This window comes from Camelus ferus, chromosome 5 (genome assembly GCF_009834535.1).
Source record: "Camelus ferus isolate YT-003-E chromosome 5, BCGSAC_Cfer_1.0, whole genome shotgun sequence".
Classification (NCBI taxonomy): Eukaryota; Metazoa; Chordata; class Mammalia; order Artiodactyla; family Camelidae; genus Camelus; species Camelus ferus.
In genome coordinates, this window is record NC_045700.1 from 4788967 (window position 1) to 5003415 (window position 214449).

Sequence of the window (214449 nt, forward strand, 5' to 3'; positions counted from 1 at the left end):
GGGACACCCGGTATTTTGCACATAATGGATTCTCTTCAAATCGGGTGCCTGGGTGCTTCCACATGTGTGTTTGCAAGTGAGGGGGTGCCACACACACTCAGCACCTCACTCTGTGTGTGTGGACCCACAGCGCCCTTGGGCACAGAGACCCCGGAGGCCTCACTGGCCTGGCTCACGGCCATGCCTCACCCAGACTGACGGGGACAGATTGCATCGCGGGGCCCTGGCATTCACCAGGCAGCCAGCTGCTTCCCTGCAACTGTCCAGGCCCCACTCTATACCAATTTCTGGGGGTGGGGGGCCCTCACACCACAATTTCTGCAAAAAGGAAGGGAAAGATGTATGGAGAATGAACGACCGAATTCACACTCCCTACAATTACATCCAGCACCACCAAGGGCCAGTGGCCTCCGTGGGGCTTGGCTTGGAATTTCCGGCTGCCCATCCCCACAATGTTCCAGGAACCTTGCCTGAGAAGACCTGGTGTCTTGTGTGTAATCCTTCTCCTCTGGCGGAGTGTGTGTCCTGCTGGGCCTCCTATCTGGGTCTTGCGGCTCCTGCCCCACCCCCACCATGGCCTGTCCCTGCCTCACACACTGCTGGCCAGGCCGCTGCTGGCCGGAGAGTCATGTCTCTCCAATCACAGGCTTTCCATGTTCTCTCGGTGGCTCTGGTCTGTGTGCCTGGTATCCAGGGAGCTTTGGGCTTCCCTGCCGAGTGCCCACGCACGGCTGGTCACTTCCCAGGCCTCCCTGCTCCATCCGTGAGCCAGTCCTGAGTTCAGAGCAGCCTCCTTCCTGCCCCTTCAGGATGGACACTGACGGGCTGTGCCCATTGACAGGGATCTAAGGTCCAGATCTGTGGCCTGGGATGGTGCTGGGGATGTGTGGTGACCACTCCAGCTGTGGACCCGCTCCCCACCCCACCTAGGGCCTGTGGGAGGTCCCTAGGGAGTGAGGAGGACCCAGTGGTGGGGGAGGCTCCCCCAAGCCCGCTCTGACAGCCCCTCCGCCCTGCAGGGGAGTATGACCTGCGGCGCTGGGAGAACTCGGAGGTGGACGTGGACATCAAAGAGATCGTCCTGCACCCCAACTATACCAAGAGCACCAGTGACAACGACATCGCCCTGCTCCGCCTGGCCCGGCCCGCCACTCTCTCGCCGACCATTGTGCCCATCTGCCTCCCGGACAGTGGCCTCTCAGAGCGCGAGCTCACCCAGGCCGGCCAGGAGACCATGGTGACGGGCTGGGGCTACCGCAGCGAGGCCAAGAGAAACCGCACCTTCATCCTCAACTTCATCAAGGTCCCCCTGGCCTCGCACAGCGACTGCGTCCAGACCATGCAGAACGAGATCTCCGAGAACATGCTGTGCGCGGGCATTCTCGGGGACACGCGGGATGCCTGCGGAGGGGACAGCGGGGGGCCTATGGTCGCCTCCTTCCGGGGCACCTGGTTCCTGGTGGGCCTGGTGAGCTGGGGGGAGGGCTGTGGGCGCCCCGACAAATACGGCGTTTACACCAAAGTCAGCCGTTACCTTGACTGGATCCATAGCCACATTGGAGCTGAGGAGGCCCCCCTCAAGAGCCAGGTGGTGCCTTAGCATCCCTCCCACGTGTGTCTGGACCCCAGGAGCCACCCTGGGGTGAGGGTGGGTTGTTGAATGGCAGCCTGTGGGACATTAAAGGGGGCGTGGAACAAGCACACCAACTGTGGCTGTCTGTCTTTCTCTCCATTAGTTTTCTCAGCTGTTCTGGAAGGAAGTCATATTGATGGAGCCTCTGCTGCCAGTCCCACACTTTATCAACAGACTCTTTTTCATTTGTAATTATTTTCTTTCTTCTTTTTTTGCATATTTATTTTTTAATTGAAGTATAGTCAGTTTACAATGTTGTGTCAATTTATAAACTGACTTTTATTGATTTCCCACAGCAACCCTGTGGGGTAGGGAGGAGCAGATCCCAGTTTTGTGTTATCCGAAGTGCTAGAGTGTGTGCTTATCATGTATGAGGTCCTGGGTCCAGTTCCCAGCACCTCCACTGGAAAAAAAAATATATAGAAATTAACATAAGCACTCACCCCCACTCCCCCCAAAAAAGTGTGACTACAAGACCGTGAGAGCCCCTCCCAGGCCATTAGGAGGAGCCTGATGGCAAACCCAGCTCTGAGGGTAGAACTGGTGGCCCGTGTTTCCGGGCAGAAACTGAGGTCCTGGAAGATTTGCGCTACGGAGCCAAGGCTGGAATCTCCACCCTGGGTGGGAAGGCGCCAGACCCCCAGAAGGGATTGGTTCAGCCCTGAAGGAGATCACATTGCAGGCGGGGAGGCTGTTTAAGAACTGTGTCATCTGGTCACGGAGAGCAGTAGGTAAAGAGGCTCCGTCTGGCCCCAGACTTAGAGGTGGAGGAAGAAGTGAGGGTCCCCCGGACAGAAAGGGCCAGTGAGCAGTAGGACAGAGCCGAGACCATTCGTTTCCGAGTCTGAATGAGTCTAACCTCTGTGTGGCCTCCGCAGGTCACTTCTGTTCTCTGGGCATCAGTAAAATGAAAAGATGAGATGAGAGCAGTTTCTCAACCCTCATGGTACTTCTGAATCATCTGGAGGACTTTCAAAAACATCATGTCCCATTTCACTTGTCGAGGTTCTCGGTTAGTTGATTTAGGGTGGGGAACCGAGACATTGATATTTTTAAAACTCCCCAGGTCATTTTAATTAAAAAAAATTTGGAGGGGGGAGGTAATTAGGTTTATTTATTTATTTATTGTTATATTATTTTAAATTATTTTTTCTATTTTGGGGGGAGGAGGTAATTAGGTTTATGTACTTTTAGAAGAGGTACTGGGGATTGAACCCAGGACCTCATGCATGTTAAGCATATGCTCTACCACTTGAGCTATACCCTCCCCCCGGGTCCTTCTGTTATGGTGGGCTGACTACTGTGGGCAGTCTATTAGGCATGGTTGGCTCCCAGACCAGTTGGTTGTCAGATCCAGAGGCTGCCTTATGCAGAGGCTTTTGGCCACTAGTGGACGGGGCCAGGTCACTAGGTGGCCGGCTACAGAGCCCAGGGACTCTTGCAGCTAGTGCTGGCAAATTGGTAGGTAAAGCCAGGTTCCAGGGTGGGTTGTTAAAAGATCAACAGTCCTGGAACTAGTGTCGGCCTGTTTGGTGAGTGGTGTTAGTTCTTAACACAGTTAGCTGTGGGGTTCTATGTGTCCCCAAAAGCTTGTGCCAGCCCGTTGGTGCATGAGGCCAGATGCTGGGTCAGCTGGCTGAGGGGCCCAATGTGTCCCAGAGCTGGTGTCGGCCCACTGGTGAGTGGGGCTGGGTCCCAGGAGGTCCTGGGGATGATGCCTGCTCACTGGTATGTGGGCAGAAATGAAAAAGGAAGAGTTACAACCAACATCATGGAAATACAAGGCATCATAAAGACTACTACAAACAATTACATGCCAATAAAATGGACAACCTAGGTGAAATGGACCAATTCCTAGAAATGTACAATCTTCCATGACTGAACCAGGAAGAAATAGAAAATATGAAGACAAATTAACAGTAATAAAACTGAATCAGTAATTTTAAAAAGCACCAAACAAACAAATGTCCAGGCCAGGTGGCTTCACAGGTAAATTCTATCAAACATTTAGAGAAGAGTTAAGACCTATCCTTCTCACACTATTCCAAAAAAACTGCAGAGGAAGGAATGCTTCCAAATTCATTCTATGAGGCCAGTATCACTCTGATACCAAAACCAGACAAAGACATCACATACAAAAAAGAAAATTATGGGCAATATCACTGATGAACATAGATGCAAAAATCCTCAACAAAATATTAGCAAACCCTACTGAACAATATATTAAAAGTATTATACACCATGATCAACTGGGATTTATCCTATGGAATGCAAGGATGGTTCAACATCTGCCAATCAATGTGATATATCACATTAACAAATTGAGGAATAAAATCTCATGATCATCTCAATAGATGCAGAAAAAGCTTTTCACAAAATTCAACACCCACTTATGATAAAAACTCTCAACAAAGTGGGTAAAGAGGAAACATACCTCAACATAAGGAAGGTCACATGTGACAAGCTCATACTCAATGGTGAGAAACTGAAAGCATTATCTCTAAGATCAGGAACAAGACAAGGATGCCCACTCTTGCCACTTTTATTTAACATAGTATTGGAAAGTCCTAGCTACAGCAATCAAACAACAAAAAGAAATAAAAGGATATCAAATTGAAAAGGAATAAGTAAAACTGTCACTGTTTGCAGATGACATGAGACTATACATACAAAATCCTAAAGAAGCCACCATAAAATTACTAGAACTCATTAAAGAATTTGCTAAAGTTGCAAGATACAAAATTAATACACAAAAATCTGTTGCATTTCTATACACTAACAATGAACTATCAGAAAGAGAAATTAAGGAAACAATCCCACTTTACAATTGTGTCAAAATGAATAAAATACTTAGGAATAAATCTAACTAAAGAGGCAAAAGACCTGTAGTCAGAAATCTATGACACTGATGAAAGAAATTAAAGACAACACAAAGAGATGGAAAGATATACTGTGCTCATGGTCTGGATGAATTAATATTGTTAAAATGACCATACTGCCCAAGACAATCTGCAGTTTCAATGCCATCCTTATTAAAATAACAATGGAATCCTTCACAGAACTAGAACAAATAATTCTAAAATTCGTTTGGAAACACAAGACTTTAGATAGTGAAAACATCTTGAGAAAGAAGAACAAAGGTGGAGATACTGTGCTCCCTGATTTCAAACTATATGACAAAGCTATAGTAATCAAAACAGTATGTTACTGGCACAAAAACAGCCACAAAGCTCAATGGAACAGAATAGAGAGCCCAGAAAATGAACCCACACTTTTGTGGGAAATTAATCTATGACAAAGGAGTCAAGAATATACAATGGGGAAAAAATAGCCTCTTCAATAAATGGTATTGGGAAAACTGGACAGCTACATGCAGAAGAATTAAAGTGGACTATTTTTCCACATCATGCATAAAAATAAATTCAAAATAGATTAAAGACTTACATGTATGACCTGAAACCATGAAAATACTAGGAAAAAACATAAGGCATTAGCTCCTTGACATGAATCTTGGTGATGATTTTTTTGGATTTTATACCAAAAGCAAAAGCAACAAAAGCAAAAATAAACAAATTGGGGAGAGGGTATAGCTCGGTGGTAGAGTGCCTGCTTAGCATGCACAAGGTCCTGGGTTCTATCCTCAGTACCTCCATTTAAAAAATTAATTAGTTAAAAATATAAAAAATTTTAAATAAAAAAATAAACAAGTAGGATAACATCAAACCAAAAAGTATTCACACAGCAAAGAAAACAATCAACAAAATGAAAAGACAACCCTACTGAATGAAGAAAATATTTTCAAATCACATATCTGATAAGAGATTAATATCCAAAACATGCAAAGAGCTCATACAAGTCAAAAGCAAAAACAGAAACAAAAACAAAAACAACCTGATTAAAAAATGGGTAGAGGATCTGAATAGACATTTTTCTAAAAAAGACATACAGATGGCCAACCAGTACATAAAAATGTGCTCAACATCACTAAGCATCAAGGGAATGCAAATCAAAGCCATAATGAGGTACCACCTCATACCTGTTAGAGTGGCTATTATCAAAAAGACAAGAAATAGCAAGTGTTGGTGAGGGTGTGGAGAAAAGGGAACCCTTGTACAAACTGTTGGTGGCAATATAAATTGGTGTAGCCACCATGGAAAAATGGTACGGAGATTCCTCAAAAAATTAAAAATATAACTATTATATGATTCAGCAATCCCATTTCAGGGTATGTATCTGAAGGAAAGAAAAGCATTAACTTGAAAATACATATGCACCACCATGTTCATTGCAGCACTGTTTACAATAGCCAAGACATAAAGCAACCTAAGTGTCTATCAATGGATAAAGAAAATGTGAGCTATATATACATATATGTAATATATATATATTTGGGGACATAATGTACAGCATGGTGCTAATAGTTAATAGCACTGTACTGAATATTTGAAAATTGCTAAAAGCATTGCTCTTAAATGTTCTCATCACAAGAAAAAAATTGTAACTCTATATGATGGATGTTAACAAGACTTACGGTGGTGATCACTGCAAAATATATACAAATATCAATTTGACACAACATTGTAAAATGACTATAACTCAATAAAAAGTGTTTAAAAAATATATATATATACGAACATCTAATTATTATTTTGTATACCTGAAACTAATGTAATGCTACATGTCAATTATATTTCAATAAAAATTAAATAAAATTTAAAAAGGGAGGGAATTGGGAACTATTTTATTTTCAGCTAATAAATTTGAAAATAGAGATTAAATAGATACAATCCTGAAAAAATACAAAACACCAACACTGGTGCAAGAAGAAAATTGAAGTGGTGGTGAAAGCTATTCCTGCTCTCCTTCAAAAGCTTCAGCCACATGTTGTTTTGTGGGTGTGAATTCACCAAACTTTTAAAGAACAGAAGGTTCCCAGCTTAAACAAATTTGCTCCCTAAAATGAACAAAAGGAATAAAACAGAACAACAGGTGCCCAGCTCGTGTTATATTTAGTGCCACGGTCATTTCCCAGCGGTGGCCGTAGCTTGCTGCCTGACCTTCCTGAACCTCATTTCCTTATCTAAGAACCTGGATTCCCACCCACTACACCCCAAGTGGTGTGAGGATCAAAGAAAAACCTGCAGCGCCCGGTGCCCAGAGGTCACCTACTTCCCTCCACGCCGCTCCAGGACTGGGGGTCACAATCACCAGCCTCTCCGGAGAAGGGAGAGGTCAGCACAAGCTGACGTCACCGCGAAGGTGGAAGAGGTCCGTTTTCCAGTGGCAGCTGGCAGTGCGGGTTGCTCTGTGCTGGAGCTGCTGGCGTGAGGTGCTGGGGGTTCTGCCTCCTGAGGAGCCCTCCCCCTTGCTTAGCCCAGAGGCACAGATGGGAAGCTGCTAAGTAAACTCACACCAAGAGGACCAGGACCAGAGTGAGCTGGGGGAGATGGTGGGGTGGCGGCAGGAGCCGGCAGGCAAAGGTCCAGGAACAGGCGGGCAAGTCTCAGGGGAGGCCAAGAGAGGCTGGGCAGGGTGATGGGCCCCAGGGAAGGACAGCTGGCCAGCCCCGGGGCTATCTCAGGCCAGGGTGGCAGTGGCCATACTGAACACCTCATGCACTGACCGTGTAAGGGGAGGCTTCTCACAGCAACCAGAGGGCCAACTGCTGACTGCCCCCGTTTTGATGAGGAAGACAGAGGCTACAGGGGGTCCCTAAGTGGTCCCTGGTGGGGAGCTCAGGGGGGGGTGTGTGGTTGGCTCCAAAGTCCCTGTTGTGTCCTCTGTGACCCGGAGCCTGGTCAGAGGAGAAAGAGGAGTCATTTAAGGTTGGGCAGTTGTAGGACCTGGGCTCTGTCAATATTTGGGATGATTCAATCATTAGCCAACTTCAGCCTTGTCCCTTGGCGGTCTCCCCCAGGACAGGTGACTGGCCCTGGCTGGAGCCCTTGGGGACTGGAGCCCTAATCCCCACCCAGCCTGCGTGCTGGGGACTTCACCAGGACCGGACATGGAGGGCCGGGGGGTGGCAGGTCAGGAAGTTTCTCCACCATAGGTGGCGTCCTGCTTGTCCTTGACCCACGGGGCTACAGTGCTGTCTTAGGGGCCAAATAAGCACACACGGATGGTGCTGAAAACAATCAGAAAAATGGGTTTGAAAAGAATTTGTCAAGAGGGGAAAAAAAAGGCATTGAAAGTAGTCATCCTGGGAAAGTCAGAATTTTGATGGGATTGACTGCACTTACTTAGGGGTTTAGAATTATTTTTATTTTAAATTATGTATGTGGGGAAAGAAAGTACACCATCATCTTTTTAGGGCCCTGCTCACCTGGACCTGTGCTAACAGCCGAGGACTGTTCGAGGTCCTTTCCATGCAGTGTTTGATTTAAGCCTCTAAGCCATCCTAAGACATACATGCTGTGTCTCTTCCACTTACCCACGTGAGAAGACTGAGGCTCAGAGAGGTTAAACTACGTTCCCAAATGCACACAGCGAGTACGGAGAGAGTGAGAATCTGCCAAGTTTGTCTGACTCTGAAACTGTCACTGTTTGCAGATGACATGATACTATATGTAGAAAATCCTGAACATGCTACCAGAAAAATACTAGAGCTCATCAGTGAATTTGGTAATGTTGCAGGATAGGACCTCTGCCCCAGCCCGGGAGGGAGCCAGTAGGCTGCTCAGGCTCCCTCTCTCAGGGCGGCGAGTCCCTTTGGGCTGAGTCTGGGAGCTGCTCACACCAAAAGCCCATGGGGAAGCATTTCCCTGTCCTTTGGGACAGAGACTCCAGGAAGCAAATTTGGGGGTAGCTGAAACTTCTAAACCTCCAAAGGGAGGTGCATTCCTACCTCATCCCTTCTGTGTTGCTTGGAATTTCTGCAGTTTCCTGAACACACACTGGAGTTTCAATGCTGGAGATATTTCATTTCTTTTGCTCACAACGTCTTCCCTCCTTGTCTGTCCAGCACGCAGTTAAAATTAAAGCTTGAAATCTGGGATCAGAAAGAACCAAGTTTGAACCGCAGCTCTACCAAGCACTTGCTGTAGGACCTTAGGCTTCCTCCCCCTGAGGATGAAAGTGGTATCAGCACTCATGTCACAGAACGGCTGCAGCACTGAATGATCCTGTATTTAGGTGGCTCAGAGAGAGATGGCACCCAGTGAGCACTCAATAAATGTTCACACGTGTAACCAGCCTCACCTTTCACGAGGCAGCTCCACACCACTGCCTGATCGCCCCTGGTTAAACCCACCACACTGCATTATGGTTAGCCTTGCTCGTCTGTGTCCCTCCTCGCCTGTGACCTCATGAAGGGCAGAAGCTCCCTTGTTCATTTTGGTTCTCTGCGATTCAACCCCCACTGTGACATGTAGTAGGGCTCAGCCTTTGTTGAACTGATTAATTAATGGATGAAGAAAATGAGGAAGTATTCATTCGTTAACCACCTTTATTGGGTGTGTACCACGTGACAGACCCTGTTCTGGTTGCTGAGGATACATCGGTGAATAAAGCAGATGGAGTTCCTGTCCTCATGGAGTTGCCATTCTAATGAGGGGGGGACACCAAATAAACAGGTCAATGTGTAGTAAGTTAGGGGTTGCAAAGTGCTTTGGGGAAAATAAAGCAGAGAGGAGGACAAAGTAAGGGACAGGCATTGCTCTCTTATATAGGAAGGTCAGGAAAGGCTTCACTGATAAAGTAACATCTGAACAGAGATCTGGAGGGAGTGAGGGAGTAGGTGCTGGGTGTTTGAGGCGATGGGGAGGGAGCAGGACGGGAGACCCGAGGCCATGGGGGTGAGGGCGGGGGCTGGGCAGTGCAGATCACAGCCCACATGGGCTTCAGCCATTCCTCCATGAAGATACAAGCTGGTGCCAAATGATTCCTTTCTTGGGCATCTTGAAGATTCTATCCATGCCCCTTTTTTTGAATGTTGCAAGGAGACTTTTCTAGCTTTCGTCAGCCATGAGTACAAACGCAGCTGTTCCATATAGAGGTCTGAATCTCAACAGCTTTGAGTGCTCACCTCTGCAAATGTAGGACATCCTACCTCAAGGCAAATCCTTGCTCCTCGCTTCTTTCTAGTAAACCTACAGGTGTGCACATGATCCCAAACGTGCAGCTGTGGCTGGTCAGGTCAAACTTATGCAGCTTCAGGACCTGAGGCTCCCCTAAGGGGGAGATCCTGTCACCATCAACTAGGTTGGCTGGACTGAGGAGCTGCAATTCTGGGATTCCACAGCCGTGTCCAGTGGGTTCAGGCACCATGGTGCCTCAGTCCTAGAGATCTACTCCTGTGAGGTGAGAGCATCCCTCATGGGTACAGGTGACCGGGGCTGCTCCACGGCAAATCATCTTGAACCCCAGTGTTACCGGATCTACTGACACAGCTTTCTGCTCATGCTGACAGCCCTTGTCTCCTGAGGGAGCAAAACTACCTCCAAATTGGCTGGGTCAGGACACACATGCCTGGAACGACATTTTGCCTCCAACATTCCATCTTCTTGGGAAGACGGGCTTGCTCTGTCCGATGGATCCTTTTCCCGTGATGAATTTTCCCTCGGGGCTCCCCAAATCCCTGCAAGTGGGCCAGTCCAGCCCAGCAGTCCTATCAGTCAGCAAACCCAGTCATGGACAAAGTTCAGTACTTTCCCCCCATCCTTAGCCCCTAACAAAAACCAATGGATGTGATGTCTGAAGAAGGCTGTCATCAAACCATTTCCCAGGACAGCTGAATCTCAGCTCCTATGCAGTTGTGACCCATTGAGGCTTTTCATTGGGACGTTACCTTTGTCAATGTCCTGAGGCCGTCCATTAATTATTCCAGGTGTGACTGCCTGGGCAGTGACAGCAAAACCTGGAAAAGAATGGAGACAGGTGTTCACTTCAGATGGTACCAGTTTAATAAGGTCCAAGAGCAACTACGACCCAACACAAAAACTCTAAGCATGTATTTAAGTCCTAGTTTTTTTAAATTAAATTAAAATTTTAATTTAATTTAATTTTTAATTTAATTTAAGTCCCCAGAAAACACCACAGCATAACTGAAAATTTGGGAGGCAGGACTGACTTCAGGTCCATGGGTGGCTTGCTATTTACTGTGTGATTTTGGGCTGTCATTTCATTTTGAACACATTTTCTCACTTATTAAAAAATAATGATAGTGATCACTGTAGTGTAGACAGACGTTGAACTATAAGGCTGTACACCGGGAACTGATGTAATTTAAAAAATAAAAAATAAAAGGTAATGATGATTTCTTATAAATTTAAATAGGGTTGGGGCGGGTAGAGCTCAGTGGTAGAGCGCATGCTTAGCATGCACGAGGTCCTGGGTTCAATCCCCAATACCTCCATTAAAAAGTGATAATAAATAAATAAACCTAATTACCTAAATTTAAATAGGTAATTAAGCTAATACCTAGTAGGCAGAAGGCCAGTTTTTGTTCCTTTCCCTTTCAGTAGAGAAACATACAGGATGGTCCTTATAAGGCCATCTATGCTATGGGATTAACTTAACAAAGTTTTGCTTTTCTGCTTTAAAAGGTTTTAAAAAAGACAACTGATAGATCAAATTCATTCTGAATTCTGCTCTAAGGTTAATATGATGCTGACACTGAATCACATTTGATTCCTTTTTAAATGCCATATTGAGCAACATTATTTCTCCAGAAACCCTTAAACAGCTTTATCCGCTGGTGGTTTTCTCTCTGACTTCCTCCACAGAAACAGAATAGCAATAATTAGGAACGATCAGAAAATAAAAGCCAAGGCAAGCAAAGTCTGAACAATAAAAGCTATCACCTACTCCACGTGGAAAAGATGCAGTTGACCCCATGGCCAGGAAAGCACATGGGATCTGGAATCAGAAGATCTGAGTTGGAATTCTGGCTCTGTCACTCACTAGGCGGGTGGCACCTTGTTCCCTCGGCGTCATTTTCCTCATCTGTAAAACAGGGACATTGTCTCATAGAAGGGAAGTACAATAAGTGTCAAAATGTGGGGTGCCACGTGTTAGTTTAGCTCAGCAGACTGAAACGAGACAGCCCTCTGGACCTGGCCCCTGATCCCTGGGAGCTCACGGCCTCTTTGACGTGGGCCTACGTCTTCCTGGCACAGGGTTCCAGAAGAGGCCAGCTTGCAATGGCTACACATAACTACCCTGGCCAACTACCATGGAAGCTCCTCAAAGACCAGTGCCTACTGACCTCTGCTGGTCTCACACAGAACTGGTCGGGGTAACCCACCCTATTTCTAGACCATCTCTAGCCAAACACCTAACTGCTTGCTCAAAGAGCAGACAGCAAACAAAAGAACTATAAATGCTTTGCTTAAAGCTTCGCTTGTCACTCTCCAGTCAAATTAGACCCAAGGAGTAACTAGCTGACCCAGAGCCCAACACATCTTGAACCTTCCCTGTTCCATTCTTAACTGCAGTCAACCACAGAGAGAGCCCCGGGCCCCAGGCTGTGTAAGGAGGGAGCCAGCTAGTCCTTCAGCGCACAGGCCCAAACCCTCTTTTCCTGCAGTGAGTGGCATTTTAACTGGTTGTTCCTTCAAACTTTGTAATTCAAGTCTTGCTTTAAAGCAGCAAGAATATTTTTTAAAAATCTTATGATAAATCTTTTTACATTAATTCTAGGAACTAGATAAACAAAAGCTGAGGAAATTTATTACCACCAGGTAATAGGTTTATTTACTTCTATAAGACATGCAAAGTTAGTCCTTCAAGTTGAAAGTAAAGAACACTAGGGAATAACTCGAAGCCATATAAAAATATCTTTCCAATGAAGGTAAATACAAGGACAAATATAAAATCCCAGGATGACAATAATTTTAGTTCATAACTCCACTTTTAATTATTTCACAGGATTTAAAATAGAAAGGCATACAAAATAACTATAAATCTATGTTAGTGGGGACACACTATATAAAGGTACAATTTGTGACATCAGTAACATAAAGGTGGGTAGAATTATAAAGGAGTAGTTTTGATACATGATTAAAGTTGTTATCATTTAAAAATATTTTATAACTTTAGGATGTTATATATAATCCCCACAACAACTACAAAGAAAATATTTATAACGTGGAAATAACCCAAACGTCCATTGACAGATGACTGGATAAAGAAGATGTGGTATACATATACAGTGGGACACTACTCAGCCATTAAAAAAATAATAAAATAATGCCACTTGCAGCAACATGGATGCACCTGGAGATCATCATTCGAAGTGAAGTAAGCCAGAAAGAGAAAGAAAAATGCCATATGATATCGCTTATAGGTGGAATCTAAAAAAAAAAAAAGACACAAATGAACTACTTATTATTTATAATTCAGATGACTGATTCCTTGAATACATGTAAGCACATCTGACTGTCCTTTATGACTGGATTACTGCATTCTGTTGATTCTTATTTTGTGCTTGGCTTTATTCCTTTGATAACTATGTAAGTTTAAAAAGCTTAAGCTCTAACCTGTTCTTAGAAACAATGAACAGTACATATATGTAAATTTTAAAATGGTTTTCTCTCTTAATGAGTTGCTCTTCCTAGAATAAACTTTGTTTACAAAAAAAAAAGAGAGAAAACATCTATAGAATATTCACAAAAAGATATGAGAAGGGAATCAAATTTGTGACTACAAAAAAATTGAACACAAAGGCAGGCAGGAAGTGAGGGATAAAAAGGTTTAGGAGAGGGCAGAGAAAATACTGTATGTACTTAATTTTGGATGTATGCCATTGTACATTTGTCCAAACCCTCAGAATGTACATCACCAAGAGTGAACCCTAGGGTAAGCTTGGACTTTGGGTGATTATGACATAGGGGTCAATGTAGGTTCAGCCTTGGTTAAAAAAAAAAAGCACCATTCCAGAGAATGAGGCTGAAAATGAGGGAGGCTATTCATGTGTGGGGACAGAGGGTATATGGGAAACTTCTGTATCTCTCTCAATCTTGTTGTAATTTTAAAACTATTTTATCTTTTTAAGATAAAATCTTTTATCTTTTTAAGATAAAATCTAAAAAGAAAATAAGCTGGAAGACTTACAGAAAAACAAGTAGAAAAATGGCAATAGTAAGTCCTTTCCATTCAGTAATTGTTTTAAATGTAAATGGACTAAACCCCTGATCAGAAGAACATGGATTGGCCAAAATGGGTATTTAAAAAAACCCAAGTCCAGCTACAGTTGTCTCATGACATCTGTTGGGGGTTAGTTCCAGGATCTCCCATGGATACCAAAGTCTGCTGATGCTCAAGTCCTTTATACAGAGTGGTGTAGTACAGTGGACCCTCCACGTCTACGGGGTTTGCATCCACACATGTGAAGGACCAACTGTATATGCTGTCTACAAGAGACTCACTCTAGATTTAAAAACACGCATGGGTTGAAAGTGAAAGGATAGACAAATGGGGAGCAGCCAAGGTGGAAGAGTAGGAAGACCCTGAGCTCATCTCCTCCTATGGGTGCACCAAAATTACAGCTACTGACAGAAACATTATTGACTAGCAGGAAAGATCTACAATTAAAGACATAAAGAAGGAACCACAGTAAGACAGGTAGGAAGAACAGAGACCTGGTACAGCCAAGACCCATACTCTTAGGTGGGCAACCCACAAACAGGAGGGTAATTACATCTGCAGGGGTTCTCCCCACAGAGAAAGGGGGTTTGAGTCCCATATTGGGCTCCCCAGACTGAGTCCTGTGCTGAGATGAACCCCCAGAATGTCTGGCACTAAAGGTTGGTGGGGCTTACATTCAGGAGACCCAGAGGGCTGTGGGAAATAGGGACTCCACTCTTAAAGGGTTCACACAGAATCTCACACTCCAGGACCCCGGGCAGAAGCAGTAATTTGAATGGAGCCTGGGTCGGACAGATCTGCTGATCTTGGAGCGCCTCCTGGAGAGGCAGAAGGCAGCTGGGGCTTGCGTTTGGGACACAGACACGGTCATTTTGGGGAACTCATTCTACTATGTGGCTACTGGTGCTGGAAAGAACCATTTTGGAATATTCTCTGGAGCTTCGTGCTGGGACCCAGGCTACCCACCAGTCTGTCAGCACCAGTACTGGGATGCCTCAGACCAAGCAACTAGCTGGTTGGGGACACAGCACCACCCACCAGCAAGCAGGCTGACTTATGACATCCACAGCTACCCCAGGACATGACCTTGCCCACCAGAGGGCCTGGGACCTGGCCCTGCACACCAATGAGCTGGCACTAGCCCCAGGGCCTGGCCTCATACCGGCAGGTGGGAACCAGCACCAGGAGTCTCTGGACCCTGGCCGTGTCCACCAGCAGGTGGACACCAGCCCCAGGACCATCCCAGCCCCTCAACTGGCCACCCTGGGATCTGGCCCCACCCACCAGTGGGTCAACATCAGCTCTGGGGCCGTCGGAGTCCTGCAGCCAGAGACCTGAGAACCTGGCTCCACCCACAGGAAGTCAACACTAGTCTGGGGGTGTTCTGGGCCCCAGTCCCACCCCCAAGCCAGCTGACATCACCTCTGAGATATCCTGGTTCCCTCAGCCAGACACCACAGGATCCAGCCCCACGTACTAGGGCTACAGACTAATATCCCTGATGAATACTTTTTCAAAAATTCTCAACAAGTGGAGGGTGGGGGTATAGGTGAAGTAGGTGAAGGGGATCAAAAGGTACAAACTTCCAGTTGTAAAATAAGTAAGTTATGGGGATGTAATGTACAGCACAGCAACCATAGTTAATAACACTGTATTGCATATTTGAATGCTGCTAATAGAGTAAATCTTGTAAGTTCTAATCACAAGAAAGAATGGTAACTATGTACAGCGATGGATGTTAACTAGACTTATTGTGCTGATCATTTGCAATGCAAACAAATACTGAATCATTATGTTGTACACCTGAAACTAATACAATGTTGTATGCCAATTGTATTTAATAAAAACACAAAAAACCACACTGCTTTAGGCTAAAATATTAAAAAGTTATTTAAAAATAACTTAAATTCTAGTAATTCACACTCCATCATGCTGCCAAAGAAAGTAAAGGATATTGGCTTTCAAAATTGTCACCCTTCAGTGTAAGGAAGTATATCAATTCTTTAACAGATCCACATGTTTAAAAGAATTCTTACAAGGGAAATTAAATGGGGCTACTGAACGAGATAGGTGGAAACACCCTCAACATAGGTGAAAAAATTCCTCCTGTGTCCATGTCTTATAATAAAGTAAATAAAATCTGTAAGCCTTTATTATTACATGTAACCCAGTGATGGCCCTCTTCAGAATGACTTTCTGAATATTGGCATAACAAAAATGATTATGTATTTGGTGATTGTGAGGTTGTTCAAAGTAACAATTTCTAACTGATGCCCATTAGAATTATCCTTAGAGTGAGGCATTTCTAATTATTTCCAAGATTATAAACTACTTGAAACTGGAGTCATACTTTTTACACCTTAAGATTTCATACATCATCAAGTATCATAATCTAAACATAAATGTTTATTAAATTGAATTGACTGCATAAGCTCATGGTCTTTTATTTTCAAACCCTAAGAAAATAAAATTTATTGAAGTAAAAAGACAATCTATTTCTCATGTTATAATGGACTCATATAAAACTCTCCAAGCTTACAAATTATTTTTAAAAATGTATTATGACTAAGAAAACAAGCTGTTAGTAAGAAAAACAGTTATATAAGATATCAAACAATTATTCCTTAGCCTTCACTTCATTTGATCAACTTTGTATGTGGATAAACTGTTTATTTTATCACATTTTCAAAAATAAAGAACTTGTATGAAATTAAATTTTAGAATAGAGTAATTAGAGATAGCTGTTGAAATTCTGAATTTTCTTCATTACAGATACTTGGCTAACCCTTTATTCCTACCAGTAGAGGTGGGAAAGAGTGTGTTATGATAATTCTTTTGCTACATACAATAGCATTGTGTATTATACCAAATTAAGAAATTAAATTAGGCCTCACTGTCAGAGTAGCTAGAAAAACAAATTTGCCTAATTAAAGTTAAAGTACAGGTTGCTATTAGAATGATTTTTAGGCTATTTGTTGTATAAGAAATATCAATATGCAGGAAGGTCAGTACCAGAGTCTAGAAATCATATGACTATAGCATATAATATAGATAAGACAATATATTCATTAGGTATCACAGGAGTTCAATGTTATCACTAAAAACAAGAGAATATTTCAGTAACATTAATAATGAGTAGTGAAGATAATTTTAGTCACTCTGATTAATGCCAATGACAACAATAAAATCATGGCTTTTTTTTGAAAATGTTTTTTTTTTTTAATCCTCAACAAAATTTTAGCAACAAAATTCAATACCACATTGAAAGGATTATATACCATGACCAAGAGGGATTTACTCCTGGAATGCAAGGATGGTTCAAACTACAAAAATCAATCAACATAACACACCACATGAACAGAATAAAAGAACACACCACATGAACAGAATAAAAGACAAAAACCATATGACCATTTCAATTGATACAGAGTGTTTGACAAAATTCAACATCCTTTCATGACAAAAAAATTCAACAAACTATGAAACTATATCAACAAAATAAAGGCCACAAACGGCAAGCTCAGAAATGACATCATACTCAGTGGTGAAAGACTGAAAGCTTTTCTTCTAAGATCAGGAACAAGACAAGGATGCCCACTTTTTGAGACTTCTAGTCAACACAGGAGTAGAAGTCTTAGCTGCAGCAATTAGGCAAGAAAAAGAAATGTCATCCAAACTGGAAAGGAAGGAGCAAAATCATCTATTTGCAGGCATGATCTTATATGCAGACATGCCAAGATTCTACACACACGCACACGCACACATACCCCCATTAGAATAAACACATTCAGCAAAGTTGAAGGATATAAAATCATTATGCAAAAATATGTTGTATTTCTGCACATTAACAAAGAAAAATCCTAAAAGGGAATTAAGAAAACAATTCCATTTATAATAGCATCAAAAAGAATAAAATACTTAGGATTAAACCAAGGAGATGAAAGACTTGTACCCCTGAAAACTACAAAATGTTGCTGAAAGAAGTTAAAGATAACGATATATGGAAAGACGTCCTGTGTTCACAGATTACTATTGTTAAAATGTCAATACTACCCAAAGTGATCTATCTACCGAAACAATGCAATCCCGATCAAAATCCCAATGATGTTTACTGCAGGAACAGTGCAATTTATCCTAAAATTCATATGAAATCTCAAAGGACCCCAAATAACCAAAATGGTCTTGAAAAAGAATGAAGTATGAGGACTCACACTCTCTGATTTCAAAACTTACTACAAAGCTACAGTAAGTAGTCAAAGTAGTATCATATTGGTGAAAAGATGAATATAGACTGATGGAGTAGAGACCAGAAATAGACATATATGGTCATATAATTTCTGACAGGGGTGCCAAGACCATTCAATGGGGAGAGGACAGTCTTTTCAAGAAATAGTTTTGGAAAAACTGGATACCTGCACACCCAAAAATAAAGAAAAAGAAAAGTTGTATCCTTACCTTAAACCAAACACAAGTCAACTCAAAATGGATCAAAGAGCTGAATGTAATAGTTAAAACTATAAAACTCTTACAAGAAAACATAAGAAAAGCTTCATAACATTGGATTTGGCAGTTATTTCTTGGATACCACAAAAGCACAGAGCAATCAAAGAAGAAACAGATAAACTGAACCACATCAAAATTAAAACCAACTGTGTGTCAGAGGGTACAATAACCAGTGAAAATGCAATCCAAGGAATGGGAAAAATCTGCAAATCATGTACCTGATAAGGAGTTATTATCCAGAATACATAAAAAACTCCGAAAACTCAACAAGAAAAAACTTACTTTAAAAATAGGCAAAGGATTTGAAAAGATATTTCTTCAAAGAAGACACTGAAAGTGTGAATAATACAAAATGATGCTCAATATGACTAATTATTAGGGAAATGCAAATCAAAACCACAATGAAATACCATCTCACGTTCATTAGGACCGCTACTATCAAAAGTCCAGAAAATAAGTGTTACGAGGATGTGGACAAATTGGAACCCTTGTGCACTGTTGGAAATGTAAAATGGTGCAGGCATTATAGAAAACAGCATGGCAGTTCCTTAAAAAATTAAAAGTAGAATTACCATATGACCCAGAAATTCCACTTCTGGGTATATACTTGAATGAACTGAAAGCATAGTCTCAAAGAAATTTTTGTATATCCATGTTTATGGCAGCATTATTCACAATAGCCAAAAGGTGGAAGAAACCCAAGGGTCCATAAATAGATGAATGGATGGGGGGAGGGTGTAGCTCAGGGGTAGAGCGCATGTTTAGTATGCACAAGGTCCTGGGTTCAATCCCCAGTAACCCTATTAAGATATATAAGTAAATAAGTAAACGTAATTACCTCTCCCTGAAACAAAACAAAACCAAAAATACCCCAGATGAATGGATAAACAAAATGTGGTATATACATACAACAGATTATTCAGCCTTAAAATGGAAGCAAATTCTTTCACATGCTACAATATGGGTGAACCTTGAGGACATTATACTAAGTGAATAAATACGCCAGTCAAAAAGGATAAATAATGCATGATTCCACTTATAAGATATACCTAGAGTAGTCGAAAATCAGAGACAAAGTAGATTGGTGCTTACCAAGGCTCGGAGGGGAGGGGAATTAGAAGCGACTGTCCAGAGGGTACAGTTTCAGTTTTGCAATGTGGAAAGATTTCTGGGGATGGAAGTGACTGTTGTACAATGAAGTGAATACCTGTAATGCCACTAACTGCGTACTTAAACTGTCCCTTAAGATGGCACATTTTACATGTATTTTATATTTTTATACACAATTAATTTATAACTCTAATTAATCAACAATTAAAACTTTTTTTTCAACTGAAAAAAATGTGATTCTGCATTATTACATACAAGTGATCAAAGTTAACACCATTAACACTGGGAGAAACTAAAGTCCTTGTTTTTTGGTAAAAATATGCTTAAGTGTTGGGAGATTGGAGGCAAGTTGTCAGCAAGTTACTCCTACATGATAAAGTAAACGTGGCAAAACGTTAACACTTGGTGTATGTAGGTGAAGAGGATGTGGAAACTTATTTTTCCATTCTTGCAGTATTATTATAAATTGTTAACATTTCCAATTTGCTTTTCTTAAAAAAGCTATTCTTGTTGGCCAGCTTTGAGACTGAAATAAACCAAGCACCAATAGTCATTTTTACAGAAACTAGTAACTTTTTAACATTTTGAATTCCTCAGGTGTGATTGTCACTTTAACACGTGGCATGATGTTTTACCCTACCTAGGTGAAATTTTTGGATGACTGGAGCTTACCTCAGTAAATGCCAAAATGCTGTATTAATAATTTTTAAATCTTTTTAAAGTACTGCTTTCTTTTCTGGTTAGAATTTTTAACGATGAGGGCCATCAACATCTGCTTCAGTAGGTGTCTGTTTTGTTGTTTTGTTTTTGCAGTTATCAATCTAAAGCAAGACGATGTCGCAGGATAGTTTTTCCGGCTCCATCTAGTGGTTATTTAGCTCTTACCTGCTATCTCTACACACCTGCTGTTTACAAGTATTACATCTGACCTTTTAAATTTGTTGAAAGGGTAAAGAGATCCTGACAGTTTCTTTTATAAGTAAAGTGCATTTCATGCTATTTTGGTTGTTTAAAGGCTTTTATGGCCAGTAAGATTCTCAGGTGTTTTTGAAAATCAAGGTTGCCAAATAACCCTATCACAATTTGGATCATGAAATTTCTATAATTAAAATCAATGACTGATTTTTGGATTTAGTCATCTTGACTTTTCAGAGATTCCTCATAAGTAGTCTGCCGAGACTGTTAAAATGACTTTAAAATACCACAAAAATAGATTATTATACCTGTAAGCTGTATTTTCTCTACCCCAGTTGCCCAATTGATTATCAGCCATTAGTATAGTCATCTTCAATGACATCCATGTTTCCTCTAAGACGGTATTTCTCAATCTTTTTTTTCATTGTAGGACGCCTCAAGGAGAAAACAGATTTAAATGAATTAAAATCAAATAATTAAAAATTTCCCTGAGAGAAATACAAGAAATAAGATTGTCAGTATTTTGTTCCACCCTCCACCTACTAGGACACTGCAGTTCAATTCTGACACTAACCACCTGGAGTCAGCATCTGACCCCGCAGGTTTAGGGCTCAGTCCCCCACGAGCTGCCCCACCCTGAGCAGATGGCCGCAAGTGGGGTCCCTCCCCACTTCTGACTGACCGACAAATGTGGGTTCCCCACAAACCCCTCACCCTCAAGAACTGGCTAAAATGATTCACAGAACTCAGGAAAGCACTGCATTTGTAATTAGTTTTATTATAAAGGGCTCAAATGAGGAGGACCAGCCAAATGCAGACATGCACAGGGTTGGAGTCTGGGAGGAAATGCAGGGCTTCCGCACCTTTTCTTTGTGGAGTCAAGGCACATCATCGTTTCAGCACATCAGTGTGTTCACCCATCAGGAAGCTCCACCGAGCTTGTGTCCAGAGTTTTGAACTGGGGTTTCACTCCTTGGGCGCTGCCGGCTACGTCATCAGGGATGCAGCGAAGTCATCTGAGCATGAGCATCACCCTGTCATCGAGTGGCACCCTCTGATCGTGTGGTAGGTCTTTCTGGCGACCAGCCCCCATCCTACAGCTTCTAGGGTCTACCGGGACTCACCTCATTAGCATCACAAAGACACTCCTGTCACCCAGGAAATCCCCAGGGTTTTGGAAGCTCACTGTCAGGAACCAAGCAAACTCCTTGCTGTACCGCAGTCGGGTAGACTGACCTCTGCAGGGTCACAAATCACTGTAGTATCTAAGATTTTTTTTTCCCACTCACCAATAACCAATTTTCACCCCCAAGGAGAAAGTATCCTTGAAGACAATGAAGAGACAGCCCCCCAAAACCAGAATGGAATTTTATTGTGTAAAGTTTATAGAAGCACGTACGACTAGTATTCCTCTGTACAAAGTGCACAACAAATGGTTTTAAATACAACCGAGAGAAATGTGAGTCCTATGACAACATTTCATACAAGTTGAATCATTTACACTAAAAAATTTTTTTAAAATATCATCTTTCTCCAAAGAGTCCACTGCGCATTTCTTAGCAGAGATGGGGAAACATCCCAGGCCAAGTCACAACGGCATTTTATTGCCCTCGATGCTGATTTTTACTGCGTGTGCAGATCTGCTTTTTTTCCTGATGTCTGTGAACTTTCTCATCTGTTTATCCAGCCGACTGATACCCTTCTTGGACGTCCCCTGAAACTAAGAGTGGGGTGAAAATTAAAGAGCAAATTATTGAAACAAGTAACTCTAGTTCTGTCTTTCATCTTCTTTTATCTGTAAGTTGGCAGTCAGAAGTGCTCCTAGCGCTGGAATACCCAGATTAGGTTTTGGTGACCTCAGGGGACAGAGCGAGCGTACACAGCAGTGTTAGAAAAGCGTATGAAACTCTCTCAGCGAAGCGCAATTTCGTTGTTATCTGTGCCTTATTTTTAGATTTTGCCTCAAGTCCATGGACATCTGCTAGATGAGAGAAAGGTGGAGAAACGGAAACTGTGACCCTTCTAATTCCATCGGATTACATTTTGACTGCATGCTCCTTCCTTTCAAAGACCAAACGTGGGGCTGACCATTCAATGCAGACACCTTCAAACAGTGCTGGCACAAAGAACAATGATCTTCTAAAAGGCAGAGAAAGTCCTCGAGAAAACGCCTTAAGCATAAGAATAAGGTTAGAGGATTAGAAAAGCGAACCTGTTACGTGCTTGCTGGGGCTCTAAACTCAGATGAGAAACTGGCCAGGGTTCTGTAATCTGGGCAAGTCACCCCCTCGTCTTAACTACTTTCAGGACTGCTGGGAGCCGTGAATTCAGGTAAGAATGCCAAATACAACCACACAGGCCAGCACACAAGCAGTGCTCAAAAGAAGTATCACCGATTACTACTATTATTGCTACTTCACAATCATTAGTTTGACACAAAAATAAAAGTAAACTGTCTCTTGATCCAAGGGGCTTATTACTTCTCCATCTCTTCCTGCTTGCCCTTTCTGTTCAAAGTCTGCTTGTTAGGTAATTTCTCCTATAACCTGAAAAGACTATGTCTTGAAAAGATGTGGTCTCTAAGAAATCGACATGTTTTAGAAATGTTGAAAAGGTCTGCCGTTTATGTCAAAGCTCAGGGCAAACTCCTTGCTGACTGCAGTGTTGCTGACAATTCCAGTCTTTAAGGATGCTAAGTGGTTAAAACGAGATGAGTTTGTCTAACTCTTCCCCCCAGATGCTTACTACTGAGTCACCTGCAAGGCTCATTTATTCAAATGCTAAAATAAGGTAGAGCCTGGGAGACACTCGGATGGGTCCCAGTGTGTGAAGTTCTTTTGAGTTGGGGAGTCCCCCAAGACTTATCTCACTTCTGGACTCAGCTCCCACCTCAGATACAAGCAAGAGCTAACTCCAAGTCATTCTTCAACAAGAGCTATGTCGATCGTCCATCCTAGGTTTTCTAGGTACATCCCAATTCCAAATATTATTTTATGTCAAATTTTAATACTTGCCACTAGTACTCTGAGAGAGCATACAAATTCATTATCAGATAACAAAGAGCTATCACCCTATTGAATACCCCAGATTTCTGGACAGTCCCAAATACCTGACTTCCTTTCACACAGTATGTCCTGATTTTGTACTTGCAGTCAGTCCACATCAGAAGCTTGACCCGCTCAGATTTCTGCTATTACCCAACTCCCAGCAGCTCTACACATCAGCCTGGACTCCGCCTTGTCCACTCCCAGGACCTCTCTCGAGTCTGAGCCCTCCAGCCTCAGCCACTGGGACACACTCAGGCTGTGCTCATCTACTCCCAGTTACAGCTCTTGACTTGTAGCTGGCAGATGCCTGGTTACCCCCAGCTTGAAAACACAAAGAACTTAGTACCTGGCACGACAGATTCAATGACTTCTCTCTCTTTTTTAAAATTAAACACAATTTTTTTTTAGAAATTTATTTATTTATTTATTTTTAATGGAGGCACTGGGGATTGAACCCAAGACCTGATGCATGCTAAGCACACACACTATACCACTGAGCTGTACCCCCACCCCCATGACTTCTCTCTCAATTTGTCAACCCAACATCACTCTCTTAGGACAGTAAAAGTGTATGCCGCATTGCTTTATCAGTGAAAAAACAAACGTAGCCTACAAGATTAGCAAGGTGGGTTTGCTTTAAAAAAAATATGGTATAATCACAATATAATATTGTCATTGAAGAAGGTTTACTCAAATGAATAAGTTAAGTAAAACACAAACCCAACAAGGTATAAAAGAATATAATCACAATTCTGCTAAAAAAACACCCACCAACATCAACAAAAAACTCCACACCAGTAATAATGTTTATGTACACATATAAAAAGGACCAAAAAGAAATAATCCAAAATGTTAATATTAAGGTGTGGTGGGATTATAAGTGACATTAATTTTATTTGTGCTTTTTGTATTTAAAAGTTTATATAAAAACATGCATTGCTTTTGTCATTTTAATGTTATTTTAAAAACATTCCATGGAATAAATTAACATATAAACATACAATATAAAGCAGGTTACTGCATAATTTAGGAGTGAAAAATCAGAACCACAGAGGAATGAAATAAACAAATCATATATTCACATGACAGACTCTTTTGCAGCCATTACAAATGATAAATCTATAAGGTATAAATTATACATAGTATAATGTTAATTTTATTAAAAGTATCAATAGAAAAAAGGCAAAAATTCTATCAAATTGCTTTTGAGTGGTGGGTGATTTTTCTCTTTATAATCTCAAAATTTTCTACAATTTGAAGCAGAAATAACTAAGTGTTCTTAAAGTGTTACTGAAAATACATTTAATACATTAAATTGTTAACAGTGGTGACTTAGGTGGAGGATAAACAGGACTCTGGGAATGGGGTTTATTCTACAGTGTATTTACTTACGTAATGAATCTTCTTGAACTGGGAAATAGGGTCGGGTGGTTTAGGGCCAATTTATGGAAACATGGGACTCCCAGCCCCCCAAACCTGCCTTATTTACTTATTTTTTTGGACATGCCAGACACAGGCCAAGATAAATCTCAGCCTACTTTGATCTGGGAGTGGTGGGGTGAAGGCAAAGAAGTCTGCTTGAATTTCCCTGTCCTCGGGCTATCACCTCTCTGCTCCAGTGGGAGGCTGAGCTGCCTCCTCCCTCCTCCCCCCTCACCTTTGGGGAGGGTGGTCTCATGACCAGCAACACCAGCAGATAGGCACATGCCCTTCTGGACACAAGGCATGCTTCCCAAGAAGACTGCCCATGGAGATTTTTTTTTTTTTTTTACTTTATTTTCTTTGCCACACTGTAGTGCTCAGTTTTCAAAAATAAGTGTGCTGGGGAAGAAAAAAGTACTATGAAAGAGGAATAAAAGGACGGAAGAGAAACAGGGTGGTCAGGGGGATGGGGGAGGGACTCTCAAGGGACGTGGAAATGGATAAAGGTAAGGAAAAAGGCAGGAAGTACAGAGGAAGGCGTTCTTAGCACTGCGCCAGTGCTCTCCCACCTCTGTGCTGTCTTAGTCAGTAAGAACGTGTGCTTTGTTTTGACAAAAGCTTGACAGCAAAGCGAACCGGCAGGAAGGTGAGTGTGGTCGGTGGAAGCAGCTGCCAGCGCAGGGGTTACAGAGGGGACACAAAAGGTAGGCAAGTGTGCTCAGACTCTCAAGAGTCCGCTGCCACCAAAGGGCCACTGTCAACCCCAGAGCACAGCAGGTCAGCGAGTCCAGCTTTATGAACGTTTCAAAGTATTTGTCGTTTCCGACCACGTATGAATGTGTATAATTAAGTGTATCTCCTGAATATTCAGTGTCAGCCTTTATGCGATGAGCTCTCAAATGCATGTTACTGCACCACTGACAACAGGAAAAGCCACCTCCCTTCCAGCAAGACTTTACTAACCAGCTGACATGCCTGCAAAGCAGACCACAATGATTCCGGGCCCTAAGAGAAACCTTTTAAATAAACAGGGTACCAGTCAGAAAGACCACGATGCTTATCTTTCAGTCTCTAGGATGCAGATAAAGGAAGAGAATTCCATATCAATGTCTAAACACTCCAGAGGACCAGAAGGCCGCTAAGTGCCTGTTAGGTCATTATTTCAGAAACTAAAAGCAGTCCTGGCCCTGTCTGGTCACGACAGCACACACTCTTGCCCTGTCTCTGGCTGCGGACAACTCAAGCCCATGCGCAGAGCATGCTTCCCTGGGGATACCTCCCGGATGCTCTGGTAGGGCCAGGCCTACAGGGGCATCCTGTTGCCTTCGATGCTGAACTTGACAGCACGGTGCACTTTGCTGAGTCGTTTCTGTTCTGCAAATCGCCTCTTATGCTTTTCCAATCGGCTTAGGCCCTTTTTAAGAATACCAGGCTAGAAAGAGTAGTTTGAATGAAGAATAAAAACAGATTACTGACAAGCAATGAGGATCACCAACAGTATTCACAGTGATGGCAGAGGACGCGTCTGCACACTCACAACAGAATTACTTAAAACGTGAAGAACCAGAGGGGCAGGCGGCAGAAGCAGGCGAGTTGTTTCTCAGGGCTTGAAAAATAATGACTGGACCAGAACACTCCAGGCGTCCAGATTCAGTTGAAATACAGGGATCAATAAAAAGAAACTTCCCAACTTGCTGCTTTTAGTCTGAAGTGAAAGCTCATCAGCAGTAACTGCTCTGGCCGGACAGGAGACCAGAAAACAGCTCTCCTTACATCAGACAAGCCCGAAGAGTGTTAAGGGCTATAAAACAGGAGAGGAAAGACCCAGCAGCGCCTCACGCTTGAGACCCGCCCTGCCGTGCCCCTGCTCGCTTACCCTGGACGACTCCATTTCCACGTTCCACTTGGGCCTGACCACGTAGTCCTTGTTTGAGGGCATGGGGACCCTCGCGCGGGCACAGAATCCAGGATCTCCAGGGCGAAGAGCCCTGCGAAGGGGAAGAGGAGCAGCGCTGCTTATGCAGACAAGAACGGGGAGGGGGGCCCATCCCATCCAGCTGCAGGTCTGTTTCAGCCCCCTCTGCTCTCCCACGGTTGCCCCTATGCCCTCCAGCCGTCCGTCTTAGCTGGCCCCAGCATCGCTCCTACTGCCGTTATGAACTCCTCGAGCTTGCTCCCAAAGCCTCCTTCCTCTGCACATTCAGGATTCCCTGTCACCTCTCCTTGGCTTCAGGAATCACCACGGCTCCCTCCCTTCTAAGGCTGGTTCCTCCACCAGGACTGTGAATCTCAATTTCTCTGGTCTAATGGAGTTGCCCACGTGGTCATTTGTGAGGTAACAAACCAGGTAATCAAAATGACCCCCCAAACTGAGTATGCCCATCAAGCAGCTTACATGGTTTTGCACACTTAATGCATTCAGTAATTCCTTTATCTGTTTCTTGCTTTTTTAAAAAAATTCAAGAAAATTACAATTAGCATGCAGTTGTGAGAATTAATACAGAGAGATCCAGTGTCTCTCCCAAAGGCAACAACATGCAAAACTACAAAACAGTATCATAGCCAAGATATTGACGTTAATATAATCCATCGAGCTTTATTTACATTTCCCTAGTTTTACTTGCACGGGTCTATCTGTGGGTGTCTGTGGGTGGGTGGGTGCACTTAGTTCTATGCAATCTGATTGCGTGTGCAGGTTCGGGCATCCACCCCAGGACCCCACCCCTCCCGTTCCCCTTTTATAAACACGTCCACCTCCCTACCACGTGTGCCCCAGTCCCTAGCCCTGGTGACCACGAACCTATTCATTTCTGTAATTTCGGCATTTTAAGAATGTCATATAAAGGGAACAATACACCATGTAACCTTTAGACTGGCTTTATCCACTCAGCTTAATGCCCGAGGATCCACCCAAGTTGGCACATGTGTCAGTATTTTGTTCCTATCAGTGGCTGAGCAGTATTCTGTGGTATGAATAAACTACAGTCTGTTTAACCATTCACCTGCTGAAGGATATCTGGGTGGTTTCCAGTGTGTGTGTGTGCGTCTGGCGGGGTGGAGAGGAAGAGGAGACTAAAAATTTCTAAATTTTTTCTATTTCCTTGTTTGGTTTACTCTATTCTTAACATCAAGCTTCTGTAACTTTCAAATACATGAACAGATTAACTGACTAGAAAATTTCCCAGAACTTTTACTTTCCCTCTGAAGCCACTGTCCGTCTCATCAGTAAACCTCCCCGTAAGCACACGACACTTGCTCCCTCCAGCTCATTTCTCGCTCTCCTTCTGCAGTCCGGGTGCTGCCTGATGCCGGCTCACACTGCGCAGACCCCTGGGCGGCACCCCCTGCACCACTGCCTCTCCCCCCAGCAATGCCGCCTCCTCCAGGTTCCCCTCCAACGTGCAGGACCACATCTGCTCACTGGCTACTCTAGCTACACCCCTTTTCAAAGCTGTTCAGTTTAACTTAACTCTGTACCTCCTTGATTCAAAACCTTGTCTATGGAGATAACTTTCAAGTCTCTGTCTCAAGCCCAAATTCCAAGTTCTAGATTCATGATATTTATAGGACTATCTCACTAGGCATCTTGTATTTAATATGCTCCAAACAGAAGTCACCTTTGTCCTCAAATCTATTCCTCCTCTCCATCTTAGTGACTGGTAATACCACCATCTCAGTTACTTAAGTTAAAATTCTGGTTGGAATCTTCACCCAGTGAGCCACTCACTCCTGGCCATTCTGTCCTGCTTGGTCCCCTCACTCAGCTGCTTCTCCATTACAGTCTCAGTTTAACTGTGTCCCTGCCTTCAGTCCCTCTGCCCTGCGACCCACCCTACACCATATCAGTATTCCCAATAGAATCTGATGACTTCGTGTCCATGCTCAAAGCTTTCTAGGAAATCACAAAGAGAAGTGAAAAGTCCCCATCCTGATTTAAAGCACTTCAAAATCTGGTAACACCTGCACTTCCAATTTCACCTTCCATCATCTCAGGCAACACACCGCCACCTGGCCACTCCAGTCTACCTGCCGTCCCTAAAACAGGCCTTGCACACATCTGTGCTTAATCTCTCCCCTTATTACAGAACCCTTCTCAAGACTTTCTGGGAGAATGGACTATTTTTAGTTTGATTCAGGATTTCCAGAGCTTAACAGACAGTCTAGTACAGAGCAAGCAGCAACAAAATTTTTACTGAGTGGACTATATCTCAATCTCTTTACATCCTGCAGAGCACCCAATACCATGTGGATAGTCAACGGATGTCACTCTGAAAATCATCCCCTGCCAATGTGAACACAGCATCATTGAATTTGCTATTTTTCTTAAATTAGCAGCAAGCAGAACATTCGCTACTTTGTCTAAAAAAAAAATCAATACAAAAATCTTACTTTTCCTCTCCTGTCAGCACCTTTTCCAGATCTCTTCGGGGTGTCTGACCACCAGTGCTGGGAAAAAAGCAATTGATGAGATACTAGGAATGTTAGAACCTTTTAACTAAGAAAGACAGAGCAAAGTGGAATATCCAACTTAGACCACAATTACACTGGAGCAGGGAAAGTGATCCCTAACCCCGTACTTACTGGGAGTAGAAAGTACTACTTACCCAGGGGTCACCTGCGCACCAGGTCTCACCGAGCACCGGTGAGCAGCTCCCCCCGTATTTGCAACTAATGACCCTGCTGTCCCGGATGTAACTGCACCCAGTTTACAGACACAAACTGAACCAGTAACTTTTTTTTTCCTCTTGAGAATTTGAAAATGGGACTGAGAAAGAGAAAGGTTTTCGGGCAGGTGGCTGGAACAACACAACCACCTCCAGAGCGGTGGCAGAGGCCAGACCCTGCCCGAAAGCCTGGTGGGGAGGGCGGTGCACCTTTACTGTACCCGAACTACAAGACACACCAGGCTGAGAGGAAAGACAAAATCCTGCAGGTTTCTTAATGATCTTATTTACCAAAAACCCCCCAAACAAACAAATAAAACAAAAACAAACAAAAAAGCCACCACCAACAAAAAAAGCCACCCAGAGTTACGGCAACAATATTCACTGCACTTACTCATACCTGTTCCCTCATACCTGCTCATCCTTCGCCGCTGAGGCATCTGCTCTAGGTCTCTTTGCTCCCTCTCCTCTCTTGTCATTCCTTTGTAGTTTGAGGTAAGACCAAATATAGGCCGAGACCATTCATCTATAACAAAGAAAATAATTATTTAGTCCATACAGTAGCATTTCTACCACCATTCCTTGAAATAATCACACCTGAGGGTAATGTCATATTTTAGGCATTTAAAATATTCTTTCCTTAAAGATACCACTGTTTCAGGACCCTCTGTAGGATCAACACAGCATAACACCAGCATCACAACATGCTCCAGCTGATTCAGAACGTTCAGTATAAAAAGATCGTTTAGATTCCACATATGAGTGATATCATATGATATTTTTCTTTCTCTTTCTGGCTGACTTCACTTAGAAGGACATTCTCTAGGTCCATCCATGTTGCTGCAAATGGCATCACTGTATTATTTTTTATGGCTGAGTAGTATTCCATTGTATGACTATACCATAACTTCTTTATCCAGTCATCTGTCAATGGACATTTAGGTTGCATGCTGTACACCAGAAATTGACACATTATAAACATTATATTTTAATTAAAAAAAAAAAAGATCATTTAAACCTGTAGCCACCACAGAGGTTTAAAGAAAGTAACATCTGACTCTGATAGTCATCAACCAGCTGTTATTTGTCTCATTTCTAAATTTACTCTCCTGAAATCAGAGAATCTTTTTTTTTAATTGAAGTATAGCTGATATGTAATATTGTGTTAGTTTCAGGTGTACAACATAAAAGATTCATGTTTTGACAGATTATATTCCATTATAGGTTATTATAAGATACTGGGTATAATTTCCAGTGCTATACAGTAATCCTTGTTGGTTAACTATTTCATGTACACTATTTTGTGTCTGTTAATCTCACACTAATTTGTTCCTTTCCCCCTTCCTCTCCCCTACAGTAGCCATAAGTTTGTTTCCTATGACTGTGAGTCTGTTTGTTTTGTATAAAGATTCATTTGTATTATTTTTCAGACTCCACATATAGGTGATATCATATAGTACTTGTCTTTCTGCCTGAATTATCTCAGTAAGCATAATATTCTTTAGGTCCATCCATGTGGCTGCAAATGGCAATTTTTCACTCTTTTTACTCTCTCAAAAAACCAGCTCTTGGTTTGATTGATTTTTTGTGTTTTTAAAATCTCTATTTTATTTGCTTCCTCCCTGATCTTTATTTTATCTTTCCTTTTGCTAACTTTACGCTGCGTTTGTTCCTAATTCTTTTAGGTGGTAGGTTAAGTTGTTTATTTGAGATTGTTCTTGTTTTCTGACGAAGGCCTGTACTGCTATGAACTTCCCTCTTAGGACTGCTTTTGCTGCATCCCATAGATTTTGTGTGGCTGTATTTTCATTGTCATTTGTCTCAAGGTATTTTTTAAAATTTCTTTGATTTCATCATTTACCACTGGTTTCCCAGTAGCATGTTGTTTAGTCTCCATGCAGTCAATTCTTCCTCATTTTTCTTTCTGTGGTTGATTTCCAGTTTCAGCCACTGTGGTCAGGAAAGATATTCGAGATAATTTCTATCCTCTTAAATTTGTTGAGGCTTGTTTTGTGTCCGAGTATGTGGTCTATCCTAGACAATGTTCCATATGCACTTGAAAAGAATGTATATTGGTTTTTTGGGGATGGTAATGTCCTGAAAATATCAATCAAGTCTAACTGTTCTATTGTGTCATTTAGTATCTCCATTGCCTTATTTTCTGTCTGGAAGACCTGTCCAATGATGTTAGTGGGGTGTGAAAGTCTCCTACTATTATTGCATTCCCATCAATTTCTCCCTTTACATCTGTTAGTATTTGTTTTATGTATTTAGGTGCTCCTATACTGGGAGCATACATGTTAACGAGTGTAATTCTTCATCTTGTATTGCCCTTTTGATCATTATATAGTGTTCTTTATTTTTCTTCATGGTCTTTGTTTTAAAGTCTATTTTGTCTGATGAGTATTGCTACTCCCGCTTTCTTGTCATTTCCATTTGCATGAAATATCTTTTTCCATCCCCTCACTTTCAATCTATGTGTGTCCTTCTCCCTAAAGTGGGTCTCCTGTATGCAGCATTGTAGGCTCATTTTATGATCCAATCTGCTTCTGTGTCTTTTGATTGGAGCTTTTAGTCCACTGACATTTATAGTAATTATTGATAGATACGTTTATTGCCATTTTAAACCTTGTTTTCCAGTTGATTTTGTATTCCTTCTTTGTTCCTTTATTTTTCTTTTGGTTTTTCCTTCTGCAGTTTGATCATTTTCTTTTGTATTGGCTTGATTTCTTTTTTTAGTTTTTGTGACTATTGCATGCTTTTGATTTGTTGTTACCCTGTTTTTCCATTACTTTATCTATTTGCTTTAGACTGGTAATCATGTAGGCTCAAACACATCCTAAAAAGAATGAAAAAAAAATCTGTATTTCTTGCTCCCCTCACCCACATTTTATGATTCTGATGCTCTCTTTTACATCTTCATGTTTATTCTTTTGTTGTTCACCATAGTTATTGCATTTCTAATTGTGATTTTTCTTTTTTATATAGATTCCTGCTTCTTTTCAATTTAGAGATCTTTCTATACTTCTTTTAGGATAGGTTTAGTATCATTGCATTTAGTTTTTGCTTGCCTGAGAAATCCTTTATCTTGCCTTCTTCTAAATGCTAGTCTTGCTGGGTAGTGTATCCTAGGTTGCAGATTTTTCTTATTCAGAACTTTGACTATATCTTGCCACTCCCTTCTGACCACCAATGTTTCTGTAGAGAAATCAGCTGATAGCTTTATGGGGGTTCCCTTGTAACTAACTCTGTTTTTCTCTTGCTTCCTTTAGAATCTTTTTTAAACTTTGACCATCTTAATTATAATATGTATTGGTATAGGTCTGTTTGGGTTCATCTTATTTGGGACTCTGTGCTTCCTGTACTTGGGTATCTGGTTTGCTTCTTTAAGTTTGTGAAGTTTTCAGTCATGATTTCTTCAAATACATTTCAGTCCCCTTTTCTCTTTCTTCTCCTTCTGGGACTCCTACTATGTGTAGATTGGCATGCTTTGTATTACTCCATAGGTCTCTTATATTGCTTTCTTTAGTTTTCATTTGCTTTTCTGTCTGCTGTTCTGATTGGGTGATTTCTGTTATTCTGTCTTCAAAATCACGTGTTCATTCTTCTGAATTATTTAGTCTGCTATTGACTGCCTTTAGCTTGGGTTTTATCTCAGAAGTTGAGTTTTCTGATTTTAACTGGCTCCTCTTTATAGTTTCTATTTCCTTTTTATAATAGTCTTTATTTCTATTGATAGCCTCTCATTTCCTTCAGTGCTTTTACCATCTCCTCTTTGAACTCAAGTTCTGGCAAACTGTAGAGGTCAATGTCAATGTTCTTTCTTTCAGGGGATTTCTCTTGTTCTTTTCATTGGTAGTGGTTCCTCTGCTTTTTCACTTTACTTACATTTCTGACTCTGTGAATTGAGGCATCACAGTGGTCTTGAAGAGCTGTTTTTACATGGGAGCGTCCCTGTGTAGACCATGCATGTCTCATAATTTTGCCGTGAGAGCTGTTTTAGTGTGGGTGGCTGCCACATGTTTCCTCTGTGTGTGCTGGCTGTTATCCCCATGATTGGGATGTGACTGGGGGTGTGGTGACCACAGGCTGCACAGGATGTTGAGTGCGTTCTCCTTTTTGCTCTGTCATTGTTACGACCCTGAAAGGGGCCAGGTCTGCTCCCCTGTTGTTGGAGGCCCCAAGATCCATTTCTAAGTTGCGACATGAGGTAGGCAGGACCGGGGCACTTCTGCTGGGAGAGGAGTCTCTAAGCATTCCTCTGGAGATGTCCACTGGGAAGCACCCTCTGTGGTGTCACCTGTCACTCATACGGGCTTACAAAGTTTACTTTGTTAAAGCTGCCCTTGTCCTACCTTGGCTGGGAACCTGCCCTGGTATCCCTTAGACTCTGTGCTCAAAGTCACCAGTTCAGATCCACTGATGTCAGGTACCAGGACCTGCTATAGTGCACGTGTAGTCATGCATCTGGATCCACCATGGGCAACAGGGTCAACCCAGGCCCCACCCACACCTCCACATACACATGCCTGCTATCAATGCCAGACTTGCCCCTACTGTGCACCAGTATTCTGCTCAGATGTTCCACATGCTGAGTTTAGAAAGGCACCAGTGGAGTAAATCTGCCACAGCCACTTGGAGCTCGACTAAAATTTCAGCCACACCTGTGAAATCACGTTACCCCTGGGAATGGGTCCAGGTTTCAGCTGACAGCTCTGCCTCTGCCTGGGAGCTGCCCACCTGCGACTGTGCCCCTCCAGAGCAAGCTGAGAAGACTACTATGTCTGGATCCAACTCTCTTCTCAAGGGAACACATTAACAATGGGGTGGCGCAGCAACACCCTCTGGGATAGCAGAGGAGGCTGCTATGGCCAGCTGCACCGCACCCCTCTCTCCACGTGCGCCAGCAGTGGAGATTTCTATGGTGAACCCGGGTGTTACGCACACGCTCACAGCTTCTGCCCACACCACACTCCAGACCCCTGTGCGCAGTCAGCCTCAGGCTTTTTCCAGGGTCTGTCCTCTGAAGCCCGACCCCCAGCACCCAGTCCCGGCCTGCACCAGCCAGCTCAAGTCTCAGGCTACGGATCACATGGACCCTCTGTGCTGGTTTCTCTCTGTTCTGTCTGCTTTCTCCTCCGAGCCTCTGAAATTCTCTTCTGTCCCAGTTCACATCCCCACTGGAGAGGGGGCTCTCCAGGGTGAGGGAACTTTTCCTCCTTTGCCACTCCCTCCTTGGGGGACAGGTCCTGTCCCAATTTCCTTTTTCTTTTTTTTATCCTACCAGGTTTGTCCAATTGTACAAGATCATCTGCCAAAGTTCAGTAGGGATTCTGTGAGAACTGTCCCACATGTAGATGTATTTTTGATGTACTCGTGGGAGAGGAGGAGTTCTGTGACTTTCTATTCCACATTCTTGAAGCCCTTCCTCATTCTTTCCCATAGCTGAGTAATAGGCCATTGTATACATATACCACAACTTCTTAAGCCAATTGTATGTTGATGGGCACTTGGGTTGCTTCCACATCTTGGTTATTGTAAATAATGCTGCTATGAACACTGGGGTCATACACCTTTTCAATTTAGAGTTTTGTTTTTTTTTTTTTCTGTAGTGGAATTACTGGATCATACGGTAAGTTTATTTTTAGTTTTTAAAGAACCTCCATACTGTTTTCCACAGTGGCTGCACCAGTTTACATTCCCAACAGTGTAGAATTCACTTTTCTCCACACCCTCTCCAGTATTTATTACTTGCAGACTTTTTGACAACAGTCATTCTGACTGGTATAAGGTGATACTTTGTTGTGGTTTTGATTTGCATTTCTCTAATAATCAGCGATGTTGAGCATCTTTTCATGTGCCTGTTGACCATATGTATGTCTTCTTTGGAAAAATGTCTATTTAGGTCTTCTGCCTATTTTCTGATTGGGTTTTTTTTTTTTTGAAACTGAGTTAGATGAACTGTCTGTACATTTTGGATATTAACCCATTGTTGGCTGCATCATTTGCAAACAATGAAAACAGAAAATCTTAAAATTCTTCTACTTTCTTACTCTAACCAAAAACAAGCTCCCTTATTACTTAGTTGTCAAAATGGTCTAAATCTTTAAAAACTACATTTTGATAGTGCAGGCATAGGTCTGTACTTCACTGAGTCTAAGAAAGCTGCTAAGGTGAACACACAAAAAAGTACTACAGGTGCACTGTTTGGTCAGTAAAAGTTCAGGGGTGCCCACTAATCTTTTAGTTACGAAACATAACGTAGCTTACTGTTGTGCTGTATACATTATCAAAATAAGAAAGGATCACTACAGACAGAACACAGGTGTTAAACTAAGGAAGCAAGGAGACTCATGGGGGCTTTATCTCTTTAAAAACTGACCCGTTGTCCCCAACCCTGGATTTAGAATCTCTCACAGTGAGTCATGGGCACCAGTGGGAACAGTCTGCCTCTCTCAGTCTAGGGCAAAAAGGTCAAGAACCACTGCATTGAAGCATCAAAAGTTTATTACTTAACAGGCAGTAAACTACAGATTATTAACAGGACCAAAGATGTAATACTGCTCTAGTTTATGGGGAAAAATGTAAATTTCTCTAAAAGCTCTTGATAATCTTAAAAATTCAACAGAAAAATAACTACTGTACTGTATTCAGATACAGAAATACTTCTTTGATCCAGCCTTGAAGTTTAAAAATTCCTTTCCAACATGAAGCACAGGCAGAGTTAAGGAGGATGATGGGGACACGTGTACTACTCACAGACAGTAACTCCTCTGGCTTTTTCCAGAATCATTAAATCATAAGACACAAAAGGTTCTGAAGACCATTACACAAGCAGCAGCGACGGCAGCCTAACACTTCCTGAGGGCTTACCAAGTTTTACGCACCATACTTTATCTTCTTGTTTAATCTTTACAACCACCCAAACGAAACACATAATTCTGTTTTATAGAGGAAGGACCCAAAACTTAGAACTTAAATCACTAGCCCAAGGATATGCAGTAAGGTAGGTGGCGAGTCCAGGATTTGAAAACGGGCATGGCTGACTGTAAGGCCCGCATCCTAATCCCCCACTATAGGCACTTGATCCATGATTAGAAAATGCATGACTTTACCCGCTGTATTTAATACTAGATAGCACACTTAAATATACTGAGAAGCTTTTTGAGTCTAAGGGGAAAAAGCTGGGTACCTATAAGAAGTTATCAAAATTTTTTCTATTTTATTTCATTGACTCATTTTAAATGAATACTGGTAAAAATATGGTGTCTCTCTATACAAACATGAACAAAAGCAAAAGGTACATACTGATTAACTTTCCCGCCATGTCCTTGTTGGACCGGGACTCCTTGGGGTGCTTGTACAGATACATCACTGCTCGTCCAATCCCGCTGTGCTTCAGGGTCTCCTGGCTCACACTCGGTAGCTGGGGAACAGAAACACACACATATTAATCACTCAGAAGCTGTCGCTCTGCCAGTCTACTCTAGAGGGCCCCCAGGACCTGGTTCATTCACAACAGAACAAATAACAAAAAAGTTTCATTTTCAGGACCTACACACACTGAACACAAAGGTACTTTGTGTTTGCATCAGGAGTTGAAAGCTCAGTACCACCACTGAGTTGAAGTAAAACAATGTGAGAAACTGTAAACTGAGCATCCTTGGAGGTTACTGGTTTAAAGTGTCAGCACAGGCCTCTGAAGAAAACAGACCAAAATCTGAACCCAAGCACAGCCAGCTGCTAGCTATGTGACCTTGGACAAGTCATTTAACTTCCCTGGGTCTTAATTTCCTCATCTGTAAAATGGAGACAATACATCTACCTTGCAAGTTTGTTGTGAGGAATAAATGAACATTTTATATACACATATACATTAAAAAAAAATAAAAAACACCTAGCATATAAAAGGTACTTCGGGAATTCCTTCAGAAGTTAAACAGCTTGCCCAAGGTGTCAAAGCCACATAAAGGTGGCCCAGGTCAAGATTCAAATGCAAATTTATCTGACGGTGAAGTTGGTGCTCCTTCTCCTTCGAGTGCCTCCTAGAGCACGTCTACTTCACACTACCCTTCTCAGATAAACCACAGCTACCCCAAGACCTCTTTCCTTCAATACTACAGTCACATGAAGTTTTAAAAGGCCTTCCTTTGATGCCCATTTTATCTGGTATATTCCTAATAAACATACCTAATAAAGCTCCTCTTCTGACAGACTACAACATAAAGAATATATGGAAAAAATACAGAGGTTACGGTAACACAAGCCACATTAGATAGTTAATGACGAGCAAACAAGTCAGATTATCTCCCTCTAACCTCTTGCAGAATCTTCAACAGCTCTTCTCGAATCTTTAGTGCTGGCAAACTCCTGTCTGGCAGAGGCGAGAGCCACTCTTTGATGGCAGACATCACACCACTGTCAATAAATGTTTCTTTAAGGTCCTGCCTGTAACAATAATAATTGGGAAAAAAAAAAGTCAAGTCTATGAATGTTGGTTCTACTGTAGCTTCCTTTGGATTTTCTTACATATTTAGTGACGTTTCCAAAACTTGCTTTTAAAAAGCTTCTCATATACATCATTTACTGAGCACCTATTCACAGATTTCAATAGCAGTATGAAATTTAGTTCCTGTTTTCAAGAAGCAAATTTGATAAGGCACAGATGATTTGCTGAAGACCAAAAAAAACCCCAAACCCCAAATTATACAAGGTAGGCTAATGCTGTTACAAATGGTACAAACAGTAAGAATGAGCTCTAATTATTATAACAACAAAAACGTTTAATCTTTGAGAATAGTGGCCTTCAAACTCTTTCAAGTGATAGAGGATCCAGAACTGTGCTACTCTTTGCAGGACACCTGGGAGAATCCCATGACATATATTTGAAATCTGGCACAGATAACTCTGTCTGCTGGGACACAGGCAGCAATTTTCTAGTAGAAAGTCCTAGACCACGTGGTTGGCTCGTTGGCGTACTAACGCATTTCCTCAGCCATCAAAAGTAGGCCACGGCTAGGTTCAAGAAGTCAAAGTCGCTCAGGAATGGGAGCAAAGCAATGAAAGATCCTGCAGAGGCACCACTGACACAATCTGTGATGCAACAGGACACACGAGCCTTGTACAATACGTGCTTCAACTAGTCTCCTAGGATTCATTCTGTCTCAATCACATTGGGAAAATGATGTGATTTTACCACACTCTAAACAATCCATAAAGAACAAAATTAGTGGTTTTCAAGGTTTTTTCTTCCCATTAATATCAATTTGCTATTTGTTATTTGCATCAGGCATCAAAGTTTAAGAAAAATTTGGAAGTAACATAATTAAGGAAATTCTATTCATCATTACTTTTCTGCGAATTAACAGAAGGCAATCATTCTTTAACATCTCCAGAACGCCAGTACACAGTTTTGATATTATTCCATTAAAAGGAAAGCACTTTCCCAAGAAAACAGAATACTTACTTCTTAAGGTGCATGACCACAGTAGGTAATAATGTTAATTTTTTCAGTGCTGGCTTTTTTTGATTATTCAACTGTCTGTCTTCCTACCCAGGAAGAAAAAGATTTAAAAAAAAGAAAAGAAAAGAAAAAAAAAGCAATTGTTAATAGTGAATTATAACGACAATATATTTTAAATATAATAAAGCAGCAATTTCTCTAAGAATCTTCAATTTTTCCTTGAGGAAAGAATAGCTAAATAAAGAATAGATTCTTTTTGTAGCGCCCAAACCCACAAAACTATTAGAATTAGTTTTAACAACTATAAATCAAGTGGAACAATTTTTTGGGGGTGGGAGAGGTAATTAAGCTTTTTTCTTTCATTTTTTTTAATGGAGGTACCGGGGATTGAACCCAGGACCTTGTGCATGCTAAGCACACACTCTACCACTGAGCTATACCGACCCGACAAGTGGAACAATTTTAATTTAAAACACTGGCATAACTGTTGAGTTTTCAAAGAATTCAGTCAAGGTGCATATTATACATGGAAAAATTTGGTTAACGTCAGGAATAATTTTCCAGCTATGAGGCTTGTAAGAAAGATAACAGAATATGTTATTAGGGTTTTAGTATTTGCTTGGGTATTTTTTCCCTACTTTTTTAATTATAAAAAAATTTAAATTCTGTCAAGATAGAAAACAAAATAATAACACTCCTGTCTTATACATTTCTACAATTAAACACACAGGACTAGTCTTATTTTAGCCATCTCTCTAGCTACTTTTCCCTTCACCCTTGAATTATTCTGGAACAAATCCTAGACATGTTATCACTGGATTCATGAATACTTCAACAAGTGTCTCTAAAAGATCAGGACTTGTTTTTAAACATAATACTTAGCCAAATTTTTAACCATTTGACAATTTTAAAATGCAATGAGTTAAATGCAATCTCTTGATCAGAATGACACATGAGAATATAACATAATGTACATGAGTTTATAATTTTTATATGTGAAAAAACATCACTTTGTTGTAAACCAGCCAAACCTGAGAGCAAAATCACCCCCTAAAAAACGAGCAAAGCCACTCAGCTAAAAGGGCTCATTTTACTTAATACTTAGTCTTTTCACCTTTTCCCTAAGCACATGGCTGAAAAATTGAAAGTACTTCTATGCTTAAAATTTAGAACAGTAAATATTATTATAAAAAAACAAAGTAACCTTACTGTAGTCCAAACAAAGATTAAGTTTAAACAATCCCCATGACCAATTCCGTGGGAGAAGACAAGGCAGTGGAGCCCCATCTCACCTCGGCCGCTTCATTCATCTTGACGATCATGGCACTCACGACGTCGTCCGCGTCACTGATAAAAGTGCCCCCATCGCGGTTACGCCTACGCTTGCCACTCATGCTCTTTTTCCGCTGCAGCATCATCTCAAAGTCCGACAGGAAGTCCATGCTAAGCAGCAGCACAAAATCAAGTGAAATACAAATGCCCTTTTAAATACACTCCCTTTTGTCACAGTGAAGAACCACCCACTTTCCTAATTCTAATTCGTTGAAGTGCACTTTCAAAGTGAATGGACTTTTTAAATTGCTTTTGCAAAAACGTGTGGTCATAGATTTTATGCTCAGCTTTTGCACGACCCCAACTGTTATACATTAAATACTACTGGCCCTAAACTTTTCATAAATTGTGTCCACACTTGCATGTTATCAGCCCGGGAATGAACATTTCAAACCTCAAGTTCTCATTCAGGGAACACTGCCTGCCACTCCACGGTTCAGCTTTAGTTGCACTGCCTTATGTGGGGGAACAGAGTTGGTGTTCAATCATTTGAATATTTTTGTCTTTTATAGCAAATGCAGAAAAAAGAAAAACTGCTGTTTTTTCAGTGGTAAGAAGTGTAATTCTCAAAACATGATGTAACTGAGACAAAGATGGAAATCTACAAACCTGCTAAGAGCTTACAGCCTCCCCCTGAATCTGTATATTTAATGAGGCAACTAACATGCTGTCTGCCACTGCCATGTAAGTTAGAAAATATAATTTATTTACGTTAACTTCCAAAGGTATCGTCAAACTCACTCGGCTTAATTCTTGCATGTCACTAGGAATTAAGAAGGAAACTATTTTTTAAAGCATCGTCTTTACAACTATAAACAGCAACAAACAAATCATCCTATGTGTGGCAGATTTTAAGACACCAGATTTTTCTGAATAGAGTCAAACCATCTCAACAAAAGTACATGAAATACAATCAATTAACATTTTGTATCTAAAACTTCCCCCGTCCTGGGAGCACCAAATCAGCTTTCTTTCTTCCCCAAAAAAGTTTTTATTAGGTTATCTTCAGAAGAATCTACTTGATGAGATATAAATGAAAACTCTGGCACCACATGGCTCCACAAATTCAGATAGCTGATTACAGGGCAAATGAAAGAAAAATCACAACAGCTAATGATTTCTGGTCAGCACTGTACACAGAGAAGCAGAAGGGAGGGAAAAAATGGAAGAGTCTTTCCTGTACTTCATCAAGAACCCAAATAAGAGAAAACAAAGTTTGGTGGTCTCTACCTTCATTTTTAAAGGTCTCTTTAATAAAACCCTTAAAAAATAAAATAAAACAAACTTACTGTTTTCCTCTCTTAATGTTATCATCAGAATCTGAATCTTCTGCTTCTTTTATCTGTGTTTCACTTTTTTCTTCTTCCAAATCTTCCTGGTTAAAACCCTAAGGGCAGGGTAAGTTAGCCAGAGTTATTACAATCTCATTATAGATTCTCTTCTGTGACTGCACTTAATCTTTTGCACTTTTAAAGTAATACATTCATAAAGAACACAAATTAAGTAGAAATCAAAAGATATATATAGCAAAAAAGCCACCCTCCACTCCAGCCATCAGTGTTGTTAGTTTGTGTCCTTCCAGAAACAGCCTAAATTTATAGAAGCATTTCTACACCCATATATTTATATAACACCCTTCTATTATACAAAAGATATCATACTATACACACTGAATACAGGACACTGTTCTGCACTTTCCACATTTAACAACAGAATCTGGAGACCAATTCATATCAGCATAATGTAGCTTCATTTTTTTTTTTAAGGCTTTAGACAATTTCACCATAAAACTGCAACCATAATTTATACGTTTCCCTACTGACATTTAGGGCTGTGTATCTGTCTTCTATAGAGGTTATACCAATTAACTCTCCTTCCAGCCATGCACAAATGCACCAGGCTCCCCCCACCGTCTTGCTACTCTAGCTGGCTATCAAGCACTGGTATTTGCAATCTCTGGACTGAAAATCAAAAGGCATCTCTGTAGCTCTCTTTGCATTCTCCTATTATGAGTAAGGCTGGGCGTCTTTCATGTTTAAAAGCCATCTGTTACTATTTCTCTGTGAACTCTTAACATTTCATGCCCATTTTCCTGTTGCATCTTTGTCTTATTAGCATGGAAAATGTCCTTAAAAATTAGGGAAATTGGCCCTTGCCACGTGACAGGCACGGCACAGTCCTCATACCTGTACAGTTTGATTTTAAGGTAATGCTTTCCAGGCATAGTATTTTTTGTGTAATTGAAATGGTCAGTCTTTTCTTTATAGTTTCTAACTTTTGTCTTATACCTAGAAAAGTCTTCCTAATGGTTCACCTAGTGTATTGTTTATCTCACTGAACCGAACGTACAACCAAGTTAATGTCACTCTCCACACTAGAGAAACACATCCTATTCTTGAAAGATGTTGCTTAACTGAGTATAAGCCACATAAGGGCAATGTCCAAACTATCTCTGACACACAGGCTCTCAAATATTTGTTGAATTAATTCTTCTTTTCTATAGGTTTACTTTGTCTTTCTACCATCTTGAATTAAATTCTAAATACATCTTCTTCATTCTCTCTTTAAATTTCTGGGTGGCGATGTTTTGTGTTTTTTTTAAATATTTTGTTTACCATTGTATTATTTAATTATTTTTATTTTGGCAGGGAGAGGTAATTAGGTTTATTTATTTTCAGAGGAGGTATTGGGGACTGAACCCAGGACCCTGTGTATGCTAAGCATGTGATCTACCACTTGAGCTATCGCCTCCCCGCAACGATGATGTTATTACTTTTGTCCCGAAAGGAATGCTGTTTGCATGTGCCAGGTCCCTGAGACCTAATCAATGGGGTAAGAATCATTACAATCAAATTTCTGAGACTGAGGTTCTCCACGTTGCTAGAGGACTCAAAGCTGGCCTCAAAGCTGAGTGAAGGCTATTTGAACTTTCAGTTCACCCTTAATCCCAGGAATCCCAGTCCAGAGGTTCTCAGGGTCCCTGACCTCCAGCTTTTGTCTCTCGAGCCTTGAGGCAATCAAAACTACATCCAGCCTCTCAGCGTAAATAGGTGACCATCCCAGAAAAAGCAGTTCTAAACGCTGAGCTTACCTTTTAAGGTTTCTACCTTTGGCTGGTTTTTGGCTTAGTAATTCTTTGTTATCTTGTTCATACAATGACGAGCAGATTTTTCAAACATTCTGTCCAGCTTCTGCAGTTGTCCTTAGCAGGAGGGTTGGTCCAGATTACTTCGCCCGCGTTGCTATAATTCGAAGTCCCACAACTTCCCCAGCCTCTCTCTTCAGCACAGAAGCGCCTTTCACTGTCTCTTAATGTGTTCCTGCCTCCCCTTAACTCAATTTTGTCTGTTACTCTCCTTTAAGCCTTTGTAGACTCGCTTATTCCACCTTCTGAATCCCTCTGCTTCAGCGTTTTCTAGTGGCTACATCAGAGCTGTTTATTTCTACTTATTGGAATAACCTATTAGAGACCCACTGCCACAAAAACAAACAGGCACAGCCAATGAGGAAATACTTCCACCATATACTTACTGTAAATTCTTCTTCCTCTTCATCACCAGATTCTCCAAATATGTCTGCAATAAGATTTCTAGAAAAGAATGAAACATAAAAAACTGTCATTTACTTTCTTCTCATTTGCAAAGGAACCGTAAGTCATTTTCCAACAGGGTATAATTTACATACAGTGAAAGGTGCAGATCTCAAGTGTCCATTTCAATGGGTTTTGATGAAAGTACACATTCATGTACTCGTTACCCTAATCAAGACATAGAACAATTCCCTCTCCCCAGAAAATCCCCTTGTGGCCCTTTCTAGTCAGTCCCCCACACCAACATCCTGCAGGCGACCACCACTCTGATCTCCATCATCACAGATCAGCTTCACCTGTTCTTGACCTTCACCCTAGTGACACCAGACATGTCCTCTCTACTTCTTGGAGATAACATATTTGAGATTCACCCATGTTGAAGTGTGAGGCGACCGTTCAGTAACTAAAATCCCGAATCCCTCAAAGTCATGCGATTAGGCGGGGTATGCTGTTACTACACAGCAGCACGGAATTTTAACGCAAGTTTACAAAACTTGAAAGACAAACCCCTCTGGACCCCCTTCCCCGAACCCTTGGACGTTCACGTTATGCTGGCACTTACTCTTCCTCATTCCCTGACTCACTGTCACTCCCAAACAGGTCCTTCTCTTCATTTTTCTTGTCAGACAGCTCTTCTTTCCCTGCTTCTTCTTCACTGTCAGAGGCTATTGCCTTCTCTCTTTTTCCTGACTTGTCGGATATAACATCACTGTCAGAGTCATCTGCATCAGAGACAACTCGACTCTTCTTTGCTGCTGGTGAAAAAGAAAATTATCATTAGTCTAATTCCACCCTAGTAACTGTATCGGTCAGTACAGCAGGTGCTTTAAGGCAGAAATCAAAGGCCTCCTGACACACAGTTTAGAATTAAAACAAAACAAGAACAAAACCTAAACTAAAAGATTCATTCAGAGTCATCTTACAATTACCTGCTATTGTTTAGGAAAAAGTGGCCAAAAGATCAAGAATAAATCATCAACATAAAAGCGGGTATCGATAGCTACCTGTCCTCTTGGGGAACAGAGAAAGTAAGGCTAAACTGAGGTGTGGGATTAGGACCCCTTTAAGCTGCCTGGTGTTAGCAGAACTGAAAAGGCCTGAAAAGGATGTTCTCCTGTGGAATGCCCATCTTCCTCAACCGTCCAGCTCTGATCATCCTGGCCTTCTCAACTCCCTCGGTAACCAGCACAGTGGTCCTCTCTCTCCTTCTCCTGTAACAATTGTTGGGTTCTAAGGAGCTACAGCTTTTCCAAAAAAAAATATTTCACAAAAAAGTAATCAAGTAGTAAAGACTGGAATCCTCTGCAGAGACATGGAGTCTCTAAACAGAGCCCCTCACAAACTGCCTTGAATTTGGACATTCAACAAAAGTTGAACAGAGGAAGACAGGTACCCGTGGGGGCTCAGTCACTGGATGGGATGGAGGGCTTCAGCTGTCAAAGACCCAAAGCTAAGTCTCGGTACAGCTGGGTTTTCATGTAAACATTTCTTTGAAACAGTATCCTTTCCAGCAAATGAACAAATAAAAAAACAAAAACAAAAAACCACCCAAACTAACAGCAAAACCCCATGAAGTTTTTCACGCTGCCACTGCAACTCAGTCTGGTTTGTCACCTTGGGGCCGCCAGAATTTAACACGTGCTGTTAGAACAACTCAAAGGACATCTAATATTAAGATCAGCCAAAGGAAAACCAGTATCCTGGTGGTATTTCAGAACGCAAACCTGAATGAGAATACAGATCTGACAGTCCAGAAAAGGAAATACCGCTTCCCGCCATCAGCTTAGACAGTAAGCAGAGCTCTGGATACACAGCCCCAACAATTCCTTACATGCTTTTTCCTCATCTTCACTGTCGGAAAGCACAGCGGCTTTTCGCTTTGCTACTTTCTCCTCCTCCCCCTCTTTTTCCTCCTCCTCATCACTGTCGATTTTGGGCCTTTTAGGTCCCTCCTCCTCGCTGTCAGAACTGCTGAGCCGTTTCCGGGTCCACACGCACGTCTGAGAGAGAGGACACGTTCTGCGTTTCCGCATCCTCCCCCTTGTTCTCCCCATCACTGTCCTCGTCAGAGCCCGGCTTTGCTTTGTGTCTGGAGGCATCCTCGGTTTCTGAATCGCTGGCAGGACCCTTCTGGGGCCCCTCGCTCTCAGAGTCACTGACTTGGGGTTTGGGAAGTTCCTCATTTTCAGAATCACTGGCCTGGTTCCTCGGGGGGTCCTCACTTTCTGAATCACTGACTCGGGGTTTGGGAAGCTCCTCGTTTTCCGAGTCGCTGGCCTGGTGCCTCGGCGGATCCTCACTCTCGGAGTCACTGACCCGGGGCTTGGGAAGCTCCTCGTTTTCAGAGTCACTGGCCTGAGTCCTCTGAGGTTCCTCACTCTCGGAGTCACTGACCCGGGGTTTGGGAAGCTCCTCACTTTCCGAATCACTGATCCGGGGTTTGGGAAGCTCCTCATTTTCAGAGTCGCTGGCCTGGTGCCTTGGAGGCTCCTCACTCTCAGAGTCACTAACTTGAGGTTTTAGCACGTCCTCTGTTTCCGAGTCACTGGCGGGACTCTTTGGGAGCTCATCACCCTCCGAGTCGCTGGCAGCGTGCTTTGTAACGTCTTCATTTTCAGAGTCACTTGCGTGCCCGTTAAGAAGTTGCTCGTTTTCAGAGTCACTGGCCGGTAGCTTCCGGGTCTCCTCGCTCTCGGAGTCGCTCCCATGGCGACTGGGGCCCCCGTTTTCAGAATCACTCACAGGTGGCTCTGCGTGCTCTTCAGACTCGGAGTCACTGTCCTTCTGCCTCTGGAGCTCCTCACTTTCTGAGTCACTGGCGTTGAGGTTGGACGGCTCCTCGTTCTCCGAGTCTGTCGCAGGATGTCTTTTGTTGAGGCCATCTTCTCGATCACTAGGTTCATTCTGAAACAACAAGGGAGAAAACACTGGAAAAGTGCAAAACAAGTTTGGCAGTAGAAATGGCAAAAAATTTCAACTATTTCTTTAAAACATAGGAATATACATACTTAAATGCAGAATTCTGGTCCTATACCTATACAGAAATGCCCCACTTTAAGGGAGGCCATTTATCTGTGAAATGGCTAACATGGTCTAGCCCCCAAAACGGGGGAAAGATAATCCGTCTTCACCAAAACTGTAAAGCATGTGCACCCCAGATTACTACACAGCACACCTATATTTTGAAGAGCTGGATTAAAAGACAATTACAACAAAATCCCTAACTTTCTCATATAACTCTAGCTCTTAAATATATTTTTCAAATAAATACAAGCAAACATGTACTCAAGTTCTTTTAAAAAGGAGCCTCCCTGGGTTTTATAAGGCAAGAACCATTTTAAGGGAAAGAACTAGGCTTCCCTGGCAGTCTACTCTTCCCAACGGGAGTTTTCATGATAAGAAAACTGAGGCTCAGACTGAGCAGTATGGTCATGCACCCAGCAACCCTGGCACAAAAGTTTTAGTTTTACAGAAAACACTGATCAATCTATATACTAACATAGAATGTTATGTGAAATAATCTGAAAACTCTAAGGGTACCAATATATAAGCATATTATAGCTATGTTTTTCAAAATGCAGAGAGAAATACACAAAACTAAACATTCCCAAATACTAATAACCAGAATGTCAGAAGTTGTTTCCCTTGTAGTATCTGAACTTTCAGTCACGTAGAAATTATTGGCTTTAAAAAGTGAAGATACTTCTGTGTTTGAGTTTTCCTCTTTAAAAATGTACTGAGCCAAACATTTCTCTTTAGAATATATGATTGACATTACCTGAGCTTACCACAGATCAATTTTCAAGGAGCAAAGTACATGCCCACCATATCATGCAACGAAATAATTAGGAGGAAAATACGGTGACAAGATAAATGGCGTGAAAATGTTTTCACAAAACCCATACTCTGATTTGCTGCAGGCTCATTTAATGAAGATTAAGTATGCTGTGTCTACAACGTCAAAAAAAAAGTACAAAAAATTACAAAATAAGCTTATAAAAGTTTCAGGGTTTTTCCCTTCCATATTTTACTGCCATCTTGACAGCACAGAGTTCATAAGTAACAGTAACTGCGATACATATTCATTCAAATATAACATATTCAGGAAACTTTCTAAAATCATAAACTTTTCAAATTTCCCAAAGGTATTTTTCTTTATCACAGCATAGCACTGGATTCCTCATTAGTCATAAATCCTATTATCCCAATTAAACTGGCATTTATCTATTAAATGGCATATTAGGACAAGAGAAATAACACAGAATCTTGTGATACAGTACCATACTCCACATATTGCTAATAGCTTACTTTTGGCCATACGTCATAATTTAATTCTTTTATATTTTAAAAGACTACAGATGGGAAAATTAACTGTCTAGAACGTAAGCTCTAAGAAGGCAAGCATTTTGGGGGTCTCTTTTTTTCACTGAGAAGGCACATTCTACGCTTCAGAGCACAGAATGGTGGCTGGTACATAAAAAATTCACAGTAAGAGTTTGTTGAATGAATAATAAAGCAGTTAATAAGAATAATTTAAAGCAAGGAATAGTTAACTCAAGTATTTGTTTAATGTGTACTGTGTGCAAGGTGCTAGGAATCAAGGCTTAACACATCTCAGTCCTGAACTTAAGGAACTACTGTCTAATGAGCCAAACACATCACAATACAGTGTACTATGCACTCTTAATAATGAAGGTAAGAATGATAAGCTAAGAGCCGACAGAAAGTGGTCTATATGAGACTGAGCTATGAAAGGTGGGTAGATAACAGGTATTTGCAATTAGTTTGTGATAACTGAGTTATTAAGATGTTAACTACATTACTGGGGACAGAAGGCGAACCATGCAGCTACTAAACCTAAAGGCAACTAGAGCAGGAGGCAAAAAGGAAAACTGTAGCCAGCTTTTGGGATGTTTTCCATGGCACACTCATGACACAACTCTCTAACGACATGCTCGTGTGTGACTCGATTTTATTCTAGTTGCCAACAACAGAAATCATCTCATGTTAGTTCCAGGAAAAAAAGAACAATCTTTCCAGAATGAAAGTGCAATGAATGGCTAAAGCCTCTAAGGCAGGAACCCATGCAGCTCAGACAGCTTAGAAAAGGAAATGTAAAGGACCTTTCACTAGAGCACAATCAGTAACATGACTCAGCTCTCAGCACACTGAATTTCAGTGCCCAGGAACTAAATTTTAAATCCCCAGGAGACAAGATCTAACTGGTCATGGCAATAGAGGATGTCTTGACTCCAAGGCTCAGTGGGTTACAGTCAGAGCAGAGGATTAGCACTGAGAGCCTCTTGCAAAGGAAGGAGAGATACCATGACCTTGGCAGTGATTCCAAAACTTATCTGCTACACTCTACCCTAGATTTGCTAACACATGGTGTATGCATTCCAAAACAAGCAACCATAGCAAGGATGTTACATATGATGATGGTGAAACTTATGAATTCCCATCAATTTTTTCATAAAAACCTGGCATAGTGGGAAAAAAGTAGGAAATCACAGCAGGAAGAAAGTACCGGGCGACAGATTCAAGTTAGAGAATGCACTTAGGTGAAGACATCATAGGATTTGGGAAAAGAGTAATACCTCACACCTCCCTCTTCCAATCATTCACCTTGTAGTTAAAACTAACTACTGGTGACAGATAATGAGTGATCTGGTCATTTATCTCAGCACATAAGCAGCAACACACTCCTTCCTGATGGACCAGCACCAGTCACAATACATACACACAGAGATAATGAACATTTTAAAATTGCGAAGTAAATAATGAAACTCCCACAGAACAGACATCAATTTGTAAATTTCAAAGTAGTATATGAATGTCAAATAGAAGTCCTTGTAAAGAACCAAACAACTCAACTAAGGAAGACACCTGCTTCTTCCTTATCCATTCAAAGAGCTAAACTCAAAACTGTTGAACTTGTATACTAACCTTTTATCATAAATTGGTAAAACATTTAGCACCAAGTCACACAGTAAATTCCTTGAGGAAATATCTATAGGCACGTTTTCAGAAACACACTTCACTGGACCTTAGTTCCAAAAGCTATATCTGAAATTCTCATCTTAGAGTTTGTCAATACACATCAACAGCATAAGAATCTGAGAAACCCAGTTTTCATTACACAATGCTGCTAATCCAGTGTAGTTTCTGCAGTGCCACAAGGCTCTGACTTGGAGAAACTCCAGTTTTACAGCAAGCATACACATAATAAGATGAAGCTATATACCAGAGTTCCTTTGTCAAAAGCTAGTTGATTTTAGAATCAGTCAAAAACAAAAGCACTCCTGATGAGTACTAGAAAAAGAAAATTTCTGCACAAAGCTTAAGAGTTCCTAATGATGCAGCAAACGCCCACCGACCCCTCCAGACGCATGTCTGCCTCTCACAGCAGCAGCCCCATGCACTGCACCAGCCGTTCCGAAACTTCTGCGAAAGAATCCCTTGGGGAGCTTTGGTAAAAAACATACAGATTTTTGCACTTCTCACCTCCAGATATTAATACAGTAAGCCTGTGGAAGAGGTTAAAGAATCTATATTTTGACATCTAATCCAAGTGATTCTAACCACATGTTAAAATCTTACTGCAGACACAGGGAACTACTAACTTCACTGCGTCACCGCCATACTTTCACGCAGGCCACTCCCCTTGCCTAGAACATCCTTCATTCACCTCGTCCTCTTCATAGCTCAAGGCTGGGCAAAAATAGCCCCTCTTGAAGCCTCTTCCATCTTGCTTTCTAGGAAGAACGGACTTTCTGCAGTAGAATGTGATAGTTTACTAAGTGGACTTTTGAGTCAATCTAAGATCTGGGGTCCAAACCTTAGGTGGGCCACCTTCTATCGTGTAATTGAGGGAAATTTTAACTTTCGAAGACCTCAGTGTCATCAATCTGATGGAGCCAGGGATACTATCCACATCTTAGAGGGCTGTTCTGAGGATCAAATGTATGTAAAGCATTTAGCACAGGGTCTGGGAGCATTCAGTAAACACTGTTAATCATTCACAACAAAATTTCTTGTTAATTACTAATTAATTACAGAACATTCACCCTTCAGGACTCAACTCACATACACTGTCTGTGCAGGCTGAGCTGGTCAGCCATTCCTTCTTTGTGTCCCCAAACCTCTACCTCACTGAAAGGTGACTTTTCACACATTTATCTTCACCGTACACTGACCTTAAGGTCAGAGAACACTTTTAAAAGTCGTTATCTTTTACAGTCAGTATACAGAAGACACTCAAATTAAATTGACTAAAATAAAACAGAAACCCCACAAGACAATGCTTAGCAGAAAGGAATCGAAGCAAAATAATGTTTGTCTCCTCAATCTGGCAGACTCAAAGACAAAGGCTGAAACCTAACAACGGATGTGCAGATGGAATCAAAAGAACCGGTGAGAAATAGGGCAAACAAGGACAGCAATGGCCAAGAAGAGTCTTGCAGGCGCTCTGAGCCCTCCCCAGAGGAACGCTTCCCCTGGACTAGACAACATCTCTGCAGAAAGTGACAGCAGATTGCCTCCTTCAGCCAATCCCAAGTCAGGCTGGAGTTGGCAGGGCCGTCACCAACGTGGACCACAGGCAGCAGGTCATGTCCCCAAGGCTCTGCCTGCAGTCAGGACACAGTGAGAAGTGAGGCGCCATTCCCAACAGGCTCGCACTCGGTGCTTCTGAGACACCAGGAGGGGACACTATTCTTTTACACAGGTGAAATCTATACACTTCTGGGTTTTAAAATGCACATGCCTGTCAATATACTTGCGCTGGACAAAAACCAGCTGACCACAATCCACAACTAATTTCATACTGTTCAAGTAAAACTACAAAAATCAGAACTGGCAACTAGTTATAACCAGGTCACATTCGTGATCAGATTGCCTTATTAAAAAATTCTGTTTTCAGTGATGACTATTCAAAAATAGTACCAAAAATCTTTCCCCCTTTCCCTATATTCCTTATCATGAGAGTGAAGATTCTGAGTTCTCAAAGTGTTCTACGTAGAAAAAATACACTTGATGATGCTTACATCTCTTTTAGGGACCTAGCCAAAAATGTGTTAATAACCCAAAACAAATAATTTAAATATGTAATTAACTTACTACTGCCATTGTTTATTATATATAGATTTCTTTTAAAAGCCAAGCCCTAAGCTTAAGAACACTGCTTTTACATTTTATTTCATATGGTAAGTCTCTTTTGCTTTAAAATAATGTGGCCTCAACCTCATAAAGACTAGCTCTGGACTAGCTCCCTAAGAAATAATCTGCCTAGTTACTACAGAGGATAATTGTACGGTAATTAAAGGAAACCGGATTACATCACCTCAAAGTATGCCTCTTTGACATAAAAATTTTGACCTGAAGGCAATTAATCAGCAGTAAACCCAAGAGTAGCTCTATCTTCTGCCCTATTCTGCCTAAAGGCAGGATAATCCCTTGACTGGAGACAGACTGTTATCAGCCCAGAGACAGCAGCAGAGGCATCAGCAAATAACATTTACTTAGTAGTTTCTTCCCTTATATTCACTTTCCCAGTCTGCCACCCTAGGAAGCCTAAAACTGCTTTCCCCGTCCTGCTGTTTCTCCACAAAAGCACCAGTCTTTGTTGAGGATGCTGTATGAGCTAGAATTCTCAGCTACTGCTTTGAGTTACTCTCTGTTTTCTGCTCTGTGACATGTGCTGTACATGATAATAAACTTCTTTTTCTCTTGTTAATGTCTTTTTATTAAAAAGACAGAAAGCTGAAAACCTAAGATGGGGAGGGATAAAATTTTGCCTCCCCTGAGTAACAGAATTGGTATTACAGCTTTCAAAGCTGTTTCTAAGTTTTATTTAACCCTCATGATAAATTCTGTAGCCCACTGTCAAGATGGTAAAGCTGAGGCTCAGCACACTGAGTATACAGGGGCCTTGATCTTCTTTGCCCCAGTTTGTGAGACAGTGGCTCTACGCCAAGAGAGGCAAGCCAGGAGCACTGTGGGCTGCTCCCAATCCCTACCCTGCCGTGGGAGCTCAGAGTCTAGAGCTGGGATGGCACTCAGAGAGAAACCTGCCAACACCTCCCTCCCCAAACTCCAGAGCCCTGGCTCAGAGATTCTGCTGGATGTGAAAACAGGCAGTAAACCAGATGGTTTCTACTTTTTCCCCAAAGAAACTGACTTCATTTGTAACCAAGTCTGGGGAAGTTTGGGCTAAGGCACTTACAGTAACACGGAAAGCTGTGGTGGAAGGCGCCTGGGGGGAGATTCAAGACACAGGGTAAACTGTAGGCCAGCTGGTTTGCAGGTGAGAACCAAGGAATGCGACAGCTAGGAGGACTCATCCTGGGGTCAGAACATGGACTTCAGAAACTATCCCTTCAAAGGATCCATAATTTGATCACCTTTGCTTGTTGAGCAAATTATGCAATTTGTGCCATGGGAGCATTGTTGAAAATAACAGAGCAATCAGTGGAGTTTAACAGCTGATTGTGGTCAGGAAAGGGAAAAAGAGAGCCCTACTAATACTGTTGCCATCCCAGGGGACTGTGGGCGTGCCCCAAGCTGCATGTCCCTGAAGATGCACCACGAGAGAGTGAAAATTGTGGATGAGGAAATAGAATTCACTAAAATAATCCAGCTAGTCACTAAACGAATAGGCAAATAACAAAAACAAGCCCGTGCCCTGGGTGGGACCAGTATCCAGAGCTGCTACAACATATTAATTGAAAACGTTCAGCTTCCAACAAAAAATTAAGAGCCATGCAAAGAAACAAGAAAGTATGACCCATAACTAGGGAAAAAAGCAGGTAATAGAAACTGCCTGTGCAAACAACCAGGTATTAGATTCATCAGAAAAAGACTTCTAAATGGCCATCTGTCAACATGTTCACTGAACTAAAGGAAACCATGATTAAAGAAATAAAGGAGATGGTAACAATACTGCATCAAATAGAGTATCAACAGAAACAGAAATAACACCTCATCACTTATAAGAGTAACCCAGTAAGATTAACAGCTGATTTCTCAATGGAAACAATGGAGGCCAGAAAGCAGTGAGATAACATGTTCAAAGTGCTCTAAGGAAAACTGTCCATCAAGAAGCCTATATACAAAAAAGCTATCTTTAAAAAATAAAAAGACTTAAAAGAAATAAAAATTTTCCCAGATAACCAAAAAGGAAAGAATTCGTCTAGCAGACCCACCATACAAGAACTACTAAAGGAAGTTCTTCAGGCTGAAAGTGACCTTGGTGAATCCGCATGAAAAACAGTGGGCACCAGTAAAGGTATCTGTGTAATTATGAGACAGTATAAATGAGTATTTTCTTTTTTAAAAACTATTTAAATAGCAATTGCATAAAGTAACATGTATATAATGTAGGGTTGGGCCTGTAATAAATAAGAAATGTAATATATGTATAATACATTTTCCAATGACAGTACAAAGAAGGTATGTGGGAACAAAGCTGTATTACACTAAGGAAGTAACTTCAGATGGTAAAGTAGTAATTATAACAATATATTGCTGGGGTTTAAGCATTAGTAAATACAATATGTATAACAATAATATTATAAAAAGGGAAAAATAACAGAGCTACACTAACATTTCTACATAGCATTGCAATTAAGCTATTGTAATCTGAAGCCGATTCTGGCTAAGTTATACGTGGTAAACCCTAGAGTAAACACTAAAATAAATAAATAAATAAATAAATAAATAAATAAATACATACATACATACATACATACATACATACACACACACACATACACACGCACATATATAGTGAAAATATTATTAAAGAAGCTAAAATGGACAGACTATTAAAAATAACTATAATAATTTGCTAATGGATAGACAGGTAAAAAGACATGAAGTCTAACATCAAAAACATAAAATGCGGGGAGGGGGAGAGCAAAAATGTATAACTTTAGTATGTATTTGAAGTTATCAGCTTAAGATAGTATAAGATATTTTATGTAAGTCTCATTGGTAACCCATAAAGCAAAAAGATACATTAGATACACAAGAATTTTTTTAAAAAAGTAATCTAAACATGCCACAACAGAAAATCATCAAATCACAAAGGAAGAGAGCAAGAAAAGGAAAAAAGGAACGATAAAACAGTCAGAAGACACTGAATGAAATGGCAGTAGTAAGTCCATGTTCGTCAATATTTACTTTAAATGTAAAGGGACTCAATTCTCCAACCAAAAGACAAAATGGCTGGAAAAAGACAAGACTGAACTACATGCTGCCTGCGAGACTCACTCAGCTTTTAGGACACATGCAGACTGAAAAAAGGGAACAGAAAAAGATATTCCATGTAAATGGAAATCAAATGAAAGCAGAGGTAGCTATATTTATAATAAAAGAAAATAGACCTTAAGCCAAAAACTGCAGTAAGGTACAAAGAAAGTCATTACGTAATGATAAAAGTTACTCCAACAAGAGGATCTAACATTTATAAATATTTATGCACCCAACATCAGAGCTCCTAAATATATAAAGCAAATATTAACAGACCTGAAGGAAGAAATAATATATCAATACATCAACAGCAGGGGACTTTAATATCTCACTTTCAATAATGAAAAGATTATCCAAACAAAAAAAATCAGTAAGGAAACAATGGACTTAAACCACACATTAGACCAAGTAGACTTAACAGAACATTCCATCCAACAGCAGCAGAGTACATATTCTCAAGCACACATGGAACAATCTCCAGTATAGATCATATACTAGGCCACAAAACACACCTTAAAGAATTTTTAAAAAGACCAAAATTATATGAAACATATTTTCAGAACACAATGGTATGATACTAGAAGCCAGTTACAAAAAGAAAACTGAAAAATTCACAAATTAAGTACATATAAAACATCATGTTACTGAACAACCAACAGGTCAAAGAAGAATTAAAAAATATCTTGAGAGAAATGAAAATGGAAATACAACAAATGGGATGAATAAAACTTATGAGATACAGCAAACCAATTCTAAGAGAGAAGTTTATAGCAATAAATGCCTGCATTAAGGAAAAAGAAATATCTTAAATAACAACTTTACACCTCAAGGAACTAGAAAAAAGAACAAAGTTCAAGGTTTTTAGAAGAAAATAACAGAAAACAGAGCAGACATAAATGAAAGATACAAAGACCAACAAAAGCAGATAAAACCTTTAGCTAGACTTAAAAGAAAAAAAAAGAGGATGCAAAGAAATAAAACTATAAAAAGGAGACATTACAACAGATACCACATAAGCACAAAGGATCATAAAGAACTGAAAACAACTGTATGCCAAAAAATTTGACAATCTAGAAGAAGTGGATAAATTCCTAGAAACATACAACCTATTAAGAAGAAACAGAAAATCTGAACAGACTGATTACTGTAAGGAGACTAAGTCAGCAATCAAAAACCTTTCAACATAGAAAAGTCCAGGACCAGATGTACTTCACTGGTGAATTCTACCAAACATTTAAAGAAGAATTAATACAGTCCTCCTCAAATGCTGCCAAAAAACAAACTCATCTTATGAAGTCAGCATTACCCTAATACCAAAACCAGACACAAGAAAAGAAAATCACAGGCTAACATCCCTGATGAACACAGAAACAAGAATCCTTGACAAAATATTAGCAAACCAAATTCAACAATACATTAAAAAAATCCTACACCATGGTCAAATGGGTTTTATTCCAGGGACGCAAGTATGGGTAAACATCCACTAGTTAATCAATGTGACACACCTCATTAACAAATGGCTAAAAATCACATGATCATCTAAATAAACGTAAAAAAAAAAGTGACGAAATTCAACATTGATTCCTGATAAAAACTCTCAACAAATTGGGTAAAAGAAAGAATGTACTCAACATAATAAAGGCCATCTGACAAGCCCAAAACAACATCACACTCAAGAGTGAGAAGCTGAAAGCTTTTCCTCTAAGATCACAAAGAATTAAACAGTCTAAATGTTAACTAGGAATCAGTAATGGTCCATTCATATTACGAACTATTATGCAACCATTAAAAATTACACTCAGTGAGAATTTTTAATGACATGAGGAAATACTTAAGTATAATCCTGATTAAGTGAAGAGATAAAAATAGGTATGAAATATACACAGTAAAATCTCAAGTAACTTGAAGTGTACATATACATTATATATAAGAAGGGGAACAAAAGTACAGAAGAAATAACATTAAAAAGTTTAGTCATTTCCACGATAGGAGTATGCTGACTTCTATTTTTTTCTTTAGACTTTTAGATGATTTCCAAATTTTCAACATGCACATTTATTTATTTAGAATCCATCTCGTCACAAAAAAGTAGTTGAAAAAAAGAAAGCCAACATTAACTACACTTAAAACTGAAGCATGAGTCAAATCTCCTAATGCTATTTGCCAAAGTGGAAAGTTAAGACATCACACACTAAGCACACTGCAGCAATGTTTACATTATCAAATAATTTCTACCTATCAATTGTATATTAATTAGAATTCAGTCTAAATGCGTTAAGGGCATACAGAAAAACTGAATGACATCAAAATAATGAAAAGATAAGCCTTCCTCCCAGTCCATCTGGCCTCTGATCTCATCTGCCCCTACTTACTCTAGCCAGTGGTTTCCACCTTAGGACCTTTGCTTGGAATGTTCTTCCCCTACAGAGCCACGTGGCTATTCCTTCACCTCCTTTCACGTCTTGATTCAAATGTCACGCTTTCAATAAGGCCTACATGTACCACCCTGTCTAACACCAAAACCTGCCCTCTGTCCTGCCACCCTTCACTTTGTTCCTTCCTCTCTCTCGGCAGCATTTATCATTTTCTAACAAACTACATTTAAAAAAGTGTCCATTACTTAATGTCTTTCTCCTCCTACTGCAAAGTAAATCCAGGAAGAGGATTTTGGTGGCAGTGGAACCTCCCGATTTGGTCACCGATATGTCAAAGGAGTCTGACACACAGCAGGTGCTCAATAAATATTTGTTGGATACATGCATGTACTAATGATCTGTCAAGGGACAGAGTCAATAACACAATCTCTAACAACTGCATCTACCGCTTAAAATCAGACAATTTTCTGTTGCATGTGCAGTCAAACAAAATATATGGCATGAGTTCTTAAAAGAAAGTTTGGCCATCTTTATCATTCCTCCGTGTTTCAGTTTGTGTTTACTGAAAACTTGTAGCCGACTTATTGGAAAAGTCCCAATTTAATTTTGTTAACATTGTGCAGTACAGATTGTATAACCAAGGAAGCAAATTAAACAGTTTAAAGAATATTTATGTAACAGGCCAAATATGTTGAAATGCTATACACAAGACCCAGTTCTATTCTGGATTATTAAGCAAAAACAGCTTCTAAAATTATGTTTGCTGTTATTACATACCTATATACATTGGAACAGTTCATATCGAGAAAGTCCAAATCCTGATACAAATTTAATAGGTGATAACCCCCATAAATTTCGATTTCAACTGCTATTTTTTTAGATTGCAAATGCTCATTGTTCCACTAAGACAGCATTCTGGGAATAGGGAAGCCTAGCCAAATATCAAAGGCCTGGCCTATTTTCTGAATCAATAACCACAGTTCAAACTGCCTAATATTGGAAATGGGACTCAATCAGAACTTAATTCCCTGTGATTTCATAAATAACCAGGCTATCCCTATTTATTTATTTTTAAAGCAGTTCTCTATTATTTTATAATGCTTTACTCTCAGAGTTTGAGGTCTAGACCCCTTGACAGGGTCTCTACAACTCCTAAGTAAAACAGATCTCATAGAACGCAAGGGAAAAGGCTCCCCAAAGATGTTGTTCAGCCAATACCTCTGAATGACGTTCTACACTTCCAGTGTCTGATCCAGAGTGCTGCTCATTTACATCATCCTCAACGTCTGACCCTGAATCCCGTTCATCCTGTACTGGGGTAGCGCCACCATCATCTGCTCAAAAATAAAACAAAAACCCACTTAAGGTGTAAGATGGGTGACATCTACAACTGAAATGAACACAATGAATCAAGAACAATGTAAGAGCAAAGGTTACCACTCATGAAGCATAACTAACGATGCTAACTGGTGAACAAGGCAACACTATCATACTTATATGAATCATAAGCATCATAAGTATCACAACAATCATAACGTGTACTGTTGATAAATGTGGCAGTGAATACATCATTAAGGGAATATGACGCTTAAGAAATATCACTAAGGCCCAAGTCAACAAACTGTAGATCACAGCGTGCACTCTATTTCGACCTTCTGTTAAAATAACTGAGTCTATTCTCTCCATGGCACTTACTTACCACTTTCTAATGTACTACGTAACTTACCAAGTTAATTCTGTGTAATGTTGGTCTTTCCTCACTTGAATGCAAGTGCCAGAAGAGCAGGGATTCTTGTTCACTGCTGAATCCCTGGAGCCCAGAACACTGCCTGGGACGTGATGTACAGGAAGTATTCGTTTATGAGTGAAGAGCACAAGGCACTCCAGTTCAGAAATAGTGTAACCTCCTTAAAGTAAAGCTTACACGACTATACTACTACAAAACGAACTGCTACCTGCTTTTAACTGATACTTTAAAAATACAAAGCAAAATTGTACTGAGGAATTTAGGGCTGTTGGAGGATGTGGGTAGACCCGGTTAGATGTTTAATAAAAATAATACATTTTTAAATGAACCAGACAACTACAGGAAAACCAAATAACTGTGTAAGAATGGAATTACTATCATACTAATGAGCTACTCTACTTGGCTAAAGAGTAAAGAATATATATATATATATATAATATTTAATATATTTAATACTTTAATTATATAGTTAAAAGTTTTGAAATGCAACAATTATGCTCCAACGGTTAGAATAAGGGGGAGAAGAGGGTATAGATGAGGCTAAAATCTTGTCCCAGTGTAACAGGAAATCATTACAGAATGCCTAAAAATGATGCAGCAAGAGATAGGATAAATTAGGAATACAGAGGTAAACATCAAAAAGTGGCTAAAAGAATGAAAAAGTCAGGGAACTGCTAATTTTTCATGCCTTTCAGCACTTTATGTACACGTATTACATATGATTTTCGAATAATTTAAAAACAGAAATGCAAACTGTCTTGAAAACTTTAGGGAAACGTTTAAAGCAGAACAGCAGGGTATGTTTGGAAATGTGCACTCATTACTATTCGCTGTCATATAATAAGAAGTGAACCCGAAACAGAAAAGAGGTTAACGTTTAGAAAATTATTTAAGCACTTTTAATTTAGAATACTCAATGGAACTAGGACACAAAGGGAAAGCAAACTTAACGTTTTTATTTCCCACAAGGTCCTGTCTTATTCCGTCTTTGGATCTCCGGTTACTAGCACTGTATTAGCTCAGGGGGGCCCGGTGTTTATTAAGTAAACAGGAAAGAAAGAACATACTTCAGTGAGCAGAAGAAAGATCTCAAGGTGAAGAAAAGGCACAAAACCCACCAGTAAGTCTCAGAGGTACGCGCCTTAAAGTATTTATACAACTCAAAAATAAGGGTTCTACGCTTTTTTTTTAATGGGAAAAACTAGTTTGCACGCGAGACCAAACTAGTCCCAACCCAGAGTGAAAAGTCTAGACAGGACACCTCCCTTGGATTCTCGAAAAACACACTCAACTCCTGAAAAAAAAAAAAAAATCCCCTATCAGGAGAGACCTTCCCCAGTACTTTCCACGCAGTGAGCGCTGAATATATGGAAGTGGCTTTCCAAGTTCACCGAAATCCTTCCCCGATTCAGAAGACGGCTGTCCCTCTAGAATCCCCTCTCCGAGGTTCTAACTTTGGGTCCGCAGCCGGCAGGCAGAAGGTCCGCGCTGGGCCTCACAGTCCCCAAAGGGCCCAACCCGGGGAGGGAACGTCTCCGGGGCCTCCCTCCCTTCCTGCGGGGTGCGAGGCCAAGCTCCGCCGAGTGACCGCTCCGCCCCCAGCCCTGTCCCTAGGTCCCGGCCCCACCTGACTGGTCGCCACCGTAATATTCCGAGTCCATGGCAGGCGGCTCTCGGCGGGGAGTGTCTGCGCCCCGCGCCGCCCCCGTCACCTCCTTCCCGGCGCGGTGACCACCGATGGCGCGGCCCAGCGCTCACAGGCTCCCGCCCGATCGGAGGGTTTGGAGGCTGCGGAGAGGAAGACAGCAGTAACTGCAGACGCCAACACTCGGACCTAGATATTCGGGCGCAAAAGGCAGGACCCGGCAGGCCGGCCAGGCGTGTGGGTCGGCGCTCTACTTCCCAGAAACACCTCTGGGGCCAAAATGGAGTCTACCCGCGACCCTCAAAAGAACGCAGCGCGCAGGCGCAGGCGCCCGTCATTCGGCCAATGAGAAGGCGCAGCGGTAATGACGCACTCCCGGCCGGAAGGGAGACTGCCGGGAAATTGAGGGAGCGCTCCGGTGGCAAAGACTTCCCTTGGAGGAAACAGGTCTGTTCCCCGTGGAGATGATGATGTTACTTTATTGGTTCTCCGTCCGCGCCTTTGTTTCAGCAACTTCTGAGCTACCCTTCCGAGAAAATGAAGAACTCCTAAAATTAAATTTTCCACCATGCGCCAGCATCGTTCCCGTCATGCAGCGAGGCGCTCGATTCCCGCCCTGAGGACGGGAGGCGGTGGCGCATTGCGCTCTGGGACTCGTAGTTCGGAGCCTGTGACTGGCCGGGAGGGTTGATGCGTTAGCGGCATGATCAAAAGGGCCCCTTGTCAAGGCCTCTTTCCTCCTTTCTTCTTTAGAATAACGACTTAATTTCCATCTTAAGAAGCCATTTGGTCAACAATAAGAAGTACAGGGTTTTGCCGCCAGAAGGGCCGTCTGATGAAGTCTTGGCAAGAGTGATATTGTTGAATTTTACTTGAGCCCTATAAGCTCCTGGGAAACATTGGTGGTTAAGAAACTTCCTGACCTATCAGTGTTCCCAGAACGGCTCACTGCAAGGAACATCCTTCTCCCTATCTCTTAGAGAAAACTCACTCTCCATTCTAAGTCCCATAAGACTTATAGATGACCCCCAAGGCCAAAGACCTTTCCCCTTTCTTCTGAACGTGCTCATAAGGTCAAGCTCAGATCCCCCAACTTCCTGTTCACGCCTTTGCCACTTCAAAACTAGCTAAATACAGAAATAAACATTTTCTCTTCACCTGACTGATGGAAACTTCTGATTGCAAACCAATCCCTACTATAAATCACCCACCGTTCTCCCTACGAAAGCCAGAGACAAAACTACCTTGCCTAGGCACTCTGACCTTCGTATCTGGAGTGCTTTCTCTATTGCAGTACCCCAAATAAAGTGCACTTCCTTGCTCGTTTGTTTTTGTCTTAAATAAAGAGGACAATGTTACTGCCTTTTGGTTGGAGGAGAGCCAGAGGAAGTGTAAGCAAATATTCCCCAGGAGATGTAAACTTGCAGTTATAGGGCCTTTTGTTAGTTGGCAAAGCATACATCTTGGCCTGAATCTCTGGGCGTGTCTAGCCTGTTGTAAGGCCTCATGGGGGTGCCCTGAAAAGTCCACCTCCTATCTTGGAGTTGAGATATGTGGATTCTCTGATGCTAGCTCTGCTGTAAATTCTCAGAATGGCCTTATTTAATCTACATCCCAGCGTTGATAATCCTGGAACCCTTCGTTAGCCAGTCAGAACATGTTGGCAGAACCCAGTTCTCGGCTCCAGAAAAGGAAACATGAAGGGAAGGAGGAGAGAGGGCTCCTTTCTCTCTGGAAATTCTCATTTTCTTGCAAGAGATTTCGTGGGCGTTCTTTCCCTGTGTAGGGGAAACCAGCTTTGAATTCCAAGTCTGACCTTTAGTTGAAGGGATGACATCTCAGGCTGTTGTGAGAATCATAAGAGCAAGGAATTAAGTGTCTGGAACCAAAGGTACAGAATTTAAATATTCACGTCCTTCCATTTGGTAGAAGAGACCCCAGGATCTAAGCCCTCTTCTAAAGCGAGTGCATGAGGGTGTACCCGTGAAAATAAGGCAAGGTGAGTAGGGCAGAAGTCCAGGAAGAGGTTCAGTGGGAGGGAACCCAGTGCAAATCCTGCTAATACAAGTGTTGTAATTTCGCCAAAGGTACATGACAACATCCATAAAAGTAATTGGGCTAAACAATGCAATTACAAGAGAATAGTTGCTGAATTTTAACATAAAGATTTTAACTGTCCTGGTGGTTTGGAGAATGGAGAGGTTGAAGCAGACTGAACACACAGCAATGTGCTGAGCCCCAGAAGGCTGCAAGAAAGAGTCAGATCTAGTTTTTGTACTGAAGAAGCCAATAATTTAGTGATACGGGGCACAGTTTTTGAAATACACATGGAGTCTTAGTTAAAGTGTTGCACTTGTAAATGCAAGCACAGCTCCAGGAGAGTTTTCTAGAGCCCCGCTTTCACCAGCCAGCTGTCCCTCAGAGCTCCCAGTGGAGAAATTCTGGAGCAACACAGATGTGCTTCTCTGAGTCTTGGCTGCTTTGACATTTTCCCAGTCCTCTTACCTGACTTCAGCCCCAGCACAGCTGGTCCATGCTGGTGGGGGCAGAGAGACACCCAGAAGGGAGGCTGTTTTTCACACCAAGGATACTAAGGGCAGAGAAGAGAGGAAGGGAGAGGTGAGCTTGGAGCGTTCCAGAACTCTCTTTCCCTTGACTGATAACCCAGAGACACTGAGTATCCTTGGTGGTTGTAGGATTTATTCTGCCAGACACTGTCACTTGCTGAATGTATCTGGGAGTGAAATGACACATGATACAAGGAACAGTCCGGCACCGGCAGAGCTTCAGGCTGGGAGCTGAGACATCTGGGTTCTAGGTCAAGCTCTGAGTTTACCGTGTCAAATGAAGGAGTCTGAATCAGATTTCAAGTCTCCTTAGTTTCATTATTCTATGTCAGAGAACAAGTCTCCCAAGTCTGACCCTCCTTCCTGTGCTTGAGCCCATAGAGGGCGCTGCCGGTGAAGGAACCAGTGAAACAAGGGCGTTCTAAACCTGCTCCCTGGCTGTGTGTGCTGTTCTCACACATCCCAGCCTCACAGCTCACTAGGACACGTGCGAGATTTGTCCTGCCAAGTCGTCTGTGATAGTGAAAAGTGGGGCTCGCCTGAAAGCCCATTAATAGTGGATAATGAGTCACTAAACGTCAGTACCAAGGCACATCACACAGTCACTGATACAACTGAATTGGATCTTTAGCTCTCACATGGAAGGATGGCCAGAACATATCAAGTGAACAAAACAGTCATAGAAGACTACAAACAGTACAACTTTATTTATGTGAACAACCAAAACGGCAAACAAAAACCCAACCTAAAAATTCCTGAAATGAATAAAGTTGGGAAGGACTTTCCAACAAAGATTGAAAAGCCATAAAAGATTGAAAAATTTGGCCACATAAAAACAAAAACTTTAATCAACTATACTTCAATATAAATAAATAAATAAATAAATAAATAAATAAGCAAGCAAGTAAATTAGTAAATAAAAACCTTAAAAGAATAAAAAGTAAAAGTAAAAACATGCATAGCAAAAGCATTGCACTATTAGCAAAACCAAAAGGTAAATGATTAGGAAGTAAAAAAAAAAAATTTTTTTTCAATTTGTATCATAGACCAAGGGCTAATCTCCCTAATGAGTATAGAGCTGCTAGAAATTGATAAGGCTAATGACTCAATAGGAAAATGGGCAAAGGATGTGACAATTCACAAAAGAGAAAATATTAATGGCTCTAAGATACAGGAAAAGATAGTCACCCTAAGATAAGATCAAAGCAAATTAAAATCATATTGAGATACTATTTTTCACTTCTCAGATTGCAAAAATCTGATAACATTCCACTGGTGAGGCCCTTTCATAAGGTGCTGTTGGGGATATACTAGTACAGCCTTCTACAGTAAGCAATCTGGCAATATTTATAAATATTACAAATGCATATGCCTATCAGCATAGCAATTTCACTTCAGAAAATGCATCCTACAAATACACTCGACTACAGAATTATTCACTGCAGCAAAATGCTGGAAATAACCCAAATGTGCAAACAGGAATGATCACAAAATTATGATACATCTGTACAATGGAATGTTATGTAGTTGTAATAAAAAGCAAGGAAACTCTCTTATGTACTGATACATAAAAAGATTTCTAAGCTGTAAAAAGATGCAAAGTGTAGAACAGTGTTAAGATGTGCCATCTTTTGTAAATAGGGGAGGATAACATGCATTTGTTGTTGCTTGTAACTATATTTTTAAAATTTGAAAATTGTATAAGAAACATATTGTCAGGGATGGGGGGAGGAAGACAAGGAAAGATAGCAGGAATAAGCTTTTAAGTTTTTTAATAACACAGAACACTTACCCTTACTCCACATGATAATTTTGTCATGTTGTATCTGGAAAAATTGGTAAGCAGAACATTATTTAAAATGGAGCCAGGAAATTACAAAAGAGAGCTCTTATACCCTACTGCTCCATGTCAACTGCAGACCCAACAGAAAGAGGAGCGTCTTTGCATCTCCAGCAGGAAGTTTACTCTTTACTACCTAGCAGGAGGAAGGAAGGGTTTCTGCTTGCCTGGCAACAGCCCAGCCAATAAAAGATGGTCACAACTCAACCGATGAAAAGCCACTGTGCTTCAAACTCCCAGTTCCTTCCAGTGGACTCTGTTTAACAGCCCCTCCCACTCCCCTTTCTCCTCTGTTATAGAACGCTTCTTTCCTTTGTTCTCTAGACTTGCCTGTGGTTTGCCACAGAGTGCATGTCCTGAGTTGCAATTCTTTGCTGTTTCTGAATAAACCCATTTTGCTGGTGAACTGGTTGTTTTATTGTTGTAGGTCAACATATCAAATAAGTTTACAGCCCCCTAATGGTTACAGCCCATAATTTGAAAACTGGAAGCGCTGGTCTCCAGTTGCCATGGTGTAAAAGCTACCCAGACCAGTTTGCCATGGTTGGGCCACATTGCTAGGCCCAATGATCCAGGCAGAGAGTTCTTCATGGATTCTGGTCTTGCTTTGTATAGAAACCATAGATGTGTGCCCTGCACTGAGCAAAGCCTACCTCAGTGCACAATTATTTGTGTGTGGCTGAAAATCATTCAAGTAACAAGAGGAGTCTTTGTTTTTGTATCGTTTTAGTTTGTTTTGGTTTGGGTTTGTGGTGAGCACCACATCACTGGAAGGGTGGGAGCAGCGACTACGGTGTGTCATCAAGGGTTTCTCCTCTACAGATTCAATGCAATCCCTCTCATAATCCCAGTGGCTTTGTTTTTTTCAGAAATGGAAAAACCCATCCTAAAATTCATATACAATTGCAAGGAACACCTGAAGAGTCAAAACGATCTTGAATAAGAATAAAGTTGGAGGACTTAAACTCCCTGATTTCAAAATTTACTACAAAGCTACATTAATCAAAACAGTATTGGCATAAGGATCAATATACAGACCAAATAGAATTGAGAATCCAAAAATAAGCCCCCATATCTATGGTCAACCGATTTTTGACAAGGGTGCCAAGACCATTCAATGGGGGAAAGAACAGTCTCTTCAACAAATGGTGCTGGAAAAACTGGTTATCTACATACCAAAAAAAAAATGAAGTTGGACCCTTATCTTACACCATATGCAAAAATTAACTCAAAATGGGTAAAGATCTAGATGTAAGAGTTAAGCTTTAAAACTTTTAGAAGAAAACATAGAAGCAAACCTATGTGACCTTGGATTTAGCAATGGTTTCTTAAATATGACACCAAAAGCATAGGCAAAAACAACAAAAAGAGGTAAAGTGGACTTCATTCAAACTAAAATTTCTGTACTTCAAAGGAGCACTATCAAGAGAGTAAAAAGACAGCCCACCAAATGGGAGAACATTTTGACAATTCATCTAGCTGATAAGGTCTTATTATCTAGACTATATGAAGAGCACCTACAATTCAGTAACAAGAGGACAAACAGCCCGGTTCAAAATGGGCAAAGAACTTGAACAGACATTTCTCTAGAGAAGACATACAAGTGGACAATAAGCACATGAAAAGATGCTCAGTGTCATTGGTCACTAGAAAAAATGCAAATCAAAACCACCATGGGATATACTTGACACCAACTAGAATGACTGCAATCGAAATAATAGAAACAAGTGTTGGTGAGGGGGTAGAGAAACTGAAATCTTTAAACAGTTGTTAGTGGGAATGTAAAATTGTGCAGCCACCGGGAAATAGTTTGGCCAGTCCTCAAAAAGTTAAACATAGGATGATCATACGACCCAACAAATCTCCTTGATATGGATCTCAAAAACTTGAAAGCAGTGGCTCAAATGGATTCTTTGGGGATTTTTGTTGTTTTTTAGAACAAAAATTAAATTTATTTATTTATTTATTTATTTAATTTTTTATTGAAGTGTAGTTGACTTACAATGTTAGTTTCAGGTGTACAGCAGTGATTCAGTTATACATATACATACGTATGTATTTTTTCTTTTCAGATTGTTTTCCATTATATGTTATTATAAGAAATTGACTATAGTTCCCTGTGCTATGGATTCTTTGTTTTTTAATACCCTTTTAATTTTGGAATAACTTCAGATTTATAGAAAATTTGCAAAGATAATATAGTTTTCATATATCCCTCATCCAATTTTCCATAATACTAACAACCTACATTACCATTTGCCATTATCTTTGTCAAAACCCAGAAACCAACACTGATACGTACTACTAACAAAACTCTAGACTTTATTTAGATTTCACCAGTTTTTCTACTAATGGCCTTTTTTTTTTTTTTTTTTTTTTGTCCCAGGACCCCATCTGTGATCCCACGCTGCATTTAATTGTCATGTCTCCTCAGTCTCCTCTGGTCTATGACAGTTTCCCAAACTTGCCTTGTTTTTCACAATCTTAAAAGTTTTGAGGCATCCTGGTCAGATATTTTGTAGAATGGCCCTCAATTTGATTTGCCTGATGTTTTTCTCAGTGTTAGACTGGGGTTACGGGTTTTGAGGAAGAAGATCACAGAGGTGAAGTACACTTCTCATCACAGCACATGAATATGACACTTCACAGAGGATGTTAAACTTGATCACTTGGTGTGTTAGTCTGCTAGGGCTGCTGTAACAAACATGACAGACTGGGCAGCTTAAATAAAAGGGATTTATTTTCTTACAGTTCTGGAAGCAGGGAAGGCCAAGATCATCAGGGCAGCAGGGTTGGTTTCTTCTAAGGATTCTCTCCCTGGCTTGTAGATAGCAACGGTCTTCCTCTGTCTCTGCCTTGTCTCTCTTCATGTCTCTGTCCTAATCTCTAAGGGCATCAGTCAGGTTGGATTAGGGCTCCACCCTAATGACCTTATTTAACCTTAATTAATTCTTTAATGGTCCTGTCTCCAAACACAGTACATTCTGAGGTTTTGGAGGAGATAAGGTTTTAACATGCATTTTGGAGGCACACAATTCAGCTCATAACACTTAGTTAGGACAGTGGTTTCTATGTTTTTCTAATGGAAAGTTACTTTTTCCTTCTTCATACTTTATTATTTGGAAGTGAGTCACCAAGTCTAGTTTACAAGAGGAGATGTGTGGAGTTCTTTGATCAAGAACAATCTGATCCAGCAATCCCACTCCTGGGCATATATCCAGAGAAAACTCCAATTTGAAAAGATGCATGCACCCCAATGTTCATAGCAACACTATTTGCAATAGCCAAGACATGGAAGCAACCTAAATGTCCATTGACAGATGACTGGATAAAGAAGATGTGATATAGTTATACAATGGAATACTACTCAGCCATAAAAAAGAATAAAATGTCATCTGCAGCAACATGGATGGACCTGGAGATTAACATACTAAGTGAAGTAAGTCAGAAAAAGACAAATATATGATATCACTCATATATGGAATCTTAAAAATGATATAAATGAACTTATTTACAAAACAAAAACAATTCACAGACATAGAAAACCAACTTATGATTACCTGGAGGGGAAGGTAGTGGGGAGGGATAACTTGGGAGTTAGGGATTAGTAGATACAAACAACTGTATATAAAGTAAATAAACAACAAGGCCCTATGGTATAGTACGGGGAACTATATTCAATGCTTTTAATAACTTATAATGAAAAAGAACATATGTATGTTACTGACTCACTATGCTGTACACCAGAAAGTAACATAACATTGTAAGTCAACTATAATTCAATAAGAATTTTTAAAGTACAATCAGACAAGCAAGCAGAGGATTGCCTGGCAAGTTCTTTCCATTTGTCCAGTGTCTGTGCAAGAACCGTAGCTTCAGGTATCAGAACAAATGGGGTCAATATCATTGCTCCCGGCCCAAAAGGGGCTGCAGTTTCACTGGACAGCCAACCTCACAGTCCTGAAACAATTATGGTGAGGATGGTATAATTACCAGAAGCACATTCATCACTCAAGTGCATGGGTCTGAATCCTGGGTCTATCACTTTCTAGCTTGTGACATGGGACAAGTTGTGTAATGTCCCTGTTCTTCTGTGTCCTCATCTGTAAGTTAGGGGTAATAGTAGTGTTTATATCATAGAGTTGTTATGAGGAGTAAGTGTGTTTATGTGTAAATAGTGATTCCTGGGACATAATATATATGCTGGTCATTATTATTATTATCAGGCACTGGGAAGATACAAAAAAAAAATCTAACATATGATTCTTACTTGTAGAAACTTACAATCCATCAGGAAGCCCTACTCTGAAAAAAAAAAATACATTCTGACTGGTAAATTACACGATTTGAGTCACAAGTGCCATCGAAATTAAAAGGTCGTCAAAGTCAGAGTGAACTGTAGCAGTCAGGGCCAACTTCCTGGGGGAGGAGTATTTGAGCTGATATTTGAAAGACAAAGGCAGATTTGGATGGGAGAGGCATCAGGTTTCATCACGGTGGGTTAATTAGTATAACAACAACCAATGTCAGTAACTTGAGACAAAAAAATTATTTCTTTCTCTTATAAATGGGTAGTGGGGTCGGTGGTGGGGTGGAGGTGGTTTTCTGCCTTTAGGAGTCATTCAGGAACCCAGGCTCTTTTCATATTGTGGCTCTGCTATCCCCTGGGGCCTCAGAATCCACTGCTATGCATGCTACTAGCAGCCAAGGGGAGAAGAAAGACAGTGCGGGAAGGCACCGGAGGTTTTAATGGGCCAGGCCTGGAAGTGAAACATCCTACTTACTCTCATTCAGAGGCTGATCCAAATTGTGAGTGAGGCTGGAAAGGGTATCCCAGCTGCAGGACCAGGAGGAAAAGAAACTGACCTTGGTACACGCAGAGATTTCCAGCCCTGGGAGAAGAAGTCCATCCTGTGGGGAGTGTGTAGCTCAGTGGTAGAGTGTGCGCTTAGCATGCACGAGGTCCTGTTCAATCCCCAGTCCCCCCATTCAAATAAATAAGTCAATAAATAAGCCTAATTTCCTCCATCCTAAACAAAAACAAGAAATAAATAAATTGAAAAAAAAAGAGAAATCCATCCTAATGCTTCTTTTTTTCAGAAGTAAAGCTTCTCTCCTTGGGCCTCTCACTCTCAGCCTCACCCAAGGGCTGGACACAGTATTGTTATCATCAGAATCAGCGTCATCAGCATCAATTCCTGGTTTATTGAGTTGCCACGTAATCAGGTTTTGCTTTCTCCTTGCATTCATTCAACATCCCCAGGGCAATCAAATTAGTCACCAGGATGCCATTGATCCTGGTCACGGGGCAGAGGTCCCCATGTTTATGACCAGTGCCCCGGGTTTAAATGCCATGGCCCAAGACTCAGATTTATTCACTCTCTATGGCTCTTAGATTTTGTGCCCGTACTGCTGCCTCCAGCAGACCTCTGGGTGGGTTACTCGAATGGGTTATGGGGATAAAGCACAATCAGGAATGAGTTGTTTTCTCCTGGACTGAGATGGTGGACGCCCACCCCACCCACCCCACCTCCCTCCGGCCCATCAGGACTTCGGATCTGAGCCCCGCCCATTCTAGCAATGTCAAGAAACAAACTCCTTCAAGAGCACATGCTTAGCATGTATGAGTCCTGGATTCAATCTTCTGTGCCACCATTAAATAAATAAACCCAGTAACCTCCCCCTGCTAAACAAAACAGAAATTCCTTCGAGCTATCTCAGCAATGGAGTGCGTAGCAGAATCTGGGTCTCCGCGGAGCCCAGCGCAGACAGCACAGAAAGTGGTCTCTGGGGCCATGTGGTCTCCACCTCCGTGGCTTTTCCACCTTACCCATCTCTCCTCCACCAGCACTTGGTTCCTGTCCCTGAAAGATGCTCTCGAGCTCAGGGTTGCTGCCCTGCAGTGGCCTCAGCTCTCCCTCAGAGCTAGTTCCTGCAGTTCCCTCCTAGTCCTAGGGGAGGGGAGGAACCTGACTGCCAACTGTGAGGACCCCCCCAGGCCTCTCTTCACCCAGGGAAAGGGGTGCCGCTGAGCAGGTATCTCCTGGGGACTCATCTTCCGCTCGCCTTCAAAGCTCTCACCCTCACTTCCAGGGACTGCCGGTCGCCTCCAGTCTGGCTTCTGCCAGTGCTCACTACCTGATGCCTCTTCCTTTGAAGGGTCTGTATTTGCCTCATAATGAAAATCCCCTCCTCATTCAAGTCCCAGCCCAAGCCAGCCGCCGCTGCTCCCAGGTGTTGCTGACCAGGGTTCCTGGATTCCTTAATCAATGGAAATTGGTAAGAGTCCAGACGAGAAATTCAGGCAAGTCTTTATTGGGACTCGTGCTGCAGCAAGAGGGAGTTAGAACAAGAAACAGCTGGCCTTGCTGGCTTCTTGAGTTGGGGTGAGCTGGTCCCCTAAATGGGGTGAGGTCCAGGGGTCGGGCTGGAGGGTGGCTCAGGTGGCCTGCCCACCCGCTTGGTGGCGCTGTGTGCAGGGGTCATGCAGGGTCCCCTGCTTTTGCTCCTGACACCTCAGAAGTGGCCATTGGGTTTTTGGTCTTTTTTGTATTTTATTGTTCATAATTTGCCGCACCTGCGCATGCACTCATTTATTTTTAGTCGCTTATAGTTTCTTTGTATTCTATTGCTTGAGGAGGGGTTTGTCTGGGCACAAGCACCGCAGCATAGGGTCCCAGGTCCCGGGTGCTGGCCTGTCTCACAGGAACCTGCTAGCCTTTAGTTCTAAGGCTTCCCGGCATCTCCTGGGGGTGTCCCTGATTAGGACATGGGGTGTTTGGGAGCAGAGCTCCTACGTGGGCTTCCTCGGAGTACCCGTGGTGCCTGGGAAGATGCTCGGCTCCCTGGATGCACGCACCACAGGGTTTGGTGGGTGGCCAGCAACAGGAGTGAGGAATCGGGCTCCAGTGGCCCGTGAGGACTCTGCTGAAGAGGCCGGGGTTAAAGATCGCCCAGCTGGGAGGCTCTGTGAGCGGCGGGGGGGCAGGAGCCCTGTGGGAGTGGGTGTGCCTGGAACCCAAGGACAAAGTCCTGTAATAAATTCCGTGGGCTCAGGAGACTCTGCCATTTCCTCTTGGAGCCCTTCTGCCTCTTCCTCCTCTCTCGTGCTCTCCCACACGCCCAGAGCCCCGGCACCGCCTCCTGGCCCCACTCTTTCAGGGTGCCCGGGGCGGAGGGGAAGGCAGTCAGCAAGACCCCCATCCCGATGAGGTAAGGGAATGCCTGGGGTCTTCTCCGCCTGCAGATGCACCAGGCCTGCGTTCTGCCCACTGGGAGGCTGGGAGGAGGGGCTCTGGGCAGGAGGTGGGTTGGGGGGCACAGACCTGGGGCAGTGCTGCACAGTTCTCCTGGGAACCAGGTGGGGAGAGCTTTGTCCCCACGGCCGGTGGAGAGCTAGAGACCCCCTCCTGGGGCCTGGAAATGAGAAACCAGCCCAGAGGTCCATTCCTGCAGCTGCAGGGCCGCTGCGGGGCTGAGCAGGACGAGAAGGAGGACAGGGGGGCTGTCCTGGGCCTCTGCTCTGGGAAGGTAGGCTCATGGGCGGAGGGGATGGAGGGTCTCGGGGTGGACTCTTGGGGCATGAAGGACAGCCTGGTGCCGATGACTGGGTACCTGGCAGATGTCTCCGTGCCTTACGTGGCATTTCACTGCTTCCTCACCGCCCGCTGGTGTGACTGCCTCCGTCTAGGACAGTGGGATTTGAGGTACCCCCAGGGAGGAGGCAGAGCCGGACTCTACTCCAAGGCTCGGCTTATCCCTGTCGCCTCTACTGTATTCTTGAATAATCACAGACAAATATGTTGTTAGTCCCATCAGAAAGGCCTGGGCCCCAGGGTGAGGCAGGACTCTGCTGGGCCTCGAAGCCTCCCCTGGGTGGAGCGTTGGGTTGTGAGGGGACAGGGACCGAGACGAGGGACACCACTGTGGGCATCTGTTCCCCATCACAGAGGAGGAAACCCAAGACACGGGGAGGGCCCGGCAGCTGGCAGGTGTGGGACCCCATTCTCAACCTCCCAACCCCACAACCAGGCCTCCCACTCAGCCTCCACTCCTTAACTCTGGACTCAAATTTTGTTCCAAACCATAAAGCCCTTGAACTCCATTCAGGATTTTATTTCAAAGAAAACCAAAACTCTGTGTGCAGCTCTCTGGGCCTGGAGCACACGCCGCCCCAAAGACTCTTTGTTCAGGACCCCTCAGCTCAACAGCCCTTCCCCTCCTCCTGGACCGCAGGTTGCTGAGCAGCTGGCTCTTGGCCACCTCCTCCACGGGGGACATCTGGGTGTGTCTTGGGCTCCACTGCACCCTCACTTCTGCACGGTCGGGCCCTCAGGGGTGTGCAGCTCCGTGCGGGGGTGACACCGCAGAGGCGAACATTTCCTACTTCCCGAGATGCATGCTTGGGACTTCGTGCTTTTCACATCTTACGAGGGCTCAGACCTCCGCCTTCTCACTCAGAGCGCATCACAAGCCTTCCAGGGAGGAAGAGCAGGAATTGTAGTACATTTTTCACAAAAGAGAACGTGGAGATGGAGGGAAAAATCCTTTGCCCGAGGCCCCTGGGTATGAGCGCCTTGAAGGCAGAGGCTGGACTCCCTCCGGGTTTCTCTGTACTCGCACCCACCCAGGGCCTGGCAGAGAGCGGGCCCTGGACAGAGGCATGTTGAATGGAGGAATGGTGTGGGAGAGGCAGAAGCAGAGGTGGGAGTGAAGTCATGTTTCCTAGTCCCAGGCCATTTTATTTTAGTTTTACTGAAGTCTAGTGGATTTACAATGTTGTGTTAGTTTCTGGTGTACAGCATAGTGATTTCAGTTATACATACATATTCCTTTATATTCTTTTTCGTTAAAGGTTATTGCAAGCTATTGAACATAGTTCCCTGTGCTATACAGTAGGACCTTGTTGTTTATCTATTTTATATATAGTAGTGTGTATCTGCAAATCTCGAACTCTCAATTTATCCCTTCCCATCCCCTTCCCCACCAGTAACCATAAGTTTGTTTTCTATGTCTGTGAGTCTGTTTCTCTATTGTAAATAAGTTCATTTGTGTTTTTTTTAGAGTCCACATATAAGTGTGTATCTCCTATATTTTAAAACCAAAATGGCATAACACTATAAAATATAGCTTGTTTTTATTATATATTCATGTATCCGCACATGTGCTAGATGGAACCATATGAAATTATCAATATTTGAATTTCTTTACTGTCTGGACCTGGGTGGTCCAGCTTGGATCCCTACCATCTGTTGGACTATGCTGACTTCCACTGAGTGGGGGCCCTTCCCACCTATACCAGCCCACACAGGCTTTGTTTTCCTTGGAGTGATGGGTTCCACACCAGGGCAGGAGAATAGGCAGTTAGCTGTTAACATAGCATGCCTTCCAAGTCTCTCAATTCCTCACCCAGCCCCAGATACATTTTTCCACCCAAAGGATGCTCAAATCCCTGCCTTGGGCAGTGCTTTGTCAGCCCGCCAGGATAGTGGCTCCTTCTGGGCTGGCAGCCCAAAGACCAGAGTCCCAATATGGGTTTTACTTCTTAGAGCCCATCTCATCAGTGCCCCACACAACACCTGGCACACAGCCCCCTGCCCACTCTGGCCCCTCCTGGTCCCAGCAACACTTAGATTTTCTCCCCAGCTCCACCTTCCCACTTGCCTTTCAGCATTGTCCTACCCACTCCCCCCTGGACTCCACTTCAGTGGTGCCCCAGAAACACATGTTAGTGGTGTGGCTCTGGGTCTCCGGCAGCACTAAGCAGGGCTTTGGGAACCAGCAGCTTACACTTCTCCCCTCAGGTGAGAGTCACCCAACTCTGATTCCTAAGATTAGCTAGGGCCAATGCAGATTCTGAACACCCAGAGGTTCAGCCACACTGACTTGCCTCAGAGCCGGTCACAGCTAAGAAAAAGAAAGCGTCTCACCTCCAAAAGGCAGGAACTTGAAAATACCCCATGGTTTCCCCTCAGAGGAAAACCCTCACCTGTCTTCCTGGAGAAGGATGGGGGCAGGGCTGCTTCCATCCCCCGAGTAGCCATTCATCCATCTACCCTCCCATCCATCTGCCCTCCCACCCACCCATTAATCCATCCACCCACCCACACATCTACCCATCCATCCACCCATCCATCCATCCATCCATTCAGCAAGCATATTGCGAGCTCCTCCTGGGATGAGTAAGACAGTTTCTCACAAGTGTGGGAGAAAACACATAATGACACAAAAACAGAAGTGAGTGGTAACGATTTGCAGCAACATAGATGAACCTGGAAAATGTCATTCTAAGTGAAGCAAAGCAGGCCAGAAAAAGAAAGAAAAATACCATGTGATATCACATATTTGTGGAATCTAAAAAAAAAAAAAAAAGACAAAGGAACTTATTTACAAAACAGAAACAGACTCACAGACATAGAAAACAAACTTATGGTTACCGGGGGAAAGGGGGTAGGAAGGGATAAATTGGAAGCTGTAGACTTGCAGATACTAACTACTATATGTAAAATATTTAAACAAGTTTCTACTGTACAGCACAGGGAACCATATTCAATATCTTGCAGCAACCTACGGTGAAGAAGAATATGAGAACGAATGTATGTTCCTATGTGTCTGAAGAATCGTGCTGTACACCAGAAATTGACACAACACTGTAAACTGACTGTACTTCAATACAAATATATTAAAATGTAAAAAAAAAATTCCAGTTTGAGATAGCCGAAAAAACCCCAACAAACAAAGAAGTGAATGATGATGTAGAAGGAACTGCTGCATGTGAGGTGTGAGTGCCTGGGTGTGCACGTGTATGTGTTCCTAACTCATTTCAGATCAAGGGCAGAGATACTAGGGTGAGAGAGGATATGGGGTGTTTCAGGAACTGCACACGCTGGGGGAAGAGGTGAGAGACAAGGCAGACTGAAAAGGAAGGCAGGTTGGGATCCTGAAGGACCTTGAATTCTGTAAAGTTACAGCACAGTCTTAGCTGTGGAGAGGCATGACATGACTGATTTTTTTCCATCTTCTAGAGATTACTTTAAATGAGAATGATTTTTGGAGAGAACAGAAATAGCAAGTCCACCTGGGAGGCTTGCATTCTCCCAAATAAAGGATGACTGGGGACTAATCAGGTGGAGAGAGAGGCTCGAAGTTTTCCTTTCTTTTAATGTCTTTTATCTAGTTTTGGTATTAGGGTAATGCTGGCCTCATAGAATAAGCTAGGAGGTGGTCTCTCTGATTCTGTCTCCTGGAAGATATTGTGGAGAATTTGTATCATTTTTCCCTTAAATGTTTGATAGACATCATCAGTGACACCATCAGAGCCTGGCACTTTCTTTTCTGAAATGTTGTTCATCATTAATTCAGTTTTTCTACTAGATACAGGCCTTTTTAGATGGTCTGTTTCTTCTTGTCTGAGTTTTGATAGATTGTGTCTTTCAGGGAATTGGTCCATTTCATCTAAGATACCAAATTTGTAGGGATAGAGTTGTTTATAATACTCCTTTATGACCCTTTTAATGACTATGAGACCAGTTATCCATCAGATGTCCCAGTTTTATTTCTGATACTAGAAATTTGTGTCTTCTCTCTTTTTTTCTTGGTTAGCTGACTAGAGGCTTGTCAGTCTAACTGATGTTTTCAAAGAACTAGATTTTGGTTTCATTGATTTTCTCTATTGATTTCCTGTTTTCAATTTCATGATTTCTCCTCTTATTTTTATTACTTATTTATTTTTCTTCTTGTGTTTGGATTATATTGCTCTTCTTTCTCTAGTTTCCCAAGGTGGAAGCTTAGATTATTAATTTTATGTCTTTATTCTTCTTAATTATATTTTTTATTGTTAAAATTTTTAAAAATTAATTGAAGTATAGTTGAGTTGCAATATTATGTTGGTTTCAGTTGTATAACGTAGTGATTCAATATTTTTATAGATTATACTCCAGTTAAAGTTATTACAAAATAATGGCTATATTTCCCTGTGCTTTGCAATATATCCTTGTTGTTTATTTATTTTATTCGTAGTAGTTTATGTCTCTTAATCCCAAAACCCTATCTTGCCCCTCACCCACCTGTCTCCCCACTGGTAACCACTAGTTTGTTCTCTGTATCTGTGCATCTGTTTCTGTTTTGTAGTATTTGTTTATTTTATTTTTTAGATTCATCATCTAAGTGATAACACATAGTATTTGTCTTTCTCTATTTGATTTATTTCACTAAACATAATACTCTCTTGGTGCATCCAGGTTGTTGCAAATGGAAGAATTTCATTCATTTTATGAATGAGTAATTTTATGGCTGAGTAATTTTCCATTACACACACACACACACATACACACATACACACCCCATATGTTTTTTATCCACTCATCTGTTGATGGACACTTGGGTTGCTTTTACATCCTGACTATTATAAATAATGCTGCTATGAACATTGAGGTGCATTTACTTTTTGAATTAGCGTTTTCGTTTTTTTCAAGTATGTACCCAGAAGGAATTATTGGATCATATGGTATTTCTGTTTTTAGCTTTTTGAGAATGATAGCCATTTTGACAGATATAAGTTGATATTTCATTGTGGTTTTGATTTGCATTTCTCTGATAATTAACAATGTTAGGCATTTTTTAATGTGCCTGTTGGCCATCTGTATATCTCCTTTGGAAAAATGTCTATTTGGGTATCCTGCCAGTTTTTATTTTGAGTTCTTTTTTTTTTGATATTGAATTGTACAAGCTGTTTATATATTTTGGATATTAACCCCTTATTTGTCATATCATTTGCAAATATTTTCTCCCATTCAGTAGGTTGTCTTTTCATTTTGTGAATGCTTTCCTTTTCTGTGAAAAGCCTTTAGGTTTAATTAGGTCCCATTTGTTTATTTTTATTCTTATTTCATTTGTCTTAGGAGACAGCTCTAAAAAAAATACTGCTACTATTTATGTCAAAGAGTGTTTGCCTATGTTCTTCCCTAGGAGTTTTATGGTTTCAGTCTCACATTTAGATCTTTAATCCATTTTGAGTTTATTTTTATATATGTTATGAAGAAATGCTCTAATCTCATTCTTTTACATGTAGCTGTCCAGTTTTTCCAGCACCACTTGTTGAAAAGTGTGTCTTTTCCCCATTGTATATTCTTGCCTCCTTTGCTGTAGATTCATTGACCAAAGTGCATCAGTTTATTTCTGGGCCTTTTATTCTGCTATGTTGATCTATGTGTCTGTTTCTGTATGAGGACCATGCTGTTTTGATGATTGTAGCTTTGTAGTATAGTCTGAAGCAGGGAGCATGATACCTCCATCTCTGTTCTTCTTTCTCAAGATTGCTTTGGCAATTCAGAGCCTTTTGTGGGTCCATATACAGTTTAGGATTATTTGTTCTAGTTCTGTGAGTAATGTCATGGGTATTTTGATATAGGTTGCATTATAGCTATAGATTTCTTTGGGCAGTATGGACATATTAACAATATTAATCCTTCCAATCCAACAACATGGGATATCTTTCCACTGCTTTGTATCATTTTCAGATTCCTTCATCAGTGTTTTATAGTTTTCAGAATATAGGTCTCTCACCTTCTTGGTTAAGTTTATTCCTAGGTATTTTTTTATGTGATTGTAAATGAGATTATTTCCTTAATTTCTCTTTTTGATAGTTCATTATTAGTGTATTAATTTTATATCCTGCTCCCTTGCTGAAAGCATTTATTAGTTGTAATAGTTTTTGTGTGGAGACTTTAGGGTTCTCTATATAGAGTATCATATCATCTGCGAATAGTAACATTTTACCTCTTTCCTTCCAACTTGGATTTCTTTTATTTCTTTTTCTTGTGTGATTGCTGGGGCTAGGACTTCTAATCATATGTTAAATAGAAGTGTCAAGAGTGGGCATCCTTGTATTGTTCCTGATTTTAGAGGAAAAGCTTTCAGCTTTTCACTGTTGAGTATGATGTTAGCTGTGAGTTTGTCGTAAATGGCCTTTTTTATGTTGAGATATGTTCCCTGTATACCAACTTTGATGAACGTTTTTACCATGTATGGATGTTGAATTTTGTCAAGTGCTTTTTCTATGTTTATTGAGATGATCATGTGATTTTTATCCTTTTCTTAACGTGGTGTATCACATCAATTTGTGATCAGTTTGTGAACTGTACTTGCATCCCTGAAATAATATCCCACTTGATCATGTTGTATGATTCTTTTTATATATTATTGAATTTGATTTGCTAAAATTTTATTGAAGATTTTTGCATCTATATTCATCAGAAATACTGGCTTGTAATTTTCTTTCTTTCTTTCTTTTTTGTAGTGTCTTTGTCTATTTTTGGTATCAGGGTAATGGTGGCCTCATGGAATGAATTTGGGAATATTCCATTCTCTTCACTTATTTGGAATAGTTTGAGAAGAATAGGTATTGGCTCTTCTTTTTGTGTTTGGTAGAACTTCCCTACCAAAAGCTGTCTAGCTCTGGACTTTTGTTTGCTGGGAATTTTTCAAAATTACAAATTCAGTTTCACTTCTAGTGATTGGTCTCTTCAGATTGTCTATTTCTTCCTGATTAGAAGGTTGTATGTTTCTAAAAATTTGTCCATTTCTTCTAGGTTGTCCAGTTTGTTGGCGTATAACTATTCATAGTGTTCTCTCTCACTCTCTCTCTTTTTTTTTTTTTTTTTGTATCTCTGTGATATCGGTTGTTATTCCTCTTCTTTCATTTCTTATTTTGTTTTTGCAAGTTCTCTTTCTTTTTTTCTTGGTGAGCCTGGGTAAAGATTTGTCAATTTTGTTTATCTTTTCAAAGAAACTGTTCTTGGTTTCATTGATCTTTTCTATTGTTTTTTCATCTCTATTTTATTTATTTCCTCTCTGATTGTTATTATTTCCTTCCTTCCACTGATATGGGGCTTTGTGTTTTCTTCTTTTTCTAATTCTTTTAAATGGAAGGTTAGGTTTTTTTATTTGAGATTTTTCTCATTTCTTGTGTTAGGCCTGTATCACTATAAAGTTCCCTCTTAGAACTGCTTTTGCTGCTTTCCATAGATTTTGGAAAACTGTGTTTCTGTTTTCATTTGTCTTGAGGTATTTTCTGATTTCCTCTTTGCTTTCTTCATTAACCCATTGGTTTTTTTAGTGGCATGTTGTTTAGTCTCCATGTGTTTATACTTTTCCCATTTTTCTTCCTGTAATGGATTCCTAGTTTCATACATTTGTGGTCAGAAAAAAAAATGCCTGATATCATTTCTATCTTCTTAAATTTGTCAAGACTTGTTTCACAGCCTAGTATGTGATCTATCCTGGAGAACATTCCATGTGTGCTTGAAAAGAACATGTATTCTGCTGTTTTTGGATGTAATGTCCTATAGATATCTATTAAGTCCAACTGGTCTATTGTGTCATTTAAGACCACTGTTCCTTTATTTATTTTCTGTCTGAATGATATGTCCATTGATGTAAGTGGGGTGTTAAAGTCTCCTTCTATTATATGGTATTGTTGCCAATTTCTCCCTTTATGTCTGTTAATATTTGCTTTATGTATTTAGTTGCTCCTTCCTATATTGGGTACACACATGTTAATGAGTATAATATTATCTCCTTGTATTGATCCAATTATCATTATATAATGCCCTTCTTTGTCTTTTGTTATAGACTCTGTTTTAAGGTCCATTTTGTCTGATATGAGTATTACTACTCCAGCTTTCTTGTTGTCTCCATTTGTATGAAATATTCTTTCCATCCCCTCACTTTCAGTCTCTGTGTGTCTTTAATTCTGAAGGGAGTCTCTTGTAAGTAGCATATAGATGGGACTTGTTTTCTATCCAATCAGCCATTCTGTGTCTTTTGATTGGAGGATTTAGTCCATTGACATTTAAAGTAATTATAAATAGGTTATGTACTTATTGTCATTTTATTACTTGTTTTCCAGTTGTTTTTGTAGTTCTTCCTGTCCTTTTCTTCTTTTAGTTTCTTCCCTTATAGTTTGATGATTTTATCTAGTGGTATGCTTATGTTCCTTACTCTCTTGTTTTTGTGTATCTGTTGTAGGTTTCTGATTTGTGGTTACCATGCGATTCATATATGTTGACCTGTAACATATCTGTTTTAAACAGGTAGTCCTTTAAGTTCTAACACCTTCCAAAAGATCTACACTTTTTTACTCCCTTCCCCTACACTTTGTGATTTTGATGTCACATTTTATATCTTCATGTTTATCCCTTTACTGATTCTCGTAGTTATAGTTGACCTTATAATTTTTTATCTTTTAATCTTTGTACCAGCTTATTTAAGTGGTTGATCCTCAGCCTTTACTATATATTTGCCTTTACTAGTGGGATGTTTTTTTCCTTTCCCATAGATACTTCTTGTTAAGCCTTTTCTACTTTGGGAAGACCTTTTAACATTTCTTTTAGGGTCAGTTTAGTATTGATGAACTCCTTTCATTTTGCTTGTCTGAGAAGTTATTTATCTCTTTTTTAACTCTAAATAACAGTCTTGCCAGGAAGAGAATCTTAGGTTTCAAGTTTTTCCCTTTCAGCATTTTAAATATATCGTGTCACTTCCCTCTGGCCTGTAATATTTCTGCAGAAAAACCAGATGACAGTTTAATGGGGTTCCCTTTTACATAAATCTGTATTTTTCTCTTGCTGCCTCTAGAATTCTCTCTTTAATTTTTGACATTTTAATTATGGTGTGTCTTGGTGTGGGTCTGTTTGGTTTTATTTTGTTTGGAGCCCTCTGTGTTTTCTGCACCTGGATATCTGTTTCCTTCTTCAGGCTTGGGACATTTTCAACCTGAATTTTCAAAATTTTATTAAATACATTTTTTTACCCCCTTCTCTCTCTTCTCCTTTTGGGACCCCTATGATGAGAATGTTAGTACATTTGATGTTATCCCAAAGATTCCTTAAACTGTTTTTATTTTTTAAATTTGTTTTTATTTTTGCTGTTTTGTTTGGGTGATTTCCATTATTCTATCCTCCAGATCACTTATGCATTTTTCTGTATCATCTAGTCTACTATTCATTCCTTCTAGTAGGTTTTTCATTTCAGTTCTTGTATTCTTCCGTTCTGACTTGTTCTTTTTAATATTTTCTAGTTCCTTGTTAAAATTTTCTCTGCCTTCATCTATTCTTTTCCCTAATTCATTTAGCATTCTTATTACTAATGTTTTGAACTCTGTATCTGGTAAACTGTTTATTTCTGTTTCATTGGTTGTTTTTTTGTTAGGGGGGGATTCCTTTGCTCTTTCTTTTCCTTTATTTAAAAAATAATTTTTTAAGATATAGGTGTAGTAAAGATTAAACCCAGGATCTTCTGCCTGCTAAGTACACTCCCTACCACCGAGCTATACCTACACCCCTTTTTAAAAACTTTATTTTATTTTCTCTTACTCTTTCAGTTGAGACAAAATCTTCTCTCTTCTCACTTTAATTATCTTTCTCTGTCTTTACAAATTTAAGTAAAATTGTTACCTATGGCGGTCTTGAAGGGGTCTCCTTATGTGGCAATGTCCCAATAGAATCTACATGTGCCTAGTAGCTTTGGTGGAGAGACTGGATTTGATATGAACACAAGTCACATCTTTCCTTAGGGTGTGGTGGCAGCTATTGCCTTGGTGGGAGGTGGGACTAGAGATGGAGGGGCTAGAGCCAGACCCAGCTGTGAGTTGGGGGGCTTTCCTCTCAGTGGCCATCACTGCCCTACTAGGGACAGGGCCAGGTCCTAAGTTGCTGATGCAGAAGCCCTGAGGTTTGGGTCCAAACTGGCTCAGTTCCCTTTCTGTTGTGCTCTTCCCCCTCCCAGTACCAGCCTCCTTGCTCCAGATGGGAGCAGTGCTGGAGCAAGAGGGGTTGGTGTGGGTGGGTATTCAGCATGGGTCTGGCATGAAGTGCAGTAATCTGGCCACTGTCAGAGATCTGGACTTTTTCTGATGTCCCATCTGTGTAATTGCCAGTAATAACTGCCCCCTTCCTGCTCAGCTTGGGCTGGGCTGTGGACTAGGGCACATGCCAGGGTGGTCCTGGGAAACCAGTCAGCCAACTCTGTGGTTTCATTCCTTCCTCTCTGCCCAGCCTCAGGAGCAAGTGTTTGTGTGGTCCTCACAAGCAGTGTCCAGGCTTCCCACAGTCCTCCCATTAGTTCCACTGGCCCTGTAACTGGCCAAGGGGGCTCATCTTCCCTTTGTCAGACCCCAGGGCTGGGATGCCCAATATGGGGCTCAAACCACTCACTCTCAGCAAGGGTCTCCACCCATGTAATCTCCCTTTTCCTCTGAGTCCTGTCCCAGGGGCACAGGTCCTGACCTGACCACTTCTCTTCCCTTTCTGTCTGATTCTGCAGTTATCTTTCTTACAGCCTTGATTTTACAGGAGTCTTTCTGTTAGGCTGCAGTTCATTTTCAGTGACAATTGTTCCACATATAGATGTATTTTTGATATGTTCATGGAGGTAGGTGAATTCCGAGTCCTCCCAGTCTGCCATCTTGATTTGAATCCCGTTATTTAAAAATAGTCTTCCAGTGCTGTAAATTTCCTTCTAAGCACTAATTTCACTGCATCCCACAAGTTTTGGTAAGTTGTATTTTCATTTAGTTGAAAACACTTAAAAATCTTTCTTGAGTCTTCTTTGACACACATGCTATTTGTAAGTGTGTTTCTTAATCTCCAAATATTTGGGGATTTTCCAGCTATTTTGATTTCCAGTGTAATTTCATTGTGGGCTGAAAGCACAGATTGCATGATTTTTATTTTTAAAATTTGTTCAGATGTGTTTGTGGCCCAGAAAGTGGTCTATCTTGGTAAATGTTCCAAGTGAACTTGAGAAGGTATATTCTCCTGTTGTTGGATGAAGTATTCTATGAATGTCAATGGGATCCAGTTGACTAATGGTGCTATTGAGTTCAGCGATGTCCTTGCTGATTTTAGGCCTGGCAGATATGTCAAATACTGATATAGGGATGCTAAAGTCTCCGACTGTAATTGTGGATTTATTTTTTTCTGCTTGTAGGTCTACCAGTTTTTGCCACATGTATTTTGATGCTGTGTTGTTAGGTGCATACAGATTAAGTAATGTTATGTTCTCTTTGGGAATCAGTCCCTTTATTATTTTGTAATAATAGTCCTCATAATTTTTCTTGTCCTGAAGTCTGCTGTGCCTGATATTAGTATAGCTACTCCTCCTTTCTTTTAACTAGTATAAACATGGTATATTTCCTGAATCTCTTTATTTGTAATCTATCTGTGTCTTTATATTTCAGGTGAGTATCTTGTAAACAACATAGTTGGGAGACTCAAGTTTTTAAGGGATGAATTCTTCAGATCCTAGTGATCATTTGATATGAGGATAATAAGATGACTCAGGCATTTTCTTCAACAGCTGCTAGTTTTTATTCACTGAGATAAAGAACACAGGGGAAAGAGCAGATTTGAGGACAGAGGAGATGAGTTGCTGTGGTCATGTTGAGTTTGATGTGCCCATGGCCTGTCTGCTGGAGATATCCAGAGAATAGGGCCTTGGTGGATCTGGAGTTCAGGATAGCGATGAGGGTTGGAGACATTGGTTTCAGACTCAGAATTGCTTTGATCCTGGGAGTGGCCCTGGGAGGTGGTGTGAATGCACAAGGAGGGTGTGCAGGCTGAAAGGGAATAGAATGAGGGCCACCAGAACAATGAGAATTCTTTGGTTTCAACAGAGTCTAGGTAGCTTAGCTCAAATAACAAAATGAAAAAGAGCCAGAGATAGGATTTCTGTCTTTTGTCTACTTCCCTCCTGGCCTGCCAACTTTATTCTCTCATACCAGCTATTTTTTTTTTTTAAGACACTAGGACCATAGCCCCTGGCAGTTCTGGAATCATATTTCAAAACTTTGCAACTTCAGAAAAAAGCCGACCCCCAGCTCCAATTTGGAACATCCCAGGGAAAGCCTGTGATTGACCCCTCCTTGAATCACATGCCGTCTCTGAGGTACCATGATTCATGGTCACTATCAGAAACATTTTGGACAAAGAGAGGAGAATTTCTCCCAAAGGAAATAGGGGGAGGCACATCAGGCAGACAAAAAGACCAGCATCTCCCTCAGACACCAAGAGGCCAAGGGGAGGGAAAGGGTCCTGGGAGGAGGTTGAGAGGACCCCCCCAGGAGCAAAGGAAAGGCAGGGAAGTGAAATCCTGCAGGAGCCAAGAGGCTGTAGTCAGGGAAGAGGGCATGGCTGGAAGGGTCTTGGCGTTGACTTGAGTCACGTTGGCCCTGGAGTGCAGTGTTTGTGGGGACATGCGTGTGACCCAAGGCTTGGGAAGGCATGAAAGATAAAAGAGTGGAGGCAACATGATGGGGCAACTCCTTCAAGAGGCTCAGCTGAGGAGCAGAGGGGTATATAGCAATATATACAATATATGGCATATACAATATAGAGCAATAGCTGGAGCAGGTCATGAGGCCAAGAAAGTTCATTTTAGTGTAGACAAAACTTGCATCTTCAGAAAAACTTTGGGAGGAAAGGCCAGAAGAGTGAGAATGAAGGAAGATGTGAGAGTGAGGGGCAGTTGTATTAGCTACCTATTGCTGCATAAGAAAGTAATCCAAAATTTTGCAGCTTCAAATATTTATTTTCTCAGATGATTTCTGAAATCCAAGAGCATCTTAGCTGGGCAGTTCTGGACCAGTAAGCCCATGAGCTTAGTGTTTGTTTTCTGGAGATGCTATAACAAAATGCCACCAGCTAGGCAGCTTAAATAACTGACATTTATGTTCTCACAATTCTGGAGCTGGAAGTCTGAGGCCAAGTAGGGCTGAGTTTTCCCAAAGCCCCTCTCCTTGGCTTGCAGACACTCACCGTCTTGCTACTCTGTCCTCGTATGGTCAGTCCTCCGCACGCACACCTCTAATACCTCTTCCTCTTCTTACAGGGATATCAGTCGTGTTGGGCTATGCCCCATCCTAACAATACCAATTTAACTTCATCACCTCTTAAAAGCCTCATCTTCAAATGCAGTCCCATCTGAGGTCAGGGGTGGTTAGGGCTTCAACATATGAACTTGGAGGGGACACAGTTCAGCCATAACAAGGACATTGGCTGGAGCTCTGGTCATCTGAAGCTTTGACTGGGGCTGGAACACCTGCTTCCAAGATCACTGGGTCTTGACTAGAGACCTCAGTTCCTCACCACATGGGTCGCTCCTTGGGGCTGCTTGAGTGTCCTCATGACATGACAGCAAGTTTCCCCAGGCTGAGTGATGTTGGAGAGAGAGAGGAGGAAACCACATGGCCTTTTATGAGCCAGTCTTGGAAGCTACACTCCATCACTTCCACCTCATCCTATTTGTTAGAAGGAAACCACTAAGTCCACACCCCAGGTGGGGAGAATGAGACGCAGTCTTTACAAGGGAGGAGTCCACAAAGAATTTGTGGATGTATGTTAATCAACACAGTAATTGATAAAACAAAGGCCCTGGTGGAGGAGGCCAGAGAGGGCAGGGCTGGAAGCAGAGGGTGACTTCTCTCTTTTTTCAGTGACACAGATCAAGGTGTTCTGCAGAGTGAGTAGTGGGAGGGAGCTTTGAAATAGGGTTTGTTTTTTTTTTTTAATTTTTGCAGAAAGAGCCAACTAGGGCCCACTCAAGGGGTCCTCAGGCATTTCTAAAGCCCCAGAGGAGGTGCCGGCCATGAAACTGCCCTGGCCCCTGCCGTCAGGGTGGTGTGACCCATCCCTGGTGGGTTCAGTTCAGGGCTGGGACTTTCTTGCAGGAGCCAGCAGCATTCACAAGACCGTGGTGGGCCAGACAGTGGTGGACCAGAGGGGTCCACATAGCGTGGCGCTCACTGTGCTTTAGTTTTGTATTCCATTTACGGGTGTTTACAAAACCACTTTGTTCCAAAAAAGATTTAAGGCAGCTTCCAGGCTGGTTGGGATAGAAATAAAGCTAGGATGCCTGGCTGAGAGACTGGGGAGAAACAAAAGGGCTGAGAAGTCATGATAAAATGAAGGAACAGCTGTTTCTGAGTGGGAGTGGGCGACTAGTGCTAGTTTGGGGTGGGGCTGGAGAGCTGGAAGACTTTGCTTCTGAAATGGAGAGGTTCTGGGACATGGGATGACCAGCGCCAGTCGTGCGGGAGTGGAGGTCAGTGGAATCTGGGGTCAGGGGAGTGGGAGTCCAGAACATGTGTCAGGTCATCCCCCAGGGAGGGCAGGACTGGCAGGGGGCACCTGTGAGGCAGATCCTGGTGTCCGGAGAGTGATGAACATGGAGGTCAGTGCCATGCATGAGGCAGTAGAGGGTCTGAGGTTTCTACCTGGGATAGAGAAGTGAGGGGCCAGAGCAACGCTGGGGAGCTGGGGAGGGGGCATGCCCACCCATCACCTCACTGGGTTACGTGAGGTGGGGACATGGACCAGCCACCCTTGAAAGAGCTGTAGCCTCAGACCTTAAAAGGGAATCTCAATCTGATTACTGCCTTTTACACTGTAGGCACTCAACAAACACTGGGAGGTGTAGGTTGTCATGAATGTAAAAATGCCCAGGCAGTAAATAAAAATTGAAATAAAATGTTTCTTTGTTTAACAGAAGAGTGGCCAAAGACTCTTTGTCCCACTCAGCGTGGACCCTTCACATCCTTTGCCCTTTGCCCCTCTGCCTTTGCTAAAGTCACAGCGTCCCTAGAGAACACCTGTCTTTGCTTCCACTGTGAATTCTTACTCATCTGGAAAAAGCATCAAAAAAGGACATCCTCTCCAAGGGCTCCATTCTGTTTCACTGAACAAATATTTCCTGGGTCATTCCCGGGGGCAGTTCTGCATTAGACACAGGGAGCAGGGGGTGAACAAAACCAGCAGTAGGTACCTGCCTCACGCTGCTCCCCGCACAGAGGGGCAAGGCTGGGATCCTCCTTTGGATCAAGGCGGTGACCTTCCTCCTCCACTGGCTGGCGTGACAATCTACACCTCCACCTCTGTGCTCCCAAAGCCCCTGGGAGGCAGCCAGGTGCGGGGCACAGGATTGAAAGGAGGCAGAGCCAGGTGGGATTGCCAGCTATGCTGCTGGTTAACAGACCACCTCTTCTTTGTTGAGCCCACGTATGAAATTGGGGATACCTGTGTTTGGGGCGTGCTAGTGAGGTTTAGACAGTGTTTGCTGTGTCTGTTTACGCCGTCTGCTTCCCTCCACACTCCCTGTGGTGTGTGGTGATGGCTGGTTTTCACAGATGTCTGACCAGATACAGTTTGACTTGTGGGTGACAGGGACAGTGTTTTAAACCTGTTCAGAACCACCCTACTCCCTGTGTTGAGCCCAATGCTGAGTGTAAAATAGATGAGATGGGGCAGGAGGAAGCAAGGGTGTCCTGGAAGCCTCTTCCGCTTGGGATGGGATGATGACTCATCTGTCCATTTTGTCAAGTCATTTCTTGGCCCCATGCCAGGCACTCAGGGGCACGCCTCTGGACACTGGTGGCCCCACTCCTCCAGGGTCCCACATCCAGAGCCACGAGGACTGACATTCTGCTTTCTCTCTGCACACAGGCTGTGAGCAACGGCTGCCCCAGGATGTCGGGCGTACGACTGGTAAGATTTGCATCTCCTCGGTCTAGGGGTTCTTGGTGGGGCTTGCCAAGGGCTGAGTCAGATCACCCCCAGGGTAAGAAGGGAGAGGCAACGAGACCCTCTAAGGAAAACCCCACAGATGAGGAGTTTGGGGAACAACCCAAAAAGGAGTTTGGCCAACCTCTGGGCCTTGGTGGAATGACCAGGTGTGTGCAATAATCCCTCACTTATGTTCGGGGCTTAAAATATCTTGACAAAGGGATTTCTCATATGTTGTCTCGTGTTGCGGTTGGGAGAAGCTCACCCAGGGTGGGTGGGGAGGAAACACTGGGCCAGATCACCACTTCGGGCCCTGCATCCCCTTCCTTCCACTCAGTGAGCATCTGTTAAGCACCTGCTTGTATCCCAGTGGCCAAGAGATGGCTCCATGGGAGGAGAGAGCCGATGGGCCTTGAGTCCGCCATGCTGACACACTGTGCTGCCCTGGGATGCGGGGTGCAGGCCACCTGGGTGGGGTGTGCATGATGAGAGAAGTGTAGGGGCTGGGGAGCCCAGAGGAGAGCCCCCTCATCAGCCTGGGCGTCCTTCCCTGCCCTCCAAAATTCCAGCCCAAACCCAGGAAAGTCAGAATGCTGCGAAACCCTCTTTCATAAGAAAATGCTCCAAATAGCCTCCTCCTGTGTACTAAGCCATTGTCTCCATCTGGCTGCTGGACCCCCACGGTGGAGAGGGGGCAGAGTCCTTGAGTGGGTGAGCACCTCGGGGCTCCTGAGACTGAATCCTGGAGGCATCTGAGGCACAGAGTGAGCGGCTCCAGAACAGAGCAAAGGCTGTTTGAGGCTGGAGAGAGAACACACGTGATCTAAACATGCGGGTTGCATGGGCTTTGGAGAACAAAATCACAACCATTGGAACGTGGCACCGTTTTGGAAGTATGAGGAGATTTTGGAGCAAATCCAGGTTTATTTCACAAAGGAATTCACCTGTGAGATGCATTACTTCCAACAGTCCCGCTGGGAATGTGACAGAATTGTGACCAACTTCAAGCAGAGTTTGAAAAGATACCTCCTGGGGGCATGTGGCTCTCAAGTGCAACTGCAGGCCTGTTTGTCTTCTAAGATTGCAAGTTCCTTGAGAGGAGGATGATCATGGCCACTAGAACAGTTTAAGTTACACATGTGGTTCGCATTGTGTATTTCCATCGGGCAGCATCGGCCTAGAACACACAGAAGATGCACAGACTGAACAAGGCATACGGCAGTCCTTTGGTAACAGCTGAGGAGATGGGAAGAGCGGACTTGCCCACCCTTCAGGGGAGGGGGAGGGTGCTCCCCAAGAACCACATCGACCAAGAGCCTGGGAAGGGGTGAGTCCCCAGGCAAAAACTGAAGACTTTTGCAGAAGATAGAAGATCCTGCATTGCCAACGTATTGTTTCAACCAAATTTTCTCCCATTTCACCTCTGGGAACCCCATCACATGTGTGTAACCACACAGGATCTGACTTAGGGATGAACATGCAGATAGACCTTGCTCCTTGCCGGAATCACCAGCCCCTCCACCCTCCATCTAATGGGCCAGTGAAGGAACCCAGACCCTGGTCCTGCCACACATTCTGAGCCATCCCAGGGCCCCAGGTGGAGCATGACCTTTAGTCACTTTAATGAAACCCCACTTTTCTTTCCAAGTGAGAACTATAGATATTTATATACCTGTGTGCAGAGGGGCTGGGAATCTTCAGTGGGTGAGACTGGGTTGAAATCCTTTGAAATGCAAAGAACCTCTCTTGATTGACACCGTCCGTGATTCATGAAGCCATAAACATTCATAGATCTTGATGGCAGGTGTACCGTTCCTTATCTTCAGTGGTGGGGGGTGCATTCCTGGGAAAAATAGGGTCCTTGGCACCAGCAGTAACCATGGCACCTGTCCCTACAGAAGGGACAGGTTCTGTGAGTCTTCTGATGGACCATCTCTGGAGCTTAGCCTGGAGGCCTCCTGCTGGAGATTCCTCCAAGGCCCATGTGATCCCCCATTTATCTAAGTAAATGCAGCACAGAGCCATCTGTAGACCCATCTCTTCTCCTAAGGCAAGAGAATGACATGATGGGTGGGTATGTTGGATGGGGACACACCGCCCAATTCCTTGAGTGGCCAGAAAAGCTGGCCCATCTCAGGAGACGGAAGATCAGGTACCCCGGAAGGGGATTCTTCATGGCTTCGGGCCTTTGAGTTTCCTCTTAGAAATTTCTGTCTCAGGCTGCGGCAGGAGCCTTTCTGCATCATGGACAAATACATAGATCTCTCTGCTTTCTGTGACGCATCCTCTAGCTCCTGAATCTCAACATAGACTTTTACTTCCTTTGCAGCTGATAGCTTCTGCTTTCTCTCTTCTCGTTCATTTTTTCCCTGATTCAGCTGCTTCCATGCAGTCATTTTTTTTGCTGCCAATAGAGTTCACGAAGAAGCTCTGTTTTCTGCTACTTGGCTTCTCATTTCTTTCCTAGTAGAGCTTTGGCTAAATGGAATGAATGAATATTCCAGCTCTTTTGTTTATTCTTCCAGCTCAAGTTGGGCTGACCCCTTAGCATTCAGTTTGGATTGGAAATGATCTCTCTGTCTTTTTCACTTCTGGTTAATACCATCTCCTGTGAGATGCCCGTCACCTGTCTTGACTTTTAATCTTCCCACTTTGCTGATTTGCCAGCTGTTTCAGCAGCAGACTGTAATTTTCACACTGGAACTTTATCCTTGTCGTGGGAAAGCTCCAGGTCTCTGAGGTTCCTGGCATGATTTAATTAGTTCACTGAGCCCAATATGTTGCTCATGCTTGGTCTTTTGCATCCTGTAACAGCTCTTCCTTGCTGTTCTTTTTAATTTAGCTTTTATTTGTATGAAGCTGTTATAGGTGTTGCCGGAACATGGCCTCCATACCCCTGTTTACTGAATTAAGACTCGAGGACAGAGTTTTGGATGAAGTAGAAAAGGCAGCTTCATTTCTTTGCCAGGCAAAGGAGATCACAGTGAGCTACTGCCTCTAAGACTGTGAGCCTGCTGGGGAGAGAAGGCAGGAAGTTTTATAGTAAAAGTTCAAGAGTTCAAGAGGAAGGGCTAATTTCCATAGAGATCACACACAGGGTAACAAATTGTTGCAAAATTGTTATTGTTTTTGCAGATGCAGTGGTCCCCTTCCCTCTGCTGGGTATGAAGCTCACCTCCAGCTTCAGGGCTCTTTTAATGTTCTTGTACCTAGAACAAAGGAAGCCTAGGTAGGGGTTCTGTGGAAAAGAGCTTGAGAGAAAAACATGTGCAGTTTAAAGTCAGGTTGATAAGTGCTTTTATTCTTTCAAGCAGGCTGAGGCCTGGGACCTCCTGCTGCAGGCTGAGGCCAGCAGCTCGAACAACAGGATACAAGGAAACCACAAGGGGTCAAAAACAACTGCAGACATGCCCAGTTGAGGCGAGTTAAGAACAACAAGGTGCACAAAACACCCAACTGCCATTTCTTAGGTATCAGGTCAAGAGCAGGGCACTAGGGGCGAGAACAGGGCACCACTGGGCATGATCCTTGCATGCAGCACCACGAGAGGGTTGGGGGATCACCTACGCCTCCCTCCTCTCTAGCCTAACCCTGGTCAGCAAGAGCATGAGAAGAACCCTTTAAACCATTATACAGTTAGGCAGTAACAAACAACATTGGACGTGTCAGATGGTCACTGATGACAACAGGGTCCTGCTCAGTTACATAGACATGTAGTTTAAAGACTCATCCCCCACTTTCTCTTCCACAGAGGTGACCACCATCCACCCTTCTTGTTGATTCTTTGATATTTCCCTCTGTGTCTCTAAAGAACATGTGTACAGTGCTCCTTGAGTTTTTGGTTTCAGGCATCATCTATTACTGACTCTCCACAAGGTGAGAAAGGCCTTAACTCCTTGCTCCTAACCCCCCACCTGCAGCACTCATACTATCTATCTCTTCATCCTCCCAAAGTTGTTAAATCCTGGCTTTCATCAGATCCACATACGGAGTTTACTTATGTTACTTAAGAAGATGCTCCTCTCGCCTGAGCCATGCATCTACTCTAGGTGCTGTGCTTCCATTTTGCTAGACTTTGTAATGGACTTTCCCCCCATCCGCTTCGTTTTCTATGTATTTAACCACGGTGTAACCCCCTAGCTTTCTCCCAGATATGTCAGTCTTCTTTCAAAACTTTCTGATTCATCTGGAAGTTCAATCAACTTCACCCTCAGGAAGAAATCTCTCCCAGAGTTGCTGACTGGGGGTATCTAAACTGGCACCTCCTACTTCTGAAGCACATATCTTGGAATCTCCTTCACAACCACCCTGAGTGTTCCTTGTGCCTCTCCTTTGCACTGAATCTCTTTTCCTGGACCCAAGGTTTGTCTTTCTTTTGATTTACCCCTTGTTTTGATCGAGCACAACCTGTAATAGCTTCCTGAAAAATTATACAAATGAGGTGAATGGTTTCAACATCGTCCATGCCTAAAAATATTTTTATTCACATTGGAACAACAGCTGGACATAGGATTCCATACTGGATATAATTCTACATGAAAACTGTGAAGACATGTACTCCACATTGTCTTCTGCTTTCCAGCGTTGCTGGTAAGAAATCCAACACCACTCTAATTCTTCAGCCTTTGTATAACTTATTTTTTCTCTCTGAAAGCTTTTATGATCTTTTCTTGGTCCCAAGTATTTTGAAACTTCATGATCGTGGGTGTTGGTGTGATCCAAAAGGCTTATCGGAAAATATTACATCTTCAAAAATGTACCTTTATACCGGAATGATAATTTGGCTAGGTAAAAAATTTGGGGATTTTTTTTTCTTTTTTATTGTGGTTAAAAAACACAGAACATTAAATGTACCATCTTAACCATTTTTAAGCATCCAGTTCAATATTATGAAGTATGTTCACATTGTTGTGCAACAGATGTGAGAACATTTTCATCTTGCAAACTTGAAACTCTATACTCATTAAACACTATGTTCCCTCCCTCCTCCTCCAGCCCCTGAAACCACCTTTCCACTTTCTGTTTCTATGATTTTTACTTCTTTATATAATTGACATGAGTGGAGTCATACAGTATTTGTCCTTCTGTGATTGGCTTCTCTTGCTTAACATAATGTCCTTGAGGTCCATCCACATTGTAGCCGTGACAGGATTTCCTTCTTTTTCAAGGCTGCATAAAACTCTATTGTGTGTAGTGCTCACTGTACTATGCCATTTTATGTAAGGCACTTGAACATGATTTGTTGATTCTTTGATGTTTCCCTCTGCATCTCTAAAAACTTAGCTCCTCACTTCTAACCTCCACCTGCAGGGATTTTGGTATCTGCAGGGGCTCCTGGAACCAATCCCCCAAATATACTGAGGGAGGACTGTATATAATATATTTTTGTTTATTGGGTTCATCTACCAATGGACATTTGGGTTACTTTCCCCTCTTGGCTATGGTGCATAATAATGCGATGAACATGGGAGTACAAATATATCTTTGAGATCCTTCTTTTAATTTCTTTGGATATATATCCAGAAGTGGGATCATATGGTAAGTCTATTTTTAATTTTTTGAGGAATCATACTGTTTTCCCCAGTGGTTGCACCATTTTACATTACCACCAACAGTGTACAAGTATCCAGTTTCTCTACATTCTTACCAGCACTTGTTGTTTTCTATTCTTTGGACAGTGGCCATCCTAATAGCTGTATTTCTCTTTTCTTGAGACCTTTGTGGGAGTTGTTCAGCCCTCGTGTATGATTTGAATTTGTCCTAATTTTTTTCCTTAAAAGCAGACTCACCTTTTTGTCTGCCTACCCACTCCCAAATGTTTCTTTACTTTTGAAGTTCAATAACCTTTACTAGTATATGTCCTAGAGTTGATTTTTCTTTGTCATTATTTCCTGGCACCTGGTGTGCCTTCAGTCCATAGATTCAAGGCTTCATTAATTTCTGGAAAGTTTTCTCGAATTATATCTTTAAATAATTTTTCTGCTTTTTTTCCCCCTAGTTTTCTTCTTTGGGCAATTTGATTATTTGTATTTTTCCCTGTCTTCCATATCTATCCTTTTCTTCCTAATCTTGACCTTTTGCCCACTTTTCTCCTGTTTTCTACGATCTTTACCATGATTTAGCAGCATTTACTACCCTCTCACTGTTTCCAGTTTTGCTTTTATTTCTGTCCATGTTTCTTTCTTTTCCTCCATTTCTTCCTCGAGCTCTGCCAATTCATGTCTCATCCTTTTCATTTGTCTTGGCTTCTAATTTCTGAGCTCTTGTGCCTCTGATCTACACCTTAGTAAGCTTTTGGAAACCGTGGTGAAACTCTAGGTCATGACTTTCCACTGCCCTGTGGCAGTCTGTTTGTCTCCCCTGTGACTGTTACTCACCTGCTTTCTTTCCTCTTCTTGAACTTCAGCATCTTTGTGTGTGGACACCTGCTTGTTCCTTTCGGGTTACTCCTCTTTGAATGGGGTGAGCTTCCTTGGATCAGAAAGAGGTTCACGGGGGTCAGTGCCATGTTGTAGGCCAGGCAGAAACCTAGTGAGATTTTAGTCTTTGTTTTTCGCCAGCCAATGGATTTGGGTACTTTAAGGCTATTCACAGGGCAAAGACTGTCTTCTACTTCACAGAGGGTCACTTTCCTGCCAAAACAGCTTGTTTATTTCCTAACAGCAAGCTAGACCAGGGAAGCTTCCACTGCTGCCTTCCTGGCAAGAGCAAGAAAGGGCAGGGGTTGGGTAGGAGAGAGGGAAGAAGGAAAAGAAAGAGGAGGAGAAGGAGGAGGGGGAGGGGAGGAGGACGAGGGGGAGAGAGCATGCCCCAGCCAACTTGGGATCTCCTGGTTGGAGGGGACAGCCCCCAGGAGAAATAAGTCCTGAGCAGGAAGGGGAAGTTGGAGTCTGGATCTGACCACTATCTCTCTGCCCTCCAGGGTGACCATGTGTGGCTGAACCCCACCTCTGCCAACAAGACCTGTGTGGCCATCGGGGGCATCATCAGAGAGACGAAGCCTGGCAAAATCCTGGTTGAAGATGATGAGGGCAAGGTCAGTACGGCCGTGCTCTTCAGGGAGGCTCAGCCCTCTTAGCCTCACCCTCACCCTCCTTCTCTGGTGCCACTCCCCAGAACTAGTGGCTCCCGAGCCCAAGTTGGGGACCTACATGGCAGAATAGACCACGGCAAATTCCCATTGTGGTGACCACTGCAGGTCTGTCTTGAGGATTGTTTCTTTTGTGTGTGTGGTATATATTTTTATTGAAGTGTAGTCAGTTTACAATGTTGTGTCAATTTCTGGTGTACAACATAATGCTTCAGTCATACATGAACATACATATATTCATTTTCATATTCTTTTTCACTGTAAGTTACTACAAGATAATTGAATATAGTTCCCTTTGCTATACAGAAGAAACTTCTTGTTTATCTACTTTATATATAGTAGTATCTGCAAATCTCAAACTCCCAATTTATCCCTTTCCACCCCATGTCCCTGCACTGGTAACCATAAGTTTGTTTTCTCTGTCTGAGTCTGTTTCTGTTTTGTAAATAAGTTTGTCTTTTTTTTTTTTTTTTTAGATTCCACATATGAGTGATATCATATGGTATTTTTCTTTCTCTTTCTGGCTTACTTTACTTAGAATGACAATCTTCAGGTCCATCCATGTTGCTGCAAATGGCATTATTTTATTCTCTTTTATGGCTGAGTAGTATTTCGTTGTATAAATATACCACAGCTTCTTTATCCAGTCATCTGTCAATGGGGATTGTTTCTAAAATGAGGAAGTAGGGTTCAGTTTGGCAGATGAAAAACTAGGATAATTAGGGGAGTAGGAAGGAATGAAATGGGAAAGGGTAGTGGCAGAGAGGATTGGAGGGCAGAAAGCTCGTTTGCGAAGTAGAGAAGGGTGAGCAGGAGGGACCAGATGGAGGGAGAGAAAGGTGTGTGAGAAAGATGCTCAGAGTGAGGGCCCTGGGATGTCAGGAGGAAGGGGAGGGGAGGCTCAGCTCGTGGTGAGCAAAGCAGCTCAGATGTAGGAAGGTAGGAAGCTCAGGTTGGTCTTCGGGGGGACAGCTCAGCCACCTGGGGGGCCAAGGAGGAGCAGGTGATGGACAGGGGGGAAGGGCATGCAGGGGAAAGGGTCCAGCTGGTCACTAAATCCTCCTCGGGAAACCCTCTTGGCTGAGGGGCTGCAAAGTGGAACATGTGGAGGCTTGGCCTCCAAGGAGAAAATTCTAGACTGTGACCTGTGAGCTCCTTCATATGGAAGCCAGTAAAATAGTAACAAAAATATCTTCTATTTGCAAAATGATGTTATGCCATTTATTTATTTATAACTATTTTTTAACTTTTAATTATTTTTAAAGGTTTTTTGGGCTTGTTTCTATTTTTTATTTTTAATCTATCTGTTTATCTACCTACCTATTTATTTATTTATTGGGGAAGGTAATTAGGCTATTTGTTTATTTCTCAATGGAGGTACTGAGGATTGAACCCAGGACCTTGTGCATGCTAAGCACGCACCCTACCACTGAGCTATACCCTCCCTCCATTTTTTTACCCTCCCCCCATGTTATGCCGTTTAAAAACACTTTTACTTGCACACTTTTATTCCAGCTGCAAAACCCAAATCTAACTTCTGGCTACAAGTTCCTCAGACCCTGGCCTGAAGTTCACCTGTAGTGCCAGCTATGCACTGACCCCTGGCCCTAGACACATGCTGACTCCAGCCCCAGAGTGACCTGATCCTGTTCACAGGTTTCCCTTGACCTTCAGCACAGACTGACCCTGGCCAGGCGCGGGCCACCAAGTGGGTGTACCTGTCGAGGACATGAGAAGAGGTGCAGCCAGCTGGCCCAGGCCGGGGCTACCGCTCAGGAAAGTCTGTGCCCTTTGTTCCAGGAACACTGGATCCGGACAGAGGACCTTAGCACCCTGAGCCCCATGCACCCCAACTCGGCTCAGGGCGTGGATGACATGATCTGCCTGGGGGACCTGAACGAGGCAGGCATGGTGCACAACCTCCTGATCCGCTACCAGCAGCACAAGATCTACGTAAGTCCCCCCACCCTGTCCACGCATGCCACCCCTGGGTTGGGGAAGAACCCATCTGTGGCTGAGCGGAAGGACTGCTCTGAGGGCCAAGTGGACTGGAGGCCCTGGGGGGGGGTCATCTTCTGCATGGTTCCTTCCAGGTGGTGACAGAAACAGGGTCCCTGGGCAGGAGACCCCTGCCCTCCTAGGAAGTGAGTTGTGGGATGACCAGGAGGGTCGTATGGGTGGATGTAGGTCCTTCTCCCAAAGACTGGCGGTGGATGGGAGGTTCACCCCCTTTTGAAGGCCAGCATCCTGCTTTAATGCGGACTTCCCAGGAAAGGTGGAATTCCCAAACTGATCCCAGCCCTGCCATCAGTGGGTGTGACCTGGGGAAGTCACCATCTGCCTGGGTCTCTGAGGGAGTGGTGGCTTGTGGGATGCTCAGAAGAGTGGGAGAGTGAGCAGGGGCCCAGATAGAAGGGAAGGCTGGGAGCGGAGACAGAAGAGGCACAGGGCACTCTGAGTCACTGGCTGAGCATGGCTCCGCTCCTGGGACGGAACAGCAGTGAGCTAATTGAATGGCAGCTCATCGCTTCCAAAGGGCCTATGCTGGAATTCTTTTATCTGTTTGCCCTAGTCCTGAGCCGGAGAGATTACCCTCTCCAGTCCTAAAATGAGAAGGAAGATCTGGGTGATTATAGGACTGTTGGTGGCTGTCCCTGTCCCACCCCAGAGGGGCAGCCGGCCCGGTGGAGACTCCAGATGAGCAGGAGATCCTGAACTGAGGTCCCAGGAGGGGTCAGCAAGGGTGACCGCTGTGGCCCAGCCTCGCAGAGGCCCCTATAGGAGGCAGGTGAAGCCTCATTTCATACGGTCCCTCCTTTGTTCTTGAGCCCCTTTTAAATACCAGACAGAATGCTAAGCATTAACCATGACCACCTCATTTCATGTTCCTGTGAATACACCACCATCCCTGCCCCCACCCAGAGCTCTCAGGACTGGGGAACACCCTTATCTTTCCAGGGGGGTATCTGAGCAGCTGACAGTCTCGTCTCTCCACCCAGCATCAGACCCCACCTCCTCGCCAAAGTCAGCCCTCGGGGTTGCAGCCAAGGCCAAGGTCAGGGCAAGGCCACGCAGGTCCTCAGAACGGGGGCCACTAACCACCCGCTCCCCTCCCCAGACCTACACGGGCTCCATCCTGGTGGCCGTGAACCCGTTCCAGGTGCTGCCCCTGTACACCGCGGAGCAGGTGCAGCTGTACTACAACCGCCACGTGGGCGAGCTGCCGCCACACGTCTTTGCCATCGCCAACAGCTGCTACTTCAACATGAAGAAGGACAGGAGGGACCAGTGTTGCATTATCAGGTGAGAGTCGGACTCCCCACGGCCCTGGGCGGGCAGGTGGGCCAGGCACTGCCTCTGAGCATCTTGTAAAGATGGGAGCATCTCCTTGCCCGAAACCTCTCCAGACAAGCGCGTGACTTAGGGGCTCCCGTTCAATTGCAAACACCCTCCTCCACGGCCACCACGAGCCCCCAGTGTCTGGCCCCCGTGGACTCTCCACCCTGAAAAGCCCTCCCAAGGCTTCCTTCCTGCAGAACATGCTCTGCCACTGTCTCATCAGGGCCTGGACTGCCCCAGCCTTCTGTGAATATTTCCTGCGAAAAAGAAGGAAGGGTGGGGATGGGCTCCTTTAGAAATGGGACCCAGGAGAGATGCTTGAGGTGCAAGGGTCAAACAGGTGAGGTCCCACTCAGACACAGTCTCAGGGCGGGTCTCAGGGGAGGACAGCTTTCAGGTCGCTGGGGCCCAGAAGGGCTGCGTCCCCCTCCAGTCCAGGGGCTGACCTTGCTTCAGAGACTCACCGGCTGGCTTGGCCTCTCTGCTTCCTGAACTCTGGGTACCGATGGAAGGGAGGCTGAGTGGGAAAGGAAGGAGGAGAGGGAATTTAGCTCCAGGGCACCTTGCTTTGTGCTCCAGTAGACTCATTCATTCATTCATTCATTCATTCATTTGAGTTTCTTTTGGGCCCCAAGGGTGTGACCTACTCTTCCTAACAGGAGGAGACAGCAGCAAATGAAAGGGACTAAAGTCCCTGCCTCGTGGGGCTTACATTCTAGAAGGGGAAACGGGCAATAAATAAGCAAATTGTTCTGGCAGGGACTATGAGCTTTGAAGAAAAAGACAGCAGGGGAAGAGAAAAGAGTGATGGGGTTGCAGCCTTAGGTGGAAGGGCAGACGGGCCCGGCCTCTCTGAGGAGGGGACGTCGGAACAGGGACCAGGATGGAGCCCTGCAGCGTAGGCTGATGTGACTCATGTTCTCAGATACTCGTATTCCTGTTTTACTGTTGGGAGAACCTACCACCAGAGAGGCTGAGATTCTTTCCTAGAGACACACAGCTGTTAAACAGAGAATTCAAACCCAGGGCTCTGGTAGAGAGGGCAGAGAGGAGTCCTGGGGTGATTTTTCCCTTCTCTGGGAGTGAATGGAGTTACTGTGCCAAGGAGAGCCGGTGCTTTGTCCCCTCTCAGGCTTTGTTCCCAGTCTGCCCCCAAGATTGGGAGGACCAGCCTCGCAGCAACTGTCCAGGGAGAAGAGCGCCTTCCCCTGGGGCCGTGAGTGAGACACTTGAGCCCCTCGCCCTCAGCCACCTCACTTGGCTGGCATAGTGATCACGGGCAATTTGATCAAGAATTTTTTAAAAAGTTAGTATTTTCAAGGAGGAGGTTATAGCTCAAGTGGTAGAGTTCATGCTTTGCACGCATGAGGTCCTAGGTTCAACCCCAGTACCTCCTCCAAGAATAAATACATAAACCTAATTACCTTCCCCCACTAAAAAAAATTAACATTTTCCAATGGAACAATACTTGTCTGGGATTTGCTTCAAAATAGTACAAGAGGGGAAACAAAATTGGCCAGGAGTTGAATGAGACTGGACCAGTCCATTAAGCCAACTGTAAAATGCAGAAGTCCCTGGGGATCTTGTGAAAGTGCAGATTCTGGTCGAGCAGAGCTACAGGGAGCCTGGGAGTCTGCATTCCCAACCTTAATGGAGGTACTGAGGACTGAACCCAGGACCTCCTGCATGCTAAGCCCGGGCTCTACCCCTGAGCTCTCCCCTCCCTCCATGGGCCTTTCTTTTATTAGCAAGACATTATTCTATTCTGCCTCCATTTGTAACATTTATCATTTTCTATAATAAAAAATAATTCATCAAAAAGTAACATTTAAGCCTCTGCAGCAACAGTAGAGTTAATCACTGCAATCCTGAGTGTTTGCTGTGTGCCAGACATCAGTATATTTTTTAACTCAAACACATTAATTTTTATTTTTATATTGATTGATTGGTTGATAATTATTTTATTGTTAAAGTTTAAAACCATATAGTTTTATTATGGCTTCCTCTTTAATTTTTTGCCTTTTAGACGGGCACTTTTAATTCCTTTCTTTTTCAAAATAAATTTTTTATAGTGAAAGTTTTTTTGAATCTTTAAAATTAAAAAAAAAATTTAAGGGAGGTAGTAGTGATTAAACCCAAGACCTCCTGCATGCTAGGCACATGCTCCACCATTGAGCTATACCCACCACCCCCAAGCCCAGAGCACCTTTAATTTCTAAACATAAAAATGTTTCCACCTTTTAGCTGTTGACTCTTAATTTAATTGCATTGTGATTAATATGTTCTGTATGTTATTGACTCTGCAATACGCTAAGACTTCTTTTTCTGACCTATTACTTGATCAAATTTGTAAATATTTTATGTGAGCTGCAAAACATTTCTATGTTCTCTGTTAGCTCAAGAGTCTATAAATAATTACTAGTTTAAGCTCATTGATGCTTTTTTTATATGCTTGATCTTTAGGTTTCTGATAAAAATGTATTAAAATCTCTTTTTAGTTTCCACAGGTATTTGGAGGCTGTGTTATTAGGTGTATACAAATTTGTGGTATTGATATCCTGGAAATGTTTTTATTATGTAATGTCCATTTGTTTTTCTATTAATGCTTTTTTACCTTGGTATATTTTGCAGTAATATTTTGCATATTTTTTTGGATATGTTTTTTTTTTCCAAACTCTGTGTATGTGTGCTGTGTATTTTGGCTATTTTTTCTGATTAGTTATTTTATGGTGTGAATGCTTTTTTCTTCCAGTTTTATTGAGATGTAATTGACATATAGCGCTGTGTAAGTTTAAGGTATGAGCATAATGATCTGACTTGCAGACGTCAAGAAATGATGGTCACAATAAATTTAGTGAATATCCATCATCTCATATAGAAACAAAATTAAAGAAAGAAAAAAGATTTTTTGTGTGATAAGAATTCTTAGGACTTACTCTCTTAATTTCCACAATAACATACAGCAGCGTTAATTATATTTATCATGTTGTGCATTACATCCCTAGTACTTATTTATCTTATAATTGGAAGTTTGTACCTTTGGATTGCTGTCATCTAATTCTCTCTCCCCCGACCCCCACCTCTGGTAACCACAAATCTGACCTCTTTCTCTATGATTTTGTTTGTATGTTTGGTTTCGAGGTGTAATTGACCTATAACCTCCATTAGTTCCTATTACACAACATAATGATTTTACTCTATACATTTCAAAATGATCGCCTTTGTAAGTCTAGTTACAATATGTCACCACAAAGGTGTTGTTTAGTTATTGACCGTATTTCCCACACTGTGCATTTCATACCCGTTACTTATTTATTTTGCAACTGGAGGTTTGTACCTCTTAATCTCTCTCACCTATTTCTACCTCCCTCACCTGCTTCCCCTCAGGCCACCACCAGTTTGTTCTCTGTATCCCCAATGCTGTTTCTGTTTTGTTCTGTTTGTTCATTTGTTTTGTTTGTTAGATTCCACATATAAGCGAAATCATAGTGTTTGTCTTTCTCTGTCTTATTTCACTTAGCGTAATATCCTCTAGGACCATCCATGTTGTTGTTTTTCCTTTTTATGGCTGAGTAATATTCCATTGCAAGTATGTAACTTTGTCCATTTACATTTAAAGTAATTATTGATGGGTATGAACTTATTGCCATTTTGCTAAGTGTTTTGGGTTGTTTTTATAGTCCTTTTTCATTCCTTTCTTCTTGTTCCTCTTCCCTTGTGATTTGATGACCATCTTTCATGTTATGTTTGGATTCCTTTCTTTTTTCTGTGTGTGTACCTATTATAGAGTTTTGGGTTGTGGTTACCATGAGGTTTATATATTGTAATATAAATGATTATTTTAAGTTTATCTTTTAAGTTTAAACACATTTTAACAATGCTGTGTTTTTACTATCCCTTCATTTACTATTTTGACACCATATTTTACATCACTTTGTTTCACATATCCCCTAACTACCTATTGTGGATGTAGATGGTCTTCCTTTTGTCTTTTAACCCTCCTACTAGCTTTAGACATGGTTGATTTACTGCCTTTACTATGTATTTACCTTTACCAATGAGACTTTTCCTTTTGTAATTTTCATGTTTCTAGTTGTAGCTTTCTCTAGTCCCTTAGACAATTCCTATAAAGCTTACCTGGTGGTACTGGACTCTTTTAGCTTTTGCTTGTCTGTAAAACTTTTGATTTCCCCGTCAAATCTGAACAAGAACCTTTCTGGGTAGAGAATTCTTGGTTGTAGGTTTTCCCCTTTCATCACTTTAGATACATCATGCCACTCCCTTCTGCAGAGTTTCTGCTGAAAAATCAGCTGACAACCTTATGGGAGCTCCCTTGTATGTAACTTGTTGCCTTTCCCTCTCTGCTTTTAATATGCTCTCTTAATCTTTAATTTTTGCATTTTAATTACAATGTGTCTTGGTGTGGTCCTCTTTGGATTGATCCTGTTTGGGCTCTCTGTGCTTCCTGGACCTGGATATCTGTTTCCTTTCCCAGGTTAGAGAAATTTTCAGCTTTTATGCCTTTAAATATATTCTCTGCCCCTTTCTCTCTTCTCGTTCTGGGACTCCTATAATGTGAATATTAATATACTTGATGCTGTCCCAGAGGTCTCTTAAATTGTCCTCATTTCCTTTTATTCTTTTTTCTTTTGAGCATCAGTGATTTCTACTCCTCTGTCTTCCAGCTCCCTGATCCATTCCTTGGTATCATCTAATCTACTGTTGATTCCTCTCGTGCATTTTTCATTTCAGTGATTGAATTCTTCTGCTCTGTGCAGTTCTTCTTTATATCTTCTAACTCTTTGTTAAACTTCTCATCATGTTTATCCATCCTTCTCCTGAGTTCTTTGAGTGTCTTTACAATCAGTACCTTGAACTCTTTCTTGGGCAGATTGCTTATCTCCACTTCACTTAGTTCTTCTGGAGTTTTATCTCGTTTCTTCATTTGGAATGTATTCCTCTGTTGTCTCATTTTGCCTAATTTGCTGGTTTTATTTCTGTGCATTTGGTAGGTCAGTTACATTTCCTGACCTTGGAGAAGTGGCCTTTTGTAGGAGATGTCCTGTGTGTCCCAGCAGCACACGGCCCTCTGGTCACCAGAGCTATGTGTTCTAAGGGTGCTTACACTGCATGGGCTGCATAGGTCCTTCTGTTGTGGTGGGCTGACCACTGTGGGTGGTCTGGAAGGTGTGGCTGGCCCCTCATCTGGTTTGTTGCCAGGCCCTTCCTCGTGTGAAGGCTGCTGGCAGCTGGTGGGTGAGGCCAGGATCACGAGGCTGCTGGTTACAGGGCCCTGGGTGGTCCTGGGGCTAGTGTTGGCCCACTGGTGAGCAGAGCAGGGTTCTGGAATGGGTGGTTGCAGGCCTAGGAGTCCTGGATTTAATGTTGGCCTGCTGATGGGTGGAGCCAGTTCCTGACATGGCTAGCTGCAGGTTCTGGGTGTCCCAAAGCTGGTTTTGGCCTGCTGATGAGTGGGGCTGGATCTTGGGCTGTCCTGGGGAAAAGTGCAGGCCCACTGGTGGGTGAGGCTGAGTTCTGGGTCCTCTGATGGACAGGGTCAGGTCCCAAGGCAGCTGTGTGCTCTGAGGGTCTTAAGGCGGCAGGCCTGCTGGTCCATGGGGCTGTCTCTCTGCCCTGCTAGTTGCTCAGCCTGAGGTGTCCTGGCCCTGAAGCCAACTGGCTGGTGGGCAGGGCTGGGTCTCGGTGCTAATAAGCTAGAGAGAAGATTCCACAGTGGCGCTTCCCAGCACCAGGGTCCTCATGGTAGAACGAGCTCCCAGAATGGCTCTGCCAGTGTCTGTGTCCCCAGGGTGAGCTGCTGTCGCCTCCTGCCTCTCCAGGAGACTCTCCAAGATCAGCAGGTTGGTCTGAGCCAGGCTCCTTTCAGATGACTGCTTCTGCCCTGGGTCCTGGAGCCTGTGAGATTTTGTGTGCTCCCTTTAAGAGTGGAGTCTCTATCTCTCATCACCCTCTGGGTCTCCCAAAAGTAAGATCCTACTGACCTTCAAAGCCAAACATTTTAGGGGCTCATCTTCCGGGTGCAGGACCCTTGGGCTGGAGAGCTGATGGGGGAATTGGATCCCTCACTCCTTGGGGAGAACTTCTGTAATTGTAATTATTCTCCCGTTTGTGGGTCACTGACCATGAGTCTTGACTAGCCTATGTCTCTGCCTCTCCTACCCGTCTGACTGTGGTTCCTTCTTTATGTATTTAGTTATAGAATTTCTTTTCTGCTAGTCTTCCAGTTCGCGTCTTCAACAGTTTCTCTGTAAGTGGTTGTGATTTTGGCGAGCCTGTGGGAGGTGAGCTCAGGGTCTTCCTATGCCGCCGTCTTGGCCACTCCCACTGCCCTAAGTAATTTTAAAATTAAGCTGTTTTTCATATCTCACCATTATGAAATTTATATATATTCAATATGAACATTTTAGAAAACTACAGGAAAATATTCTCAGAAAAAAAACTGTTGGACATTTTCAGAAGAAAAGACTTCCTGTACCCACTTGGTTGAAATTAGACTGAATACGACCCACATCTGTCATTTCACTTAACTAGGAAGCATTGCTCACGTTACTGCCAGCCCTCCCTGTGTAGACCTGGTTTAAATGGCTGCACAATGTTCTCCGACTGGAGGGACCATAACTAATTTCCCTCATTTACGTTACTTCCAATTTTCCACAATTGCAGTGATAAATAAATAATGCTTTAATGAGCAGGAAGCTTTGTGGAGAAGGCTTTTTCTGATTTTAAGATTATTTTCTTAGGCTAAAGGCAAGATAATTCTGAAGGTTTTTTGATACCCCTGCCAAACTGCTTTCCCAAAGGACTGATTCAGTTTCCCCTCTGGCCAGCATAGCCCCACTGCTCCCAGAATGTTCCATCGAGGCATTGCATGGCCAGGTCTCATTCATTCATCTGCAGTTCATCTCATTCCGCTCATTCATTCATTCATTCACTGAGCACTGTGCCAGTGACCTGGGAATGAACCAGATCCAGCCATGCCTGCACAGCCAAGCAGGGAAGACAAGGTGAACACACTCAAAGCTAACACAAAGTAGACAGACTGGGACCCTCAGGGTGAACATGGCAGGATTTCTGCACAGAGAGAGGACATCGTGTTCAGACTGGCCCAGAAAGCGGGCCTGGTGTAGGTTTGCAGGAGAGTCGAGAGGTGTTGAGAAAATCGTTGTTTTTATTGATTGACGTTTTATTGATTGACGCATAATGAAAGACATGCTCTCTTTGTAGCGGTGAATCTGGGGCGGGGAAGACAGAGACCACCAAGCTCATCCTACAGTTCCTGGCCACCGTTAGCGGCCAGCATTCTTGGATTGAGCAGCAGGTCCTCGAGGCCAACCCCATCCTGGAAGGTAAGTGGTCCCCCAGGAACCGGCCTCCTTCCCAGGCCCTGCGGGCTGGCACCTTCCTGCCAGGGGGTGCTGTGAGGACGGACAGGATAAACCACACACTCCCAGAGGCTTCTCAGGATTTCTCAGGACATGAAAGACAAGAATGGGGTGCATGGTAGTGTGGGGCTCCCGGGAAGCACAGGGAAGAAAGACTCTGATGACCCTGTTAAGTTTTCATAAGTGTATTTTCCATGGGATCTTAACAAGTATTCCATTTTTAAAAAGGGCTGCAAGATGAAGTCAATTTGGGAAATGCCCAGTGTGTCAGTTCGGGTCCTCTGGGAAGCAGTTGCTCAGCTTGAGTTAGGACTGCAGGAGATTTACTGAGGGGTTACCCGTGCTAAAGATGAAGCAGGAGGAGGCGGGAACAGGTGGCAAAGCCTCCAGCCTAGGGTGCTGGGAAGAAATAGCAGAATTGGGCAGGGTGAGATTCAAGATGAGACGCAGATCTGACAAGCCTTGGCCAACCCTATAGGGAGCTCTGAAGCCAAGTGCCAGTTAGAGGAATCCCACATTAGACCCAGAGCTGAGTCCCGCACCTCCACCCCACCACCACCCTGGCTCAGTCTCTCGTAGGGGTGGCCCAGAAGCATGTGATCTTGGCCCTGAGGCTGTCAGCCACTGGTCAGCACGGTCCCTCTTGTTTTTTTGTAATTTGCTATACATACAGTAAAAATTCACCCTTTTTTGAGGTACAGCTTTATGAGATTTGACAAACCCTTACAGGCATAGAAGCCCACATTCCCTCAGAAGGTTTCCTCTCTTCCCTGTCACATGTGGGACTAATCCCAAACTTCTCAGCTTGGCATTCAAGGCTCTGTGCTACTTGGCCCCACCTGCTAACTGATCCCACCTGTCTTCCACTGCCTTCCTCCTGTATCCCATGCTCCAGCTGAATTTCCCTCCCTGAAAGCACACCTTCTGCTTTCTGACCTCTGAAGCTTTAGCTGCACATTGCCTTCCTCTTAGGCAAACCCTTGGCTGCCACCACTAGCTGGTGCAGTCCTACCCATCCTTCGATTCTGGGCTTGGCCACCCCCTCTGAGAAGCCTTCCCAGATGACCCCACTAAAAGTAAGTTTTCACTTGTCTACTCCCATCATGGGCACCCTTCTCTGGCCCTTAGCCTTTGGAAATGCCAAGACGATCCGGAACGACAACTCAAGCCGCTTCGGGAAGTACATAGACATCTACTTCAACTCGAGTGGGGTGATCGAGGGGGCACGCATCGAGCAATTTCTCCTGGAGAAGTCCCGCGTCTGCCGACAGGTGAGGCCTCCGCCTGCTGCACCCATCCACCCGTCCTGGGGGAGCCTCCACCCGCCCCAGGATGGGGAGTCAGGGGCTTGGGGAGGCTTCCAAGAGGGGTCCCTCCTCCCCTCCTCCCCAGACCCCATAGGCCTTAGCTTCCTGCCACTGAACCCTGGCCTGAGATGGACCAAGGACCCCTAGGATTGGATAATGACGGTTCTTCCCTAATATTCAAAGAAATGAGAGGATTCTCTGTTTTGAATTTACCATCTATATCATTGTCTTCATTATTTGGTGCTTACAACTGCTCACCTTTACTAGAATTCATTCTGAGGCCAGGCCAGTCCCCAGCTGTACCTTCAGGTGTTTGGGGGCTGTGGCACAAGGACCTAGATAACACTGTCCAGAAGACCACCTGGCCAGGAAAGGAGGTGGCATATGGCCTGTATTGTCACACGGGGCCTTGCACTCAGAAAGGCCTGTACTTGGTTGTCGCCATCTTGAAATTCTTAATAACGTTTTAGCAAGAAGCCCCATGTTTTCATTTTGCACTGGGCCCTGCAAATCAAGGAGGCCATCCTGGATGACAGGAATCTGAGTGGGGCACCCACAATGCCAGAATTAATGCAGCCTTGTTGGGGGTACGGTGCTGTCGTATGAGGGTCTAGCCCCTGACATATGTGTGCATGATCACGTGCGTGGACACACACACAGAGGGAGGTTCAGAATGGGGACTGGGGCTGTGTGTGAGGACTGACAGACACCTGGGAACCTTGGCAAGCTGAAGAGGGAAGCTCACCTTTAACGACCCCCATCTGGTACCAGGCTTTTCCCTGCATGATCTACACGACAACTTTGAGACATGGGTTTCTTTCTCCCCATTGTACAGATAAAGAAACTGAGGCCATATAAGTTCAGTAACTCATCCCGTGTCACAGAACTAGGAAGAGGTAGAGTCCCTCTTACTCCAAAGCTTGCCCTTGGTGGAAGCTTATAATTCTTCACACAGTGGTTGGTGAATTCACAGAATGAGTTACCCAAAGAGGCACCCAAGGCAGGGAGGGCATAGGTCAGTGGTAGAGCATGTGCTTAGCGTGCATGAGGTCCAGGGTTCATTCCCCAGCACCTCCATTATAAATGAATGAATGAATGAATAAACCTAATTACCCCCAAAATAAATAAAATTTTTTAAAATGGCAGAATTAAAAAGAAAAACCAAAACAAAACAAGAGGTACCCTAGAATGGACAGGAGACTTCTAAAGCAGGTCTGAGACAAGCCTCATCCATGATAAGAAAAGAGATTTCAATGTGGGGGCATAGCTATACTGTGGAGGGGGAGGAGGTGTGCCTGTGTCAGTGCAGGAGGACAGGCGAGGGACACACTGAGAGGAAGCAGAGAAAGCCGAAGAACAATACATATCTTCTTGCCTAGAAAATAAAAACACACATTTCATAGATGCACTGTAAGTAAATGTACCAGTAGTATCTAGAAAGGAACCCAGACCATTAAATGGTTCTGAGGAGGGGGAAGGCGTGGTGTCAGGAAACTCTCCCCCTTTAACACTATATTCTCGGGATCAGTTGGATTTCACAGAGGGGCTGCGTTCGCAAATAATGTTTAAAAATGTAGAAGGCCCGGCTAGGTAAACCGGCGGATGTCAGACCCCAGGGGTTCAAGGGGTGAATAGGAAGACTTCAGGGCAGACAGTAAAGCGCAGGGGCTCTGAGTCCGAAAGCCTGGTCTGAAGCCTGACACGCTCCCTCGCCTGCGACTCTGAGCCGCGAGGAGTGGTCAGGGTTCAGGGAAGCACCCGGGAGCCATGAGTTCGGGGGACAGTCACCAGGCCATCTCCTGGGTCAATGCCAGAGGGAAGCAGGGACAGGGCTGGGTCAGGGGACAGTCCTGAGCCCCCGAACCCTCTGGAACTCCCTCTCTGCCAGGCCCCGGAGGAGCGGAACTACCACATCTTCTACTGCATGCTCATGGGGATGAGCGCGGAGGAGAAGCAGCTGCTGGGCCTGGGGACGCCCTCGGAGTACCACTACCTGACGATGGTGAGGCCCCGCCCCTCGCCGCCCCGCCCACCGGCCCCGCCCTCCTCGCCCCACCCCCATCTCTCAGCAACTGAGAAAGAGGAAGGCGACCAGCTCCCGCTCCACCCTTGGTTTACAGACTCCTAAAGGCTTGAACTCTGGGCAGGGACCGAGGGCTCTCCTTTTCCGTTCCTCACTCCACCCCTTCTGGGTTTGGTACCCACTTTATTACAGTCATAGTCTTACCCTTGTCTGGGTGCCGCCTTGTCTCCCACTGAGCCCACGGTCCTGCCCCACAAACCTCATCTCCCGTCGGTCCCGGTGGACAGAAGCCTCGTGGTCCTCCAGCAGGGCGCTGGGAGTCGTCACCACGCTTCTCCTCCCTGGGTTTATCCCAATCACCCACCCTCATAGGTGCCCCTAATACTTGAACTCCAGGAGGCCGGGGTCTTGCTCTGGGCTGTGTTCCCATGCCCGGAACAGTGCAGCGCCTGCTGCTGAGAAGGGGCTGAATGAGATCATCCCCGAACCTCTCTCCTCCTAGCCCCTCACTCCTAGTTCACTGCCTGGAAGTCTTCATCGTCTCTTGCCTGGACCCTAATGGTAGTTTCCTCGTGGGTCCCCCCTCACATCAGACTTGACCCCCAATCTGTCATCCCCCCACAGAACAAGGCTGACAGAGCACGGCTCTGATTACAGTTCCTCATGGGCTTCCTGTGGCTCCTTGCCATGGTTTCCAAGTCCCCCCAGGGCCCACCATCCACCAGCCTCCCCCCTCAACTACGACCCCAGCCTCCTCTCAGCCCCTGGCCCTGCCTCCCACCTCAGCCCAGCTCCAGCCATTCTCTACTTAGATCCCTCTCTCCCCTATGCTGCTCTGAAGCTCAGCATGTGGGACCTGCTGAGATGCCTCCTCCAGGAAGCCTTTCCCTGGTTCCCAGTAGGGCTGGCCCCAGCCCCACTTAGGTCTCAGTGCCTGGGACGCTGTCATTTGCTTCCTGCAGCCCTTGCTGGATACAACAGCTCCCACAGCAGGGCTGGATCGGTCCATTTCTGAATTCCCACCACGTAGCACAGGGCCTGGCACATAGTGAGCCCTGGAAAGTGTTTGCTAAAAGAATGAACCCCTGTTATGCCCCCGAGAGGGTGAGGCAGGTGTCACCAAGGAGGGCTGGCAGATAGAGGCTGAGATGCTGAGTGACTTGGCCGAGGCCACACGGTACCTCGTGCCTTTGTGCTGGCTACAGAGCCCAGGCACACTGTCTCTATGTTACCATGAGTCTGCCTTCAAGTGCTTTGTGTATTTTCTAAGCGTGGGCCTCCAGGTGGCCCCTTGGGAGCTACCCAGAGCCTATGAAGTGTCACTTATCAGGTCAGGGCCCTTTGGCTGAGTCCTTGACATGCCTCTGCCTTATGGCCCTACAGTGGAGGAGGGGTGGGGTGACGTGGCCCCAGAAAGCTGATGTCACAATCCTGTAGGGCAACTGCACCTCCTGTGAGGGGATCGATGACACCAAGGACTATGCCCACGTCCGCTCCGCTATGAAGATCCTACTGTTCTCTGACTCTGAGAACTGGGACCTCAGCAAGTTGCTGGCCGCCATCCTCCACCTGGGGAATGTGCAGTTCATGGGTAATGCTGCTTCCACCCCACATACACCCCATGGGGAGGAAGATGGGGGGGACTGGCACAGAGGAGGAAGAAATCCCTGCGAGTTCTCACCTGAAGGGCCCTCCGAGGTCACACGATCTAACCCCATCTTGGGAAAATACACTGAAAATTTTGGCTATGATTTTGGAGGCCTCATGGGGTCGGGGGAGGATGTCAAAGCTCAGGGTCCTCCAAGAGTGGTTCACAGTTAAGGTGCTGATCATCACCAGGGAGGCCATGGCTGTCAAGCAGTGTCCAGAGAGGCAGTGCCTCAGCCCCGGTGGCAGTTGTCTCTAATGTGTGGCTCTGGGGTTGCCTCCTCGGGGTCTCTGTCCCATCACTTCAGGCCCCTTGCCACTCAGGGTCACTCCTCTTTCTGCAGCTGCGATCTTCGAGAACCTGGACTCCTCTGATGTGATGGAGACTCTTGCCTTTCCCACTGCGATGAAGTTACTGGAGGTACCCTGGCCGTTGTACCTGCCAGGTTCCATTTCCGTGAGGGACCCCAGGGGCCTGGGCAGACCGCCCCTCCCGAGCTCTCAGCTCAATCCCTAAGCTCCTCTGTGACGCAGTGCAGGTCCTGGGGGTGGGAATCGGGGCAAGGCTGTGGAGCTAATCCTTGACAAAGTAGTGGCAGTGATGGGTTTGGCTGTAACAGGTGTTTCTTCCCTTTTCCCGGATCTACCTGCTCGTCCGTGGCCTTTACTCAACTTTCCACCCGACCCATGCTCAGGCTCTCCCCATTCCCATAACCCAGTGCCTGGATATCAAAAGGTCCCCGCCCTGTGTCCTGGCCACCAGTTCTCCTCCCTGGGTGGTGCTGTTCTGGGACAGTGGCATGAGCTCAGAACATCAGCCCTCCACGTTATGAAAGAGACCAAACAGAGCCTCGGCTTGGTGTAAGAGAGGCCGGCACTGGGAGGGGCATCGTGATGTCCATCACACCCCACTGACAGGTCCGGTGGGAAATTGATAGAATCAGAAGCAAAAAAAAAAAAAAGAAAAAAAAAAGGAACCACATTAGGTAGGCATATTTTGCCGCTAATGTTCTTCATTTGGCTCAGAGTTCTTAGAAACTTGGGTTTTTGCCAACTCAGTCTTCCCTGCATGGAGGGAGGGACTCCATCCGGACTCCTCTTGCTCCCTTGGGCCTTCAGCCTCCAGGCAGGAGTGCCTTTGGTTGTCAATGATCTGGCCTCAGAACCCTCCCTGCCCGTGGTTTTCCCGGGTCCACCCAGTGGGGGACCTGGCACCAGAAGACCAGCACAGGACTGGTCAACCAAGCAACCAGCATGCTGGGGGCCTCCCCAGGTGGTGCATCCTTCCTGAAAACTCTGATACCCCAGTGCTCAGGCTGACCCTGGACTGGGATCCTGATTCTGGCTCTGATCTGGCCTGGCCCTAGTCATGAGCATCTCTTGCCCTCAGGCCTCAGGCGGAGGGTGTCAGGTCATGAGAGAGTGCTGGAGCCCTGCTCCGTGATGCCAGCCCCCTCCTGCCTTCCCAGGTGAAGGACCAGGCCCTCCGAGACTGTCTGACCAAGCACTCCATCACCGTCCGTGGGGAGTTTGTCACAAGGCCCCTGAACATCGCCCAGGCTGTGGACCGGAGGGATGCCTTTGTCAAGGTACAGAGCTGTGGGAGAAGGGGCCCATGGGTCTCTCTGTTAAATTCGGCTCCTTGCCTGTTAGTGAACAACTGGGAAGAGCAGGGACAGCTGGGCAAGTCCCTAGCTCTGCCAGTCACCTGCCTGGTGACTGTGGGCGTCCTCGCCTCTCCAGACTTGGTCTCTTGTCTTAAAGTGGGGATCGTATCCCTCGGTAGGTCCGTGAGATCCACAGTGTGGAACTTCCCAGGGAAACTTTGAGACAGGGGCAAGTGCCTCTTGTGCGTCAAAGCCACTGGGCTCTACCCCGTGTCTCCTCAGGGCATCTACGGACACCTCTTCCTGTGGATCGTGAAGAAGATCAACACTGCAATTTTCACCCCACCCACCCAGGACCCCAAAAATGTACGAAGGACCATCGGCCTCCTGGACATCTTTGGCTTTGAAAATTTCCAGAAAAATAGGTATGAAGAGCAGTTCACCTGCCCTCAGAAAGTGGGAGATAAACTGTGCTCTCTGAGTTGGCTAGAGGGTGGCCATTCCTGCCCTGGGGGCCCAGGAGCAGGGTCTCTCACTTCCGCTCACAGCTGCCCCGGTGAGCCCCTCAGCAGGCCTGTGTCTTTCCTCAGCGAGGCCGTCCATGCACATCCCCTGGCATCCCCAATGTGCCCAGATAGTGTCACATAAGTAAAAGCATCCCCAGACGTCAGGCTGTGGCCCCAGCAGCTGTCACCCCTCTTGAGCTGTCTGCTTTCCTCATGAACTAGCAGAAATTATCACACGAAGTTAATAGGGAATGGAAATCAATAATACCAGTTCGACTGCTTCTTTAGGTGGGATGTCATCCTAGGTGATGGGGGAAGGTTGGGGCTTTGTAGTCTTTCCCTGGCTTTTGAGTTTGGCAGAGGGAAAGTGAGGCAAGACCCTTCTGATCCAGTGTCCCAGGGTCCCGGCATCCCAGACTGGAGGCTGAAGAGCTGGAGGCATAAGGCAGGGCAGAAAACTAATTCCCAGCTGAGACTGTGATGAAGGCTGGGTATGGGGGCAGACAGGGGTGGTGAGGGGAGCCAGATGAAGACAAGAGATGCTCTGGGACATTATCAAGTGGCAGCAGGAGTTCAGATGAGGAAGTGAGGACTGTGAAACAAGCAAGCAGGGAGCATCCTACCTGCAGTCTTGCTTACCAGGTGAGACTGGTTCATTTAAAATGCTGGGCAGGACAGAGCCTAGGACTGGTTCTGTTACTGAACCAAATTCAGATCTGCTCACCTAACCCCAAGCAAAGCCAATCTACTGATATCAGGTTGCAGTGAAGGAAAGTATAGTGTTTATCACAGGGTGCCAAGCAAGGAGAACAGGCAACTCATGCTCAAAACCCAAAGTCTCCGATGGCTTTTGGGGAAGGGGTTTTAAAGGCAACTTTAGGGGTGAGAATTGCAGTGTGCACAATCAGCTTGTAGACTTTCTTCTGATTGGTTGGTGGTGAGGTAGCAGGGTGATGTTTCAGGAATCTTAATGATCAACCTCCTGGTTCCAACCAGTCTGAGATCTATGTGCTTGTGATCAGCCTGTAGTCACCATGCTCTCCCTGGTCTGGTTGTAGTTATGGATATCCCTTGAGGAGGAGCTGAGACTATTACTGCACTATTGTTTCTTTCTTTCTTTTTTTTAAATTGAAGTTTAGTTGATTTACAGTGCTGTGTTAGTTTCTTGCACTATTGTTTCTTGACTGCTTTTCCTTTGTCTCTGCATTCCCTTACTTCCCTAGTTAGCAACTGCTTGAGTTGTTCTTTGGAACTCTGGGAAGGCCTAGGAGACTAGAGCCTTTGTCTACAAATAAGAAAGGGAGGGCACGGAGGTGCTTTTGTACCCGGGAGGGTCCTGCCAGGTCCTGCTCAGTTTCAGCTCCCAGGAGAGGCCCATGGGCACTGTCAGAGGAGCCAGGGGCTGGCCTGTCCTTGGCGTGCCCCTGCCCAAGGCCCTGCCTCCAGATGAAGTGTGAGAAGACCCCTTGGCCAAGATCGTCAAGGCATTCCAAGTACAAGCACACTGGGATTGTAGCCTTCCAGGACCAGCTCACTGGGGGCAGGTGGGATGGGGCAGGGCTGGTAAAACGCAGCCCAACATGATGGAAGCTCTAAGGTACCATGAACCAAAAAGTGATTCTGATCATTGAGAGGGGCAGTTGAGCAGACTAAGCCCAACTTTGGACACTGTGGAGGTGGATGAGTAGCTGGGGGGTGGGAGCTGGCCATGGATGCAGGGGCATTTCCCGGAAGGAGCCATGAGCTGGGCTGGAGACAGGGCTGCAGTGGGGCCATGTGAAGGAGCGAGCAGTGCTATATCACTCGGTACCCAGTCACCTGCCCGTCCCACCTCCTGTGAGGGTTCCCTGGATGCTCTCCAGGCAGCGCATTGGGAGCAGAGCACGTGGCACTCCTGTTCCCGCATCCCTTGGGCCAACAGACTTTGGACAACCAGTCTCAGGCACCACGAGGTTTGGCATAAATTAATGGCCAACCCTTCCTGAGGAAGAGATGCCCAAGTGAGACCCAAAGGATGAGTGGGACGGGCCGGTCAGAGAAAGGAGGGAGGGTCTCACGTGTGGAGACTCAAAGGTGGGAAAGGACGAGGTGCCCTTGCAGCCTTGTGAGGAGCCGAGTGACCGGGGCCACCCCCGGCAGAGACGGGCAGGCCAGTGTCACCATCTTTCTGGCTCCTGTGAACGACGGGGAACCAGGCCCATGAGAATTCAAAGCAGGGGGAGAGGATGGTCAGATCTGCCCGTCCGAAAGCTCCCCCGAATGGCTGTCTAATGAGCCATAATGTCTAATGAGTGATTGGAGAGGTGAGGCTGGAGGCAGGGAGAGCCACAAGGAGGCCATGACTGTCCTCTGGGGGAGGAAGAAGGGTGGCCTGGGTGAAGGCAGCAGCTGGGCTGGGGTGAACAGAAGGAAACAGGTCAGGTGCTGTGTTGGAGGGAGCATGGGCCAGACTTTGACAACTGATGGGAGTTGGGGAGGAGGGAAGTGGGGGGTCAGGCAAGACTGCCTGGTTTCTGACCTGAGCCTAGGTAATGAGCGGAGGGGCTGTTTTCTGAGGCAGGGAACCTTAGAGGATCAGTGCAGGGGTGAGGAGTATGTCTGGTTGATGCAGAGGAGCCCAGCTCTCATACTGGCTCTCCAGGAGCTCATCTTAATGCCAAAGCCACTTGCCCATGGAGCTGGGGCTGCTACAGGACACTTGGTCCCCTAAGGATTGTCTCCATGTCAGGAGAGGCAGGCCTGGCAGAGGACCTTGGGGGCCAAAGGTGGGGGCCTGGTGATATGCAGAGCCTCCTCCTTTCTCTGAGTCCGTTTGCAGTGGGGCTGGAGGAGGTAATGGAGGCGGAGGCAGAGGGAGGCTGTGCATGTCTCAGCGTGTGCATGTGTGTGGGGGTGTGTGGCGGCGGGCCAGCAGCCAGCTGCTGCAGGGACTGAGCCCACCCTGCCCCGCAGCTTCGAGCAGTTCTGCATCAACCTGGCCAACGAGCACCTGCAACAGCTCTTCGTGCAGCATGTATTCACCGTGGAGCAAGAGGAGTACCACTCGGAGAACATCCCCTGGGAGCACATCCACTACACGGACAACCGGCCCACCCTGGACCTGCTGGCCCTCAAGCCAATGAGCATCATCTCCCTCCTGGATGAGGAGAGCCACTTCCCACAGGTGTGCCCCTGCACCCCCGACAGCGGAGCCCCTGAGTGTGGGTAATTCCCCTGGGGTGGCCTCCTTCTACCCAGGGCTTCTGGCACCTCGGCTGGGAATGAGCAGACCAGCCCCAGCCCAACCAGACTTCCTCTCTTTCAAGGCCTGCCTCCTCCAGGAAGGCCCAGTGTCTCCACCTTCCCTCCCACTTGATGATTTAGACTCAAGAGCATACCCCAAGAGGGGACTTGTTAAGCCTCATGGGCCAAGGGCTGCAAAGGGTGTAAGAAAGAGAAGGAGATGTCTTCATTCTCACCCTCAGGGGACTCTGACTGTCCTCAGGGAGATGGGCTCGCATATGTAGTCAATGAGAGCTCAGATCCAGAGAAGCGAGGAGCCGGAGCTATGGTCCCTGGACAGCTGTAGGGAAGGGGGGCAGGGGAGCCGGTGATGGGCAGTCCCTTCTCCCGCCTGGGCCCTCACTCACCCCAACAAGCTGCCAACCCCTGAGTATCCATCTGCTGTCTGTAGAAAGGCCCTCAGTCACTCGAAGCTCAGTTGCTTTGTCCCCTTGAGGGAGCCCCCCAAGACCTGGGAGGTGTGCTCACTGACCTTTGGGTGGCTGGACCCTGGCACCTCAGCCCACAGGGCATCTGCTCTTCCAGGGGACAGACAACACCTTAGTGCAAAAACTGCAGAGTGTCCACGCCAACAACAAGGCCTTCCTGCAGCCCAAGAACATCCACGACGCCCGCTTTGGCATCGCCCACTTTGCCGGCGATGTGTACTACCAGGCAGAAGGTGGGTGCAGCCCCTCTCCACGGCCCCTTCCTTCCAAATCCGGATCGCTCCCAGGGGGCCACGCAAAAACAGGCCAAGGGGACAAGGTCATTTGGCAGAGCTAGCAATGGGATGGGGGAAGACAATGGACCAGGCATGTTTGTTTCGTTTTGTTCTGTTGGCAATAGCTCTGTTGAGAGAGAACTCACACACCATGTAATTCACCCATTTTAAGTCTACCACTCAGTGCTGTGTAGTATAGTCACAGAATTGGGCAGCCACAATTTTAGACCTTTAGAACCCCCAAGAGAAACCCCCAGTCAGTCTTCATTTGCCCCCAACCCTCCCCAACCACTAGGTAACCACTGATTTCTGTCTCTATGGATTTGCCTGTTCCATCTGGACATTTCATGTCAATGGAATCATACGATATGTGGTCTTTGTGACTTACTTCTTTTCCTTAGCATGTCTTCAAGGTTTATCCACATTGTCCACGTGTCAGTATTTTGTTTCTTTATATCTGGGAACCATATACCACTGTACGAATACACCAGATTTTGTTTATCCCTTCATCAGTTGATGGACATCTGGGTTGTTTCCACTTTGGGGCTCTGATGAATTACGCTGCAACTAACACTCATGTACGAGTTTTTACATCTACATAAAACTTGTTTAATGTTTTCACTTCTTTGGGATGTGCATCTGGGAGAGGAATTGCTGGGTCAGAGGGTTATTCTGTTTAATTTTTTGCCTAAACACCAAACTGTGTTCCAAAGTGGCTGCAGCATTTTCCATGCTGCTCAGCACTGCATGAAGGTTCCTATTTCTCCAGCTCCTTACCAGCACCTGCTACTGTCTTCTTTTTGATTATAAGTACTGTCTCAGATATGCAATTTGCAAATATTTTCTCCAATTCTCTGGGACATCTTCTCACTCTCTTGATAGTGTCCTTGAAGCACACAACTGTGTTAATTTAATGAAGTCCAGCTTACCTTCTTTTTCGTTTGTTGCTTGTGCTTTTGTGTGATGACTAAGAAACTGTTGTCTGTTCCAAGATTTACTTGTGTTTTCTTCTAAGAGTTCTTTGTTTTGGTTTCTTTTAGCTTTGACTAAAATGGATCCATTTCGAATCCATTTTTTGGTGTGTGTGTATGTATATATATATATTTTTTAATTCAAGTATAGTCAGTTTACAGTGTTGTGTCAATTTCTGGTGTACAGCACAATGCTTCAGTCACACATACACATACATACATTCTTTTTCATATTCTTTTTCACCATAAGTTACTACAGGATATCGAATATAGTTCCGTGCACTATACAGCATGAATTTGTTGTTTCGAATCCATTTTTGTGTGAGCTGGGATAAAGGCAAGCATGGTTTTGATTGGAGAGATAAAGACCTGGGGTGATCAAATGATTGGTGTGCTTGGGAAAATGAGAAAGGTGGCCAGTGTGTGCTGTGATCAGGAAGATGGGACAGATGGTCATATTGTCACTCTGTGGCTCGTATGGGGAAATGAGGTGCTCTGGTCTGTTTCACTGGAAACTCGGAGTCAGGATGCTCCAAGCACACTTTCCAGTCGGAGAGACAAGGAGCAGGAGGGGGAGGGGCTGGTGTTTTTACGTACAACAGGTGAGATGTTGGGAGGTCAGGGGGTGATTTCTGTTGGAGAAGTGAGGGGGAAAGATGGCTCCTTCAGAAATCCCCCCAGATCCTGGCATTGGGGCGCTTCCAAGTGGGAAAGACCAGAGCTGGTGGGACCTCAGAATCCCAGAACATAGGGAAGCCATGGCCCATCCCAATCTCTATGCGTAAGTCAAAGCCAAGCTTAACTTTTTGAAGCGATCTGAGCCTTTCATGTATGCTGAGATTAAGATTCTTTCTAGACTTTTTGATGCAAAATTCTTCTCCTGGTCCTTGAAGCTTCTCTTTGGGTGCCCTGCTATGCCAACGATGTAAGCCCCACTTACTCCTGTTGAGCCCAAGATGCCTCCGTCCTCCCCTCCCTCTGAGAAGACCTGGGACGAGGAGGCTCTGCCTGAGCCTGGAGGGACAGAGGGTGCCTCCGAGTGTCTGCCCACCTCCATCTGCAGAAGGCAGCCCTGGGCACACAGCTGGGAGAGGGGCTGCCCTGAACCTCTCAGCGCACACATACTCCCACCACTCCCAGCTGTGTGTGGGCTGCAGGGCCCCGAGCTCCCCCAGCCACCACAATCCTATCACCTCTTGGCAGAGGTGGGAGGCAGACTTCCCTCTTCCCTCAGTAACACAGCCCCACCCCAGACCCCACACGCAGCTGGGCAGGCATGTACAGAGCACCCCACTAAAAGGTGGGACGACTTACAGGGGAGCAGGGTGGGAGAGGAAAGTCAGGGTCTGGCCCTTGAGGGATGAATCCGTCAGCCCTGCCCTGGCCCGTCTCTAGCCTGGCTTCCGGAAGCAGCCCTGCAGCGCCTTCTCCCTGTGATTCTGTGCCCTGCTTCAGGCAAGTCCATTCCTCTCCCCTCTGTGATGCAGGAAAATGGGACAAGAGAGGATGGCTGTGTCCCAGGTCTCAGTTGAGTCCTTGGCTTCGTGCAGGAAAAGAATTCAAAAGTGAGCCATAGTACAGTGAAGGCAGGTTTATTCAGAGATTCGCACTGCATAGAGAGCGGGCCATCTCAAAAGGCAAGAGAAAGGCCGGCCTGGGAGATACACACGCCGTAGGCAGAACGCGGGCCATCTTACTCAGAAGGGAGGGCCACAGCCTCAGAGCCTGGAGTCAGCTAGGAGAGTGAGATCAGTCAGCAGGTGTGGGGTTGTTAGTTTTTATGGGCTCAGTAACTTCATATGCTAACAAATGCGAAGATTATTCCAACTACTTTGGGGAAAGGGCAGGAATTCCCAGGAGCTGGATCATCACCCACTTTTTGACCTTTTACGGGCAGCCTTGAAACTGTCCTGGCACCTGTGGGAGCACCACTGAGCAGCTATTGTATTACAATGAGTGCACATTGAAGTTCAAGGTCTGCTGGAGTAGAGTCTTCCGCCATCTTGGTGCTGAGTGCCGTCACTCCTTTAATGGCCGTGCCCAGCCCTCTTCCCTCCTGCCTCACCTAGATCCCTGGCTGGGGCTGCCGTAGCAAGTTCTACAGAGAGGTAAAGAAATGTCTTTTCTCACAGTTCTGGAGGCCAGGGGGCCAAGACCAAGTGTGGGCAGGATGGGTTCCTTCTGACGTCTCCCTCCTTGTCGATGGCGTCCTGTTCCAGCATCTTTAGTGACTGTGTGTGTGTGTGCGCGCGTGTGCACACGCGCTTATCTATTCCTATAGGACACCAGTCACCCTGGAGTAGGGCCCACCCTAACAGCCTCACTTTAATTACCTCCATAAAGGCCCTACCTCCTCATACACTCACATTCTGAAGTACTAGGAGTTGAGGCCTCAGCATATGGATTTTGGGGAGAAAACAGCCCAGCCCATGCACTAACCCCCTCTGATTTCTGGAGGCCCAGTCTTCACGTTGGAGGGGCCTCTGGCCCTAGCAGAACCTTTCAAGGCCCCAAGCAGGGCTGGTAGAGGGGCCTTGGGGCTCCCAGGCCTTTAGCGTCTCCTCAGTGGGTTAGTTATAGACATACTTTGTTCCTAAACCTCCTCTGGCCAAGCACACACATCTGCTCACACACTGTGCACACGTGGCCTATGGGCACACGTCCGTTTCCAAGATCAGCGCCCTTTAAACTCATTATGAGGAGAATTTATTTTCTTTAAAGTTCTTTTATTGATTGATTGGTTGATTAATTTTTTGGTGGGGGGTGGTAATTAGGCTTATTTATTTATGTAAAATGGAGGTTCCAGGGATTGAACCTCATGCATGCTAAGCGTGGACTCTACCACTGAGCTCTACTCTCCCCCTATTAAATGGTGTTTAGTCTTTTTCTTTCTTCACCCATTCTGGGCTTCCAGGAAGAGCAAAACAGCTAGCACCCCATCTCTGGTTTCACAGGGGAGCTTTGACGTGGCCACTCCCGCACGGACTGGCCGGCGGGGAAGGTGGGCCTCTGGGCAGGAGTGGCTGGGCTTTGCTGTCCAGATTCCAGGCTCCTTGGAGGCGGCCAGGCAGCCAGGTCTTCAGGAATTATGGGGGTGGGGAGCTTTCTTCACTTTCCTTTTCCTCCCCTTCTGTTTTTAGCTCCTTTATGTAAACAAGCAGTTGCCCAAATCAGACTTGCTCAAGGTCTCCCAGAAATGCACACTGAACGGCACTCTGTCCTCTGTGCTGGTGATGCAGGAAAATGAATGTGGGTGAGAGGAGGGCCGTGTCCCTGGGACGCACCCCACCAAGTGTGAGTCCTGGCTTCGCACAGGAAAGAATTCAAGGATGAGCCACAGTTGAGTAAAAGAGATTTATTCAGAGAGATGCACACTCCACAGACAGAGTGCATGCTGTCTCAGAAGGCAAAAGAAAGGTCACGAGGTGAAGGAGTTGGGAGCTCAGTAGAGACACACTCCATAGACAGAGTGTGGGCGTCTCACTCAGAAGGGAGTGCGGCCCCAAGGTTTGCGGGTGGTTAGTTTTTATGGGCTCAGAAACTTCCTATGCTATCAAGTGGGAGAATTATTCCAACTACTTTGAAGAAGGGGCTGGGGTTCCCAGGAATTGGGCCATCACCTACTTTTGACTTTTTATGGTCAGCCTTGGAACTGTCATGGCGCCTGTGGGAGTGTCATTTACCATGTTAATATAATACAATGTGTATAATGAAGCTCAAGGTCACTGGAAGTCAAATCACCCACCATCTTGGGCCTCAAGTCCTGTTGGGAGTTGAATTTTCCACCACTTTGGTGTTAACTGCCGTGTTATTTCTTGAATGGCTGTGCCCTGCCCTCTTCTTTCCTGTCTCACTGCTAGTTGGTTCTTGAGTGTGTTTGGCAGTGACAGCAGTGGCTGGGATGTCAAGGGGCACAGACTCCCTCCTGCCAATGGTCCATCTGGGCCTGTGCCAGGGAGCTGTGGCTGGTGGAGGACCATCCCTGAACCAAGCAGCAGGGCCAGGAGAAGGGCTGCATGGGAGGGAGGGACCCGGAGGAGAGCGCTTCACCCCACGTATGGGCCGGGTGGGCCTCCTGGAATGGATGATGCTTGAACTGGCCTTGAAGCACAAGGTGGAGTTGGCCTGGGTGGTTAGGAGGGAAGAACACCCCAGGAAGAGACACGCTGGTGGCAGAGGAGCATAGAAGGGGTTGAAAGGGGTGACTGGCAATGTGTGGTCTCAGTGTTACTGAGTCCGAGCTGTACCTCTCGCCACACAACAGGCCAATAAATCAAGAGACAAATTGTTGGGGCAGGGAATAGCGACTTCATTTGGAAAGCCAACTCCCTGAGAAGATGGAGGACTTGTGTCCCAAAGAACTGTCTTCCCCTGAGTTAGAATTTAGGCTTCATTTATACTGAATACAGAGGAGGTATGGCTGGTTATTGCAAACTTCTTGGTGTCAGAATCCTCTGTTCTTGCAGCTGTCATGATATTCCTGTAAACCTCCAACAAGACACATGTTCTCTGTTCTGCAACTTTTTATCTCCGTATGAATGGGGAAGTGTTACACCCTTAAAGGTCAGAGCCTTGAGAATGGGCTCTCCTGTATATTTCAGGCTCTAGGCAACATTCTTTTACAAAAGGCGCAGAACCAGCATGACTGAGCCTAGGGAACAGAGCACAGGGTTAGAGCCAAAGGAACAGATCCAATATGGAGTCAGGTTTGTTCTGTTACAGCAGGAATGTCCCTCAGGACGGAGAGGCTGGGCAGGCAGAGGAGGGCCAGGAAGACTGGTGGCAGCTTGGATGGGGGGTTGTGGTGGGGATCGGGGACTGAGGTGGGTGTGGGGAGGGTGGCCTTCCTAGGGCTCCTGCAGGTGTCCTGGTGGGTTGGTGGGAGTGGCTGAGCCAGGCGGGGGGCTTTGCTTCCCTGCAGGCTTCCTGGAGAAGAATCGGGATGTGCTGAGCAGGGACATCCTCGCCCTGGTCTACTCCTCCCAGAACAAGTTCCTGCAGGAGATATTCAGGATAGAGTCCGCCAAGAACAAGCTGGGCCACGGGACCATCGTCCAGGCAAAGGCTGTCAGGCAGCTCTTCAAGGTGGGGCCCTGGGGGTCAGACAGGCAGGGGGCATCCCCCCGGCCTGTGGTCTGGGGTCTGGATTCCTAGTCAGGGTGCAAAGGCAGGGGACTGCACCTGCTTCCCAGGGCATGGGGGTCTCTAAAGGGCTCCACAGCTGTTGGTAATATTATTTGTTTCTGTATTGGGCTCTGTGTCTGTTTGTGGGTGTGTGTGATGTCTGTGGTGTGTGTGGTGTGTGTATCTGTGGTGTGTGTCGTGTGTGTGGGAGGGGTGGCAGCGGCAGCACTGAGGCTGTTGGCCCGGGAGATGGGCAGCAGAGACCCCTGGTCTCCTGAGAGCGCCCTAGGGTATCCTAGCAGGTGGGCTCGGTCCCCCACTGCTTGCCTGGCCTTCATCCCTTAAGAGTGACTTTTCCAGGAAAGCCCTGTGAGTCATCTGATGAGGACCCCACACCCCTGGGCAGAGAGATGGGGCCGGCTCGGTGGCTCAGGGACTGTGCGTGCAGGCTGAGGACCCCCCAGCCTCGCCCCGTGTCACACATTCCACTCCAGCCACACCGAGGTGCCCTTGACCTTTCCCCACCCCCACTGCCACCTCTGCAGGAGCTCCTGGGGCCCCAGGGCCCACAGGTGCAGAGCTGGCCCAGAGGCACCAAGGAGCCGTGAGGCTGTGTGGGGACCACCCAGGGCTGGAACCCGGTGAAGCGGGTCTAGACTCTCCACAGCTGAGGCCAAAAGATGGCCTCGTTCTGTAGGGTCCCCGGAGCATGTCTCTCCCCGAGGTTTCCGGGAACAGGATGACAGCAGAGGGAAACACATGTCATTTTACAAACCAGGACAACAAGAAAATGCTGCCCTTTGTTACTATGAAGAGTCCGAGACAACATCCTCTTCTCAGAGGCATTAAAGCATGAAGACCCGCCCCCAGACGGGTGCAGCTTGGCGGCACATATGTGTGCTCAGGCACGTTTGATTTTGGGAAGGTCTGATCAAGGAGCGTCACCCGAGACCAGTTTTGCACGAACCCACACACTACTCTTGCCCGGGGACTTGGACTTTTTGTTTTCTCTTGTGTCCAGAATTTTGATGCATTTGTTTTAAAACTGTAGGCATTAACTGCGATGCTTACAGTGGACAGTATAAAATGTTCAAAAAAAGCACAGAAAACCTACACAAAACCTGAACGTGCACCCCGCTTGGGGGCCATCCCTCCTAGACAGGAGGCTTGCCCTGTCTTGCTTGCCTCTTGTTCCCCAGGATCTAGCTGGACACCTGCATGCAGTAGGCACTTAGGGAGACTGTGATAGATAGATGAATGAATGAATGATGTAGCCCTGCCCACCTGTGGGACCTTGGGAGAAGCCCTCACTGTGCCGTGGGTCTGCTGTGCCCCAGGCAGAGCCCCCCAGCCCCTCACTTGTGCCTTGTGCTTCTGCCTGCAGTCTGCAGACTCCAGCAAGCGGCCCCCCACCTTGGCAGGCCAGTTCAAGCAGTCCCTAGACAAGCTGATGAAGATCCTGACCAACTGCCAGCCCTACTTCATCCGCTGCATCAAACCCAATGAGTACAAGAAGCCCCTGGTAATGAGGGGAGGCTGGGGGCACGCACTGGGGGGAAAGGGGGTGCCCCTGGATGAGTCTGATGGCATCTGGGGTCCTGTCACTCCCTTCACCAGTGTCTGGGCAGCTTGAGAGCTATCTGCCCCCATTTGACAGATGGGAACACTGAGGTCAGGTGACTGGTCTATGTCAGCAACCGTTAGGGCTTTGGAGCCGCCAGGCCTCAGCTGTCTCAGCCCCTCCATCCACCTGTATTGCCTAGGCCTGTGGCTTCTCTGAGCCTCAGTTTTTTTCTTCTGTCAATTCAGAATTATGCCTGCCTGCAGGGGGCGGCAAGGGGTGCCCATGACTTTTTTTGCCTGTTCAGCAGTCCCTGACCCGTGGGCCTGGGCCTGCCACCTGGAGGCTGCAAATACAGGAGTCCCCAAACCAGGAGATGCCACCTGAAAGAAGCTAAAATGACTCCCCCCAAAAAATCTTTAAAGGGAAAAAAATAATATTACATTAAATGCAGTGCCTTTTTGAAAAGTAGAAAATTATAGGACATTCAGGCTGGCCCAGGAAATCCAAAATGTGTCTTCCTTAAAGGCACATTGCACAGAGCTTAGATAATAACCATGTTCCCAGCCTTCCTCTGCCCACGCCCACAGGTGGGGCCTGAGGACCGTGCTGGGGTTCCGTGGGTGCCCCTGGCTGAGACATCTCCCAGAGATCGTGGCTGCTGTGCGGCTTAGGGTTACCGAAGCTGAGGGGCCAGGCAGGCTCAAGGTTTAAATCCAGCCCCTTAGGAGTATGGCCCCGAGCCTCAGGCACCTCATCTTTATATTGGAACTAAGTACCCCACCAACTCAGGCTGCTGGAAAGATGAAACGAAAAACACCAAGTCCAGAGGAAATACTCGATATATGGGAGCAAACTAGTTGCCCCAAACTAACCCCTGTGTGGCCTGAGACCCCAGCAGAAGTAGCCTTTGTGGCCCTGAGTGTTTCCAAGTGAGTGACTGCCTGCCTGCTGCTGAAGATGCCCCCAGTCCCCAGACACTCCTGGTTGGAGATGGGGGTGCTCTCTAGGGGCCCAGCCATGCAAAGTCTGGGAGCCATGGCTGAGACCCCACGCCCCTGTGCAAAGCATGTGGCCAAATTTCCCTCTGTCGGCCACACCTATCTCTGGGGGATGGAGAGCCTGAGTTGACTAGAGTGTTTTCTGACTCTAAGTAGGAAATGTACTTCTTCCTCTAACTAGAGTGTGGGAGGCTGGATGATGCCGCAGCCGGAAGGGCTGCAGAGGCAGTGGCCATCCCAACGCGGGCAAGGCCGGGAGGAAGCAGTGTTCTTTGGGATTATGATTTGGGGGCATTTAAAACTCTGTTAAAAATGGCATCTGCAAATAACTTTTACATTCATGGGACTTTGCATCTCCTGAGAATGAGGGAAGTATCGAGTTCTCTTGGGTGTCCCAGTTTGTATGTTACCGACTTTTATCTCCTTGGAAACACTTTCAGGACTTTTCAGCCACCGAGCATCTCTGTTCAAAACAGAATTTTACTTAAACCAAGCGTGTTACTTAAACCAGGCCTGGGGACAGCAGAGGGAAGGGCTGATGGCAGGGGGTCGGGAAGGGGGCGGCGCGCGTCACCAGCCCCTCACCTCTGCGCCCGCAGCTCTTCGACAGGGAGCTGTGCGTCCGGCAGCTGCGCTGCTCGGGGATGATGGAGACGGTGCACATGCGCAAGTCGGGCTTCCCCATCCGCTACTCGTTCGAGGACTTCTCGCAGCGGTTCCACGTCCTGCTGCCGAGCGCCCAGCGCCTGGAGGTGTGCGTCCCCGCAGCCCAACCAGGGCCCCGGGGAGGCGGCGTGCCATCCCCTACAGCTGCCTCCGGGCGCCCCCATCCCCCGGTTCCCAGGGGGGCCGCCCTCCGGATGCCCAGGGCCCCTCCCTGGACTCCAAGCTTTGAAATGACCCCTGTTCCTCCTTCCCTTCTCTGCATGAGGCCAGCGGCTGAATAGGTTCCTTCACGGAGCATCGGCAGTTTAAAGCAGACACTCTTTTACGCGGTGGAGTGTCACGGAGATGCGTGGCCAGAGAGCAGGAAGCCCTTGCTCCCCTTCCCAAGACACTCAGCTATCCTGAAGTTTGGGATGCCCAAGTGTCCAAAAGCCACAATGAGGCTCTAGGTCCTGCAGTGTGGTGGCCTCGTGGCCCCTGCCTCCCACTCCTTGATCCAGCGTGGCCTGTGCCTGTGCCCTGGCCTGGCAGCCCCTGAACTGAAACCTGTGAGAAGGGAATCACTGGGACCCCTAGGGGGCCCCTGAGGAGAGACCTTGGCCTCCCGCCGAGCCACTCCCGTTTCTCCTTGGCAGCTTCAAGGCAAGTTTCGCCTGATGGCCCTGCGCATCGCTGAAAGGCAGCTGGGGAAAGACGAAGACTGGAAAGTGGGAAAGACCAAAATTTTCCTGAAGGTGAGACCCTGAACACACACACACACACTGCCTAGTTCCCTGAAGCTCCGGCTCTGCCAAGCAGGGCTTCCCCAGGTCTGACTGCAGCTCTCCTGTCGCTCAGAAGCAGCCCCTCCTTCTCCTCAGCCCTACGATTCCTCCTCCGAGAAGCCCCCGGAATTCCATAGGCTGGGCTGGGCTCTCCGCATGACCCCTGCCTCCCTTCCTTAGAGTGACATTCTATAACCAGGGTGCCCTGAGGGCAGGCGTCTATGGGCAGCAGACCAGCCACACACACGCGCGCGCGCGCACACACACACACACACCCCGAGCACCTGCCCCCATGAGAGCTCTTCCTGCCTCCTACCTCCCTCTCCCTCAACTTACAGGGAGGACCAGGGTCCCTCAGAGGCAGCCTCTGGCCCTGGAGGCTGGCCTTGGGGCCCTCCAGGATTGCAGGATGGGTTAAAGAGCCGCAGGGAGCGAATGTCCCTGTCCTGTAGCCTCACACGCCTTGGGCAGGTCAGCATGGCAGAAGGAGCAGGGAGAGGCGATCAGGGCCAGAGGGATAGCCCGCCCCGGAGCACCACCGCCTCCCCACCACCCCTTCCTGAGACCTCCCCTCTCTCCTCCTTCTCATAGAGCCTGCTACCATCCTTGTCTGTCCGCCCAGCCCCACCTCTCCAAGGGGTCTGTCCATCTGTCCATGCATTAGGCAGGCATGTACTGGGACTCTGGGGTTGACAGAAAGGAAGAAGCAGAGGGGCTTCGGGTACCATTAGGAGGTGAGGCTGGCAGCAGGAAGATGTCTGGGGAGCCCCCAGGGGCTGCCCAGGAAGGGCTGGTATAGACGGTGAAATCAGTGTGGCTGGATGGCCGAGGAGGTGGTGGGGAGGACCCACCCTGCCATTCCTCCCCCTCCCTGTCTGCTCCACGAGGCCAGTCGGTGGTCTCATTCACCTGTGTCCCCAGTGCCCACCCAGGAACACAAAGAGGCCCAGTGCTTGCTTGATGCAAGACTGATGGAGGCTGGAAGGGCCACCAACCCCTGGCCTCTGCTCACCACTCGCCAAATGGCTGTGCCGCCCTCTGTCCCCCAGAGACAGTCCCTTCCTTCGGGGCCCAGGATCCAGGGGGAAGATTGAGGTGGGCCAGGGAAAGTCACTGCTCAGGGATCAAGAGGGCTCACTCTCACACTGTGAAGTCTACAAAAAGGCTGGGGGAAGCATTTTTATAGTGAAACAAGCGTGTGTCTATGTTACAGCCGAAGGCACATGTTACTTGCAATTTGCCAAAAAAAAATACAGCTTCAGGGAACTTGTGGGCCACCCCACCTTGGCTTCTCCTGAATAGACAAGGAATTTCCCAGCTTGAATTAACAAGGAGAAAGAGCTAAAATGGGAAGTTCTTGGATTGGGGCTGGGGGTGTAGCTTCGGTTCTCTGAGTCACATCAGCATCAAACTGCAGCCCCTTCCCCTGCCTGCCTCCCTGGGGGCAGTGTGGGGAGAGACTGAGAGACCCTGACTTCTGGAGACAGAGCCCTGACTGCAGGTGGGGACGCAGGGGTGAGGCCGGGCAGCTGCGTGACAAGAACTCTCCCGTCCCAGGATAACCAGGACACTCTGCTGGAGGTTCAGAGGAGCCAGGCCCTGGACCACGCTGCGGTCAGCATCCAGAGAGCTTTGCGAGGCTACAAATACAGGTGCCAGCCCCCCCACACACCCACCACATCCCCTGGGCAGCCTGTACCCCCCCAAACCAAGGGTACAGGCCTGCCCACGGGTCCTTCTGCTTCCTCTCCTGGGGTAACTGAGGCAGACGATCTCTCAGGACCCCCTGAACAGGGACACTGCAGCCTGTGTTGGCAAGAGAATTCTAATACATTATTTGAATGTTTGAGGCCGGGGGTAGGGGCAGAACCCCCCAGGTAACCAAGAGCCAAGTGAAATGTCAGCAGTGTCTGGACTGTATTTCCTTGCACTTCTTCAGCTGTCTTGGAGAACACGTGGGTTTGGATTTATGAGGAGGTTGGTTTTGGAGGGACGAAAAGAACTACCTCTAACTCAGTTCCATGGTCAGCAAGAAGTTAATTTCTTGAATTTCAGTCCAGGTTCAACAAAGCAGCCATATTATTGCCTCCCTCCCCCTCACCGTGTCCAGAGGGTTCCACATGTCCATGGTGCTGTTCTCTGCACTGTCCCAATCATAAGAAGGCCTGGACAGCCAGAGAGGACAAAAGTGGCAGACCCATGGGACTAGAGGCTGTGGGCACCTGCAGGCAGGGGCATGAGGCAGGGAGGTGTGGCTGGGAAGGCCAGACCACAGTAACGCTGATCTCAGCAGCAAACAACATCAGCCAAGAGGTGATGCACTGGTCAGATGCCCAGAATAGTCAGTTAAGGGTGGGCATCTGCACCACTGATGCATTTTTAATTGCACTTTCTTTTGTGATAATCCTAAACCTGTGGGCAGTTGTAAGAAATAACAGAGTTCCCTATGTACCTTTCACTCAATTTCCCCCAGCAATAACATCTTGAAAAATGTTAGTGTCTTATCATAGCCAGGATATTGACAAGCAAATGGTCAAGACACAGAATGTTTCCATCACCATAAGGGTCCTTCTTGCTGCACTTTTATGCCCACACCTCCCTCCTCCCCACCCCACCTCCATACCTCCCAGCAACTGCTAATCTTTCTCCATTTCTGTGATTTTGTCACTTGAAGAATGTTGTATAAATAGAATTATACAGCATATAGCCTGAGGGCTTGACTTTCTTCAATTGGCATAATTCTTTGAAGACTCATCCGAGTCTTTGCGTGCATCAATACTCTGTTCCTTTTTATTGCTGAGTAATATTCCACTGTATGGATATACCATAGTTTGTTTAACCATTCACCTGTTGAAAAACATCCGAGCTCTTCCTAGAGTTCGGCTGTTACAAATAAAGCTGCTGTGAATACTTGTGTCAGGTTTTTGTATGAACTTTTCATTTCTCTGGGATAAATGCCCCGTGCAGTTGCTGGTTCATATGGTAGTTACGTGTTTTGTGGTTTAAGAAACTGCCACTGTTTTCCAGAGTGGCTATATCATTTTACATTCCCACCAGCAATGCATGAGTTATTCAGTTTCTCTGCATCTTCCCCAGCATTTGGTGTTGTCACTATTTTTTCATTTTAGCCATTCTGTTAAGCGTATAATGATAACTCACTGTGATTTTAATTTACATTTCCCTAAAGGCTAATGAGGTTGAACATTTTTTCATGTGCTTATTTGCCATATATATTGCCTCCTTGGTGAAATGTCTGTGCATGTTGTTTGCTCATGGTGAAATGTCTGTGCATGTTGTTTGCTCATTTTCTAATTAGATTTTTTGTTGAGTTAAAAATTCTTTGTATATACTAGACTAGTAAGTCCTTTGTTGGATATGTGAATTGCAAATACCTTCTCCCAGTCTGTAGCTTGTCTTTTCATACCCTTGAGAAAATCTTTGCAGAGCAAAAGTTTTTAGTTTTGATGAAGTCCAGTTTATCAAATTTCCCTTTTATGGATCATGTTTTGGGTGTCAAGTCAAAGAGCTCTTGGCCAAAAGGCTTTCAACTATGTGTGTTTCTAAAAGTTTTATACTTTTACATTTTATATTTAGGTCCATGATCCATTTTCCTTTTGGTTAATTTTTGTATAGGGTGTGAGAATTAGGTCAAAGTTCTTTAAAAATATTTTTGTTATGGATGTTGCTCCAGCAACCTTCATTGAAAAGTCCATCGTTCCTTCAGTGAATTGATTTTGCACTTTTGTCAGAAGTCAGTTGGGCATATTTGTGTATCTGTTTCTGGGTTCTCTGTTCTGTTCCACTGATCTGTGTGTGTCTCTCTCTGCTAATGTCATGCTGTCTTGTTGACTGTAGTTTATATAGTAAGTTTCAAATCTGTGTAGACTGACTCTTCCTACCTTTTTTTTTTTCAAAATTGTTTGAGCTATTCTTGGTCCTTTGCCTTTCTATATACAGTTTAGAATAATCTTGTCCATGTCTACAAAAGAAGCTTTGATGGATTTTGGTAGGAATCGTGCCACATATCAGTTTGAGGAGAATTGACTTCTCTACTATGTTCCAATCCATGAACTTCATTTATTTAGGTCTTCTTTGATTTCTTTCATCAGTGTTTTGTAGCTTGTAGCATACATGCCATTTGTATGTTTTGTTAGATTTACACCTAGGTATTTTTTTTGAGAGATTGTAAATGGTACTGTATTTTTAAAACATTTTATGTATTTCTTTGTGTATTTTTACATTAATTTTTTACTTTATTTTTCAGTAGAGGTACTGGGGATTGAACCCAGGACCTTGTACATGCTAAGCAGGCCCTCTACTGTGGAGCTATACCCTCCCTGCAGTGGTACTGTATTTTTAATTTTGACATTGATGTGTTTATTGATAGTATTTAAAAACATGATTGATTTGTGTATGTTAACTTTGTATCCTGCAATTTTGCTGAACTCACTTTTTATAGATTTCTTGGAATTTTCTATGTAAACAATCATGTCATCTGCAAGTGGAGACAGTTTTATTTCTTCCTTTCCAATCTCATGTCTTTTATTTCCTTTTCTTGCCTTATTGCACTGGCCAGAACTACCACTATTATAAACGTGGTGAGAGCAGACATCCTGGCTTTGTTCCATATCTTTAGGGAGAGCACTCAGTCTTTAACCATTAGGTAAAACATTAGCTGAAGAGTTATTGTAGATGCTTTTCCTCCAGCTGAGAAATTTTCCTGTATTCCTTGTTTTCTGAGAGTTTTTTAAAATCATGAATGGGTGTTGAAGTAAAAAAATCTTGCAGCAGTTGCTATCAGGTGATTTTTCTTCTTTAGTTTTTTAATATGGTGGATCACATCGATTTATTTTTAATATTTAATTAGTCTTGCATACCTGAAGTATCCTCCACTTGGTCATAGTGTATAATTATTTTTATATATTGCTGAATGCTATTTGCTAACATTTTGTTAAGGATTTTTGTATCTATATTCACGAGATCTGTCATTTTCTTGTTTTGTATTGTCTTTGTCTGGTTTTGGTATCAGAGTAACACTCGCTTCATAAAATGAATTAGAAAGTGTTTCCTCCTCTTCTGTTTTCTGGAAGGTACTGTATAGAACTGATATGAATATTTTAAATGTTTGTTAGAATTCTCCAGCGAAAACATCCAGGCAAGGAGACTTCTTTATGGAGAGTTTTAAAATTACAAATGCCTTAATAGTTGAAGGACAATTCTAATTATTTCATATTGGGTGAGCTGTGATAATTTGTGCTTTTCGAGGAATTGATCCATTTCATCTAAGTTGTCAAATTTCTATAGGTAGTGTTGTTCATAGTATTCCATTATTGTCATTTTGATATCTACAGAATCTTTCATGATAACCCATCATTTCATTCCTGATATTGGCAATTTGTGTCTTTTCTCTTCTTTGTCAGTCTTACTAGAAGTTTGTCAATTTACTGACCTTTTCAAAGAACTAGATTTTTATTTCATTGATTTTCTCTATTGCTTTTTCCTGTTTTCAATTTCATTGATTTCTTCTTTTTATTATTTTCTTTTTTCTACCCACTTTGAGTGTATTTTACTCCTCATTTTCTAGATACTTGAGGTGGGAGCTTAGATGATGGAGCTAAAGCTTTTGCTCTGTTCTGATATAGAGTGCTATAAATCTCCCTCTCAGCCCTGCTTTGGCTGTGTCTCACAATTTTTTGATATGTTGTATTTTCATTTTCACTCAGTTTTAAAAAATATTTCTTCTGAGATGTCCTCTTTGACTCCTGGATTATTTAGAAGTATGTTTTTAGTTTCCAAGTGTTTGAGGATATTTCCTTTATTTTTATGTTATTGATTTCTATTATTTCCAGTTTGATTCCATTGTGGTCAGAGATACTATCCATGAGATAAATTATTTTAAATATGTTGATGTTTCCTTTATGGCCCAGGATATCTTGGTATAGGTTCTAATGGTGCTTGAAAAGGACATTTCTTCTGCTGTTGTTGAGTGTTCTAAAAATGTCAACTAGATCCTGTTGGTTGACAGTGGTGTTGAATTCTATATTCTTACTGATTTCTGTCTAGTTGTTCTATCAAGTTATTGAGAGAAGGGTGTTGAATGTTCCAACTATAATTGTGGATTTTCCTATTTTTCATTTCAGTTCTGTTTTTGTTTCACATATTTTGCAGCTCTGCTGTTTAGGGCATACATATTTAGGATTGCTATGTCTTCCTGATGAATTTACCTTTTTATCATCACATAATGTCCCTCTCAGTCTCTGGTTATTTTCTTTGCTCTGGTATTAATATAGCCACACCTGTATTATTTTGGTTACTATTTATATGATATATATTTTCTGCCCTTTTACTTTCAACCTACTGTTATCACTATATTTTCTGTGAGTTTCCTCATAGACAGTCATGCTTTTTCATCTATTCTGCCAATCTCTGTCTTTTAACTGCTGTGGTTAGGTCTTTTACACTTAATGTAGTTGTGTATGTTAGAGCTTGAGTTTGCCGTTTAATTTTTTGCTTTCTAATTGGTCTGCTTTTCACTTCTCTGTGTTCTTTTTCTTGCCTTCTTATGTGTTACTTAAACATTTTTTTTAGAATTCCCTTTTGGCTGATCTGTGGTGTTTTAGAGTGTATCTCTTTTTATAGCATTTTTGGTGGTTATTCTAAACATTACATTATATATACACAAATTATTACAGTCCATAGTGTTATCATTTTACCACTGCAAGAGAAGTGTAGAGACTTTATGTCGATTTACCCTCTCCCATTTGCAATATAATTTTCTCAGATATTTCCTCTACATACATTTAGATCCACATCAGAAAGTGATACAAATTTTGCTTCAATCACCAAATGTAGTTTAGAAAACTCAAGAGAAGACGAAAGCCTGTTGTGTTGCCCATATTGTTGGTTACTGTTTCTTTCGTGCTGACATTCCGTGGCTTCGTCGTTCATCATTTCCTTTCTGTTTAGAGAACTTCCTTAGCCACCCTTTTTGGGGTAGGTATATTGGCAATTCTCTTAGTGTTCTTCACTTTCCTTCAGCAGAGAATGTCTTGCTCTCCCTTTCATTTATGAAGGCTATTTTCACTAGGTATAGAGTTCTGGGTTGATAGTTCATTTCTTTCAGCCCTTGGAAAATGTGTGCCACCTCTTCCTGGCCATGCTTAGCACGTATGAGGTCCTGGGATCAATCCCCAGTACCTCCTCTAAAAAATAAATAAATAAGTAAACCTGATTACCTTCCCCTGCAAAAAAAAAAAAAAAAAAGAAACAAAAGTTTAAGATATAAGAGCAAAAACTTGAGGCAGTGAAATATTCGACAACAGGAAAATGAGTCAGCCAAATATAAAAAAAAATAAAAAGAGGAAATTTTTAAAAGATAATTTAAAAAAAAAAAGAAAGAAAATGTGTTTTTCCCTGTGATGTAAGTCCTTCTTATGATTTACTATCTCCTAACGACTTTCATATATACCAAAGAGCAGTGTTAACGCTAGTCCTCATGTTGTGTGTTACATCTCTAGTACTTTTTTGTCACTGGAAGTTTATTTACATCTTCCGACCACCTTCATCCATTCTCCCTTCCCCCGCTCCCGGAAAATGGTTTTTTTAATATGATTGAGATCTACTGTTCCAAACCTAAGAAAATGCCCTGAAAAAAATTACTAGAAGTGATAAGAAAACTCAGTTAAGTGTGGGATAAAAGTCACATCTAAGCTCCCCTGGGGGTGTTTCCAGCTCCCAGAGGCCAGGCTTCAGGCTACCTGCTCCACATTCAGCCCACCTCCCTCCCTCTGCTTTGACCTGTCCCCACAGAGGAGTCCTGGTCCTGAGATTTCTGACCTGATTTCTGGCAGACACCCAGGCTTAGTGGCCACAGGAGGGGTGTGTGTGCAATCTAGCAAGGAATACGAAGTTAGAAACAGGTTTTATCACTTCCTGGATCTTCGAGGGGAACGAGGAAAAATTTCCCAGTTACTCCAAAAGCTGGACTGTCCTCATTCACAAATTTTGTTGTTGACAACAGAATTTCAGTTCCTAACATGTCTATCTTTTGGCCCTAGAAGGGCCTTTGGAAAAAAAATATTGTGTATATTCATTTTCCCCAGCGTTTCATCCTCTCTCTTCCCTTCAAATTAGATTTTTTCCCCCAAAGGCTTTATGGTGTCTGAGGTTGTGACACACCTCTGTGCTGCGTGTCGTGTCCCCCCCAGGCAGGAGTTCGTGAGGCAGAGGCGGGCAGCCGTGACCATCCAGGCCGCGTGGAGGGGCTATTACAGCAGGAGGAACTCCAAGCTGGTGAGAAAACTCACCGGGGAGGCCGGACCCGCTAGAGCAGCATGAGTGAACATGCGTGTTAACGTGTGTTGAGGAATTTGAGAGGCGTCAGATCACAGACACCCAGGCAGCGGACCTCAGCATGCTCTTTCTAGCATGGTCCCTGGAATCCTGTCCCCCAGGTGACCTCCAAACCAGTTCCCTGTCACTAGCCACTGGGAGACCACTCTATTATTGATGCCATTTGAAAACACTTCTTCAGCACATAGTTCAGGCCAGGCTCTGTTCTAAGTGCCTTACAGGACGACTCACTCACTAGGCTGGTGCTCACAGGTGCAGAAAATGCCAGCACCTGTGCTTTGCCCAGAAGCGGACGGCTGCGAGGCTAATTTGCGAGGACACCTTGCCACTCGCTGTCTGTCCCCTCAGGAAAGCCTTTCTCTGTGCTCCGTGCCCCCCACCCCTGGCCCCGGCCCCTCTGTGAACGCACGTCCCTCACATCCCTCCTGCCTCCGCAGATCTTCCTGGGTTTTGAGCGCCTGCAGGCCATCGCCCGGAGCCACCTGCTGGCGAAGCAGCACCAGGCGTTGCGGCGGAGGATGGCCCGGCTGCAGGCCCTCTGCAGGGGCTACCTGGTGCGCCAGCAAGTCCAGGCCAAGAGGAGGGCGGTGGTGGTCATCCAGGCGCACGCCAGGGGTGCCGCCGCCCGTCGCCGCTTCCGACAGCAGAAAGCCAATGTAGGTGGTCACGGCCCTCCTGGGTAGGTAGGGGATGGCTGGGCCCAAACGGGGGCAAGGAAGGTGGGCACGAGGAGCGAGCAGCAACAGAGAGCTCTCACCAGATGCTCCTGTCCCTTCCTTGTCCAAAGTTATTACGGCAGCAGGCCCTGGCGTCACCCAGCCCTCCTAGGTCATCCCCTGGGAGCTCAGAGGATGCAGCCTGGGAGACGCAGCACATGGCAGGACAGCCTCACACCTGGAATGTGGCAGTGGAGCTCCCTGGTCCCCTCCTTTTAGCTTCAGGGACAACTTCTCAGCAGGGCTGGCCGGGCCCCTGGAAGGCTCTGGAAACCGGGGCCACCTGAATATGGGAGGCCGCCATTCCATGGAGAAGAGCTAAGGGCCCTGATTCCTGAGCGGTGGAGTAATGGCCAAGGGCAGAGAAACACCAAGAGGAGCCCTCGGGAGTCTGGGCAGGAGAAGGGGATGGCAGGGGAGTGGTTCCAAGCTGCGTCTCCCTGCGTTTTGAAATTCCTCCCTTGCGGGATCCCGTTTTCTCCATCCCCCGGGACCTGAGATTCCAGCTTACTCCCCAGAACTTGCTCATTTCCCTCCGTAAAGGAAAGAGGCGAGGATGAAGGCTACCACTGCCCCGTAAATGAAAATGGGTCCACTGAGCAGAGTCCTGGTACAGTGGGCAGAGCGAGCGGAGGGGAGACCCTCAGGCGTGTCAGCAGCACTCTCCTGCACCCACGGCCTGCCGCCACAGGCCCAAACCAGGGCGGGCCCGGGGCCCTCTCCCAGGGGAGCCTAGGTGCTCTTTGAGGGAAGGGACTGGGGGGGCCTGCGTGGGTTTTGCAGCTACGTTCTGGGGAATCTCTGGGGTCTGAGGTAGTGCAAAGGAGAGGGGAGATGCTTACTGGTGGGAACCTCTGATTCTCCACTGGGAAATGAAAAGCCAGGACTGGTTGATCCCCAGTCCCTCTGGCTATGAAAACCTAGAGTTTTAGAGGAAAAATATTTGGTCAAATGATGGCAGGTTTGTGTGGCTTCCGTGGGGGACTTGTCCCAGCCGCACCTGTGGTAACCGTGGCCCCATGGGGTGTACCTGCAGGGGCCTCTGGTCATCCCGGCTGCAAAGCCAAAGAGCCCGACAGCTGTCCCCACCAGGAAGCGGAAGTCCATCTACGACAGCGTCACTGACACGGAGATGGTGGAGCAGGTGTTTGGCTTCTTGCCTTCCCTGATGGGCGGGCAGGAGGGCCAGGCGCCCCCGTGCTTCGAGGTGAGACGGAGTCAGCCCTGCAATGGGGTGGCCCTGCCCCATCCCTGACCGCAGGCAAACTCTAGGCTTTAGAGGGAGAAGCCAGGACTCAGCTGGGGGAGCTGTTAAGAGTAGGTGGTGAAGTGTGTGCTGCCATCCAGGGTGGGCGAGCAAGGACAGGAAGTGGGGCGTGGATTTCTCCCATCCAACCCTTTCAAGTTAAGCAGGTTTCTTACCTGCCAGACATCCTAGAGACTTTCACATGCCCATGTTATGGGGCTGTCAATCAGGCAGCTAGTTGCATGTGTATTTGATCCCTGGGACAGAGCACCTTGGTGGCCACTGCTCTGTTAGATGTGACCTGGGGATCCGACAGAAAATGAAGGCCACCAGTAGGGAGCCCTGTCTAATGGGGGACGAGAGAGGGCAGCTCCTGGCGTGGCCCCGCTGACTCTCTGCACACCCTGCTCTGGGCCCTGAGACCCAGGGACCTGGGCATCTCCTCAGATGCTTATACCTCCCCCATCCCTCAACCATGCGCGCACACGCACACACACACACACACACGCACACGCACACGCACACGCACAAAATCTGTGCAGTGGGCGGCCGGGCCCACCTTCACAGGAGGAGCACTTGACCAAGGCAGGCAGGAGACCAGTAGGGAGTGGGGCGGGGGGTCTGGAGAGCAGCGGTCTGCAGGCAGAGGGCTCTGAGGGCACCTGCCAAGTAGCTGGCCTTTCACGCCGAAGGGGCCCACGGAGGCAGGTGGGATGAGGAGGTCTCCAACACAAGCGGAGTGGGTAATTCTGCAGAACCAGGCAGACCCTTCTTGGGGTTTCCAGGCTCCCAAAGATGCACAGACTGCCTGGTGACATCTGAAAAGACAGCTGACCTCTGTCCCTCCCCTTTCCTGGAAACCAGGAGCTGGAAGCCAGGACCCAGAAGCTGCCTGAGGTTGACCTGGACACGGTCCCCATGATGGAGGAGCCAGAGGAGGACGTGGACGGCCTGGCCGAGTACACCTTCCCCAAGTTTGCCGCAACCTACTTCCAGAAATCGGCCAGCCACACGCACATCCGGCGGCCCCTCCGATACCCTCTGCTCTACCATGAGGACGACGCTGACTGCTCGGTACCTGGTCTTCTGGTTTCTGGTGGCTCAGTCCCCCCCCCAACACCAGTTCGGCAGGGCCCAGGGCGGGGTCCCACGGGCTCCACACCGCACATGAGTGGGCTCCAGCCTGGCGCTCTGTCCCTGTTTCCCCAGGCCGCCCTGGCAGTGTGGTGCATCATCCTGAGGTTCATGGGTGACCTTCCAGAGCCAGTGCTCTTTGCCAGGAGCACCCTGCAGGACCGCTCGGTCATGCGGCAGATCCATGACGCCCTGGACGGGGAGAGTGGCACCCAGCCTCCACGGCGCAGCGGATCCACACAGGTGCGCAGGCGCAGGCAGTGGCCAAGGGCGGCCCCCTTTGGGTGTCCCCAGGCCCAGGGAACCGAGGAAACTGGACCAGAAGCGGGAGGCAGGGCGTGGAGTAAGCATCCCTCACTGGACCAGCCCAAGCGAGGGGCTCACGAAGTTTCCAGTCTTGCATTGCACTCAGGAACTCATGGGTCAGCCTTTGCACCCCAGACTTAACTGAATTCTGCAGTCATTGTAGGAGAGGGTCTCCCAGGCTCTGAATACTGGGTGTGGCTTGAACACGATTCAAATTTCTAGAACAGCTTATTAAGCTTATCATAGCTAAAGACACTGACAAGGGAAGTGACTTGCCCCAGATCACAGTGAATACATGTGACAGAGCCAGGCTTTGAATTCAAAGACCAAGTTCTTTACCCGTGTTCTACCCAGCCCTCTGATGAAAGGTCCATTCACATCCATTTTCGGTCAGAAGTCCTTCCAAAGGCCCTGGTTGCATGATGTAATCTTAGTGGAATTAACTAAGAATAGTCCAAAGGCATCACACAGCAGTGACAGCATGGGGCCCACCAGCAGCAGGAGCCCTGACAGCCTGTAATTCTGACACCAATTCCAATGTATGTGGGTTTTCTCCCGCCACACCAAGAATTCTCAAAGCCAGCTGGATGTCTTATGATTCAACTCAGTTCTGACCCCGTCTACCTGGAGATAGCTCAGAGCCCACATGTTAAAGGCTTGGTCCTACAAGATGACCCCCCCACCACAGTTGCAAGTCCAGATTGTTTACTGGTACCTCGGCTGTTTACTGGTAGCCTGACCATCTATAAACCCAAGGTTCCCACAACCCCCTCCTTGGGTTTAATTTGCTGGAGCAGCTCACAGAACTCAGAGAAACATTTTACTTAGCCGATTCCTGGTTTATTATAAAAGAATGTAACTCAGAACAGCCGGATGGGAGTGGTACACCAAGGGGTGGGGAAACAGGTTGTAGACCCTCCTTGCTCTCTGAGCTTGCCTCTCTCCTCAAATCTCTGCAGTGTCCACCTACCTGGAAGTTCTGTGAACCTTGTCCTTTGGGGTTTTTACAGAGGCTTCATTACGCAGACACAGTTGACTAAATCATTGGCCACTGAGCCAGCTGAACTCAATCTCCAGCCCCTCTCCCCTCCCAGAAGCAGGGGGTGGGACTGAAAGTTGTCCGCTGGCAACCAGCCCCCATCCTTAGGTGCCTCCCCAAAGATCATCTTATTAACATAAAAAGATTTCCTTTCTGACAGGAAATTTTAAGGGTTTTTAGGAGCTCTGTGCCAGTAAAAGGGATGAAGACCAAATATCTCTCTCTTTTTGTAAATCACCATATCGCAGTGCCTCCTACGTCAAGTGCATAGGACTCAGCTCAGACAGGGGTGAGGTCCCGTGTGCAGACGAGCTGCACAGAAATCTCTGGGAGTCTGCAGCCCAGGACCACATGGCCAGATCTGGTCCAGGGATTGTGGAGACGCTGCCCACACTGAAGTCCTGACTCCCTAATCTCTAGAGACCTGGGCTCTGGACACTAATGGTTATCAAATGCAATGCAACATATTACTCCCTAAATTTAGCTTAAAACAGCCCGTATTTATTATCTCATGCAGTTTTTGAGGGTCAGGGGCCACGTAGCTAGTTAGTTCCGACTCATGGTCTCTGATGAGGTTGCGGTCAGCTCTCATCTGAAGGCTCAACTGGGGCTCCAGGATCTGCATCCAGAAATAGCTTCCTCATGTAGCTGCTGGCAGGAGCCTCAGTCCTGGCCACCTGGGCCTCCCCCCAGGGCTGCCAGCATGTTCTCACACTACGCTTCCTCCAGAAGGAGCGATGTAAGAGAGAAAGTAAGAAGGAAGCTATAATGCCTACCTACCATGATGGGTGAGAGTGTCAGGAGGCAGGGGTCAGCAGGGGCCACCTTGAGGCTGGCCACCACTCAGGAAAGGGAGGCGGTCCAGCCGCTGGCACCTCTGGAAGGTGAGCACAGGGAGAAGCAGGCCTGGCTTCCCAGAGGTCAGATCTCAAGCGTTCCTTCCTGCACATTTCTTAAGCACCCACCATGTGCCCCCAACACGGAGCAGGGGGCTGAGGGAGCTACTGTGTGTCACACGTGGGCTCAGCGTGGCAAACCAGTGCTCCCCCAGCCAGACGCTGGTGCCTAGCCCTCCAGGACCCAAGCCCGGTCCCGCATGGAGCTCTGATTGTGGCAGCCACTTCTCAGGACACCATTAGGACAGGGGGTGACCCCTGCCTGAGGAGACCAGCAGCATCTGATGGCCGGGAGCAGGCCCTCCCCACCAGCCCTCCCCCCCCCCCGCAGCCTAGATTCTTCTGATCCTTCAGAAGAGCACCCCCCATGTAGTGGGCAGAGTGAATCCCAATTCATCCACTCAGGTTTCACTGCGAATGACCGTGGCCCAGGGTGTCCTGGGCACCTGGGCTCAGAGCCAGCCTTCCATCTGAGGGCTTTACTGGGGAGAGGGCCAAGCTTTGGAATCAGAATGGTCCCAAGCCCTCCCAGAGGGCTGGTTGATGGCTGAGCAGCTTCCGTCTGGTCTCTGTTTCCTCACCTGGCAGTAAGGATGAGGATGCACACCTGTCAGTGAGATGAGGGACTTTGTGCATGGTGCTTTGTGAATCGGCCCAGGAGACGGCCAGGTGAGCTGGAGGCTCACACCCCGCCACCCAGGTAGCTGTCGGGTCAGTGTTAGGAAGTGTCACCCGGGTTCACCTTCCCTCGGGAACTGTCTCCATCCACAGAAGCCCAGCCACAGGGACAGAGGGACCAAGGATATCTCCTCCATGAAGCTGAAGCGGTCCTCCCAGGTCACGGGCCAGGTGAGCCCAGGGTCAGGGGACCCCCCACCTTACCCAGCTCTGCCGCAGCATTGCAGGCTTTTGCCCAGTTTCCTCCTTTGCAAATGGGAAGACTCCCAGCTGCCCTGACCGCCCCCTTTGGATTTCAAGGTGGCCAGCCAGCTGAGTATTGGAGAAGAGCCCTTTGAGCATGACGGCCCCATCTCAGACCGACCCATGTCCAACCTGGAGAAGGTGCACTTCATTGTGGACTACGCCATCCTGCGGCCTGGCCTCAGGTCAGTCCCTGCTCCCACCCCACCCATTCAGAACATCCCCTGCCACACACACACACACAAACTGGCTCTCAGCTGAAGGCCGCAGCCCTGCCCTGTTCCCTGTCCCAGGGCCTGCAGGCGAGGTCTCAGGACTGCAGATATTATAACCATCAAGGATTTTCCATTTGCTCTGTATTAAAACCCATGGGTAAAACCCAGTTTTAGAAAAACAACTTCATCATGGACTGGTGATTCATTTTATAACAGGCTTTAATGCAGGGCCCTGCAAATGAACAAGTTCCTCATTTATATTATATTCCTTCTGCTTTATATGCAGTTTGCTCTATGGGAATTGTATTTTTATGCAAGTTTTAAGAGAGAAGTATACTGCTTTCAGGGACCAACTATTGTATTTTAGGGGTTCACATGTTTTAGATTATTCTTTCTAACCAAATTTGGGCCATTATTTCTTCAAATATTTTTTCTGCTTCATGCTCTCTCTTTCTCTCTTTTCCTTTGAACTCTAATTAAACTGATGTAAGACTTTTTTACAGGTCCCTATCTTCAGGTCCCTGAAGATAAGTTCACCTTTTCTTTCTTTGTTTTTTCCTCTGTTCTTTAGATTGGATAGTTTCTATTAATCTATCTTCACATTTGCTGAGTTTTTTGTCTTCCTCGGTCTGTCATTATACCCATCCAACATTTTTTTTTGTTTCAGATATTATATTTTTCAGTTCCAGAGTTTGCACTTGGTTCTTCTCTATAGTTTCAGTTGCTCTGCCAAGATTTCCTGTTTGTTCATTCCCTGTGACCATGGTGTCCTTTATGTCTTCTAGCATACTGATGGTAGTTTTAAATCCTTTTCTGATAAATCCAACCATCTGGGTCATCTTAGGATCGGTTTCCGTTGACTGCATTTTCTCTTGAGAAGGGCTGTGCTTTCCTGTTTCCTCACATGTCTAGTACTTGACTGTGATTTCCTTGGGTTGTCTCCTGGACGTTGAGAATGGGATGTTTAGAGACTGGGATCTGTTATATTCCTTCAAAGAGTGTTGGCTCTTCATTTTGGCGGACAGTTAACTTGGCTGGATTCAAACTCTGACTCCCTGTGGTGAGCAGCAGCTGGAATCCCCGTCCAGTTACTTTAGCCTTTGCTGGGCAGCCTGGAGTCTGCCCGACACATGTGTAGATCAGGGGTGAGCAGAGATTTAGGATGATTTTATATGTAAAATTTCAGACTCATCTTCTGTGATTGTCTTCGTTTCAGAATTTTCTTTCTCACTTTCTACTGCTGTGGGAACCCCAGACTCTGTCTGCTGGTTCTTCAAGTCAGTTTTCTCCACCAGTTTAAGCTGCCTGCATGACACCGATGTGGCAACTCTTCTTAGTTGGTTCTACTGGTAGTTCTCTCCTGGTCAGTCCTCACTGGCCACCACACCCTCCAATATGGCAGACACATAAAAGCTGGGTCCAAATGAGATGCATTGTGGGTTCTTCAGATACCCCGGTAGCCAATTCCACATGGTCCTGACTCCAACTGGGGCCAGCTCTCTCAGGGATCCCATGAGATTCCCTGTCTACTCTCACTCCTAATGGAACACACCACAGCCCCTTACTGGTGGGATGCTCTGGAATGATGGTCGGCCTGTTGGTGTGGGTCCCCTCAAGATGCCCACAGCCCGACTCCTTCCATGGCATCTTCTTGGTCAGCAGGAGCTCATCCATGCTTGCCCCACCAAGAAGTCCAAGTGCAGTTCCCAGTTCCTGACTATTTTGCTCCATTAAAGGTAGCTTAGGATTCTCCAGAGGAAGCGAGACAGCATGGTGGCTGGACTGGCCCTGCCAATCTTTTAGTAAATCCTACAAGAGTGTATCTCTAGAGAATGTTGAGTATTATCTTCTGTGTGTCCTTGGCTCTGGGGTCTTAGTGAAATTGCATGACAAAGTAAATGCCCAACTCCACATCCAACCATACATTCGACATCTGTTCATTAAGGACCTGCTCGGGGCCAGGCCCCTGCCTGAGGGCCGGGGATGTAGAGACGAAGGCGATGTGTCTCTGTCTGCAAGGAGCTCCTTTACTTGGGGAGCACGGGAGGACCCGGATCCCCACAATAACTGCCTGCGCTAGGACAGGGGGCCCGTGAGGGTACCAAGAAGGAGGAATCGTAATGCCCTTCTGGCCCAGGCGGGGCAGGAGGGAGGAGGGGTGTTCACTAGACAGAGGGAGAGGCTGGACAGGGGCCCAGAGCCCTGAGACAGCCTAGGTCTGGAATTCCAGGTGGTTTGACACAGCTGGGGCCTAGAGTGTGAAGTCAATCCTAAGAGCAGTGGGGAACAGCTTTCAGGAAGAGGAGACCATGATCATAGTTGACTTCCAGGAAGCTCTCCCTGGCAGTGACACAGAGGGATGGGGGTGGGTGGCCAGAAGAGGGCGGCTGCAGAGGTCCAGGGAGAGTGGACAAGAGACACCTCAGGGAGCAGGAACAGGGAGTAGGGGACAGAGAACATTTCTAGGAGCCAGGTGGTGGCAGATGGTGGCTGATGGAGGAGTCAGGCCAGCCCCCAGGTTTCCAGTCTGGGTGAAGGGTTGATGGCAGTACCTCAAGTGTCTCCAGAAGAAAGACTGGGGCTGACACGACTGGCCCGTGCAACCTGGCAGTGCCCATCTCCTCCCCACTCTGTGGGCAGTGACGTCACCCTGGTAGCTGGAAACTGGCATCAGTGGGAATATTTACACCACAGAAATTGGAAAATGCAACAAGTTTCAGGGCTTCCCCCTCTCCTGCCCCAGGAGAGTTGGTTAAACACTTACCAGCACATCACTGAGTCATTAGGGGAAGGATGCTGGCCTCTGCACATGGGAGATTGGAGAGGCTGATAGACACTTTTCTATGATGATAGAGGCTTGAGCCAGTGGGGAAGGGTCCAGGAAAGTCCCCTCCCCAAGAGGACGTGGATTGGAGAGGCTTATGAGCCTGTGGGCACAGGAACTGATCAGGAGGTGAGGAGTTGAGGGGTTCTCCCATGGAGTCCCCACTTTTCTCTCTGCAGTCGTGGGGGTGGCTGCGTTCAGGGCTTGAGGCAAAGGGAGAAGATTTGGAAGAATCGGGAGGTTGGGGAAAGGAGCGGATCAGGTTGCCGGGCTGCAAAGGGCAGGGCTTCGGCTGGAGACCCCTGGGCCCTTCCTGCAGCTGGGCCCCACAGCTGGAGGGCCGAGGAATTGTGGGCAGAGTGGGTGAGGAGGGAGCAGAGGCCAAAAAGAGGGAGGGGCCGAGATGACTGACCAGGAGGGCAGAGGCATTTGGGGAGACAGGAGCCGGGGCTAGCAGGAGTGGGGGTGCAGAGCCCTGGGGAGACCCTGGGGTGGTGACAGGGTCCGGGGTGGTGACAGGGTCCGGGGTGGGCCTGGGGGTGGCAGGGGGGCCAACAGAGGCAGTCGGAGGTGAGGAGGCTGGCGGTCACCCCACAAACATGCCCCTCTCCAGGTACAGCAGGAGCTGGGTGCCTGGGCGCCACTGCCTCCTCTCCCCACCAGAGCTGGCTCCTCCGCCGGCCCCCAGCGCTCTGTGTCTTTCAGGGATGAGATTTACTGTCAGATCTGCAAGCAGCTGTCAGAGAACTACAAAACCAGCAGCCTGGCGCGGGGCTGGATCCTTCTCAGCCTGTGCCTGGGCTGCTTCCCGCCCTCCGAGAGGTTCACGAAGGTGGGGAGGGCCCGGGGCCGGGGCTGGTGGGGTGGGTGGGGAGTAGGGCAGGTGACGGCTGGAGCCTGGGTGGGCCTGGCCTGGTTCTCCTGCTCCTGTGGGCCAGGGTGGGCGGCAGGGCCTAAGTGTCTTTGCGCCTCAGCTTCTCCATCTGGAAAAGAGGCTGCTCCTTCTGGCCCCTGTTCAGGGTCTGCAGGGCCATCTCACCTGGGCTCAGTCACCAGGAGACAGCGAGATGGTAGATGAAACAGGCATTGAAAAGGCAAAGGTGTCCAAGGGGTGGGCACCAACCAGAGACTGGCTGCAGCATCTCTCTCGGCTGTAAAACTGAACAGGGAGGGGCTTCCAAGTGTTCGGGCCCCAGGCCTCGCTACCTTTGGGTTCTGATGATAAAATATGTAGCAAATGCAGAAAGTCTAAAAAGAACATAAGTTACCCCCACACCCAGAGGTGACTTCTGTTACAATTTCTGGCCTTTTGGGTCATACTTGGGATCACACAGAAAACAGTCTCACTTCCTCTCGTCCCGTCAGGGACAGCAGGCAGCGTGGTCACCCGGCCATCTGCCTGGGGCGCCAGGCCACTCCTGACACCAATAAACCCTTCCAGGCTGCCTCTCCTCATGAAATCTCTGTGAGACAGAAAGATCAAACATATCTTATCAAACATATTTAGAACGTTGGCTCTCCTGCAGTTTTCACTTGTCTCTTTAAGTATCTCTGCATGTCATAAACTGTCCCCAAGCGGCAGCACTAATGCCATCTGTCAGAGCTGTCCCACAGCATATTTTATTTGTTGATGGACGTTTAGGATCCGTCTTCCAATTGCCCATCACATAAACACCACTGTGATTAAAAATATATATATGTACCTTTAAGAGAGATATGAATTATTGGTCAAAGAGTATGCACATTTTAAAATTTTAATTTAATCAATTGTAATTGACGTATAGTCAGTTTACAATGTTGTGTTAATTTCTGGTGTGCAGCATAGTGATTCAGTTATACATATATATATTCTTTTTCAGATTCTTTCTCATTATAGGCTATTATAAGCTATTGAATATAGTTCCCTGTGGTCTGCAGTAGGACCTTCCTGTTTATCTATTTTATATAGCAGTTAATATCTGTAAATCTTAAACTCCCAATTTATCCCTTTACCCCTTTATCCCCTCCGTAAGTTTGTTTAAAGAGTATGCACATTTTAAAACTATGTGCTGTTTAAAACCTGTTGACAAGTGGCTCCTCAGAAATGTGCCAGTTTAAATTCTGTCTCATAGTGTGAGCGCCCATGCCATCAGACCCTCGCCAAGAGTATTATCATTTTTATTTCTATTTAAAAGTTTTTTTTCCCAGTTTTGAGATATAACAGCTATATAATACTGTTTAAGTATAAAATGTACAGTGTAGTGATTTTATATGGTTATATATTGCCAAAGGATTGCCACAATGAGGTTAGTTAACCCATCCATGACCTCACATAGTATTAGAGTTTCTAGAATCTGGATAGTAAGTAGAAAGTCGCCTCGGTTCTAAGTGGCTTCCTCCCCTTGCCTTCCTCTCCCACCAGTATCTGCTGAACTTCATTGGTCAAGGGCCAGCCGGCTACGGGCCCTTCTGTGCTGAGCGCCTGAGACGCACTTGCGCCAACGGGGTGCGCACAGAGCCCCCGGCCTCGCTGGAGCTGCAGGTAGGTGGTGGATGTGAATCTAAATCCACATTCGTTTGGGACCCTACTAGCAGATGGAGAAAATAAGTCTCTTCACTTCGTTAGCAGCAGGGTGCGAAGGACCACCAACCCCGCCCAAGGACATTTACATTTTATATGGTCCTTCCAAGGTTGTCCCCCTTGGCAGCATTGCTGTTTGTGCCCCCTGTGAGTTCCCGCAGCATCCTCAGGAGGGGGCCTTCGGACACAGGCAGGGTTGAGGGGGCCTCCTGCACCCCGCTGTACCGTGGCTCCTGGAACGAGCTCAGTACCAGTGCCCCGTGGTGCCCTCCACCTGGGTCACCTCCTGCTGCATCCCTTCCCTTTCTCACCCCGCCACCCAGGTCCGCAGGGCCACCCTCTCTTCCACCTTGTCTGCCTGCCCGGCGCAGGAGCCCTGGTGGTGCATGTAAACTTGCAGCAGCCACGTGGCCAGGCTCACCCCCTGTACAGAGAGGGACAGGAGCTTCCTTGGACCCCAAATGGTCCAGAATCCAAGACTCGGATGTTTCCAAGAGCTCTCTGACCTTGTGTGATTCTGAGTCACTCAACCTCACCAAAGCTCAGGGTTCTCAGGTTAAAGCGGGGCCTTCGGCCTGCAGGCTGCACCACCACGGACAGCTGATTCGAACTAGGAGAAGCCCACGAACTGCCGGGCTGCACTGTGGGCATTGCTCCTGCCCCGGCCCAGCCTGTCAGCTCAGCACCAACGTCTGCTGGCGTGGACTTCGTTAACTCCCTGCTGAGCTGGGTGGGGCATCAGGAGGCCCAGGCCTCGGAACCCGCTGGGGTGGGCTAGCAGGGATGGCGGGTTGGGTAGAGGGGATGGGGTGCCTGCCTCTGGGACCCAGATTCCAGAAGCTCCAGGGTGGGCAGCTGAACCCAGGGGCCTCCTGGGCAGAGGACATGAGTCTCCGTCTGTCCCCAGGCTGTCAAGTCCAAGAAGCACATCCCGGTCCATGTCACCTTGGCGACTGGAGAGAGCCTGACCGTCACAGTGGACTCCGCCTCGACGTCTCGGGAAGTCTGCCTGCACATTGCCCGTAAGCAGGGCCTCAGCGACCACCTGGGCTTTTCCCTGCAGGTTGCCGTGTATGACAAGGTACTGGCCGGGGGTCCCATCCTCTGCCCGCCTCCCTTACACACATAGGCCAGCCTCGCCACAGCTAGCCCTCCTGGCTCCAAACACAGACACAGACACAAGCTCTCCCACACAGACCTGCCTCACAACCAGGCAGCCTGTCCCCTTGCCCCAGCACTCACACCCTCAGCCTTGTGGCTGTACCCTGGCCCCAAATAGTGGCACCTGCACATCTCAAAGGTCCCCTGCCATGTCCTAGCAGCCCACATCCTGTGCAGGAGCTCATACCCCGTGCAGCAGTGTGGAGGGACACACTGGCACAGCCCCACCCAAACCCCACATTCGTCGCTTTCCGGATGCCCCGACCCCCAAGCCCACAACCTCAGACCCAGACTTACTCATGCCAACCAGCCAAGGCATTTGGACCCAGTCACGTGGGCACACGCCTCCTGTGGGCGGGGCCGTGGGTGTTTGGGGGTGATTGACAGGCCACGCCCCGTAGGGGAGGAGCCCCACAGGGTCCAGGGGCTGCTATCCTCCCAGCGCGCAGGCCTGAGCGGAGGGCGGTGTCCCCACGGCCGGTGCCACGGTGGTCGCTCACCCCTGCCACCCCGGTTCTGGCCTCAGTTCTGGTCCCTGGGCAGCGGGCGCGACCATGTGATGGACGCCGTGGCCCAGTGTGAGCAGCTGGCCCGGGAGAGGGGCGGGAGCGAGCGCCAGGCGCCCTGGCGCCTCTACTTCCGGAAGGAGTTCTTCACCCCCTGGCACAACTCCCGGGAGGACCCCGTCAGCACCCAGCTCATTTACCGTCAAGTCCTCCACGGAGTCCGGTCCGGAGAGTACAGCTTCGAGAAGGTGAGGGGACCACGGCGCCAGGGCGCTGAAGCCTAGCCCATCAGACAGCCCCAGGGAGACAGTTCGCAGCAGGGGCCGTCTGGACCAGCCGGGCGGCGGCCACCAGGGATGCCCCCCGGGAGGCAGAGGGGAGCGTGGCGGGCAGGAGGCCCAGGGAGAGGAGTGGACCCAGGAATGTGTCCGCGAGTGCGGGTCCCCGGGCCCCTCAGGGCGCAGCTGTCCCTGCCTGGCGCCTCCATCTCCTTCCTCAGCCACGGTTCGCTCTAGCCTGTGAGGGTGGGTCCGGCAGCAGGCGGGAGAGTCCTACTGTCGGCTCCACCACAGCAGCTGCTTAGGGGACACAGGGCCTGGGGGTCAAGAGCATGGCCTTGGAGCCCCAGCACTTGAATCAGGGTCCCACCTGTGCCTCTTCCAAGGTGTGACCTTTGGAACATTAGGTCACCTCTCAGAGCCTCGGGCCCTTATGAGGCAAGTGCAGAGTCACCAGAGCTTTCCTGATGGCAGTGAGAATCGAGGGAGAGGAGGTCGTGCACCTGAGGTCCTGGAGCAGCGCTGCCCCTCTTCAGGGGGGCAGACTTCCCTGGGCTGAACCCAGAGGTTGCTCTGGGGATCAGAGGCAGCTGCAGCAGTCTTGGAGGCCAGCCTGGAACGGGGCAGTGGGCAGGGAGAGGCGGGGGCCAGGGGACCAGAGGGCAGGCGGCTAGGTGGCTTGGCAAGGTTTCAGTGTCCTGGAAAGAAGGGGTCTGCTTGGCACCGGGGCTTCCGGAGGGGAGAGCCCTGCTCTGTGCTGGGCTGTGCTGGTGACTTATACAGCCCCCTGCCCAGATGAGTCCCCACAGAAGCCATGCATGTGGGGACCAGGGAGGACAGGGTGTGGCCTTGCCCACTACCCACGCAGACAGCAGTGTTGTGGCGCCACCCTTGCCTCAGAGCTCCTTCCTGCACACTCACTGGCTCCGTAGGGCTGAGAGAGGACATGGGGCGGGGATCACCCGTTGTCCTCAGGCAGAGGGCCCGCAGGGCTCAGGCCAGGGCTGATGGGGGTGGGGTCCTGGCCCGCCAGCCGGAGCACAGCACACGTTGGGACCCGGTCAGGGCGCACAGTGTTTCTGCCTTGTTGGGGAAGGGACAGGTCCTGCCTGGCAGATGTGGTTGAAAGGGTGGCTGCTCACGCTCTCGGTTCTTGCTTGAGCTCCAGTCACCTCTGCTGTGCTGGGGCAAGAGCTGGGCAAGGGGCAAGGCGCTGCAGGGGAGGGTGGGCTCACACGTTCCCCCTCCCCCCCCGGGGGGGGGTTCTGGGCTGTGCAGGAGGAAGAGCTGGTGGAGCTGCTGGCCCAGCATTGCTACGTGCAGCTCGGTGCCACGGCGGGAAGAGAGGCCATCCAGGTGCTGCTGCCCAGCTGTGTCTCCTCCAAGCTGTACAGGACCAAGCCCCCAGACACGTGGGCCAGCCTGGTCACCGCTGCCCACACCAAGGTCAGCCTCCACGGAGCCCGCGCACTTGGGCTCTGCAGCTCTTTTGGGGGGATAAGGGTGCCCTGGATGTGTCGAGAGGCTGGAGCCCCCATCACGGGTTCCCCGCCCTCCACACTGGAGAACAGGAGACTTTTACTTGCCCAGGAGCCTCACCCTGCCTCTTCAGGATTAAACCATCTTGTTCAGGTCCCCTCCCTGTCACAGGCCCCTTCCACCTTCCCTCCTCCTTCCAAGTTGGCATCTTGGTTGGATCAGGGCAGCTCAGTGAGGGCACAGACGCACACATGCCCCTCCCAGTCTCCCGGGCTGAGTCAGCGGGCAGCAGCCAGCCGTTCAGCCCTCAGGAGTCCTGATACTGCAGAGGGGAAAGCCGCCTTCTCCAGAGCCCCCTGAGGGGTCCTCCCCCGCCCACCAGAGCCTCCCCCTTGGCCCTTGCCCGCACTGACCTCACTGTAGGCAGAGACTTCACTGAATGATCCACCCTGGGCGCTGGGCAAGTAGTCGGCTGGGGGATGACGAGTGATGGAGGTGACATGTGGCGTCCTCCACGCAGGCACCATACACCCAGAAGCGGGCCACGCCGCTGGCCGTGCAGGAGCAGGTGGTGGACACCGCCCGTTTGCAGTGGCCGCTGCTCTTCTCCCGGCTCTTTGAAGTCACCACACTCTCAGGTAATGGTTGTGACAGGGGGAAGGGGGTGCAGGTGGGGCCCCCCGGGGCCAGTCCGGGCTTCACAACCCCGTCTCCTCCGGCCAGGCCCCCGACTGCCCAAGACTCAGCTGATCTTGGCTGTTAACTGGAAGGGACTGTACTTTCTGGACCAGAAAGAGAAGATGCTCCTGGAACTCTCTTTCCTAGAGATCATGAGTCTCATCACCGACAGGTGGGTGCCCGGAGGGAAGGTGCCCCAGACCTCTGTCCCCACAACCTCTGTCCTTGGGGCTCCAGGAGAGATGGCACATGTACAGGACCCGCCCTCCACTGTCCCTGGGCCACACCACCCCGCAAAGTCCTGTGTCTCTGCACTATAACCATGACCAGGGTGGGCAGGGCGCACCCTGGCCACGCTTCTCTATGCCAGTCAGTCCCCACAGCATCCCCAAGCCTGCAGATGAATAAGTCAGGCATCCAGAGGCTGGGGGACTCAAGCTCCCCCAGGCTGGTATCCCTGTGGTGGCCCTGTGCCCTGGCCACTGCATGACCTGCCCAGAGCTGATGCAGACTGGGGCTTGGCGCCACCACTGTCTTTGAAGCCCGAGGGACCCTGAGCTCCGGCTCACCTGCCTACACACGCAGCAAGGTCCCGGACTCGGGCAGACCCCGCACTTAGCCCCCAGCCCCGCTGTGGCCCTGGACACGCCACTGTGTTCCCTCATCTGTAACTCGGGAGGGTCACCTTCTGAGGCTGTGGAGGGGCCCACACAAGGGGTTGGGTGGAGGAGGCCTCTGGTCATGTCGCACCCTTTTCCCCTCAGGGAGGCCCTGGGTGGGCAGAAACTGTTGCTGTCCACGCTGCACGAAGAGGAACACGAATTCAGGTCCCCTAGCAGTGTGGCCATCGCCGAGCTGGTGGCCTTGTTTCTGGAGGGCCTGAAGGAGAGATCCGTATTCACCATGGCACTGCAGGACAGGAAGGCCACAGGTGCCCGGCCCGGCGGAGAGGGGCGGCTTGCGTGCCCAGGGAGGCAGTGGTTGGCTCAGGCCAGGTCTGGGTGGACTGGAGCAGAGAGGGGGCTTCCCCACTGAGCACCAGGGTGGGGGCAGCTGCGGGCCAGGCCCTCCCTTCCACAAAACCAGGGGCTCAAGGAGGTATCTCAGACCCTCTGAGAGGAAGCTCACTGGGAGCTGGGCCTCTGCCCGGAGCAGGGGAGGGGCCAGTGACCCCCCCACCCCCGCAGAGAGTAGCCGGGCCACCGGCTGTGCCTCGCACACCAGCCCCTCAGCCGCTCTTTTGTCCCATTTTAGAGCAAGGACCAGAGGCTTAGAAGGGATGTGGCCTGTTCAGGGCCACCCAGCTCTGGGGGGGTGGTGTATGTGGTGGGGGGATTTAAGCCCCAGCTGTCTGGTTCTCTGGGAGCTGTGCTCTCCTGGAAATGAGGCCTCAGAAAAGAGGGTGGTGCGGGGGAGGGGCTGTGCACGGGGGTCTCACAGCAGCAAGAGATGTGAACCCCACCCAAAACATAGTCCCTGCTGCCCGATCTGTCCTCCCAGCTGCCCCAGTGGTAGAGGGGTCCCTTCTCCATTTTACAGAAGGGGAGACAGGCTTAGAGAGGTCACCCATCTCCCTGGCAGGGGTGGTGACTGCAAGCTGGTGTTCTGTCCCCCTTGCCCACCTGCCTCCCACCTCCCAGGCCACCTCCTGGTCAGCCCTCTGAGCCGGCACCCCCAGCTCCTGCCCACGCCAGGAGCTCGGGGAGCCTGAGCTCGGGGAGTCCCACCACCACTCACTGTCGGGGTGGCCGTGCTCTGTGTCTCCGGCTCCTCTCCGGTCAGAGGAGACTGCCCACAGGATGCCCACACAGCCTCCGGCCTCTGCAGAGCCTTGGGTAAATGGCGACTTCTCTGCCCCATGTGCGTGTGTGACCTGGATTTGTAGATGATGTCACCCTCCTGCCCTTCAAGAAGGGGGACTTGCTGATCCTGACAAAGAAGCAAGGACTGCTGGCCTCTGAAAACTGGACCCTGGCCCAGAATGACAGGACGGGCAAGACGGGGCTGGTGCCCACCGCCTGCCTCTACATCATCCCGACAGTCACCAAGCCCTCGGCGCAGCTGCTGGTAACTCACGTGCTCACCTGCCCTCAGCCGGGCACCCGTGGGCACCTGGGGACGTGGCTGGGATGCCCGGCCTGGGGTCCTCACTCAGGGACCTGCTTGCCCCCTCACAGAGAGCCCCGTCATCCCTGTGGGTGGTGGTGAGGCTGCAGGTGCTTGTGCAGGGCCTGACACAGCACTTGGCACTGAATAGGTGTCCAGCAAATGGTCATTCCTTCCATCCCTGCCCCCCGGCAGTGTTCTGGGACTGAACCCATCCTCATCTCCACCTCATTTACACCCTGACCTGAGGGGGCCCAAGCCTCCCTATCCCTGAGAACCAGCCCACCCCCGCCCTCACAGCCAGCCCCACAGGGAGAAAGGACAGACAGGCGCATTTCTCCGTGCATGTATTGCGTGTTGAGTGTGTGCCCCAGGCCCGCAATACAGGACTGAACTCAGTAGCATCTCTGCCCTCAGGGAGCATGTGGACAAATAATGATTTGATGGCAGGAGTACCAAGTGCCACCAAGAAGAAGCCCTGGTTGTTACAGGACCAAGTCACATGGTCAGGGCTTGTCCTGTCCAGGAAGGCATCCGAGGGAGTGACATTTGTGCTGAGGCCTGAAGGAGGAGGGGGCCCCAGCAGGCAGGGCCAGGGTCAGAGATACCCCTGAGGAGAGATACCCTGGGGAAGGGGAGCCTGATGGGCCTGAGAACCCTCCTAAGGGAAAGGAGACAGGCTCAGAGATGCCTGGTCACTGGTCCTGGGTCACATAGCAGGTGGTACAGGAAGGGTAGGCCCTGGCCTGTCTGGCCCTGTGGTCCGGCCCCTCCCAAGTCCCTGAGGCGACCAGGCCAGGGGAGCCCATGGGAAGGGCCCAGGGGCAGGGGCTCTGGGACACCCAGAGGCCCGTGCCCCCACAGAGCTTGCTGGCCATGTCACCAGAGAAGCGGAAGCTGGCAGCCCAGGAAGGGCGGCCTGCAGAGCTGCCCCTGGAGGAGCAGCCTGAGGAGAAGCTGCACACCCTGGAGGAATTCTCCTATGAGTATTTTAGGTGCCCGCCCTGCCCACCCCCAGGCCCTGGCCCAGCCAGCCCCTCTGCGCTCCCACCTGGCCTCCCCAGGCAGGGAGGGGACCCTCTGATCCTCCCACAAGCACCCTGGGAGACGGGGGCAGTGCCCCGTTGTTTCTTAGCTGAGTGCCATGAGCACAGGGGGCGTCCAGGGGGTGTGGAGCCCGGGTCTCTCCCCGCTGGGTGCCCACGGGAGGGGACGGAGAAGGCCCTCACCCCAGCCTCCATCCCTCACAGGGCCCCGGAGAAGGAGGCGGTCAGCAGGGCCATGTTCCCCGCAGCCCAGGCCCGGGGCCACCTGTGGACCCACTCCGTGGAGCCTCTGAGGCAGCCTCTGCTCAAGCGTGTTCATGCCAACACCGAGCTGCGGGATGTCGCCTGCCAGATCTTCATCGATATCCTTCCCCAGTCAGCCTGTCTGGCCCACACCGGTCCTACCAAGGAGCCGGTCTCCTGGAGCACCGGGCAGAGGGCGGGCCGGGGTCAGCTTGGGGACCAGGCTCAGGGTCGTGGTGACCCACAGCCCCCAGCTTGTTCTCCTTGACGGCCGCACCCATCCTCAGGTACATGGGCGACTACCCCTCCCGGCAGGCCTGGACCTCCCTGGTGCTCACCGACCAGATCTTCTCGGGGGCCCTCCAGGAGGCAGCCCTGCAGGACGAGGTCTACTGTCAGATCCTGAAGCAGCTGACACACAACACCAAGAGGTCTGCCCGGGGCGGGGAGGGCGGAGGGCACGCAGGTGGCTGGGCTGGGGGCCCCTCAGTCCTCGCCCCAGCCCCCGGTGGCTGTGCCCACCATTCAGAGGGGGAGACGGCACCGGGTGTGGGCACACAGCCTGCCCGGGCTGTCACAGTGTCAATGGAGGGGTTGGAACCCTAGTCTGTCCTGCTGACCCTCCGGGATGGTCAGAGCAGAGAGGGAAACCAAGATGCCTGGGGCCCTGTCCCTCCCACTGTCTCTCGTTTGTCCCCTGGGCAGGCCCCAGCTTTCTAAGCTGCAGGGCCCTCCTCTGCGTGGAGGTAAAAGTCGTAAAAGCTTTGGTGGCAAAGCTTTGGGCCCTCCTGGCTCTGGGCCTGGGGCAGGCCTCACGCCCTGTCTCCCCAAGATACCCAGCTGGCCCCAGCCTCTGGGAGGGTCCCCTCCTGGGCTGACAGGCACTGCCCCACCAGGTACAGCGAGGAGCGGGGCTGGCAGCTGCTGTGGCTCTGCACAGGCCTCTTCCCGCCCAGCAAGGCGCTGCTGCCCCACGCCCAGAAGTTCATAGACAGTCGGAGGAGGAGGGCGCTGGCCCCCGACTGCAGCCGCCGCATTCAGAGGGTCTTGAGGTGAGCCTGCCGGCCCCCGGATCCTGGGCAGATCGGGTTGGGGAGGCCGAGGGGCCCCACTGGCCCTCCAGAAGCTCGTGATCCAGTGGGGACTCTTGCCAGCATAGCCCGACCCTCCTCCCTCTCCAGAAGCTGGTGTCAGTCTGGGGAGGCAGAGGCTGCGGGGAGGCCCGGGTGGTCAGTGTAGGTTTCTGGGCATGAGCTCCCCTGCCCACACCCCCACTGCCTGTCCAGACCACAGAGTGAACTGTTCAGCGGCCAATGGGTGACTCCGATGCCCTGAGCCACCTGGGCCCCGACCTGGCCTAGACCCGAGTGGCCAAGCTCAGACTGTCCCTGCCAATCCGTGTGCCCTCCCACAGTCGGGCAGTTCTTCCCCTGCTGCACCTGCCCTCCAGTCCCCCACTGGGTCTCCCATCACTGTGGGAGGGGGTGGGGTGGCCTTGGGAGGGGCCGTGACAGTGGGTGACCGCCTGGGTCGTGGTGGGGAAGGTAAGTATCCCTGACCTGCCCGATGTTGGGCTGTGTGAGAAGGAAAACATGAGCCCCCTGGCCAGCCTGGGTCCCTTCCCCACATGTGCACCAGGCCCCCAGCCTTCTCAGAGTCTCGGGACACCTGGGAGATGAGGCCAGGCTGGCCTCTGCTGCCTCCTCCGGGCCGTGTGCTGAGCACCCCAGGCAGGGTAGCTGCCTGGGAATCCGCGCTCCACCACCCTGCACAGTGGCCTCGGTGGACCTTGTGCTTTGTACCTGGAGTGTAGCTTGGCTTAGAGCAGCTAGTGGCTTGGGCTGGCATGGGCGGGGAGGCGGGTGGCATGTGCAGCGGGCACTGTCTGCTCCAGGACAGGGCCCCGGAAGCAGCCCCCTCACCAGGTGGAAGTGGAGGCTGTGGAGCAGAACATCTCCCGCATCTGCCACAAGATCTACTTGCCCAATGACACCAGCGAGGTGAGCCCCCGCCCTAAGGCCTCGGCCTCCCCCACCCGCAGCCTAGAGCAGGGTTCCTCCGCACCTGGGTCAGCCCTGGAATACAGAACACCACCGACGGACACAAATGGACAGTCACACCTTCAGGGCTGGCCTGCCCCTGCCCATTTCCCCCGTACTATTCCTCCGCTTCCCAGACCGCTTCTGGTGCCCCACACTCGTGAAGAGCACCAGACACCTTCAGGTGCTCCGGGCCGCGCAGGGGAGGGGCTGGCGGGGGGAGGATGTTGTGCAGAGGGAGTCAGGACTGTCCCAGAGGAGTGGAGGGCATCCTAGGCCAGGCACTGGAGAGAGGAGGCCAGAAGGCCGGTCAGCAAGGCTGAATCCAGGCCGCGGGGGCCCCGCGGGCTTCTGACCCTGCCCTGGGTGCGGGCGAGCAGGGGCTGCGGCTGGGTGTGCCTGCGGACAGAGCTCTGGGTGGCTGCTGGGCACAATGCGGGGGACAGGTGGGAGGTGGGAGATGCCCGCTGGGACCAGGAGGCCCTCACCAAGTGGCAGCAGCAGAGCTCAGCGTTGGGGGCTTGAGGGGGGGTGCCCTCACAGCCCTCCCTACGCCTTCCGTGGCCTTAACTATTCTGAGCACAGAGGAGCATGACAGAAAGTTCCCACAGCCAGGCTGCCGGCCTCTCAAAGCAAGTTCAAAAGGCTGGGCCTCTTGGGGCCCCGTGGCACGGAGCCCTGTGACCACACAGCACGAACACCTGGCCAGTTTCTGGAGGGGAAGTCTTGCCCTTCTCGGGACAGGCCGCGTCCAGCCCCAGCCGGCAGCCGTGACAGGCCACAGAGGGTCATCCAGGCTGAGCCACGTCCTGAGACGTTCATGGGCCGCCTCTCTGCCCAGATGCTGGAGGTGGGCACCAACACCCGGGTGCGGGACGTGTGTGACAGCGTCGCCGGCCGGCTGCGGCTGGCCTCCTGGGAGGGCTGCAGCCTCTTCATCAAGATCGCCGACAAGGTGCGAGGCCAGGGGCCGCAAGGGAAGGCGGGCGGGGGTCTCCCGCCGGCGCTAAGCCAGGCCCCTCGCTGCACACAGGCTGTTGGGACGAAGGTGGGTGGGGGTGTGGAATCTAGGGGTGAACGAGGCCTCCCCAGTGTGGCACCTGGCCTCTCTGGCTGGAAGTGGGCCACTAGGCGGCTCCCCAGACACCACCGCACCTGCAGGCCCCCGTGCTTTCCCCTTCACCCACCCAGGTCATCAGCCAGAAGGAGGGAGACTTTTTCTTTGACTCCCTGCGGCAGGCGTCTGACTGGGCGAAGAAGAGCAAGCCCCAGAAGGAAGGTGCGGGGAGGGCTGTCGGGGGCAGGCTGGGGCGGGGAAGGAGGGGTGTGGCTGGGGTGTGGCGGCCCGGCAGGGCTTGTCTGCCTCCTAGGCCAGGGTCAGAAGGCTCCCTGGCACCTCCTGCGGGCCCGTTCATTCATTCATTCATTCATTCCCCTTCGTGTCCCCTGGGTCGTGGGTCCGGCCAGGTGGTGAGGCCCTGCCCTAGGAGCTCTCCCAGCTCTGGCAGGGGCCAGGCGTGGGGTGGGCCTAGAGCACAGGGCAGGACAGCAGGGTGATGAGGGGTGCATGGGGGCTGATGCCGTGGGGAGGGCCAGGAACATTCCTGGAGAAGGTGGCCTCTAGCCTGGAAAAATGAGGACGAGCTGGGGGCCAGGAAGAGGAAGAGGTGTGAGGCTTTGCAGCAGGGGAGGCTGAGGTAGCAAATGCGGCAGTGATGTGAGGGGAGGAGGGGCAGGGTGCAGGGCGGCAGGCGGGCTGGGGCCTGGGAGCCTGCTCAGCCAGAGACCAGCTCGGTGCTCACGGCTGCCCCTGTCCAGGGGCCCCTGTGACGCTCCCCTACCAGGTGTACTTCATGCGGAAATTGTGGATCGGCGTGGCCCCGGGGAAAGATGTGAACGCGGACGCCATCCTCCATTACCATCAGGTATCCGGGCAGGCCCCCTCTGGGTGGGCATTGGGTCCCCCCTCACTCTAGCCCACACCTGCCCAGCACCTGTGACCTGACTGCAGGGGAGGGAGGGGGCGGAGGGTCCCGCAGCCCCTGGAGCACTGGCCCCCACCCTGAAGTTCCTGATGGCACGGGCAGGGCACGGCCTCCCAGGGGCACCTGGCCCCACACAGCTACTACCCTCTGCTGGAACCTTACCCTAAGGACCTCAGCTTCTTGCAGGCTCAGTCCCCTGGGTCGGGTGGGCTACCACCCGAGCATGAAGTCAGAGGGCTGGTGGCAGCCTACAGCCCAGCATGTCTGTCACCCAGGAGCTGCCCAAGTACCTGCGTGGGTTCCACAAGTGCTCGCGGGAGGATGCTGTCCACCTGGCAGGCCTCATCTACAAGGCCCAGTTTGACGATGACCGGTCCCATCTAGCCAGTATCCCCAAGATCCTGAAGGAACTCGTGCCTGAGAACCTCACACGCTTGATGTCCTCGGAGGAATGGAAGAAGGTCCTCAGCAGGGACGGGGGGAGGGATCCTCAGCTGCTGCCCTACGCGGGCCCTGCCGGGGTGCCGGGGTGCCGGGCAGCAGGGCTGGACTGGGTCTGCTGTAGCTGCCTTCCCCACACTGTGCACGGCCTCGGGGCCTCGTGTGGAGGGCTCAGTCGGGCAGTGGCCCCCACTCAGGCCCTCACAGGCCCTCCCCTCCCCCAGAGCATCCTCCTGGCCTGTGACAAGCACAGGGACAAGACGGTGGAGGAAGCCAAGGTGGCCTTCCTGAAGTGGATCTGCCGGTGGCCCACCTTCGGGTCTGCCTTCTTCGAGGTGAAGGTAGGCCATGCGCCAGACCCAGGTGTCCTCGCCAAGTGGGCTCCACACAGCCCTGGCTCCTCCCCAACACGTCACATTCGGGAGAGCACGTGTGCACGTGGCGTGTTGCAGGCCAGTGGCTGCCTGGCCTCCTGGCCCAGATGATGATCGCTGTGCCTCCCTCCCAGCAAGCCTCGGAGCCCTCCTACCCGGACATCATCCTCATCGCCATCAACCGGCATGGGGTTCTGCTCATCCACCCCAAGACCAAGGTAGCAGCAAGGCTGGGGAGGCCGCCACAGGCCTGGGGCTCCTGCCTGGTGGGGCTGCCCTCCCATCCCTCCCACACGGGGCCCCCGGGCAGCAGCTCAGACTCAGGGCCTCTGGGCCCCCGGGTTGCGGCCGGCTCCTACCCCGTGCCCGCTGTGCCCCCAGGACCTGCTCACCACCTACCCCTTCAACAAGATCGCCAGCTGGAGCAGCGGCAGCACGTACTTCCACATGGTGCTGGGGAGCCTGGGCCGGGGCAGCCGCTTGCTGTGTGAGACCTCTCTGGTGAGCCCCAGGCCGGGGGACCTCTGGAGGCCCAGGGTCCTTCTCCCAGCCCAGATACAAAAGACCCAGAGCTCCTGGCACTGGGCTGCCCCTACCCTGACCCGCGGCTGCCACCAGGCGAGCTGCCCACTAGGAGACCCAGCTGGTCGTGCCTGGGGTGGGCAGGGCCAGGCTGGGCCAGCAGAGGCCTGCGAGGAAGTAGGGCGAGGGGTTGGGCGTGTTCCCGGGGGCGTGGTGGCAAGGCCTGGCAGCTGGGCCCCGTGGATGGGGCCATTCCAGGGAGGGAAGGGGACGTGGGCCCCAGCTGAAGGAGCTGTGCTTCTCTCCTCATTGCCCTGCCCAGGGTGTCCTCGGGCAGAAGCTGGGTGCCCCCCAAACCCCCCATAATAATCCCTCAGACTCAGACCCCACCCTTCCCCCATCCAGGGCTACAAGATGGACGACCTGCTGACCTCGTACGTGCAGCAGCTGCTGAGCGCTATGAACAAGCAGCGGGGCCCCCAGGCCCCGACCCCAGTGCACCCATAGCAGCGGGGGCTCTCGCCCATTCAGCCTCCCTCCCTAGTTGGGGGTCCTGGTGGTCCAGGGCCTGCCCTTTGCAGGCAACCTCTCATGTCACCCCCTCCCCAGAATATGCCCCCCCACACCTCGGCATCCCAGGGGGCCCCTCCCCAGGTGCTGACTTCAAGGGAGCCTTCAGGCCAATGGGTGGACGGCAGAGACCCCCTCCCACCAAGAATGTTCAATAAAAGTTCCCGGAGCAGCGGTAGGTGTGTGGGGGAGAGCAGAGCATGGGGTTCGGGGGGAGGGCAGGAGGTCTGGGAGGCACTGGTCAGCAAAAGCTGCCTTTTGAGAAAAAACAAAAAACACCATAACTCGTCCAGGGACACGAGGTTCTCAGGGGGTGACATCCTTCATTTCCCCTTCACCCCACCTTCCCGCTTCCCTCCTTCTTCCCTGTTTCTCAGACTTGGGAGCTGCCTCCCATGGGGCCTCTGCACACCTCTCCTCTATCCCCTCAAGCACACTGGGACACAGGCTACGGCCAGGAGGGTCTGGCGGAGATGCAGGCCAGGCGGCTGGCTTCATGCTCAGGCAGCCTCTGCCTGGACAGAGCGCAGAGCTGGATACAGGGCCCTGGAGGCCTGGGTTCGCCCCCACGGCCCTGGCCCCTGACTCCACCCGCCGGGCAGGCCTCCAAGGCCTGAGGGTTGCTGCGGGCCTCCTCTCCAGGCCCTGCTGGCAGCCAGGCCACAGGACATCCATCCTGCCTGGCGTCTTAAGTGTTCAACAGCCCTGCGGCAGCATGTCCAGAGGCCGCCCGCCGCCCCACATCCTCCTCCGGGGCCACAAACCACACAGGCCCTGAGGTTGCATAAAAAGCCTTCATTTGCTGTGCGAGTGTGAGGCCCGATGCCAGGTCCTGTGCGGAGGAAGCGTCCTCCCCGGAGGCTGGAATAAGCCACCCACCCACACCCGCCACCTCCTGGCCCAGCCACACCCGGAGGGCCAGCAAGCGCCTTGGTGGCGGGGTCCTCGTCCTGCCTGCTGCTCCGTGGGGTGAGGTGGCAGGACTGGCTGGCCTGGTCTGCAGGCAGGAATTCTCTTTGGTTGAGTGAGCGCGTGGTCGGGGGGTAGAAGGAAGGTTCCCTAGAGGCCCCTCACCTGCATGGCCCCCGGGCTGCGGTGGTGGCCTGGCTGCAGGCTGCATGTGTGTGTGTAGTAGGGCCCCCGAGGCCACCTGCGGGGATGGGACAGGTCAGGAGAAGCCAGGCCAGGACTCCGGCCCCAATTTGCTCCTGTTCCTGGAGGACCTTGGGTTGAAGCTGTGGACGTGGACCTGTCACAGGCTCACCACCTCTGGGGCCCTGCCCTATGGCTGCATGAAGGGATGGAGAGGAGGGAACAGAGGGAGGAGATGGAAGAGGCAACAGGTACAGGGAGCAGGGGGAGGAGCGAAGCCACCAACAGAAGGGGCCCCAGGAGCAAGAGGACGGATGCACAGGACAGGTGGGCAGTTCAACAGGTGGACGGGGGTATGATGGACAGGAGGACAGGTGGGCAGGAGACAGATGGATAAGAGGACAGGTGAGCTGGAGGACAGATGGACAGGAGGATGGGTGGGCAGGACAACAGGCGGACGGGGGATGGATGGACAGGAGTGTGGGTGGGCAGGAGGGCAGGAGGCAGATAGAAGGGTAGGCGGTCAGGAAGACCAATGGACAGGTGGACAGGCTGGCAGGGGGGCAGGGGGCAGGAGATGGAAGGACAAGGGACGGGCAGACAAGAGGACAGGTGGGTAGGACAGGTGGGCAGGAGACGGATGGACAGGAGGACAGGCGGGCAGGGTGGGCTCTCAGGCAGGGTGAAGGCCTGCGGACTTGGGCTGAGCCCTGCGGGCTGCCAGCTCCACCAGCTTCTTCAGCCGCTTCTTCAGCTCCAGCGGGAACTTCTCGTAGCACCGCTTACACACAGGCTTCATGTCGAACTCCACAAACTTGTTCCTGGGGAGGATGGGCGGCTCTCAGGACTGCCCGGGTCTCCTGACTCCCACCCTGAGCCCACCAGCTCCCCCGCCAGGAAGCCCAACCCTGAGGCGACCTCTGGGCCAGAGGAGATGGGCCGCCAGAGGAGATGGGCCTCCAGGCCTCCCTTTTTGCCTAGAGACTTCACTTAAATGCTGGCACTCCACAACCTTCCATGGCTCCCTGTTGGCCTCGGAAACGGGGCTGTACCTCACCTCACAGCTCCAGCCATCCTGCCCCCCTCGGCCTCCTACACGAGGTCTGGCTCCTTGCCTCTGAGTGTGCTGTCCCCTGAGCGGGGGTGCCCTGCCCTCCCAGGAGCCCAGTGTCTTTTGGGTGTTGAAGGGTGGTCTGACTCCTCCTCTCACGGTGCCCTGGGGGTCCCTGGACCTGACTTCTTGAGGCTGGGGCTGTCCCCTACTCCCGCTGCATCCCCAGAGCCTCATCACAGTGGGCATTCAGGGAAGGCCCGATGAAGGGAGGAGGCTCTGAAAAGCCAGTTCCAGCCCGGGCCCCCGACAGGCCCCAGGAGGAGGGACGGGGATGCTGGGTAGGTCCCTGTCCACCCCCTCGGGCCCTGGGAGGCCGGCATGACTTACTTCAGGGTGAGCCTGCTGTTGCAGGTGGAGCAGGAGAAGCAGTTCACACACCAGGCTTTGTTGAGGGCTGACACCACTGTGAGGGGCAGACATAAGCAGGCCTCAGCCACGGGCCCAGCTGTGCAGGGAGGGCCAGCTGGGCGCGCAGCTGCAGGGCCCACAGCCCGGAGGTGGAGGGGGGCGGAGGACAGGGACAGAGGGGCCTTACCATCACCCTCGATCACACGGCCGCAGTTGTAGCAGACATCCCCAAAGAGCTGTGGACAGAGCAGGTGTTAATCACACTGCAGTCATTCATGTCCCCAGCCCAGCGCCAGGGAGATGGTCCCCACCTTACCCCAAAGGGCAGCTCTCAGCTTCCCCCTGGGCCTCCTGGGCCCCTCCTGCCAGGGCACAGCCTCAGGCCTGAGGCAAGCACACCGGTACCCATCAAAATCACCCCCCACCCGGGGAAAGACAGCAGGTTGGGGCATAGCTCCCCAAAGGCCACTCTGTTCCTGCTGGTGTCTAAGGAGTGTGGCCAGGGCAGTAATACTGTCCTGTGCACTAGAGTGGCTCGGCAGACTTGCCAGGCTTGGCAGGAGGGAGGAGGATGGTGGCACATGTCACCCCTGTGAGCCCAGGACTTCATACTGTCACCTCCCTCAGTCCTCTCAGCAGGCCTGGGCCACCAGGCTCATTTCTTAAATGGGAACGCCAAGGCCAAGAGGGCTTCCCAGGTCCTAAGACCCTGAGCACCCACAGCAGGGCTCCTGTGGAGCTCCCCACACCCCCTCCTGCCTCCCTGCGGGTTCCCCACTGCCCTCAGACCCTCACAGAGGCGGGCAGCCTCCCCACCAAGCTGTGCCTTGCAGGCCCAGCCAGCCCGTCCTCCACCCCGGGCCACACCTGGTTGTAGTGGGTCTCACAGTAGGCCAGGCCCTTCTTCTCGTAGTGCCGGTGGCCCAGGAACGGCTTCTCGCACTTGGCGCAGACAAAGTGCTGGGGGGAGAGGGGGCGGGACCGCGTCGGGGCTGGCACCCCACCCCCCACCCCAGGAGACAGCAGTCACCGGAATAAACGGGAAGCAGAGGCCGGTGGAGCTGACCCCTCCATGGACTGCCCCAGGTCAGCAGACCCCGCTCCTTCCCTAAAACACAGTGACACTGGTGGCACTGACCTCGCGGGGCCTGTTCCGAATCTCGGCACCCTCAGCCCCAGGTGTCAGGCACTGGCGTGGCCTGTGGCCTGGAGGGCTGCCCGCGCTGGCTCCCCTGGACGTCTCTACAAGCCCAGAGTCACCGGGCGCATCGTTGCATTGACAGAGGCTTGGGCGTGTGAGGATTCACCCTCCCCCAGGGAACTGGGGACCGGAGTCTGCGTCAGGATCTTCGCAAAGAGGCCACCCAAAGCAGAGTGCCACTGAGGCACTAGGCCTGCACACCTCCCTTCCCAGTAGTGTCCATGAGGCCTTTGGAACCCCCAGCACAGAGCTGAGCATTCCAGGTGACCCTGGGGGACCCACCTAAGCAGCTCAGGGCAGGTGTGCCCAGCTTCTGTGTCTCATGGGGCCGGACATGCAGCCAGTTCTGTGAACCCCAATCCCACAGGGCGCCTCGGGCAAATGTCCCTGTGGTTTTCTCATGACTTTGGAAACCTCTAGAAGGCCAGGATGGGGAGGAGGGAAGGGGGTGTGCCTGCCCAGCCAGTCTGTGTACTCAGATCTCCTGGGTTCTGCAGAGGGACGTGTCCCCAGCCAGGGGCGAGGAGGGGTGCCACCCAAGAGGGAGGTCCCTGCCGGGAGCCGGCCACCCGGCATGGGGGTGGGGTGGGGCTGCAGGGCCGGCCTCGCTCACCTCCACGTGCCACTGCTTGCCCAGCGCGTTGACCACGCGGCCCTCGATGGGCCGGCGGCAGGCCCCGCAGATGGGCACGCCCATCTTGTCGTGGCAGGGCAGGCAGTAGAGCTCGCCCTTCCGCTCCCGGGCCTCGGCCGTCAGCTCCTTCCTGGAAGACAGCACGGAGCCCCGGGTGATGCCCCAGCCCCTCCAGGTCCAGGGAGGCAGCTTCTGGGGGGGCCTCGCTCTGTCCCAGCAGAGACCCCGGGGCGGGCGGCACCTTGATCTCTGCTGTCTTTGGACACTTCCTGTGGCCCAGACAGGCCCCCGGGCCTGGGGCTCCACACGGCCCTTGCAGAAGGCGGCCAGTGTTCGCCCTCTGAGAAGCAGCTCTGTTCTCCGGGGCCCTCGGGACCAGACCCAGTGTCTGTGACATGGGAGGGGGACGCGCTGCAGCCTCCTCCCCTCCTCCCTCCCTCCCCAACGCCACCACCAACCCCTCCTCTTCACCCCTGCCCTCCGCACCCTCGCCCTCGACCCCTTCCTCTCGGCTCTGTCTGGGGGCCGGCCAGACGTCACCCAAGTCTCTCAGGCCCTCCCAGGTTGGGTGGCGGGGGAGGGGGTACAGCTCAGTGGTAGAGCACGTGCTTAGCATGCATGAGGTTCTGGGTTCAGTCCCCAGGACCGCCATTAAAAAATAAACCTAATTAACTCTACCCACAAAAAACAAACCAAAAAAGTAATGAAGTAAAAAAAAAATTTTAAAAAGGGCCCCTCTGAACAGAGCCCTGGAGAGAGGGGTTCCTGCTAGAGTACCTTCCCGGCCCTGCACCCCACCCTCCGGATGCCTCCCTCTCCCACCTGGTCCTCTTCTGCCCCATCACCGCCCTGGGCGGGTGTCCCAGCTCCCCCGGGCTCCCCACCCGCCCAGGCGGCTGGGAACTGGCTGTGCACATACCCGCAGTGGGTGCAGCTGAAGTGGTCTGGGTGGTAGGCGTCATTCTGGAACATGAGAGGCTGCTCGTCAATGACCAGGTGACACCGCTGGCAGACATACCTGCCCAGGCCCTTGGCCTTCTCCCGGTTGTGGCAAGGTCGGCACAGGTGCCTGCGGGCGGTGAGGTGGGCATCGGGGGTTAGACCCACTCCTCTTCCTCCCCAGACAGCCAGGGCCTCCCCCATTCCCCTCCAGAAGGCATCTCCCCACCCCCAAGACTTGAAGGAATGCCAGGAAGCCTCCAGAGCTTGGCCTGGTGGACCAGAAAATCAGGTAACCGTCCCAGAGGCCGGGAAGGCCACCAGGTGCCCTCTATGAAGGGCGCCTCCACACAGGACAAAGACCAGAAGGAAATACAGCAGCTTGTTGGTGTCTGCCGTCTTTGACAGTAGGGCAGACATTATACTTTCTTCTTAACACTTTTTCCGTGCCTAGGACATCGGGTGGAATAGAGCCGACATTTCAGTGACATTGGCTGCAAAATGTGTTTTATTCTTCATATGTCTTTTAACACACGTGAGTAACTGGCCAGTGACCATCAGCCTGAAAACCCCACTTTGCCCAGCCGAGGGGCCAAGGCGGTCAGGCTGGTCGGGCCCGCACGCCTGCTTCCTCAGGGGTCTGCCTGACAAAGAGGAGCCCAGACACGCACAGGCTCTCTCTGTCTCCAAAGACAAGCACGGCTGTGTCAGATGGGGCCCCAAACCCAGGAACTGCCATCACAAGAGTCTTTTTTTGTAAAGAGCTCAGAGTGACTTCTGATGCTGCTCCCTGCATTGGGCAACAGCTGTGGGCTCCACTGGGACAAATCAACGTGGTTTCTGTTTCCTTGGGCCTCAAAGGCGACAGGAATTTAGAGGCAGGGTCCCCAGGCAATAATGTACAAAGGCCCCAATCCGCTGCTCCCCACCCCCCACCTGCCACCCCGATCTGTAAGTGCTTGCAATGCATCTGGTCCCACCCACCCTCCTATCCCAGGCCCCCAGCTCCATCTCGGCAGTGTCCACAGTGACCTGATCCTGGTGTCGGCCTCTTTTACAGACAGGTCAAGGTGTCTACGTAACACATGAACTCTCAGACTAAGGACCCCCACCAGGTGCGGTGGGCAGATCCTGGGTGCCAGGGCAGCCAACTCCACGTCCATGCCCTTGACCGCAGGGCCCACCACCTCAGTTGGGTCTGGACTCCATGCTGCTTGCCCTGTGGGGGTCTTGTCCCCCAACCCCGGGGGCAAAGGGCAAGGACCCCAGCGAATGCCGCAACCACCTGCTATGCTGCTGACTGGCTCTGGCCGTGCTCCTCAGACCCCGTGTGCACCACCCAGGGCCACGGCTCAGGATGAGTCTTCTGATGCATGAGTGACTGAATGACTGTGAGAGACAGGAAGGGAAGGAGGCTGGTACCATCTCCCCACAACAGCGTGGCCAGACCGAGACTGGAAGGCCGTCTCCTGGCCCTGGGACCCCGGCTCGCTCGACCCAGCCAGGGACCACAGATGTGGCCTGTGGCTCAGTCTCCATCTCCTGCGTGGCCTAGCCCATTTCCGGCCCCTTTCCGGCCCCGGATCCCTGAAGCCCACTGGGCTGTCCCCACCCCACCCGCATCCGGACAGCACAGCAGACCCCTGGCACCACCCCTGCCGCACAGCATTTATTCCCCGCAACCCCACTCCCGTTTTGGCAACTCCTCTTAGCAGGACAACATTCAACCCACATGGAATGACTTCTGTTACAAAGCTACAGAAATTAGCGCAACTCCCCCAAATTCTGCTGTAATCGTCAACGCCCTTAAAGCCACTGTCATCAATCCCTGGACAACAGAAATGCGTGCTCTGGGCAGCCAGCCAGCCCCATCATTTTAAGCCACCGTGAGCCAGTTCTCCCAGATGGCCACTCCCAGGGGGCTGCACACGGACACACACGCACGTACACACACACCCGGCTCCCAGGCAACATAGAGCTGTGGAGCCCAGCTTTCCTGAAGGAACCCCAGATGGGAAACATCTTTTCAACAGACCTGATCCTGTGCCAGATCTAAGGGCAATGTGCAGAATTCGTTCCTGGGCAGGAGGAGAATGGAACCTCAGAATTCTACCATCGAGATGCGACAGAAGAACAGAACAAAACACACACGCAGCCTAAGTTTTTGAGGGACATGTGCTTGAGTCCTGGTCCCTGGCCAGTAATGGTGCCTCTCTGAGCCTCAGTTTCCTCGTCTGTAAAATGGGCAGCAATCCCAAGTGCACAGGATGTGAAATGTGAAAGAACATATTTCAGACAGCCCTTGGGGCAGGGACTTCCCAACCATAGCCGTGTGCATTTTTAAACCTTTTAACTAAAAAAGTTAGTCTTTTGAAATTAGGAGTGATGATTTGATTCCCTGTGTTACTGGACACATTGTTTTTGAAAAGACAGGGGCAAACCAGCTTCACTCGAGCCATCTTAGGAGCGGCCCCTGTCAACATCCAAACAGCCCTCAGCCTCCGGCCACTCCTAGGAGGAGTCCTGGGGGCCAGCAGACAGCAGTGGCCGTCTTCCCAGGCCTCCCATCCAGAGAAGGAGCCCACCCGGGCCTCCCGATCCTCACAGGCAGACAGCGCCCCATTATGAGGCAGCCTGCAGCTGGGCCGCACTCAAGATAAAGGCCATGATTTATTCCACATACCCAAACGGGGCCTAATTATACGGGGCAGACACAGGGACCCTACAGCCAGTGTCCTGAAAGAGTCCCCTCTCATTCGATGAAACAAACTCCCCGGCTCCCACCCTTCCCATTCACAAGCCCCACTTTGCTGCTGGCAGGAGCAGGCTCGGGAGCCCAGGCCCGTTGCCATGGCAGCCAGCCCCTCCCTGTGCCCCCCCATCACTGGTAGGAAATTACCCTGTTCTGAAACGTTCTGTTGTGTCTGTTGGTCCCAGCCAGTCCCTCCACCCGGCCGGCGCCCACTCCACGGATTCTAAGACAGTCACACACTTGGCCTCTGTGACGCTCAGTGGCCAAGCTGGGGGGGTGGGGGGATGGCTGGGACACACTGGAATATTCACTGCCCATCAGCAACAGAGGCAGCTGTAGGAGTGGCCCATCACACAGGGGACTCCTGAGGAATGAAGCAGCCTTTCAGGGCCTGAGGGGCTGCAGCCTCCCCTCCTCTCCTTAAATAGACGGCTGTCCAGCACAGCTGCTCGGAGCCCACCGCCCGCACCACCACCCACAGGCTGCAGTCCACCTGCCACCCTGGGACCGGCAGTAAGAGGTAAGGGCAAGGTCAGACGGGGCAGGTGGGGCAGGTGGGACAGGGCGGGCAGGGAGCTGGGGCCCAGCAGACGCAGACTCGGAGCAGGGCAGGGACAAGTGTCCCCGCCCTCGAGACGCCTCTGTGGTTGGTCATGGTTCCACCTATCTGTCCAGGCCGCCCCAGTCTGAATCAGAGCCGCCCACAGAGCGCTGCTCCCGTCTCACCTTCAGGGCTTATAACTGGTGAGTGAGTGCCCTGCTGCTGTCCCGGGGCTGCGGGGACAGCCCCCACACTCCTCACCTCCAGCCCGGTTGGTCGGTCGCGGGGAGGGCCTCAAGGGGGAGAGGTGCTGGCGATGCCTGGGAGACGGCCACTGCGGGCCTCCTCCCACTGGCACGTCCCCTCCAAGGAGGCCCAGGCCTGCACCTGACCCACGGTCAGGCCCCAACCCTGCCCAGGCCCAGGCCACACTCCACACACCCCAGCCATCCTGCCTGGAGCAGAGCGTTGAGGGGCAGTGAGCGCAGGCGTTTCCAGGGACATGTGGAGAAAGTAGCAGAGAGCCACTTCAGAACACGCCACAAAACCCGCAGCAAAAGTCCCCAAACTGGGGAGGGGGTGGGTGGAGAAACCTCAACAAACCAGAGGGAAGCCAGAAAGTGTTTTCAAGTTAAGTCTGTACCCTAGAGAGAGCAAGGGCATGCAGCCTTCACGGGGTTGGGGGCGGGGGGCGCTGGGCAGGAGCAGAAGGCCAGGGGCTGGCATGCCCACCCGGGACCGCCTGGCAGTCACGCAGGGCCCCGTGCTCAGTTTACCACTCTGCTGTCACCATCTTGAAAGGCCTACTTTTCAACAAGGGGTGGCACAAATTATGTCACCGGTCCGGGGGCCAGGCCCTGAGGGGGAGGTGCTGAGCCTGGCCTAGGGACCTGTCAGCCCCCAGAAGAACGGCAGTGCCCTGGAGGTGCTGGCTGTCCCTGCCCCGTCTTCCTGATCTGACTTGCACGTCCAGGGCCACAGCCCCCAGCCAAATGACCTTGGCCAAGTGGGCTGATTCAGAGCCTCGATTTCCTAACCTGTAAAATGAGGTAAGTCCACCTGCCCCTCGGGACTGGCATGCGGAGCACTAGGCTCCTGCCAGGCAGAGGAGGTGGTCGGTACCCGTGGGCTGGCCTCCAGGAAGGGCCAGGGAACAACTGTACTGTGGGGCAGAGTTGGGGTCTGGGGGCAGCCTGGAGTGCAGGGTACCCAGCTCCGCCCCCTGCAGCCCCTCCCCACCCTCAGGTTTCCAACAAGCCCCCTCGGTCACTTGGCCCCAGGCCTTCCCCCTCAGGTCACACATGCCCGGGAACAACAAGAAATCATCTCTATTAGAATTTCAGGCGACCTGAACCACGCTGGAGCCGAGGGGGCGTCCTTGGATCCCTGGTGGTAGCCAGTGAGGCATGAAGGGGAGGGTCAAGGTGCTGCCTGGCCAGACAGTCTGGCACCCACAGTCTGGACCACCCATCCTGCTCCCTCTGTGACAGGAGGGCGGGACAGGACGCCCCCCCCCATGCCTGCTCCTTCATCCATGTCCATCCCGGGATGGTACCCAGCAGCCTCCCTCTCAGGGGCTGCGGTGCTAACAGAGCCGCTCCCATGCCGGGAGAGAGCAGAGGCCAGGAGAAGCTGATGGAGAACTTGCTCAGTGCAGAGCCAGCTTGGACAGGACAGCGACCCCCTCCCCCTGCTGCTCCTCCCCTGCTGCTGCTGGGATGCAGCTGGTCTCTGTGAGCCCCTCTTCTGCCACCCTCAGATGGACACAGCAGGTGCCCTCAGCCATCCCTGAGACAATGCCGAGCGTGGGACAGCCCATTCGGGGGTCAGGGGTGGGTAGGGACCAAAGGCTCATGTCTGGACGCCCTCAGAGGATGACGCCCCTCTGGTCCCAGGCTCTCTGGGGCCTGTCTGCTTGTTCCCTCCAGGCTCACTCGGACTCTGCCTCCCGCTGAAGCATGAATGGCCTCGAGGTGGCCCCCCCAGGTCTGATCGCCAACTCCTCCCCGGCGCCCGCAGAGCGATGTGGCCAGGAGACGCCCCTGGAGAATGTCCTCTTCGCCTCTTTCTACCTCCTGGACTTCATCCTGGCTTTTGTCGGCAACGCCCTGGCCCTGTGGCTGTTCGTCCGGGACCACAAGTCAGGCACCCCGGCTAACGTGTTCCTGATGCACTTGGCTGTGGCCGACTTGTCCTGCGTGCTGGTCCTGCCCACCCGCCTCGTCTACCACTTCTCCGGGAACCACTGGCCATTCGGGGAGATCCCGTGCCGGCTGACCGGCTTCCTCTTCTACCTCAACATGTACGCCAGCATCTACTTCCTCACCTGCATCAGCGCTGACCGCTTCCTGGCCATCGTGCACCCCGTCAAGTCCCTCAAGCTCCGCCGGCCCCTTCACGCCCACCTGGCCTGCGCCTTCCTCTGGGTGGTGGTGGCCGTGGCCATGGCCCCGCTGCTGGTGAGCCCGCAGACCGTGCGGACCAACCACACGGTCATCTGCCTGCAACTATACCGAGAGAAGGCCTCCCAGCACGCCCTCGCGTCCCTGGCCGTGGCCTTCACCTTCCCATTCGTCACCACGGTCACCTGCTACCTGCTGATCATCCGCCGCCTGCGGCAGGGCCCCCGCGTGGAGCAGCGCCTCAAGAACAAGGCGGTCCGCATGATCGCCATGGTGCTGGCCATCTTCCTGGTCTGCTTTGTGCCCTACCACGTGCACCGCGCCGTCTTCGTGCTGCGTTACCGCGGGGACCACACCTCGTGCGCCGCCCAGCGCGTCCTGGCGCTCGGCAACCGCATCACCTCCTGTCTCACCAGCCTCAACGGCGCCCTCGACCCCATCATGTACTTCTTCGTGGCCGAGAAGTTCCGAGAAGCCCTGTGCAACCTCCTCTGCGGCCGGAGGCTCTCGGGGCCACCCCCCAGTGCGGACGGGAAGACCAACGAGAGCTCGCTTAGCGCCAGGTCCGAGCTGTGAGCCCAGGGCCACCAGCAGCACCGCCCAGTCTAGAAGGACGACCCCTCGGACCCATGAGGGAGGAGCCCATCTCCTCCCCGTCATTCCCGAGAAAAGACACGGAGACCGCAGCAGGTCACTACCACCTGCTCCGAGGTTGGAGCTCATCACCGGGTGCTGAGGTCTGTCTTCCTTGATACGCAAAGCCCAGGAGAGGGAGAACAGGAGGGACCGGACGGCCGCCCCTCTGCAAAGACGGCGTTGGCCCTGCTCACTCGCGGGCCCTAGTCACTCGGTGCCTTCACCCCGCGGAGAGGTGGCGAGGAGGCGGGAGGAACATTCCTGAACAATGAGTGTCTTTCTTTCCCAAGTGCTGCCTGCAAGCCCCCCGGCTTCCTTCCCAGGACACGGTGAAGCTTTGCAGGGAGAACGTGGGAGACAGCTGCCAACGGCCTAGCAGAAGAGGGGACGCGGGAATCTCGGCAGAGGGAGGGTGTCTCAGTATTTCCTCTGAAGCGCAAAGCGCTTTGAGTTCCCTTTGTGACACCTTTGCCAGAGGACCCGGAGTTCGGGGGATGCAAGCTCTAAATCACAGCTGAACACTGTAAGCACATTTCAGGGCAGTGGCCAGGGGACCTCCAGCAAAACAGGGCCCGGGGGGCACCTCAGCTCTCTCCCGCCAGAAACCCACACACGGACCTGCACGTGCCCGGCCATCCCAGAGCTTCCTGGCAGCTACCTGGTCCCTCCTGAGTCCTGGTCAAGCACACAGCCTGGGTGGACCCTCCAGGGGAGCTGAGCTCTGTTACTGGTCGGGGAGGAGGATGGCCTGCTGTGGGAACATGTCCCCCACTGACCTGGACCCAGCAGGGCTGTGGTCCCACTCCCTCCCTGAGGCCTCCAGCAGCCCTGGCTCGCCAAGCTCTGAGCCGTTTTGCTTCACAGCTTCTCCTCTTTTGTACTTGATTCTACTGACCACAAACACCACCGCACTTTTAACAGCCGAAGGTTATTCTGTTGGGTTAATGAAACCCCCTTCCAGAACCTCTCTTCCCTGTGATCTGGGAATGGCAGCATGTGGATTGCGGTTCTGGTGGCCCCACGGCCTCCCTGCCTGACGGGGACTCTGACATTCTGCCCCTCAGGCCTCCAAGTGCCAGCCTGGGCTGGGAGGGTGTGAGTGGGGCACCCCCTCCCTTCATCACGGTAATACTTTACTTTCCAGAGCGCTTCCAGCCTCTCTGGACTCTCCCAGCAGAGCGCTGGAGCAGTGGGGTCACAGCTAAGCTGGGCTCAGGAAAAAGACAGGAGCTACTCAGGCCCACAGCTGGCCAGGGGGTCCCACCGATGAACACGGGACCCCCGCTGCCCCATCTGCCACCTGCAGCCTCTCACGTGAGCACCTGACACTCAGGCTCCTGCTGAGTGCCCTGCGGACACCAAGACAGTAGACCTGTATCTCCGGTGGGGCAGGCAGATGGCCGGGATCACTGCAGCAGCATCAGGAGGAGGCTAGGGAATGGAGCTGGGGACGAAAGCCCAGACAGGAGAGGGCATGGGAGGCAGACGGACAGCGGGACAGCGAGGGTGGTGACAACCAGGCAGGCGTGCTCTTCATGGAGACTTGGCTGTCGGCAGAGGAGAAACTCAGAGCTGGTTGGCTGGGATCTGGTGCATCTGGGATGCCTGGTGGACACCACGTGGAGATGGCACATGGGCAGCAGAGTATCCCAAGGGAGAGGTCTGGGATGGGAGCGGACATCTGAATTCTCTGGCACGTATATGCCATTTAAGGCTCTGAGACTTTAGGCCCAGGGCAGAATCCCAACCGAGCCCAACACGGAGACATGGGGGGAGGAGGAGAACCAGATGAGGAGAGGGACAGAGCAGCCACGGGGCAGGAGACCCCCAGGGTCCTGGGGCCCCAGGGAGGTGTGGGAGCTGCAGTAAAGTCTGCTGGGAAGTCACGAGAGGAGCCAGCAGTGAGCAACACGGGGGCCATGGGGACCCCAGCCAGACAGGGTGCAGGGAGCAGACGGGAGAAGCCAGCGGGGGTGCTGGAGAAGGCTGCGGAGAATCCCAGCGGAAGGTTCAGAAGGGTGTTGTGAAACATGGGAACCACCAAGCCTGACCCACAAGAAAGGGAGGGAGAGTGACCAGAGCTGGGAGCCCTCATGGAGGCGTGTGGAGTGAGCAGGGCTTTGGGGGTGTGGGACGTGGCCTCCACTCAGACCCAGGCAGTGCCAGGCCGCAGGGACCCCGCAGGGAAGGGGAGGGGAGATTGTCACACTGGGGATGGGTGGTGGGAGGAGGGGGTGAGGAGAAAGAGCCAGTCTTCGTGGAAGATGAGAACTTAGCCTTCTAAGGAACCCCGGGCCTGAATTCGGAGCAGCTGGGATGGGTGATTGCTGTCTCTCCAGCAGCACTCGTGGTGGGGTGAGGACGGAGGTGGATGGTTGGGGTCAGCAGTGGGGGTGGCCAGGCGGGTGGGAACTTGACTCCAAGCTCCTTATCCATCCACTGTGTCTAACAGCGCCCGCTTGGGCTGCCTTTCCCCCTTCAGTCTACTGTCAGCCTGCTCCCGGGAACACCCTTGAGTCTGAGCCAGCCCAACTCACCCCTCACTCTCTCCAGCCTCGGTCCTCACCAGTAAACCGGACAGGGCTCTCCTGTCTGCCTGGAATGGGCCTGGCACCTCCGAGGAGGAGCCTCTCCCTCCCCAAGACCCGCCGCATCTCACCTGCCCGCGTTCTTCACGAAGCCCAGGTCGGCCAGTTCCACGTCACACAGCTCACAGCGGAAGCACCCGGGGTGCCAGTTGCTGTTCATGGCCTTGATGACACGGCCGACGATGAACTCGCCTGGAAGAGAGAGGCCCCTGCTTGCCCTGTGCCCACCCACCCCTGCAGCCCCCTGCTGAGCCCGTCCACACTGGCCCTCGTGGTCCAAGGGCGCCCCTCCCAGGGCTTGGGAGGGTGATGCCTGCAGGGGCCCAAAGGCTGACACTCAGAGAGACAGGGCGCAGGCCGTCTGGGAAGTTGCCCTCCCTCCCGCTCGCCCACCCGCTTCCCAGGCAGCCCAGAGGCCCGTCTCCCGCCAGTCCTTACCGCAGGACCCGCAGCACGGCGCAAACAGCATCTGGAAGTCGTGTTCGCAGTACTTCCGACCTTCGAACTGCAAAGGGGGCCGGCAGACAAAGGACAAGGGCACCACCGTCATTCCCCCGAGCTGCACTGGCCCCAGTCTTAGTCAGGTGGGGACCTGCCTCGGGAGGCTGGACAAGCATCCCACTTTGTGCACCTGATAGGGCCACAGGAAGCGGGGGGCGGGGGAGGCTTCCTGGAGGAGGTGATAAGGAGTGGAAAGGCTGCAGATGGGGGGACTCCGAGGAGGGAACTTCAGACAGGGAGCAGCCAGGGCAAGGCCCGAGACGGGAGGGACTGGCCCGTTCGACCTGGGGACAGTGCCAGCTGAGGGGCCTTGAAGAAGCTGGCAACTCGGCAAGGCCAGCACCTCTTCACTGAAGACCTTGGCCGTGTTGGTCCTGGGAGCAAGCTGAGGGCTAGGGGAGGAAGTTGAGGCTGGAGAGGGCTGGGGTCAAATTTGAATTCTGTGTGTCCCTGGCCCTATTTCCTGTGAGAGGAGCCCATTCCCCTGGGGCCATTAAAAGAAAAAACAAAAAAACAAAAAAAAACAGGGAAGGGAGACAGAAAGAACGACACAGGAAGGGGGCGGGGCAGGGAGAGCCCCAAGTCCCGCAGCTGCTGTCCCCACCTGTCAGGGCCAGTTGGGCCCGTGCACTGGCCCCAGGTGTGGCCAGCATCTGCCTCTGCTTTCTTCTGCCTTGACAATTTTATTTGGTTTTCTCCTGTCTTCTAAAATGTCTTATTAAGCTGCAACTGGATAGAGCTCACCTAGCAGCCTGTAGAGGCTGCAGGAATTTAAATTCCTTCGGCGACGACTATTTCCTGAGCACGAGGAGGCACCACAGAGAACAGCGGTTTTCCCTCTGCCAAGCAGATCACCTGCCCCACAGCCATCTATTGGCCGATCCCACCAGCTTTGAAACCTAGCCAGCCTCTGCCCTCTGTGGATGGTGCTGGTCAATGTTTAACAACCAGCTCTGGGGCTGCCTTTGTAGCATTTGTTAATTTCTATGGTCAATTTCAAGCCACCATCATGACCCTGGGGTTGAGAAGAGATGTCGGTAGCCACCACGGTGCAGTGCTCCCACCACACAGGTACAGTACTAGAAGTCATAGAAGATAGTAAAATAAAATAATTAGGAGGTGGTGAGTTTTGAGTATTTGTTACCTTTGTTTTTATAAAATTTTATCTCATCATATGTTTCAGTCGTTTCATTTTGAATACTGGCTGTGTCAGCCAGCCAGCTAGCAAGACTGCTGAAAACTGAACAATCTAGGCCCCCTTCACTTTTATCTGGATTCTTCCAGTAATTGGCTTCAGGTCCCACCTGTTCTCTTAGCTCCTGGCCCTGCCTGCCCCACACATTCTCTCCTCAGCATAGCGACCAGTGTCCTTTTCTAATATTGGACAGCTGGTGTGACTCCTCCAGACCTGCAGTGGCTCCTGCCCCTCCTAGAGTGAAGCCTAAGGCCCATGAAGGCCCACAAGCCAAACATCTGCTGCTACTCCCATCACACCGGCCTCCCACTGCTCCTCAAATACCCTGCCTGCTCCAACCTCAGGGCCTTTGCACCTGCAGTGCTTTCTGCTGAGAGCTCTTCCTGCAGGTATGCGCAAGCTCCCTCACCTCCTTCAGGTCTGCTCAAACATTACCTTCCCTGATCACATCTCCTACCCCCAATTCCTTATAACCAGAGCGCTCAGCACCATCTGATACACTGTGTGTTGGTTATGTTTACTGTCTGACCCCAGGGAAGGTCAGTGCCACCAGGGCAAGGAGTCTGCCCGGAAGTGGCGGGATGAATGGTGACTCTCAGCCAGCACCCATGGCCACCAGGAGAGCACTGTCCACATCTCATAGGTGAGGGCTGGGCCCTGAGCTGTGGTAGACGAGGTTCTGTGCCTCCCTTGGCTTGAGGCCGGGCCTGTCCGCCCCGCAGGTCACTGGGGGACCCCAGCCAGGCATGGCCCATGGGCACCCAGAGCGCAGACCCAGAGCCAGGTCAGGGGCTGGGAGAGCATCCTTACCTCGTAGAAGAGCCCCTCGGGGAAGGGCCGGAAGCACTGGGCGCAGACAAAGCAGTGCTCGTGGAACAGCTCTCCACTGCTGTTGACGATCCGCTCAGCAGGGGCGAAGCGCGCCTGGCAGCGCTGGCACACGGCGTTGGCCAAGGCGTTGGACATGTTACTGGGAGGGAGGAAGGAGCGGGCAGGTCAGGGCTGGGGAGCGCAGCCTGGGATGGCCACGCCCCCTCCTTCAAGAGCTAAGATGCTTTCCAGGGTGAGGTACCGTGCCCTCCTCACCCCAGGGATGCCCTTGGCACTGCAGGGACTTGGCGACACGTGGTCAAGGCCAAGCTGCCCGGCACCAGCTCGGGTCACCCTGCCTGGCTGCCCACACCCCACCATGGCCACCGTGTGCCATGGACATGCCAGGTGCCAGGTCACACTGGCTGCAGTGGGTGGAGGCAAAGCCTAGATCAGAACCAGACTGAAGCCATGTCTTTCCCCCACATCCCTCAGCCTCCTGTGCACTTCACGGAGGGTCAGGTACCAGCCAGGCCATTGCCAGGGACACACTGGCCAGAGCAGCCAGGGGTCGAATCTAGTGTGGCACAGGCTGTCCCTCACCCCCCAAGCTCAGATGCCCAGCGGTGGAAGGACCCTAATCACAGCTGTGGCCAGGGGTCATGGGCTGTTAGGTGAGGGGCACACACGCCCTCAGCAGGGTGCCTGGCCCACTGTAAATTGAAGGAGGATGGTGCTACGGTTGTCAATGCCACTCTTGGTCCCCAGGCTGCTCAGTCATGGTGCTGGGTCACCTTTTGAGGTGTAGAGCCACCTCGGCTCCCTCCTGTGCTTCCTACCACCCTCCCAGGGAACCAGAGCGCATCTCCGGGACATATCATCACCCAGGCACAGGTGAGCAGCTCAGTATTCACATCTTTACTGAATCCCCGAGGCAACCCTGCTTTCCAGATGTGAGACTTAAGGCTCAGAGAGATTAAGTGATATGCCCAAACTCACATAGCAGATGACAGAGTCCAGATTTGAATGCAAACTAGTCAGATTTCAATGGCTCCAGCCTTGGGCCCCAAGGCTCAACCTGGAGGACCTGGTGGTACACTCGACAGCCTCTACAACCTTCCAGCTCCCTGATGTCCATGCCTTCGGCTGCTAGGGTGGCAGATAGATCTTGTCTCATGTCAACTCCGATAGACTGGGGCACTGCCTGGAAAGGCGGGCTCAGGGAGCAGAGATGGTATTAGCTGGCAATGTCGTGTAGACACGTACAGAGGCCGGGTGCTTCTGAGAACATCTTTCCAGCCTGTCCTCATGCCAGGGTGTTCGGGTGTCCATCACAGGGAAGAAGGCTTCCCAGGCAGGGTGAGCCCAGGAGGTGGGAGAGGCTCTGCCTCTCGGAGCTCGAGGTGTGGACCATGGACAGTGGGTCCGGCAGACAGAAGGCTGCTGCCACACAGATATGGGCCAGAGGCTGGGCTGCCGCCCCAGGCAGAAGCCCCTCTCTGCTCTGCTTAGAGACCCCGCGTGGCATGGCCGGGCTGGAAGGCTCTTCACCAAGCACTGCCAGGCATGCTGGACTTCCGTGTGCCTCCGCCTGTCCGCAGGCATGCTGTGGCAACCAAGGCCACCTCCTACATCCACATTTAGGCCACAGGGGCAAGGAAGCAGGGCAGTGGGAGGAAGGGTGGGGCACAGCCCAAGACGACAAGAAGGCTCTGCGTGCAGCAGCCACCACCCTCAGCCCACTCTGAGGGGGACAGACGGGGCCGTGGAGGACTGGGCTGAACTCGGTCAGCACAGGCATGGTTTCCTGCCCCAAGAACACTGTGAACCTGGAGGCCTCGTCCTCCCCAAACACACACCCGAGGTGGCCAGGAGGAAGTTGTAACGCCTGGCCTTGAACAGGACCTTGCGGATCTGGGAGAAGTCAGAAATCAACAGGAAATCCTGTGACTCTGGGCCTGGAATTCCCCACTCAAAGGACCCAGAAAATGAAGCCAAAACAAGGATTCAAGTCCAGCCCTGGGCTTAAATCCAGACCTCTGGACCCTAACCATGCAAGCGCAGCAGCACGGCCATCTTCTGTTTGCCTCCCCAAAGCCCTGGTCCCTGCATCAGGGCAGACACTCAGGGACTGCACCTTTGTGTTGTCACCACTGGTCTGGGTCTAGTTCCCTGGCTGGGTCCCTGGGAGTCTCGGGTCAAGGGTTTTGCCGTTGGTCCCCTACGTTCCTCGCACAGGCCCTGCCTGGCACAGGCAGGTGGGGGGTGGGGGTGACCACCCACCTCCTGTACCCGCTATCTGCCCCAGCCCAAGTCTCAGCCCGGAGCACCCCTGATGGCACTTCTGTGGCTGCATCCCCACGCCCCTGCTCGGGAACAGACAACACTCCAGGCCACTGGCCAAAGAAAGACGGATGGACAGTCGTGCCCACGTGCCTGACAACTGAACCACAGCCCCATCAAAGAAAATGCCCACTGTCTCCTGCAGGAGAACCCACTCCGGGCTCCGGGCTCCGGGCTCCACCTAACATGTTTAAATCCTAACAGACCTGGACATGAGCTGTGCACCTGGAAAGAGGTACCAGCTTCTCTGGGCCTCATCTGGACCTGCAAAGAGGTCACCAGAGTAGCCGGAACCGCCCTGCAGAGGTGCTGTGGAGAAGGCACAGCATGTGGATCACAGGGCCGGGCAGGCCCAGTGCTGCATAAAGGGAGCTGCTGGTTCAGGCAGCTCTGGGAGCCTCCCCGCCCCAGTCCAGCCTGGAGGCCTGCCATCTGCACCCCTTGCCCTGTGAGAGGACGGAGGGAGGGAGACTTACATTCCACATCCTCCTTCACACATTCCGGCCAGAGCAGGAGCACAGTCTGCCAGCTACCCACAAGGAGATGCTTCTGCTCCTGCTGGACAGCACACCAACAGTCCCAGGGTGAAGCCCAGAGCTGGGGCAGGGGTGGGGTGCACACGTGTGTTCCCGAGCAGGAGGCATGGGGACACGGCCACAGAAGCGCCATCGGGGGTGTCACTGCCTGAGCTGGGGCAGCCAGTGGGTGCGAGAGGTGGGTGGTCACCTCCCCCACCCACTCTGTACCCTTCTCCACAGACACTCTCCATCTTGACAGCCAACACCAGCCTATTCGTTGCAAGATGTCACTGAGCTTTATCTAGGGTGGGGCTGGGAAGTCCTCTCTGTGCCAAGTCCTTGTGAGGGGAGGCTGCTGGTCCAGATAGAGAAACTGAAGTGCAGAGAGGGTCAGAAACCTGCTGGGGTCACACAGGGTCAGACTTGTGCTCTCTCTTGTCCCCTCGGATCCCAGTGGCATCAGACAGGCAGGACCATTCAAGACTCTTTCTTCAACAACCCCAGAGCATTCCTCCACTCTGGTCTCCCACCCACCCAGTCTAGAAAGATGATGAGAGGGCCTGGGAATAAACAGGCAGGGGCCAGCCACCGGGGTCTTTCTGGCCTCAAGGGTGAGTGGGTGTCACTGAGGCCAGGTAAACCCGCACAGCATTCAGCGCAGCGGTCAGCCAATGTGCATGCGTGCTCCACCCTGGCTCGGACACCCTCGAGCTGCGTGACCTGCAGCAAAGTACTCCGGGAACCTCAGCTTCCTCATCTGTTAAATGGGCCAGCAACAGTGACCTCCAGGGGCTAGCGGGGTTCACTGAGGCCACATCTGCAAGCACAGCCCATGACTCCTCCTCGCCTTCATCCAACAGGTCTTTATAGAGCACCAGTACCGCGGCAGGCCCTGTTCCCAGAGCAGGAGCGGGGACTGACTGCAGCAAGGCCTCCAGAGCTCAAGCAGAAGCTGCCCCAGTGCCTGGGCCTCCTCCCGCCCCTCCCCTCCCAGGCCAGGCAGAGGCCAGCCGCAGGGGTCACAAAACTGGAATTTCCACAAAGCCAAGGTGACATCCAGCCATGGGGACGCTAGAAAATCAACGTGCTGCCTCAGGCTGCTACCCAACTGTTTACACCACCGGAAACGTGTTCCAAGTCTGCACAGAGCCTGCGGGAAACTGCAGCGCTTTCCCTGAAGCCTCAGCCCTGCCCCTTTGCTCTAGCAGCTGTTTACTTTCAAGTAGGGGCATTTTAAATGTGTGGCACTGAAAACAGACAGCTGGAGGGCACAAGCCAGAAGCTCACAGAAAAGCTCACAGGTCACGTTTAGCATCTGTGCATGCCGGACACGTGGAATTTCCTGAGGCCTGATCATTATCACACCCCCTGCCCTCCGTGCATCTGGGCCACCCTCCTGCGCTGCATCTGTCCTGTGAAACCACTCTCCAGCATGGCCTCTGGCCCATCAGCGCCCTGCTCGCTCACTCCCTGCATCCAGGCTCACTTCGCAGACGTCCAGGGTCATTCAGAGGCCAAGCAGTGAGGGTTCCCATTCACTCAGGTATGTTACTTGGCCTCCTGAGCCCCAGGTTCCCCTGGTGAGGGGACCGGCTGCAACAGACATCCCACAGCTGCCCTCTGGGCCCCACTCTGTTCCCGTTCCCCACCTGCCCTCTTCCTCTTGATGCACTCTTAGCATTGCCCCTGGACTTCCTCTCCTTCCCTGGTCCTCCAAGTCCCCCAGCCCCCGAGACCGCTGCTCTGTCTCCTCCCACCATCCCCACCCCCTCCTGCCAACCTCCAGTCCTCTCCCAGAGCTCCTCCCCACTCTGGGGCCCCACCTGTCATTTTGATGCCAAAGACCCCAAGACCCCAGAGAGCCCTCACTGCTCTGTCTCCCCAACTTTCTACTGGATGTTTCCACCCAGATGCCTCCCCCCGAGGCACTGCAAATTCAACATGTCCAGGAACACCCTTCCCCAACCGGACCCTCACCCAGGGGGCTCCACCACCATCCACGTGCCAGCTCAGACCCTCCCACCCTAGGTTAACTCAACCTCAGAGATGTCCTGAGGACCATCCTCAACCCCACAGGCTCCCCCTCTCAGCCCCAAAGGGGCTTCCATCATTTGTCTACACGGGACATTTCCCATGGGATAAAGCAGCTCAGGCTTTGGAGTCAGTCCAACCTGGCTTCAAGTCACTGCTTAGCCAATTTTTGGATGGGTGATGTCCAGCAGTTCCTTGTCCACTCAGTCTGCTCGTCTATAAAGCGGCCAGAAAGTGATCCCAGGCCGAAAGTGGGCATGGAAGTGACAGAGGACAACTTACCTGAACACCCCATCCTCAGGGCCAGGCCCCAGGGTGTTGATCACAGGTCTGCAAACCCAGCAGGATCAAGCCGCACCCTTCCCCCGTCTGGCCGCCAACCCAGGCGCCGTCCGCGCGCCCTGGGCCGCCGGGCCCATCGCCGTCGGAAGAGCCAGGCCGGGTGTCCGAGGAAAGGCCTGCGGCTGCAGCTTTCCGGCCATTGTCTCCGGCCGCCCCCCCCCCCGCCCCGCCCCGCCCCCGGCCACCTACCCAGGCGCGGCGGGCGGCAGGCTCTGGCGGTGCTGGCGCCGCCGGTACAGCCCCGACGCGGCGAGCGCGCCCAGTCGGGCCGCCATGGCGCGGGCCTCCTCCCGCTCCGACCCAACGGGCGTTGATCCCCGGGCTCCGAGGGCAGGTGCGGCGGCGGGCGGCCACCGCGGCCGGACGGCGGCGTGCGCCCGGGCCCCCACCCCTTGGCACAGGAGCTCACGTTACGCACTGCGGTCTCCAAAGGGCAGCGGAGTCAACTCCAAATAGAAAGGATATTGTTCCCGCCGCGGGGGCAGCAGAGTGAAAGCTGAGGCTGGCGGGGCTAGGTCCGGGCTGGGGAGGGGAGTCGCCAGGGAGATCCCAGACAGCACTGAGGTGAGGTCCCTAGTGACGGGGCAGGATGCCTGGGGACCTCCGGCTGCCAGGAGCCTCCCAGGAAACCTGAAGCCCCCTGGACGTGCCGATAATGGTACAGTCATGTGAGGGGTGGGGGCAGTATGGAGCTGATCCAGCCTAGGAACCCTGCAAACAGGTAAGAAACTGATGAGGGATTCCCACACGTGCCCACATTCTGCCTCGGTCCCTTACCTGAGAGCCTGCAACCACAAAGGCCACCTAGGAGATCCAGACCAGGACAGGCTGGTCCCCTGGATCTGGCCAGCAGATAGCCATGCACCCCAAAAGAGGTCTGCACCGTCAAATCCTAGAGGACAGGTAAGCCCCCAGCTCACCAGCAAGACCAGAAGCACCCAGATCTGATGGAGACCCCCAGGAAGATACTGTTCCCATGCATTCTGACCTAAAAGCATTGGCAGGGTCACAGTGATCCAAGGTGCAAACCACCCACGGTCAGTGCTGAACTTGCCAGCTGAGCAGGCCCCAAGGTCAGCATTAAATAAGGATCCAGAGCACTTGTGGAAACCTATAAGGCCGATTCCACTTCCCTGAAAACCCTGCCATCAGGTCAGAAAGCACCTTCTCCCATCTTCCAGACAGCAGGACGCAGGTCCCCCTGCACTGGGGCGGCAGAAACCCTTAGAGGGGGTCCATGACACATAGATGCCAGGCCCACACACCGAGGAACACACCACATCCAGCAAACCCAAACATGAGGAAGTCCTCATTAACCAACCTCCAACACAGCCAGATGACCACAGGCACTGGGTGCAGTGTAATTTGTCAATGCAGCTCAATTTCAAAGGTACCGAGCACTGATCAATTCAACAAATATTTTCTTAAAAGTGGTGCCAGGGGCTAAAGGGCAGAGAGAGGCTAAGCCTGGAAGAGCCAGCAAGTGGAAGGATCACCTCCTACCCTCTGATGTGGACAGCGATGTGTTTAAGAAAGCTAGCTAGAGTAGAGAGTTTGGTTACAGCAGCTTGAAGTCGATGCCGTAGGCCTACACTCCTCTTAACAGCCTCCATCCAGTCCTGCCCATGTGGAAATCCAGAACTCTGTTTCATAGATTTATTTAAGGAGGGAAGGTGTCTACAATGGCCAACGGACCTAGGAAGGAGACTGTAACCATAAACATTTTGTGTATCATAATTTTAAATGAAGTTCAAGGTTATCAAGCAGTAATCAATTCAACAAATATTTACTGTAAAAGGGGGCACCAGAGGATAGAAATTGAGAGGCTCAGTGTCTGATTGAGGCCAAACCCCAAATCTCTGCACAGCCATGCCCTCCCATTCTGCAGCCTGTCTTGCAGGGGTGAGGGCACAGGCTACGCTGGGCTCCCCAGCCAGCATTCTGGCTCCAGGAAACACAGATGCAAAAACACAGTAAAAATGGCAGCCAAAGGGGCAGAGTGGGAACCTCTAAAAGTGTATCTTTCTATAAAAGCAATGAAAAAACTAACAAAAATTGTCACAATCTGCTTTTCCAGAACTCTGACGATTAACCAAAGACTTGCAGTAACCCAGAAAGCATTTGGTCAAGAAAAACAGCTGAGAAGACCTAGAGATGACCAACAGGCACATGAAAAGGTGCTCAACGTCACTACTGGTCAGGGAACTGCAAGTAAAAACCTCAGTGAGATATCACTTCATATACCTGTTAGAATGGCTATTATCAGGGGGAGGGTATCGCTCAAGTGGTAGAGCACATGCTTCGCATGCACAAGGTCCTGGGTTCAGTCCCCAGTCCCTCCTCTAAAAATAAGTAAACCTAATTACCCTCCCCAAAATAAAAAATAATTAAGTAATACAATAATAAATAAAAATATTTTTTTAAATGGCTATTATCAAAAAGACAAGAAATAATAAGTGTTGGCGAGAATGTGAAGAAAAGGGAACCCTTGGGCACTGTTGGTAGGAACGCAAATTGGTGCAGCCACTATGGAGAACAGTATAGAGATTCCTTGAAAAATTAAAAATAGAAAAACCATATAAGCCAGCAATTCCACTTCTGGGTATTTATCTGAAGAAAACAAAAACACTAAATAGAAAAGATATCTGCACCCCATGTTCATTGCAGCATTATTTACAATAGCTAAGATATGGAAAAAACCTAAGTGTCCATTGATGGATGAATGGATAAAGAAGATATGGTGTATATATATACATGGAATACTATTCAGCCATAAAAAGAACAAAATCTTGACATTTGTGACAATATGGATGAAACTTGAAGGCATTACACTAAGTGAAATAAGTCAGAGAAAGACAAACACCAGATGATCACATTTATATGTGGATTTTAAAAAAACAACACAAAAAGCCAAGATCAGATACAGAGAACAGATTGATGAGGTGAGGGTGGGAGATGAGTGAAATCGGTGAAGGGGGTCAGAAGGTACAAACTTCCATCTGTAAGACAAACAGGTCCTGGGGATGTAATGTACAAGCATGGTGACTATAGTTAACAGTTTACTGCATGTTTGGAAGTTGCTAAGAAAACAGATCCTAAAAGTCTTCATCACAAGGAAAAAAAAATTTTATAATTATGGTGTCAGATGTTAACTGACATCTATGGTGACTTACCATGGTGATCATTTCACAGTATATGTAAATATCAAAATTATGTTGCACACCTAAAACTACTATAATGTTATATGTCAGTTATACCTCAGTATCAATCAATCAGCCAATCAATCAATCAATCCAACTAACTGGGAGGGGGAAAAAAACAATTGAATCTTGGTAATAACAGGGAGCTTTATAATGTTTTAATTTATCCCAGTCCTTAATCCCCACTCCCTAACTCCACAGCTGCCTAGGAAAGTAACTGCCTGCATTCCCAGTAATGAGGGAGCAGAACAAGGCTGGAACTCTTTAAAAGCTTCATTCCCAAAGAGTTATTATTCAGCCTGACCTGGTCTTCCTTCGAAGATCCTACTTGAAAGGCTTGTCATTAGGTGACCTCACTCACACGTGCCTAGTGCTAAAAGCCTCTCCTGGGGAGAGTTTTTCAAATGTATTACTATCATAGCTGCTTATGATATCATAGTTGCCACTATCAAAGGCAATGGAACCATTGGGGCAAAACAACCGACCAATCAAAATGCTTAAAAGGAAAAACTGAGGAATGAGATGTCCCTAGGGACTTTGAAAAGACTTGACATATTCCTAAGAATCCAGAAGGCTATGCAAATGCCCAGAGCTGTATGCATGCTCAGGAGAGACCTTAGACGGTCCCAGGCTCTCACTTCTTTTTTTTTTTTTTTTTAACATTTTTTATTGATTTATAATCATTTTACAATGTTGTGTCAAATTCCAGTGTTCAGCACAATTTTTCAGTTATTCATGGACATATACACACTCATTGTCACATTTTTTTTCTCTGTGAGTTATCATAACATTTTGTGTATATTTCCCTGTGCTATACAGTGTAGTCTATTCTACAATTTTGAAATCCCAGTCTATCCCTTCCCACCCTCCACCCCCCTGGTAACCACAAGTCTGTATTCTCTGTCTGTGACCCAGGCTCTCACTTCTAACAGACCTTTTAGGCTCAGTACAAGCAGGGAGCAAAGACTAAGGCAGAGTTGTAACATGACTGGTTGAATGTTGAACGTGCACTCCAACATACACTCAGAGTCTTCTCTGGGAGACTTACTAGCTTCAGAAATCAAGAAAATCCCTGTGCAATCATTTGCTGACCACTAAACTGACCAGGCAGAGACTTCAGTGGCCACAGATGACAGAGATACAGATTTTACAGAAGTTCAGGAAAGTCACTAAACAAACAAACAATAAGCAGCAACAATGAACTCAGAAGTAGGGAGAATCTGGTTTCCAGAGTTGCCACATTATTCTATTTGAAAAGTCCAGTTCTCAGGAATAATTATGAAACATGCAAAGAAACAAAAAAATATGACCTAGACCCAGAAAAAAAAAAGAGCAACCCACAGAAACTGTCCCTGAGGAAGCCCAGATGTTAGACTTACTAGCAGACTTTAAATCAGCTATATTAAATATGGTCAAAGAACTAAAGGAAAGCAGGTCTAAAAAAACTAAAGGGAAAGAGGAAAATATCTCACCAAATGGAGAATATCAGTACAGAGATAGAAATTATAAAATGGGACCAAACAGAAATTTTAGAGTTGGAAAGAAATAATAAAGACTCTTACAGGATGAAATGAAAGAACATTAGACAATAATTTGAATCCACATGAAAATATAAAGAGCAATAAAGGTAACTGTAAGATAAATATGAAAGACAGTATAAATGTATTTTTTGTTTATAAACCTTTTTTTCCCAACTGGTTTAAAGACTGCATAATGAAATAATTTAACACAACAGAAGGCAATAGTGTAGGAACTAAGAACAAAAAGACATAAGGCGGGAAGTGTACAGCTCAAGTGGTAGGGCATATGCTTAGCATGCACCAGGTCCTGGGTTCAATCCTCAGTACCTCCTCTAAAAATAAATAAATAAATAAATAAACCTAATTATCTACACCCCCCTAAAAAAACCCTAAATAAATAACATACTCTTAATTAAAAAAAAAAAAGACATAAGATAACCAATTATTTTTAATTTCATCAATAAAAAATCTGGAAATTAGTTTTCAAAAAAAAAAGGCATAAGATATATAGAAAAAATAGCAAAGTGGCAGATGTAAACTTCATCTTATCAGTAATTACATTACATATAAGTAGGTTAAATTTTCCAATTAAAAGGTTTTTAAACTTTTTTTAAATGAATATTTTATATATGATCCAACTGTATGCTTTCTGTAAGAGATTCAGTTTAAATTCAAAAACACAAAAAGCTTCAAAGTAAAAGAATAGAAAAGGTATACCACACAAACAGCAACAAAAACAGAACTGGAGTGGCTATACTAATATCAGACAAAATAGGCCGTAAGGCAAAAATTTACAAGAGCAAAGAAGGCCATTTTACAATGATAAAAAAGTCAATACATCAAGAAGAAATAACAAGTATAAACATATGCATCGAGCAACAGAGCCCCAAAATACCTGAAGCAAAAACTGACAGGATTGGGAGAAAAATTGATAATTTAACAATAATAGTGGGAGACTTCAACACTCCGTTTTCAATAGTGGACAGACATCATACAGAAGCTAAGCAAGGACACAGAAGACATGAACACACTATAAAACAATTAGACCTAGAAGACATCTAAAACAAACTCCACCTACCAACAGCAGAACATACATTCTTCTTAAGTGCACACAGCATGTTCTCTAGGACAGACCATATGTTAGGACATAAAACAAGTCTCAATAATTTTAAATTACTGAGATTGTAGGAAGCCACAGTGGAATAAAACTAGAAGTCAATCATAAAGGAAATTTAGTAAATTCACAATTAGGTGGAAGTTAAACAATGCACTCCTAAAGAATGTATGGATCAGAAAAGAAAACACAAGGGAACTTAAGAGATACTTTGGAATGAATGAAATGAAAACACAACATATTGAAATTTATGGGATGATGCTCAAGTGGTATTTAATTTATACCCATAAATATCTATAGTAAAAAAAAAAAAAAGAAAAGAAAGAAATATCTCAAATTAATAAGTTAACCTGCCACCTTAAGAAACTAGCAACAGATGAGTAAACATGAGCAAACTAAAGTCAAAGTAAGTACAAGGAAAGAAATAATAAAGATTAGAGCAGGAATAAATGAGATGGAATTTAGGAAAAAATAGAAAAAATCTGTGAAACCAAAAGTTTGGTTCTTTGATAAGATCAACAAAACTAAGAAATCTTTCTCTAGACTGACCAAGAGAAAAGAGAACACTCAAATGAGTAAAATCAGAAGTGAAAGAAGAGACTGAACTTAGAGAAATTTAAAGGATTAACAGGATATACTATGAACAATTGTATGCCAACACATTAACTAGCCTAGTTGAAATGGACCAATTCCTAGAAAGACACAAATTACCAAAACTGACTCAAGAAGAAGCAGAAAATCCAAATAGACCAGTAGCATGTACTGGGTTAGTAATCAAAAAACTTCACACAAAAGAGATTCCAGGACCAGGTGGTTTTATTGGCAAATTCCACCAGATGTTTAAGTAGAATTAACACCAATCCTTCACAAAATCTTTCCAAAAATCAATCAAGAGGAAACACTTCTGAACTCATTCCATGAGGCCAATATTACCCTGATATCAAAACCAAAGACATCACAAGAAAACTACATATCAATATCCCTTATTAATACACATGTACTCAACAAAACTCAATCTAGCAGCCTATAAAAAGTATTATACAACACAACCACATGGGATTTATCCCAGGAATATAAGGGTGATTTAACACCAAAAAAAAAAAAAAAAAAGAAAGAAAGAAAAGAAAAGTATCACTAGAATAAAAGGAAACACCACATGATCATCTCAATGAATGCAGAAAATGCACTTGACAAAATCCAACCCCTTTCATGATAAAACAAACAAACATTCAACAATCTAGGAATAGAAGGAAACTTCTTCAACTTCATAAAAACCCAGAGCTAACATCATACATAATGGTAAAAAAAAACTAAACGTTTTCCCTCCTAGGTGAGGAACAAGAGAAGATGTCTAGCCTTGCCATTTCTTTTTAATTATATTTTTTGGGGGTGGGGGGGGTAGTTAGGTTTACTTATTTACTTATTTTTAGAGGAGGTACTGGGGATTGAACCCAAGACCTTGTGTATGCTACGCATGTGCTCTACCACTTGAGCTACACGTTCTTCCCCTAGCCTTGCCTATTTCTTTTCAACATTCCACTGGAGGTTCCAGTGAAGACAACTAGGCAAGAAAAGAAAATAAAAGGTATCTAGATTGGAAGAGAAGAAGTAAAACTATCTCGAATTGTGCATCACATATGCTGATATACAGAAAACCCTAAAGAGCCCTCCCATTACACTAGGTAAATGAGTTCAGCAAGGTTGCTGGATAAAAGGACAATATACGAAAATCACTAGCAATGAGCAATCTGAATACAAAATTAATAAAACAATTCCGTTTACAATAGCATCAAAAGAATAAATACTTAGAAATAAATTTAACTGAATAAGTATAAGTGTTACACAATGAAAACTACAAAACATCATTGAAAGAAATTAAAGACCTAGATAAATAGAAAGACATCCCATGTTCAAGGCTTAGAAAACTCAATATTAAAATGGCAATACCTTTCCTCCCCAAATGGCCTACAAATTCAACACAATTCCTATCAAAATTTCAACTGCCTTTTTTGCAGAAATAGGCAAACTGATCCTAAACCTCATATGGAAATAAATGCAAGGGACTCCAAATAATCGTTCAAAATAACTTAAAAAAAAGAACAAAGTCAGAGGACTCACATTTCCCAATTTCAAAGCTTACTACAGAGTTACAGTAATCAAAACAATATGGTACTGGCGTAAGGACAGACACGTACATCAATGTAATAGGATAGAGAGTCCAGAAGTAATTCCACACATCCATGGTCAACTGACTTTTGACAAGTCTGCCAAGACAATTCAATGAGGAACGAATAGCCTTGTCAACAAATGAGGCTAGTACTACTGAACAGCCACGTGCAAACGAATAACTTTAAACCTCTACATCAGGTCCTATGTAAAAACTGACTCATAATGGATTGAAAACCAAAACGTAAGAGTTAAAACTATAAAACTCCTAGAAAAAACCATAGGTGTAAACATAGGTCATCTTCATGACCTTGTATTAGGTAAGATTCTTAGATATGACACCAAAATCTCAAGCAATCAAAACTAAATAGGTAAATTGGACTTCATCAAAATTTAAAACTTCTGTACATTGAAGGGCACTATCCAGAAAGCTAAAGACAATCCACAGGAAAAAATATTTGCAAATCATATATCTGATAAGTATCTAGTATTCAGAATGCATAAGGAACTCTTAGAATCCAACAAGAAAAAGACAACCCAATTTAAAAATGGGCACAGAATTAGAATAGACATTTCTCCAAGAAAAGATATACAAGTGGCCAATAAGCACATGGAAAGGCATCCAGCATCACAAGTCACTAGGGAAATAAAAATCAAAACATAATGGGATACCACATTACACCTACTAAAGCAGATGATACACGTTAGTGAGAATTCCTGGTGGGAATGTGGAAAGTGTGCAGTTACTTGGAAAGCAGCTTGGTAGTTCCTCAAAAAGTTGAACGTAGAGTTACCATGGGAACCAGCAACTCCACCCCGAGGTATGCGCTCCAGAAAGTAGAAAATATATACAGGGATGTTCACAGCAGTGTTATTCATAAGAGCCAAAAGTGGAGGCAGGGAAGGGTATAGCTCCGTGGTACAGTGCATGTCTAGCATGCACGAGGTCCTGGGTTCAATTCCCGGTACCTCTGTTTAAAAAACAAAAAAAGCCAAAAGTGAAAACAATTCAAATGTCCTCCACAGATGAACACATAGACAAAATGTGGTACATCCATACAGTGGAATGTGATTTGGCCAAAAAAAGGAACAAAGTATGACAGCATCAATGAACCCTGAAAACTTTATGCTAAAGGAAAGAAGCCAGGCCAAAAAAAAAAAAAAAAAAAGCCACATTACGTATGGTTCCATTTCTATGAAATGTCCAGAAAAGGCAAATCTGTAGAGACAGAAAGCAGATTCGTGATTGCTGGGGGCGGGGGAGGGGAGAATGAGGATTGGCTGCAAATGGGTTTATTTGGGAGGGTGATGAAAATGTTCCAGAATTAGTGGTGATGGCTGCATAACCTGGTGAACGTACTAAAAAACCACTGAATGTACACATACATCAGATGTCTCCACACACATGTGCCTGGGCTATCCCGTCCCAGCTCACGAGTGCTGACTGCTACATTTTCAGGAATTTTGTGAACTGGTTAACATCACATTGTCAGCCTGAAGCGAGCTCAGGTAGAGGTGTTCATAGCACAGAAGGGGGCATACACTACAATTCAGGCCTCATTGCACCCCCTGGCCTGCCAGAGAGGAGGTCTACGCTTGAAGCAGAGGAAAAGAGAGGAGGGGCCGTGGGCAGTGCCCAGCCCAGCACTGTCTGGAGCTCAGGGCTCATCTGTACATCACTTGTCACCTGCCTTGCACTTTGCTTAAACCCTTGACTCCATCACAGCCCTAGGTGCTGTCCCGAGGGCTCCAGCTGCCATCCTCGCTGCACCTCGGCTGGCTCCTCTACTGAGGGGACCCCGGGGCATCCTCCTGGGGAGGGTGGGCAACAGCTGGGAGCACCGTGGGGCGTGGGGGGAGGCTGGCATGTGTGAGGGCAGGGATCTGAAAGCCCCATCCCGCACTGTACCAAGCATGGGGACCTGCTTGTGATCTGGCTAGCAGATCATTGGATCATGGTCACGTGGCAGATGTGTTCCACACACGAGGCCAAGCCACCGAGCCACACTGACACTGCCGGGAGTGCCGCTGACAAGCTGCATCCCCGGGCAGGGACGGAACCGGCCCGGCTTGAACATTCTCCTAGGGAACAATGCTGATGCCAGAGGTTCCGTGAGCTGGCACACAGGTTCTGTGTTCTTAAGGTCCGGAGTCCCTGGGCTGCCGCCAGGGCTGAGCCCCTTCCCACAGCAGCCGGTTCCCTCAACACTCACACTCACCTCCGAGCCCTCATTTACCCTCTTGCTCAAGCTCAGCCCCCTCCCTCAGGTTCAACGGTGTCTCAGGGTTTCCCCCAGAACTCTTCAAAGACTTCGTGGCCCAAACTAGCTGTGTCCACTCCCACACCCACCGCCACAAACGGGCATCCTTCTGGACCTGCCTGGGGTCAAGCCCTGTCCATTCCACCTCCCGGGTTCCCTGGGTCCGTCTCCTCTTCTCTAGCCCCACACCTGCCAAGGAGAGGCTGCCTTGCTGCCTGCCTCCTGACCAGTCTCCTCCCCAACCTGTTCCTCAGCAGCCCTGGGTCCCAGCACCCGGAGGAGGATTTTCAAAGTGCCTGGCCGTGCTTGTCACTCTACGTGCTTCCGTGCCTCCCCTCTGCCCTCCCTCTGGCCCTGCCTGCTCCCTGTCCTGCTGGGGCAGCCCCAGAAGGTGCGCGAGGTGAATGAGGAGAGGGTCATTGCCAAAGATCGGCCCAGTTCTGGGGGGCAAGGGACGATGCAGGGGAGAACCAGGATCCAGGTGCGAGAGTGGCCCTGGCACCTCGTGGCGGCGGTGGACGTGCAGAGGGCATCGTGGCATGCAGCAGAGTGACAAGGAAACTCCACAGCTTTGGTGACAAGGAAAGTCTCGCCCATCCCAAAGGTGGGGTCAGATGCCCATCCCTCTACCAGCCTGGTCCCAATGCCCGTATGTGGAGAAGAGGCTGGGTGGCCCTGGCACCAACACTGCTTGTGGGACAAGCTTCACAGGAGAGTGAAAGCCTGTATAATGACATGCTCACAAACCACTCCACAGCTTGTGAATAACAATCTGGCAGAAACATATAGCGAAAGAAGAGAGCCAGCAAAATGTTCCTGAGGGCATCTCTGAGGAGTGGAACCTCAGGTGTTTTCTTTCTTTTTATGTTTCCGTTATCTTTTTTTGCTTCTGGGTTTTTCCTAACTGTCTAAGAGGAGCGGTTTCACTTTTGTAAGAAAAAAAAACTGACTTGGTGTTTCCCAAGTCTCACTCTGGTCGCTGTCATTTGATAACCAGCATCTCTCAGGCTCAGGACACCCGCTGGAGCCAGGCAGCAAATGGGGAGGCTGGCCCCTGCCCCCACCACCCACCTGCCTGACCTGATGGTCTCTTGATCCATGGCAGACCCTAGGACTCAGGGTTGAGAGGACCCCTGCTGAGGGAACAGAGGTGCCACTGGGTCTCTGCCCCAACACTGCATGGCATCAGGGAGGAAGCTGCTAATGAAGCTGGCTCTGCCTTACCAGCATCCCTGCTGTGCCGAAACAACCACCCCCCCATGCACCCCTCCCCCCACCCGCCTGTGATTGCTCTTCTGTTCTGCTCTTTCCCTTCTTTCCATCGAAGACTCTGAGGTGGGAGCCGGGCAGCCAGCAGGGGAGCCCTGTGAGGGACCAGGAGGGCAGTGGCCGCATGGACATGCTAAGAGGGGTGAGCACTGGGAGGTGGCTTTATCCGCAGACTTGGGCCGGGACAGAAGGTCTAGGGAGTGGGCAGCAAACTGCGTAGGAAGCACAGAACTCGCCAGGTGAGAGGATGAATGCAGGTTCCCAGGGCTGCCCTAAGACTCAGCCATAATCGCGAAGGCTATTAAATGGTGAAGGGCCACAGCCTTAACAGCAAAACCCATGTCCCTGCGGGCTTGGTGACCACGTTGCACATCACCTAGGTTTGGGGCCACCACCCTGCCCTCCATGGCCACTCCCCATCCGTGCACATTGCCTCTCCAAGCCCCTGTCCCCAGCAAAGCTACAGGGTCCTCTCCTCCCTCCAACCCCTACTCAAGGGGTCACAAAGAAGAGCATCCTTCTGCCTGGGTTTGGCTGGAAGGGGGCTGCCGGGCCCAGGAGACCAGCCCCTCCCGCCCAGCATGAGTCACTTGTACCCAGCCGTGTTCCAGAAAGGACTGCAGAGGCCAACACTGGCTGGACACTGCTCGACATGTGACTGGCCTGGTGAGTCACACGGTGTCTGGGGCCTCAGTTACCTCATCTATGAAATGGCCACAAGGGGTATGAGCACAGAGGCTGGACCCGGCCTGGGGGACTCTCCTGCCTTAACCGCACCCCTGTGCAGCCTTTGTTTGGGGGCAGTTCTGGCCGTTCTCGCACAGACCTTTTATCGTTTTTACCATTTGTACAAAATTTTCACCATTCCTGGCTCACAGAGGAGGAAACAGAAGGCTCCCGAGGTGAGGCCTCACCAGGATGGCCCGGCTCGAGTGTCAGGGTAGCTGGGGGAAGCCGACAGCCTGGATTTTGCCCCTTTGCCCTTTAGCTGGCTGTGACCTTGAGCGAGTCCCCTCCGAGGCCTGGTTCTCGATGGGTGCGGGGTAACGGCCCCATAGTGCGAGGCAGGCGCTCCACCTGCCGCTGCCGGGGGCCAGAGGGAGGGAGGGATGCGGGCGAGGGAGAGGGTCCCCCGACTTGACGGGCGCGGCCACGGGGAAGGGAGGGGCGGCAAAGTTGAGGGGTCCCGGCCCGGGAAGGCGGGGCGGGACGGGGCGGCGCTGGGCGGGGGGTCCCTCCGTCCGGGGCTGTTACCTTCCCGTCATGGTGGCTGCACGCGTCGAGCTGGGGGCGCCTCGGGACCCCTTCGGCCACCTCCGCCGCCGCCCGCCGCGCAGCGCCCTCCCGCAGGTCCGAGTAGAGGAGCGAGGAGACGCCCAAAAAAGGCAGGAGCCGCTCCGCCCGCCGCGCAGCCCGGCCCAGCCTTCGAGCCAGCGGGGGGTGGGGGCCGGGGCCGGGGCCGGGGCTGGAGGGCAGGGTGGGCCCGCCCCGCCCACGAGCGGGGGGTGCGGGTGAGGGTGGGGTGGGGGCCGGGGAGGGGGCCGGCGAGGCGGCGGGAGCGAGCGCCAGCGGGAGCGAGAGTGGCCACCCGCGCCAACCGGGCTCCGGGGACACCGGGAGCGGCTGTGGCGGGCGCGGGTCACGTCGTCCCCGCCCGGCTTCGCTCGCCACCTCCCGGATTCCGGGCATAGCTTTCCTTTAAAAGGGAGTGAAGTTACAAATCCACGCGAGTGAGCCCCCAGCCCCGCCGGGGCGCCTGGCCCGGCGCTCCCCCTCCGCCGTCCCGGCCGCCCGGCATCGCGAACACTCGCAGGGATGCAGGGCCGGGGGACCCAGGGGTGGTGCTGAGACCACCTCCCCGCTGGCCCCCAAGCCGCGACTTCCCACTGCGGCCCCAGTCAGGAGAGGGGGTCACCTTCGCACACTTATTTCTTAGACTTATGTCTCTGGGCACCGACTCCCTCCAGGCAGTCCCGCTTCCAGGCAGTCCCGCTTCCAAGGAGGCCAAGGTCGAGGGGGGTCCCTTTGAGTCGTGAGCCTGACTCTGCCTATTTAGATGGCAGGCCATTGTCCTCCCCGGGAGATAACAGTCTCAGGAGATAACAGTCTCATCCGAGTGCGTGAGCGGACCCCTCACCCAGCAAGAGGCACTTTATAATGACAAACCAAGCGCCAAAGTTGGGGAAGAGAATCAAGCACTACTCCTTTCTGTGATGAAGCACAACTGACAAGCTACAGCTGAGCAGATATTTCTAGCAGGCAAGGAGCGCCGCTCACAACTGGAAGTAGCCCAAGTACCACACGCTGGGGCCGGAGCTGAGCAGCTGGGTCTGTTAACCCGACTCAACGCTGCATTACTTCTTGGCAACAGAGAAAGACTATCTAGAAACCGCCACACAGAGTAGTAGCAACCCACAAATAAACCAACAGCGGAATTCAGAAAGATGAACTGATAGTAACGTGCAGAGTTGTATCTGCAGAATAAACTTGGAAAAGGCCCCTTCCTAAGTAGCTGATCTCTTGAAACGAGTGTGGCTTGCAGTTATTCCTTTTGCAAATGTGTCTTAGCGGATTCTGTGGAGCTGTAATCTGATGTTTGATTAAGCGTAAAGTATGGATCATTTCTTGGTTCATCTGCCTATTTAGGGAGAAATGCTTTCCACGATTGGTAACACAGAGAAGCAGGTGTGCCGGAAGCTGTGCACCAGAAATTGACTGGATGCTTAATTGAATATTGGGGATCTGCGGGAACCAAAGGGGATGGAACGTAGAAGGCGAACCCAAAGGGGCCTGCTTCCTCCCTCCAGGGGATCCTACGCCAGCCTTCTAGCCGTCCAGCCTCCTCAGTATGGTTGCTAAATTCGGAGGGATCTGCCTGTGGCCAAACTAGAGTCCTGTGCTGCCCGCCCCCCCCCCCCCCATCCCAGCATTCCTCACCCCGGGGCTCGGGGCAAACTCTGCAAGAGCTGGGCGGTGGCTGCAGCATCTTTCAGCCTCGCTGGAGGTGCAGATGCTCCAGGAACCACGCGCCAGCCTCCTACAGTGCAGCCAGAGGTCAGATTTGCAGGAAAGAGCAGGCAGCTGCCGGACAGTGGTGGTTCAGTAGTTCACTCACTCATCACTCGTTCATTCAAGAGTAGTTGGGCCATCCGGGCACGGATGTGCCGCGGTGACCTCGGCCATGCCCTCACCAAGTTTAGCTGGGGCAAGGGACAGACTGCAAGCAAATACATAAATGTGACTTTACACAGGGCAAGAGCTGTAAAGAAAAGGACAGTGGAGGGCCTGCTTTAGGGTGGAGGGTCAGAAAGAGGGTGGTGGTCCCAGAACAGGAGGGCGGGGCGTGGGAAATGAGGGAGAGGGCGGGTCCAGGGCACAGCCACCCCCACCCCCTACACACCCTCCTCCCCCCCAGGTCTGGAGCCTAAGCAAGGACAGACTCAACACTCCCACAGCAACATGTGGGAATCTCCAGACTGCACTCTGAGTGAAGGAAGCCCTATACAAAAGAGCACCTGCTCATTTATATCAAGCTCTACAAAAGGAAAACTCGTCTGCGGTGCAAAAAATCAGAGTGGTGGCTGTCTTGGGTTGGGTTGGGGCAAGGACTGGTCGGGAAGGGACATAAGGGAACTTTTGGGGGTGATGGTAATGTTTTATATCTTAAGAGGGGACTGGGGACACAAGTGTATGCATTTGTCCCAAATCATGGAATATACAGTTACCATTTGTGCATTTCACTGTATGTCAATTTTACCTCAAAAGAAAAAGCTGTGAACAAATACTGAACTCTACTTAAAGATGTGCATGCCTGAGTATCTAGGTAGAAAGGTGTCTAGGCTGTCTGCAACTTACTTTGAAATGTATTTTAAAAATCAAGATGCATTGAAGGTAAAGAGATGGATAGATGAACAGACAGATGGTAAAATGAGGATGTAGTTGGCTATTCGTACTCCCAAGTACTACATCTGTAGATTCAACCAACCATAGAGAGAAAATATTTAGAAAAAAAAAAAAAAACCTCCAGAAATTTTCAGAAAGCAAAAAAATTTGCCTCACGTCCTAGCAACTCTTTACTTAGCATTTACATTGTATTAGGCATTATAAGTGATCTAGAGATGATTTCAAGTATATAGGAAGATGCAAAGTCATAGGTTACATGCAAATACTACACCAGAGATGAGGGACTTGAGCATTCACAGATTTAAGTATCCAAAGTGGTCCTGAAGCGGGTCTCCCAGGTTGGCCAACACCACCCTCACTCCCCACTGCAGTCTTCTGCCACCTCTGAGCCGGCCCAGTGCCCAGGGGTCCTGCAGGGGGGAGGGGGGCTCATGGAGGGGTTCCCTTGACCACTATGGCCTGATCAGTAGTAGCATGAAGACAGAGAACCTGGGGTCTCAAGGTGCCTCAGCAGCTTTGTCTCCAGAGCTGAAGCCCTGCCTCCATGTGACAGCAGGGATGGAGAAGGCGCTGGGGCTCTGAGGAATACTCAGGGTCTCTCCAGCCACAGCCCGGCCCCACGGCCCCCGCAGGAGCCAGAGTGCCTCCCCAGCAGGCAGGACCTGTGTCTGTTTAACATGTGATGTGAGGACCCCAAGGGTCTCTCCCCCTGCACCTGGTCTAGGCACTTCCCTCTCAGGATGCTGGGAGGAGCCAGACACTGAGCCAAGTAGCTACATAACTCCAGTTAGCCAGTTTCTTCGAGTCTATAGTTTACACTGGATGTGGCCTGTGAGAATCCCTGGGGAAGGGCAGGGAAGCACCTGGACTGCTCTAGCTGGGGCCTCTCCCCAGCATGCGCTCCCCAGGCTGAGAAACAGTGAGCAGCACAGCCTGCACACCCACAGACACCGGAACACCTGTCGTTTTGACAAATACACTTTCCTGTCTTAAAATGTAAGAAGTGGTCTGCTGTCATACACACCAGCTGACCAGCCTCAGACGTCCTTACTCAGTGAACGAAGCTGGGGGAATCGTCCCAATAATTCTGTGAACCCTTGTAGAACAAACGAAGAGACCCAGAGATCTTTCTCAGTCCAAGGAGCAAACAGAACCTTCTTTAGAGTCAGGTTTACTGGGGTTGAGTTGGGCTAAGGACCACCCCCCTCTCATGGCTCTGCCTCTTTTCCAAAGGCTGCCTGCCTTGAATTTCGATGAAGAAAAGGCCATTTCACTCTGACCTCAGCTGTGGGACAGACCCGACTCGACCCCCAGGTTTGGAACAAGAGTGGCACAGAACAAATGCTGCATCCAAGCATCACGGCCTTAGTGACCCAATAAGAAACGACCTGTGCACAGCGACTGCAGAGTTCTTCACCTGCAGGGTCCCCAGCCTCTCCCCACCTCTAAAAGCGCCTTTCTTCTACAAGCTGAGGCTCATTTTGTTCTCCTTTCCCATGAAGACAGCCAACCACGACCATTCACCTTCCCATCAGAGCATCTTCATCCGGTGTCTGGAATACAAATCAGCTGCGCTCACCCCCGCCCCAGTCCTGCCTGGACTTGGCCCGGCATCTGGCCAAAGTGAGCTGGGCGCCCGCCGTCCCTGTGCCACCCAAGGGTGTGTGACGCTAAGCCGGGAGGGCAGTCACCCGGGGGCTGTTCGGTTATCCCATCAGTGATATTAGCGTGACAATGTGGCAGGCATGTAGGGCATCCCCTTCATGGGAGAGAACCAGGAACTGAGCCCCACCGCATCTTGAGAGCAGAGGGCATCACTAGGCGGGGCGCCATGCAGTGTCTCTACCTCAGAGGTCTGGGTCTCCACTCGGCCTCCTGCCGCAGCTCCCTGAGCGCAGCCAGCCACTTCTCTGCGGCAAATAGCAGCTGCCCGGCCCGCCTGGTACGGCCACTTAGAAGGAGTGGACAGCAGCTGGGAGTGTTTGGCCACCCCTGGGTACCCGGGTATGCCAGCCGCATCCCGTCCTGGGCCGGGGGCGGGGTCAGGGCCAGAGGCGGGGCCAGAGGCACTTCAGGGTCAGGAGAGGATGGAGGAAGCCGGGGAAGGAAGGGCCGGCCTCCCTGGGGACCCCGGGAGGGGCCAGCCGGGCAGGCAGCCGAAAGTCCATCCCCCTGCAGGCCAGGAGCCAGGGCCGCAGAACACAGCAAGCGAAAGCTGCCCTCTGAATTCAGAGAAGCCAGCAGAGGTGCAGCCGCTAAACCGAGCGTTTATAGAACCGAGTTCAGAAGCCTCTGGGAAGCCTGTTTTCAGCGTGTGCCCACGCCAGAGCCACACCCAGGAGGGTCCGGAGAGAAAAAACCTGCAGCCACTTGGAATAACCCAAGAACAGTTACTAAGATAGCTCCTTGCCAGTTACTGTTTCCCCCTAAAGAAGGATTAGAGAGGGGTGGAGGGTGGGAAGGGATAGACTGGGATTTCAAAATTGTGGAATAGATAAACAAGATTACACTGTATAGCACAGGGAAATATACACAAAATGTTATGATAACTCACAGAGAAAAAAATGTGACAATGAGTGTGTATATGTCCATGAATGACTGAAAAATTGTGCTGAACACTGGAATTTGACACAACATTGTAAAATGATTATAAATCAATAAAAAATGTTTAAAAAATAAAAATATAAAGAAGGATTAGAATTATATCGAATTAATTATTTTATAATCTTCGGCTATAAAAACGCACTGTATTGGGAAATGCCCAGACTTAGAAAGAAGAAAAGTTATCTTGCTTGCACCGTCCCAAATGGACGCTGACCACACTTTGGTTTCAGTCTTTTCTGGGCAGTCATTCTGGACATGACCAGGGTCCTTCTCTTTGCAGTTCCACGCTCTGCTTCTTCAAGGAAGATGTCCACACGGGGCAGCACGTATCAGGGCTGCCCCGGGCGTCTGGCTCTGGGGTGTTACTCACACTGGGTTGGACAGAAATGCTGCCCCAGGATCTCCCTGGACTTTTGCTATCTGCCGGGGGTGGGTCGGCATTCGTGTGCGCTGGCTACACAACTTTTATGAGGATTACTGGTTTCTGTTTTTCAATCAAATTTTATAGTTCTCGAAGTTGGAACTGTTCGGCTTTTACACAACAGAGAGCTGGCAAGATATAGAGCAGGCCCTCAACTACTTGCTGGAACCAGTGACGTTATACTTTCTTGCCATGTTGTTTAGAATGGCTTGCCTTCAGGTTATAAATATGCTACACAGCAGAATGTAAACTCTCCAAGAACAGACCCCTGCCTTGTCCACTGCGCTACCCGCTGGACCAAGAACAGGGCTCTGCTCAGCGACGTTGCTCAGTAAATATTTGTTAAATGAACATTGTTTTAAACAGTCGTGGTAAGTTTTATGCTCACAGGATGAGCTGCCTGACTGTGGAATGTGTATCATGCTCCTGCTACTTAATGCACCTCAAGTATAGTTTTTCTCTACACATCAGTTCCTGAACTGAATTTGTATAAATAAGAATGTTTTCCCAACATCTAAGGAATCTATAATTTGAAGAAATCTTGATATAAAGTATTCTTTTAAAAATGGAGCCTGTTTGACATAGAGAACAAACTTATGGTTACGGGGGTGGAGGGGAGGGAGTGTGGGAAGGGATAAATTAGAAGTTTGAGATTTGCAGATAAACAACTTTATACTGTAGAGCACAGGGAACTATATTCAATATCTATAGTAACCTATAATGAAAACGAATAGTAAAATGAACATATGTATGTGTATGTATGACTGAAACACTATGCTGTACACCAGAAATTGATACACTGTAAACTGACTATACTTCAATAAAAAAGAATGCAAAAAAATTTTTAAATAAGATTTTGTTATATATCTTAATTAATTAATGGAACCTGTTTGAAAAGGCAGTTGATGCTCAAATTCACCTTACATATTCTAGACTTTGGTAGCTGTTCACTTGTCCGAGATTTGCCCCAGGAGAAGTGGGTCTGGGGACCCCAAAGGCACAGGAGGTTTGACCAGCAGTAATGTTGTCCCCTGAAATGTGTGTGTGCAGAGGGTGGGCCAGCTACAGGGAGGCCCAAGGCCTCTGGCCGGAGCCACCGAGAGAAGCCGATTCCACCCGCCCGGCCACGGATGAGGGTCGAGTCTGTCATATGGGGTCCAAGCCTGAGGGCACAGCAGGGATCGCCCACACATCCTTTCCCTTGGGGCCACCCCAAAGTTGTCTATATGAAGACACTTAGAGCCTGAAGCTTCTGCTGGGCTAGAAGCAGGTGCAGACACCTGGGGGAACAGGGGCTGGGCCTGCATCTACTGGTTGCTCTGAACTCAGGCTGAAACAAGCTGAAAAACCCATGAAGGCAGTGTGGCCCTGTGGTTTGAAGAGCGGAGACCATGGGGTCAGGATAAGTGGGTTCAAATTCTGTCTCCCACTGACTGACCGTGTGACCTTGGACCAGGGCTTCACGGCTTTGGGCCTCGGGCTCCTCATCTGTAAAACAATTGATAACAATAATCTTCATAAGGATGTGGTGGGGATTAAATAAACTCATTTATGTAAATGGTTCTCAAACTTTTGAGTCTTTGTTGGACACGCCTAAAAAGTACCGAGGATACCAAAGATACTTTGGTACCAACGATACACCAAGGATCCTTTTATTTGTGAGTTAGATCTAGAAATATTGACCATATTAAAAGTTGAAATGAAATATTCTAAATTCTTCATTCATTTTAAAATTGATAAGAAAATTATATATTTATGAAAACTAGCTGTATTTTCCAAAACAAAAAATAATGACTAAGGACTTCTATACCCAGCCAAGATGAAGCAGCAGGAACCAGACAAAATACAGGAAACAACACACAAAATGTAGCAGTGGTTGTTTTCAGTCGTTGACCATCAGGCAGCAAAGGACAGCGGTCCAAAAGACAGGAGATCGAACGAACAAGTGAACTGTGTGCCTGCTCCGGCTGTCTCGAGAGAAACAGTGCCTGGCACTCACACAGGGCCAAGAATAATGCCTATTTCCGCCAGCCAGCTGGGAAATCCCAGGACAGAAGAACATATAACCCAAGCTGAACAGAGGAGTAGACTGCAAAAAAAAAAAAAAAAAAAAAAAAAAGAGAGAGAGAGAGAGAGAAACCTGGGGACCTGGACATCACAAAATGGTAAGATGTTGACACTCATAGACTGTTCATAAGTTATGTGTATATATACAGCTTTTTAGAGCAACCACTGAAAAAATCTATATAAAGGTCCTGTGGATAAATCAAAGTGGAATTCTAAGAAAATGTTCAAGGGTTACATAGGAGGCAGGATAAAAGGGAATCATCTATCGATTCACAAGCACCTTGGATGTTTCTCAAGAGCAAGTGAAAAAAGCCAGTCTTCAGAGATTACATACTGTGTGATTCTGTTCACGGAACATCGTTGAAATAACAAAAGTATAGAGAAGGCAGCATAGTGGTTGCCTGGGGTTAGGAGTGGTTAGAGCAGGGGGTAAGCATGACTGGAAAGGAGTTTTCTGGTCCATTAACATGGGCTGGCTTTCCATTCACTTAGATTTCCTTTCATTTCACTGAACGATGTTTTGCAGTTTTCAGTAAACAAGTCTTGCCCTCCTTTAGACAGTTTATTTCTAAGCACTGTATTCTTTAGGGCATCATTGTAAACAGAATTACTTTCTTCATTTCCTTTTCAGATTTTTCATTGCTAGTGTATAGAAATACAGTTTAAATTTGTATACTCATCTTGTTCTTCAATCCTGCTAAATTTATTAATTCTCATAGTTTCATACAGGATTCCTTGAGTTTTTCCATTGCCAGATGTCATGTACACATAGAGACAGCTTCACTTCTTCCAGTCCTGCTGCTTTTTATTTATTTTGCTTGTCTATTTGCCCTGGCTAGAACATCCAGTACATCCAGTACACTGTTGAATAGAAATCTTGTTCCTGTTGAGGCTGAAAGTGTAGGCTTTCATAAGTAAATATATTAGCTGGAGTGTTTCATAGACCTCCTTTGTCACACTGAGGAATCTCCCTGCCGTTCTTGGCTGTTTATATGTTCTATCATGAAATGGGGTCAGCGTCTGTCAGATGCTTGTCGTGCCTCTACCTGAAAGGGTCATATCACTTTTGTCCTTTAGTCTGTTAATGTGGTGTATTATGTTGATTGATGTTTGTGTATTATTCCAATCTTGCATTCCTGGGATAATCCCACTTGGTCATGGTTGTGATCCTCTGTACATGTTGCTGGACATAGTTTCCCAGTATCAGCTAAGGATTTGTGTGTATACTCGTAAGAGATGTTGGTCCGCAGTTTTCTTTTCCTGTGATATCTTTCTCTGGTTTTGGTATTAAATACCAAATACTCACAGTGTGAGTTGGGAAGTGCTCCCTCCTCTTCTGTGTTTTGAAGAGTTTGTGAAGGATTGGTATTAATTCTTTAAACGTTTGGTATAATTCTCAAGTGAAACTTTTAGTGTTGGATTTCCCTTTGTGGGTAGTTTTTAAATTGCTAGTTCAATCTCTGTTATAGGTCTATTCAGATTTTCCGTATTTTCTTGAGTTACTTTTGCCACTTTGTGTTTCTATGAATTTGTCCATTTCATCTAGATTATCTAATTTACTGGTATAGAACTGTTCACAGAATTCTCTTACAATCCTTTTATTTCTGTACAGTTGATAGTGATGCCCCTTCTTTCATTTCTGATTTTAATGTTTGGTGTTTTTTTTTTTTTTTTTTTGGTCAGTTTACCTGAGGTTCATCAGATTTGTTGATCTTGTCAAAGAACCAACTTTTGGTTTCACTGATTTTTTTTTCCTATCCTCTAATTCATTTATTTCCACTGTGATCTATACTGTTTACTTCCTTCTGCTTGCACTGGGTTTACTTTGCTGGTTCTAAGTTCTTAAGGTAAAAATTTAGGTTACAGATTTGAGATCTCTTCTTTCTTAATGTATACTTTAAAAGGTATAAATTTCCCTGTGAGTATGCTTCTCCTGAATCACGTTTTTGTATATTTGTCTTCATTTTCATTCATCTCAACATACTTCCTTTCAAATTTTTTTTTTAAATTTTATAGTTTTTAAGTTACATCTCCTTTATCCATTCATCTTTTGATGGACACCTAGGTTGCTTCCATATCTTGGCAACTGTAAATATTGCTGCTATGAACACTAAGGTGCATGTTATCTTTTTGAATGTTTTTGTTTCCTTCAGATACATGCCCAGGAGTGGAACTGCCATATGATACTTCTAGTTTTTTGAGAAACCTCCATACTGTTTTCTACAGTGGTTGTGCCAATTTACATTCCCACCAACAGTATATGAATATGAGGGTTCCCTTTTCTCCATATCCTCACCAACATTTGTTATTTGTGTACTTTTTGATGATAGCCATTCTGACAGGTGGCAGATGATACTTCATTGTGGTTTTGATTTGCATTTCCCTGATGATTAGTGATGCTGAGCATCTTTTCATTTGCCTGTTGGCCATTTGCATTTCCTCTTTGGAAAAATGTCTATTCACTTCTGCCCATTTTTCAATCGAGCTGTTTGTTTTTTGATGTTCAGTTGTATGAGCTGTTTATTATATTTGATATTAACCCCTTATCAGTCATATTATTTGCAAATATTCTCTCACAATTGAAAATTGTCTTTTCGTTTTGTCATTGGTTTCCTTTGCTGTGTAAAAGCTCTTAAGTTTAATTAGATCCCATTTGTTTATTTTTGCTTTTGTTTTACTTTAGGAGATAGAGCCAAAAAAAAATATTGCTGTGATTTATGTCAAAGAGTGTTCTATGTCTTCCTCCAGTTTTACAATATCCAGTCTTACATTTAGGTATTTAATCCATTTTGAATTTATTTTTGTATATGGTGTTAGAGAATGTTCTGATTTCATTCTTTTACATGTAACTGTCCAGAGTTTCTCAGCATCACTTACTGTCTTTTCTCTATTGTATATTCTTGCCTCCTTTGTTGTAGATTAATTGACCATGAGTGCATGGGTTTATTTCTGGACTCTCTATCCTGTTCCACTGATCTGTATCTGTTTTTGTGACAGTACCATACTGTTTGATTATGGTAGCTTTGTGGTATAGTCTGCAGTCAGGGCACTTGATTCCTCCAGCTCTGTTCTTTTTCAAGATTGTTTTAGCTATCCCATGTCTTTTGTGTTTCCATACACATATTATTTCTTGTAAGTCAGGCCTGCTAGCAATAAATTTTCTCTCTTCCCTTTATTTTGAAATGCCATTATTTAGTCTTTATTTTTTGAAAGACAGTTTTGCTGAATATAGAATTCTTGGTTGACAGGTTTTTACTTTTAGCACTTTGAATGCTCCTTTCTCTTCTCCCTACTATGCATATTTTGGTGCACTTAATGGTGTCTCACATTTCTCCAAGGCTCTGATCATTTCTCTTCCTGTTTTTCAGATTGCATTCTATTGAAGCTGTCCTCAACTTCACTGACTCTTCTGCCAACTTTACTATTGAAATTTTCAGTGAATTTTTCACTTTGTTTGTTGTACTTTTCATTTCCAGAGTTTTTATTTGGTTCTTTTAAATAATTTCTCTTTTTTTTTGATATCCTCTGATGAGAAATTGTCACCAAGTCTTCTTTTAATTCTTTAAGCATGATTTCCTCCAGTTCTCTGCGAATATTTATAATGGCTGCTTGTGTCCTGTGTATGGGTCACACTTTACTGTTTTGTGTCAAATTGTTTTTGTTGAAAACTGGATATTTTAGACATTACACTAGCAACTTTGGATATAAATTCTCTCCATCGCCCAGGAGTTGTTTGCTTGGTCATTTATTTGTTTACTGACTTGCTGAACTATCTGTGAAGTCTGTTTGCCCTGCAGTGTGCAGCTTCCAATGTCCCTACTCAGACTTTGTCTTATTTTTGTATTTTAGCCTGGCTTCCCAGGGGTCATCCCTGGGTCAGCATAAGCCACTTAATGGTCAAAGGTTGTGCTTAAGCCCCCCTGAAGAGTTATATTTTTTACCCTTTGCCATTGGATGTATGTGTGGTTTGGATGCTGTTAACACATCCTGAGGATTTTTTTTTTTTTTTTTTTTTGCCTATGTCCAGCTAGAGACCAGTACCTCGGATTTTTCCACTCTGATCCCTCCTAAGAACATTCAGCCTCGGCCATGCACACAGTCTTCCAAACTCCTTTAACTTTACATTAAAGCCTGACTTCCTAGGCATTGCCTGTGCACGAGTAGCTTGTTGTTCAAGTAGTGTTTGGTTTGAAGTTCTGCTTAAGGCCCTTGTGCCAGTGAGGCTTCCATGTTGTGCTGATGGGTCTTTGTGCAGCCTTGAAGGTGTTTCCAAGTCTGCTCACATCCTGCTGTGGTTGCTCCTAAGTGGGTGAAGCTTAACACTTACATACAGATTTCCTGACACCCACAGTTGATCGTAGCATTTTTCTTGGCTGTCTCTTTCCCTGCTTTTTCCCTATTAAGCTTCTGCATGCTCTGTCATTTTGCTTGTTGCTACTGTATCATGGAGCTATGAGTGCCCTCTTAGTTGCTTTTGACCAAAATCTCCTTATTTTCAACAACACCCCTAGGCATGGAATTTTTCACCCTCTGCTCCAAACAAAATCAGCGCCCCTCAGACAGAGCTGGGAGTTCTCAGTCCTTACAGTCTGACTCTGCCCTGGACTTCACAGAGGCAGATAAACAAGTGAGTCATGGTAAGTGTGGAGGTGGGTCCAACCTGCAAGCACAGGACGGTCCTTTACAGCTAGCCATCTCCCAGAACATAAGAGGGTCGGAAATTGCTCAATTATCACTGCTCTCCAGGAGCACAGAGCTCAGATGAAATTCAATGTGGTCATTCCCCTCAAACGTCAGTTGTTATTGAACTCAAGAGGCAATCAAAAACCTCCAGAGTAAGAGAAGCAGGGTCTAAGCAACTGTATCTCAGGCATTCTTGTTGGTGGTGTAAACCAGCTGAACCCTCCAGTGGAATGTGGTGGCAAGGGTATATTAAAGTACAGAGCCCCGAGTTAAACCCTAAAGTGTCTAGTCTGATGGATTCCAAGAGGGCGTGGAGCAGTAACTCTCAGTCACGCAGCAGCACTGCTCAGAGCTCCCTACAGCCCCCGTGCTAGACATCAGTGCTCTTGGTGACGATGTTCACAGTCTTAGCTGCCTCCATGTAGGACATGTAAGACCTGAACCTTTTTGTCCACTTGTCCAGGGAAGCCCAGCTCATGCAGGGTCTGCTGCAGCAGTGAGTCCTTCAGGGTTTATAACAAGTCTCCAGGCTCCAGCTTGCAGGACTTCTCCAGATCCTGGAGAAATGCCAGGCAACCTAGAGACCCACCAAGGATCAGGCTTTAGCTAAGCTGGGTGGGAGGGAGGAAAACCAGAAGCATTCATTAGGAGGGCTGAGGCCAGATGTTGACGCAAACTGGTAGAACTGAGGTTCAACAATTTGGGACACATGGCAGGACTCAGTTCAGTGTGCACCTAGGTACTAAAACCAATTCTTCCAAAGGGTCGGGGAAGTCAATTAAATCTCCACCGGACAAGACAGAGTCTTCATCTCCATCAGCTACCTGCAATTTACAAAGAGGCGCAAAGCGGCTCACAGACAGTGAACAGGGCTAGAATCTGAGCACCTAGAAGAGAGCACTCTGAGCTGTGCAGAGTTTTCTATTCAAACACGATTCTTCCCCTTTGGTCTTCCCCCTTTTCATAAAAAACAATCTCAAAGAAAGATTAATCTTGACTGCAAAATAAATCTGGTTTCATCAGATCTGTCCTGGTATTTTCACTGGTGCAGAAAGAATGGCCATTTACCACAGGCCTTCCGAAGCCTGCTTTACTGGAAGTTGTCATGAGGAATCTGAGATTGTACTTTCTTCTCAAGGTTCCCAAGATATCCTAAGGTTCCTGGGCCTGCCAAGTGACTTTCCTTACTCACCTGTAAGCCAGGAACCTGGCCTGTGTCCCAAAGAGGGTTTTGTAAGCACTGGCTCCATGAAGTCAATCTTAGCTTCTTAAATGCCTGGTCATATCTGACTAAATGATCATCATTCTCAAATATGACATTTCAGGCAAGGCTTTGCTTTCATAACCAATGTTTCCAGTTATTTACATTAACAAGGAAGACAGATCCTTATTAAATCTATGACAATAATTTATATTGCTATGAAAATAAGAGAACTCAATGAGAGTTTCTGAATTCTGGAAGGGTAAGGTAAGAAGAATAAAGTATCTTTTTATAAATGGCACATTTCTGTTTATAAAAGAAGAGTCTACCAAATTATTACCAATTGTAGACAACTTCAAAAAAAGTAAGACAAACGAACTTATATATAAAACAGAAACAGACTCACAGACATAGAATAGAGACTTGTGGTTGCCAGGGGGGAGCGGGGTGGGAAGGGATAAACTGGGAGTTCGAGATTTGCAGATACTGACTGATACACATAAAACAGATAAATAAGTTTATACTGTATAGCACAGGGAAATATATTCAATGTCTTGTAGGAGCTCACGGTGAAAAGAATATGAAAATGAATATATGCATATTCATGTATGATTGAAGAATTGTGCTGTGCACCAGAAATTGACACAACATTGTAAACTGGCTATAAATCAATTTAAAAAAGAGAAAAAGGAGTTCCTTATATATCCACATAATTTTCAAAAGTAAAAGACTAGATGAGAGTTCATTTCAAGAACAGTGCCACTGACTAGCAAATCTGGTGGTTTCCGTAGCACGCAAAACAAGATAATAAGGTCAACCTCCCAAAATTTAGGTAAAATAACTATACATATAATTAATCCTATTTTCAAAAAATAGACAATAAATGCTTTGTGAGTGATTTTCCAAGGATCCTCTGGGAAATCCAAAGACAGTTTTAGATGTAAAAGACATCCTTGAAGGAACATCATTGCCAAATCTGATATTCCAGGTGAGACTTTGGAATTTTATTATTTTAATATACATTTAGAATTCAATATTGGGAAGGCAAAAATCAGTTATCAGATTTGAATCAAATCATGGGTGCCTGAGAAACAATGTCTGGCTATCCATTTCAAAGCAACAATAACACATTCAAACATTTTTTAAAAATTGATGGTAATGTGATTGCAAAGAGTCTTAGCTCATTCTTATATGAGAAATTTTGCTTTCTAAATGATCAAAGACATAATAAATGAGTATTAGCCAAAGAAGGCTATTCTATTCAGAACTTTTGTTGTCTAGATAGATTAAATAACAGAATAAATGATCCTTTATGTTATACATGAAGGCAACAAACAGAAAACCAAGGAAGCAAGCCCATCAAATTGAGCAAACCTTGCTAAGATTTCAACTTTTTGAATTCAGGTATTATAAATCAAAGCAAATAAAATTCACTTCCCAACTTTGCGCTTCACTGCACAATTTCCTGTTCTGGAACAAAAGGGCACTTCACTCTAGACCCAGCCTCAGGCTGTCTTAGTTCATTCGGGCTGTAACAAGATACCACAGACGGAGCAGCTTATAAATAGCAGAAATGTGTTTCTCACAGCGCTAGAGACTGGAAGACCAAGACCAGGGTGCCAGCACGGCCGGGTGAGGGCGCCCTTCAGGGCTGCAGACTTCTCGGACATTCCCATGATGGAAGGGTGAGGGGTCTCCCTGGAGCCTACTTACAAGAGCACAAACCTCATGCATGTGTTAAGCACTTCCCAAAGGCCCTACCTACTCATATTATCATCTATGGAGGTTAGGATTCCAACAGGTCAATTTTAGGGGGGCATTTTCAGACCACAGTACAGGGGGTCCACACAGTCAGAACTAATTTCATAACATTACTAGGACGTCGTTATGAACATCCAATGTGCATTCTCTTATTTGGAGGTGATCTAGGTATTTTTGATCCATTCACTCAACGTAGTGTAAGCCCACGGATTTCAGTTACCCAGACGTCTTGGCAATGATCTTCACGTGCACATGCTAAGAGGCATAATCACTGTTGAAATAAAGTCTGGAGAATAATGATTTGATTTGATTTGGTTAAACATAAACATATATGCTTCACAATCTTAACTAGTATAAATAATGCCAGCTTAATGTGCATACATTTAAGAAGAATATACCCAAGTGGAATAAACCTTAAAGCCTGTATTACACCTGATGCTCAGAGAAGCCATAGCTTTTTTTAAGCCAGAAATATCAAACTAGTTTCATTTGCCTAAATTGTGTGAACTTATTCTTAAAACATTTCTAAGGTAATTTCAGTAAGAATATATATTTTTCTTTTTGTTCTTTGAATGTATTAGAAGTTCAGCTTCCTTAACTTCTAGGAATTTTAAGAATACTACATTTATAAGGTGCTTATTTATCTCTCAGTCAATCAGAAACAAGTTCCTTTAATTTAAGCAATTTCATAATCTAATTTGGCAATACCATCTCGAGGCAGGAAATACTACACACACACACAATGAGAAGTAAAGTCCTTTCTGAATGAGGGACACCGAGAGAGAGAGCTCACAGCTCCAATTCTGAAAGTTCAGCCCCAGGCAAGAGTGCACACAGATTAACAGAATTCATTTGTCCACATCAAAGAGCTGTTCTCCTCCCAGGGGATACGCATCTTTGACTGATGAGCGCAACGCAGACAAACAGAAAAGAGTAACAAACCAGGTTCCCCGTCTTCTTTTAGCCCACAGAGATAAGATCTCTACAATCCAGATGATCGGACCGTGAAACCAAAAGACATCAGCCCCAGAAATCAAGTGAGCACCCAAAAAGAATCAAAACCGACTCCTTCCTGTGCTCCTGACGGACATGAGTCCTGAGCACAGGACCAGAGGACAGCGGTGCCGTCCATCCTAGACCCACAGGCAGGAGCCAAGAGGCTCATCAAGAGCCTGGAGGAAGCAGGAATCTGAGCTTTGCTCCTAAACAAGTCATGGCACCAAAACTACCAAAGACAAAATGCACTGACGACCAAGGGGATGGTCTTATACATTAAGTATGATAATATATGTGTAAAGTACAGTATATTAGAAATAAAATTCATTATAAATAATGAGTTAATTATATACACTGGAAATACAATTCATTATAATGAACTAAATATATTAGAAATATAACATTATAATGAATTAAATATATTACAAATATAATAATATAAATGAGTTAAATATATTAGAATGAGTCATTAGTTAATAACATATTAGAAATAAAATCCATTATAATGAATTAAGTAGATTAGAAATATAATTCATTATAAATAATACATTCATTAAATATATAAAAAATATCATTTATTATAAATAATGAATTAATTAAAATTTAAAAGGCAGTTCTTCCAACTCACCAGCCCCCTTTCAGGTTCTCAAAGCTACATGTGGCTCCAGGACTGAGTATCCAACAAAAATATCCCCACCCTCAAGCCAGTGAGCACACCACCTGGACTGGCTAGACTCCCACTCTCTGCACCACCTGCCCATGAATACAGCCCACCCCAAATGCTCAACGGACTCACCTGCAGCTTGCTACAGTTTGCTTTTCCCGAAATACAACTCCTCTGCTGTTCCTGAATGAATTCAATCCCCGGGAATTCAAGCTTGCCTCAGTTTACCTCTTTATTTAGGCTGGCACAGTGAGATAACAAGTTGGAGTGTATTTTGAAAAAGGAGACTGAAACTTTCCCAGGGACAGACCTTCCCGTGTCTCCCACCTCTTGTTTGTGGAAAAGTTTTCATCTCCAGGCCTTCCCCGCATTCCAAACAGCAAATTTAACCAAAGAAGTGAGAAAATGCAGAAACAAAGGTAAGCAGTCAAATGAGATAAAATAATAAGTTTAGCCATAAAACAGTCAAGAGCTAAAGATAGTATCTTGAGCCATGTCCTTGAACTGTTGCAGATACTGAAACCTTCACCAAGTGGAAGAAGTTAATTGCACACAAGACCACTAGCACATAGACCCCAGACCAACTGGAAACAGAACGCTGATGACTGAGATTCTTGAAATATCACCCTGTTACCTCACCACCAACCAACCAATCAGAGAATTGTGCACAAGCTGATCACGCAACCTGTGACCCTCTCCCTCACGTTGCCTTTAAAAGGCCTCCTCTAAGAGCCACGGGGTTTCGGTCTTTTGAGCACAAGCTGCCCTTTCTCCTTGCTTGGTGCCCTGTAATTAACACTGCACTTTCCTTCACCACAACCCGGGGTCAGCCGACTGGCTTTACTTCACATAAGGAAAGCAGACCCAAGTTTGGTTCAGCAACAATACTGTCAAGATCCAACCAGAAATCGAAATGTTAAGGGGAATTTAACAGGGGAAACAGGTAACAAAGACTGAAAAGCCAGAGATGGACCAAGGCAGAATGCCATTAACTCCGACCTCTTCCTAGAGGACAAAGGAGTGTTGCCAGCCCACTGGCTGGAGTCTGCCCAGGGGAAGCCAGTAAGGGTGGTGAGGCGAGCTACACTACAGCCAAAAGCAGGAGACTCCAGGAAAATACCGTGGCTTTTCCTTCCACAGTGCCTCCAAAGCCAGGTGATGAGGATCACAGGAAACTCAGCCCACAGAGGTCAGCACTGCCTCCCACCCCTAGTACAAGGAGAGTAGGGGAGAATGGTCTTCTGGGGCAAGTAAGCC

The 214449-nt window shown here is 47.9% G+C and overlaps 5 protein-coding genes across 7 annotated transcripts in view; 3 read left to right on the forward strand and 2 right to left on the reverse strand.

Moving 5' to 3' along the window:
• Positions 1-1707, forward strand: part of PROC (protein C, inactivator of coagulation factors Va and VIIIa) — a 10197-nt gene extending 8490 nt beyond the window's left edge. For both annotated transcript variants that reach the window (XM_032479216.1, XM_032479215.1), the window contains one exon: positions 1020-1707. In XM_032479216.1, coding sequence (XP_032335107.1) covers positions 1020-1600 — 581 coding nt within the window. In that variant the 3' untranslated portion in view covers positions 1601-1707. The remainder of the gene's footprint in view (positions 1-1019) is intronic.
• Positions 1708-21009: 19302 nt separating this feature from the next.
• On the reverse strand, positions 21010-61070 carry IWS1 (interacts with SUPT6H, CTD assembly factor 1). Its single transcript, XM_032479217.1, is given in 15 exon segments — positions 21010-21968; positions 26594-26705; positions 29107-29163; positions 29796-29907; positions 36690-36807; positions 37700-37829; positions 38848-38930; positions 40137-40287; positions 41466-41563; positions 43708-43765; positions 44328-44520; positions 45597-45750; positions 45752-46669; positions 58609-58724; positions 60765-61070. Coding segments are annotated over 15 exon segments (2466 nt in total). The 5' UTR covers positions 60799-61070; the 3' UTR covers positions 21010-21836.
• Positions 61071-72234: 11164 nt separating this feature from the next.
• MYO7B (myosin VIIB) lies at positions 72235-161549 on the forward strand. Of its 2 annotated transcripts, XM_032479218.1 has the most exons (48): positions 72235-72401; positions 88685-88726; positions 95667-95780; positions 97635-97787; positions 98953-99137; positions 106419-106540; positions 107705-107847; positions 109772-109885; positions 111344-111497; positions 111898-111974; positions 113023-113142; positions 113443-113585; positions 116619-116829; positions 117474-117609; positions 123544-123707; positions 125131-125268; positions 126908-127060; positions 127610-127708; positions 129296-129390; positions 135946-136030; positions 136528-136746; positions 137843-138013; positions 138917-139126; positions 139262-139429; positions 142199-142276; positions 142406-142533; positions 146093-146219; positions 147789-147908; positions 148855-149028; positions 149635-149862; positions 151171-151338; positions 151892-152009; positions 152095-152221; positions 152814-152980; positions 153935-154116; positions 155020-155150; positions 155406-155563; positions 155722-155875; positions 156341-156496; positions 157339-157444; positions 158325-158438; positions 158675-158762; positions 159302-159408; positions 159744-159929; positions 160134-160250; positions 160418-160501; positions 160665-160784; positions 161211-161549. In XM_032479218.1, exons 2-48 carry the CDS (start codon positions 88709-88711, stop codon positions 161310-161312), a joined length of 6432 nt encoding a protein of 2143 aa, XP_032335109.1. In that variant the 5' UTR covers positions 72235-72401; positions 88685-88708; the 3' UTR covers positions 161313-161549. The 2 variants fall into 2 exon arrangements, with proteins under 2 accessions (XP_032335109.1, XP_032335110.1); XM_032479219.1 differs by lacking the exon at positions 142199-142276.
• A 601-nt stretch (positions 161550-162150) lies between these two features.
• Positions 162151-183744, reverse strand: LIMS2 (LIM zinc finger domain containing 2). Its single transcript, XM_032479220.1, is given in 11 exon segments — positions 162151-163172; positions 163174-163288; positions 163909-163984; positions 164117-164165; positions 164797-164889; positions 165744-165894; positions 166684-166833; positions 175694-175814; positions 176061-176127; positions 178129-178288; positions 183552-183744. Coding segments are annotated over 11 exon segments (1437 nt in total). The 5' UTR covers positions 183638-183744; the 3' UTR covers positions 162151-162803.
• GPR17 (G protein-coupled receptor 17) lies at positions 169869-172974 on the forward strand. The gene is made up of 2 exons (XM_014565000.2): positions 169869-169975; positions 171892-172974. The coding sequence occupies exon 2, from the start codon at positions 171955-171957 to the stop codon at positions 172972-172974; it is 1020 nt and encodes a 339-aa protein (XP_014420486.2). The 5' UTR covers positions 169869-169975; positions 171892-171954.
• Positions 183745-214449: the final 30705 nt, after the last annotated feature.

Bases quoted from the DNA above. Each gene is read 5' to 3' on its own strand.
- MYO7B (XM_032479218.1), top strand. The intron at 111,975-113,022 runs GTACCCTGGCCG...CTGCCTTCCCAG, and splicing joins CTGCGATGAAGTTACTGGAG to GTGAAGGACCAGGCCCTCCG. The intron at 152,981-153,934 runs GTGCCCGGCCCG...CTGGATTTGTAG, and splicing joins GCAGGACAGGAAGGCCACAG to ATGATGTCACCCTCCTGCCC.
- GPR17 (XM_014565000.2), top strand. From the start codon at position 171,955: ATGAATGGCCTCGAGGTGGCCCCCCCAGGTCTGATCGCCAACTCCTCC.